The following is a 288,358-nucleotide window of genomic DNA, read 5'->3' on the forward strand; positions in this document are numbered from 1 at the left end:
GCGCAGCACAGTTGTATGGGGCTGTGCAGCTGCAGACCGGCCAGAGTGCCCATGCTGGCCTGTGTCCACAGCCAAAAACACTTACAATGGGCACAGGAGCATCAGAACGGGACCATGGAGCAATGGAAGAAGGTGGCCTGGTCTGATGAATTCAAGAATGGTTTAAGGAACACAATGAGACTGAGGTGTTGACTTGGCCTCCAAATTCTCCAGATCTCAATCCAATCAAGCATTCGTGGGATGTGCTGGAAAAATAAGTCAAAGCCATGGAGGTCCAACATCACAATTTCCATTCAGATGCCTGGGATTTCATGTTTTCCAGGGAGATTGCACAAAAAAAGAGAAAAATTGCATCTATTGGCTATGGTGTGCTAAGTTCTACATGAAAAATATATTTCCTTCTTCCAACGTACTGATGTGAACAGACCCTTACAAATGTGTTACAATTAGATGCCCTCCAGTTGTAGAGGGATACATGTAGCTACCTTTTAGGGGGCTATTCGGATGTCTACTGCACACGTGTACATGCAATATGTTGAACTGCAATGCGTTACAGCACAGAGATGGTTCACACCTGTATTCTGTGATGTGCTAATCACACGAGGATTGTGCTGCGCTGACTTGGTGCATTGCTACAACTTACTGCACTGCTTACCTGTTCTTTTTCTTAGGTCTTTTCACATGGTCAGCAGTGGTGTCACTAGGGTTGGTGTCACCTGGAGCGGTAAAACATGGTGTCTGATGCATGGAATGTACCATGTTAGTATGTGGAGGAAGCGGGGTCATGGATGGAATGCACTATGTCAGTATGTAAGGGGCTATGAATGGATTGTACCATGTCTCTATATAGGGGGGGTGATGGATGGAATGTACCATGTCAGTATGTGGGAGGATGGATTGAATATTCCGTGTCAGTATGTGGGGGGGGGGGGGGGTGGATAGAATATACCATGTCAGTATGTGGGGGATGGATAGAATATACCATGTCAGTATGTGGGGGGGAGATATTTAATGGAATGTACCATGTCAGTATGTAGGGGGGGCTATGAATGGATTGTACCATGTCCCTATATAGGGGGGTGATGGATGAAATGTACCATGTTTGTATGTAGGTGGGGTTATGGATGGAATGTACCATATCAGTATGTGGGGGGGGCTATGAATGGATTGTACCATGTCACTATATAGGGGGGTGATGGATGGAATGTACCATGTCAGTATGTGGGGGGGGGGGCTATGAATAGATTGTACCATGTCACTATATCGGGGGATGAAGGATGGAATGTACCATGTTAGTATGTAGAGGGGTTGCTGAATGGAATGTACCATGTCACTATAATAGAGGGTGATGGATGGAATGTACCATGTTAGTATGTGGGGGAAGGGGGGTGATGGATGAAATGCAGTATGTAAGGGGCTATGAATGGATTGTACCATGTCTCTATATAGGGGGGGTGTTGGATGGAATGTACCATGTCAGTATGTGGGGGGATGGATAGAATATTCCGTGTCAGTATGTGGGGGGGGGGAGGGGTAGAATATACCATGTCAGTAAGTGGGGGGAATGGATAGAATATACCATGTCAGTATGTGGGGGGGGGGATGTCTAATGGAATGTCCGATGTCTCAGTGACATCAGAGGAGGGTGGGGCAAGGGATGGATGTCTCCCCCTGGTGGTAGAGGACAAAGAACACAACACACACTGAACTGTCTCTTTCAGGTCTTCTCTCTGATATCCAGTACACAAGCAGCAGAAATCTTCATCCCATCCTTTCCACACACACACATTCTGACCCCAGGTATAGCATCATGGGCACCATTATCTTTCCAGCTCCCCCTATAAATTGGGGTTGGACTCTGCAAACATGATGGCTCATCCCAGCCAGGGATCTTGGCCTTCCCTGGGCCGGAGCAGATACTATAGAGGTGTCACCCCTATATTGGGTGTCACCCAGGTGCAGTCCGCACCCCCATAGTGACGCCACTAATGGTCAGCCAAGATCCATGTCCCTTCCCTCCCTGACCGTCCACCTACAAGCAGGCATGGTAACCAATCAGCTTCCAGGTTTTATTGTCAAGGCTTAATTTAACAAGCTGCAGCTAGAAGCTGATTGGTTAATATACACAGCTGCACCAGATTCTGAGTGCTCCAGCGTTAGTAAATCTCCCCTACAGCCACAGCTGTGATAGCATTTCAATTTTTAACGAGTTTTAGCAGACTCTCCCATGTAAGGCTCCTTTGCAGTGCTTTTTGCAGTTCGTTTTCTACATGCGTTTTTGCCGCCATTTGAGTTTTGTTCAGCTCTTTTCTTTTTAAAAACGGGATATTTTTTTTGCTGGACAGAATATAAATGGAAAAACGTTGCAAAATCGCAGAAAAAAACACACTACCATGCATTTCAGCAGATTCTCCATTGAACTCTATTGTAACAAAAACACTGCTTTTTGCTTTTAGAAAAGTCTCTGCCCCTTTCCAAAAACGCAGCAGCTCAAAAAAGCATAGATGTGAACGTGTTCCATAGGAAACCATGTTAAATGGACTGTAGTGCGTTTCTGCAAAAACCACTAAAAAATGCATTGGTGTGATCGGAGCCTAAGTGAATGCGGCCGCACCACAACCGTGAGCCAAACACAATGTAAAATTGTCAATTGACAATAGAATACAAAAGAGAGTAAAAAAAAAAAATAAAAACAGGCATCAGCCTTTTGCTGCCCTTTGAAAAGCAATTGACTGCACTTTAAAATATAAAGGGAGATAGTCCCATTACAATACAATTCAATGCAAGAGGTTTAGGAGCACCAAGAGCTCATAATCTAAGTCAGTGGTCTCCAAACTGCGGCCCAGGGGCCAGATGTGGCCCTTTGCTTGCTTTTATCCAGCCCTTGGGGCTCTATTGCATCCACTGATAGGTGGTGGATTCCCTATTGGATCACTTCACAATATTTCACCGTGATTGCTGTACTTATATCCTTACGGACAAATTATAGCGCTTACTCCACTAATATTTTATGGACTTTACATATTCTCACTTTTATGCTGCACTTTACTGTTTCACATTTATTGAAGATTTTTTTATATTTGATTTGTATATGCTGCACTTGACTGTTTTACTGAATTTTTTTTTTTGTCGCTATATGTCAGATTGACTTTGCACTTTATTGTCACTCTAATATCAATCACATATTTTAGCGCTGCACTTTCTATATATGATACCAACAATGAGGCACACTTCCTCCCAATTATGGGGCACTATTCCTTTCAGTGACACAAAAGATGGGGCATTGTCTATTCCCACTGACACCAGAACCTTTTCTACTCCCAACAGCCACATTCCGGCCCCCTTAAAGTCTGAATCACAGTAAACTGGCCCTTTGTTTAGTAAGTTTGGAAGCCCCTGATCTAAGTGATTGATAATGACAGAGAAAGCCTGCACAATTTCCTCTAGAAATCAGATCCACTGTTCCTTTAAGAAGAGGCGTGGTCTTCTCACCTGTATGAGCAGGAGGAACACGCCCAAGGTAAATAATCCGGATTAAACCACTACAGGAAAAGGAGGGGGGAGGAGGGAGCATTGTCTCTGGATTGTACCAAATCAGGATAATCATTAGCCATCAGAAGAGCATTGCAGAGCTCAGGGGTGACATGTCCCTCCTGTCCTGAATATAACCTGCTCTGTCACCTCCAGGCACACCTGCCATGTGCTATTAACCCTTCAAGGGACAGAAGACCCAGGAAGCAGCTGCAGTGACTCCAGTAAGTTGTAGAATTGAGTTACAATGTAATTGTATGTAAACTTTGTTCATAGGGCGTACTGCGAGCGCACTGTACATGGCGAACACGGACAAATCAGGGACCGGCCTTTCATCCTTCTTCCTGGCCATGGTGGATTGAACACGTCACAGGTTTATATGTAGATTTACAAAAGTGTGTTCTCACCAGGGGCGGACTGACAACTCATGGGGCCCCCGGGCAATAGGGGATCATGGGGCCCCTGTGTCCTTGCCCAAACTCGAAAAAGCCTATGGAAAAGGTACCAGGGGCATCTCATGGGGCCCCCTACTGACCCCGGGCCCTTGGGCAGTGCTCAAGTTTCCAAATGGTCAGTCCGCCCCTGGTTCTCCTTTAAATGAGATGAAATACTTTGTATCTGTGTGAAATATATCCAACAAAGTCACGTGATGAAAGCCTTAGGGCCCCGTTCACGTATCACGGCGTGATTTTGCGTCATGATTTTTATGTGATTCCATGCGTTGTGCATATTTGTCACCTGCAAAGAGGCTCATGCTCCTTTTTGGGGTGACAAGTGTAGTGCGTTTTTAAAACCCACGTATTTGTCGCAATCCACATGCTACCACGGCAGAATGACATTGCGTTTGGTGTGCATTGAGTCCAGGATCACATATATGCAGTGCGGTATATCGCATGTGATTCACGCAGGAACCGCACCGCATTCCTGTGTCAATCACATGCGATTTGTGTGTGGTGTGATTGGAGCCGTACGTATGGCTCTAATCGCACCAGAAACATGCAGGACCCTTTTTTTGGTCCGCACTAGAATCGGATCACATGGGTATTCACACTCATGCGATCCGATTCTGCACTTCGCACCGCGTTTTACGGACCGCTTTTGGGGTGTTAACTTAACATACACACCCGCAGCGGTTCACATGAATGGGGTGCAATTCTGATGCGGTGCGCAATTTGCACAGAAAATGCTACGAATTGCGCACCACATCAGTGTGAACCAGGACTGAAAGAAAAATGACACCCAAAAGCGCATTGCATTTTCTGCCTTGATTTAGGATCTTGGGTAGAATCGCAGCAATTCTGCCTGCAATCCCAAATCGCAAAATGTGCAGCGGGCCTGAATGGGCCGCCCTATGCGTGTTTGTCGTGCAAAAGAAGCCCCGGGGGCTAAAGTACAGTCCTGAACCAGTCTCAGTTTTTACATGTGTGATTCGCTGCGTGACAATTGTGGAAAAATCGCACCACATTTGGGGTGGATTCAGGATGAATTACACCCAAACGCTCGTTGTGCACTTTGCCGCAATTCCCAATTAGCTACATGTGAATGAGGACTCACCACAAACTGAAATGCATTTATAGCGGTTTTAAAAATGCAAGATCCTCCCCTTTATTTTTATTAAGCGGTGCATTTTACATTTTTGTTTTCTTTCTTTCAATGTTTGTCTCCACTTTTGTTGGAAATATGGACTTACACTTGCAGTTGTGGGGGCAGTTATACCCTGTGGTTGTGCTGCCTTTTTACCACCCCTCATTTTCTCCCCGTTTAACTGGGAGGGCAGCATCTGGGGGGGGGGGGTGAACACATGCCACATCCGTGATGCTGTGTTTTGTGGCCATGGCAGGAATTCTGTTCCCTGCTGCCTGTTCAAGTGAACGGGGCTGCGTTGTAGCTGCCCCGCAACTGTGCAGGACGCAAGTAGTTACAGCACGGTATTCACGGTGATACAACGCCTCCTCACTGCCTGTCGTGCTCTCTGAAGAGTGACCTGAACATGGATCACTCTTCAGAGGGCAAATCATGTGTGAATGATCCCTAATTAAAGGGGAACCGCAGGCTATGTTCACAGTGACTCGAACAGTAAAATGCAATGTTTTACCACCCGTGCAGCTGACAGAGTGAGCCTCAGCAGGGAGCTGTGCAATGCATGTTCCAGCACATCACACTGTTTTTACTTGACTCTTTTTTTCCCTAACTTTGATGTGTGGGAGTGACCCTCCATTCCAGTCTCTGCACAGCATTGCACTGTGCTGCTGTGTTTTGACATATAATACCTCTCCATGTGGTGCAATAAAATGCTACATGTGCACTTTACTGCAGCTCACTGCACCACACCTCTCAGCTGCATTGGGTTTCTATCAGCTGGGCGGTTGGGGGGCGGGTAAACATGGGTGGCTGAGCTGGGGTTTTACCACCCCCAGATTGTTTTTACATACCCTAATTGGCAAAATACAGCCAAACAAAGCTGTACCTATGCCATTTTTAATTGCTGTAATGCCTGTCGAATTCACCTATTGAGGTCAATGGGGCCACAGCACAACTGCATGCAATGCGAGTGATTGCGGCACAGAAATTTGGAATTACAGGGTTAGATCGGAAAATGATGAGGCGCTATAACACCTACTCTCCACCTGCCAAATGCTGTCTGAAAAGGAATCCAAATGCTGATTGCTCTTTGGAGGGCACTGCAGTTCCCCATGAGTGTGAACAGGGCACACAGGATACAATTGTTTTCTATGTGACCCATTGGTAACCTGCTCCTATCCAGGAGAACCTCCAGTCATTTTGCTATGTGTGAATGAGCCGTCAGCTCAGCGTTATGTTTTGTTTTTTCTCCCATTACCTTGTTTTCTGGGTTATCCTGTGGAGACGTTTACATGCCCAGCGACTCCAGAACCACTGTGTGTACGGAATGCCTTGGCCACTGACCATTGGCTCTGTCTAGTAACAGCTTCTTGGTGGGGTAGCCCAAAAGGGATCAGATCAGGGCCGGGACAAGGGGTGGGCAAGAGGGACAGCTGCTCTGGGCACTGTGGTATCAAGTAAGGGGGGGGGCACCATAAGGAGGCTGAGGGGGAGGGGATTCTTGTTGGCAGAATTTGGGGGGAGACAGGGGTTAAGAATTGTTCTAGGAGGGGAAATTTGGGGAGTGGTGATTTGTGTTGGGAGGGGGGATAGAGGAAGAGGATTTGTGCTGGTGGGGGGGTTGTGCTAGTAAAGTTAATATGTAGAGGAGGGAGGGGATTTGTGCTTGGCGGGGATATTTTTTTTTGGTGCTGAGATTTGTGCTAGGAGGGGGGATTTGGGGGGTTGTGCTAGTAAAGTTGATGTAGTAGAGAAGGGAGGGGATTTGTGCTAGGAGGGGGGATTGGAGAAGGGGAATGTGTGCTGGGAGGGGGGAATTTGGAGTTGGGTGAAGAGGATTTGTGCATGGAGAAGGAATTTGAGGGGCAGAGGACTCGTGCTAGGAGGTAGAATTATTGTTTTTTGGGGGGGTTGTGATGGGGGCATATGGGGAGAGAGGATTTGACCTGGGGGGAATAGGGGGCAAAGATCTGTTCTGGGAGGGGGGAATTCAGCAGGAGGCATATCTGATCTGGGAAGAGGGGGAATTTATGTTTTTTTGGGAGGGGTAAGCATTTTTGTTTTTTAGCGGGGGAAGGGATTTTTGCTGACAAATAATGCCCATACATCTCGAGGGGAGCACGATTTGGCATGTTCTAGATGACCTTGTCCTGGGATTGGATCCGACTACCATCCTAATACTCCTGAGCTCATCCCTACAAATGACATGCAGGTGCCCCTGAAGTCTCCTGGGATGCTTGATGTTAGTATCCCTGGGCAGGGCTGTGGATAAGGGGTACCACCAGTCCTCCTGTACGGGGCCCAGGCCAGCAGGGGGCCCAGGCAGCTGGGTGATAGGATAGAATATTTACATAGTTTCATGTTAACATTTGGAAGGAGGTCTGATTTTAAGTACATGTAAATCCAATCACTAAGAGGCACCTTACACCTAACAATCTGAGCATACAATCAGTTAATTTACTAAAACAGTGTAATCTGGGTACCTACCTAAAATATTCAATCTGTCAATCGAGTCTGTATCCAATGAGGAAACTGTACAACCAGATTGTTACATGTGTGAGGAGCACACGGCTTACTACAGGTGAAACTCGAAAAAAATAGAATATCGTGCAAAAGTTCATTTATTTCAGTAATGCAACTTAAAAGGTGAAACTAATATATGAGATAGACTCATTACATGCAAAGCAAGATAGTTCAAGCCGTGATTTGTCATTGTGATGATTATGGCTTACAGATCATGAAAACCCCAAATCCACAATCTCAGAAAATGAGAATATTACATGCAATCAATAAAACAAGGATTGTACATAGAACAATATCGGACCTCTGAAAAGTATAAGCATGCATATGTACTCAGTACTTGGTTTGGGCCCCTTTTGCAGCAATTACTGCCTCAATGCGGCGTGGCATGGAAGCTATCGGCCTGTGGCACTGCTGAGGTGTTATGGAAGACAAGGATGCTTCAATAGCGGCCTTCAGCTTTTCTGCATTGTTCAGTCTCATGTCTTTCATCTTTCTCTTGGCAATGCCCCATAGATTCTCTATGGGGTTCAGGTCAGGCGAGTTTGCTGGCCAATCAAGCACAGTAATCCCACGGTCATTGAACCAGGTTTTGGTGCTTTTGGCAGTGTGGGCAGGTGCCAAGTCCTACTGGAAAATGAAGTCAGCATCCCCATAAAGCTCGTCTGTGGAAGGAAGCATGAAGTGCTCCAAAATCTCCTGGTAGACGGCTGCGTTGACCCTGGACTTAATGAAGCACAGTGGACCAACACCAGCAGATGACATGGCTCCCCAAATCAACACAGACTGTGGAAACTTCACACTGGACTTCAAGCATCTTGCAATGTGTGCCTCTCCATTCTTCCTCCATACTCTGGGTCCTTGGTTTCCAAATGAGATGCAAAAGTTGCTCTCATCAGAAAAGAGGACTTTGGACCACTGAGCAACAGACCAGGTCTGTTTTTCTTTAGCCCAGGTAAGACACTTCTGACGTTGTTTGTTGTTCAGCAGCGGCTTGTCAAGTGGAATACAACATTTAAAGCCCATATCCAGGATCCGTCTGTGTGTGGTGGCTCTTGATGCACTGACTCCAGCCTCAGTCCACTCCTTGTGAAAGTCCCCAACACTTTTGAATGGCCTTTTCCTGACAATCCTCTCCAGGCTGCGGTCATCCCTGCTGCTTGTGCACCTTTTTCTTCCACACTTTTCCCTTCCACATAACTTTCTAATAATGAGCTTTGATACAGCACTTTGGGAACATCCAACTTCTTTTGCAATTACCTTTTGAGGCTTTCCCTCCTTATGGAGGGTGTCAATGATGGTTTTCTGCACAACTGTCAGGTCAGCAGTCTTTCCCATGATTGCGATTCCTACTGAACCAGACTGAGAGACCATTTAAAGGCTCAGGAACCCTTTGCAGGTGTTATGGCTTAATCAGCTGATTAGAGTGGGACACTTTGAGCTGAGAATATTGCATCTTTTCACAATAATCTAATTTTCTGAGATTGTGGATTTGGGGTTTTCATGAGCTGTAAGCCATAATCATCACAATTATGACAAATCACGGCTTGAACTATCTTGCTTTGCATGTAATGAGTCTATCTCATATATTAGTTTCACCTTTTAAGTTGCATTACTGAAATAAATGAACTTTTGCACGATATTCTAATTTTTCGAGTTTCACCAGTATATGTTGGAATCTGATTGTATAATCTCCTTTTTAGTTCTGACAAAAAGTATGTAATGTAAGGACCTGTCTGATTGGATACAATTGGATTGATTGGAAGGTTTAGGTAGGTCCTCCCATTGAAAGGTTTTGGCAAATCTGAGAAAAATGTTTATTGTATAGAGATTGTATGGCCAGAGTGCAAAACGTATGACAAGCCTAAGATCTCCAAAAAAAAGAAAAAAAAATTTGACATGACTTTCATTATAATATAACTTGGTGATCCTGCCTTGAAGGTCCTCTTCTTTTTTTTTTTTTTTTTTTTTTTTTTTTTTTTATTTTCAGGCACTTCCTTTTATAGGGTGACCACCCTCTGCCCCTGCCTGCTGATTGCGCTCCTAGAGACTATAGTTCACTGCAGAGGTGGACTGACCATTCGAGCACTGCCCGAGGACCCAGGGTCAGTAGGGGGCCCCATGAAATGCCACTGGTACTTTTTTTTTTTTTTTTTTTTTTTTTTTTTTTTATAGGCTTTTTTGGGTGTGCTTTGAGTGTGGGCAAGGACACAGGGGGCCCATGATCCCCTATTGCCCGGGGGCCCCATGAGTTGTCAGTCCGCCCCGGGTTCACTGTATCAGCACACATTACACAATCCACTGTTGTCAGTATTAGGAAACCCATCCTGAGAAATGCCATGCAGCTATCCCCAGCACAAATACATGCAGGAAGTGGCTGAAAAGTGGTAGCATGAGATTAGCATCACAGAGATGGAGAGAAAGTGGGCACAAAAAAATGTTTAAAAAAACAAAACAAAAGTCAGTAGTTTATGGCAAAGAATGTTTAGCAAACGCATTCAGAGGAGGTAACGTGCAAAGATCTATAGCAGTATGAAATGACTGCCCCCCTCTGAAGACCCCAGTTAGGGTTCGGTCATATGTCAAGTTAGAGCAGTGGTTCTCAACCTTCCTAATGCCGCGACCCTTTATTACAGTTGCTCATGTTGTGGTGACCCCCAACCATAAAATTATTTAGCCAGTAATTATAATTCATGAGTGTCGTTTTACCTCCAATACTGCTGCTTTTAACACAGTAGCTGCTTTTAACACAGTAGCTGCTTTCTACACATCGGAAATATGTGTTTTCTGATGGTCTTAGGGGACCCCTGTGAAAGGGTCGTTCAACCCCCAAAGGGGTCCCGACCCACAGGTTGAGAACCACTGAGTTACAGGATGGTAAACATTCACTGCCCCCCCCCCCCCCCAGCTGCTCATTTAGCTGCAGAAGCAGAGACCGGGGGTGTACACATGCCCCAGCCACAATGCTTAGCTTCACAGCCATGGCAAGAATTGTTATCACTACAGGTATTATTATTAATAGTAGTATTGTATAATAACATTATTATGATTATTATTACTACTATTGTTAGCATTAATATTATTATCACTATTATTATTACTGCTGCTACTAACATTCTCACTATTATTACTAAAATATTGTTATCCCCATCATCACTATTTTTGCTACCATTGTTATCAGTAGTAATATTATTAATATTCTCATTATTATTATTATTATTATTATTATTATTATATTCTCACTATTATATTCATATTCTCACTATTATTATTATTATATTCTCACTATTATTATTATTATTATATTCATATTCTCACTATTATTATTATTATTATTATTATTATATTCTCACTATTATTATTATTATTATATTCATATTCTCATTATTATTATTATTTTATTTGCTTTTTTTTATTACCACTATTTGTATCACTTTTACTATTGTCATTATTTTTATTATTACTACTACCACATTTATTATTTTCACTATTTATTATTTTTATTGTTGTTATTAATAATCTTATCATTAATATTATGATTATTTGTCATTATTGTCACTATTATTATAATACAGGACTTATGTAGTTGCAACAGTTTGTGCAGCTCTTTACAATATAAAGGATATATATATATATATATATATATATATATTCTATAAATAGCCCAGCGGAGGGGTTGCAGCTTGTCCTTCGCCGTACAGGAAAGAGTTAACCTGCTCAGGTATGATGGGTGCAGCACACCCCTCCACCCCCCACCTTCCTGTACAGTGAGCTGAGCCTGGAGGAGAGAGGTGAGCTGGCAGGGGAGGAGGGGGGGTCACCCAGCTGGAGATTGGCTGCTGGCAGGGGAGGGGGTCACTCAGCTGGGGATTGGCTGGTCTACAATGAGGGCAGTGTAGCCTGGAGCTGTGTGCAGAGGAGAGGGGCTGGGGGCTCCAGACACACAAGGTGGGTGGTGTCAGTGAACAGGGAAGTGAGCAGCAGCTGGGAGAAGTTTTGCAGGGGCCCCCAGATCCCCCATGAGAAGGGCCCTTGTAGATTGCCAGCTGAGGATCCCAGACTGACCGTAATCCTCCACCATGCTTCCTGCTCTGGGAGGAGGGGGGACAAAGTTTACTGGAAAATGTTGTGCGGAAGAAGCCGGTAATCCCAGGCCGGCCCAGTACAGAACGTTCATCCCATGTCATGTCCTCCATAGATGAGTCACTGGAGTGCCAGCGTGTGCACAGACTGACAGCACAGGAATGACTACTGACAGGCCTGGTGGGGGTAAGAGACCAATCAACAACCTCCAATCCTGAACCTACTGAGCTGCAGGCCTGGAAGGTGACCATACACATATCAACGTCCAATCAATCCGGGTAAGAGCGACAGACAAGAGATTCCTTATCAATTAGAATATCGAATAATGCAACACATACAGTAGTGATTGAAAATACGATCGATTAAAAATATACAGAATGTTATGTTGTATTTTAAGACCACTGCTCTTTACCACCATTGTATACTCAAAACTGATACATTACCATTCTGTACCCAAACTGATACATTATTACCTTTCTATACCCAAACTGATACATTATTACAATTCTATATCCAAACTGATCCATCATTCCCATTCTATACCCAAACTGATACATTATTACCATTCTATACCCAAACTGATACATTATTACCATTCTATACCCAAACTGATACATTATTACCATTCTATTCCCAAACTGATACATTATTACCATTCTATTCCCAAACTGATACATTATTACCATTCTATACCCAAGTGATACATTACCATTCTATACCCAAACTGATCCATCATTACCATTCTATACCCAAACTGATGCATTATTACCAGTCTATACTGATGAATGTACACATTCTGTTTGTCAATCAAAATGTAATGAAACAACAAAAAAAAAAACAAAAGCAACCAATCGTAATACAGATCAATTAAATTATTATCTGACACACTAGTGGACATTCATTCAGTTGATTAGAACAGATTGACTTGTTAATGGTCAGCATGTACATATTTGATCTGATTGAACGACTCATCACAGATTCTGACAATATGATGGAATCTAAGAATTTTCGAGAAGACACATCGATTGTTTGTTTTTGAGCAAAACCGACCAATGCCATTAAAGTTATTTAGCCTTAATTAAAAAAAATCAAAAACCTAGATCAATATCCTCTTTAAGTGTATGACACATTGGACAATCTTTTCATGTCATTCTGGTTAGTAAAATGATTAATAATTTGTATTAATTTGGAAGTACATCCCATAGGATCGGAAGGGGTCAGTCAATTTTAACCCCTTCTTACCCGCCCCAGCATCCCTTTAAAAAAACTCTGAACCAGGGGGTGGGAAAGATTGGTCAATCATGTGACTGCTGTGATTGGCTGTCATAGTGGTCACATGATTGGTAGCCAGCAGCTACCAATCATTATCTGTCACAGCTTGGTCTTGGCCCTGGGAGCGCACAGTGAAGTGCTTTCAGCACAGAAATATTGACCGCCCAGCGACGCATGTGTATGACACATGAGCGTTCAAGCCACCCTTTTGCCGCTGCTTATGTGTTAGGGCGTCGTAAGGGGTTAATAATCGTATTATTTGGAAGTACATCGCTAGATCTATCCATTCTTAATGATATTTCAAACTAGTTTTCGACTAATTTCAAGTATATGGTCCAATTGTATCAATGATATTAATTAGTGTGTTGATACCTGAACAATCTTCTAATTGTATTTTTTCTCCTGGTTGACAATACAAATCGTATATAAAATTGGTTGGTGTATGGTCACCATTAGATCAGATGCAATCGACATGTCAAAGTCTAATGGTGGCCATGTTTGTATTGATCTGATTGAACGATTTTTCATGTAATCGATATGTGATTGAATCTATGAATTATCAAAAAGACACAGTGGGGGTAGTTAGACTAAAACTGGAGAGTGCAAAATCTGGTGCAGCCCTGCAAGGAAACCAATCAGCTTCCAGGTTTTATGGTCAAAGCTTCATTGAACAAGCTGAAGTTAGAAGCTGATTGGCTACCATGCACAGCTGCATCAGATTCTGAGTGCACCAGTATTAGTGAATCTCTTCCATTGTGTCATTGGTCAACTTCAAGAAAAACCGACCAATTTCATCTGAATTCTTCTGATTGGTCTGGATAGCACACCTGATCATAGGACAATGGATCGATGTGGTCATTAAGGCTCTATTTATATCCAAGCACTCCATAAATGCGCATCGCCGTTCATTATTAATGGCACCCCAAACATGGCCGACAGGCGTGCGACAACCATCTTTATGTGCGTGAAGCTTGACGCCCGTAAAGGTGCAGGAGCTTCTTTTTCGTGCCTAGGGCAGCCCATTCAAATAGCGTGAAAAAAAAACGCATTCACGTGAACGCAGCGTGAGTGTATGATGCATTGAACTGTCTTTTCTTGCAATTCTGGATATTTAAAGATGAATAATTTCATTACTTGGGAAGCACATTGCATAGGATCAGAGCGGATCAGTTCATAATGAGATCTTCCAAACTTGTTCTCAATCATTTTCGATTATAAAGTCTGAATTTAATTAGTGCGTTTGCGTCTGATCAATCTTCCAATTATATCTTTCTCCCGATTTGATAATATGATCATGTATAAAATCATTCCGTGTACGGTCACCATTAGATTGATCAACAAAATTCCTGCACCTCTGATCGACTTGGCAGAGTTTAATTGTGGTCATGTACGTATTGATCTGATTGATTCTTTACAATGCAATGAAATCTATGAATTCTCGAACAGACACATACCGTGCTATCGATAGATTTTGCACAAAACCGATTGATTTCATGTGACTTATTCTCATTGGCCTGGACGGAAAATCCAATCATAGGAAAGTAGGACGTTTTTCTCCTATATGGTAAATCAATTGAAAATACATTCAAAAATCGTTCCATAAATATTGCCATACATGTATCAGTCTGTGCATACAATTGATCATTCAGTACAACTTAAAGCGGAACTAAACCCTCCTGTCCATTTTAGACAAGGAAGCTACCATCTTAGCCTGTGTTTGATCTGCAGTTGTCATGATGCTGCACATGTGATCAGTGATGACATCAGACATTTGATGGATTGACAGTTTGGTTGAGAGCACAAGCAATGTGACAGTAATCATTCCTGGCATGCTGGGAATGTAACTGTTTTTTTGAAACCGTTAAAATTATGAGTTTAGTTCTGCTTTAATATTTTTATAAGTGTTAGAAACAGTTTTCATAATCTATTGCTTTCAATATATAGATTTTTCACACCACAGTATCCCCTGGTATGCATTAAAAAAAAAATAATCTTAATGAAAGTTGCATGCTAAAGATCATTCACATCAGTCCCTAACCCTCAAGGGGTGTATAATCTAAGGTCCCTAACTCACATTCATACATACACATACTAGGGACAATTTAGACAGGAGACAATTAACCTACCAGCATGTCTTTGGAGTGTGGGAGAAAACCGGAGTACCCGGAGGAAACCCACGCAGGCACAGGGAGAACATGCCAACTCCAGGGAGGTGTAGCTGTGGTTGGGATTTGAACCAATGACCCTTGTACTGCCAGGTAGAAGTGCTAACAGTTTAGCCCCCTCACTGGTATCAGTGGGATGAATAGTGCCCCATGGATGGTGTCGGCGGGAGGAATGGCGCCCCATGGATGGTGTCGGCGGGAGGAATGGCGCCCCATGGATGGTGTCGGCGGGAGGAATGGCGCCCCATGGATGGTGTCGGCGGGAGGAATGGCGCCCCATGGATGGTGTCGGCGGGAGGAATGGCGCCCCATGGATGGTGTCGGCGGGAGGAATGGCGCCCCATGGATGGTGTCGGCGGGAGGAATGGCGCCCCATGGATGGCGTCGGCGGGAGGAATGGCGCCCCATGGATGGTGTCGGCGGGAGGAATGGCGCCCCATGGATGGTGTCGTCGGGAGGAATGGCGCCCCATGGATGGTGTCGTCGGGAGGAATGGCGCCCCATGGATGGTGTCGTCGGGAGGAATGGCGCCCCATGGATGGTGTCGTCGGGAGGAATGGCGCCTCATGGATGGTGTCGTCGGGAGGAATGGCGCCCTATGGATGGTGTCGTCGGGAGGAATGGCGCCCCATGGATGGTGTCGTCGGGAGGAATGGCGCCCCATGGATGGTGTCGTCGGGAGGAATGGCGCCCCATGGATGGTGTCGTCGGGAGGAATGGCGCCCCATGGATGGTGTCGTCGGGAGGAATGGCGCCCCATGGATGGTGTCGGCGGGAGGAATAGTGTCCCAAGGGCCACCATTTGGAGACCTCTGGATTAGATGATTGTTTTTATTAGGTTATGCTTTCAATCAATGTTTGCAGTCGCAGATGAAGAACAATACAGCATGTGTTGCAATGTTTTATGTTTTAATCAATGACTGTTTGCGAACGTTTGTAATTAATTTGATCACAGATTATTACATGGTATGGTCATCTTAAAATGATCAAGACCTCATTAAATTGATCTGCTGTTTATGGTTCTAAGGCTACGTTTACCCTCTGTGCTTGAAGGGAACTTGTGCAAACTCTCACGCTTTCCTAACACGCATGTGTTCCTGTTAAGCAGATTTAGCAGAAGGGCCAGGGACTTTTTGTCTGTTTTCTGCATGTAGGGCAACCCATTGAAATGAATAGACTGCCCTACACACAATGTCTATTTGCCTTTAATAAATTGACCTCCTGTGTGGTTCCAGACTCTAAGACTTGCGGGACACTAGAATAACACGGCTGCATTGTTCGTCTGTCTCTGTTGTCATAATTTCTTCTTAACCTCTGCCCTATAGCAGTTTTCCTGTGCAAAATACATACATACATACATACATACTGTGTGTGTATGATATAAAATATATATATATCACACATGATTTTTCACTTGCGCCTCACGGGGCCACACGTGCCGCCGGCGGATCGCTTCTGATGTGAACTATTACAGCAGAAGCTGATCTGTGAGTCCCAGCGAACGGATCTTCAGTGGCACCCGCAGATTGTCAGGCAGGGAGAAAAAATAGAGCTGTGCCTATATTTACATAGGCGCAGTTCTGTTGTGACAGGGGGGAGTGATAGTGTGCCAGAGGAGAGCTGGGAACACGATCCATCACTTCCCATTGTACCAGTGCCATCTAGTGTACACCAAGCACATAGCTAGGCACCCCCTTTGATCACCCTGCCCTAGATGTTCCCCAACCAGTGTCATTGCTACAGTGATCAGTGTAAATTTTTAACACTGATCACTGTATTAGTGTCACTGGTTCACACAGTGTCAGTTTAAAAATGTCCACCACAATATTGCAGTCCCGCTGTAAGTCACTGATTGCCGCCATTACTAGTATTAAAAAAAAATAAAAATGAAAAAAATTCCAGTATATGTCTCCCAGTTTGTAGACGCTATAACTTTTTTGTGCAAACTAATCAATATACACTTATATATATATATTTTTTTTAAATCAGAAATACATACATCTCAGCTTAAATTTATGAGGAAATTTTGATTTTTATTTTTTTTAAATGGATATGTTTTATAGCAGAAAACAAAAAATATTTTCTTTCAAAATTGTAAATTTTTGTGTTTCTAATGTAAAAAGTAAAAACCACAGAAGTGATTAAATACCACCAAAAGAAAGCTCTGTTTGTGGGGAAAAAAGGACATAAATTTGATTTGGGTGCAGCGTTGCAAGACCGCGCAATTGTCAGTTAAAATAACAGTGCTATATCACACAAAATGGCCTGGTCGGGGGGGGGGGGGGGTGTGAATATTCGGAGCTGAAGTGGTTAAACTTTAACATGAAAATATTTGAATTACCCGTCTGCTCTTGTAGAATTACCCAGGTCGGCCTGTTTTCCTGCATGATCATATGTCTGTACATGTCATGGTGTGATATTACATGGCCGCTCTGTGCCTGTCTTCTGTATGATGTACAGAGATTTCTGCATTCTCACTCCACAAATCAGCAGATCAAAAATACACAAAACCTGCGAGGACGTGCGCTGTGCCTGGGGTGGTTTCTAAACGTAGTGGGCCTGTGTGTGCGGTACCATAGGTTGGCCCCTTCCTTTTTTGTCCAGGCTCATATCAATCCATATTTAAACAGCAAAAACTATTGCAGTACCTATAACCCTCGGTCCACATCGCTGTGTGTAGTGCAGCCCAGTTGTTTCAATGGGCTGCCTTACCTGCAAGAACTGCAGAGAAAAAAGTCCCCAACACTTCTTTTAATTTTTTTTTTTTTTTCTTTTGTGCCGCACCGAATTGCATGGTCTAAAGAGCAGCCCATTTCTCTGAGTGTTGGGATTATGTGCGATTTTGCACACATTACCTACACCCAGTAATGTGAACCTAGCCTATTGGCAATCTACCTGGCTTTACAGCTAAAAAGTCTAAACGGTGTGTTACAAAACATGAGCTGCGAGGAATTTTGCCCTATCATTGTTGTTAGTGGGAGGAATAGTGCCCCATTATTGGTGTCGGTAGAATGAATAGTGCCTTCCATTGGTGTCGGTGGAAGAAATCGTGCCTCATCATTTGGTATTATTTGGAGAAATGGCGCCCTGTCATTGGTTTCAGTGGAAGGAATAGTGCCCCATCATTGGTATCAGTGGAAGGAATAGTGCCCCGTCATTGGTATTCATGGAAAGAATAGTGCCCCATCATTGGTATTACTGGAAGGAATAGTGCCCCATCATTGGTATTACTGGAAGGAATAGTGCCCCATCATTGGTATTACTGGAAGGAATAGTGCCCCATCATTGGTATCAGTGGAAGGAATAGTGCCCCGTCATTGGTATTCATGGAAAGAATAGTGCCCCATCATTGGTATTACTGGAAGGAATAGTGCCCCATCATTGGTATTACTAGAAGGAATAGTGCCCCATCATTGGTATTACTGGAAGGAATAGTGCCCCATCATTGGTATTAGTGTGAGAAATCGTGCCCCACCATTGGTGTCAGCGGAAGGAATAGTGCCCCATCATTGGTGTCTGTGGAAAACATTTTGCCTCATCATTGGTGTTGGTGGAAGGAATAGTGCCCCATCATTGGTATTACTGGAAGGAATAGTGCCCCATCATTGGTGTCGGAAGGAATAGTGCCCCATCATTGGTGTCGGTGGAAGGAATGGTGCCCCATAATTGGTGTCCGTGAAAGGAATGGTGCCCAATAATTGGTGTCGGTGGAAGGAACGGGGCCCCATGATTGGTGTCGGTGGAAGGAACGGGGCCCCATGATTGGTGTCGGTGGAAGGAACGGTGCCCCATGATTGGTGTCGGTGGAAGGAACGGTGCCCCATGATTGGTGTCGGTGGAAGGAACGGTGCCCCATGATTGGTGTCGGTGGAAGGAACGGTGCCCCATGATTGGTGTCGGTGGAAGGAACGGTGCCCCATGATTGGTGTCGGTGGAAGGAACGGTGCCCCATGATTGGTGTCGGTGGAAGGAACGGTGCCCCATGATTGGTGTCGGTGGAAGGAACGGTGCCCCATGATTGGTGTCGGTGGAAGGAACGGTGCCCCATGATTGGTGTCGGTGGAAGGAACGGTGCCCCATGATTGGTGTCGGTGGAAGGAACGGTGCCCCATGATTGGTGTCGGTGGAAGGAACGGTGCCCCATGATTGGTGTCGGTGGAAGGAACGGTGCCCCATGATTGGTGTCGGTGGAAGGAACGGTGCCCCATGATGGGTGTCGGTGGAAGGAATAGTGCCCCATCATTGGTATTAGTTGAAATAATAATTCCCCATCGTTGGTGTTGGTGGAAGAAATGTTGCCCCAAGGGCCAAATAAAGGCAAAAAAGTTTATTGCTTTTTATGTATTTGGGTACGTGTGTGTGTGTGTGTGTGTGTATATGTGTGTATGTATATATGTGTGTGTGTGTATATATATATATATATATATATATATATATATATATATATATATATATATATATATATATATATATGGATTTGATCAAATGTATTCGAATTACCTGCATATTGTTATGTTTGGTAATACTGTATTACATAAGAGATATCATGTCCTGTTTTTGTTTAATTGTGAAAGGATAGCAAATCTCCTTCTACAGGAGGGAGGACATAACTATACAGACACGTTTTATCTACACATGGTCACATGACCAGGGAAGACACTGACAGGCTCTGGCTTATTTTCAGAGGACCACAGCTGTTCGGTGACAATCCTAAGGGGTTGCCTTGTGTTTTACATCTGAGCTATGATGGAATATTATATCTCGCCTCTTAATGGATCTTTGTTTTCGTGTATAGTTCCTGGGTTACAGGCTTGGCGTCTGTTATGATACTTAACATTTCATGGGGAAATTCCCAGTCCTTCTATGATGTTTATCGATTGTGCTGTATGGCAAATGGAGTCCAGGAAACATTGCAAGTAGTTTTTTTTTTTTTTTTTTTTTTTTTTTTTTTTTTTTTGTTATACCGAAATTCCACAACCTTTATTTTCAGTTTATTAAAGAAGTATAGCTTGCATGCTTAAAGCTGAACTCTGGACAAATTTTTATTTCAATATATTTCTCAATAGCCAGAGTATAAATCTCCTTTTGTGTGCACCAAATTCCTTTACAAAAGCCAGATATTACTTTTGTAAAAGCAGCAGTGACTTTGTTCTGTCTCTCCAATCTAAACATTGAAAGTGTGATCTCTGTAACTTACAGTTGTGATGAGATAGTGATAACTCCAATCTTAGTTGAATAACACAGGCAGTGACTCTATCCAGATGACACCTTGTAGATCTTGTGAAGTTTATTCCATAAACTGAGAAAATCTTACAACAATGAACATCGGATAGGTCAAAAGATCATAATGTGATCTACTTCATCACATGAGGTTTGAAGCTGAAGTGCCTTAATGGGAAAATTGAACAAAAGGGTGGGGCTATCTATACAGCATGAACTAAACCAAAGGAAAGGGAGGAGCAGAGACAGAATACAAAGAACACTTAAAGGCATATGACAGTCATGTGAAGACTTCATCATTGTGCTGTACATGGCCTCTGTAGAGAACAGCGCAGTGGGAGGGGAAGCAATGGTGGCATTCCATATATATCATGAATGGTATTTGTAAATGCAAAATGTTCACTGGAAGAATAACGTTACTTTTTCTGATTATTTTTTTCATATTCTGTATCTATATTCTTTTTTATTCCAGCCATGTCAGAACTGTGCCGCCTTTGCTCTGCTCCTCTCCGTGGGTCCCGGCGAAAGTGGCTTTTTGGCGGCTCTGGGACACTACCTGCTTTATTCTCGCAAGCCCTTGGGACTCCTGTCCAACGCAGCCCACCTGGAACAACTTCCAGATCTAGTAAAGACAAGGGTCAGCCTGAAGATGCAGAGTTCCTGTGCGGAAAATGTTGCCACACACTCAATGTTTACCACCGGTACGACATGGTGATGTCTCGAATGAAAGAGCTCTTTGAGCAGAGGTCAGTTCGTCTTTTAACTGAGCAGGATAAGCTTTCATTCACTCTACGAACCATCCATGCTAGGGCTTGGGGCCTTCCTCTTCCTGAATATCTTGGGCCCAACCAAGAACGCAATTCACGTAGTTATCACGGCTCTTTCAATGATCTCCGATCAACTGGCTACAGCAAATCTCGAAATAATTCTCTTTCTCCGGGGTACCAGAGTTCGTTCCCCAACTCGCCCTTTCCAGATCACCCAAGTTCCTTCCATGGTTCTTTCGGCTCCTTGTCCTCAGGATCCCACTCAAAGTCCTATCAGGAACTTCTGGACCAAGACCGCTCACGGTGGGAGCATGAGAGCTGGTGGGATACTAACTCTGCCGGCTGCTCACGTTGTGTCAAGGGGGAAAAGTGCCATTCCTGCTCATCATGGAGGGTCTCTGATGCTAACTATGAGTCCGTCTGTACCATACCAAGGAGAAAGAAACAGCACGGTGGATCAGATTGTGGCAGCACAGGTCTCCTGAGGAGTAAATCTCTAGGAAGCTTTGGTGACAACAGCATCAAGGGGTCCCTGTCGTCATTGTCATCCACCTCTATGGACTCCTTGCGCTTTGTGGGGGAAGAAGAGGCTGAGGTCTTCTGGGTACCCCATTCACCTTCCCCGTCATCTCCATCAGCACATCTACACTCCCCCAAACCTGTGGTAGTAGAAGTTCTGAAAAGCTTGAGGGAGATTAAATACAGCCCGGTTAAAACGCCAACACGAAGCAAAATACCAGTCAGACGTCAGCAGAGAGCAAAAGCGGAATATGTCGACCAGCAGATCCAGATCCATATTCACAAGGAACCAGAGGAGCCAGTGGTGGAAGGACTAGAGGAAGACTGGGATGCCTTTATGGAGATTGGCTCTCCGGTAAGATCATGCTTTTCTCTCATCTTCCTCTGTACTGAAAACATATGTATTCTGCAATGGTTGACTAATTCTTTCAACAGTGCTAATTGCTTGACTGGTCTAGAGGCTTCAATGCTGGGAGTCATTGACCTGGAACAAGTCTGGGAATCAGGAGCTCTGACTTTGCTTGCTGTATTCTCTTTCCAGTTAACAACTCAATACTGAGGTTGGAGACAGCCAGGCTACTAGCTTTTTCAGAGGAAGGTCAGAAATGGAACCCTCATTATGGATTTCCTTTAATGTACTGCAATCCAGCTTTAGCACACCCCTCACTTTATTACCTCCATGGTCCTATTAAATGGATGTAGACAGTTTATGTGGGCTTATTCATTGTTATCATTCTAGTATCCGGTACATTAGTTGTAGGTGAACTGACCAGTTTTGTTGTTGTTTAAAGTTTGATCAGGATGAAAAAAATGTTTATGGAAATACAAGATGTTGATGATAACATAATTAACATAGACATTTTTGGTCACTTTTTGGATGTATACAGTCTGCCATTGCTGACCTCTTATACAAAAATACTACTTCCTTGGATGTCATTGTTCTGCCACTCTGTTCATTGACATAACTCCATAGACCCAGTGGGCTTTAGTTACTAGAGCTGGAGAGTGCAAAATCGGGCTCACTTCTGCATAGAACCCAATCAGCTTCCAGGTTTTATTGCCAGAGCTGAATTGAACAATTTAAGGTTAGAAGCTGATTGGTTTCTATGCAGAAGTGAGGCTGATTTTTCATGCTCCAGCTTAAGTAAATAAACCCTTGTGTGTCTGGACCGTTTGACCACTTGCTGACTTGACACCTTCCACAGGCAGCTTAATTCATCAATAAGTCCCAGAAGCTGAATCCAGCCCAGCTTTACTTTAGATCAGCCTTTCTCAGCCGTGGTGTCTTGAGGTTTCTTCAGGGGTACCTTGGCAAAATGCATACAAATTGGCCAAAACTTGTATACAAGCCAGCGGGTGGAACATGCCTGCCTTTTAGTTACACCAAGCCACAGGTTTTCATTCTGTACCATTACGACCTCCTAGCCACCAGCGTCCTGACAACCAATGACATCAGTTGATAAGGAGATGTTGGTTGGTTGCCTGCAGAGCCTTCTAGTTTGACTCTCCCCTGCCCCTCTCCATCAATGCTGGGGTCACATTAGCTGAGTGATGGAGTAAAACTGAGGGAGAAGAGGCACACTGGTACTGACTAGTATTCCAATGTTTAATAGTGTATTTGCTTTGAAAGAATAAATCGCCTCTAATGTTGGGTGTGTGGATGTTGCTGCGTTATATAAATGTCAGGGCAGGGGCCAAGGAACGGACAGGCAGGCCTAACAATGACGCACTGGCTGACGACAACCACCACCCACAGACCGAAGTCCCTCAGGGCGCGGAGTCTAAGTCCCAGGCTGCCCTTCACCAGGGCCCCTGATGGTGGGGATGGACTTGACGCAGCCAGGAACCAGGTCGCGGCCCCCGAGACACCTCAGCTGCGGTAATGGCCGCCGCCAATTGCGTGTAGCTGGTGGAAGAGACAAAAGCGTAGTCAGACAGGCCGGGTCAACAACAACAGGACAAAACAGTACAGGACAGCAGACGAGAATCACAGGTCACGAGCCGGGTTCAGCAACAGAGGGTCAGATCAAAGGAGAATACAAAGAATAGTCGAGTCACAAGCCGAATCAGATACCAGGATAGTCACGAGAGTCAGAACAGAGTAATAGCAACACAAAGACACAAGTGCAAAGAGCATGTGCGGACCACAGGCTTATATGTCATCAGCCAAACCCCTCTGGGGGATGGACCTCAGAGACCTGAAGGCATAAAAGGATTCCCATCATGCACAGCAGGAATCCAAGATGGACGCCAGCACATGGAGTAACATAACCTCAGGAAAAAGGTAGGACCTTGACAATAAATCTATTAGAATAGTTTTTCACATTTTAGAATGGGGTGCCTCAAGACTGTCCATAATTTTAAAGGGTGCCTTGGGACTGCCCATAATTTTAAAGGGTGCCTTGCCTGAAAAAAGGTTGAGAAGCACTGCTTTAGATAATTGCAATACAGAGAGCATTTTTCCAGTCTGAATTGTAAGAAGACAACTTTCCTAAGCCATGTCTTTTTGAATAACTAGCACTGACTAATGGAATATGAAAGAAATATGAAGCAGAAGGGGAGAACAGAGGGAGATAACCAAATTGCATAAGTAAACAAGTTGTATAGGCCCTAAACCAAGTAGATGTCATCATACATTAGAACAGTGGTAACCTGATAAAGTTCAATGTAACAACGTATTATGTTTGAAAAAGAAAACATTTGCATTAAAGTACAACTAAAGGCAAAACTTTCTTTTCATTTTGGCTAAAGTAAGGGAGGGTTATAACCCCCACCAGTTTTTTTCGTTTTTGATTGTTTTTTTTTTTTTTCTTTTTGCCATCTGTGTCCCAATGTGTAAGTTTCCCTTCACTTCCTGTTCCATAGCCAAGGAAATCCCTCAAAGTGAGGGAAATTCCTGGTTGTCACCAGAGCTAGTGTCCCCATTGGAACATTTCCCTCCATTACTGTTCTGGGGACAACCAAAATGTTTAATTTTCTTTTGCTTTCAGTAATAATGGGGTAAACATGACAAATAGGGTGAATCTCCATAATGGCGGGGGCACAGACAGAAATAAAAACCTGGCAGGTGTTCTAATCCACCTCCACACTATCCAAAGCTATAAAAAGCTTTGACTTTAGGCTCCATTCTCACTTGTGTGATTTTAAAATCGTACGATTTTCGTTGCAACTTTACAGTGCGATTTAGTGTGAATTTGGATGAGTACAACTTTTGCTTTGACCAGGGATGATTGGATGTGCTGTACAAAGTTGCATGTATAACATTCAGGTACAACTTTCATGTGACTTTTGGAGGGTTTACCTTGAAGTCTATTGCCCTCAAGTTGCATGAAAGTTGGACCAAAGTAGTGCAGGAACTACTTTCAAGTCGCTGCGACTTGAAACTTGAAGCCGCACAGATATGAATGGTACTCATTGGGAAACATAAACTGCAACTTTTGGACCCCAAAGTCCCATAATAAGTCACACACGTGTGAATGGGCTCTTAGTTATGCTTTATTCTCTACTTTTGGATCCACATACAGTGAGGAACAGAAGTATTTGAACACCCTGCGATTTTGCAAGTTCTCCCACTTAGAAATCATGGAGGGGTCTGAAATTCACATTGTAGGTGCATTCCCACTCTGAGAGACAGAATTTAAAAACAAAAATTCAGGAAATCACATTGTATGATTTTTAAAGAATTTTATTTGTCTTACACTGCTGAACATAAGTATTTGAACACCTGAGAAACAGAATTCTGGCTCTCAAAGACCTGTTACTGTGCCTTTAAAAAGTCCACCTCTACTCCACTCATTAATCTAACTTGGTAGCACCTGTCTGAGCTCTTTAAAGACACCTGTCCACCCCACAGTCAGTCAGACGCCAACTACTACCATGGGCAACACCAAAGAGCTGTCAAAAGACATCAGAGACAAAATTGTGGACCTCCACAAGGCTGGAAAGGGCTACGGGGCAATTGCCAAGCAGCTTGGTGAAAATAGATCAACTGTTGGAGCAATTGTTAGAAAATGGAAGAGGCTAAAGACGACTGTCGGTCTCCCTTGGACTGGGGCTCCATGCAAGATCTCACCTCGTGGCGTATCACTGATGATAAGAAAGGTGAGGAATCAGCCCAGAACTACAAGGGAGGAGCTGGTCAATGACATGAAGAGAGCTGGGACCACAGTTTCAAAGGTCACTGTCAGTAGAACACTACTCCGTCATGGTTTCAAATCATGCATTGCATGGAAGGTTCCCCTGCTCAAGTCATCACATGTCCAGGCCCGTCTGAAGTTTGCCAATGACCCTCTGGATGATCCAGAGGAGGCATGGGAGAAAGTCATGTGGTCAGATGAGACCAAAGTAGAACTTTTTGGTCTAAACTTCACTCGTCGTGTTTGGAGGAAAAAGGATGAGTTGCATCCCAGGAACACCATCCCTACTGTGAAGCATGGGGGTGGTAACATCATGCTTTGGCGGTGCTTTTCTGCGAAGGGGACAGGACGACTGCACTGTATTAAGGAGAGGATGAATGGGGCCATTTATTGTGAGATTTTGAGCAACAACCTCCTTCCCTCAGTCAGAGCATTGAAGATGGGTCATGGCTGGGTCTTTCAACATGACAACGACCTGAAGTATACAGCCAGGATAACCAAGGAGTGGCTCCGTAAGAAGCATATCAAGGTTCTGGATTGGCCTAGTCAGTCTCAAGACCTAAATCCAATAGAACATCTTTGGAGGGAGCTGAAACTCCGTGTTGCTCAGCGACAGCCCCGAAACCTGACAGATCTAGAGGAGATCTGTGTGGAGGAGTGGGCCAAAATCCCTGTTGCAGTGTGTGCAAACCTGGTCAAGAACTACAGGAAACGTTTGACCTCTGTAATTGCAAACAAAGGCTTCTGTACCAAATATTAACACTGATTTTCTCAGGTGTTCAAATACTTATGTTCAGCAGTGCAAGACAAATACATTCTTTAAAAATCATACAATGTGATTTCCTGAATTTTTAATTCTGTCTCTCAGAGTGGGAATGCACCTACAATGTGAATTTCAGACCCCTCCGTGATTTCTAAGTGGGAGAACTTGCAAAATTGCAGGGTGTTCAAATACTTCTGTTCCTCACTGTATATCTACGAACCATTTTTTTTTTTTTTTTTTTTTTTTTTTTTTATTTACACATCTGAAGACTGTTTTAGGCCTCATTGACAGGGACAATACTGATCCATACACCCGTATCCTGATCCGTGCATCAGACCCGCATGGAGGTACACTCTAGGATGTGCTTGGGGATCGGTGCAGGTCCGGCAGCTGTGCCTTCATTTATTTGAACAGGCTGCCTGCAGGATACCTGTGTATCTTGAGCGGGTGAAGATGGCCCTTTGCATGGGTGTACTGATCAGTGCCTGTGTAAATGAGGCCTAAAGTCTATCTTGAAGCCGAATTCTGACTTTTTGAATTTAGAAATGTGAACAGCTATAATTTTGTCATCCTATAGGCTAGGAAGAGCACAGCTAAGCCTTGAAAGGCGGGGGCAAGGCTCACACTGAAGCTGTTAATATAGTAATAATTAATGAGGTTAACTTGCTATTAGCAGTACAATGAACTCAGCGACGGCGCGCTATTGTTCACAGGCATGCCAATCGTCTGATGCTTGTAAATTGACGACTGATGTGGAAAAGGTTGCTGACCCCTACTGTAAATAATAAAATATAATATTGTTGCAGCAGTTTAGCGTATTTATCTACACTACTTGGCATTCATAGTACAATTTAATTTCCTGCTAAACCGTTTTTTGTATCTTTTATGGTTTGCGCTCCAATGCCCAGGGGCTGTGTAAGACCCCGAGATATTATCCGAGCTGATGGAGGCAGCTTGTTTAATGCACTTCCCTGCTCCCTGAGGATGGTCTGTGTGCCATGAGAAGATTATAGCATGTGTTAAACAACACTTCTGGGATTTGTTTAATCGTTAAGAATGACTTTAGCAAATAATAAGACACCGCACATAGCACCGTGCTTGACGGATGGGCTTTAGTTGAGCTTAGTCCCTGGAACCATTATGGTTGGAATTTCTCTTATTTTGTTTATATCACGTGACTATTTTTTATTAAATCTAAACCAGTGGCCTCCAAACTGCGGCTTTTATCCTTGGGGTAATATTTCATGCCATGACACCAAGGAAGGGTCATAATTCCTCCCAATGACACCAAAAGTGGGGCACAGTTCCTCCCAGAGACACCAATGATAGGGCATGACTCTTCCCACCCAATGAGACCAATGATGGGCACAATTCCTCTCACTGGCACCAAAGATGGGGCATTGTTTACTCCCACTGATGCCAGGACATTTTCTACTTCCAATGACCACAGTCCACCCCCCCCCCCCTAAAGTCGGAAGGTCAGTAAACTCGCCCTTTTTGTATAGAAAGTTTGGAGACCCCTGATCTAAACCATGACATGTGTTGCCAAATAATGATCTGGACCACCAGCTGAACTTTTCAGAGCTTCTGTACAAAATAGGACGTAGAAATGTCTCTCCTTATGCCAGTTTGCCCAGATTCTGCCATTTTGATGAAGCTGCAAATCAAAGATCAGTTCTCATGGCCCTGTAAATATTTGTATGCAACATGTGGATGTGGAAGGGATTTTAGCTGCATTGTTTAAAATGGCTGTTGGTGTCCCCCCAATTCAGCTTGGAAAAATTGAATTGAGGCATTTGGAGCAGTGTAGGCCTAAAACTTGTCAAGGGATGGTTTTTGGAGCAGTATAGTTCTGAAATTTGCCAGAGAGAAGCTTATGAAGAAGTATAGTCCAAAAATATTCTGGATAGAGGCATATGGGACAGTGTAGGCCTTCAAATGGCCGATGTGGAGCTCATGGAAGAGTGTAGGCCTAAAACATGTCAAGAGCAGGCTTATGGAGCAAGGTTGCCTAAAACTTTCTAGAGAGGCATAGCAGTGTAGTCCAAAAATTTCCTGGAGAGAGGCATATGAAGCAGTGTGGTCTAACCCTTGCCGGTAAAAAGAAGAGCTCTCGAAGAAGTATAATCCTAAACATGATGGGTAGGGACATATGGAACAGTGTAGGATTAAAACCTGGCAGAAAGAAGCATATGGAGCCATGTAGGCTAAACGCTTGTTGGTGGAAAAAGCTCTTAGGGAAGTATAGTCCTAAAACTTTGCTAGAAAGGGGCATATAGTGCAGTGTAGGTCTAAACTTGCCAGTGTGAAGCTCATGGAGCATTGTTGATCTAATACCTGCAAAGGGCAGGCTAATGGAGCAATGTAGGATAAAAAATAAGTAGAACCAGTCTTATAGATCAATGTAGTCCTAAAACTTGCTGGAGAGAGGCACATGAAACTGTGTAGTCCTAAAATTAGTGAGAGAGGCATATGGAGCAGTATAGTTCTAAAACTTGCCACTGTAAAGCTCATGGAGCAGTGAAGGCCCAGAATTTGGCAGTGAAAGGTTGATGGAACAGTATAGGTCTAAAACTCGCTAGTACAAGTATTGGGGAGCAGCGCAGGCCCAAAAATCTCCAACATATGAATGGAAGGGAATTGTTCTAAAGTTGCCTACAGAAGCCAAATGCTTTCTTTAATTTTTTTTAACTCCTCCTAGAGACGTGATTTAAAGTTTAGCTATGGCCAGCTCCATCAGCTTTTAAAGAAGCATTGGGGTTTCCAAGGCTGTGTACAGAGTGAAGATACTTTACTTCATAGCATTCCTCCCAACGTTTGAGGAACACTTCAGGAGGAGAGCAACCTGGACCATGCGTAGCATGCTTCAGCGAAAGGTGGGAGTGGTTAAATTCTGATGGTTGGGAGGGACTAATCTGGCATTCCCTGGGGGCCTCAACCGATACCCCCTTTAGCTGCAGAGGCAGCACCTGGGGTATACAAATGCCGTGGCCATGTGCTGTGCTTCTGCATGAATTATACCCCCTATTGAACGGTACCCATTCAGATGAGTGGTGCTGCGCTGCAACCTTCCTGCAACTGTGTGCAATACACGCGGTTTCGGCATGCTAGTAAGGGGTTGAAGAAGATAGTAAGGGGGCAATACAACACCCCCTTACCGCCTGTCAAATGAAGAACAACCTGGATCTGTGAGATGCTGGGATTTCAATGAAATATCAGGAAGGCCGCGCCCATTCTGGGACGGTTAGGATGTATGCTTATAGGGTGTTGGAAGAGAACCCCTTTCAGGAGTGTGCAGCTCAAACAGGGAGAAGCCGGAGCAGGATGGCACAGGCCCTGCAACCAGCAAAGAGACATCCCAAATGGTAGACACAAGACCAGTGGCTCATCCCACTCACCATTGTACTGTAAAGGAAACATCAACTTTGGGTGGACTGACCTCTGAATCTCTTTCTTTCAGGCGTGCAGAACACAAGTCTCTGGTTTCCATCGTATCCGGGACACATTAAAATGGCTTCAGACCCAGCTAAAAGCTTCTCAAGATGGTGGAACTCTTTCTAATCACCAGGTAATGCCAAGTTACTACAATATTTTTGAGTACTGGAAAGTTTTTTTTTTTTTTTTTTTTTGGGTATCTCTTTATTTGTGGAAGGAGATGACATGCGTGCACGCAACCCCCAATGCTACAATAAACTATATAGTATTTTGAGTAATTTCTGCCTAGTTTGCTGCACATTAGTACACATTTTATGATTATTTACCTCTATACTGTATATTTACTGTTTGTTTCATTAATAGGATGGCGGCCTTCCTTTACTAATCTAGTCCAACAATGGTCTCATGACACCATGACTCATGAACCTTGCAGGTGTAATAAGAGGTTGACATACCTGAAAGATGTGTTTTTATATAAGTGGATGGGTGTTCCTCTTGGAGCACAGATGTATTTATATATCGCATACCAATGATTATGAACATTTGACTTGTACAGCCTGGGGCTCTGCACTGCTTTATTGAACAAAGTAAGAATGTATAAAGCTCATAGATCATCTTTGTGAACCGAACACTAAGAAACTGAATCTGTGAACAGTGCTGCTGTTTTTAGTGCTGAGTCGCCTACATGGTACATTGGATAAGTGTATGATCACCGCATGGTACAGCATGGAACTAAAACTGTAGATTGGAGCTTGTACATCAAACACATGAAATACAATCATTTTAACACTCCAGGCAGATATGAGACACAAATTTATGTGTAAGTATCTGTATTTGACCAGGTATTCGCCTATTTACCGCTTCCTGACCGTCCTATAGCAGAAATACTGCTACAGGGCAGCACGGGTGTGCAAAATCACATGTGTGTGTGTGTGTGTGTGTATATATACGTGATTTAGCATTTTTGCGTAGGGGGCGCGCGTGAGCCCCACCACCACTCGCGGCTGTCAATCATCGGGTTCCAGCTGGTAATTACTCGCGTGCACCCGGTGATTTCCAGTGAACGGGAAGAACTGTTTTGTTTACTAACCAGCCTCCTCCCTGTCAGCTTGGGCACATTGCTCTGGATGGCTTAAAGATACAATGTTATCTGATTTACGACGATCACTGACAGGAAGGAGGACAGTTTTGTTTACTAACAGTCGTCCTCCCTGTCAGCTTGGGCATACTGCTCTGGATGGCTGTGCACAGCCATCCAGAGCAGTGTGCTTACAGTGCAACACACACACCGCCCCCCTAGTAAAATACTCACTGCACATAGTTAAACCTTTGATCGCCCCTCATGTTGACCCCTTCTTGCCCAGTGCCATTAGTAGAGTGTCAGTGCTTTTTTTTTTTTTTTTTTTTTTTTTTTTTATTATAGCACTGAACGATGTATTGGTCTCACTGGGGATGTCAGTGACTCCAAGTCAGTTCCCCCCCAGTGTCAGATTGTCCGCCACAGTCCTGCTATAGGTCGCTGATTGCCTCCATTACTAGTAAAAATAAAAAAAATCCCAGTGTATATATACCACCATTTGTAAATGCTACAACTTTCAGGTAAACCAATTAATTTACACGTATTGGGTTTTTTTTTTAGCAAAGACATGTCACAGAATACATTTTGGCGTAAATTTGACGAAATTTGATTTTTTAAATTTTTTTTTTACTGGACATGTTTAATAACAAAGTCAAAAATATTGTTTTTTTTTTCTCAAAATTGTTGGTCCTTTTTTTTTTTTTTGTATAGCGCAAAAAATGGACACACAGGCGATCAAATACCACCGAAAGAAAGCTCAATTTGTGGGAAAAGAGGTCATAAATTTCATTTGGGTGCAGCGTTGCATGACCACACAATTGTCAGTTAAAGTAACGCATCGCTGTAACACAAAAAATGGCCTGGTCAGCAGGGTGGGGGTGGGGGGGTAAATCCTCAGGAGGGCAAGTGGTTGAAGTGATTTGTAGTGTCATCAGCCATTTGTTTTACAGGTTGGTGTGCCTAGACGAGCAATCACCTAATACCACAAAAATATAAATAAATCTGTACAGAAAACAGCAGCATTCACTGATACCAGGACACATGAACTTCAAAACTATACATACAAAAAAAATGTGTTGAGTTGTTTCTTTTAAAAAAAAAAAACCCACAAAGTAACACTCATTACCACCTCTTGAATAAACACATATATACACGTATGTAACTTTTGTAATTCCACAAAGTACTAAAGTGACATTTAAACAGTTTGCAATAGCACCGCTCATCCGAGCAGGCCTGATGACGTCACCCTTGGGCTCTGCCTAATGTGTTTTGTCACAAGGGACGTCATCCAGGGCCGCTGGAGTGGCACTACTCTGATGCCCCTGGATGAGGGCCCTTGTGATGAAATGTGTTGGGTGGAGCCAAGCAGTGACATCATCACGGCTGCTCGAATGAGTGGTGCTATTGCGAAATGCTTGAATCTGCCTTATGTTTTGTGAGTACTAAATAACTGTTGTTTTGATGTACTGCACTATGGAGTTTCTCTTATAATTCCTCTGTGTGCTACTGAGCTATGCTGCAAGCTACCACTGGCAAACGAGGTGAAGGAGAGATCCATCCAGCCAGGATCTGAGTGGTTCTTTATAAAGTGCTGCTAGACCTCTTATACAGTGAGGTCTAGGCTTCTGGTAAGTTGCCGTGTGTGTAGGTGTTTGCCGGAGCACTGCAGTTTTCTGTGGTGCTGATGGAGCACTGAAGCATTCATTGTGGTGTTAGCGATAACACTTGTTTCTCACATTAATGGGACTTTTATGTCACTTTTTTTTTTACCATGTGGGATTGCACAAATTGTATATGTTTATATATGTGTTTATTCAAGAGGTGGTAATGGCTATCACTTTATATAGTTTTGTGCTGTTTATTAAAAAAAAAAAAAATCTTTTTGTATATATGTAGCACCCTCCTAGTTAGCTAAGGGGAACTAGCTGATTATTTTTCAGTCAGAAGGGCTGGGTTGCAGCTTTGGCAATAGTCAGCTGGGTCAAATTCAGGCCAGGGCAGAGAGGCTCTGCAGATCAGTTCCTTGATACCTTCCCCTGCTCTGAAATCTTGGAGAAGATTCTAAGAGCAGTGGGCAGGGGTGAAGAGGGGCTGGTCTTCATGCTTAAGGGACTCTGGCCGGTCCACAAGCCGGCATAGGACCAGAGCAGCCCTTAAGTATGACGGAGCCTGTTCAGCAGAAGAAGAGTTTGGGTGGAAGATGTGAGGAAAGTTGAGATGCAGGAGCCTAGGAGGGGACCCAGTGGTAAGGGGCCTACCTACAGGCAGGAAGCTGAAAAAAAGAATCGCTGAGCCTCACTGGCCCCCAGAGCGAGAACCACCTGTAGAGCCAGGAAAGGAGCCAGCCTGAAGGCAGCCACCTACCTAAACCAGCTCACAGGACAGAGACTGAGTGAGTAATCCTACACCCCCTGGGCCAGTTAAGAGGGAGAGAGCACTCTGGTGGGAAACCTGATTTAGCTCCTTACCTGTTTCATCTTAAAGTGGCAGGCACTGGGTTCCCTTGCCCAGGGATTCATCCAGGCAAGTGGATAAGAAGAGGATAATCTGGGGAGGTACACCAGGAGAGGTTGGAGAGCTCTCCAAGAAGAGTTTCTGCTCTGTAAAGACTTGTACATAGTTGATAAGGAGTTTGTTCTCACTGTTCTTTTTGCATACCATACACCCTTTACCCCAGCCAAGTTCAATACCCCTTAATAAAACCTAAAACCAAACTCAAGGACTGTTTACTGACTCTGAATGCATGTGTGGAAGAAAAATGTGTGTTGCCTGACTGTGCAGGACAACAGGGGGACCCAAAAACTCAGCAACTCCTAAGGGAGTAGTGCTACATATAATCACCTAAGATTAAATGTCAGAGCTCAGTAATTTTCCATAAAACCATAGCTGTATGCTAAGACATAGTAGTCGTTAGTCCAAGACAGGCCCCGTTAACTTCTATCTGAGTAGACCTGGTCTGTGTTGGCTATGATTTAAAGGATCAGTCCATCCAAAACTTATATTTCAGTGTTTGAGAGATGTTGGGGAGTAAACACCTGTGTTTTCATTGTCTCTGTTCAGTGTCCCATTTTTCAGGGACTCTATTAGTAAGATCTTCGTGCTGAGTCCCTAGTCATTGCATCTGCTGTGCCCGTTATGAAGAACTTCCACCACTCCTGCTATATATTAATTTTATATGCTGGAGAATGTAACAGGATGAGCTCGTACCCACAGGTGGGCAGAAACACCCAAATCTCCCAGGTGAAGAGAAGAAACTTAAATTATGCAGATCTCAATGATAGAGTATCCAAGACATGTAAGAAGCCAGTCCACCACCATAACTAAATATCACTGTTGGGTGGATGACCCTTATGGTGTCAAGCAATGGAACCAACAACAGGCCACCATTACATTGTCCAACTTTAAAGGACAGATCTGACAGCAATAAAGAAAGTCTGACATAATCGCATCATAACTCTGGACAAAATTATGCATTTGCGGCAGCCAGATCCCACATTTTTATTATACAAAACCTTCAAGGCTTCAAAGGCCCGTGTGCATGACCTGGAAAAATGATCAAACCCAGGAACTCCTGAAAAATTACTTTTCAACTTAAAGCTCAATTTCAGCTTGGGAGAGAAAACAAAACGCAACTCTTCGAAATAAGAGCAGCTCCAGATGCTATATTCCCCTCCTATTCGATACCGTCTCCTGCATACTTACCTTTTCACTGATGTGAATTATCACTTCTCATCCAGGTTTGATGCCTAGGATGTCAAGGGCCCGATCCCTGTCCTGGACTCATAGGGAATGTCGTAGAGAGCGGCGCCACATTATTACATGCCACCGCTCTCTGCACCATTTAGCATTTGTCCATCATTTGGATGAAGATAGAGATGACTTCACTGGAGGTAAGTATGAAGGGTTTGTGTGTGTTGGGAGGGAGGCAAACAAATAGGGGAATCAAAGCTTGCGGTTAGCCCTTTAGGGAAACTTGTAAAGATTGAAATGCAGAAACTGCTGCCTTTTGTTGGCTTGTTTTTGAGGGAACAAATTCAAAGGCAGCCATTTTTCTCTATACCAGTCTTTTCTGACCTTTCTAACTTAAAGGAACCCTTGAAATAACAGTCAGATCTCAGGAAACATCAGAAATAATTACTAGATCTACAACTCGGGGTACATTAACCATGGTGGTCAATGGGTAGAATGCTTCTTACATTGGTTGTCAATGGGAAAAATTGTCCTCTATACAGATAGAAGAAAATAAATTATACATGTCATTTGTTACATGTCCGACAGATTAGAAATTGTTCCTTGCCCAAGGAACCCCTAACAATCTCTGGAGAAACCTTAGGGTTGCATAGAACCCAGGTTGAGAAAAGCTAACCTATAGAATACTGATGCAGATAAAATATGCAGGTCACGGGCTCCAAATTCACCATAGTCACATACTTATCTTGGGCCAGTGACTCACAAAGTAGCAACACAAGGATGAGCATGAAGGCCAAAGAGCCTGTTCCATTACTGTTGGCAGTGGCACCTCCCAAGATATATTTCCAGACAGGTTCACTAGAGAATTCATATTTTTTTACAGGTTTTTAATATAGTATTTTTTTTTTGGCCGTTTAGGACTACTCATCAGAACAGCAGGATTTGGTGCGGGAGCTCATCAGAACTCTGAAGTTTAAGGAAGAACTCTTGGAGGTGAGTATGAGTGGTTGGTGGCCTGAGATCTTTGGGAAGTATCCAATAAAATAACATAATAAGACAATACTAAGCAAATTTTTGCCTTCAGGACTGTCTAACCTTGCTGCTGACACTGCCGGTGGCCTGTGATCCAAACGGGGACCTCATCGCAGATTTTGTGGAGGAGCTGAGAGTGAGGGAAGAGCAGACAAAGGTGACCCTTGGTGATGTCATGATCACATCATGTGATTCCATTTGTGATAATGCTTCATTTTTAGACTTGTTCCTCAAATGCGTTTACTGGAAGATCATTAAGGCATAAACCTCAAACAGAACTTGTTGCCAGACCATTCATTTCAATAAGATTGTATGTGCATTTCACATATTTTATGCATAGTATTTACCTGTTAAAGCCTCCCTTGTGTAGACATCCACATGCCCTGGGACTTCTGCAGGGCTCCACCATCTTGGTTGTAATGTCAGCAGCCCCAGATGATTCAGAGCTGTCACTTAAGTGACACTCTGTAGTATTTGCTGTCACTCCTGTCCCCTCATCTACCTAATAGGTCATGTAGGGAATCCTAGATTGTAAGCTTGAAAGAGCAGGGCCCTTGACCCCCTCGTGTTTTGTTTTGTTAATGTATTGTCTCATGTTCTGTCCCCCACTATAATGTACAGCGCTGAGCAAACCTTTTAGCGCTATATAAATACTGTATAATAATAATGTAGGGAAGGTGATGAAAGGAAGAGCTGGACCAGCACAGACCGTAATTAGTTCATACTAGAAGAGGAGAGGGCTGTGCTAGAATATGGTCTAGTCAATTTTTCAAATGCACATTGCAAGTGAATAACAAATATTTTAGGGAAAACGCTGCAAGTGAGCATCTAAAATACAAGACAAGTTTTTTTTTTTTTCGTTTTTTGTTTTTTTCTCTCTCCAGCTACTTTTATGTCCTCTAGCCCTCTCTAAGACTGCAAAACCAGGAGGGTGACACCACTTTCTCTGCCAGCAGTAGAAAATACAGCTCAGTCACTTCCCCGCCCCTCGCCTGCTGATTGGATAATGGAAGAACATGAACCCTGTCCTGTAAGCACATGTGCATGTAGTACAACCTGATTGGCTCCTAGTGAGGCCCCACCCTCTATCAGAGTGCTGCTGTGCAGGGGAGGTGATACCAAGACAGATTTAAGTACTTATAGTGACATTAGCTTGTTGATGAATGTGAATCTTGATTTCTCTTCCACTGACACCATTACCAATCTCTGCAGAAAGAAGGGGAGGAGTTAGCTGAAAACAAGCGCCAAAGAGATGCAGAATCTGAACGTTTACAGGAAGAGATGAGAGCGAGAGAGGAGGACATAATGCGGCTGACGAAGGTTCTGCGGGAGAATCAGGACACTATCACAGTGAGTCCAATATTTACTAAACCAGCCAGTTGTAAACCTCTGTGTCTGCCTATTGGCGGAGAGCATGTGATTTTCCCCTGTGTTGTTGGACTGCCAGCCATAGTAAGCTAGGGACAATTGGTAAACATTGGGAAGTCTTTTTCATTGGCTTATTAGGTGATTGGATGGTGGAGGTGCATAAGGAAGGTTTGGGGAAAGCTTTGGTCCCCTTTAAAGCCCAACTCCAGACAACTAAATCTATCCCTTGCAGCGGGGCTGTCAACTGCTTGTTTTGGTCTAGGGCACAGGTGTCAAACTGGCGGCCCTCCAGCTGTTGCCAAATTACAAGTCCCATGAGGCATTGCAAGATTGACAGTTACAAGCATGACTCCCAAAGGTAGAGGCATAATGGGACTTGTAGTTTCGCAACAGCTGGAGGGCCGCCAGTTTGACACCCCTGGTCTATGGGGAAACAAAGAAGAGATTTACTTGCCCAATCCTCCTCTCCTCCCAACAGTTTCTTCTGTCTCACACTGCAGCGTTCTAGGGTTTTGACATCAAGACCAAAGTGGGGTCCATAGCCCTGCATTAGACATGATGAGGGACAGTTCACTGCCAGAGCGCCATTTGTTTGGGGAGTAGAGGACCAGGTGAGTAACTGTTTCTCCTAGACAAAAAAAAATCGTAACCCTTGCCTTGCCCCACTGCACGGGATACTTTTTTTTTTTTTTTTTTTCTTAGCTGCCCAAAGTTAGGCTTTAAGGGAATGTCACAAAAGTATTCTATTCGGGACCTGAGATCAGATGGATCACTTATTCCACCAGATCCATCTCCCTTGTCTGTGAGCACACTGCAAATGGTAGGAGCTGTTTAAGAGGCCGTGTGGAAGCAATACCAGGAAGATGCGTGCGGACTGTAATAGACTGGGTGTTGAAACAAACATATTCGTGCAAAATGAACCGTACTCTGTATGCACTTTTTGTGTTATACCTAAGATTAAATGTATTTTTAGCAAACACCAGATGGACCGGCAATACAGCATGCTGGGCCTTAATAGCATTTAGGAAAGCTTTTCTCTGTGTGATCAGTATTCTTAGACATTTAAAACTGCAGATGTCTTTTCAGAAATGACCAAAGGCTTTTCTATTGTTCATGTAACCCTTAAGGTATCTGCCGCAAATGAAAACGTATGAACTTGGCAATGTGCGCATATTCTAGACTGGCTATAAATGACCCAATCTCCTGATTACATCGACCATCGTGACACTTGGGTGAAGGATCGGGCGGCTTAGGGCTAGACTAGGGGGGATAAGTAAAGCTTTTAATTACTGAAGCATTCACTATCACTTGTAGAAAAATAAAGTGGACTGAACAATTCAAGTCCAACAAGATACAGGACTTTATTGGCTCAACATGGGAGACGAAACGTATACATTCACTGGCCGCTTTATCAGGTATACCTTGCTAGTGCCAAGATAATATCCCCCACACCATTACACCACCAGCCTGAACCATTGATACAAGGCAGGGTGGATCCATGCTTTCATGTTTATGCCAAATTCTGACCCTACCATCTGAATGTCGCAGCAACCAGTCTGCCCATTCTCCTCTGTCCTCTGACATCAGCAAGGCATTTTCATCCACACAGCTGCCGCTCACTGGATATTTTCTTTTTTTCGGACCATTCTCCGTAAACCCTAGAGAGGGTTGTGCATGAAAAACCCAGTAGATCAGCAGTTTTTTTTAAATACTCAGACCAGCCTTCTGGCACCAACAACCATTCCACATTCAAAGTCACTTAAATCCTCTTTCTTCCCCATTCTGATGCTCGGTTTGAACTTCAGTAAGTCATCTTCACCATATCTAGATGCCTAAATGCATTGAGTTGCTGCCATGTGATTGGCTGATTAGCAATTTGTGTTACCAAGCAACTGAACAAGTGTACCTAATAAAGTGGCCAGTGAGTGTATATAAAACATAGTAAATGTTGTTATTCACATTTAAAATGGATTAAAACAGTGGAAATATTGGAAGTGCTCAATATAGGAATTAACAGTTACATGTACAATACAATAATCAGCATGATTGCAATGATTGTAGACTTCTGGTTATCAAGGTCAACACTTTTCGCCAAAATATCTGGCTTCTTCAGGACCCAATATGACGTAACACCACACTGATTGAAGCCCTTACGTCATATGGGGTCCTGAAGGAGCTAGATATTTTGGTGAAACATTGGGGGTCATATGATTCTGGCAAGCCACCCTCTGTTGTACACCAAGGTGCTGTGTGGTTTATCATTAAGACGTTTGGAGGTTGGTATCCACATCTTTCACGTCTCTCATAATAATAAAAGAACCACTGAATTCACAGTGTTTGGCTTCCTTTTGGATTTATTTTTTCATTTTGCGGTGACACATAAGAGTTTGATATATTGGCATTGCACTATTGTATTGCAAATACATTTGAATTTATCCTAGTGCTGCACTATTTTGTGATTTTGATGAAACACATTGACCTTTGTGACCTTTACAGCCGTAAGTCTACAATAATCGCATTCATGCTCATGTATTGTACATGTAATTGTTCATTCCTATAATGAGCACTTCCATTATTTAGAACATGACATCAATCTCTATCCCTGCCAGTTTATAGGATTATTAAGGGCATTCCCTCCTTTTATTTCCATTGTTTTTTTAATCCATTTTGAATATGAACAATAAAATTGACTATGTTTTATACATATAAGTCATGTCCCATGTTCGGCCAATAAAATCCAGTATCTTGTATGTTGGACTTGAATTGTTCAGTCCACTTTATTTTTCTAAAGTTTGTTGGATGTGGGAGATGAATAGTCGCATAATCACTTGTAATATCTAAGGTTTTCATTTATCAAGTCGTGGTATAGCCAGTCGTAGCTGGTCACATTCAACTGGTCTGTTGAAGACATTCATAGCTTCCCAAACCACTTCTTCCATTCTAATGAATGTCAAGTCGTGGTACAGCCAGTCGTAGCTGGTCACATTCAACTGGTCTGTTGAAGACATTCATAGCTTCCCAAACCACTTCTTCAGTTCTAATGAATGTCAGGCAAATGGCTCAGCATTTACTGTATATCCACACAGGACACAGACACCTTACGCAATGTCCATCATATAAAAGCATGGTGCTACCACCCATGGACTTTATATAAGTTATAGGGATTGTTTCTCTTGTGCCAAGACCACAGCTGTTGAGACATACATCAAAACAGAGAGGTCGGCACCCAGATATTCAATGCTTATAAAATCATCTTTATTACAACCCCTTTAAGAACAAAAGGATCCAACACCCAAAAGATTGAATACGTGTCTCTGCCCTTACGGGTCAGTCAGGGCTATGGCTAAGGCCCATAAAGGCAGAAAGGCGTCATCTTTGGTTTATTGGATCCTTTTGTTCCTAAACGCATAATAAAGAAGATTTTATAAGCATTGAATATCTAGGTGCCGACCTTTCTCTATTTGTACAGACACCTTAACTACTTCAATTCTGGGCCAATTCTGACACTTCTCACATACATGTAAAAATCGTCATGTTTTTTCTGGAAAATTACTTAGAATCCCCAAACATTATATATTTTAAAGAAGAGGCCCTAAAAAATAAAATGGTGGGTGTTGCAATTTTTTATGTTATATGGTGTTTGGGCAGTGGTTTTTCAAATGCAAATTTTTGGGATAAAATTATATTTTAGTGAACACATTATAATACCCAATTTTTGGGGGGTAAAATATAACAGATTATGTTATGCCAAATAAATGCCTAAAATGTCATGATTTAAAATTGTATATGCTCACAGAAAGGCGCCAAACAAAGGTGCCTAAAAATCACCATTCGTGATACTTTACAGATTACCAGTTTAGGGCTTCACATGAGATGTGGTGCTAGAATTGTTGCTCTCACTCTGACATTTGCAACAATACCTCATGTATGGTGCAATCACAGACTTGTGTATGTGTTCCCATTTGTGCGTGAGCATGGTGGAACGGGGCGCTTTAATATTTTTTTTTTATAATATTTTTTATATTTAAAACTCTTTTTTACACTGTCCCACAAATTTTTTTTTTTTTTTTTTAGCAACTTTATTTTTATCACAAGGGGTGGATAACATCCCTTTGTGATAGCATGGGCTGGCACAGATCAGTCTGATCGGCTGGTTTTTGGGTTGGTAACAGGCCATGTGTATTTATTACAAGTACCTATATAGTGCCATCAAATTATTCAGCAATATATATATATTACATTCACATCAGTCCCTAATGCTCAAGGAGCTTACACTCTAAGGTACCAGTAAACAAAGAACCAAAGCTGGAAGTGAAAAAATCCTCATCACTTCCGATTTCTGATTTCACAGAGAGGGAGGAGCAACAACCGTTCCTCTCTTTGTGTTCACTGATGGAGATGGAGCAGTCCCAGGCTCCCCAATGTGACAGGAAAGGCGTGGGGGGAGGTGACTGAGTGGCTATATAGCCACTGAATTTCTTCTACATGAAACCGCATCGCTGACTGGAAATTTTGATACCGGGTCGATGCCTGCACTTTAACCCCAGAACATCATATGACAACCACCCAGGGGGAAGTGGTTAATTCAACCACCATGGAGTGTCAAGGTAGATGTGAAAGGACACCAAGTACTGCTAAGTATAGTTTAACACTAAAGTGGAACTAAATGCCCCATATATCTCCCCTCCATTGATCCAGTGTTGACAAGGTCCCTCGCCAGCACTGGCTTCTTCTCTCCAGCTTCGTCAGGATGGTGGGTCTTTGGCAGTCTTGATTGGCCAGCTCAGCAACCGCATGCACAGGAGTTCATTCATCCTGGCACTGAGCTGAGGCTGTAAACTGAACTGTGCGTACATTTTACAGAAGACTACAAACAGGCAGGTTACATAGTTAGTCTGGCTGAAAAAGGACAAAAGTCCACCCAGTTCAACCATAAAAAAAAAAAAAGTTATAAACCTATATCAACAGTTGATCTAGATAGGCAGGTAAATTTGCTTTTATTGCAGAATAATTATAGTATGTGTCTTCTGCTCACAACTTTTTACATGTTAGTTTTACGTTTCCATATATCTAGATCTGCTGCATTTATTAATATAATATCTGGTGATCCTGCCATGAAAGTCCTTGTTAAAGCACCTCCTGTTATGCAGTGACCGCTGTCTTCCAATCATTCTCCTGCATTGTCACCCTGTCACATGCACACATGGTAGAGACGCACATTGCACAGGTACGATCCGCTTTTTGTCACTATTAGGAATCCAGACCAGAGCAATGTTAAGCAGCCATTGCTGGAGAGAGTGCATGTAGACAGGAAGTGGCTGAAGAGAGGCTGAAGGAGATCAGCAGCACTGAGTTGGAAAAAGGATGAAAAAAGGCGAACACCATTATTATGTGAAAAAATGGTAGTTGTCTGATACCTAGTGCTTTAGAAAACTAAATGTTATCTAGTTTGGGTTTACCTCTACTGCAATTAGGACATAGTCGCGTCACGTAGTATTGTTTGGACCAGATCCTAATCTGTGCTCAGTGATGATTGTTCTCCTTTCTCAAGGCTCTGCGTGACATCCTGGGGGAAAAGGACTTCACTATCCAACATCTGGAGGTGGCACTGGACTCTGCTATCCGCTCAGCTGAATCCCAGGACACCCTACGCCTGGCCGCTCTGCGGGAGAAGGATGCCCTGATCGCAGCGGTACAAGGCGCGCTGAGCAGCAGCAACCAGGATGTGGAGGTGAGTAGATTGAACACAACATGTGGGCTTCTTGGTGACTTTATAGTCAGCACTGTGGCCTTGCAGCTCTGGGGTCCAGATTTCAATCCCCAGTAGAGACATTGACCACATGGAATCTGTGTGTCCCAAATGGGGTCTGCGTTGTATCTTTATGAGGATGCTGGGAAAATAGATTGACCTTTCGGGTCAGAGATTGCTGTGAAGTGTTCATTGTACTCTATAAAGTGATTTTGTTTCATAGTAATAGCTAATCGTTTTTTTTTTTCCTTTTTAAGCACTGCAAACAGGAAAAAGGTTATAGGATCTATACATAGCTTCACGTCAGCTCTGGAAGGTTTTACCCGCTTCGTGACCAGGCCATATTTGCTATTCAGCACTGCGCTATTTTAACTGGTAATTGCGCGGTCATTCAACACTGTACCCAAAGGAAATATCATTTGTTTTCATACAAACAGAGCTTTCTTTTGGTGGTAGTTGATCACCGGTGGTTTTTTTTATTTGTTATATAGATTAAAAAAAAAAAGACTGAAAATTTTGAAAAAAAAACAAATATTTTTTACTTTCTGGTATAACACCTATCCAATAAAAAAAAAATTTAAAAAATCAAGTTTGCTCATGAATTTAGGCCAAAATTTATTCTGCTACAAGTATATATTAATTGGTTTACGTGAAAGTCTTAGCATCCACAAACAATGGTGTATATATAGTGGAATTTGTATTTATTTTTATATACTGTAACGGCGGTGAATAGTGACTTTTATTGGGACTGTGTGGTGGGCAATCTGACACTGACTGACATTGGGTGGGAACTGACTAACTAACTTCCACTGACATCTCCAGTGACATTATTACAGTGATCAGCAGGGGCGGACTGACCATTTGGAAACTAGGGCACTGCCCGGGATCAGTAGGGGGCCCCATGAGATGCCCCTGGTACCTTTTTTTTTTCATTGGCTTTTTTGAGTTTGGGCAAGGACACAGGGGCCCCATGATCCCCTATTGCCTGGGGGCCCCATGAGTTGTCAGTCCACCCCTGGTGATCAGTGATAATACTATACACTGTCACTGTACTAATGACACTGGCTGGGAAGGGGTTAACTTGTCGGGTAACCAAGGGGTTAAAGGTGCGCCTAACAAGTGTTAATGTGTTAATTTGTGTGCTGATTTTTACTAAATATCTCTGTTTCTTCTCCCTGCTTTGCAGGGAGAAGAGACAGAGATCATTCTCTCTGTATAGAGCTCTGTGTTGATTGTCAACACAGGGATCTGGGCTATGGTTGGACACAGCCGATCAGAAAGTCCCAGCCATGAATCTTTGGCTGGGACCTGCTGACAAACTCCCACTGTGTACAATCACCAGCAGGAGTCGGTGCGTGTGCCCTGTACACGGAAACAGGCACAGCAGCATAAAAGTATGTCATTGTGCCTGTATGGGGCGCCCGTCCACAGTATATTGCAGGGGGCAGTCTGCAAGTGGTTATAGTGAACCTTGACTGAGAAAAATATGAAATCTGCTTTTGCTGGCTTCTGAAGATGCTTCTTGACTGATGTTGGCTTCAAAACTTGATAAAGTGACCCAGATCAGAACTCTAAACAAGTTTGCAGATCAGAAGTTTGCAGTCCATGATATAGGAATTAATGCCTGTAGATCAGCACATCAGGATGTGAGGGAAGCAGTAAAGGTTCCACACCAATGGTGATCGAGTCATGAGTGTTTTATTAATCAACCACTGAGAGAGCCAACTCGTTTTGGGGTCCACACGCTCCCGTTTCAGCATGACAGCCAGGTAACTAGTATCTTCAGATGCAAGGGAAGCTTCCTTCTCACATCCCTACAGGTTTCCTTGGATGTTTTCTTGCTTGGTGTCCATATTGTCTCTTGTCTCCATCACAGGCTCTAGCAGACTCCCTGCTGTCTCAAGGACTGGATGACTTTGGCGGCTCTCTCCCCGGTCTCTCTGCTCCTAACCCTCTTCTGTCCCAGCTACAAGAGAAGGGTCGCCTCCTGTCTCAGGCCCACACGGAGAACCAGAAGCAGGGTGTCCAGCACCAGCGTGACATCCAGGATCTACTGAACGCTCTGAACGAATGCCAGACGCTTCTCCAGGTCAGTACAGTGTGGCCGAAAATACTCCATTCCTGATATTCTATCTACCATTCTGATAAAACCAGCTGAGATATGGTGCCCATACCAGGGTTTCCAACCGTTCATAAATTTGTGGACAGTTTGTAAATTTCAGGCAAGTTACAAGCTGTCCGTAAATGTCCGTTACAGATAGCGGCTGCCTGTATTAAAAAAAAAAAAAATGTCTTGGGTCGGCTACGGAACTGCACATGTGTGGTTCTGAAGCCACCCAGCTGGACTCGGCTGCGCTCAGCCAGGGGAGGGGAGGGGGCAGACCAATAGCGCAGCCAGTGATGTTGTGGCACCTTTTACAAATAACCTGGCAGAACTGGATTGGGGCGGGTCAAGCACGGCATGAGAGCAAGGATGGAATCAGATCTACTTCACCGGTGCTGCCGCCCTACTGCCGATCCTCTTCCCGGCTACAGTAGAGGTGCTGCTCCATCCTCTGCCATTCTGCCTGACTGCTGTGCCCTCCAGTGCAATCTCAGAGCCGAAAGAATGCAAATGTAGAATCCAAACACACACGTTTCTGCGTTAAAAATGGCTGTGTGTATAAGTGGGTGCTGCAGTGACCATCGGCTGGAACCGAACAAAGTCAGCAAGGAAAAAATGTCACCAGCACACCAAGGATCACCAATATGGGTCCAAGGGTTTTAATAGATCACATAGTTACAGCAAGGCAACGTTTCGGTGTCTCGCAGGACCCCTTCATCAGGCATGTGGTCATAACCTTTGGACCCATATTGGTGATCCTTGGTGTGTTGGTGACATTTTTTCAGAGCTGAAAGAATGACACCAGTGCAGCAGCATGGTGCTGGCTCCGCAATGACAGAGGACACGCACACCCACGCTGAGAAGAGGGACACAATTCAACGGCTTGAATTTAGGCCAAATTAGTAAGAATCGGCTGAATTTCAAGCTGTCTATGGCCAACTTAAATCTAAGAATAGAACAAGAATACAAATCCTTTGGCAATCAAAACCGCCCCATATACTCTTTAGCTGGGTAGGAAACCTCGGCACTCCAGCTGTTGTGGAACTTCAAGTCCCATGAAGAACTGCAGGTCTTGACACACACAGGCATGATGGGATTTGTAGTTTCACCACAGCTGGAATGCTGAGGTTGCCTACCCTGCTCTATAGGCTCAATTCTCAAAGTTAACAGACCGGGATAAAGATCTTTATTTGCAAGGTGAGTTATTTTCAGATCAGTGAGATCTATAAATAAATCACATGGCTAAAAAAAGATCCTTATGCTTACATTTTTGTGAATTTAGCTGTTTGCTGTAAGCTGCATCCTTTTGAATATTGGCTCACTCACAAACTGCCTGGATTCTAGTTACAAATGTCTGCCTTTGTCTCAGCAACAGGTTCACTTTAAACTGTAGAAATGTTGACGAGAGTCCTGCGTGTGTGTCGCTGGGCGTTCGGATTGCCGGGAGCGCCGGGCAGCTGCGATTCTGTGAAGGCTTTTCACAAGCGACTGACTTCTGAGAGAATTTCACATGGTTCAGTAGTTGTATTGTGCCCGTTGCAGTGGTGGAGCTGTGTGCGATGAGCGAGGGGCCCATTCCATTGTCACTCTACCAGGATGACATTCCAGAATTATATAACCCATCATTCTGCCTTTTACAGACTTTTCTTTGAAGTTCATTTACAAAACTGATTCAAGAGGCTCGATTCATAAAGCACCAGGATAAGGATACTGATTTATATTAAAAAAAAAAAAGTGACAGTTGTTCCCAGCTGAGAGCAATGAAATTTGAAAATGACAGTCATATGACCGAAGATCTGTATCCTTGTGTTTTAAAGCTTTGTGAATTGAGTGCAAAGGGTCTATTTTATTACTATCACCTAATAAGTTCTAGCAATCAAAATTAGCCTCTCCTCATTTCTTTTCCTTTTTTTTGTTTACAAACGATTTTATTGTACATGAGTAGACAGCAAAACAGCACATTTTAAAAGTGATATTGTCAGCAAAAACAAGGCACTTTTGAAAAGTACAATACATAAAAGTATATTAACATAACAAAGAAGATAAGAAAAAAAGAGAGGAAGTTACGAGTGCATGAGGTACGTAAACGACAGAGTAGGTTAAGTGATACATCCGTCAACAGTATATGCTAGCCAACCCCTACTGGGGATGTTATTAAGCATGCAATAAGTGTCTGCAATCTCTCCAAGACTTCCATTTTTTATCGTATAAGTGCATCTTATCTAGTAGGGTATAATAAATGCGTTCCATAAGCATTACAGCATCAATTCTGTGTAAAACGGAGTCCAAGGGTACAACATTGGACCTCCAATGTAGGGCAATAGACCATAAAGTGGCAATACATAATGTATGTATCAATCTCAGATTGGCATCAGAGACCCCTGGGATATGGGCCCCCAATAAACAGGTCTGCATGGACAATCGTATCGGGGTACCCGACAGTGAGGCAGCCACTTCAGAAATCCTACGCCAGATCAAGGATATAGTCGGGCAATCCCAAAATATATGAACCAAAGTACCTGTGCAGTCGCAGCCACGAAAACATAGAGGGGACGTTTGTGGAAACAATACATGTAGTCTTGACGGGGTATAATACCATCTGGTTAGAACTTTAAGGGCCGTCTCACGAACCGAAAGAGATCTAGAGCTTTTGCATATATTATCCACCATGGAATCCCAATCCTCATCTGAAAAAGTGATGCCACAATCCTCCTCCCATTTTCGTCTGTACAAAGGGGGAGCATGAAAAAGACAGATCAAAAATTGGTGCTAAAGATCTGAGATAAGACCCCTACCCCTGGGAGAATCACGGCTGATACGTTCAAAAAAGGAAAAGCCTCTCCTCATTTCTTGACTCGGATTGGACTGAATTTGGAGATACACTATATTGCCAAAAGTATTGGTCGGCCGCCCTTTACACACACATGACCTTTAATGCCATCCCAGTCTTTGTCCGTAGGGTTCAATATTGAGTTGGTCCTGCCCTTTGCATCTATAACAGCTTCAACTCTTCTGGGAAGGCCGTCCAACAGGTTTAGGAGGGTGTCTATGGGAAGGTTTTACCATTCTTCCAGAAGTACATTTGTGAGGTCAGGCACTGATGTCGGGGGAGAAGGCCTGGCTCACAGTCTCCGCTCTAATTCATCCCAAAGGTGTTCTATCGGGTTGAGGTCAGGACTCTGGGGTGGAGGAACTTGACTGGCCTGCACAAACTCACTCATCCATGTCTTTATGGACCTTGCTTTGTGCACTGACTTGGTATGTTGACGCCTTAAGAGTTCCCTTCACTGGAACTAAAGGGCCAAGCCCAACCCCTGAAAAACACCCTCACACCATAATCCCCCCTCCACCAAACTTTACACTTGGCACAATGCAGTCAGGCAAGTACCGTTCTCCTGGCAACCGCCAAACCCAGACACATCCATCGGATTGCCAGACAGAGAAGTGTGATTGGGCACTCCAAAGAACATGTCTCCACTGCTCTAGAGTCCAGTGGCGGCGTGCTTTACACCACTGCATCCGACGCTTTGCATTGCACTTGGTGATGTAAGGCTTGGATGCAGCTGCTCGGCCATGGAAACCCATTCCATGAAGCTCTCTACACACTGTTGTTGTGCTAATCTGAAGGCCACATGAAGTTTGGAGGTCTTTAGCTATTGACTCTGCAGACAGTTGGCGACTTCTGCGCATTGTGTGCTTCAGCATGCGCTGACCCCGCTCTGTCATTTTACGTGGCCTACCACTTGGTGGCTGAGTTGCTGTTCCCAGTTGCTTCCACTTTGTTATAATACCACTAACAGTTGACTGTGGAATATTTAGTAGCCAGGAAATGTCACGGATGGACTTATTGCACAGGTGGCAACCTATCACGGGACCACGCTTGGAGTCACTGAGCTCCTGAGAGCGACCCATTCTTTCACAAATGTTTGTAGAAGCAGTCTGTATGCCTAGGTGATGATTTTATACAGCTGTGGCCATGGAGGTGATTGGAACACCTGAATCCAATGATGTTGAGGGCTGGCCCAATATTTTTGTCAAACCTCCACTCTAATCTTACCCCTAGTACACTATTCAAGATGGGTCTGTGCTCGCCACCAGTATGTTTTAGGGGTTGTGGCCAAGTTGCTGACTTCCTACACGGTTTCTGGTCCTGTCCGGTGGTCCACCAATCTTGGGAAGAAGTAGGCTCCGTCATTTCTACAGCATTAGGACTTCCTAATGAGTTATATCCTAAAAATTGCCTTTTGCACATCATTGGAGAATTGTTTTTCTAAATATCAGTGGCATCACTTTGGGGGTGCAGACCACATCAGAGTGACACCCGCCACCCCTCTGTCTCACTCTCCCTCTTACCCCCCCTTTCTTACCCCCACTCTCTTTCTCTTACCCCTCTCTTTCTCTTTACCCCCCTTTCTCTCTCTCTTTCACCCCCCTTTTTCTTTCACCCCCCTTTCTCTCTCTCTCACCCCCTTTCTCTCTCACTCCCTTTCTCTCTCCCTCGCCCCCCTTTCTCTCTCCCTCACCCCCCTTTCTCTCTCCCTCGCCCCCCTTTCTCTCTCCCTCGCCCCCCTTTCTCTCTCCCACGCCCCCCTTTCTCTCTCTCTCTCTCTCTCTCTCTCACCCCCCTTTCTCTCTCACCCCCCTTTCTCTCTCACCCCCCTTTCTCTCTCACCCCCCTTTCTCTCTCACCCCCCTTTCTCTCTCACCCCCCTTTCTCTCTCACCCCCCTTTCACGTTCTCTTACTCCCCTTTCACGTTCTCTTACCCCCCTTTCACGTTCTCTTCACGCCAGTGCGGTCAGTTCCAGGGTGCTCCAGGTCCAGAAAATAAAAGCAGAACTTGCTGCATTTTTCTTGCACCGGACTCTGCTGGAATGGGGTACAGCACATAAAAAATGCTCCAAACCACAGTACAGTGAACAAAACTAGGAAAATAGAACGAACACCTTATCTGGAATGCATCCGGAAATGCATAAAAAAAAAGTACTGGAAACGCGCCAGATTGCGTTAAACGCGCATGTAAAACCATACCTGGAATGGATCTGGAGTCTGTTTTTGTGGTGTGGGCTGGCTGCAAAAATCTGGAAGAGACAGCTGACCCCTGATATTGTGCCCAACCTGTTGCATTGAGAGGGGGAGGGGGTGTTAAAAAAATAAATAAATAAAAAAAAGGGGGGGGTTCCTTTTGCAATTTATTTTTATATATATATATTAGAGGGGGTTCCTATTAAAACTTCATTCTAATCTGCTTATAGTATGCCTTCTCTTGTTTCTCTGTTTCCCCTCATCAGCATGCTGATGAAATTATTAAATAAATACTTTTACTTTTCTTGACATACCTTATTTTAAATTCAGTGGCCTTATCACTGGATCTCTGTTGTTCTCTATGAAATGCAGGCAGATCGTGGCTGATGGGAGGAGACAGCAGTGTGGTGCGCATAGCCTCCTGAAAAATTATATCACCCTGCCTCCTCTTGGGAGGAGGTAAAAAAATATAAAAATTCCTCGATGGGTGGGTGTCAGCCTGGAGCAGTGGACATTCCTAGGCGGGCTGCTTTTGCATACAGAGCACACAAGGTGACACCCACTTGTGAGGCTAAGTCTCCATGATTGAAGAACTGAGTGAAGAAGAGAGAAGCTCCCAGTGTGCAGTGAAATCAGAGTAATCAGAAGAAATCCAAATATCAGAGGCATGCACATAGGAGGGTCTTACAAAGGTAAAGATGGGCAGCTAATGGTGCATACTGCTGGAACAGAAGTGAACCAGGCTCACTTTAACTGTAAAGAAGGTCGGCCACGTGCTATGAAGTTGTCTTGAGGGTTTTTTTGTTGTTTGTTTTTTGGTTTTTTTTTTTGTACTTTGAACAGAGGTCTCGGTTTTCATGGATTTGCAGACAATTTTATTGATTTCTTTTGCAAGCTGGCATGGATAATATTTCTGTATATTGGTAGCACACCCGTCTGTTTGTAAACTGATGGAGTGCTCTTTCGTGTGAATAATGTCAGTTCCCATGATGCACAGTCTGACCTATTGCAAATAAAATAAATAAAAGCCATAGTTAGGCTGATTTTAGCCACTGTAATGACTTTACAGCAGAACCCCATCCAAAAATAACAAGATAAAAATGAATAGCCTATTAAAATATAAATAAACATACCAGCTCTTGCTGCAACATTCACCTTCAGTCCAGATTTCCCCTGCAGTACTTTTTTTTTTTTCTGCCACTAGATGTCCTCAATCTGGTGGCCAGCATTGTTCAACCCACTTCCTCTGAGCCCAGGTCATCCTGGACCTTCCCAAGCCTGTGACTGGACAGTGAAAGGCGAAGCAGTACAGTGATGAGCTCATCTGTGTCCCTCTGATCTGTCCTCTTATCAGCATGCATCTTGTGAGCACATGAGTTGATTGGCTGCTTGTGCTCCTTTTCTCCTCTTGCGCTTCATCCCTGCTGTGTGGGGACTGCAAGAGGCTGATAACAGGTCAAATTCAGGTACTTATTTAGAAAATACATTTTTATTGATGTCTTAACCCCTTGGCGCCGGCGTCTCCTGGCCCTTTATGGGTTTCAGGAGGTGGGGTGGGGTTTTAGGGTCATGTGACCGTCGTGATTTGCCGTCATGAAAGGTCCTGATCGAAAGAGGAGATCGGGACCTTTCTGTGAGTACTGGGCATGTGTGCTGGGAGTGCGCAGGGTGCACGCTCTCAGCACGTTTTTTGTTTTTTTTTAATTGCACACAAATGTGCGGCCGTTCGGCATCTAGGCCCAGACCCCGGGAGGCCACACATTTGTGTGCAGCCGGCGTGAAGAGGTTAAGGTGTTACTAAACCCCGGACCCTGCATTCATATATATGGTCTCCCACAGTACACAGAATATGGAAATGCAATTATTTTAGTAAATATAAACCGCCAAGTACATTTTCTCTTCAGCAGTATATAGCAGTCTTGTGACTTCTGTCAGTGTCCAGCTGAGCACTGGTTAAAGCTTGTAGGAGGAGTTCTCATTTTCCCCTGATTGTCCTATGAGGCTCCGTAACCCCTGACCTTTTGTCTGGACAGTGCTGATTGGCCCTGTGCTGATCACATGCATTCTTCCAAGAAAAAAACTAATTCTAGCAATACACACCAAACTGAGCATGCGCAGCTGTTCTATCAGCAGATGGATTAGGGACAGTAGAAGGGGAGGATCAGAGAAGACAGGATCAAACAGCCTTTTTCCATAATGCAGAGGATTAACCCTTTAGGTTCCACAGTGAGTATAACAAGCATGCATTACTGCATATTGTAGAATTTTCTGATACACATATAATACTACTTTCGTGTCTATAGGCGATTTTGCTAATAATTAAAGAGCCGGCGAAGTAAGAAATAAAGTGTGATTTTACTTTATCACACAATGGCTTAAAATAACAATGTAAAGTGTATCATGAAGAGTTCCATGACGATAAAACCGAAATGTCAAGACTGAAGTTATAAAGATGTGTCACCATTATTTCCATGTCTGATTGTCCTTCATGTGCACTTCCATGTGGTGCTTGTCCTTCAGAGTCTTTAGGAAGAAACTGGACGTAGAGACAGAAGTGACTAATTCTTGTCTTGGAGAATACAACTGTTCCAGTGTGTCACTTCTGTAATGAACCATCGCATCTTCATGCCATGCCTGTGTGTGTCTTTGTGTGTCGCTTCAGTGTGTATGAGTGTGTCTTCGCCCGCATCTCCTAGGATGCCTTTTTATGATACTTGTATGTGTCATAATTCCTGATCTTAGAACCTTGTATGGCAAACAATACTGCTTAGCAGAGCAATTTTAATTGAAGGGAGGGGACGCTACATATATGGTCGTTTGATTGACAGGTACATATGTAATGACCATAATAAGTTGGTGATGTTACATCAGCCTGCTAATTTGACCAGTCTCTGATTAAATAATATAAATTAAGAATGTATCTTTACAACATCTCAATAATGTTGTACAACCAGAAATCTACGTATGTAACAATATTAACTTGTAAAACAAACTAAATACACACAGATACTATTAGAATATATTATGTCATACTTATTCTATTTTGGTTTACGCCATGACATTCCACACTAACCAGCTATGCCCTATTCTAGAATACTTGGCTGGTTAGTTAGCTAACTCCTGTCTCAGCTTATAACTGAAGAAATGAACACTAATACTGGTTCAAGGCCATTCACACATTTTAGTATTAATTATGATTTAATCAGAAAAACCAAATATTTTACAAGCTTGCCATCAATATACAGTTGTGTTCAAAATAATAGCAGTCAGATATCACTAACCTGATCAATCACTGTTTTTGGTAGAAATGATATTTCTACATGGCAAATAATTTACTAGCAGGTGTAGTAGAGTAATAGAAATCCAACAGACCCAACAGTCATGACATGCATGCTGCTGATTCTGTGTAATTGAATCACTAATTGAAAGGGGCATGTTCAAAATAATAGCAGTGTGGAGTTCTATTAGTGAGGTCATTCATTCTTTGAAAAACAGGTGGCAATGATTGCCCTTATTTAAGGAAGGAAGGCAGCAAATGTTGTACATGCTGGTTACAGTGCATTTCTCTCTGAAATTCTGAGGAAAATGGGTCGTTCCAGACATTGTTCAGAAGAACAGCGTACCTTGATTAAAGAGTTGATTGGAGAGGTGAAAACATATAAAGAAGTGCAGAAAATGATCGCAAATGCTTTAAAATGGCAACCAAAACCTGAAAGACGTGGAAGAAAGGAAAAAACTACCATTCGAATGGATAGAAGAATAGCCAAAATGGCAAGGACTCAGCCAACAATCAGCTCCAGGAAGATCAAAGAAGGTGTAAAGTTCCCTGTGAGTACTGTTACAATTAGAAGACGCCTATGTGAAGCCAAGCTATCTGCAAGAAGACTCCGCAAAGTCCCACTGTTGGAAAAAAGACGTGCTGAAGAGGTTACAATTTGCCAAAGAGCACATTGACTGGCCTAAAGAGAAATGGCGCAACATTTTGTGGACTGATGAAAGTAAGATTGTTCTTTTTGGGTCTAGTGGCCGGAGACAGTTTGTCAGACGACCCCCAAACACTGAATTCAAGCCACAGTACACTGTGAAGACAGTGAAGCATGGTGGTGCAAGCATCATGATATGGGGATGTTTCTCATACTACGGTGTTGGGCCTATTTATCGCATACCAGGGATCATGGATCAGTTTGAATACATCAGAATACTTGAAGAGGTCATGCTGCCTTATGCTGAAGAGGAAATGCCCTTGAAATGGGTGTTCCAACAAGACAACGACCCCAAACACACCAGTAAACGTGCAACATCTTGGTTCCAGACCAACAAGATTGACGTTATGGAGTGGCCAGCCCAATCCCCAGATCTTCATCCAATAGAAAATTTGTGGGGTGACATCAAAAATGCAGTTTCTGAGGCAAAACCAAGAAATAGAGAAGAACTGTGGAATGTAGTCCAATCATCCTGGGCTGGAATACCTGATCACAGGTGCCAGAAGTTGGGTGACTCCATGCAACACAGATGTACAGCAGTTCTCAGAAACAGTGCTTATACAACCAAATATTCATTAAGTGATTCAAAGGAAAGCAAAATCTTCAAACATTTTTCAGTTTATACAGTGAATGTTTGAGTTTGTAAAGAAGAATATTCCATTTTGCTTGAGGTGATTGTAGCCGTATTAGTGCATTTGTGACAGAAACAACTGAGTACTGTCCGTGATACTTTTTTTATTTGCACTAACATACAATTTTGAGGACACGCTTTCGGGGTATGTCCCCTTCTTCAAAGTCCAAGCAGTACTATTACAAATCACAAAGTTCAAAAAATTGCAGTGTTTGTATTCTAACATTCTTTTTAAACAGTCTAATATTCACTTTTCACATTTTTTTTTTTTAGAGGAACAACACAAATTTGATCTATTTTTCTTCATGTTTTGATTTGGAATAGAATGTGTAGTGTTCCCAATGCATTTGTGTGGATGGAAATAAAAGCTATTAGAAGGATTTTGAGCTTTATTCACTTTTTTCAACACACTGCTATTATTTTGAACACAACTGTAAGTTCTGAATTATGAATTTGATATAAATGTTTATCACATCCACAGACTGATTTTACTGTTGTGGGTTCAGTAACACTTTGATCACAGAGCTGCCTTCATTTGTGTATTTTATAAGTTCATCTTTAAGCTTTTATGTTGTAATCAGACTCACAATAAGGATCTCATTCATCCAGGAACAGCTGCGGCACTGCAAGAAGCGCCTGCAGGATGCGGCGCAGGAGAAGAAGATGCTGAAAGAGGCTCTACAGGCAAAGGAAGCCGAGCTGAGATCCGAGAAACAGAGACACAACTCTGATCTGTGCCAGGCCCAGGCCAATCTGCTGCAGCTACATGACTCGGCCAGAGAGCAGGACCAGGTCACCAAGGTATGGGCAGCATGCTGGGACCCTCCTTGGGCTGAAAGGGCATTGCAACATCTCCCGACTGGTCACTGTACACAACAGTAGCACACCAGGAAACCTCCTTCCATATGAAGCTCTTTTTATTGTGATATCACATAGAGAATGTAATCATGGAATAAAAAGAACTTTGCACTGGTGTGCTGGGGACACGTTTTATCCAGACCACCAAGGTCACCCAGAGCCCACTGAGCCCTGCCAGGCACCTGAATGCAGCTTATGTTGGGCACTCCGGCTGCTTCAGAACTACAAGGCCCAGCATGGCTTAGTGCATTAGTGCGCTTTTAGGACATGCTGAGACCTGTTGACCTGAAACAGCCAGAGGAACAAAACACGTCCTTATAATTTTAGGTTTCTGTATTCTTAGAATGTTGTCTTATTTTTTTTTTTTTAACCTTCATTTTCTATAGACTTTAAGAGCCCATTAAGTTATTTGTGGTGCATTGTGCTAGGGTCCCTTCATGTCTGAGGTTTACAACCACTTAAGGGGTCCCTTCATGTCTGAGGTTTACAACCACTTTAGGGGTCCCCTCATGTCTGAGGTTTACAACCACTTTAGGGGTCCATTCATGTCTGAGGTTTACAACCGCTTTAGGGGTCCCTTCACAAGGGGCGCTTTACTGTGGGCCCCGTGCAGGTCCTTGTTTTCCTGGCATGGGGATGCAGAGGTGTTGTGTGCATCCCTGTGCCGGCATCACATTAATTTCTATTGGGGCATGCAGCTGCACGGACACAGTCTCTGGGTACTAAGATGACATAGGGGCGAGTGCGGGTCCCTGAGTGCACCCTGTATACGTTTGTGGACCCACACGGGCATTTATTAGGACACAGTGGCTGTGTCCGTGCAGCCGAATGTTCCAATAGAAATGAAAGGGACGCCGGCACTGGGATATACACAACACCTGTGCATCCCCATGCCAGGAAAACATGGACCTGCACAGGGCCGGCAGTAAAGCACCCCTTGTGAATGGACCCCTAAAGTGGTTGTAAACCTCAAACATGAAATAGGAACAAAGCAAATCCCTCTATAGTGTGTACTTGTCTCAATCCAGAGCACTGTGTCATTTCTGTCTGCTGCTTCATTCCTCTGCTGTCAGCACTAATCACTTCTGACAAATTTACCTGACACCGAGAGAAAAATGGAAACGGGAGGAACCTCCAGCAGATTGACGGTCCCAGCTTTGTTCCTGTGTACTCTGTGAAGAGGGATGAAGGCCCCCCCCCCCCCCCCCTAATACTTACCTGAGCCCAATCTCAATCCAGCAATGTGCACAAGAGCCTTGGCTCCCCAGAGACTCTCCCCCCTCATTGGCTGAAACAGCGGTGGGAGCTATTGGCTGTCAATCACAGCTAGTGAGCCAATGAGGAGAGAGGGGGGGTGGAGTTGAGCTGCAGCTCTGTGTATGAATTAACACACAGAGCAGCGGCTTGGGAGCAAGTCTGCTTGGGTGCCCCCATAGCAAGCTGCTTGCTGTTGGGGCATTTAGCAGGAGGAAGGGGCCATTGCAGAGCAGGCAAGTATGGACATGTTTTTGTTTTTTAGAAAAAATAAAATAAACTTTTAATATAATTTTTAAAGGCAGGCTGCCAATGCATCTCAATGAATTAAAAAAAATGGAAATGACCCTTTCTTAATAACACAGAGCACTACAACCCATTAATAAATAAATAAATATATATATATATATGGGAATGCATGCACATGTTGCCACAATGCAAAGTGTGAATGGGCCCTAAAAGAGAAGCTGACATTATAAAAAGTCATAGGCTGCCACTTCTGGAAATTATTGTTTGGGTTGCCGATTCAAAAGCAGCATGTTGTTGTTGTGATTCAAAAATGATCAGAATTGCAGCCAGGCGATCAGTGTTTTCAGCGGAAGGTCCGTAATGTCAGTCTACTCTTTTCTCCCCCCAACTCAGAATGACAGATCTAATGCAATCCAAATAAATACACAGCAGTCCTACTATGACTGTTCCACTGAAATGTGAACAGAGGGAGGGTGGGAGCTGCGCAGGCCTCATGTGCCATTATAGGTAATGTAAGAATCCTGGTCACACATGTTGTATTCTGTATAGTGTAATGATCATTTCTCTCTGCTTACTTTTACTAGAAGCTGCTGGTGGATGCTCACAGTAGGGATCAGACCATCATGAGACTTCAGGAGAAGCTGATCCTGAGCGGTGTGATGAGAGACGCACTTTAAGGTGAGAGCCCCAACCTTTCTGTATTTGGTCTTCTGCTAAATCCTACTTCACTGTAGTTCTACTTTAATAAAGTGGCCACTAAATGTAAAGGAAATAAGTATTTGATCCCCTGCTGATTTTGAATAATTGCCCTCTCACAAAGAAATGATCAGTCTAAAAATCGAATGGTAGGTGTATTGTATCCCTGGAAATTAATATAATTCCTTGGGTCCCCCCCAGATCACCAGAACTAGTGTACCCCGTTTGGAAGATATTACTCTTCTGGGGCAACCCAAGATTTGGGGTTTTCATTTTACTTTCACTTTCTATTTGACAAATAGAGAGGGTGAATCTCTCTAATGGGGGCACAGACAGCAATAAAGTTAGTTTTCCTTTGATAATGAAATAAAATTAGAAGATATCTATTATCATTTCCCACCCAATGAAGTGCCAATGTGTCTTGAAAAAAACGAGGTATCATTCACCTGGATACACCAAGTAGTGGCACATCCCATGTGATTCGCAGAGGAACCGCACCACATTCCTGTGCAAATCACATGCGATTTCTGTGCGATGCGATTTAAGCCATACATTATGTATGGTTCAAATTACACCACATCTGCAACAAAAGGTGTAGGATCCTTTTTTTGTTTTGCACTAGAATCAGATCTCATGGGTATTCGTACCTATTCAATCCGATTCTGCACATCGCACCGTGTTTTGTGGACCAATTTCAGGGTGTTAACTTAACATACACACCTGCAGCGAATGGGGTGCGATTCTGATGTGGTGTGGAATTCGCACAGAAAATGCTGAGAAATCTGCACCGCATCAGTGTGAACCCGGGCTGAAAGTGGTTCTAAAGCCTTAATGTATTCTCTGCCTTAAGGTAAACAAAAACCTTTCTGTGTCATACAGCATGCTCCCAGCACAAAGACCGGCTTGCCATCGGGAGCCCCAGGTCCCGTACGAACAATCAGGACCTGGGACTCCCAGTGTCAGATCACTTGATCACCATGATAGCCTCTCATTGGCTATCAAGCCCATATGGTAAATTTGAATTTTTCTTTGTCTTTAATTTTTGTTTCCGATGTACTTTCAGGCAGGTCACGGTACAAATCTGCTGAGGATTCATCAATCCTATGACCTGTTTACCAGCCACAAATAGGCTTACCGTATGGATTACAGAGCGACCGGTCATCCTCAGTGTCGTCTTCCCAAGAGATGTGCGGCTTCCGAGTGACACCAAGGCCTGGTCTCACCTTTTATTCTGTTGAACTGCCCTTAAATTGAAGGTGACTGCCAGAAGATTACACTAGTAATGCAGATTTGCTATGACGTGGGAGCATTGGAAACTGGGACACTTCTGACATTATGGTATCCGGGAGGGAGAGGGTATATTTATACATAACCTAGTTAGTGGATGTTGAGATCAACAATGGGATCAACAAATGAGCTTAATACAGCTTGGGAACAGTAAAGTCTTCTCAGGGTGTTTGTGTGTACTTTAAGTGTCTTGTTGTGTCTGAAAACAGGTGCAAGTTGCCACATTTCCATGATATAGACTTAGACAGTTTTTGTGCCTGGCTGTCTTACAGAGCAGTATAGAAATGAGTAGTTCTGGCAATTAGACCAGAAGCCACTGCCAAAAGGTAACTTGCATCTGTATCCAGAGACAACTTAACTGCAAGCAAGTGGATCCTTTATGGGTCTTAATCAGTGTCAGACTTTGGTAAACTTTCCATCTTGCTACTGAAGAGGTACAAGCAGATCCAAGAATAGGCATGCTGGAACTTTAATTTCTTCAGAAGCTGATGGCCTCTGTACCGCTGTATACTGTATGCATGATGTCTTTTCTTTTTTTTTTTGCAGAAGGGTAATACTGTTCCCTAAATGGAGGTATTTAAGAGAAAAACTTTCTATATGTGATAAATGCTATTGGACATTGCTTAGGAATAAATAGAAATATATTTTAATAATGGTGATTATAGCAGGGATTTTTGAAGCTTTTAATACTTGAATAATCTATTTTATTACAACCTGACCCTATGGGTGCCTTAGATCACATGACCGTGAACTGCCACACAGAGGAATGGGGGAAGTAGCTCTGATCATTGGTAGTGTGCTGTACCAAGGCCTGCCTAACCTGCTACTTCTAGCTGTCAAGGAACTGCCTATCCTAGCGTGCCCTGCCAGAGTATGCTGGGACTTGTAGTTCTCTGGCAGGGTTTTATTTATTGTAATGCTACAGAAACAGCCCATATAGGTGCTTGTTGGTATAATTTGTATACAGTATGTAATAGTTTCCTTCTGGTTTCAGACTAATTTCATGGCATGGTAAATTCCTGCGAGTGGTGAGATGTGCCTCCTAGTAAAGGGGAACTCTAAACCAAAATTTTCAACAGAAGAAAAGAAATAGAACCACGTTCAGGGTAATGTATGTGCCCCATCAGGAAGAGATCCCCTCATTTTCTGTTTCACTAAGATTGGAAGTGAGGGGAATCTCCTCATCAGGCGCAAATGTGACAAACATTGGCTACTAAAAAAACAAAAAAAAAAGTATTGTGTGACCCTACTGCCGATATTTGTCATTCGGTTCTAGCTGGTCACTGGGACAGAAATTAGAAGAAATCCTTCCCTCCTCTAGTCACAGTGGTTGGAAATGTAGTTCCGTTAATAACAGCAAAATAATTTTCCAGTGTGCACTTTCAGAGCACCACTCCATGTTTTTAGGCAATTCCTTTCTTTATTAAAGGGGCCTGCAGATTGGAGAGCTATAGGTCTGATTCAGCAGGGAACATGTTGGACCTCTGCAGAGAGACCACTGCTTCCACACACAGAACTGCAGCATACTGGCAGTGGATTGGCTTTTCTACACAGGCTGTGGCTTGTATTTTAAAGAAAACAAAGATTTTTGGCCACCTGTTTGTTTTCATGCACTGGCAATGTATTAAATTTAAACTGAAGTTCAGCTGGACTTTCATGATAGTTTGTATTGGACAGTGTTCAGTTTTTATGCCAGACTTGTTTACAGATTCTGTGCAGCTTATTACCAACTTCAGGCTGTCATGGGGCTAGGCAAATGATTTTTAAATCCCTATGTGCAATTTATATGTTTTTGTATTTTGGTGCACCTTCTGTTGAGATGCATAGTACTGTAAAAAATGGCACCGCAACAAATCAAATGCAGAAGCAAAAATAGGCTCTTAGATTCACCTCCGTTTGTTGGTGACCAAGTGAAACCAAAATGCTGAGAATACCTTGATCACATTGTACTGAGCTAACAAAATGTAGTTTTAAAGCCCCAACTTTACCATGCCATGAAAAGTACCTTTTTATTTCCAAAGGGGCCAGCTAGTAGAAGTTTCTTAATACTGCAAACGACGGAAACAAAAGGAGAGCATGTAGTAAATCTGCTGCCAATAGCAACCAGTCAAGCATAGGCTTTTTAACTCTAAAGCTGGGTACAGATGGGCCAAAATCAGCTGACTTTTGGCCCATGTGTACAGTTGACAGAAACCACTCTGATACCCAGCTGCGGTTAAACAGGCATGCTGGAACCGACATCCGATCAGTGCTCTTAGCCAATGGCTGCAAGCGCTGATTAATGCATCCTGGTGTTGGGGGGGTGTTAAGGTAGTCCCCCTGTCAGAACACAATAGCACAGTGTTCACTGCCCTAACATTGTGTCAGTAGAGTGATCTTTAAGTGTTTTTGATTTTTTTTTTTTCAGCCTGCTGCATTGAATGGAAAAAAAAAAAACAAACTTCTTGTGTGTACCCAGCTTAACCTACCTTGCAAAATGTCACCCTTCTCAAATATTCCCTGCCTACAAGTGTGGCCTTTTCAGGGCTTTATCTGTTGCCTATGACCAATGAGCTGTGTAAGGGCCTCCTTTAGATGGATGATTAGGCTGCTGATGGATGTGGCATCTTGCTGTGGCCACATTCAATACAGACTGGTTCAGACTGGACAGTTGGCTGCATCCAGAGAACCCTGGGCCTGAGTGCATCCAGAAACCCTAATCACTTGCAACCTACTCATGTGGTGGTGCCAGCCATTTTGTTTGTACAGGGTACAGATCTGGCCCCCATGGATGTTCACACATATTGTGCGTGGGACCAAAAGTTTCTCCACCTGCAAAAAAAACAGCCCATTTAGCTTTTCTGTGGATAAGAAACTAATTTAGTGATAAACACCTGCCAGTATAGGGCCTAAAGTTACCTTAGGCGCCATTGACAAGCACCATCTGAATGCTTGTCATTGGCTCAAACCTATATGTGAACAGGCAACAAAACTCCCCTCTGCTATGGTGAAAAGAGATCAAGTGTTATCGCTGGCATTGTATCGACTATGTTCTCAGTAAGACATCTGCCTGTGTGTACACAGATCATCTCTGTATTCTATGCAAATGGCTATTTTCCTGATGGGAAGTGTTGGGACAGCACCAGACTGCCATAAACCAGGATCATGGAATAGGTCCAACTGCCTATTTAGCTTTTTTCTTGTAATGTTTTTATAACTTGTATTTCCAGGATGTAATTGGTACAGATCTGTAAATAAAAAAATCTTATATAATTATTAGGTTGTGTTTAGTTATTATATAAGAAAAAAAACACCAGGCAATGTATTAATCAGTTTATTTAGCACTTAGAAAATAGTCCTCTGTATATCTATACAAACAAATATACAGCATTATGTACATGCATGTAAACTATAAAATCTGATTTGGTACAAAAACTATAATCAGGAGATAAAAATCAGTTCATAGATACAATATATAAATTATATTCAGCCTAAAGTGCGATCCAATTAAATCTATAGCCTAAGTTGGCCCCCTTTGGGTGCTTTGTAGATGGCCCTAAATTCTTCTGACAATGCTGACCTCTATCTAAGAAGGCCTCCCTGAACACTCCTATATAAAACAACATATCGATAGCATCTAGGGATCACCATAAGACAGCATCTTAAGAAATGTCACTCCCAATCATGGATGGATATAAAATATGTTCCAGTGTGTGGCACGTAATATACAAAATAAAAGTGCACCTACAGCCAAAACCTTTTTGGACAGAATAGAGAACTAGAACAAGCCCTGTCAGATTTAAGATTTTCCTTTACTCTTTTGTCCCAGAGACCATCTTTTCACAAGACAGGAAGTGAAGGCAACTCTTAAACAGCAAGACAGATCAAAGTATAGAGGTTTTTGTTAAAGCCAACCTCAAGGGTTTCCATTTCATTTTGACCAAGCTGGTTCAAATGAGCTCTCTGTCCTTTGCTAATAGATACTCTCGCTGTGAGCTCTGTATAAATTGTGTGTGTAGTATCAGCAACATACAATATATATACAGCGCTGTGTTCCAGCAGCAGTACAGGGACTTCACATCCTGTACCCAGAAAAAAAAAAGTCTGGCTGAGAGCTGCTCAGCCATTCCTTTTTTTATCAAGGGATCCTTTGATCCTGACATCATTCACTACCTCTGCCAATGTTCAGCCGGACTCAATATTGTTTCAGGAACAGGACAGAAAGTCCCTCCCCTGCTGTCAGAACACAGTGCTGTATACTGTATGTAACTGGTGCTACATGGAGTTTATACAGCGCTGACCGTGGGCACATTTCTCAGTAACAGAAATAGTTTGGACCAGCTTTGTCAAAAATAACTATTTAATGAAACATGGAGTAAGGCTGGCCATACATTATACATTTTTCTTGATTTTTGGTTTAGATTTACCAAAAACCATATAATAGGTCAAACCTAACACTTTCAGTTGTATCCAATTAGGCAGGCTCTTGTACTACATAGTTGAAGGTAAATCTAAAGGAAATTGGATAATGTATGGCCAGCCTTAGGAAATGGGGGTTCTAACAAGCCCCTACTTAAAGCCTATGTGGTAAAAGGTTGTCCCCAGAACAGAAAGTTAGAGGAAACCTCTCTAGCAAAGCCCCAGACAGCAGCTCTAACCTATCTCATTCTCTCCAAAACATTAAAAAAACTAATACATTTAAAAAAGGCATGTTGTCAAGGGAAAACATTTCTGAGAAGAATCAGTGATGCATTTCCTTGGCACACATGCTGTATGTTTTTTAGTATAGTATACGGAGCATGAATCAGGGAAGAGCTGCTTTCTTCCGAGGCTTCTCACATAGGTGTTTATAGTTGATAAGACCTCTATAAGAAAAATTAAACATGTCGGACAAAGTACAATTCACCTGAAAAGTGGTGAGTTGATTTTAAATATACTTTATGCATATAGTAGAAAAGGGTTAAAACTCCCGTCAGATATTTATTATGTCATTTGTGTCCCAGTGGGTAGATTCTAGTTAATTTCTTGTTCTGTAAACACAACAGGAAGTGAGGGAAATCTCTCCAAAATGAGAAAAATCACTTCTTAGAGTTTCCCCAGAATCGGAAGTAAGGGGCGATTTTCCAGCAGTAACATTTTCTCTCGCTTTCTGTCCTGGGGGCAATGGTCCCCCAGAGAGAGAGAGGTTGAATTGCCCTAGTGGGGACACAGGCAACAATAGCAACTCGCCAGAGGTTCTAACCCTCCCACACAACACAGAACTAATTTAAAATAAATACCTGCCTTTTAAGATAAGGACAAAATGAGCAGTACCCATTACAGTAAAATCAGGCAGTATGCACATAAATTAAAGGAGGTGCCCATTCTTCTGACTTAACCAAAGTTTGGGACAATAATGCCACTAATGCTTGTTAAAGCGATAATCCCTACTCAAGAGATGATTGTCTTCCAATATACAAGGAAACATGTAAATTTATAACAAGTGAGAAAAACAAAAATACAAGACGACTGCTTGTAACACATTATTATAAGGCACAACAAGAAGCCATGTGTAATCCACACTTGGACACCACATTCACAGTTAGGAGGTCACTGAAGATTGACGAGGCAATTTGCCAAATGCTTCTCGCTCCAATGCCAGGAACACACATGGCAAAATCACAGCATTTGGGACAAAAATGAAAATGTCTGGGCCATTTTCAAGAATTCTCCTACAGCACAGATCAATAACAGTAATCTGCTTGTTTAGGTGGATCCACCATATTGCCAAAAATGGACACCTGACCACAACACCTACACTATATGACCAAAAGTATAAATGAACTCCTCTTCAACTTAAAGAGTTCAAGTGTTTCCAGTGGCAGGTATTGTTAATGCTACAGCATACAGACATTTTAGACAATTGTGTGCTACTAGAGACAGTTTGGGGAAGACCCTTTTGTGTTCTAGCATACGTGCACCCCTGTGTACAAAGCCAGCTCCATAAAGTTGGGTGTGGAAGAACCCAAGTGGCCTGCACAACTAATCTCCACCCTACAGAACACCTTTTACTATGAATATCAATGCCGATTGTGAGCCAGGTCTTGTCATCCAGCAACAGTACCTGACCTCAAATGCTTTTATAGCTGCAGGGGCACAAATGTCCACAGACACCCTCCAAAATCTTGTGGAAAGTCTTCCCACATGGAGGCTTTTATAACCATCCTTCCATATAAATGTCTACGGGTTTGGAATACAGGTGTGATGGTTTGTTATCACCACCCTTTTGGCCATATAGTGTATATTGTTAGCTTACCAAAATGCTTCTGTAGGGCTCACAGGTTGTGTTGCTGGTAAAAACACATTCTTCATCAAGAAGATCCAGGGTTTGGTAAATTAATTTCAACCTCTTATAAGTATGGTTGAACAGTAAACAGATCTTGCTGTTCATTGGCCTGTGTAGCTGGCTTTAAGCCCTTCTTGTTGGATTGTTACACCACTGAAATGTAAACAAAATGGGCCCTTTGACTATTGCTGGCCCCAAGAAAGTGATTGGTCACCTAACGGATACAAATAGAAAGGATGAAAAAAATCAGCAGCAATTCTTAGCCTGCCTGCTAGCTAGGAAGCAGGGGTGGATTGGGAAGATTCTCTTGTCAGTCTTAGTGTGGAGTGGTGGTAATCCCACCAGCAATCTGTACAGAAAATTACCGATCATTATTTCTTCTTCTTTCCCCCCTCGGCTTCAGGCGGTCGATTCTTCTTGTTGAGGATCTTCATGAGAGACTTAGGCATATAGTACGGCTTCTCTGCGGAGCCATCGTTCCTTTCTAAATCTTCCACTGGAAAAGAAAAGATGATCTGTAACTAAGACCACCGGAGCTCAAGGAATATGGATGGTGCCATTTCTGTGAAATCGGCATTCACTGAAAAGCATTTGAAGTCTATGGATAAGATAAAATTAATGAGCAAAATCAAAAAGATGCATATGATGCAGCCTGTTACTAGCATGAAATCAGATGAAAGACGTCAGATTATAAACAAAGACAAGGCTGAAAGCTTCTGTTTAGTTATTCCCTGTAAACATTATGAAAACCCTCCAAAGTCACTTTTGTATATCTATTTTGCATAATTTCTATACCGTCTCTTCCTCTCGAAAGCAGGGAGCAGAGACTCCAAAAGAAGATCTGCTGTTGGCATTTAAACAGGGTAGGGGAGTTTCAGCCTGTGATGTAAGAAGTGGATTACAGGTATGCCGTGTGTTGACACACCGTCCTGTAAGGCCATAAAGATGAACCAGGGACACAAACTGACCACGCTAGCACAGATCTGCTACCATGCTTAGTGTAGGCAGGAAGCGCATCACACTAAAGAGGCTTGGCAGGATCACCAGGAATTTAATGGAGATTCAACTTTACATTTAGTAAAAGTAAACACAAGTATGCTGAGTGTTAGCGCAATGTAGTCTCAAACTTTAAAAATTAAAGTGTTACTAAACCCAGGACCCTGCATTCACTATATCTGCTCTCCCCGGACCCTGCATTCACTATATCCGCTCTCCCCGGACCCTGCATTCACTATATCCGCTCTCCCCGGACCCTGCATTCACTATATCTGGTCTCCCCGGACCCTGCATTCACTATATCTGATCTCCCAGGACCCTGCATTCACTATATCTGATCTCCCAGGACCCTGCATTCACTATATCTGGTCTCCCACAGTACACACAACATGGAAATGCAATTATTTTAGTAAATATAAACTGCTAAATACCTTTTCTCATCAGCAGTTAGAGCAGATTGTGACTTATCAGTGTCCAGATGAACACTGGTTTAAGCTTGTGGGAGGAGCTTTCTTTTTTTCTCTAGGAGGCTGCAGAACCCCTGCCCTCTGTCTGCACAGCGCTGATTGGCCCTGTGCTGATCACATGCACTCTCCCAAGAAAAAAAAAAAAACACCTCTCTAGAAATACACACCAAACTGAGTATGTGCAGAGTGTCTCCACACAATATGTCTTATCAGGAGAGAAGAGGGGGGACACATTGATAGTGACTTTTTTGATCCTCCCCTTCTTCCAAACAGCATTCTTACACAATGCAGAGGATTAACCCCTTAGGTTCCACAATGAGTATAACAAGCATGCTTTACTGCATATACAGACTGATTTTACTGTTGTGAGTTTAGTAACACTTTAAGCTATACATACACTAACCAAGCAGTGTTTGTTTTTCTGTGTTCCCCATAAAACAGTTTCATTATCAGCTGATTATGCCAATATATTAAAATAATGTAGTCCCATGTAAATTTGTAAAGGCAGTATAGAGCAATGTATTTATATTTTCTTCCCTACTGTGTATTTTTTAATTTTTTACATATAACAAAGATACACAACTGCATTTCTGTGTAATGTCAGTATCTTTTTCATCACTGGTATAGGGTGTCAGGGCTCCACTCCCTGATAAAGGTGCCCTGTACTGATGCAGAAAGCAGCACTGATGTCATCACGTCAGCCTAAAGCAGGCCATAGATTATGCGATTTTCTTTCCTGCAACCATGGGTTGCATGAAAGAAGATCACTCTATTCCCCCAGTGCTGATGCGGGAACCCCTCCTGTGGCGCTATTGTGTTCTCCCAGCAGGGAGGCAGTCCCTGCTGGGAGAACACAGTGATTACTGGTTATAGCCGCTGGCGATAATCATGTGCTAAACATATGACATGTTGGCTATAGCAACCAATTTGGCACAATCGGCCTGCCCATAGATGGATATGGCTGACTTTACTCTCTGCATCATCAAGGACTGTCCAACACTGGGAGGGAGAGGACCCTGTAACATCACATTAGTGACCAAGAGAATGCAGAAAAAAGCAAGCAGAAAAAAAAGCATTCAACTGGAAGATGAGTGTAGGGGCAAGGAGCCCACAACTAGCCTTTACATTATTCATCTTACTATTGCTTCACTACCACTGAACAAGTAGGCAGATTAGAAAAGGTAAAGTAAAATCCTTATCAGTATACTTTTTCGAAATCAGTGGCTCAAAGTATTAAAGCAAGAAGGTCACCACGATACAGGCAGGCAAGTAGCATTTTCAGAAAAAGAAGTCGGCAATGGCTGCCACCATGTTTCTGTTAGAGGTAAGCACAGGCGCCTCTTTGCGGTCTGTTGATAACATATATAATTTTTTAGATGTTCACCATAAATATTTATAACCATGACAAACGATGAGCCTGCATACTCACAGAAGCAGAGGAAGAGGGTGTCCACACACATGTTGTACACACTAAAGAAACCCTGTGCAATGATATATGAGCCAACGACCACCGTCTGCAAGGAAACACATGAACACTTAATGCTTGCTCCTAATCACCTTCACAGCACCAAACACTGTCTGGGACAAGCTGAAACCCTGCCACATCCTCACTGCATTTAATTTTAATGCTCACCAAGATTGGTATCCAGTAATAGTTCAAAGTTGGAGACTTGAAGGCATCATTCGGAATTGGCAGTTGACCAGAGAAGAAGAAAAATGCCAGGACACCTGAGAAGTGCAAGAGGGAAATTGTCATGCAAAATATGGGAGGCATACAACAAAAGATGGGAAAAGGGAAGAAGACTAAAAAACACCAGGATTGGTAATGGATAAAGGAAGATTTGAGGATCTAGGGCATTATGGAGGTAGCTGACAGCATGCCATTTCAAACTCCCCCTCGTCTAGGTGCCATTCCCTCTACAACCTCCATAGTACTAGCAGGATTAAGGTGCGTGGTGGTACCAGGGCCCCACAAAAAAAAAACAAACAGGCTACTATGTTTCAGTGATGAATGAACACAGTGAGTGATCAGTACTAATCACTCATTGTATTCATTCAGGAAGGAAAGGGGTCGGTAAATGTGACATATTTACCAGACCCTTCCTACATTCCCCATGCTGAAGGATCCTACTGTGTACCTGCAGCTGCCAATGGGAAGGAAAGGAAGGAAGCTGGCAGCTTTTCAGGGATGAAGGCACACAGGGGGGCTGGGGCAGCAGGGGGAAACATATGGTGTACAGGGAGGGTAGTGGTGCGGGGGGGGGGGGCAATTAGTGGAACTGATCCCCTGTATGGCTCTTTATGCAGCAGCTGAAAGCTCGCCAGAAGGAAAGGAGAAGCCAGCTTTCAGCCATACAGGGGATCGGTTCCTTTAATTGCCCCCGTGCCTTGCCGATCAGCTCCCTGCCCACATCTGATTCACCCAGCTGCCTGGGCCCCCTGCTGGCTTGGAAGAATGTCAGCAGCACACCGAGGATCCGCAATATAGATCCAAAAGTTTTAATGAATGATCACATCGAAATGTTGCCTTGCTGTAGCTGAGTCTTGCAGGACCCCTTCATCAGGCATGTGACTGAAACATTGCCTTGCTGTAACTATGTGAGCGTTCATTAAAACCTTTGGACCCATATTGCTGATCCTCGGTGTGCTGGTGACATTCTCCCTTACCAATTCTGTTCAGTTCCAGCTGACAGTTGTTGCAGCACCCACTAATACACACAGCCATTTTTAATGCAGGAACATGTTCGTTTGGATTGTGCACTTGCTCCCTGCTGGCCTGGGCCCTATACAGGAGGACCGGTGGCACCCCCTTATCCATGGCCCTGGGTGGCACCACGGATCTTGTTCAGTAAATCAGGGTAATGATAGCTCTGAAAGACTAAGTATATCAAGTGAGAGCGTCAAGCCTGCTGTGCTTAAAAATGCATCACCTTAGGAAAGATTAAGAACACATTTTATGAAGGGGAAGCCCCTGGTGGGTACATAGGATATACTTGACAGAGTCCACAGTAATGGGCACGGAAATGCAGTAGTGGTGGAGAAAAAGAGATAGCAACAAGATTTCTGAAGCAAAAGGTAGTAGCTCAGGAGGAGGACCAAAGGGCAAAATGAATTGTGGAAGGACTTGTGGCATCATGAAAATGGGAAGATCATGGAAATGAAGTATATGATCAGGCTGGCAACACCCGCAGAGGAGGGCATGTGGGAAAGTAAAATCTTCCATTGGATAAAGGGAATGGTAAAGAATGATACATCGAACAGAAAAAATGGGAGTAAGTGGCACATGTAAGATGAAGGGAATGAGAGAGCCCAAGACACATAGGATAGAAGGAATAGAAGACAGTAACACATGTAGGAAGAAGGGAATGAGAGAGAACAGCTCATGTAGGACAGCATGTCTGGTAGGGGTTGGTAATAACACAACAGCCCCTATAAAGCTGGTGGCAGCAATAATGAAGACCATGAACTCGACAAAAAGTGACAGAAGAAACAATACTTAAGAGCAATATCAACTACAATCCTCACCGACTCCTCCTACAACAATCAGCTTCCCAAAGAAAATGAGAAGGTCGGTCACTTTGTCCAGAACAACCACCCTGTAAAGACCAAAACAAATTACAAAATGTCTAATGTCTTAAAACATGCAAAGTACATACCTGAAACATGCAGTAAATGAAAGCTGGACAAAAGCTCTGCAAACACAAAGGAACAAAAACATGCAAAAAAAAAACCACATGCATGTCGCAAGCACCATACCAATCCACACACAACACACATACTCACAAGTCCTATCAGCCACTGACAGACATCAGCTCCAGCGACACATGAGCCTGCGCAGAGTGCAGCAAAGACCATGAAGCGTTATCTAATATATTAGTATGCGCATGTGTATGTCTCTGTTCACCTCACAATGTTCCGCATCAGCAGCTTGAAGGCGTTCTTAGCAGAAACACAAAAGTTCTTTCCATAAACTGCAATCTGTGTTGGGAAAAAAATATAAAGAAATTCTATCAATTATATAAAAAATGAGAAATACACCAGTTGGGGACGGGGAGTGTTCAACATACACTCTAAAACCCGTCATTTAAAGATTTAAGGTGCACATGGCATACCCCACTTCTCTACCTCCCTTGAGGCTCCCTGGTCATAACTGGCAAGTCCAGGCTGTCATTTTGACAGGCAGGTCTAGCTATATAACAAAAATATATCTATAAAATTATGAGTCCAGTGAAAAAACAAAGTGACAAAAAATCAGAAAAATCCCAGAAAGTATATATATATAAATAATTAAAGTCCCGTGACAAAATTAATCAAATTAATTTATAATATATTTTCCATATGATTCTTCCGTGTTACGGATCCCTTCACCATCCACCAGTGCAGAAATCAACATTAACCGCACTCACCAGATAATGGTGAGTCACACGCCTTTCAGGATTGTTAAGGGCTCCTGGACCCCCTTTACTTTCTCTGAGACCTCCAAGTGCTGTTTCCTCTCATGTCTAGGTACCTCTTCTGCTTACTCCTCTCACCGAATCCCCCAAAGGATGCTGCACACTAAACTGTGGGGTCCTTATATAATCCTTATATAATCGGTGTACATGAAAAGTGGATCAATTTTGAAGAGAATCGCTGTTGTTTTGAATAAAAAGCGGGCTATATCCCGCAAAAGAATGTGAGTGGTCTGGAGAGATTAATTTGAGGAGAAGTTACTGCGGTATCACGCTATGGTCTTTTCTTCTTCCTGATTTTCCTTTGGGGGATTCGGTGAGAGGAGTAAGCAGAAGAGGTACCTAGACATGAGAGGAAACAGCACTTGGAGGTCTCAGAGAAAGTAAAGGGGGTCCAGGAGCCCTTAACAATCCTGAAAGGCGTGTGACTCACCATTATCTGGTGAGTGCGGTTAATGTTGATTTCTGCACTGGTGGATGGTGAAGGGATCCGTAACACGGAAGAATCATATGGAAAATATATTATAAATTAATTTGATTAATTTTGTCACGGGACTTTAATTATTTATATATATATACTTTCTGGGATTTTTCTGATTTTTTGTCACTTTGTTTTTTCACTGGACTCATAATTTTATAGATATATTTTTGTATCAACATAATTTATATATAATTTATTATATATAATTTTATTAGCACATTAATGTTTTTTTACACTGAGTAATGTAATTGATCATGTGGGTTTGCGCTGGTTTTCATTGTTAAAAGTTTTTGGTCTTTTGTACCTGTGCACAGCAGCATCTCACGGGGTTTTATATGGTAAATAGGAAGTCCTGAGCGCTGAGGTTTTGTTTTTTTACATATTTGAGGTCTAGCTATATATCACAGAAGTGCCTGTGGCTGCTCCTGTGTAAACTGATACTCACAGAATAATGACTGCAGTGTTAATAAGAATTACAATGTAGTAACATTATTATCGCTAATGTTTTAATTACTCTGGTTCTTTCATAGCACAACGAAGGGGAGACATTTTCTCTGCATATGCTTTTAATTAATGAGAGTATAAAAACCATTTTAAAAATCAATAATTAACACTTAAAATCAGCCAAAACTGAAAAAGTAAAATACTTGCCTATGCAGTACCCTGGAAAATGTCAATTTTGTCCGATTCCTCCTATTGTAACTCCCTCCTCATTGGCCTAACTCATCGCAGGCTATCCCCTCTTCAGTCTATCATGAATGCTGCTGCCAGACTCATCCATCTTACTAACCGTTCTGTATCTGCCATCCCTCTCTGTCAATCCCTTCACTTGCTTCCCATTGCCCAACAAATAAAATTCAAAACATTAACAATAACATATAAAGCCATTTATAACTCTGCCCCAAATTACATCACCAATCTTTTCTCCAAATATCACCCAAACCGTCCTCTCCACTCATTCCACGACCTCCTGCTCTCTAGCTCCCTTGTCTCCAGCTCCCATGCTCGTCTCCATGATTTTTCCAAAGCCTCCCCCATCCTCTGGAACTCTCCACCCCAATCTATCAGACTATTGCCTACTCTGCCCACTTTTAGGCGATCTTTGAAAACCTCTCTCTTCAAGGAAGCCTATCCTGCTTTCAGCTAATAACTGAATCTTCTATTACTCCTATCAGTTCATCCCCCCACCAACCCCTTCCTCTTAGATTGTAAGCTCCAAGGAGCAGGGCCCTCCTATCCCTCTTGTATTGAACTGTATTGTTGCTGTTTGTCTTCCTTTATATTGTAAAGCGCTGAGCAAACTGTTGGCGCCATATAAATCCTGTATAATAATAATAATGCTATAATAATATAGTTATAATAGTAATGATGAAAAAATGCAGAGTGCTTCCTGGTATGTGAGTGTGCCTAGGCTCTCCGGTACCTACTGCCTCTTACCTGTATATATGCAGTATGATAAATAAGGCACCAGTGCCTCTGATTGCTAGTCTCCTGATGCTCTGACATGAGGAAGCAAAACCCTGCCTCTACCAAAGATGGCCACCTCCACACAGTGCAGGGCAGGGCATAGTAAGTCAATAATGGTGAAATATTAGCTTGAGGGAGACCACAGACAATATCGATGACTAGTCCTTTGCCCTCTATGTGCAATAGTTCAGACACCTTCCAGAGTTCGTTTCCTCTTTAGTTAGAGGCATTTTTTTTTTGTTTAGTTTTGGATAGTGAGGAGGGATGAAAACACCTGTCAGGTTTTTATTGTTGTCTGTTTGGAAATTCACCGTATTTTTTTGATCTTGTTTACCTCTATCATCAAAAGTGAAAGCAAAAGAAAATCGAAAATATTGAGTTGACACTAGAACAGCAATAGAGGGAAATCTTCCAATAGGAATAAAAGTTCTGGTGGAATTCCTCACTTTCCAGGGATTTTCTCTTACTTCTTTTTATTGTTATGGGACAGGAAATGAAGGGAAAACTCCTCAATGGGACACAGATGGCAAAAAAAACTGACAGAGGTATAACCCTCCCTTACTCTATGCAAAATGAAAAAAAAAATGTGTCTTTAGTTTTACTTTACCCCAATTAAGTCCCTCCCCCCCTGGGCCATTCTTCATGATTATTGTATTTCTATGTTTTTACCATTAATGTTTATTTTTGTTTTCATTTGTTTTATGCCTGATTTTTTTGTGACATTTTAAAAAAAAGGAGTACCTGTACAAGAGTTGAACATATTAGGGGAACATAACCTAATACCTCATTTTAATATGTAAGCAACCATTTTGCAAAATGCTAAAGATAATCAGGTACTATATGCTAGAGATAGTTTTCACCTAAAGGGGAAGGGGGTCTACTGTGCTGGGGGGAGAGGTTTATGGGAAGGCTGGAGGAGTATTTAAACTAGGATCGAAGGGGGAAGGAGAAGTAGATTATAACGGGGTAAACAGATCAGACAAGGGATAATACTTATTGGTACCATGCAGCGCTTATTACAAATGTCCATATAAAAGAACACCTGGGTAGCAGTGACCATAACATGATTTTATTTATTGTTAACTTAACTGTAAACAGCAAGCACATATTGGAAAAATAAAAACGTTCAGTTTTAAGAGAGCTAATTTTCCAAGGCTGAGAGCTGCTCTCCAAGAGTTAGACTGGGAGGGAATATTGGAATCAATGAACACAACATAGAAATGGGAGTTCTTCAAAAAGACTGTATGTGAATACACTGCAAAATATATTCCCATGGGCAACAAGTTTAAAAGGCTAAAAATCAAATCTATGTGGCTTATGGCCAAAATTAAAAAAGCTATAGATAATAAGAAAAGAGCTTTTATTAAATATAAAAATGAAGGAACGCTATCATCGTTTTGCATATTCTGTTATATTCTTTGTAATGCTTAAAGGAAATAAAGGCTGCAAAAATTGGAAACAAACGACAGAGTGAAAAAGATAGCAGGACCAAACCCAAAAAATTCTTCAAATATATTAATAGTAAAAAGGTCCGGTCTGAGCATGTAGGCCCTTTACAGAATAATCTAGAGTGGGTGACTGGGGACAAAGAGAAGGCAAATTTATGAAATACCTTCTTCATCTCTGAGTATACAAAGGAGCATGGAGGAGCTCTTGTCCATAATGTGCGAGGTATTGACACAGCTCCAGATGATCCACATTGGCTCACAATTCAAAAATATGTAGACAGAATAAAGGTGAATAAAGCACCTGGACCAGATGGCATACACCCACGGGTCCTTAAAGAATTGAGCTCTGTCATTTCAAAGCCATTGTTTCTAATTTTTAGGGACTCTTTAATGACTGGCATAGTACCACTGGATTGGCGTAAGGCCAATGTGGTGCCAATGTTTAAAAAGGGTCAAAATCTTTACCAAGTAATTATAGAACTGTTAGTTTAACTTCTATAGTTAGGAAGATACTGGAGAGTTTAATAAAAGACCACATAGATTAGTTCTTGCTGGAAAAAAAATATTTTAAGCAACAGACAGCATGGATTCATGAAAGACAGAAGTTGTCAAACAAATCTGATTTCTTTTTATGAGGAGGTGAGCAAAACCTTGGACAGAAGGGTGGCGGTGGACGTGGTATACTTGGATTTTGCAAAAGCGTTTGACACAGTTCCCCACACATGGCTAATGTGTAAGGTAAAGTCTACAGGCTTGGAAAAATCTGTATGTAAATGGATAGAAAACTGGCTAAAAGATGGTATTCAGAGAGTAGTGGTTAATGATTCATAATCTGAATGGTCTGGGGTCATCAGTGGTGTACCCCAAGGTTCAGTGTTGGGACCCTTACTTTTGAATATATTTATAAACAATATAGGGTCTGGGACTAAAAATCCCATTTCAGTCTTTGCAGATGACACCAAGCTGTGCAGTGGAATAACGTCCTCACAGGATGTCTTCAAATTACAGGCCAACCTCAATGCTCTGTGTAATTGGGCAACTATGTGGCAAATGAGGTTTAATATTGATAAATGTAAGGTTCTGCACTTGGGGGCTAAGAATATGCATGCATCATACATACTGGGGGGGTACAACTGGGGGAATCAATGGTGGAGAAGGGTCTGGGAGTTCTGGTAGATCACAAGCTTAATAATGGCATGCAATGCCAAGCTGCAGTTTCTAAAGCGAGCAAAATCCTTTCTTGTATTAAAAGAGGTATAGACTCCAGAGAGAGAGATATCATCCCCCGGTACAAATCATTAGTAAGACCTCATCTGGAATATGCAGTTCAGTTTTGGGCACCAATTTACAAAAAGAACATTGGGGAACTGGAGAAAGTACAGAGAAGGACAACCAAACTGATACGAGAAATGGAGGAGCTCAGCTATGAGGAAGGATTAGAGGAACTGAATTGATTCTCTCTTGAGAAGAGGAGATTAAGGGGAGATATGATCACCATGTATAATACATAAGGGGGGATATGATCTCCATGTATAATACATAAGGGGGGATATGATCACCATGTATAATACATAAGGGGGGATATGATCTCCATGTATAATACATAAGGGGGGATATGATCTCCATGTATAATACATAAGGGGGGATATGATCACCATGTATAATACATAAGGGGGGATATGATCTCCATGTATAATACATAAGGGGGGATATGATCTCCATGTATAATACATAAGGGGGGATATGATCTCCATGTATAATACATAAGGGGGATATGATCTCCACGTATAATACATAAGGGGGGATATGATCTCCACGTATAATACATAAGGGGGGATATGATCACCACGTATAATACATAAGGGGGGATATGATCTCCATGTATAATACATAAGGGGGATAGGATCTCCATGTATAATACATAAGGGGGGATATGATCACCATGTATAATACATAAGGGGGGATATGATCTCCATGTATAATACATAAGGGGGGATATGATCTCCATGTATAATACATAAGGGGGGATATGATCTCCATGTATAATACATAAGGGGGGATATGATCTCCATGTATAATACATAAGGGGGGATATGATCAACATGTATAAATACATCAGTGGTTCATATAGTGAACTCGGTGTAGAGTTATTCACCCCGAGGTCATCACAGAGGACAAGGGGGCACTCTTTATGTCTGGAGGAAAAGAAATGTAATCTCCAAACACGGAAAGGTTTCTTCACAGTGAGAGCTGTGAAAATGTGGAATAGACTCCCTCAAGAGTTGGTTCTGACCAGCTCAGTGGATTGCTTTAGAAAAGTCCTGGATTCTTTCTTGGATACACAGAATATAACTGGATACTAACATTTATAGGTAAAGTTGATCCAGGGAATATCTGATTGCCTCTCGGGGATCAGGAAGGAATTTTTTTCCCCTTCAGGAGTAATTTGGATCACGCTTTGCTGGGGTTTTTTTGCCTTCCTCTGGATCATATGTGGGTGTAGGATTCTAACTTTTTTTTTTTTTTAATGGCTGAACTGGATGGACTTTTTTATTTTTTCAGCCAGACTATGTAACTATATATGTACTGTAAGGAACTTAAACGGACACTAAACTGGATCAAAAAAGGAAAACTCGCTTTCTCCTGAGATGGACTATGGGATCTGTAGTGTGCAAAGAGCAGCGCCAATAAGTAGTGGATGTGTATGGATTATTTTTGGGGAATACTATTATTTGTCACTATAAGCAACTTCTATCACACATAGAGCTGACAACAGAATTGTCTAGCATAATGGAAAATGATTGCGACCAGTTGTTTTGTCCATCCTTTTCTCAAAAGAAGTGACCTAGTGAGTAATTGACAATCTACCACTGTCCGCCCCAAGTGAACCCAGGCAAAACCTATTTTTGCATGTGCAAGGTTTTCTAGGCAGTTTCTCCTTACTTCCCATCATGGTGACAGTTTTACTAAATAAATAAAATTGGCTGGAGTTCCACATTAAAGTTTAACATAACAAGCAGTTTTTAGCATGTTACCATGATGTATGCATTGCGATTTAGGAATTTGATGAACTTCTCCAGACACCAGAAGCAACACTTCAGGCAGCACATGAGGAATCGGGTGCACGGGTTCTGCGCTCCTAGTAGATAAAAATTGGCAATGCAAGCATGAGCAATTAGTGGTTTAATCATATCAATATTACTAGAAACACACCTTTAACACAGTTTGCTAAATCTTCCAGAACTTCAATTCACAAAAAATATTCTATAAATGTATTCATCAATAGCCACAAAAAGATGTAAATTAACTTTGTGTGCACCAAATGTCTATGCAAACCTAGTTATTGCTATCTAAATGTAGTTGACATCACTGTGCTGTACATAGCCTCTGCAGAGAGCCGAGCTTTGGGAGGGAACCATCAGACTCCACCTACTACAGGTTGACAAAAAAAAAAAAAAAACTACAGAAGGGGGCGGAGACCAGACCAGTTATCCTGCTCAAGGAGAGAGAGCAGCAGTGACCGGTCTTTATTACTGGAAGCTCCTGCACAGAGGCATAGTCTCACACTGGATTACTGCACAGATCTGGAAGAAATACACAAAGCACACCAAGATTCAAGGAAGAGTACACATGACTTTTGTATTTAGAGGATATTGGCTTATCCCTGAGTTCAGCTTTAAAGTGTATCTAAAGCCTGGCAAAGTGAGGAGAAATCAGCTCTGACAGTTTTCAATGAAACAGGTGTCCTATATCTGAAATAACTTCATCTATATCTGGGTGGGACATACATGGCTGCCCACATTAATGTAAAAATAGGCTCATCTAAAGCCATTTTTTGTGGATGAAGGAAGAACAACCCCTGTCAGCTTTTTGTCATCTTTGTCCCAGTAGGAAGATTTCTCTCTTCTTTCAGATAGTCTGAACAGAAAGTGAGTGGATATCTCCTCTTGGGCACTTTTCACCAGGACCGGTGTTTCCGATGGAAGATTTCCCTTCTATTCACTTTTTATATCGGTAACAATGGACCCTGGGTCAGAGAGTGTGAATCTGCCCCAGTTGGGTAGGGATGACAATAAAATTTGACCAGGGTTTCAACCATTCCCCCAATTTATCTACAGTTTAAAAAAAAAACTGTCTTTAGATAAAATATAAAACAGGTCATGTCCATGTGACTACTGTATTATTGGTCGATGGTCGCCCCGGTTGTCAGGCAAATTCAGCACCACGCAATTAAAATCCCTGTGGCATGCAATTTTCCACTGACCACTGTACAAGAGTGGGAAGATGTAACCACTGACCATAGGAATGTACAACCAATCCCAAGTGATTTTCTTTTTTTTTGTTTTACAAATCTCAAAAAATAAAACCGTAAAATGAACCCATACATTTAAAGTTAAAACTTTAGTTTTGGATAGAGTAAGGAAGGGTTAAAACCCCTGTTAGGCCTGTGTTGCTGTGTCACCACTGGGGACATTCACCCTCTCTGTCGTGGTGACCACTGTCACCAGAAGAGAAGGTGAAGGTACATTCCTCAAATTGTCACAAGAACAAGAATAGAGAGGACATTTTCCAATGGGGACTCTTGTTCTGGTGACAACGAGCACAGGATTTCCATAATTTGGAGAGATTATCCGTTCTTTCTGTTGTTTCTATAAGACAGGAAGTCAAGGTAATTCTCTCCACAATTCCAAAAGAAAGCCTGACTGAGTTTAAACCCTCCCTAAACTAACCAACACTAAAATGTTTTTACTGTAGATATACTTCAAGGTCTTATTCATATTTCCCAGAAAAGATTACAACAGTAAGCCAAATAATTACCTTTCAGCTTGTGGTCCAGATACTCGAGGATGATTCGGATCATCTGGACAATAGTGAGGATGAGGGAACCAAAAGCCAGGGATCCTGTATGATACCTGGGTGAAGTATAAAAGATAGGAGGTTATTGATGAATACTGTATGTGATACATGTAATACCCACCAGTTACTGGATCAGCACCGGCTAAAAGCTGTCCCTTCAAAGGCATGTTTTACAAAATGGTCTTTATTCTGTCACAATGAACACGGTGTCACCCTATGAGGAATTGTAAAAATAACATTGGCATGCTGGCAGGATCAACAGGTAATAAAAATATGTCACATTAGGACTCCTTCATAAAAAAAAAGAAAAAAAAAAATTCTCTGTGTACAGCAAGTACACCAGAAGCTGTTACTGACAGCAATTTGCTAACAAAGGCAGGTGATCACATGATCGGGAACCACTGCCTGGTTTAGGGCTTATTCATATAGTATGTGCTGCAGTCCTTACTTCCCCTCTGAAAAAGCGATCCTTGGATCCCTTTCAGAGTTGACAATATGTCACCTCCTCACTGCATGTTTAAACCCTGGAAATGCCAAACCACTGTGCCACAACTGCATGCATTGGCAGGCACTACTGCTGCTGAGTGCAACCCAGATGAGTGAGGCTGTGCCACAACTGCATGCATTGCACGCAGTTGTGGCGCAGCCCAACACATCTGGGTTGCACTCAGCAGCAGTAGTGCCTGCCAAATGTCACATACTAGTTAATATTCGCTGTGGCATGTGTATAGCCCTGAGCCTAACCACCTGCTTTACCCATCACCCCATTGGCCACACTTCTGTACAAACCCTGATAGAGAATTAGGAGCTGTCAGTAACATTACAGTCCCATAGCTAGAAGCATGCATCGCTATGCACTCCCATCTGTCCAAATGGACGCGGGGCATCAGCAGGATAATCTACAGACTGTGGACAGAACAGAGTTAAAATGTATAAAACTCCCAAATCTGTGTACTTATCCAAGGTCTATACTTAAAGTCATTGGATTGGTGTGCAACCCAGCATTTTCTGAAAGAAAGGATCCCAGTTTCAGCCTATACATTCTCTCAGTACAGGCTTCCTTTAACATTTTTTTTTTTTTGTGAGATTTGGCCTGTAATGGTTGTGCGCACTGGGCACACGAATAGCTGTGTGTGTAGCAGCCATTTTGCTCACATCACAAGTCTCCAAAGTCATTTTGTCAAAGACCGGATGATTGGTCAGAAGGTCTCTGTCAACACCCCCCCGATGTGAAGAAAAGGGGAATGAAACCACATTTTGGGAGCTCTCCTTTTACCATCAAAGCAAGGAATGAAAACCTAACCCAACTTGAGAGAGCCACTGTACCGTCTTTGCTGATTCATTGGACTCCTGAAACCAGGACATTGTTAAGTATTCTCCCCCTCAACTCCTTTTTATCTCTCTGTTGCATTGTTGTCTCTTGTTACTTTGTAATATCTTTTTTGCATTGTTTGACCTTTTTATTACTAAACCCTATTTTGAAAAAATGTTAAAACGTGCTAATGCAAACTAAACTAATCCCTGTCTCGTGAACAGCGCTACTGTGTATGATAAATCTCTGAATATACCTTTCTGTGGTGACAGTGTGTGTACAGACGTTTATTTTACAAATCGTGATTGTTATTGCTAATCTTGTGAAATTTTCCGATTCTTCAGTAAAAGTCGGAGGTGGCAGTTTAAAGAGTTAATTGCTTAGTTAACAAAACCTAGTAACAATCGCTCTCAAAACCCAGTAACAATTGCTCTCAAAACCCAGTAACAATTGCTCTCAAAACCCAGTAACAATTGCTCTCAAAACCCAGTAACAATTGCTCTCAGTCAGTTGGCACCTAGATCGTGGTCCCGCAAGCTGGAAAATCTTTGTGCAGTGTGGGGCCGAGAGTGCCATTGTTGTGTAAGTGACAGCGTAAGTGACGTCACCTGGCCCATGTTAGAACGAATATTTCAGCATCTTGCAGAGCCGATGTGTTAAATCCATTATAAAGGTTTTGGGGAGTGGTGGGAGGATTCTTGGGTTCCAGGTGTAGTGGATTTTGTGCTGCCCTAGGCAACACATAAATGGCCCCACCCCCCACAGGGAGAGCCTGGCACCAACCTCCCCCCCCACCCAAGAGAGCCTTCCACTACCACCACCCTCCATACACCGGCCGCCACTCCACCCCCGCCCCACCCACCCTCCAGCAAGAGAGAGAAAGACACTCAACTTCACAGCTCTAGACATCCCCTGGAATGTGAGTCAGGCTCTGCATATACCATCTCTGATCTCCCACCTGGTCCCCAAGCCGCATGTATCCCTTCTTCCGGGGAGCGGTGCTGCCCCCCTGAAAAATGGTGTCCTAGGCAAATGCCTTGTTAGCCTTGTGGTAAATACACCTCTGGGTGTGGCCTTTACAAAGGTTCACATTTGTTCTCTATCAGTATCCTTCTTTATATTATGTGATGGAAAATACAAAGGAATTTGTAAAAATAAGAGGACTGAGATTCCATGGTGAAAAAAACAACTAAAGGAGATCTCACCTGTGGACTTCTTGGCGGGTGATTTGGCCCAACAGACTCCACCTATAACTGAAATATCACTTTTGGAACATAGTATTACTGTACACAAGATCTGCAGACCCACCTTAGTGTTCTCATGAAAGCAGCAGATACAGGGAAGTAGGGGATGTCCCTAGGTTTGTGCAATGCCCAGTAATAGGAGGCAAATGCTCCAGCCAGGACGCACTGGCCCAGGGCAATGACAAAATTAATGCACCACAGGAAACCAAAGACATTATAGATCTGCAAGTTGAAGATGTTCGTCAAGATGATGCCCTCTGTTTGGTACTTGTAGAAGATGCACTTGGCGTCAGGACAGCTTTCTGTGCCGTTAAATGTCTACAAGAGAAGAGGACAAATTAGAGGGTTTAATGCCAACTCTACATTTCACATTAACCACCACATCAGCCTGTAACACCCCTTCATTACCAGGCCATTTTCCAGTTTTCAGTGCTGTGACACTTTGACTGTCAATTACCTCACCTTGCAATACTGTACTCTAATTTTATATAATATTTTTGAGAATATGGCTCTTTCTTTCTTTTGGTGGTATTTCATAATCACTGGTTTATTTGTTTTACTATATAAAAGGAAAAAGGCCAAGAGTTTAAAAAAAAAATTTTTTATCTTCGATTCCATTATAAAACATACAAAATAAAAATGCCATTACAGTACAAACACCCCCAAAATTACCCCTTTTTGGAACATGAGCATCCCAAGGCATTCTCATTTTTAGCCACAATTTTTTGAGGGAAATGAAGTGTTCTTTCATCTTGTTCATTAATCATCTCCCTACTGCCCTAATAAAAAAAACATAAAAAAAAAAAAAAAAACCATGGGGGGTGGATATCTATTTCTAGAGTGCAGTTGATAAATGCCACTTCAAAATAAACTCTTGGACTCCAGCGTGCCCAATAATGGCTGTAAACTGGGCCAATGTCCAAAAGCTTGGTTCACCGGCTCAGTGTACAGGGAAAGAAGGGTGGAATGGACTCACCGTTGGGTTACAGCTTGCGTTTGCTGTTATGTTACCACACCCAGGAGTGCTGGTGTTTGTAACGGATATGACAAACATTGGTGCTCCTGCAGTTGCCAAATATCTGAGTTAGGCTAAGGAACCTTAAAGCGAAACTACACTTTAATTAATTTTTAATATTCAAAGCCAACTTACCCATCCATTCATGTCTCCATGCTTTATTTTGCTAAGAAATCACTTTGAAAAACACCCCCTAGCATGTACGGCTGTGGCCATCTTGAATAAGGACAGTAGCATTTACTTCATGGGATCCATCTTCCTTTAGCTTAGGCAAGCAGGCAGGAGGGTGTGCTTGGCTAATAAAACCCTTCCTCCTCTATTCCCCTCATGAAGACTCCTGGGATGTATGACATAATTTGCCTAGCCATGGAAACCAGGAAGTAACTGAAGAAATGTAAAAAAAGTTTTACAAGTACACATGACATATATACACAGTTAGGTCCAAATATATTTGGACACAGGCACAATGTTAGTTGTTTTTTCAGGTATTTATCAAAACATATTCAAGCTATAGTTATATAATGGATATGGGCTGAAAGTACACACTCTCAAGTTTAATTTGAGGTTATGTACATCCAAATTGGAGGAAGTGTTTAGGAGTTACAGGAGTAGACATCCCCCTTTTTCAAGGGACCAAAAGTAATTGGACAATTGAATCAAAAACGGTTTCATGGCCAGGTGTGGGCTACTCCTTTAATATTTCCTCATCAATTAAGCAGGTAAAAGGTCTGGAGCTGATTCTAAGTGTCGTATTTGCATTTGGAATCTATTTCTGTGAACCTACATCTTGCGTTCAAAGGAGCTGTCCATGCAAGTGAAACAGGCCATTGTAAGGCTTCAAAAATGAAACAAATCCATCAGAGAGATAGAAGCAACATTAGGAGTGGCTAAATCAACAGTTTGGTGCATTCTGAGGAAAGAAGAACGCACTGGTGAGCTCAGCAACATAAAAATTAATGGATGTCCACAGAAGACAACAGTGGTGGATGATCGCAGGATCCTCTCTATGGTAAAGAAAAACCCATTCACAACATCCAGACAAGTGAAGGACACTCTCCAGGAGGTGGGCGTATCATTGTCAAAGTCTACAATCAAGAGAAGACTTCACTAGAGCAAATACAGAGGGTTCAACACAAGGTGCAATCCATTCATAAGCCTGAAGAATAGACTAGCCAGAAAAGACTAGCCAGATTAGACTTTTCCAAAAAACTATCTAAAAAAGCCTGACCAGTTCTGGAAAAGCATTCTTTGGACACATGAAACTAAGATTAATCTGTACCATAATGACAGGAAGAAAAAAGTGTGGAGAAGGCTTGGAACAGCTCATAATCCAAAGCACACATCATCTGTAAAACATGGTGGAGGCAGTGTGATGGCATGGTCATGAATGGCTTCCAGTGGCACTGGGTCATTGGTGTGTATTGATAAGACAGAAGCAGCCGGATGAATTCTGCAGTGTTTAGAGATATACTGTCAGCCCAGATTCAGCCAAATGCAGCAAAGTTGATTGGACAGCGCTTCACAGTACAGATGGACAATGATCCAAAACACACTGCAAAAGCAACCCAGGAGCTTTTGAAGGAAAAGAAGTGGAATATTCTGCAATGGTCGAGCCAATCACCTGATCTAAACCCAATTGAGCATGCATTTCACTTGCTGAAGGGAAAACTAAAGGCAGAAAGACCCACAAACAAAGAACTGAAGACAGCTGCAGTTAGAACCTGGCAAAGTATCAGAAAGGAGGAAATCCAGTCTTTGGTAATGTCCATGGGTCCCAAACTTCAGACAGTCATTGACAGCAAAGGATTCTCAACAAAGTATTAAAAATGAACATTTTATTTATGATTATATTCATTTGTCCATTTACATTTGAGCCCCTGAAAACTGAGGGACAGTGTTTAGAAATGGCTGCAGTTCCTAAAATTTATACTTGATATTTATGTTCAACCCTTGAATTAAAGCTGAAAGTCTGCACTTCAAATTAAATTTGAATTGCTTTGTTTTTAATTCATTGTGGTGGCATACAGAGCCAAAAGTATGAAAATTGTGCATGTGTCCATATATGGACCAATCTTAGAAAAGACACACTGCAGTTGAATAAAATGTAAACAATGTCAGGACTTTGTTATTTCATGTAGTTGTGCACACTCAGGAACTGGGATACTGAGTCCTATTTTGTTTAATACTTAAGAAGTCAATATACAGTATAATACTATGACATAACAGACTGAAGGATACAGAGCTGTGATACCCCAGTATGCTACACAGACCACCAGAAGAACAAATGTGACCAGCGGATAGAACAGGGAAGACATGATGTAACCAATCGCCCTGAGGAGAGAGAAACCATAGAGTTATCATATTGTGCGCTGCTATCAATGGTGTCAACTCTTGCTCTGGGCAGTCACCTAAGACTCCATCTTTTTGTGGTATAAGTCTCTTATAGCAGAATTCACATGAATAAAAAAAAAACAAAACAGCTTCATTCTATTCAGCTTTACCAACTTACTAAAAGTGTAAAAACATTCACACAATATCAGTTAATCTGCAGGCTTAACGTAGGGGGCCTAGAAAACCATTGTTCACACCATCACAATGCACTGAGGTGGGTTGCAGTACATGCAAAAAAAAAAAAGTCAGACATGCTGTATTTTTATGCAATGTGCCTTTTTATTTTGCTGTTGTATTACCGTCTCCTTTCTTTTGTAACATACTTATCTGTAAATATTTCCCTTTCTTTTATTAACCACTTCCCCTCTATGGTAATTTTTAAAATTTTTTGGACACTTTAAAATCTGAATATATTTTCTGCAAGCAGAGGCCTTGTAGAAAAAATTTACAGTAGTTTATCAAATCGATATTTTCAGAAAAAAATACACTACAATAAATTTTATTGTACACAAACACAATTTAAACCCCAATTTTGTACATGATAAAAGAGGTAGTATACAGTAACTAGAAACTAAATGTGTCAAACCTCAAAACTGCCTGTGCCCACAAAATGGCCAAAAAATTACAGTACCCAAAATTATCATTAGGTGACATTTTAAATGCCAATCAATCCCAACCACAACAGCGCTTTAATCTAGGTGCTCCACTATTCCAAACGGTGTCTGTCACTTGATAAGGTGCAGCTCTCCATAAATCGGGGAATCTAAGAATTAGCAAGACAAACCATAACAAGGCGTGAGTGCACGTGCGCACTTGCAAGGATGCACTTTGGTGCGCCGCCTGTCACCCCTCTCGGGCAGTGGCGCATGTGCTTCCACTTGTCATGGGAGAGCGCATGCGCACTGGCAAGGATGCACTCCTGGCGTAAGGCCCATAGCATCAGCTTTTTGGGTAGTGCCCCGTGTGCCGGTATGTCATTTCAAATTGTGGAAATAGACATTGGTGCTGTTTTCAGGTATATATTGGCTGCGAGATTGGTATTTTACATCAAAGCAATCATAAATAAATATATACATTGTGTGTGTGTGTATACACACACAATTTTTTTTTTTTTTTACATCCATGCAGCATGTCTTGTGTATCTGTTGCCAAAGTGCGAGTGATTCCCAGTTCACAGTCAGTGGCTTTTTTAGGCAGAGGGGATCCTGTCAGTCCCATTGTTGTGGGTTGTTCATGCTGGGAGGTCCCTAGTGGGTTCCTCCTCTTCATCTCACCATGGAGGGGGTGTGGTGATGGATAACACACGTGATTTCCTCTATATATTGGGCATTGGCACTTTCATTTCATTTGGTTCTGAAGAAGGGAGGCTCCCGAAACGTGTCAGGCATTCATATTGGTACTTATGGAACAGGACCCCACTGTCTGGGACTGAAAGACCTCGTTTTATGTCTGTTTTTATGGCTTGTTAGTGAGTATTAATTTGTTATCTATTTTTTAAATCAATTTGTTATTGCGGTAATGCACGTGGAGAGTGCACCCTCATGTGTTTTTTTTTTTTTTGTAAATATTTATTCATTTTCCATATAGAATTCATGCTCCATCATTAATCTCATATAACATACAAAACCATCAGCTATATCCCTTTCTAGCATTATTCCCATTACCCCCCCCCCCTATCTAATACCCCCTCCCACCCTGAAACCTACCTCCCCCCCCAAAAAAAATAAAACCACCCACTCTGCAATTCTCCATTACATCTTTTCCTAAATAAGGGGTACTTTCACATATCCCACTCTACTGCTTCATATATTTCACCTTAGGCACAAAGTCTTCCCATTTTCCCCACCTCCTATAATATAACCCCATCTTGTCTTCTTGCATATAATACAGTTTTTCCATCCTACATATCTGATTCACTCTTTCCACCCAATCCTCTCCTCTCGGCACCTCTGAGCTATGCCAGAACTTAGGATTCAAACCCTTTGCCGCATTTAGATAATACCATATACCCGAATCCTTGTATTTGTTCACTGATAGCTCTGTACTATGTAATAGACACAACTCTGGATCCAATCCTATCTTTATCCCAGAGATTATCCCAATTAAGCAAACCATTGTCTCCCAAAAACCTTGAATCTTTGGGCACTCCCACCATATGTGATGTAACGTACCTATCTTTCCACACCCCCTCCAACACTCTGGTGCATTCTCCCCACTCATTTTATATCCGACATTCGGTGAAATGTGCCATCTTGTTAAACACTTATAATTTACCTCCACCTCTCTCATGCTTACGTTCTCGTGTTTCAGTCTATATATTTTCCTCTGTTTGTCTTCATCTATCTATCTCTATTCCCAAATCCCTTTCCCATTTTGCTGTGTACATTGGCTTTGTGTGTGTGTCTAACTCAGTGAGAATCTTATAAACTTTTGCCGTGCCCCATTTCCCATCTCCACGTGATTCCAACAACCTCTCAAAAAAATTCCAATCCTTTCTCAATCTCAAAGGTTTCGGAAGGCTCCCAACAAAGTGTTTAATTGGTGATATCTCCACTCATCTATCTTAATGAAAAGTTCCCTTTTATCCTTTTTTCCTTTTTTAAGTCCTTAAGTGTTCTCAATTCCTGCCCTTCCATAATATCCCTCAATTGAATATCCTCCTTTTTAAACCATTTTCCTGTGCTCTCCTCCCTAACTGGAGGAAAATACTCCGTATTCCTCAGTGACATGAATTGTGAATTAAAATCCCACTTCATAAACGTGTGCAGTTTGTCCCAAACCCTTAAAACATTTAATGTATAAACACTTGTGGTATCTTTTAATCCTTTGTATTGTGCTGGTACCCATATGATTTTACTCAAGTTAACTCCGCTTAATTCATTTTCAATTTTAACCCACCTTTTCCCCTCTGGATTATGTGTCCAGTCATAAATTCTTGCAAGAACTGCTGCTCTATAATACCTCTTGAAATCTGGCACTCCCAATCCTCCCTTCTCTTTATTTCTACTCAACAAATCATAAGATATTCTAGGTTTTTTATTTTTCCATATATATCTTGTTAACATCTTTTTAATTACCTTAAAAAAAACCTCCGGAAGTCTAATTGGGATCATCTGGAATTTATATAGGATTTTAGGTACTATTACCATTTTTATCAGATTTATGCGCCCTATCCAAGACCGGTTACCTCCTCCCAATTTCTTTAGTTCCTCCTTAATCTCATTTAAAAGTGAGATGTAATTTAACTTATACAAGTTTGTATTTGAAGCCGTGAGTTTAACCCCTAGATATTTTATCTCTCTATCCTTCCATATAAAAAGGGAATTCTTTTTGTATCTTTTCTTTTTCACTATTTGGAAGATTTACATTTAAGATCTCAGTTTTTGTTGGGTTGATTTTCAAATTTATTAGCTCCCCATAATCCTTTAAACTCTTCATTAAATTTGGGAGTGTTATCCTAGGATTTCCCACATAGAACAACAGGTCGTCCGCAAAGGCCGCCACTTTAAGTTCAATTCCCCCTATCTGTATTCCTTTTATGTCCATATTTTTCCTAATTGTTGCCAATAAAGGTTCCAATGACAATACATACAACAATGGGGACAGTGGGCATCCCTGTCTTGTTCCATTTGACATCCCAATAGGTTCCGACCTCTCTCCATTAACCAAAATAACCGCGGAGGGCTCTCTATACAATTTTCCTATCCACTCTCTCATTCTAACTCCCAATCCTAGAGTCTCCAGAGTGTCCATCATAAAGCTCCAATCTACTCTATCGAATGCCTTTTCAGCATCGATTGAAAGCACCACTGCCGGAGTTTTCCCCTTCTTAACTTTCTGGATAAGCAACAAAGTCCTCAACCCATTGTCTCTACCCTCCCTCCCTGGTACAAATCCTACCTGGTCCCCCTGATCCATTGTGGCATTAGATCTTTCAACCTATTTGCTAAAACCTTTGCATATAACTTAGTGTCTATGTTCAGAAGTGAGATTGGTCTATAGCTAGAGCACTGAGAAGCATCCTTCCCTTCCTTTTGAATAAGCACCACATGGGCCTGTAAAGATTCTCACCTCATCTCCATCTCCCCACCTAGGGCGTTCATATATTTCTTCAATTTCGGTATTAACAATTCACTATATTTTTTATAGTACCTCACAGTATAGCCATCTGGGCCTGGGCTTTTCCCCGTCATGGTACTTTTTAATGCTATTTTTATTTCCCCCTGCGTAATTTCTAAATCAAGGGAATTCAGTTGATCTTCACTCAACTTTGATAGTCCAGCGTTTTTTAGATATATCCTTTTTTCTCTACTCGCATTTCCACTTTTATTTACTGAATCCTGGGAAGTAATATTATACAGCTTGCTATAATATTCCTTAAACACCTTGGCGATCTCATTAGTAGAATAAACCATTTATCCCTTGGGGTTTCTTATTTTTTCTATACAATTCCTGTTTTTCTTTTTCCTCAAGGCTCTCATCAAATATTTTCCTGGTCTATCTCCCCGTCTATACCTCTCACTTGCCACTTTATTAAAAACTCTTCTCCTCTTCCATCAGTATCTCTAGTTCTTTCTTTTTTATTACCTTCTGTCTTATCTCTTTTGTTATTCTATTTTTATGTATCTGCTCCAGGTCAAATATTTCTTTTAACAGCCCAGTAAATTTCTCTCTTCTTTCCCTTTTCTTTTTTGCCCCGGACGCAATCAATATACCTCTTATGTAGGCCTTGTGGGACTCCCATACTGTAGCTACAGACACTTCCCGTCTCATTCTCCTGGAAAAATCTTTCAATCTCTTGCCTAATCTTCTGATCAATCTCCTGATCCAGGAGAAGAGCCTCATTCAACTTCCATCCTGTACCACCTGTCACCCGCCTCCCCCACCCTAATTCCAATGTAACAGGGCATGGTCTGAGAGAGACATTGCCTCTATCTCTACTTTAGCCACTCTCTCAATAAGTTGATGGTCCACCAATATATAGTCCAGTCTCGAGTACATCTTGTGTGCATTAGAGAAGAAGGTATAGTCTCTCTCTTTTCCATTTATTATTCTCCATATATCCACCAGTTGGCACTCATGCATCACCTTCTTTAAAGTTCTTAGAGACCTACCTCGCTCTTGCTGCACAGAAGAGGTCGTATCCATTTGTGAATCCATACAGAAATTCAAGTCCCCTGCCACAATCAGGTGCCCTTTTTTGAAGGCCATCAATTTTCTCAAAACACCTTTCAAATATAACTCCGGTCTCTTATTTGGGCAATAAATATTCGCAATTGTACATTCCATTTCCGGCATCCTACCTCTCAAAAACAAAAATCTCCCCTCAGGATCTATTTCTCTTTCCTCCAACTCAAGCCTTATGTTTTTTGCAAACCCTATTGCTACTCCCTTAGCTCTCTTAATTGGGGAATCTGCATAAAACCATGTTGGATAGTTTCTAGAATTCAGCTTAATATCTGACTTAATCTCAAGATGTGTTTCCTATAAAAAGACCACCGAAGCTTCTCTATGTTGCAACTCCTTGAATAGCTTAAATCTTTTCCCAGGACAATTCAACCCATTTACATTATATGTTATAAACCGTAAATCTTCCATACTTCTTGTATCTCTTTTTTTCTCCTCAATTTCCTCTTTTCCACCCTCAGTTCCCTTGTACTTGCCTTCCTTATGCAGAGTGTTAACTTTAATACCCCCTCTCCATTCCCTCCTACCCACCCTCCCGTTACTCCCCTCCCATCCCACACCCCTCCAAATACCCACCCCCCACTACCCCTCCCGTTTTTAGGCCTCTAATTTGCCTATTAATCATTTGTGGGTCTAAACCAGCAATGGGCAAACTATGGCCCGCGGAGCTAGGCTCCCGCTAGGCTCCTCTCACAGTCCGCCCTGAAGACCGGTGTAGCATGAAAATCTGTCTCCTATGAGGATCTGTCCCCCTCGACGTATCTGCGCATGTGCCGGAGATCGCCGATCGGCTGCTAATGCCTGAAACTGGCACATGCGCAGATACGTCGAGGGGGACAGATCCTCATAGAAGACAGATTTTCATGCTACACCGGAACGGGAGGAACGCGCGGAGCAAAGGTAAGTGAATTGACACAGGGGGGACTTGGGGACTTAATATGGGGGATGAATTAATATGGGGAATGAATTACTATAGGGGGGATGAATTACTATGGGGGATGAATTACTATGGGGGATGAATTACTATATGGGGGATGAATTACTATATGGGGGATGAATTACTATAGGGGGGATGAATTACTATGGGGGATGAATTACTATATGAGGGATGAATTACTATGGGGGATGAATTACTATATGGGGGATGAATTACTATGGGGGATGAATTACTATATGGGGGATGAATTACTATATGGGGGATGAATTACTATATGGGGGATGAGTTACTATATGGGGGATAAATTACTATATGGGGGATGAATTACTATGCTTACTATGGGGGAATATTACTATACTTACTATGGATGACACATACACATCATTCATCTACTCTTGGTCCGGCCCCCGGGTCCAATATATGAACCCATTGCGGCCCTCAAGTCAAAAAGTTTGCCCACCCCTGGTCTAAACCCACCCTTGATTGAACCTTAGGGCTAAACTCCACTCATGAATGGCACTCCCTCCCTCCAACCACCCCAATTACCCTCCACCTGTTTATTTCTATTAACTTTATTTTTCACGGTGCGTGAGGAAGAAGAGGAAGAAGTGGAGGAGATAAAAAAAAAACCCACACCTCTACTCCTCCTCATTTCCCCGTTCTAACAGTCTGCCAAGCCTTCTTTCTCCTAACATCCATTTCTCCCTTTTCTTCCCACCCACTAATAACTGTTCTATGTAATTCCAGTCTATCACAGAAGTCTCTAAGGTCCTCTGGAAATCTCAGATACGCTGTAACACCATTCTTCCATCCGATTAAACACGCTGGGTTACCCCATCTATAGTGTACATTCCGTTCTCTCATCTGCTCTAGCAGGGGTTTCAAAGATCTCCTTCTCCACAACGTGTCAGGCGATAAGTCCGCAAAGATCTGAATGTTCATGTCTCCATACTTAATGATTGTTTTTCCTTTGATCCTTCTCCAAATCTCCTCCTTTTCCCCATACTTGTGCAGTTGAGCAATTGTATCTCTTGGTTTTTCCTTCTCCTTTCCTTGGTGAAACTTTCCTGATCTATAGACACTCTCCAACTTGACTGTTTCAGGTCTATCCAGAATGGAGTTAAAAATTTTACAAACTGTTTCTCTCAATTCTCCTCCTTTAAAAATTTCTGGGATTCCTCGTATCCGAAGGCTGCTTCTCCTATCCCTGTTTTCTTGTACTTCCATCTTATACAGCAATTTTTTCTGAGTGTTCCCAATAGTAGCAGTCCTCTTTTCTAAATCTGAGATATTTTGGGTATGATTTTTAACTTTTCCCTCCGTTTCTTCCACTCTCAATAACAAATGCCCCAAATCCTGTCGTATGGTTGTCATTTCTTGCTTTAAGGCTTTTTCCAGGTTTTTGAACATTTCTGCCATTTCTCTTTTATTCGGTACTTGTAGCTCATTTTCCAGCCCCTTCCTTTCTATGTTTTCTGACACTTGTTGGCTACTACTATTCAGGCCCAACGATAATCTAGGGCTGTTTTCCAGGCTAATTTCCATTTCCCCTTTTTCACTTCCACCTTGGGACCTTTCTGGAGTCACATTACCCTGGGACGTATATTTTTTAATCGTACCCATCTGGGACCCTTTAAGTCCGCTTCTTTTAGCACCCTTATTCTTCATCTCTTCTGTGTAGCTGTTTCTCCTTAATCAACCTAGAGGGAGACTGTAGGATATATATTAGGGTGCCTTCCTTTCCCCTTCTCTTCCAGAGCCAGTAACCTCTTATCTTTTTCCAAAGTCTTAAATCCCCCTGGGAATCCCCCTGCTCTCTTTTACAGGATTTTTAAATACACATCCACAGTCCAAGACACCATATTTTCACATTTTGCTATCGACCTGGGCCGTCTTCACTCACCCTCCTTCATGAATGTCTCCTGTGAGCTGGTCCCAGACCACGGCTGTCCACCTCTCTCTCCTGGAATGTGTCCCAAGGGGATTCCTTTAGGGTCCATGCAGTCCCCTGCCGTCTGCCGATGGATGTCTGACCGCTGCCTCCGCTGCCCGGTGGGTTAGGGATTAGACCAGCATCTCCCTCTCCTCTCTGGGCGCCGGCCATCTTCTCCCCTTCCCAATACTCCTTTGCGGCTGACCACGTGCTCATGCCGCGTCACTCCATCACCTTGGCAACCCCACCGCCGTCTCTTGGATCGCCGAGGGATCGTCTCCTGGGGATCGGGGCCCGCTTCCTCTCCTGCCCCTCTCCCGGCTCCAGCATCTCACGACCAAGGCTCAGCTAACCCAGGTAGGGCTCCACGCATCATTTCATTTATCGGGGTGGTTCTATGGGAGTTGCTGTGTGCTCACAGTGTGCTCTCCTGCGCTGCCATGTTCAGGCTCCACCCTCGCGCCCTCTTGTGTTTTGTCTCACATTTTAAATACCTTTACAGCTAATTAATTTAGCGTAAACAGTGAATGATGGCCCGAAAAAATATTGCTTGCTCTGATGTTGACAGAAATATGAAACATTGACACACTGTAAAAATGATTAGGCAGCTATACAACCACTGGATCACTTTTAAATGACAGCCTGGAGCCAGCTAAAGAAAAAAGAATTACAACCTCGTGGCGGCTATGAGCTTGTTTTAAACCCTTCACACATCCTAGACATCCAGAGAGGCAAAGTGGTTTTACTATCACTATGCTTACCTCTAATTCGCTAAGCCAGGACTTAAATAGCTCCCATCCCTGCTACTATAGTGTAAAACAATGAAATATTGGCTGCTTGACAGTATTGCAGACATTCCTTGAATAGCTAGACTTGTTATAGTTAACAAAGCATTGCACTGCCGCTATATAAAACAGACACCAGTCCGCACTGTTTTAGCACGCTGTGTACAAGCCCTTAATATGTTTTCAAGCAGCCTGACTCCTACATATTGCCATTTCATGTCCTGTTTTTAGAGAATGCAAAACTGATATGACAGCTTTCTTCATGCAGAGTTCCTAGAGTGCTTGAAAAAAAAAATTACTGCATCACAGCAATACAAGCAGATTTCCCCATGTATTGTCTCTTGAAAAATACAGCAAGTATGGAAAACTATTTCCAGATTTGCTGAAATCCAAGGAACTCCTAACTTCCTGTAGTGGGCTACACCTCTGTCTCTGTTTTATTAAAATCCCAGCTTTCTCAGCCCTTCCTGCTGGACTACAGTATACATCTTCCCTCTTTTACAGAGATGAAGGGAGCAGGAATTGTTTTGCAGTCCAGCAGGCAGAGCGGTCAACACTACTTGGGATTCTAATGCAGCAGTGGCAGTATGGTCAGGAAGTTAGATGCACACTGGATTTCTGACACAATTTTACTGTACTTGCAGCATTTTTATAGAGCGACAACATGAGGAAATGTGCATAATATGCAGAGGTGTGCTGATTTTGTTTATTTGTCCTAGACATACATTTTAAAGCATAGTTCCACCCAAAAGTGGAAGCTTCGCTTGTTTGCCTCCTCCCACCCTCCACTGCCATATCTGGCACCTTTTCGGGGGGGAGCAGGTACCTGGTTTTGACAGGTAACCACTACCACTTCTGGCTCAGTTCGCCATGGTCAAGTAAGCCGGAAGTTCGGCTGCCTCCTTCCTCCTGCAGTCTCCTGGGAACCTTCACAGGTCCCAGAAGACTGCCGGACCAATCAGGAGGTGCAGCACAACTCACGCATGCGTAGTGGGCACCCGGCTATAAAGCCGCAAGCTGTCACATCCTGGTGCTCACAATTGAGATGCCAGCACCGTGGAGAGAAGGATAAAAGGGACGGCGCGGGTGAGTACATTGCTAGACCCCGGCACAGGTAAGTGTGTATTTATAAAAAGTCAGATACAGTTTTTGTAGCTGTTGACTTTTAATAAACACAAAAACATCTGGAACTCCGCTTTAACTTCCTTCTAACCACCATACTTCCAAATGATGCCCCTCTGATAGATGGAACCTGAGATTGCCCCTATTTAAAACCATCAATGTCCCTGTGCCCTCCAACACCGTCCTCACTCACTTGCTGGCCTCTTTAATCAGAGCGATGGCGATGAGAATCCTCTTCCGGAGAAACAGGAGCAGCAGCAGCAGAATCGCCTCCACCACAGCCAGCACTATCACTGCAAGTATGAGAAGGACAATGTTGCTGTGTGAGAGTAACATCATCCTACCAGGCTTAAAAGATATAAAAAGGTGAATTTCTTTCCCAAAATATTCAAAAAGTGCCCAAACTACCTCTTTCTCATGTGTGTTCTGTAAATTGTACAGAGAAAAAGAATGCAGCTACCTTTTCAAACTGCTAGTTATCTGGCTGCCACAGCTTCAGTACTTTTTGATCAACTGACTCAGAACTTCATCAACTGAACATTTACTTAAAGAGGATCTTCGCTCGCCACCCTCCCCCCCTTATTTCCCCTCTCCCCGGTTACTGGGTGGTTCATTGCCTACATTTCCAATGCTCACCAACCTAGAGGATCCAGCGTTGTCCCTCTGAGATCCTGTTCTCTGCCACCTCTCAGCCCCACGCCGCCATATTGGTTATAACATCATCAAGAGGCCTGCCGGCTCTTTTTAGTTCAGCTGGTACAATGCCTGATGATGCGGCTCTTGGCACGCTTCCCTCCTCTTTTCTGAATGAAGTGTTGTGCAAAGGGAGGACAGTGCACACCATTCAGCTAGGCAAATTACTTGCAAGGGGGGCAGAGCCACAATTTTTTTTCTTTAATAAAGGTAGACAATAACAACCAAAACGACAGCCCTAATCTGGTAGCAAGCGAAAGGAGGGGTGGATAAGAGGGAAGTTTTTGCTGATGGTGAAAATCCACTTTAACATGATTCATAACATTATCAACTGATGCAGAATCTTATTTTAGACAGGCATTACTAGCTGCATGCATTTTCCAGGTCAGTGACTCAGAAAAGTGATGAGACCAGAGACACAGCCAGGAAACTGGCATTTCCAGAAGGAGATCTACACTGGACATCTTTGTATTTCTCCCAGTAGAGGTCTCTTTTAAAGCTGAACTCCAGGATAAGCAAATATTGTCTAAGTACCAGATTCATGTGCATTCTAACTTGAATCTCTGTGTGCGTTGTGTATTTCTTCCAGATCTGTGCATTATTTCAGTGTTAAAGTGGTTGTAAAGACAGAAGGTTTTTTCCCTTCATGCATGCTATACATGAAGGTGAAAACCCTTCTCTATGCAGCAGCTTCTCCAGCCCCCCCCTTCCCAATACTCACCTAAGCCTTCTCTCAATCCAGCAATGTGCACTGGAGTCTTGGCTATCCCGGGACTCCCTCTCCTTAGTAGCTGACACAGCAGCAGGAGCCATTGGAACCCGCTGCTTAATCACAGCCAGTAAGCCAATGTGGAGGGAGAGGGGGCTGATCCACGGCTCCGTGTGTCAATGGACACCAAGCCTGCTTGGGTACCCCCATAGCAAGCTGCTTGCTGTGGGGGAATTCAACAGGAGGGGGGGGGCCAGGAGCACCGGAGGGGGACCCCAGAAGAGAAAGATAGGTGCTGCTTTGTGCAAATCCATTGCAAAGAGCAGGTAAGTATGATATGTTTGTTAAAAGAAAAAAAAATGCCTTTACAATCACTTTAAACTTGTAACTCCTGTAATAAAGACCAGTCACTTCTGCTCTCTCTCCTTGTGCAGGATGACTGGTCTTGTGTTCACCCTTCCTGTAGTTCTCTGCTGGCATTCTACAGTGAGTGGAGCTGCTAGGCCCCTCCCACAGATCTACAGTCTGCACAGGTTACGTGCAGCAAAGTGACAATATCACAACTACCTTTAAATAGCAATATCTGGGTTTGCAAAGACATTTGGTGCACAGAAAGTGGATTTAGATCCTTTGTGGCTAATGAGGAATATATTTAAAAAGAAAGGTATTGTGTCTGAAGTACAGCTTTAAGCATATTAAGCTGTAAAGAGATACAAGGGGGTCCTACCTTTGTCATTACATTTTTGCCACTCCTATACACTGTATTGTTGTGGATGGGACAAACATTTGGCCCACAAGCTCAATGCAGACTAGAGTCATCACTACGGGCACCATGCCTCATTGCTCTCCAGCAAACAGCTCCGTCCACAAAAATATTGGCTCTGCTTGCGCAATGAGGCTGCAGTACCACTCTTGAACAAAAGAAGGCAGCAGAGAACTACACTTTGCTGGACTACACAGCAGGTATTTCAGGTTGGGAATTACTGAGTGTTGTTTCCATGCCCTGCAGCAATGATGAACAAGGAATGAGCTCTATGCTGTTTGAAATAAATGTCTCTGTACTATTAGGCTGTATCTGTGCTATACACCAGCAGTTCTGAATGTCCATTAAAGCTGAACTCCAGACTTACCTTTTTTTTCCTACACTTGTAGCAAGTCCTCTCCTGTATTGAAACTGATTACTTGCAAATTCCTGCAAACTTCCTCCTCTACAATATACCCCTTTGAAGCTGCAGCAGCTATCTTGAACCCCCCTTCACTTCCTAGCTGAACGATTTCAATCATCATCAATCTCTTCTCACCCTAATCCTTTCTTGTCCATGCCCACCTCTCACAGTTGTCAGATTTGTATGCCATTGTTTTTTTCTCCAAAGCATTATAGGAAAGAACACATCCCCAGCATCCCCCTTTGGATGTGAGTGCTCAAGAAACCGATCAGCAAAATGCACATCTAAAGTCTGCAGGGGCTAGTTCTTTCATATAATGCTCTTGAAAGAATATATGTGGTGGGGTGCTGTGACAATTACATGAGCCATGGACCTTCTTTTAGAAACATTGTATCAAATAACACATCCCTGGGATCCCTTTTTTAACATTCATATTGCTCCCTGCTGGCCACTGATTGTAGCAGACTTTAGCTGTGCAATCTGCTGATCAGTTGCTTGAGCACGCTTGTCCAATAGAATGCCAGGGGCGTATTCTTTCATATAATACTCAGAAACAAAATGAATGATGGCAGAGAAAGCCAAAAGCTATGAGAAGCAGGCAAAGGCAGTACAGATCAGGAGGAGAGGGAATTGTTGATGACTGAAGTCACATTCATATGGTAAAGCAGCAATGTGCTATTCATATGCTGCTGGTCTGGGCAAAGAGCAGCAGAAAAACCCAGTGGTGTGGTTACTGGGTCTCTAATTCAAGTAAAACATTTTAATTGGGGCAGCACAGTGGCTAAATGGTTAGCACTTCCGCCTGGCAGTACTAGGGTTGTTGATTCAAATCCCAGCCAAGACACCTCCTGCCTGGAGTTTGCATGTTCCCCTGTGCGGGTTTCCTCCAGGTACTCCGGTTTGCTCCCACACTCCAAAGACATGCTGGTAGGTTAATTGGATCCTGTCTAAATTGTCCCTAGTATGTGTATGTATGAATGTGAGTTAGGGACCTTAGATTGTACACCCCTTGAGGGTTAGGGACCGATGTGAATGTACAATATATATGTAAAGCGCTGAGTAAATAGACGGCGCTATATAAGTACCTGAAATAAATAAATAATTGCATATTGATTGGGGGCAGGGGGACCTTAGCTTTAACTCAAGGGGCATAGATGAATGATTTGGATGGCTACAGCCACTGTCCCAAAATAAAGAACAATCATGACAATTTTGTGATATGTGATGGAAAGAGAAATAAGAAAACCTTCTGATCTACGATGGCTCTACTGTGCTGAGCCTTACTTACAGATGGCCAACCAGGTCTCTTTCACATGCAAATAGACAGACAGATCGGGGTTGAAGCCCACTTCATTGAAAGTTGTGGTGTTGGAGGAATACTCCTTATAGCAGTGATAGATGCCTGAAAGGAAGAGATGAAAATAAAAGTGAATCATTGCTAGGAGCACAGAGAAGGGAGACCATGCGGTTGATTTACTAAAGGCAAATAGACTGCACTCTGCAAGGGACTTTACTCCAGAACTCAGTAAATGGGGTGAAGCTTCACATGCAAAGAAAATAAAAAAACATGCTTGCACAGCAGAGCTTCCCCTCATTTACTAAGCCCTGGAGCAAATCCCCTTGCAGACTGTACAGTTCATTTACCTTTAGTAAATCAAGCCCTATGACTGTTATAACTGGCCTGAACAAGAAAGGAATAATACATCTGAAAGACAGGAAGTTCAGATAATTAAATAAGTGATTCTATTGGTTGTTATAGGTAATACAGACACTAACTTCAATTTCCTACAGTATTTAGATATCAGTTACTGCATTTTTAAAAACAAAGATGAACTACAACTGTAGTTTCTACACTATACATCAAATGTAAATGTCTTACTCTGCACAGCCACTGCAATGCAGTGCCAAGCTGGCCCTGACAAACCAATCCCATTATAGAACAATGCGGGTACTGTGTGTGCTCTAAAATACTGTAGAAGCATTAGCTACATACAGTAAGCGCCACTGTGTTCTGGCAACAGTATGGATGACTTACCATCTGCTGATGGAATCGGAGAGTTGGGCTGAGTGCTTCTCTGCCATTCAGAAGAAGCCTTGGATCTTTATTAATGAATACAAGGCATCCCCTGATTGGCCAAGTTGGAAACCGTGATGTCATCCACTCGCCTCTCCACCTCAGCCAATCAGAGAGCCTTACATAGTATTCAGTATATGACAAGAGACCATCAGAGACTTCAGACACATACTAGGAGGAGATGATCAGCGACTGCAGACTTGCAAGAGACTGAAGACATTCTACACAAGTTTCTCATAGACTGGAGGCCTGCTACAACAGATTGCTAGAGATCACTGTCATTCCAGTTTCTTTACACTGAATGCTTTCACTACTGACTGCTGGGGTCTGCAAAGGGCCATACAACAACAACCAAAGTGCTGCAAGTTAAAGTGTTACTAAACCCCGGACCCTGCATTCACTATATCTGGTCTCCCAGGACCCTGCATTCACTATATCTGGTCTCCCAGGACCCTGCATTCACTATATCTGGTCTCCCACAGGACACACAACATGGAAATGCAATTATTTTAGTAAATATAAACTGCTAAATACATCTTCTCATCAGCAATATATAGCAGTCTTCTGTCTTCTATCAGTGTCCAGCAGAGCACTGTTTAAAGCTTGTAGGAATTTTCTTTCTGCTAGGAGGATGCAAAATCCCTGACCTCTGTCTGGACAGTGCTGATTGGCCCTGTGCTGATCACATGCACTTTCCCAAGAAAAAAAAAAACCCTCTCTAGCAATACAGACTAAACTGAGCATGTGCAGAAGGGCTACAGGATCAGTCTGTCTTATCAGCATGGACATTTGAACAAGAGGAGGAGCAGAGAAGTCAGGATAAAACAGCCTTTTTACACAATGCAGAAGATTAGCCCCTTCAATTCCACAGTGAGTATAACAAGCATACTTTACTGCATATACAGACTGATTTTACTGTTGTTGGTTTAGTAACACATTAAGCTCCGGGGTTCTAAGGTTTCCAGGAAAGCATTATATAAAAGGTCAGGTTTATAAATGTATTATATAGAATGAAATAGGGTTGGGGGGACTTTTACAACTTTGCGAACTTGCCCTTTAAATAACGCAACTGGCTTGCTAGGTGCAACTGCACTTTAAATCACACCTATATACTCCCAATATTTACTTATCGGTCACTCCCCTGCTCCTCCTTTGAATCCAATCAGCCCTCCTTCTAGCTCTTTTGATTGAAGGAAATACCTTGTACTTCTGGGTACAGAACAGCACTGAGAGATTATGTGCAAACTACATCTCCAGCAACCAGCTCACACAGGACTTTCCTTCATTCCAAATGCCTGAACAAAGTGACGGAGGCGCAAACGAAAGAATATGTGTTTGTGGAGGTCCCTGCACAGGAAAACCTCAAATTCACATTAAATAATAAATGATCTTTATGTATCCAGTACTTTGGGGCTGATTTTCCTACTAATGTTACATATAGGAGCAAGGCAAAATACCATCTGCCGAACACAGGCACCAATCTACATCAGCTTTACCATATCCAATGACGCCAATTACACCGATGATGAGAATCCAAACCAGGAAACCAGCAGTGAAACGCAGCAAGATCAGAAAGAGAAGACTGACCACCATGGCAATTGCCAAAGCTCTGTAAAACAGACAGAGAGAAGACATGTTAAAGAATGACCGATTTTCTGTCTGGACCATTGGAACATATAAACATTTAGTGCCAACCATTATTCCTCTGTCCACTGAGAGTGCGCCACTGTTCAGCTCCAGATTACGCCTCATTATTTGGAGGGGTCGTCCCTCCTTTCCAACCCAATCCCTCTGTGCCACTTTCCATCCACATTGTCCATGTTTTTATTCTGATGTATAGACCTCTCCAAATAAATGTATCATTTAAAGACGACGTTTAACCTGTCTATATTTTGATTTCCCTGGACCCCCCAATCAACATGCTTATTACATTAAAAAAAATACTTTTCATTACATACCTTGATATAGACAGTTAAATCATGACTGGGCCTCTGTTCCTTTCGCTACAATGCAGGCAGATTATGGCTGTTGGGAGGACCAACAGGGATCCATACACAGCCAACTGAGAATATCACAGCAGCCTGACTCAGTACTCCCCTTGAGGCCTGTCTGTCCTGATGTAAGCAGCGGGCTTGTTCTTGGGAGGAGTTGTGCAAATATCTAAATGCATGATGGGTAGTTTAAGTAAGGAGTGGGCATTTCTAAGCAAGTTGCATTTGCACTCAATACTGCCTTAGGCAACACCCACATGCAGAGCCATAATAAAAGAACTGAAATTCAATGAATGCAAGGAGTAGGCCAGGGACAGTCAAGCTGGGGAGAAAAGTGCAAGATGGTGCTGGATGTCCTCCAGTCAGGAAATGAGGTGGACTCTGTTTTCTCCAAATGCACACTGAGATGTGTCCCAATAGCTGCTCTTTCCTTACAATAATTCGGGACGGATCTATCACTGGCTGTAGAGGATTTTAGGAAAAAAAATGTAAATGTGATTTGGGACCAGGGAGTCCTGTCTGGTAGGTAGGTTTAGCACACTGTGCCATTATATCTGTATGGGATAGCATAGTGTGCTATATTTGGAAAGTTGAACTTACATTTTAACGATCCCAAAGTTTATACCTTTTTGTGAGGCCTTCTTGCCCAATATAGCCTATATCATTTGGTACAGATAGTTCCCCTGCAACTCGAGATTCACTTATGGCTCCACCCCAGAGCAACTATCAATTACTTGCAATCACCATTGTGTATTCACAACTATTCAAAAGGAACACCGACCTCAACTAACTGATGACCCCCTGTACATCCCCACACAGCTCACAGAAGAGTTGTCCAATTCCCACCTAAAGTTGATCTCGTGTAGATCATCATCTACCTCCCCAGAGCTACCCCTGTAATTGAATCTAGAGCCATCTAAAACATGCACTAGTCATACTTGAAGAGCCCTAATTGGGCCTCACCAATCTTAACAACCTAAGCCCCATCCCCCTGCTCCCCTTTTCCTCCTAAACTCCTTGAGCATCTTGTCTACAACCGACTGAGCATCTCACTGAAAATAACCTTCTTGATCCCCCTTTTAGTCTGCATTTCACTCTCAATACAACACAGAAACTGCTCTCCTAAAACTCATAAATCAAAATTACATAGTTACATAGTTAGTCTGGCTGAAAAAAGACAAAAGTCCATCCAGTTCAACCATTAAAAAAAATAAAAAGTTATAATCCTATACCCACAGTTGATCCAGAGGAAGACAAATTATCATTAGCAGCTAAAACCAATGGACGCTATTCTGTACACCTACTTCTGGACCACTTTGCCGCTTCTAGCACTTCTAAAAAAAAAAATCCACTTAAAGTGTTCTTGCATGGCAGACCACTTACTGTTATCTCACATATATATATTCTTATTATTATAGCCAAATTTACCACCCTAACTCCTCCCACAGTTTTTACACTACATAGACAGTAATATACAGAAACGTGCGGATTGTTCCCGATTGGTGTGCTATTACTTTGTGGAACGTTTCGCCGAATGGTTCACGAAATATCGGCGTTTTTGTGGTGAAATTGGTCCCATAGGAATGAATGGTGGAATGTTCAAAACTAGAGTGGGAGCTGATAAAAGCTAGAGTGTGAGCTGAAAAATCAGCCAAAAAAAATGTCCACGGCTAAGCCATAGTCCTGATAGTTTTCACAATATGACCATTTGTTTGCAACTCACGCCGCCCATTGACATTCATTGAAACTCCACTCTAGCCACCTCAAATTTGAAGGGCAATTTCTAAACTGCGTCTGTGCCTTCATTTTTAATATTTCAGAGACATACCATGCATCAAAATGTAGGTCTGGGTCTTGTGATTCTCACAATATAAAGCTCTTTAGTGTAGGATTTATAATTTTTAAACTACAACTGTTTTAAGATGGCAACCGCTATAATGTTTACTATCTTTACTCACTCCAAACACTCCACACAGTTACTCTGCCCACTCCATAAAGTTACTCTGCCCAGTCCAACCTTTTCACAGTTACTCCAGCCACTCCAACCACACAACAGTTACTCAAGCCACTCCACCCAGTTACTCCGCCCACTCCAGTTGTAGACTACTGGTGCAGGCAAGAACACTTCACACAATTTCCCCAGAAATTGTAGCTTTTCTAGGTTTATCTTTGTGACTGTACTCTTTGCTGGTTCCCATCCTTCTTATCCAACTGCACCTTCAAAGTCAACTACAATTTTACTTCCTCTCCCTTTCTCCATCAGGATCCCCCAAGATTCTGTTCTTGCACCTCTCCTATTCTTGATCTACACCTCCCTGGGTCCGTTGATTGCCTTCCATGGATTCCAATACCATTTCTTTGCTGATGACACCCAAATCTATCTCTATATCCCTCAGCTCACTCCATCAGTCTCCACACGCATCATTCATTTACTTACAGACATATCAGCCTGGATGTCAGACCACTTCTTCAAACTCAGTCTATCCAAAACCGACCTCATAATATTTCCTACCCAACATGCCTCTTCCCCTGACTTCTCTGTAAAGATCAATGGCACACCCATCAACCTGTCCCCATATGCCAGGGTGTTAGGTGTAATCCTGGACTCTGAACTATCCTTTCGGTCCCACATCCAATCACTGTCTAAAGGTTGCTGCCTCAACTCATGCAACATCTCCAAAATATATACCATCCTATTCATCCACGTACCTCTCCTATATACCATCCTATTCATCCACGTACCTCTCCTATATACCATCCTTTTCATCCATGTACCACTCATATACCATCCTATCAATAGTCAATAGTATCTAGGGCAGTGTACAGAGGTCAGTAGAACATATGGCAGTGTCCACAGGTCTGTAGTATGTAAGGTTTCTTTCACACAGCGGGTTCGATATAATCGCTGTATAAAAGGAAGTTGTTTTTTTTACGAGTACTGTAAAAGGAGCCTTAAACTGACCATAGACGGTTTGAATCTTGGGCGGTTCAGCAGGAACTAGCTGAGATTCGAACCATGTATAGGCAGGCTCAAAGTACCCAAGTTAATCGATCAGCTTTGGTACAATTTGCCTGCCGAATTTTATATGCGATTATTGCTAGTGGCTATCTTAGCAGCTAGCAATAATTACTATGTTCTACCAGTGGGGACGGCCCTTCACCCCCCCCCCCCCCCCATCTTCGCGCTAGGAGAACACAACAGCTCCACGGAGGGATTTCCCCATCAATGCCAACTGTGTTGATGGGGGATTCAAGCAAACAAATTTGCTCCATCTATGGCCTGCCTAAGTGATGTGTCAGCAAGGAGAGACTGAAAAATTGGGTTGAAAATTGCTCTGCCCAATTTCTTACAGTCAGTGCTACATGAAAAACAAGATACCATCTTGATCTTTGTCAGAAATTGGGCAGAGCAGTTTTCAACCCAATTTATCAAAGTCCAGTGGCTGGATGGAAAAAAAAAAACTATATATATATATATATATATATTTTTTTAATTTTATTTATATATACATACATACACACACCAGCAGAAGGCGGTCCGAGCACCCCATGTGAAAGGCAGGATCAGTCCTTGGCTGGCCATGCCCCCATACAAGTCCTGACCAATGACACAAGGAAGCACCACCTGACACTTTGTTGGCATCAGTCAGAGTCCAGAGGAAGTAGGGGGGAGGGATCTGTGAGTGTGCATGCCGCTTATAGTGTTACCCGCATTGCATGGCAGCTCCTGTGTTATGGAGCACTAAGTTCACAGCTCAGCTATTCGTGACAAACAATCGTTTTGGGACTCAGTCCGGGACAGGGTCACATCGGGACAGCTGTCAAATATTCGTGAGTGTCCCGGGCAATTCGGGACTGTTGGCAACTATGCATAATGTGTCAGTATATACCTTTAACTGAAATCTATGAATCTCAAAAGTGCTCAGAGAACTCTATGAATTTGCTGAGCAACTACCAGGTTCTACTAACTGCCGCTTCCTCCTTTCATGTGGCAATGCTTAGTCTTTTGATAGGTCACACGGGAATTGAGCATTGCCCTATAATATATGGTGGTGCCATGGCTTCACATCAACTACCAAGAAATCATCAATTTTAAAGTAAATTCTGACAAGAGCTACAGACTAAATTTATAATACATGCTTTTACTGTACGCCCCACATTTCACAACCGTCATAAGCTCGACAACTCAACAAAAATGGAAAGAATGGATAATCCTCCAACCTTTTTAGAGGAGATATATGACAGTAGCTGCAGAAAAATATTGCTCAAACGAATGAAAAAAATAAATAAAATCTGCTACTCACATGAGGATCCAGGACCACGACTTTGCAAAATCCTCAAAAATCTTTTTGCTTAGATTCTGAAAGTTCAAGGCGTTGGCAATTGTTCTAAAGTTCATTTGAGAGAGACACAGAAATAAGAGTGAGCCAGATAAAATTATATAATCTTGTAATAGATAAAAAGACAGAAAATCAGAGCCAGATTAGGACTATGAAGACAGCAAATTATGCAATAGGTCCCTTTACCAGATGACCAAGATATCCATGACCCAGGATTCCTGCACCTCCCCAGAACCTAGGGCATGTGGCACAGTCTGATCCTCTTTTTTAACATGCTTTGATAAGTTTTCTAAATCACATTTTTAAAATAAAACCATAAAAAGAAACAACAATCAAGTCTCCAGTGCCCAGACTATAACAGGGTCTGCACTAGCTCCCAAAATACTAGAGGTGATCATTCATTGGAATCGGTCTCCTTATTTTTAGGTGAACTCTAGGAGCTCATGCACACAGTCATACAGGCCCTTGCAGTATGAAGAAACATTTTTATACATCTGGAGTAGGGTGCAAGCGGCTTGTTTTGTCGATGGAGACCAGCATCTATACGAATTCACCCGCACATCTAAGTTTGACAGTTACAAGGGGACGGGTGTACAGCCCAGAATGCAGAGAGGCTGCCAGTGTGCAGCTCCATACGCATACACAAACAGGTCATAACAATGAATTTTCATATGCTTAAATATGAAACCTGTCCGGCTTCATCAAGTCACAACAAATTCCCTTATTTCTGAGAAATTGAGGGCACGGAGCAAACCAGAGCACAAATAACTGACCATGGGATGATCTTGGACTTACTTGGCAGCATCTGTAACAGTGTTCTTCGTAGCATTACTACTCATGTTGTCAATAGTAAAATTATCTGGATAATTTATGTCGACTTGGGGGAAACACCTGTTAAAGACTGAGATCAGAAAGAATTTCACATTGACACATGGAGTGGAGATGAAATCAGAAAACAAGTCACAATCATTACACTGTAAAGGACAGAGAGACACAAATAGGCTTGCTGGTGGGAAAATACTAGGACCAGTTTATGAAAATCAGAGCCATTAAATTTGGGTCCATACTGGTACTATTTCCTGGGACTGACAACTGGATTTTTTTTAGCCGACTTCCAGTTATAGGAAACTGTATTTGGGACTTGGTCATAAATGTGATGGCCTCCCAGCACCTATCCATTAAACCGGATAATTGATCAGAGGGTCCCTGTCAACACCCCTTTGATATCACAGAAAAAGCAATGAAAGGACCTGTGGACAAGCTCTCGTTTTACCACCAATGAAGAAACATCTGTCAAGTTAAGAGCCGATAACACCTTGCTCATGGACTGACTTTGCTAAAACCAGAACATTGCAAGTATTCTCCATTTTCACCTCCTTCTTATTGTTCTGTTGCTTTATTGCGCTCTATTTCTTTGTAACATCTTTTATGTAAATATTTTATTTGCACCATTTTGACCTTTTCAGTATTAAACCCTATTTGGAAAAGTGTTGAAATTGTCTCTAAAGCTTTTAATGCAAACTAAACAATCTTGAAGAGTACTACTGTGTATGACAGATCTCTGAATATACCTGTCTGTGGTGACAGTGTGTGTACAGACGTTTATTGTTCACATTTGTACTTGCTAACAATGTGAAGGGTTGATAGACTCAATGCTATCTGGTGGTAGTTTGGAATCTGAAGGGTTAATTGCTAATTAACTTAACCCAGTGACAATCAATCACTCTCAGGTTGCAGCTGAGAGTGGCATTGTTACGCAATTGTCAAAGTACGACAGCAAAGAAAGCTGAAAATTGGCCTGGGCACGAAGGGGTTAGAAGTGTGTGTGTGTGCGTGTGGGGGGGGGGGGGGGAGGGTTGTGGTTCCTGCACCTATTTTCCAAGAAAAAAGCCCTAGTTCCGGGGCTCAGATAACGAACATACTTAAAATGCATTAAATATGTATGCATATATCATTTTCTAGGAAGATTGTAGTTAAAATGGATGGTTTGGTAACAGGGTCTCTTTAATGATATTTTTTGGTTTTTATTCCTCTTCCTATAACTGCCCATCATGTCACAGGCTAACGACAACACACAAGCACCCCTATCCTAGACTGATGATTACTTGGCACTGCAAGCAGTAAAGGTAGGCATCCATAAACATCTCTGATGCCCTGTATATCAGTTGCTGGGAAGTGAGAGCTCACAGTCCACTAAGCATGACCAGCTGAAACAACCATGAGTCTGTGCTAGTTTGCAGATGTTGCCACCCAAAATGTGTCAGGCCCAAGCTGACCTTCCTCCATGGAAAACAAAAAAAGGGGTGGGGTTATTTTATTGTGAGTGCTAGCCAAAACCCAAATTGTGCAGAATCTGTGATCTACATTGTTTAACTAAGAGGTTCAAAGGAATCCGAGAGGCTCGAAGGCAGAACAAAATCTTTGTAAAAGCACTGGAGGTACTTACTAGGTTTAGAGGGAACCAGGAAGACAGGACATAGCTCCTTAGCAGCAATTTCACTTACACTCTGTATGGCAGGAAGAGAAAACAGAGAATAACTGCATTAATACAGATGCAGATCCACTTTTTAGCTGGGACAGAAACAAATGTTTGAACATAACAAAATTATTATACATAAGAGTACTATTAGATAAACCTGTGAGGAGGTACAGTATGGTCAGATATTCAAATTAGCAATGCACTCAAAGCTAGTTAGTGGCTTTTCATTCCCTACTTACCAGTTGAGTAGTAGTTAGGTTAATACTCGGCTGACAGAATGTCTGGTTATAGACATTTTTCGGGCTGCCAATTGGTATAGCTGCTCTGAAATATTGAGGACATTCTGAGACACAAACCTAGAGAGCAGAAAACCATATGAGCAACTGATATGGCAAACAATAATAAGGGATGGAGAGAAACACAGAGTACTGCAGAAAGAAGTGGGAAATTTCAGTTAATGGAAGGCATGAGTCAAAGGTTAGCACATGAATATCTAGTGTAGCTACCTGGGTGGTGGGACACTGCAGTCCATTCATCGATGCTGCCAATACATTTGTACCAGTGATACACTTCAATAAGTCAAAATATAGCACAAAGGGCTTGTTACTGGAAAACAAAATTACATTATTAGTTATACAGGCAGAAGTGTTGAACCACAATCACATAGGAAAAGATTAATAAGTGAGAACAGATCATTAGGTCCCAAAGGTAAAACAGTGCAGATAAAAAAAGGCACACTTTGGTCCAGATACAGAGAATGAGTGAAAGCTGAAGAGGAATGAAGAGTCATGTTCATGTAGTGGAGGCAAGGGATGGAGTGTTAGATTCATATAAGAGAAGAGGTGAGGGATGAAGAGCCATGATCATGTAGAAGAAGTAAAAAGAATGGAGACTCCAAGAAATATTGCAAAAGAAACCAATGGGGTGCCTCTGTCATATGGGAAAAAGGGGGAGCAACTCACAGTTATGGGTATATAGAAAGAGAAAGGGATGAAGTGTAAGGGTCACATAGGAGAAGGGGTGACGGATGATGGGTCATGGTCTTGTAGAAAAAGAAAAAGGATGAAGTGTCCAGGCAATATAGAAAAGTGAAGGAATGAAGTGTCAGGAGTTTATGGAAGAAAAGTAATTTGGGTAAACACAGCAGATAAAAGGGATGAAACTTCAGGTTCCCATGGTAAAAAAAAAAAAAGGAAGAGATTCAGAGTCAGTTTCATATACAAAAGAGGAAAGGGATGGTGGGACAGGGTCACAATCACAAAGAAGAGGAAATTAATAGAGGCACGGGGCCTCATGGAAGAAGTGAGGGATGAATTGAGTAAACTGTTAGATTATCTGGATTAAATGGGGAAAAAGCCAGGGATGCATAAACAGAGTAATGTAGTGTAGGATTTGATATTAGTTGATGTTGAGATTTATAAATGTAAGTTAAAAGTTATATCAGATGCAATTTCAAAAACGCAATATTAAAAAGAAGAGCTTGTCTGGATAACAAAGTACTGTAAGTAGGAAATCTGAACTACCTAGGTATAAGTACTTACCTGTTTCTCCAAATCCACAGTAGAATCCAGTGGAATTTCTTGGATAGACCACTTGGCGAGGGTCACCATACAGCCATGCTGAAAAATAAAGTGTCCATCCAGGCAACATAAGCATACATCTAAAATCATATAAACTATTATTGTCTCAAGCTCGACCAGCGTAAGTATCCAATTAATGAATACTTACTTACTTATTTACATACTAAGTTCAACTTAGGAACGTGCCATCAACGGGAAAGCATATACAAGCTGTAGCTGAAGGATTTATATAGGCATGACCCAACTTTACTCACAAACCTCCCTCTCTAGTGCATGACCCAACATTAAACGTTTTGTCTATCTTGTTTCTTGGAGTGTGAAACAGCTTTTTATTAATCTCCACATCATGTTTACCAGGCTTTTAAATTTTTGTAGGGTCTGCTAATGGGAGGTCTGTTCCTATTGCCATAGACAAACCCCCTGAACTACATCTCCCACGGGCCCATTGCCAATGCACAATGTGTGGGTAGTCTGCTAAGAGTACAGGCGACAGCATTATTTTGCTGGGAAAGAAATCAGCAGATGTTTCAAATACACCATAAGTGAATAAATGATAGCAACATACAGTATTTAATTGTGTTTTCTTTGATACAACTTTAAGTTTATTCCTGCCCAGTTATTTTTTGTTATTGGCCCCCCCCTCCCATGCGTGATATACATTACTAGCTAGCATGTCAACCTCATCAGGGATATTTTATTAAACCAACATTTAAAAAAAAAAAAAAAACAATTTGACTGGTGTGTGTTCTTCTAAATATTGTATCTTTCATATTACCATTTGGGATGCTATGCCAGATCGATCAATGTTCTGTCTACTTCCCTATATACATACTGTATATTCCTTTCTTGGATTCACTATTCTTGCCACATAATAAGGACTGTATGTAGCAGCAGGAGAAATTAATATGCCTTTAGTCACTGTGTGTGCTATTGCCCAAACCTAAAAACCTACTAGAGCAGTGGTTCTCAACCTTCCTAATGCCGCGACCCTTTAATACAGTTCCTCATGTTGTGGTGACCCCCAACCATAAAATTATTTTCATTGCTACTTCATAACTGTAATTTTGCAGTGGGAGGAGTAGTGCCACATCAATGGTGTCAGTGGAAGGAAAAGTGCCCCATCGTTGGAATCAGTGGGAGGAATAGTGTCCCGTCATTGGTATCAGTGGGAGAAATAGTGCCCCATCATTGGTGGCAGTGGAAGGAATAGTGCCCCATCATTGGTATCAGTGGAAGGAATAGTGTCCCATCATTGGTGTCAGTGGGGGGGGATACTGCTGTCAGTGGGGGGGAGGGAATAGTGTCCCATTGTTGGTGTCAGTGGGGGGGAGGGAATAGTGCCCCATCGTTGGTGTCAGTAGGGGGGATGGGGGGGAATAGTGCCCCATCGTTGGTGTCAGTGGGGGGGGAGGGAATAGTGCCCCATCGTTGGTGTCAGTGGGGGGGAGGGAATAGTGCCCCATCTTTGGTGTCAGTGGGGGGGAGGGAATAGTGCCCCATCGTTGGTGTCAGTGGGGGGGGGGGAATAGTGCCCCATCGTTGGTGTCAGTGGGGGGGCGGGAATAGTGCCCCATCGTTGGTGTCAGTGGGGGGGGGGGGAATAGTGCCCCATCGTTGGTGTCAGTGGGGGGGGAGGGAATAGTGCCCCATCGTTGGTGTCAGTGGGGGGGGAGGGAATAGTGCCCCATCGTTGGTGTCAGTGGGGGGGGAGGGAATAGTGCCCCATCGTTGGTGTCAGTGGGGGGGGCGGGAATAGTGCCCCATCGTTGGTGTCAGTGGGGGGGAGGGAATAGTGCCCCATCGTTGGTGTCAGTGGGGGGGAGGGAATAGTGCCCCATCGTTGGTGTCAGTGGGGGGGGAGGGAATAGTGCCCCATCGTTGGTGTCAGTGGGGGGGAGGGAATAGTGCCCCATCGTTGGTGTCAGTGGGGGGGGGAGGGAATAGTGCCCCATCGTTGGTGTCAGTGGGGGGGGGAGGGAATAGTGCCCCATCGTTGGTGTCAGTGGGGGGGGGGAGGGAATAGTGCCCCATCGTTGGTGTCAGTGGGGGGGGGAGGGAATAGTGCCCCATCGTTGGTGTCAGTGGGGGGGGAGGGAATAGTGCCCCATCGTTGGTGTCAGTGGGGGGGAGGGAATAGTGCCCCATCGTTGGTGTCAGTGGGGGGGAGGGAATAGTGCCCCATCGTTGGTGTCAGTGGGGGGGAGGGAATAGTGCCCCATCGTTGGTGTCAGTGGGGGGGAGGGAATAGTGCCCCATCGTTGGTGTCAGTGGGGGGGAGGGAATAGTGCCCCATCGTTGGTGTCAGTGGGGGGGAGGGAATAGTGCCCCATCGTTGGTGTCAGTGGGGGGGAGGGAATAGTGCCCCATCGTTGGTGTCAGTGGGGGGGAGGGAATAGTGCCCCATCGTTGGTGTCAGTGGGGGGGAGGGAATAGTGCCCCATCGTTGGTGTCAGTGGGGGGGAGGGAATAGTGCCCCATCGTTGGTGTCAGTGGGGGGGAGGGAATAGTGCCCCATCGTTGGTGTCAGTGGGGGGGAGGGAATAGTGCCCCATCGTTGGTGTCAGTGGGGGGGAGGGAATAGTGCCCCATCGTTGGTGTCAGTGGGGGGGAGGGAATAGTGCCCCATCGTTGGTGTCAGTGGGGGGGGGGAGGGAATAGTGCCCCATCGTTGGTGTCAGTGGGGGGGGGGAGGGAATAGTGCCCCATCGTTGGAGTCAGTGGGGGGGGGGAGGGAATAGTGCCCCATCGTTGGTGTCAGTGGGGGGGGGAGGGAATAGTGCCCCATCGTTGGTGTCAGTGGGGGGGAGGGAATAGTGCCCCAGCGTTGGTGTCAGTGGGGGGGAGGGAATAGTGCCTCATCGTTGGTGTCAGTGGGGGGGGGAGGGAATAGTGCCCCATCGTTGGTGTCAGTGGAGGGGGGGAGGGAATAGTGCCCCATCGTTGGTGTCAGTGGGGGGGGAGGGAATAGTGCCCCATCGTTGGTGTCAGTGGGGGGGAGGGAATAGTGCCCCATCGTTGGTGTCAGTGGGGGGGGAGGGAATAGTGCCCCATCGTTGGTGTCAGTGGGGGGGAGGAAATAGTGCCCCATCGTTGGTGTCAGTGGGGGGGGATGGGGGGGGGGATAGTGCCCCATCGTTGGTGTCAGTGGGGGGGGGATGGGGGGGGGGATAGTGCCCCATCGTTGGTGTCAGTGGGGGGGGATGGGGGGGAATAGTGCCCCATCATTGGTGTCAGTGGGGGGGAGGGAATAGTGCCCCATCGTTGGTGTCAGTGGGGGGAGGGAATAGTGCCCCATCGTTGGTGTCAGTGGGGGGGAGGGAATAGTGCCCCATCGTTGGTGTCAGTGGGGGGGGGGGGAATAGTGCCCCATCGTTGGTGTCAGTGGGGGGGAGGAATAGTGCCCCAACGTTGGTGTCAGTGGGGGGAGGAATAGTGCCCCATCGTTGGTGTCAGTGGGGGGAGGAATAGTGCCCCATCGTTGGTGTCACTCGATCTTCTTTGATCTTCGCGCTGCTGCTCGGCTCCTCCTCTCCAAGCTCCAACTCCTCTCTGGTGATTGGCCGCCTGTGTGCCTTTCCTGATCTACATTTCCGGTGGCCAATCACCGGCGAGAAGGTGGAGCGGTTGAGTGATCCTGGGGGTGTGGCCAGATGACAGGGGAGGCATGCCATCCCGCCCACACATCGCGGTCCAGGGAAATGTGGGCGTATCTGCATGTGGGCGGACCCGCCTGGAGATGGATAGAGGAGCAGTGTCTCGGTTCCTAAGACCATTGGAAAGGGTCGTTCGACCCCCAAGGGGGCCGCAACCCACAGGTTGAGAACTGCTGTACTAGAGAATCATTTTCTTTCCAAGAATTTTCCCCAGGGAATCCTCCTGTCCAGCTAAACTTGCTGGTGATAATCCCCCCCCTTTGCATATCATATGCCAAATTAACCCACTGTAATTCCCATTATTCCCATGAGCATTTCCTTAAAAGTTTTTTTCTCCAACATATTGGGTAGTTTAGGGTTGGTTTTGGGTCTGTGCTAGTTGGAATAGTAATGCCAGTTTGAACTAAATAGAAAAAAAGAGTTAATAATAGGAACAACAGTTGGTTATTGTGGCATTTGGTTTGTAGGAGGGAAGATTATCCTGGCAGTTTATCCAAGGAGGAAGACTGTAGAACCCTGGGGAACCTTTTTGAAAAGGAATTGATCCTCTAGTACAGTGGTTCTCAACCTTCCTAATGCCGTGACCCTTTAATACAGTTCCTCATGTTGTGGTGACCCCCAACCATAAAATTATTTACCCAGTAATTATAATTCATGAGTGTCGTTTTACCTCCAATACTGCTGCTTTCAACACAATAGCTGCTTTTAACAGAGTAGCTGCTTTCAACACAGCAGCTGCTTTCTACACATCGGAAAGGTAGGTAGGCCTGATGGGGATCTTCTCCTACAGTCCAACTTCCTTACAGGTGGCAGAAAACACTTTTTTGTAATAAACCAAAAAAGACTTTAACGTGACAGACCTTTCAGTTCAGAAATATGGGTGGCTCATTGCTGATGTGGCAATAGAATGGACAGACATAAATGTGCTTTGCTTAGCTAACACAGATATGATTTCATATCTTTTGCTGGGTAAACGGAGTCCAGATTACACCAGGAATTTTCCTGCCAGGCTTGCGTTTAGAGAATAGGTTTCTCTGTTCATCTCAGGTATAAATTCTATCAAAGGTAGCACCACCGTTGGTTTGGCCGCCATGTTATGTACCAAACCGTAGGCTGTGATAATGTCATTGACCCTCCTCCTAGCTCAGTATTAAAGCAAGAAAATTAAAGTCATGGAGCTGAGGTAAGTATAAAAAGTAGGGCAGGGGAAGGAGAAGTAAGCCATGGCTGCAGACAGAATGGCTTGCTACACCACCTCTCGGCCTAGTAGTTGCTGTTCCAACAACAGCACATACAGCCCAGGAAAAAGCCACTTCTGTTCCACACTGAATACAATTAAAGTGATTGTAAAGGAGCTTTTTTTTTTTTAAATAACAAATATGTTATACTTACCTGCAATGGTTTTGCACAGAGGAGCCCCAATCCTCCTCTTCTGGAATCCTATGCCAGCACTCCTGGCTCCTCCTGCCTTCAAATAACTCCACCCCCCCAGCAAGCTGCTTGCTGGGGGCTACTCGTGCAGGCCCGACCCCAACCCACACTGTGTGCGTCTATTAACATACACAGTACGGCTCAGGCCCACCCCCTGCTCCCTTGTCATTGGATTTGATTGACAGCAGTAGGAGCCAATGGTTCCCGCTGCTCTCACTGAGTCCAGTGAGGAAGGAGAGAGAGAGCAGCTCCTCTACTCCCAGGCACAGCTGATGCAGAGATTGCAGTAAGGTAAAAAACCTTTACAACCACTCTGCCAGGCCTCTGCACCACCTCCATCTATAGGAGGCTGGAGCTTAATAAAATTGGAGGTGCTGAGATATATTGGAGCAAAGCCAGATAAACACGAGCATGGCTTAGTTTGCCATTAACATGGACTTTCCAAAGTTTGTAGTTATACATTTTTTCTTTCATGATGATATATGAGAGACACAGGGGCCCTAGTGCAAAACTGAGCAAGGCCTATGCCTATCTAAATAAATAAAAAAAAGTACACTCACACAGCCAAATCAGCTATGGTGTTGCTTGTTCACTGTGGCTATCTGCGGCTGAGATCTCAGCTATTTGCAGACAACCGCAGATAGGAAGTCTGTACAAGTCAATGACAGGCTGATAGGAGCTGCAGTTGTCTGCATGTATCCACATATCAAATGGTTACAAGCAGCTAAGCAGGGATGATCAGGCCTGTCTGCATCCAGGGTCGATCATTTATCCCTAACTGCATGTAACTGCTCAATGTGGAGATACATGCAGATATATGCTTGCAGTGGCGGACAACCATATCTTTCATCAGCCTATCATTGACTTGTACAGGCTTCTTGGCCACAGCTGTCCATAAACACCAGGCCTTCCGGTCGCAGATATCTGCAGTACACCTGCTGCAATACGGCCAATTTGGCTTCAAGAATGAAGCCTACAGATCATCTCTGGTTCCTTCTCTGTTTATAACAGTTTACATTTTCTTTATTATTATTATTTATTTCAGGTACTTCTATAGTGCCATCAATTTACACAGTGCTTTACATACATATATTGTACATTCATCAGTCCCTAACCCTCGAGGAGCGTACAATCTAAAGTCCCTAACTTACATTCATACATACACATACTAGGGTAAATTTAGACAGCAGCCAATTGACCTACCCACATGTCTTTGGAGTGTAGGAGGAAACCGGAGCACACGGAGGAAACCCACACAGGCACAGGGAGAACATGCAAACTCCAGGCAGGTGGTGCTGTGGCTGGGATTCGAACCAACGAACCTAGTACTGCCAGGTAGAAGTGCTAACCACTTAGCCACTGTGCTGCCCTATATAAACCTAGTTTTAGAATATGCTGGTTGCACAGGTCCCGTTTAGACGTATGAAGAGGATGGGCACATGCAGGAGCAGTCACCAGCAGATGTATGGCCAACAGGGCCTGAAACATATTTCCATGGCAGAAAAGGTTAATGCTGATTTTCTCATGGAGGTTTCAAATGCTACATATTTACCAAAACTACAAAAAAAATGAGTAACAGTTTGAAGAAAGACTTCAGCCAAAATTTTTTTCTATTTTGGTAAGATCATGGGAGGGTTAGGACCTCTGTCAGGTCTTCATTACTGTCTATGAAACTGTTGGGGGCATTTACTTTTTGTTCCAGTCTTTGTTGTCACCAGCCAATCACTCCTATGGCCAGCTCAACTTCCCACCTGCAAAACAGCTGGGATTTTTATGCTAGAGCTCATTTCATCTCTTATAATACAAAAATGCTAAAAAACTATAAAAAACCTGAACTAAAAGAAGTGTGGGAAAGTGGGAAGAGCGCTGTCTTGATATTTATCGCTTTGGTTGGTTGCCCTGTTTGGGTTGATAGTGGCTCTCCTTAAACATATTCCTTATTTATATTTTTTTGAGTTCCAGAGGCGCTGTTATTCATTTCGTCTCTCACCGTTCGTGTGGATGAGCCCCAATAGTCTGACAGCCTACCCCTATGCTATGCTAAGAAAAAATACTAAAAAGAAAAAAAAAGGAATCGTATTTCAACACACTTTCCATATTATCTCCATAGAATTAATTTCATAATTAGCCCGCTAGAGGCTGTGACAGCAGATAACATGTACAGTCACACACACTATACCCCCTCTGGTTACACAATTAGTCAAAAACCTCCAGTTAGAATGACGGTCTTCTGGAATTAATCACTTAATGTGTGTAGATGTTCGCAATGTTTGCAGATAAACGTATCTGCTGTGATAACGGTAAGAGATCTGCTGCTCCCATCTTTACAAGACCTCATATTGGCAAAGTGTTTTTACAGCCTAGCTTAATCATATATGATAAGACAAAACCTACATATCAGACTACTGACTGTATGAGAACATACACTGTGTACATTTTTACAGTCCCTTGCTTCAGAAATTTGATTGCCGATGCAATCTCTGCCTTCACTTGTGTGCATTCTATGCAAACCCAAATAAAGAGCTATTCCAGGCAGCAAATGAAAGCAAAAATTGAGCTACTCATGTACACTGCAACTGCTAAACTGAGGTTCAGGAGCTTTTCGGCATTTTTTTCAGCAGCCCCTGAACTCTCCCTAATGTTTTCCTATGTGTCCATGTACACATCGTCATTTACAGGCAGTTGAGTTTAGTTGGTTTTTTTAACGCACCGAACTTGTGTTCAGGAGTAGATTTTACCGGTGTTTCAAATGGCAAACGCTTGTAAACACGTGTAAATGAATGTAAATGTGGTTAACCGCAGCTAATAAGCATTTTTTAACTGTTCCATATCCAGATGCTGTCCAGAGCCTTTTTTCATCATCAGAAATGCATGCAAAGCGTTTTCCATTTATTCAAATGGACCCGGTACACCAGCGCAGTCAGTTCCAGGTTCGGCATTATGCTCATGATGGGATCCATAGTGAATACATCCAGAAAAGACAGGTCATCTAAACACATACTGCTCTCTCTCTGCTTCTGCGCTCTCCATTTCTCTCAAAATGTCTGAGGTGATTGTAGCCGTATTAGTGCATTTGCGACAGGAACAATTGAGTACTGTCCGTGATACTTTTTTTTATTTGCACTAACATACAATTTTGAGGACAAGCTTTCGGGGTATGTCCCCTTCTTCAGGTCTAAGCAGTACTATTACAAATCACAAAGTTTAAGCAGAATGTTAGAATTATCATTCTATTTGACACAAGAGATAACGGCCTTAACTTGGACATGGGATTCCTCAATCATTATCCAACAGTTTTATGACTATTAGCTGAAGCTTGACTCCCTCTGTGTGAGTGTAGTATTCCCCTCCCCCCCTCGCTTTTGCTGTATCTTATCTGTAGCCTTTTTTTTTTTTTTTCATCCCTTCTGCTTAAACTTTGTGATTTGTAATAGTACTGCTTGGACTTTGAAGAAGGGGACATACCCCGAAAGATTGTCCTCAAAATTGTATGTTAGTGCAAATAAAAAAAAGTATCACGGACAGTACTCAATTGTTTCTGTCTCAAAATGTCTGAAATAGGTAATTACTATTTTTCAGTGCATTCTGGGCATTTGGAAAGGTCTCCTGAGCAGGAGCGGACTGGCAACTCCTGGGGCCCCCAGGCAATTGGGGATCATGGGGCCTGTGTCCTTGCCCACACTCAAACACACCCAAAAAAGCCTATAAAAAAGGTACCAGGGGCATTTTATGGGGCCCCCTACTGACCCCTGGCCCTTGGGCAGTGCCCGAGTGCTCGAATGGTCAGTCAGCCCCTGCTCCTGAGGTTATTTTTTATAAACGCAAACGCGCATAAATGCGGTATGCAAAAGTGGCTAAACGGAAGTTTATTTAGCCTACGTTTTTCAGCTGTCAGTTTCCATCGTTCAGAAGGGTTTTCCAAATGCCCCGTGTACATGAGTCCTAATAATACCTAGAAAACAATGCAACACTGCTAAAATAATAACATTTACTCTGTATACTTTAAAGATGAACTCCTGGAATGAGACAAAATGTACCATTGCAGTAAGGCCCCCTGCACTGCATGGGTTACATGCTCGTTTAGTCTAGGAGTGCAGAAATAAAGTATAATACTTACCTTATTCCAGGCTCTGGACATCTACAGTGCTGTCCTCAAGGTCCAGGCCGTGAGCAGTCCCTCAGCATCATGCTGCACAGCACAAGACCATTACCGCTGCATTATACATGACGTGGCAAGCCTGCAACCGCGGCCCGAAGCTGCTTAGAGAGGTGGCAGCACTGGACTATCTGCATGGATTGAGGGATCCTGCTGGATCCACTAGTAAGGCAAGTAATACACCTTCTCTCTGCACCCCTAGACTATATGAGCATTTAAAGTGCTTTTACAGTCTAAGCATTGTGTACCTTACTGGATTACTTGCATTAAGGTAAAAAATGTTTATGTAAAAGTATCATATTCCTTAACCCCCCCCTTATACTTACCAGAGTCCTCACTCGATCCAGTGATGTGCCCCTCTGCAGAGGCTCTCCCCTCTTCTCACAGGCTTTGCTGAGAGCAGCGGAAGCCACGAGGCAGCGGAGAATGGGGCCGAGCCGCGATGTCTGTGTCAAAGGGCACGGGCAGCGCAGCTTGGGATCAAGCCCACAGGTGTGCTATGATAGAAAGTGGCTTCTTATGGTATAGTACACGGAGAAAAAGAGGAAAGGAGGTGCCTGAAGTGTTGGTGGGGGGCCCAAAAAGAGGGAAGGTAAATAGAAACCCACTTGTTATTTTAAAAAATAAAATGTAAGACTTTAAATTCACATTAACCCCTGTGTAATTCCAGGAGTTCAGCATTAATCTAAATGTTCTGCTCCATTGCAGCAAGATTCCAGAGAACATCCCAGAAAGTTATGAGCAGGACTTTGGATAAGGGGGTACCACCGGTCCTCCTGTACGGGGCCCAAGCCAGCAGAGGGACCCAGGCAGCTAGGTGAATTGGATGTGGGCAGGTAGGGTGATTGGCACGACGAGGGCAAGCACTGGAACTAATCCCCTGTTTGGCTCTCTGTTCTCTCTCTCCTTCTCCTCTCCCTCACGCTGGCTTTCAGCTGCTGCAGAGAAGAGCCATGCAGGGGATCGGTTCCAGTATTTGAACCTCCCCCCCCCCCCGCTGCACCAATCACCCTCCCAGTGCACCATATGTTTTTCCCGTGTGTCCCTCCTGCCTTTGCAGTTCTGCCAGCTTCCCTCCTCTCCTTCCCACTTGCAGCTGCGAGCACACAATACGATCCTTCAGGATAGATAGTGGGGGAAAGGTCCTGTAAATTTGTCACATTTACCAGCCCCTTCCTTGCCTAAATGAACACGAGAGATTGGCATTAATTACTCACTTGTTCATTCATACCTGAAGCATAGTAAACAGTGTATATTTGGGGGGTCCTGTCAGGTTGGCTGTATGGGGACCTGTGATTTATCACAGCAGCCCTGGTCATGAGGAGTGTATTTTCTCAGGTCCATACTATGTAATTTCCTTTTTTCTCTGATTTCTTTGTTGAAAATCATATTTGAATTTCCAAAGCAGGTTTGTATCTCACTGGTGGCTGTGAGACGTTCTTTAGCTGGCCATACACAGATTTCTCTGTTCAGCCTCTGTCCGTGTTACAAAGTGTGGATGGATGCATATCCCACTGCGGCTATTGTATTAATACAGCCAGCCCCACCAGCTGTCAAAATACCTTAACAGTGCTTCCAAAAAACTGGATGAACGGCAAACAATTGGCTTCTTAGCCAACAATTTTTCAATTATGTAATCAAGGGATGCCAGGCGGGAGAATGGACGACAGTCCCACTCCCCCCACCGAGGGAATTTCATCCGGTACATCAGAAAATCAGTCGAAATCCGCTGTGTGCGCCAGCTTTAACATGAGGCTTTCTGTATAGAAGACAATGTGGAACCTGAAACGGGTATGTTTGGGAACAATTCTCCTGAGCCACAAGCAGAGGTTTTCATAAAACCAGACCGCAGACAAACGTAGTGGATTGGAAAGTAGAATTACAGAAATGCCCATATGAAGTACTTAGCAAGCATGTATAATTCTCAAAGTTTAATTCTCACATTTAACTGAAGCAAGTCTTTTATTATCTTTGCCAAAATCATCCCACAGAGTGGTAAGTGGAAGCAGGTAGAAATGACCCATAGGATCTACACATATTCACTTACCTATTATCCCAACTGCTATGTAACCCAGAATGAATATCATGAACAGGATACAGCATATGATGTCAGTGCAGCTCCTGAATGGAGAAACAAGGAGGCAACAGGTCAGAACAGCAAACCAGAACATACGCAATGTAATGCCACAACAACACACAGTCTTATGCAGGGCTTTTTTCTCTCTGAGAATAGGTGCAGGAACTCCCCCCTTCTGAGTCTCTACTTGTCTTCACCTAACTCCCCAACCCTACCCCCACCCACCTGCAAGCACCTTCCCTTGTATCCACCTCCCAGTACTGCTCCTTTTAGAGAATACAGAGCCAAGTATCATTTTGTGGTGCTATGTAATTTGAACAGAATTTGCCAGCAGCGATATACCCCCCCAGCAACAAATTCTCCCAGCAAAACCTCCAGCAGCACTGAATCGGAAAGCATGCTGGATGTAGGACAGGCCAGTAGCTCAATTGCATATTGAGCAAGTTGTGGCCAGTGATCCATCCTCAAGACCCAGAAACCCAGTGGATCCTCAGTTGGACAGGTCTCCAAGTCTGCTTTGCTTCTACATAACTTTGCACCATATGATACAGATGCTGCCAATGGGTGCTTTAACCAAACAGCCCTGGGCGCTGAGGACTAAAAAATTGAAAGGCATCAATCAGCTGGTCGCATTCTCCATTGCTCTTCCTTTGACGTTGTCCAGGAAATGGTAACCTCCCAGTGTCTGGAAAGGTGTTAGAAAATTTTCTTTAAGGCGTTCTCGAGAAGTTTCATCCTCTGCTTCTTCTGCAAAGGCAGGATGAGCTCCGCAAATTTACAATTGTAATGTGGATCAAGATGGGTTGCCAACCAGTAGGGATCTCTCTCCTCCATACCACGAATCCTCGGGTCTTTTCGCAGGCTTTGCAAATTGAGGGAGCTCATGCAGTGTAAGTTTGATGAGGCATGGAATTCTGGGACCTCTGGGTCACTGAGGATGACATTGTCAGGAACTACCTCCTCCCAACCACGTACTATTCCTGGCTGGGTTTCTGGGGACTGAAAACCATCCCTTGAAGACTGCTGTATGTTATCCTCTACTTCCATGCTGCCACAATCCTCCTCCTCCTTCTGTTTATTATGCCCTGAAGGATTGGCATCTGCATAAAGAAGCCTTGAGAGAAAAGGAAGTCCTCGTCTTCCTCCCGCTGTTCTGCCTCAAGTGCTCTGTCCATGATTCCACGCAGCATGTGCTCCAACAGTAAGACTAGAGGAATATTGTCACTGATACATGTAGTGTTGTGGCTCACCATCCTTGTGGCTTCCTCAAAAGGTGACTGGACACTGCATGCATCTTTAATCAGCAGCCACTGGCATGGCAAAAAGAAGCCAAGCTCCCCTGAGCCTGTCCTTGTGCCATACTCACACAGGTACTCATTGATGTCCCTCTGCTGCATGTGCAGCCACTGCAGCATTGCCAATGTTGAGTTCCAATGTTGTTTGCCCTTCACTATGGTATCAATGGTGGAGGACTTCCTCCAGGTTAAGGGCATATAAGGCAAATAGTAATGACGGATCGTGGCAACCAATTATGTCTGTGAGTCGATCGTACACACTATAAAAGTGTGAAGCTGCACCGCATAGCCACTCCTTATGATTAAGTCCAGAAGTGACGAAACGCAGCAGCGGCAAACGCAGCAACCGGAAGTGACGAACATTGGAACCGGAAGTGACGCGGGAGTGTCCGAGAGCGAGGACCAGCAGTGGTGAGAGCATTGTGCGGTCTTCCCTCTCTGATACTACAGATACATGGATATTTTCATATCTTTGGTCTTGATTTATTCCATTATCTTGTAAGTGAGATTCTTGGGTAGAGATTAAATGATACTGCACCATGTCGGGTCTCTTATCTTTTTTCTATTATGTGATGTTTGTGGAGAGTTACCATCAGAGACAATAATATATTGGAGAATTTGAATCATATATATATATATATATATATATATATATATATATATATATATATGCGCATTTGCCAACCATGAGAATGGAGGCAAATAAATTTGGTGAGTGCACACATGAAGGGGGGAGCATGGCACATTGGAGAAACTATTTAAGCAGTCACATATCCATTATATAACTATAGCTTGAATATGTTTTGGTAAATACCTGAAAAAAACTAAAATTGTGCCTGTGTCCGTGTATGTGTTAACCACTTCCTGTCCAGGGCAATTTTCCCCCTTTTAGCCCCTTCCTGTCCAGGGCAATTTTCAGCTTTCAGAGCTATCACATTTTGAATGACAATTGCGTGGTCATGCAACGCTGTACCCATATGAATTTTTTACCATTTTTTTGAGACAGATAAAACTTTATTTTGGTGGTATTTATTCACCGCTGAGATTTTTATTTTTTTTGCTATGTAAATGAAAATGTCCAAAAATTTAGAAAAAAAGTGTTTTTCTTATAAAATTTTGCAAATAAATAATATTTCATCATAAATCTTGGCCAAAATTTATTCCGTTATCTTTTTAGTAAAAAAAAAATAAGCCAAATTAGTTTATAACCAAAAATTATAGTTTTTAAACATTTTTTTTTTTACATACTGTCACCCTAGGAGTACAGTGTCACCATGGTGACATTGTACTACTTGTGGGGGGTGATGAAGATTTTTTTTTTTTTTTTTTTTTAACACGGATTGCTTTTACACCCATATAGGATGTAAAAGCTATCATTTCTCTTTCTCTCTGTCTGCATTCTTGCAGCCATTGAGAACTACTGATTGAGCTGTGATTGGTCACAGCTTGTCACATGGTACAAGGCTGTTGTGAATAGCCTTGTACCATGTGACCTCTGTGATCATTCACAGATTTCATACGTAGTAAGCAATGATGTCACAAGTGACATCTTGCTTACTACTTTTGCATGTGATCACTGATTGGCCAATCAGTGATCACATGATCGGGACCTCGTACAGAGGTCCCGTCCGACGATCAGTGTTTCACTGTGCCCAGGGAGCGCGCACAAGCAGGGTGCAGGGAGGCCGTTTATAAACGGCCACCCGACCCTGCAGTGCCACCGTCCGGCCGTTTATATACGTTACGGACGGGAGGTGGTTAAGAAAGAAAGAAAACAACTTTGCCTGACTTATATGGCCCTGAACTTCTGAAGCTGCAAAAACAGCTTAGGGCTAAGCAGGCAGTAATAGGTTATAAGGGATCATTCACATTTGTGTTGGGCTGCACTGAGTAACATTGCTTAATTTAACCCCTTGACGTCGATGTCACACAAATATGCGGCCTCACAGAACTGGGCTTTTTTTCGTGGGGCCACATATTTGCGTACCTGTCTTTGTTCTGGGAGCGCGCCGCACGGCATGCTCCCAGCACAAAGACTGTGGTGTCACTGAGAGCCCCGGGTCCCGTTCTAACGATCGGGACCCGGGACGCCCGATTCCGGGTCACACGATCGCTGTGATAGCCTCTAATTGGCTATCACAGTGATCAGTCACTATACAGCCCGGCCCCCTTGTTTTTTTTTTTCTCTCTCTATGAATGGAGGAGAGAGATACATTGTATCTCTCCAACTCCTGGCATAGAAGGGGAAACAAATGTTTGTAAAAAAAAATAAAAAGATAAATAAATATTAAAAAATAAAAAATAAAGAAAAATACCTAGATGAAGGTTTGATCTAGTTCAGTGCCAAGGTAAGTGTTTGGGTCAAGGTCTGGGTCAAATGTCAAAAGGTCAGGATCAAAGATCAGGATTTAAAAAAAAAAATTGGTGTCAGTTAGTATCAATGTTAGTGTATTTTAGGTAAAAAAATAAATAAAATAAAGACAAACAACAATGTGCACTATTGTTTCTGGGCTGTACTACGGGTACAAACAATAAATAACATACACATATATGGTATCGCTGCGATTGTCAAGAGCTGGAGAATTTATTTTGGGTTGTTCTTTGGTGGTAGGTTATGGTAGTAACAAGAAACACACAGCTAAATTAAAAAAAATATATTTTTTTTACTATTTTGGGCCAGTTTTCCTTTGATAATAAAAAAAACAGGAGATATCCATTACCATTTACCACCAAATGAAAGCCCAATTTGTCCTGATAAGAAAAAAAAAAGAAAAAAAAAAAAAGGTATAATTCACCTGGATGTACAAAGCGGTTGTGATATGTACGGTTTTACTAACACATGTCAACGTTGCAAAATTGTGCTTAGGCATTTAGATTTGTGTTACCCTTAGGCGTTAAGGGGTTAACATCCAGGTATGAAACAGCATGAAAGTTAAGCTGGCCATACACAGCTAGATTTGTTCCAATATTTGTAGACTTTCCTTCAAACTGATCTGAATGGAATCCGAGATGTATTAAACATGTTTTTTATAATAAAGACTCACCATACATTGTACGATTTTCTTGTAAAATGTTCCTTTACATTTACCAAAACCATTTAATTTGAGGTTAAACCTAAACTCTTTCAATTTGTATGCAGTCAGGCCCTTGCACTACAATTCTAAAGGAAATTGATCAAGAAAATTGCATAATGTATGGCCAGCTTAAGTACAATTTTTCTATAATGAAAAACTCATTCACAGCTAGAATTCTGTTGGCTCATTCCATCCCAATCCTACAAATATTCTCATTACTACTGTCAAAAATTAAAGTAAATTTGACCTCACTAATAGTTAGAAAATCAAATGCACATTCCAAAATTGACAATTCTTGAACAAACGTCTACTGGTGTATAGGCAGATTTACTTCCCCCTCTGTTATGTGATAGCACTGGAGTTTGGCAATTAGCCCACCACCGTCACACGGGTGCCGGCAGCCAATCCTTAGTGCTGTGTAAGTCCTTGACAGCTGAATGGAATGGTGGAGGAGTCAAGGATGGATAAGAATGTTCCTGCTTGGGAGGGAGAACATTAACATGAACCTGTTGCTTTGCCCTGTATAGACACAGCTGACTCCAAAAGCAGTCCTAAAGGCTGAAGGTTTTTCACCTTCATACATTCTATGCATGAAGGTAAAAAACCTTATGTGTGCAGCAGTTTCCCCAGCCCTCCCACCCAATACTTACCTGAGCCCCATTGCGATCCAGCGATGTGCACGGGAGCATCGGCTCTCCAAAGACTCTCCCTCCTCATTGGCTGGATCACAGTCAATAAGCCCATGAGGACAGAGAGGGGGTAGGGCCGAGCAGTGGCTATGTTTGTGAATGAACAAGCAGAGCAGCGGGCTTGGGAGCGAGCCTGCCTGAATGACCCCATAGCAAACTGTTTGCTCTGGGGGCACTAGGCAGGAGGGAGGGGCCAGGAACTCCAGTGAGGGACCCAAGAAGAAGATCAGGGCTGCTCTGTGCAATACCACTGCACAGAGGAGGTGAGAGTGGCATGTTTGCTATTTTTGTTTACAAACAAAAAAAAAAAAAAGATTGCGTTAATATCACTAAGGCTGGTGTAAGCTCACCTACCAGACATGCTTCAGATAACCTATAGATAATAACATGACCAAGCTCACCAGGCTCAAATGTCTGCATATTAACCTTAACTGGCTGAAAATCCATCAATGGACACATGCAGTTCACTCACCGTTTTTTAATCGGACCTTTGAATTTCTGGTCATATTTAGCCGGTTCACCTACAAAGACAAGAAACACACATGAACATTCTTGTAACACAAAGACTGAATCCAATATGTAAGAATGTACAAAGTATTATTATGGCTGGTAAGTTTTGCTGGGAAATGCTTTGTTTGTTTACGACGTGCATCGCCCTTCCATGTGCACCTTGCTGCTAAGGCTGGGTATAGGTTGGACTGGTTGCCATTTTTTGTGCAGTTGGCTAATTTGCAGGGACACACTGGATGCCTTTGCTGTCATTTGGTATAGATGGGTGTCATGTGCGTTCCTGTACCTCCTCCAGGCACACCTGTCCTTAACCTATCCTATTGATATATGTGCTCCTACAATGGAAGCTCGGGAAATTTTAGAGTTCGGGCCACAGTATGTGTGCAAACAAAACCCTTTGATTTTAATGCAAACTTTTAGGCAGGGCCAAATTGGTTGTTTTGCAGGCTGGCTGGTAAGTGTTGCTGGTGAATCCTGTGTTTGTTTACAAAGTATTATTATACAGCATTTACATAGTGCCAACAGTTTGCGCAGAGCTTTACTAAATGGAGGGAGACAATACAGTTACAACACAATTCAGTACAAGAAGAAAAAAAAAGGGCCCAGCTTATGAGAGCTTATAATATAAAAAGGGAGGGTCAAGTGATACAAAAGATATACAACCAGGGGCGGACTGACCATTTGGAAACTCGGGCACTGCCCAAGGGCCGGGGGTGAGTAGGGGGCCCCATGAGATGCCCCTGGTACCTTTTTCATAGGCTTTTTTGAGTTTGGGCAAGGACACAGGGGCCCCATGATCCCCTATTGCCCGGGGGCCCCATGAGTTGTCAGTCCGCCCCTGTATACAACTGTGGGGGATGAGCTGATGAAGAAAGTAAAAGTTAAATTTTTTAGTTAGGTCTACTTCACACTGGCATTGAAAGCAGGCATTTGAGAAGCGTTTTTAATGCTCCTCAAACACCTATGCAAATAATACTATGGAAACACACAGTGCCGTTCATATTCTCAAAACATGAATTGTTAACGTCGCTTCAAAAATTGAACCTTCACATTGAGTCTGGAGGAGTTTGAAGCCTTTCAAAGCCTCCCATTCATTTCTATGATGCTGCTCCGCAAATGTGCTGGCGGGCGTTTGCAGTGTAGTTGCGGCGCGGTAACATTCCAGTCTATTATAGGTATTTGTGCTGCAGTTTTAACACTTGTAAACCGCTTATAAAAATGCCTCAAAACCGTGCATAGGGTGTTTGGGGAGCGTTTTTAATGCTTGTAAAATGCCAGTCTAACGCCCATACTAAAGCTCATTAACGCCTATTCTAAAGCTATAGGAGCATTTGCGAAGAGTTAGAGATTTAGTCAAGTGTGAACAAACCCTTAGAGGCAGGATAGACTACTCTAAAAAGATGAATTCTCACAGATCGCCTAAAGGCAGATAAAGTTGGAGATAGTTGGACATGTTGGGGTGAGGAGTTCTAGAGGTTGGAAGAGGCTCTGGAGAAGTCCTGGAGGCGAGCATGGGAAGAGGTGATGAGGGGGCTGGAGAGCAGGAGGTCTTGGGAGGAGCAAAGATAAAGGTTTGGGTGATATTTTGAGACGTTGTGGATGACTTTGTAGGTTGTTAGTATTTCGAGTTGTATTCATTGCATGAACAGTAGCCAAAGGTGGGATTGGCAGAAAGGGGTAGCTGACACTGAATGGCTGGTGAGGTGGAGGAGTCTGGCAGCAGCATTCATGATGGAAACCTGTCCAGGTTGGTTCCCCTTTGCCTGCACCCATGCTGGGTCCACGTCTTGCTCTTGCTGAACATGTATGTACAATATAAACAATATAATGAATGACCACACTCCAGCTAAAAGTTGAACTTTTTTTTTTTTGCATACTTACATTGGCTTGATGTACATATGCATATCCGAAATCCAGATGCTGTAAACCACTATAGTAAATGGCACTACGTACAGTGCAAGCTGTAATCTTTAAGGGTTCTGAATACTGCCCACAGGGTGGCACCTCCATTATCCATAGAACTCCTTGTATTTTTTCAATGAATACAAGGCGTTCTCTGACTGGACGAGATGAAAAGTTGGGGAAGTAAAATCCTCTAGGACTCTGTCATTAGGTGCTGGTTAGCATGATATGCAAAAAAAGTTTATTTCTTCTTCTTGTACCTGCTTTATGCTGTTAGTAAAGAAGTTTAACTTTTAGCGTACGGTCATCCAATATATTATACATACAAAGAGACTAAAATTGTGAGTCATTCTGTGAGGCTGATTCATACCCCCAGAGATATAAAACAATGTCTTGCCCAAGCAACCAGGAAATTCCAAAGTAATAAATTGATGTGGATCTCTGATTAGCTTTTCTTTGTTCATAAAAGTCTTCATAAATAACTCTAAGGGCTCATACTAACCTGTGTCACTCTCTACTGCCCCTCTGAAAAGCAATCCATAGTGGACTGCAGTGATACTGTGGCCTCCTAAATGCCCCCCCCCCCCTCATTATTTTGACAGTTGAATGGAGATTTTTTATGTAAATACTGAGCTGCAACCGCTAGCCAAGCTTTTGGCTCATGATTCCGGTATGGACCCATTCACTTGTTTGGTGGCAGCACTGCCCACTGACTGCGACATGGGTAATAACTTATGATATGACATATGTAAGACACCCAGTGGCTGTATGTTATCTTCTAGGTGGGCAGTTGGAAGTCTGTAAAACCATGGTTGTTTTTACCGCTCCCTCCAGTAAATGAGGCCTGAAAACCAGGCTGTGCAAAAGGCAGGGATAGTGTGTGGCATTCAATAACCACATTTCTATGACTATGGTATAGCAAAATATGATTGGCTGCAATGGGTTCCTGTACTTAGCGTGTCATTACTGCTCTATATTTATCTATATTTTACTTTATCATATAGACTCTTCTGAGACAGTATACAATGTTACATACAAGCACCTTACGAACAGACATCTACAATTCTTTATCACTCAGTAGTTCTTGAATGCCCTTCTAAATTATAAACCCTAAAGAAGTCGGTTTGTAGGACCCAGAACATGTTGGTATATTTTGTGATTGTTTCAATAAATGAAGGCCAAAAACTGAAATAACTCCAGCTCCAAAATTCTAATGCAACACAAACTCTATGGCAGCCATACAATCTGAAGGTTCATCTGTATCCATACAATCTGAAGGTCCATCTGTATTCATGTAATCTGAAGGTCAGTCTGTATTCAGTAATCTGAAGGTCAGTCTGTATTCATGTAATCTGAAGGTCCATCTGTATCCATACAATCTGAAGGTCAGTCTGTATTCATGTAATCTGAAGGTCAGTCTGTACCCATGTAATCTGAAGGTCAGTCTGTATCCATGTAATCTGAAGGTCAGTCTGTACCCATGTAATCTGAAGGTCAGTCTGTACCCATGTAATCTGAAGGTCAGTCTGTACCCATGTAATCTGAAGGTCAGTCTGTACCCATGTAATCTGAAGGTCAGTCTGTACCCATGTAATCTGAAGGTCAGTCTGTATCCATGTAATCTGAAGGTCAGTCTGTACCCATGTAATCTGAAGGTCAGTCTGTACCCATGTAATCTGAAGGTCAGTCTGTACCCATGTAATCTGAAGGTCAGTCTGTATCCATGTAATCTGAAGGTCAGTCTGTATCCATGTAATCTGAAGGTCAGTCTGTATTCATGTAATCTGAAGGTCAGTCTGTATCTACAGTGAAGGAAATAAGTATTTGATCCCCTGCTGATTTTGAATGTTTGCCCACTCACAAAGAAATGATCAGTCTAAAAATCGAATGGTAGGTGTATTGTAACACTGAGAGACAGAATAGCAACAAAAAATTCAAAAGAAATGCATGTCTAACAAATTATGCCCTGATTTGCATGTTCATGAGGGAAATAAGTATTTATCCCCTTCACAAAACATGACATAGTACTTGGTGGCAAATCCCTTTTTGGCAATCACAGAGGTCAGACGTTTCCTGTAGTTGGCCACCAGGTTTGCACACCTCTCAGGAGGGATTTTGGCCCACTCCTCTTGGTAGATCCTCTCCAAGTCATTAAGGTTTGGTAGCTGACGTTTGGCAACTCAAACTTTCAGCTCCCTCCACAGATTTTCAATCGGATCAAGGTCTGGAGACTGGCTAGGCTACTCCAGGACCTTAATGTGTTTCTTCTTGAGCCACTCCTTTGTTGCCTTGGCTGTGTGTTTTGGGTCATTGTCATGGTGAAACACCCATCCACAATCCATTTTCAATGCCCTGGCTGAGGGAAGAAGGTTCTCACCCAAAATTTGATGGCACATTGCCCCATCCATCGTCTCTTTGATGCGGTGTAGTTGTCCTGTCCCCTTATCAGAAAAACACTCCCAAAGCAGAATGTTTCCACCACCATGTTTGACAGTTGGGATGGTGTTCTTGGGGTCATAGGCAGCATTCCTCCTCCTCCAAACACGGCGAGTTGAGTTGATGCCAAAGAGCTTGATTTTGGTCTCATCTGACCACAACACTTTCAACCAGTCCTCCTCTCATTCAGATGTTCAGCGGCAAACATCAGACGGGCCTGGACATGTGCTTTCTTGAGCGGGCACTGCAGGATTTGAATCCTTGTCAGCGTAGTGTGTTACCAATTGTTTTCTTGGTGACTGTGGTCCCAGATGCCTGAAGATCATTGACAAGATCCTCACGTGTAGTTCAGGGATGATTCCTCACTGTTCTCATGATCATTGACACTCCACTAGGTGAGATCTTGCATGGTGCACCAGACCTACGAAGACTGACAGTTGTTTTGTGTTTCTTCCATTTGCGAATGATTGCACCAACTGTTTTCACCTTCTCACCAAGCTGCTTGGCGATAGTTTGGTAGCCCAGTCCAGCCTTGTGTAAGTCTACAATCTTTTCCTTGACATCCTTGGACAGCTTTTTGGTCTTTGCCATGGTGGAGAGTTTGGAATCTGATTGTTTGATTGCTCCTGTGGACAGGTGTCTTTTATACAGGTAACAAAATGAGATTAGCAGCACTCCCTTTGAGAGACTGCTTCTAATCTCAGTTTACCACCTGTATGAAAAACACCTGGTTTCTTTTGAATTTTTTGCTGCTATTCTGTCTCTCAGAATAGCCTGCCATTCGATTTTTAGACTGATCATTGCTTTGTGAGTGGGCAAACATTCAAAATCAGCAGGGAATGAAATACTTATTTCCTTCACTGTACATAATCTGTAGGTCTGTATCCATGTAATCTGAAGGTCCACTTATATCCATATTATCTGTAAGTCATTCAGTGGGGCCATTCAATGGTATCAATTCCTTCATCCTCCAGGAACTGCCTGCATACTCTCGCCACAAGAGGCTGGGCATTGTCGTGCACCAGGAGGAACCCAGGACCCACTGCACCAGTGTAGGGTTTGACAATCGATCCAAAGATTTTATCCCGATACCTAATGGCAGTCAGGGTACCATTGTCTAGCCTGTAGAGGTCTGTGCATCCCTCCATGGATATGCCTTTCTGAATGCTGAACGATGTTACAGGCAGCATAACGTTCTCCGCGGCTTCTCCAGACCCTTTCACGTGTCACATGTGCTCAGGGTGAACCTACTCTGGTGTTCAATGGCAAATGCTAATCGAGCTCTATGGTGCCAGGCATTGAGCACAGGACTCACTAGAGGATGTCAGGAGCAGATACCGGTCCTGCTGATGGGTTAAGGACCTTCTACAGCCCTATCCAGCTCTCCTAGAGTAACTGCCTGTCTCCTGGAATCTCTTTCATGCTCTTGAGACTGTGCTGGGAGACACAGAAAACCTTCTGGCAATGGCACGTATTGATGTGCTACCCTGAAGGAGTTGGACTGCCTGTGCAACCTCTTTAGGGTCCAGGTATCACCTCATGCTACCAGTAGTGACACTGTCCCTAGCCAAATGCAAAACTAGTGAAAAACAGTCAGAAAAGAAGAATAGGGAAAAAAATGTCAGTGGCCTCCACCTGAAAAACCATTGCCCATCTAGTGCACCTGTTAATTTCATTAACATCAATGCAGCTGAAACTAATTAAAAAACCCCTCTGATACTTTGCTGACCAGATCAAAATCCCAGGAATTTAATTGACTTGATGCTATACTCTGATTTAAAAAAGTGTTCCTTTAATTTTTTTTTAGCAAAAATAAATAAAAAAAAACACATACATACACATATACACACACACATTATATTTCCAAAAGTATTGGGAAACCCCTCCAAATCATTGGATTCAGGTGTTCCAACCACCTCCATGGCCACAGACAGGTGTATAAAATCAAGCAGCTAGGCATGCAGCCTGCTTCTACAAACATTTGTGAAAGAATGCATGCAGTGGTGTAAAGCATGCTGCCACTGGACTATTGAACAGTGGAGACGTGTTCTCTGGAGTGACCAATCATGCTTCTCTGTCTGGCAATCCGACGAGTGTGTCTGGGTTTGGCAGTTGCCAGGAGAAAGGTACTTGCCTGACTGCATTGTGCCAAATGTAAAGGTTGGTGGAGGGGGGATTATGGTGTGGGGTAGTTTTTCAGGGGTTTGGCTTGTTCCCTTAGTTTCAGTGAAGGGAACTCTTAAGGCTTCAGCATGCTAAGACATTTTGGACAATTTCATGCTCCCAACTTTGTGGGAACAGTTTTGGGATGGCCCCTTGCTTTTCCAACATGATTGCGCACCAGTGCACAAAGCAAGGTCCATAGAGACATGGATGAGCGAGCTTGGGGTGGAGGAACTTGACTGGCCTGCACAGAGTCCTGACCTTAGAACACCTTTAGGATGAATTAGAGCGGAGACTGCGAGCCAGGCCTTCTCGTCCAACATCAGTGCCTGACCTCAAAAATGTTTCTGGAAGAATGGTCAAACCTTCCCATAGACACCCTCCTAAACCTTGTGGACGGCCTTCCCAGAAGAGTTGAAGCTGTTATAGCTGCAGAGGGCGGGGCCAACTCAATATTGAACCCTACAGACTGAGACTGGGATTCCATTCATGTGTGTGTGTGTGTAAAAGCAGGTGTCCCAAATACTTTTGGCAATATAGAGTGTGTGTGTATATATATATATATATATACATATATACATACACATACACACATATACACACACATACACACATATACACACGCATACACATCTGTATTTACAATATGTAATCTATGATTTCGCCGCACTCCCAGCACAGTTCCTGCATAGTCCCTTCCTTGTCTCCGGCTGGGTTATCAGCAGACTTACGTGTTAATTGCAGAATATTTACAGCTCTTATCTCTGAATTACAGGGGAAATTAACACACTTAACCTTGAAAAGTTCCTAACAATCCTGATGCATGCTGTCATAGCAGATCATTTACCAGCTTGTTTTCATCACAAGAGTCGGTCAACGCAAGCAAAGCCAGCAACCGTACACCGGAACAGTAAATCAACACGGGCTGATTCCAATGAAAATCTATACAGCCAGTTACATATAGCTGAAGTATACCATAACTTCACTAAAACCATTTAATGCTGTTCTTGGGGTTCCTATACTTCTAACAGTTAGATATTTGTAGAAGAACTGTTGTCACCAGAACAGGAAGGGGAAATTTCTCCTACAAGGATGAAGCAATTATTTAAAGCAGAACTTTAATCATTTTTGTAATTTCCTCCCTCCTATACTTTAATTAGAAAAAAAAATATTTAAAAAGTAAAAACTTTTCTCTCTTTGTTTTTTATGGTTTTCCATAGGATCAGTGGGTCAAATGAGTATGAGCTTAGTCCTCACCCCTCCAAAAAAACAAGCAGCTGATCCAAGCACTGAGGACACAGCCTCACTGCATGGTAAGAAAAAAAATAATTAACTGGAGTTCTGCTTTAAAGTGCGATAAAAAGTTCAGATTTAAAAAAAAAAAAAGAAAGAAAAAAAACAACAACGTTATACTTACCTGCTCTGTGCAGTGGTTTTGCACAGAGCAGCCCCGATCCCATTCTTCTCTGCACCATGGGGGAGCGCAGTTTTCTGTAGGATTGGCAGGCCAAATGTGTAAGAGCTTAGTCCTCACCCCTAGAAAAAAACAAGCAGATGATCCATGCAGTGGGGGCACAACTTCACTGCATGGTAATAAAAAAAACTGCTTTAAAGTGGTATTAAAGGTCCAGATTAAAAAAAAAACCATGTTATACTGACCTTCTCTGTGCAGTGGTTTTGCACAGAGCAGCCCCGATCGTCCTCTTCTCAGGTCCCCCGCCAGCACTCCTGGCACCTCCCCCTTGACCAATGCCCCCCATAGCAAACCGCTTGCTATGGGGGGCACTGGTGTGTGCTCGCTCTTGAGCCTGGCCACCGCTCGGCCCCGCACACCACTCTCTCTTCATTGGCTCACTGGCTGCCATTGACAGCAGTGGGAGCCAATGGTTCCTGCTGTTGTCTCAGCCAATGAGGAAAGAGTCCTGGGACAGCCAAGGCTCTCATGCACATCGCTGGATTGATAGGGGGCTCAGGTGAGTATTAGGGGGGGCTTTGGGGGCAACAGCACACAGAAGGTTTTTTACCTTCATGCAGAGAATGCATGAAGGTAAAAAACCTTCAGCCTTTGCAACCACTTTAAGTAGACTTGTGATTTCTCATTGTTACTAGTATATAGTCACTGGTATCACTGGTCATAGTATGGGATTTCACAAACGAAGTTATTATTATTATTATACAGGATTTATATAGTGCCAACAGTTTGCGCAGCACTTTACAAAATGAAGGTAGACATTACAGTTACAATACAAATTTGGTACAAGAGAAAACAAAAGGCCCTGCTCGTTACAATTTAGGAGATGAATATTTATATTTCTTCAGCCAATCCAATAAGTGGTTTAGGCCACTGGTGCATGCTGGCGGAGGATATAAATATTTGGGACTGGCCATGTGCTCACTCTCTACCCCTGGACGAAGGCCTAAGGAAGTGCTGCTGTATGAAGGTCTGCTGTCAGGCCCATAGCCCGGTTTGGGGCCTAACAATTGCTTAAGTGGTCCTAAAGCTGTCCTGATTGTCTGGAGGAAGCTGTGCCAAAGAGACCCAGCGGAGGCCCCTTGCTGGAGAGAGCCAGGAAGAAGGCTGGTGTCTCAGAGGGACCAGGTGACTTACTTGGAGGACGCACTGAAATTTGATAACATGCTTACAGTGTTGCCGGGTTTGGCTTAAAGGTTCTGACACTGTGAAGCTGGACATTGATCTAGATCTGGAGTTGATGGAATCTCCTTCACCTCCCTAACCTTTTTGTAATAAAACTTTAAAATGACAAAAGTGACCGCCACCCAATATCCTTTCTCCGCCCCCCTATTTTAGCCATGGACTCAGCCGTGGGGTGAAATGCTAGCCCACCCCTGGCCTCAGGAGATGCCATCTTGCCTTTGGGGTTTTGGAGGGGTGCTACATCAGGTTCAAATTTATGAACAAGAAGAGCTTAAATGAAATCTCCCATTTAAAGAAGTACATTGTTTTAGACCAGCCAGACATGACTAGTGGACTTGTACTGTGAAGCACAAAAAGAGAGGGATGGACAGTGTATGAATGCCTTCCACCAACATGAAAAATGCCAAAGTCTCATGCACCAGAGCTAAACTCCCACTGTGCATGAGGCCTAAAGTGTATTTTAGGCCAAACACTGCCCTTAGATGTGGTGGCTGCATTTGGGATTTTTTTTCAGGCTTTTTATTCTTCACTTTTACCTGGTGAATATTCCATTTACACACTTCTTCTCCTTGGGTGACAACACTCATTCACATTTTATATGGAGAAGCCACCCTGTTCAGTGTATAGGAAGTTACAAAGACACTGCATTTCTGGCAGGATCGACAGGTATTTTCTTGTACTTGTCTTAAATATATTTAGCCTGAAATAAAGAAAACAAATGCAGCCACCACATCTAAGGACTGGTAATCTGTAAAATAGTCAATCTTTATTCTTAGGTTTCGGTAAAATGCTGATCATTTCCAAATGTGCATCCAAAATAGTAAAACAATAAATGAATAAAAAAATAAAAAAGACTAAATGTTCCCTTTAAATCAGGTGCCCTATGACTGACCCTTCTATTATGCTGCTCACACCTACGTCACGTCATGCTCCTTGTTACCTGGACCTTCCGCCACCTTTCTCTATCCTCATCAAACTCTTCATTACAACCTTTGTAAACTAAATCGAGTCTAAAAATACATTCCTGTGTTTGTACAACAGTTTGTGGTATCAGTGTGTAAAGTCAGGGTGTGGCGTCGTATATTCTGTACCCAGAGTACAAAAGGCTCAGAGTTCCATTACCAGCCATGAATGTGCCATTTATAAAGCCACAAAGACCTGGCCTTTCCTAGAATCTTCCACAAAATCCAATCGCCTACCGCCCTTCATCCTTCGCCCACCGCTCTCAATCCCAACCTCCACACAACATTTTGTTATTACAAGGAACATATTAGTTAGAATGAGATCTGAAAAAACCTGCCAAGGAAAGCATCCAATATACAGAACCACACAACCTTACCAACTATGAGGGAGATTTACTAAAACTGGAGCGTGCAAAATCTGGAGCGTGCAAAATCTGGTGCAGCTCTACATGGTAGCCAATCAGCTTCTAACTTCAGCTTGTTTAATTGAGCTTTGACAATAAAACCTGGAAGCCGATTGGTTTCTATGCAGAGTTGCACCAGATGTTGCGCTCTCCAGCTTTAGTAATTCAACCCCTATAGGTCTGATTTACCAACATGAAGTGAACCTGGCTCTGATTTACTAAAAAGTGTAACCTGTCAGTTCAATCACGCATCATATGTTGGAGAATCTGAACAGATAAAGCCACTTCTTCATACAATTGGCTGTTTTAAAGATGAACTCAAGGTGGCTATAAAAGATTAAATGAGCTTCAGATTCATAAATGATTAAATGTACCATATACCATACCTGTAGGATCCCTCTAGAACAGTGGTTCTCAACCTGTGGGCTGCTTTCACAGGGGTCGCCTAAGACCATCGGAAAAAAACACATATTTCCGATGTGCAAAGAGCAGCTGCTGTGTAGAAAGCAGCTGCTGTGTAGAAAGCAGCTGCTGTGTAGAAAGCAGCTACTCTGTTAAAAGCAGCTACTCTGTTAAAAGCAGCTACTCTGTTAAAAGCAGCTACTCTGTTAAAAGCAGCTACTCTGTTAAAAGCAGCTACTCTGTTAAAAGCAGCTACTCTGTTAAAAGCAGCTACTCTGTTAAAAGCAGCTACTGTGTTAAAAGCAGCTACTGTGTTAAAAGCAGCTACTGTGTTAAAAGCAGCTACTGTGTTAAAAGCAGCTACTGTGTTGAAAGCAGCTACTGTGTTAAAAGCAGCTACTGTGTTAAAAGCAGCTACTGTGTTGAAAGCAGCTACTGTGTTGAAAGCAGCAGTATTGGAGGTAAAATGACACTTCATGAATTATAATTACTGGGTAAATAATTTTATGGTTGGGGGTCACCACAACATGAGGAACTGTATTAAAGGGTCGCGACATTAGGAAGGTTGAGAACCACTGCTCTAGAAGCTGGAAATCCCTGTAATAGGCACCGCTATCCAGTGATCCCCACTTGCTTCCAGGTCCTGTATGGAGAGGCTGGCCTGCTGCTTACTGGACACAAGAGGTCACTCACTCGGCACAAGCACCATTCAGGGAACGCTTTGCATGTACTCAATGAATGCAAAGAGTTCCCTGATTGGACAAGGTGGAGATTGTGACATCATCATCCTGCCTTTCCACCCTGCTTTGCATTCATTAAGAAAATACAAAGTGCCTGCTGAATGGTACCTGTGCCAAATGAGCAACTCCCTGTTTTTGCAATGCAGCAGGGCAGCCACTTGACACAGGACCCGGAAGCTAGTGGTGATCAGTGGAGTAGTGGTGTTTAGATTCCATGGGGATCCCATATGGCACATACATACTTACAGTGGGTATAGAAAAGAATCACCCCCCCCTTTAAAATATAAATTTTGTTGATTTTCAGCCTGGAATGAGGACAGATACAGTTATTTTTATCCAGCTGTATTTAATATAACTAGGGATGCACTGAAATTTCGGTGGCCGAAACGTTTCGGCCGAGAACACCCCTATCGGCCATTGGCCAATATGAAAATAAGCACCGATACAGGTGACGAAAATAATCCAGCCCCGTCGCCGTTGCCCGCCCCCCGCCGCCACTCAGCCTTACCTGAGAAACCATCGAACGATCCCGGCGCTGGGCATAGAGATAAGTGAAGGAAAGATGGCCTCCACTCATCTATCTTCTTGGAGGATCGGAGTGATGTCACTTCTGGTTCCGGCACCTTGTAAACAAGGCTATTTTTTTTACAGCACTAGATCAATGCTTTTTTTGATCCAATGCTTTACATTGTAGAGAAGAGATGTGGTGTCTTATTGACCCCCCATCTCTCCATAAAGAGGACCGGTCACTAATTATTTCTATCACAAGGGATACATGCATTCCTTGTGATAGGAATAAAAGTGATTAAAATTTGTTTTTAAAGGGACAGTGGAAAAAAAAATTAATTTAAATACATAAAAAAAAAGTTTAAAGTGCCCACGCCCCCCTGTGCTTGCATGTAGTGGTGAACGCATACGTAGGCCATTCCCACATATGTAAACGGTTTTCAAACCACACATGTGAGGTATCGCCACGAACGTCAGAGCAAGAGCAATCATTCTAGCACTAGACCTCCTCTGTAACTTTACACTGCTAACCTGTAGAAATTGTTAAAGCGTCATTCATGGAGATTTTTACCGTAATTCGACACAATTCCACGAGCGTGCACAAATTTAATGCATGACATGTTGGGTATCTACAGTATTTACTCGGTGTAACATCATCTTTCATGTTTTACAAACAAATTGGGGCATATATTGTGGGGGGTTTTTTAATCATTAGAGTGTATTTTTTTTAAAAAACAATGCTTTTGAGAAATATATTAATTTTTAAAAACTGTTAATTTTTCAGTTTCGGATTTCGGCCAAGTGCATCCTGAAATTTTGGTTTTGGTACCAGGATTTTCATATCTGTGTACCACTACTTATTGCATCCAAGTGAAAGATAGAACACCAACATGTAGAAGAAAAAAAATTAAAAAGCAGAATCACTGAGTTGGAAAAAGGATCCCCCCTTGTGTCAGTATTTTATTTACCCACTGTATATTGGTCCAAGCTAGAACCCAATCCAATAATGGGGAAGCTTTGTATACAATGTTCAGAATAATCCCACACTTCTACAAGAAGCATCACTCAAGTTCTATTGCCAGATAGAAAAAAAAATCACAGCTAGACACAGCTGTAGGTTACATTTCAGTACTAATTATTATTATCATCACCTGTCTATTGTAGCTCAGTCAACCTGTAAATGAGCAGCATGTTTTGGCTGAAAAACGTTTGATGCGCTTAAACGCATCGAAATGCGTGTTAGCGCTAGCTGCACTTGGGAGTTAATTTTCTTCAATAGCCAGAATAAATGATTTATTCTGGCCAATTAAATTAACGTCCAAACGCTTGACGTGGGTAAACGCGGTACACACTTTTACAAGTCTAGGGTAGTTAAAAAGTATTGTCAGTGTGCATGAGGCCTTAAATTCACGGGTTTAGTTCCGCTTTATGATTTACTGCTTTTCAGGGGCTCTGGGCTTAAGCAAAATGGCAGCCTCCAACCAGAAGAAACAGGAGCAATGCTGGAGGCAATTTATAGCACACACTAATCTTGGTAGCAGGATTAATAATGTGTAATGTATATTCCTTGCTAAAGAACATTATTTTTTATCAATTTGTTATGGGTAAAGTTCCACTGTAAAGGACTGTAACCACCTTACTGTTCAGTATTTTCCCCAGGATACATTTCCTTATCCATTCGTCTTTCAAACCTCTTATCTTTCCCCTGCATCACTTGCTGGAACCACTGCTGCTGGATACAGAAAAATGTAAAGTAAACACTCTCTGGCTATTCAGCAAAAAAAAAAAAAATTATATATATAGAATACAATATTTTTTTACTTTCTGCTATAAAACATATCCAATATACCGTATTTGCCGGCGTATAAGACGACTTTTTTGCCCTGAAAAACATGCCTCCAAGTGGGGGGGTCGTCTTATACGCCGGGTGCACTTCAGTTGGGATAGATATAGCTGCCATAGTGGCCTCCCGATGCCCGCCCGCCCACCTCATTCTACATACCATCCAGTGCGGCCGCAGCGGGTCATCAGCGTGGCTGCGGCGAGCATCAGCAGCGATACAGGGGTGCCAGCCTTTTCTGCTCGGCGGGAAGCAGCGGCGCTCCGGCCCGCCCCTTGTCTATGCAGAGCTCGCACATGCGCACTAGTGCCAATTACAGGGAGATGCAGGGACTGGCCGGAGGCGCTGCGGTCGCGTACAATGGTGACAATGACAGGTACTGTAGTGGCACTAATACTAATGGCACTCATGTGAAACCGGTAACAATAAATGCACACAGGGGTATACTGCGAATATAAATTAAGATGTTGAAATCAAATCTGATGTTCTTTTACGTTTTATTTGGTGTGTGGAAGGTGTGCGGAAGGGGGGGTAGTCTTATACGGCGAGTATATAACAAACTCTATATTTTGAGTGGAAATGTTGGGGGTCGTCTTATACGCCCAGTCGTCTTATATGCCGGCAAATTCGGTAAATGAAAAAAAAAAATCGTGATAAATTGAGGTCAAATGTATTCTGCTATGTCTTTGGTAATAAAAAAAAAAAAAAACCTAGTAAGCGTTTATTAATTGGTTTGCATGAAAGTTATAGCGTCCACAAACAATGGCATATATACGGGATTTTTTAAACTGTCAAGCAGGAAAGCTTTTTATTGCAGAAAAGACATACAATGACTCTTATGCAATAAAATAAAACCTACCTGCCTGCCCACAGTCTTTCTAAAGCTGGCCGTAGATGGATCCATTTTTTTTTCATTGGCTAGGCAGCTGATCAAAAAAAACAAAAAGCAAAAACAATCACGATTCCCCCTGCTGCTCTATTGTATCTTATACCGCTCCGCTGCCAGAATACAATGATCATTGCTGCAGTCGATTGGCTGCAAATACTGATGGAGCAAGGAAATAAAGACAGTCCAGTTCAGGAGGTGTCGATCGTTAAATCACCTCCTCTCAAATGGGAGTAGCCATGTATGGCTCGAAATTCAGTTGGTTCCTGTCGAGTTTCGATCCATGCATGGCCAGCTTTAGAATGTACAATGAGCTGCCCATGCACAGCTCCGTATACATTCCACCATGCTGCCTGTGCGCTGGGATGACTAAACTCCTGCGCATGCGTGGGAGTTATGCCATCCCATCAAAATGGATGGCATGGAATACCAACACCCAGAAGAAGCCAAAAAGAAGATAACAGCTCCAGCAAGGGACCTCACAGATGCCGGACTGCTAGAGCCAAGGTAAGTATCTCTGACTTTAGTTTCACTTTACGGTCAGTATAGGAAAAATACTATCTCACCTGACAATTATGGGGAAGGATAATTTTTTGTTTCTCCTTCCAAATTTCCACAGCGGACAGTGCTGCAGTACTGTATGGTATCCAAGAAATTATTATTATAGAGGATTTATATAGAGCCAACAGTTTGCTCATCGCTTTGAATGAGCATGGATGCCATAAACTGCAGAGTCCCATTACCCAGGTGAGATCACAGAAGCCATGACCCCAGGATCACCATGGTATTAAAAACCAACATCATCAGTGAATGAGACAATGAGCCGTACAGCACACACAACAATGTAGGCAGCTTGTTAAGCTTCATTCTCTACAAGGAAGCAATATTTGAATATTACCTTCTTCACATTACAGCCCAATAGTTGTGAGAAATGTGTAAAGGATACACAGACAATACAGATCTTTATGACAGCTCCATGGACAGAATTGTGTAATTAAATCAGAGCATGAATTGCTGAGACCATGTCAACACTGTCACTGTTCCTGGAAACTAAATCAGTAATTAAGATCAACAAGCCGCACCATGGCAATGTGATCCCCAGAGCCTGGCGGGGCCCTGCGTGCCAGAACCATCCATCCACGTCCCTCTGCACACTAATGGAGAGCAGGTTTGTAGTTACATAGTTAGTCTGGCTGAAAAAAAAAGACAAAAGTCCATCCAGTTCAACCATTAAAAAAAAAAAAAAAAAAAAAGTTATAATCCTATACCCACAGTTGATCCAGAGGAAGGGAAAAAAAAACCAGCAAAGCATGATCCAATTTGCTCCTGCAGGGAAAAAAATTCCTTCCTGATCGAACTATTTACTGTAAGAACAGTTATGGGTCAGTGCCATGAAGCAGCACGGTTAGACAGCACAGCACCAACCTTCAGAATGTTTCACCTCTCTTCCTAATTTTGTTTTCCACTTATGGACACCTTTATACATTTACCCTAGGTTCACATCTATGTGGGTGGTGCCGCTGCGGATCCGCACGAAAATCCATGCAGCCGCACCACCCGCACAGAGAAATGCGGACCCGTGGGCGAGTGCCATTAATTCTAATGGCACGCCGCCTGCACTGGAAAACACAACCGTACTGGGAACCGAGGTTCCTGTGCGGGCTGCATTCTCAAAAGAAGTGCATGACTTCTTCCCTGCGTGTCACGAGCACGGAAGTCCATTCTAATGAATGGGCTCTCGTACCCGTGCAAAACGCGGCCCGCACGACCGCATAGATGTGAACCGGGGGCGAAGCCTAAATTAAAAGGAAATCTATAAACCCTGGTTCACACTGGATCCAACTTTAAAATCAAGCGACTTCACTTGAAGTCGCACTATTTCAAAGTCACATGGCAGTGCGGCTTCATAGACATCTGTGCGACTTCATGCACAGATGTCTACGCAAGTCGCACCCCAAATTGGGAATAGTGCAGGAACTACTTTTCTAATCGGTTCGGTCGGAGTCAAACTGATTCAGGGCCGTGGATAAGGGGGTACCACCAGTCCTCCTGTATGGGGCCCAGGACAGAAGGGGGGCCCAGGCAGCTTGGTGAATTGGATGTGGGAGGGAAGGTTATCTGCATGGCAGGGGGCAATTACTGGAAATTATCCCCTGTATGGCTCTCTCTGCAGCAGCTGAAAGCTGGCTTCTTCTCTCCCTCTGCTGCAAAGAGCCATACAGGGGATCAGTTCCAGCAATTGCCCCCCACTGCATCCACCACCCTCCCTGTGCACAATATGTTTCCCTCTGCTACCCAGGCCCACCTGTGTGCCCCCACAGGCGGAAAGGTCCGGTAATTATGTCACATGTACCAGCCCCTTCCTTTCCTGAATGAACACAATGAGTGATAGATACCGATCACTCACTGTGTTCATTCATAGCTGAAACATCGTAAAATGTGTTGGGGGTTTTTTTCAGATGGAGGGGGAGCTGTCAGGTTGGCTGTATGGGGCTGCGTGGTTTCTAACAGCAGCCCTGCACTGATTCAAACAGTTCCATTGCCGATCATTGCTTGCAATGTGTCATGCGATTTGAATGGTCAAATTGCATGACAATTCACATCAGTGTGAACCAGGGCTAATGGTTTTGTACATTCTCTTTATTATAGTAAGAATAAATGCATAGATAGAAATTATGACAAACTGCTTCTTAATCATTTCTTTTACCCTCTTCATGACCAGGCCATTTTTTGCTATTTAGCACTGTGCTACTTTAACTGGTAATTGAGCAATCATGCAACGCTGTACCCAAATTATCTTTTCACACAAGTAGAGCTTTATTTTGGTGGTATTTGATCACCACTGAGTTTTTTTTATTTTTTTTGTGATATATAAAATGAAAAAAGACCTAAAATTTGGGATTTAGAATAATATATTAATAATATGTTTTACTTTCTGCAATAAAACATATCCAATAAAAAAAATCTAATTTCTTTATAAATTTTGGACAAAAATTTTTAATAAAAAATCCCAATAAGTGTATTGGTTTGCACGATAGTTATAGCGTCTACAAACGATGGCATATATACTGGAATTTTTTTTTTTATACAACTAATGGCAGTGATCTGTGACCTATAATGGGACGGCGATAGTGTGGCAGGCAAATTGACACTAACTTACTCTTGGGGGGAACTAGGTCTTTCAGCAAGTCCTAGGCCAATGTATCACGAATCATTGGCTGGGACTTGCTGGCAGACTCCCGCTGTGTACAATCAGTAGTGTGCATGTGCATGGCCTAAACTCGGAAGCAGGGAGCGACATACCAGTACGTTGCTTTGCCTGCATGGGCATTGTGGGAAAGCGGTCCTTAAGTGGTTAAAATGGAGCTTAAAACTGTAAAAAAAAAAAAAAAAATTGTGCGCAGGCAGGATCTTTATTGCAGGAAAGAAAAGCTGGGTCTACAGGAATGAATGGATTCTTGTGCAAAGAAATTATGTCATTCCACCTGGCAGCACGTCGTCAGTTTGATTCCCAAGCACGGCACTATCTGCAAGGAGTTTGCATGTTCCGGGGGGGCTAGCAGAGTCTGACAGGTACCCACTTCAACCACCTAGATGATCAATAGCGGAAGTTGTCCTCCCCCCTCCCTCCCTGTAGTCTTTTGGGACACACGGCAGGTCCCAGAAGACTACAGGACCATTCACAATGCACAGCACTACTTACGCATGCGCAGTGGGCACCTGGGGAGAAAGGACAGCTGGTGAACCCGGCTGGTGCGAACACACCGCTGTTTTTTTTTTTTAAAAAGGCAGCAGCTACAGTTTTTCAGCGGAGACTGGAGCTCCACTTTAAAAATAAAAATTATGAACAAATATTTAGGCAGCCCATACACTGATCTTTTTTTTTGTTCAGCCAACGGGTTGAAAAATAAAAAAATAAAAAAAAAAAAGGATCTGATTGCCCCATCCACACATTCGAGGTGGAGGAGGGATCCCTCCTGCTGTGGTATTGTCTTCTGACAGTGAGGAGTCTTTCCCCATGGACAGCATACAAATGATCAGTGTTGCTGGCTATAACCAGCAGCACTGATCATTCAGGAAAAACCTGACAGGCTGTTTGTACACAAGCTAATCAACAGATCAACTTGTGTACAACCAGCCAGCTCATACATCGATCAAAATTCATCCACTCCCTGCTAAACCAGCCGAATTTCAATCCAGCTTTATTCTTATTAAGATGATCACAATAACATGTCTGTCTTAATAAAAAAAAAATAAAACCACAAGGCATTAAATGTTCAGCCTTACACCTGCTGCTTTCTTTCCAGCGCCTGAGGGCACAAGCTATTTTACTTATTGCATACGTGTCCTCCCAGATTTACATCTGGGTATTAGATGAGATTGTATACAGTAACACTCTCACTAGAAGCCATGTAAAGCAAAATTATCACATTCCTGCCTGCATAACTAATCTGAACGAGTCTAGGTGTGCAGCGATCATTGCCAGTATGACTGCAGCCTTCCTCCTCACAGACTAAAGCCCACTACTCCCTGCCATAAAGGTAACAGCAGGATTGTATACACCTGTAAAATGGATGACAGGTCCCCTTTATCTACAAAGGGACTGACCGTGTGTACAGCCCTGGCCAAAAGTTTTGAGAATGACACAAATATTAATTTAAGTGCAGGCAAACATTGCTTTGCATAAAAAGGAATTCACAGGCGAGGATATTGCTGCTACTAAGATTGCACCTAAATCAACCATTTATCGGATCATCAAGAACGTCAAGGAGAGAGGTTCAACTGTTGTGAAGAAGGCTTCAGGGCGCCCAAGAAAGTCCAGCAAGTGCCAGGACCGTCTCCTAAAGTTTGATTCAGCTGCGGGATCGGGGCACCACCAGTGCAGGGCTTGCTCAACAATGACAGCAGGCAGGTGTGAGTGCATCTGCACACACAGTGAGGTGAAGACTTTTGGAGGATGGCCTGGTGTCAGTGACAGCAAAGAAGCCACTTCTCTCCAGGGAAAAACATCCCAGACAGACTGATATTCTGCAGAAGGTACAAGGGCTGGACTTCTGATGACTGGGGTAAAGATGTTTTCTCTGATGAATCCCCTTTCCAATTTTTTGGGGCATCCAGAAAAAACCTTGTCCACAGAAAAGGAGAGCGCTACCATCAGTCCTGTGTCATGCCAACAGTAAAGCATCCTGAGACCATTCATGTGTGGGGTTGCTTCTCAGCCAAGTGAGTGGGCTCACTCACAATTTTGCCTAAGAACACAGCCATGAAAAAAAGAATGGTACAAAAACATCCTCTGAGAGCAGCTTCTCCCAACCATCTGAGAACAGTTGGTGATGAACAATGTCTTTTCCAGCATGATGGAGCACCTTGTCATAAGGCAAAAGTGATAACCAAGTGGCTTACGGAAAAAAACATCAACATTTTGGGTCCATGGCCAGGAACCTCAATCCCATTGAGAACTTGTGGTCAATACTCAAGAGGCGGGTAAAAAAACCCCACAAATTCTTGACAAACTTCAAGAATTGATTATGCAAGAATGGGCTGCCATCAGTCAGGATGTGGCCCACAAGTTGATTGACAGCACGCCAGGGTGAATTGCAGAGGTCTTGAAAAAGAAGGGTCAACACTGCAAACATTGACTCTGAATAAACTTAATTGTCAATAAAAGCCTTTGACACGTATGAAATGCTTGCAGTTATACTTCAGTATACCATAGAAACATCTGATAAAAAGATCTAAACACTGAAGCAGCAGACTTTGTGAAAATTAATACTAGTGTCACTCTCAAAACTTTTGGCCATGGCTGTACAGCTAGAAGGCTTTCCCTTATCAATTTTGTAAAAAAAAAAAAAGTGATAGGCCAAGAACTGGGTCGGGGGATGTTTTTCATATCTCCTAGATTGTAAGCTCCGAGGAGCAGGGCCCTCTAATCCCTCGTATTGAACTGGATTGTTACTGTACTGTCTCCCTCCATAATGTAAAGCGCTGAGCAAACTGTCGGCACTATATAAATCCTGTATTATAATAATAATATGAGAAAAGCAAGGCATTCTATAGGGCAGGCTTGTCGGGCTCGTGGGCAAGAGACTTATCCCCCCAATACTGCTCCTATCTGAGCAGTCTGCACTATGCATAGTACGAGAGGAAAAGTCTCCCCCAGAAAACACTCAGTGCCAATACGTTTCTACAGAATATAGCAGGGTGGAGTCCCCTGTTGGAGGTCTCCCTATATTGGTGGTGCAGCTCCTATCGCTCAGGTGAGGTAGGAGCAGATATTTTAAAACAGAACTTCATTCAAAAAAGCGGTTTGCGGTGCTCAGATGCAGTGCAGTTCAACTTTAGGGTGTTTCCCTAGTAGAATTTTAGAATAGTCCTAAGGCTTTTTTAGACAGGCTTTGAAATTTTAGATACCATGAACACCCTTTAACACACCTGTAAGGAAATATGTCTTATTAACTGGCATCCAATTTGCATAATGCCTCCATTTCTAGGTGTGTGAACAGTTAGTTTCACTTGTAACTTCTCTCTCGTTTTCTGAGAATAGTTTTCATTTCACTGGAGCTTTATTTCTCCCAGGCCTGAGGGTGAAAAGGAGGAGAACAGGAGCTACAGACATAGGCTGATTCCTATCAACACCTATTGTGTTAAGATGCATTTGTGACACTGTGAGCTGCAATGGACATAATTAGTGCAGAGTGTTAACCTCCCTGTCGGTATAATTATTTCATATTTTTGGTGCTGAAAGCGGTACCATTATTTTGCATGGAAATATGTAGTTTTTTTATTGTAGGCTGTAATTTTTAGGAATAACTCATTGAAATCTGTCTGAACAAGATTCTAAATCTTACATTTAATTCAATAATATAATCAAACCAAAAACACTGAAATTTGAAATATAGCTCCAAGTTCGCACATCGCTGAGCAAAGTCGCAAAATTGTTTTCAGTGTCTGATGACGAATTCCCCCACGAATCATTATCACTCAATTCTGCAAGTGGTTCTGATTTACTATCGCTGTTCTCTAGCTGATCTAAACCCGCTTTTGACCTAAAGGGACACTTTTTGGACACCATGGACTTTTCTAAGTATCCAGGCAGAAAGAACAATCAAAATGCAGACGGGACAGGACAAAGCACTAGGGACAAAATGTATGTGAAATGGTTTGAAACAGCAATGTTTTACTATGTAAAATCGTTTTGAAAAAAAAAAGACTTTTTTTAAATTTTCAAATTTCCCGCCGCCGCCCGTACGTCCCGACGTCACAGGGACCGGAACACAGGAGGCGGATGCCGGCATCCGCCGGAGGAGATGGCCGGGGACGCTGCAGGGGACACATCGCGGGAGCCAAGGACAAGGTAAGCTCTGCAGGGACTCCCTATACAGCGCCGCATGGTAAGCCCGAGTGTAGCTTGGGGGTTACCGCTTTTGGTACTGACATTTTACCCCGAGCTACACTCGGGAATACCGCCAGGGAGGTTAACAGAAGTTCCTTAGGCCTTAAGGAAAAAAAAAAGACATAAAAATGCATGATCTCAATTCATGTGTAAACTTAACCTTACTTTCATTTTCTTATCACTGAACTACCAGCATGGATGAGAAGCTGAAACCTAGAAATGTCCATATATAGTGGCAGCTCCCACTTACTTATCCAATAATAATGCAAAAATCTCAATTTGTTCACTCCTTAAAATGCATGGCCGTGCACAGGGGCGGACTGACCATTCAAGCACTTGGGCACTGCCCGAGGGCCCGGGGTCAGTAGGGGGCCCCGTGAGATGCCCCTAGTATGTTTCATTGGCTTTTTCATAGGCTTTTTTGGGTGTGGGTGAGGACACGGGCCCCATGATCCCCTATTGCTTGGGGGCCCCATGAGTTGTCAGTCCACCCCCGGCCGTGTAGCACTTAACAAAAGTAGAGTTACTCTTTAAATGGCTAAGAAAAAACATCCCCCTCTGGATGATCAATGTATATTGCAAGGATTTTTAACAAACTTTGTTGCAGATTCCTACCTTTTGTTATTCTGAAGAAACAGCTGTTTGATTGTCTGTATCAATGTGTAGAGTGGATCTGTATGGGAGTGATTTTATTACTATCAATCAGCTGCTGCACTTGCAGGGCTCTAATGAGGAAAGTGGCAGGGTCTGCATCACTTTAGACGTGATTTCATTTGGAAGTATTGCACCAAGAATAATATTTTTATTGCAGGCAATGCCCAAAATCTGACTTGCACCTGCAGACTTCTGGGACAATCAATGAGCACACAAGCGGGAAGTTACATTTTAAGGGGGTATAGAACGCCTCCAGGTAGCCATATTGCATTGCATTTTACAGAAAATTACAGTGCTGTAGATTTGAAAAGGAAAGGTAATTTTTAATAACATTCAATTACAATATGACTAGGGTCACAATTGTATACACCATATTACCTTTTTTTCCCCCCACAAAAGTGGAGTCACCCTATAAAAGTATACTCATGCATTTGCAATACACTGCAATGCATTTTCTTGGACTTAAGACTCTGTTCCCACTAGTGCAACTTCAAAGTCACACAACTTTGAGGCAACTTTTACCATCTCTGGCACTCAAGTTGCAATAAAATTGCATAAAAGTACTGCAGGAACCTTTTCAAAGTTTCTGGAACTTTAAGTTGCATAAATTGTGTACTGTTTGTTGATCCTTTGTAACAATAATGAAGTTAAAATGTATGTTAGGGCACAATAAAACATAAAAAGGGGGAAATTAACATAGCTTCTCATGCATTCAACTCCTGCTCTCTATGCTGTGTCTGGTGCAGATGCGGCATAGAAAACTGACCAGATCACTGCTAACAAAGAGGTTTGCACCCCCTATGTTAAGTAGGCACAGGATCTGCTAAAGCCGGCCATAGACAGTTCAAATCTCAGACGGTTCAGCAGGAACTGGCTGAGATTCTAAGCATGTATAAGCAGGATGAATATATCCAAGTTGATTGATCAATCATCTTGGTTGCAACCAGCCTGCTGGGTTTCACATGTTTACTGTTAAAGCCACTAGCAATAATCACTGTCTTTTCCTGGTGAGAACGGCTCCCCCAACCCCTCCACTGGGCTCGGTGGGAGGGATTCACCTGTCAACACTGTCTGTGTTGATGGGGGAATTGAGCAAATTACTTCCTGCAACCACAAGAAATTTCCACTGTATATGGCTTGCCTAAGCTTTCTCAGTTTAGAGGAGCAGCACAGGCATCATACTTGCACCACTCTTTGGTAATCCCCCCCCCCATTTGATGCATTTATTTAAAACATGTACATTTTATCACATTTTTCAGGTGCAGAAAATGACCAGATCTTCCACAAATTCAGTGAGCTCCTAATTATTTATGCTGTCTGTCTGTACAGCAGTGAAGTCCCAAGCAGTGTTTCCAGCCCTGCCCAGTTCACCTCTGTGGAGTCACACTCACGCCTATGTTATGCAGTAACACTCAAAGGTCTCTTTTACTTGGACCCAACTGGTGACTTGTGATTCATGGGGGATCGCTTTGTCAGCACCAGCTGGCCCACAGTTAGCAGGTGATCGGGAGGGAATATGCATCTCTTGCAAACCTGTTTGAAAAGGGATCTTATGCAGAAATATCTTTCCACCACAGCAGTTGCGGCATTACCCATTCACCTCTATGGGGTGTGTTACCAGATGTTAGGCGACATGCTCTATATTTTTTACTGCGCTGTGTACCATAGCTTCGCAGTTGTAGCAATGTGTATGGGGCTGTTTGGTGGCCCTTGCCTTGTTTTGCTGCCTGATAATGTCCATATGAAAGAGGCCTTTCTGTCCTAGGGTGACAATGCTGTTCCTGCACAGATACAGTATGGCGAGTTAGATTTGTTGCATTGGAGGAAAGGTTTGATGACAGAACCCATGGAGCCATCACATCTAAGGACTGGTAAGCTGCAATATGTTAAGGGCGTACTCACACTGAGCACAGCTGAACTGAAGTGCAATGGACTCCTCTTACCACTCCCCTGCTGGTCTGCATGCACAAGAGTTCCCCGGCACAAATATATCATCACTTCTGCCAACCAGACCACAGTGACCTCTGCTTCTGTACTTTGTGATCTATGGGGTATTCTTTGCTCCGGTACGATTTGCACTATCATTGAACAGAAATGTACCAGAGCACAATGGATCCGTGCCCGGGACCACCTCTGTTAAGCAATCCTGGGCATAACTACGCTTAAAGGATAAGTTCACGTTTGAACAAAAAATAATAAATGCACATTTTGTTGCAGGTAAAAAACACAGTGCATTTACTATTTTTTTTGTTTTGGGAGCCTGGAAAGCATTGCACCAGCGATCAGCAGATTGCTGGTGCCATGCAGGATTTCTGCAGATTTGAAAAATGAAAAATTTTAAAAATACAATTTCAAATAGTAGATTTGTATTTTTAAAAGACATATAGTATATTTGAAATTGTATTTTTAAAAATGTTTCATATATTTTGTAATAATGCATTTCAACATGTGTTTATGTATATACACATACATACACACACTGTGCATGTTGAAATGCATTATTACAGCCCGGACACCACCCCCCATTGACTTCTCCATCACATCCAACAACGCCACCATCAAACCCGCCCCGCAGGCCAGAGTACTTGGTGTCATTCTGGACTCCAACCTATCCTTCCAGTCCCTAGTCCAATCTTTAACTCGTGCAGACTCCACCTCCGCAACATCGCCAAAATCTGCACGTTCCTAACTCCAGAAACCACTAAACAGCTCATCCACTCCCTCATCATATCACGACTCGACTACTGCAACTCCCTCCTCACTGGCCTACCTCGCCGCTGGCTATCCCCGCTTCAGTCGATCCTGAATACGGCTGCCAGACTCATTCACCTTTCCAACGGCTCCATTTCCGCCACCCCCCTCTGCCAATCCCTCCACTGGCTTGCGATTGCGCAATGGATCAAATTCAAAATCCTACCACTGACGTACAAAGCTGTCCACCATACTGCCCCGAACTACATCACTGACCTAATATCCAGGTACCACCCAGCACGCACACTCCGCCCCTCACAAGACCTCCTTCTCTCTAGTTCCCTGGTCTCCTCCTCCCATGCCCGCCTCCAGGACTTCTCCAGGGTGTCACCCATCCTCTGGAACTCCCTGCCCCAACCGATCAGATTATCACCTACTCTCCTCTCCTTTAGGCGCACCCTGAAAACCCACCTCTTCAGGGAAGCCTACCCCACCCCCTGCTAACTTGCTGACCTCCTCCACTTTTCCTACCACTCCATCCCCCACAGCTATCTCCTCCTGTGCCACCATCCCCTCCCTCCTAGATTGTAAGCTCGAAAGAGCAGGGCCCTCGATCCCCTCATGTTTTGCATTGTATTGGTATTGTTCTGTCACATGTTCTGTCCCCCTTTGTAATGTACAGCGCTGAGCGAACTATTGGCACTTTATAAATACTGTATAATAATAATAATAATAATAATAATTACAAAATATGAAATATTTTTAAAAATACAATTTCAAATATACTATATGTCTTTAAAAATACAAATCTACTAATATATGTCAAAATATATGTTAAAATGACTTTTTTATGTTTGTAAAAAAAAAATCTGAAGAATGTATTTAAAAAATACATATTTAAAAAAATATATATTTTAAATATATTCTTCAGATTTTTTTTTAACAAACATAAAGAAGTCATTTTAACATATATTTTGACATATATTTGTAAATGAATTTCAGAAATGTAGATTTGTATTTTTAAAGACATACAGTATATTTGAAATGTATTTTTAAAAATATTTTTCATATATTTTGTAGTAAAAACGCATTTCTAAATATATAAATATAAATATATATATATATATATATATATATATATATATATATAAATATGGCCAAAATTGTAGCATTTCTAATATATGTCAATATATTTGGTAAGAATATTTAAAAAATATTTTTCAAATATATTTTTCTTCCATATGGGAAGGGGGGTGAACCATGCCTTGGCAAGGTTAAAACTGCCAGTGTGAGTGCACCCCAAATCTATGTTTAGATACACTCTACAGTTAAAAAATAATCAAAGTGTATTAAGCATAAGTTAAATGTAATAAAATAATGAAAAACACATTAAAAAAAGCCCAACCAGCATGTACACAACACACGCACACACAGAAAATATTTGTGGAAAGACAGAAACAGTGTGAATGAACCCTTTGTGGTTTTTTGGATGGGGAAAATGATCTACAGACAAGAAAAAAAAAATGAGAAAAAAAAGCAACTCCCTCTATCCAGCAGTGTATTCAAAGCTCCAAGCCTGGTCCGGGAAGGATATGTCCAATGCTGGTTTCAGGTGACAGGAGAATCACTTCCTCACTCTCACTCTGCACAAAGGAGTATGGCCCTTCATCTCTCACAATGGAGGTAAGTATACAGAGGAGGAAGCACAGATAATACATTGGTGTATTAGCCACTTCACAGAAAAGTAGACAACTCATATCAGGAGAATACAATGCAGCATTTCCACATTTATCCAACACCTGCATTAGCCATGTATTTATCAATCATTCTCCTTTACGTCCTATGAGTACTTTAATGCACTTGAGTGAGGCAATTGTAGCCGAATTAGTGCACTTGCGACAAACAATCGAGTTCTGTCTGTGATACTTTTTTTATTTGCGCTAACATAAAATTTTTCAGGACAAGCTTTCGGGGTGTACCCCCTTCTTCAAGGTCCTGGCAGTACTAATGCACAAAATTTTTAGCAGAATATTAAGGCTGCAATCACACCTTAGCGGAGAGATTTACCGGCATTTTTATTTGAGAGTGTTTGAGCGTTTTTAGAAGTGTATTACAAGCATTTTACATCTTCAGGCGTTTTTGTTTAGCCAATAGAAAGCACTAGGGAGAGGAAATCGGGTGGAGAGCTACTGTTTGAGTAGAAAACGTGCGACAAAATGCTCATAAAACGCTCAATTCACACATTTACAGGCTTTTCTATTGAAGTCTATGGGGCTAAAATCACCTGTAATCTACCAAAAAGAAGCTTGTGTACTTTTTTGAGTGACAGGCATTTTGCTTCAGGCTACAGAACGCTCATGCTGTATGTGAACAAGGGCCATTGAAATTAATGGGGTTTGGCTTGTTAAGCGTGTTTGAGCTACAGGCTTCAGCCCTGGTTCACACTGAAGCGGTGCGGAATTTGCAGCGCTTTCAGTGTGAATTCTGCACCGCATCAGAATCGTACCCCGTTCATGCGAAGCGCTGTGGGTGTGTATGTTAACAACACCCTGAAAGCGGTCCGCGATGTGAAGAATCGGAACGCATAGGTGTGAATACCTATGCGATCCGATTTTAGTGCGGACCCAAAAAAGGCTCCTGCATGTCTTGGGTGCAGTGCGAATAGAGCCATACAAAATGTATGGCTCCGATCGCACTGCACACAAATTGCATGTGATTTGCACAGGAATGCGGTGCAGTTCCTGTGTGGAATAACATGCGATATACGGAGTTGCATGTATGTGAACCCAGGTTCAAGCAGAAAAATCGCTCAGGTGTGAATGCAGCCTAAAGTAAGACAATCTCTGGGGAAAAAAAAAACAAATAAATGTACACAGAAATGATGATGGCGCTGTGTACATTTGTTTATTTGTTGTTGTTTTTTTTTTTCTGAAATTGGCTTATTGTAACATTCTGCTAAAAGTTTGTACATTAGTACTGCTTGGATCTTGAAGAAGTGGGTACACCCCAAAAGCTTGTCCTGAAAAATTGTATGTTAGTGCAAATACAAAAAGTACTGAATTGTTCCAATGCACTTGAGAAAATCCTCAAAGTGTATATGTGGGTAAAAAAACAAAAAAAAAAAAACGGTATATACAAGGGCAGTCTGAAGTTCACGGCCCGACAAGGAATGAGTGACCCATACAGACATGAAACTTTATCAGGCCACCAGCCTTCCAGATGTTCAGTGCTGAAAATGGCACATGCACTCTATATGGTTTGAATACACTTTGCAAACAGTTGACACCTCCTGCAGTCGAGTGGAAAAAGTAGGCTTGAAGTGTTCCATCAGCGGCCAAAGTGATGGCAACAGTCTTCTGCACACAATAGGAATCCCAGAAGACTGTTGCCATCACTTTGGCCGCTGATGGAACACTTCAAGCCTACTTCTTCCACTTGACTGCAGGAGATGACAACTGTTTGCAAAGAGTGCATTCAAACTGCATAGCACACATGCACCATTTTCAGCGTTGAACATCCAGAAGAGTGGCTTGGTGCAGTGATAAAGTTTCATATTTGTATGGTCACTCCTTCTGTGTCGGGCCGTGAACTGTTCATATATATATTTCTATAGAACTTTTCTCCCTGGTGATCTCAAAGAAAAAAGAAGAAATCCAGTGATCTCATCACTTCCTGTAGTGAGCCGACACCTATGCTGCACTGAAACCCCAAGCTGTGTTGTCAGTCCTGGAAAGTTCTCCCCTCCTGGACTATAATACACCTAACCCTCCCATCATCTTTGTAAGCCGTGGGTGAGGTGTTCTGTAGTCCAACATAAGAGAACTCAAGGATGGCTGACAACACTGCTTAGGATTTCAGTACAGTAGAGTTGTCAGATCAAACAGAAAGTTAGGACCTCACTGTATTTTTGTCAGGATCAGCAGATATTGTTTTTTTCTTGCAGTGGTATTAAAATGACAATGAGCTATGATTTAAAAGAAAAAAAACTTATATCCAAATATGGACTATTAATGAAAAAAGTCCCTTCTATTGCCTTCAGCCTCCTCAGAATCTCCAAATTCCCTTTTTTTTTTTTTACTGCTGTGATCTGACTTCTTGTTAAGAGGATGACTACGTTCATTCTCCACTGTCCACCTCTATGAAAGAATGTAGCCACCCTCTCTTGCTTGCTATGGATTATGACCAGGATCTCCAAACTTTTCAAACAAAAGTTTACGGTCCTTCAGACTTTAGGAGGGCCGGGTTGTGACCAGTGGGGGTAAAAATGTTCTGGGGCCAGCATCAGTAAAAATAAACATGGCCTCAGGGTTGGTGATCAGTAGGTGGAAGAATAGTGCCCCATCCTTGGTATCAGTGGGAAGAACAGTGCCCCATCCTTGGTATCAGTGGGAGGAACAGTGCCCCATCCTTGGTATCAGTGGGAGGAATAGTGCCCCATTGTTGTTTTCAGAGGGAGACAACCTTGCTATCAGTGGGAAGAATAGTGCCCCATCCTTGGTATCAGTGGGAAGAATAGTGCCACATCATTGGTATCAGTGGGAAGAATAGTGCCCCATCATCGTTTCTATCAGTGGGAGGAATAGTGCCCCATCCTTGGTATCAGTGGGAGGAACAGTGCCCCATCCTTGGTATTAGTGGGAGGAACAGTGCCCCATCATTGGTATCAGTGGGAGGAATAGTGTCCCATCATTGGTATCAGTGGGAGGAATAGTGCCCCATCCTTGGTATCAGTGGGAGGAATCGTGCCCCATCCTTGGTATCAGTGGGAAGAATAGTGCCCCATCACTGATGTCAGTGGGAAGAATAGTGCCCCATCATTGATGTCAGTGAGAAGAATAGTGCCCCATTGTTGGTGTCAGAGGGAGACAACCTTGGTATCAGTGGGAATAATAGTGCCCCATCCTTGGTATCAGTGGGAAGAATAGTGCCCCATCCTTGGTATCAGTAGGAGGAATAGTGCCCCATTGTTGTTTTCAGAGGGAGACAACCTTGGTATCAGTGGGAAGAATAGTGCCTCATCCTTGGTATCAGTGGGAAGAATAGTGCCTCATCGTTTCTATCAGTGGGAGGAATAGTGCTCCATTGTTGGTGTCAGAGGGAGAAAAAGTGCCCCAAGAGCCAGATAAAGGCTAGCAAAGGGCCACATCCAGCCCTTGGGCCGCAGTTTGGAGACCACTGGACTATGAGATGTGTAGTGTGTATAGAGCAGTGCACATGACCACAACTAAGGTACACTGCTCATTATAAAATATTGGAAGTGAGGGGGAAAAGGAGAGGTTAAAATGCTCATGGAGAACATTACAAGGAGGAAGAAAAGCACATTAGGAAGCAATTCAATGAAAAATTACAGGGTTACAGGGTCAGTAAGTAGTAGCTATGTATGGATTATCATTATAGGATAAGGATATCATTTATTGTCAATTTAAAGTGATGAAATATGGGATAATGTGCATGTATTGCAGAGATGTGTCACACACACACACATTATATATCTGAATAGGTATAATACGCATTCAAAGGTCTTGCAGATGAACAAATTGGACAATTTGGCAATCTTAATTGCACGGATGTTTTGGCGAGTCACAGCCTGCCCAGCATGTTTAAGTGGAATCTGACACACCACTCTCAGTGTATGTATAATGTCACTTTACTGGCTGCAAGTATGACAAAATAAAAGAGAAATTTCCTTATGTAGTAGAAACAGAAAACGTCTGCTGGCCGTATTTCCATAACATGTAAATCCTCTGTAGGCCATTGCACACAATACACAGCGTGGCTCTGGAACGTTAAGAAGAGACGTGAAAAACAAATTTTGGCCCTATTAGATGAGGACATTATTCTGTATATTGTCATATTTGCAATCAATCGACATGATGTATTCATTGAAAGTGGTGTTAGAGTCCACTTAGGCCCCAAACACATCTTAGAGAAGCAGATTTCCGGATAGCACTAAAATCGCCGCAAAATGCACAACACGCTTAGGGAGCCCTTCGTACTTAATGGCACCACAGACACGCCTTTTACCATGCTACAAACGTGCTTCGAGTCAGACTTTACTGTCCTCTGTCCCCAAGGTTCGTGGTCCTGAAGAAGACGAGAATGTGAAACGTGTTGACCTCTTGAAGGACATATTAGTAGGGATAATATTTAGAATAAATGCTGTGTTAGGGCTGTTAGCCACTATATTGATTTAAAAAAATGCAAAATGACTTTTATGCACGATTCAATAAAATTTGTAATTTTAATAGAGATGTGTCTGTCCTACACTGTACCAGGAAAGTCCCATCATTTTTTGGTTTCTATATGTATCTATTTAGGGATGTAGTACATGCAGTCTATAATTATAACATATGTGCTTCAATTGAATAGGCTTTTCTATTCGTGACGCATGGAAGCATACTATAATCACGCAAAAAAAGCAAACAGGAACGTGCATACCCGCTACACAAAGTGTTATGGAGTCTTAAAGTGACACTAAACAACTTCTTTATTTTTCAAAAATCATCCATACACATCCACTACTTAAAAGTGTTTGTCAAACCACATTTTTGTTTTAGTTTTTAATAGCTTGGGGTAGGATTGGAATCCCTGTCAGGTTTTTACTACTATCTGGGGCTCCATTAGAAAGATTTCCCCTTACATCCTGTCCAGCTGAAAGCCATTTTAACAGACAGGAAGTCATGGAAAATCAGCAATAGGGACACAGGGAAAAAAAGCTGACTGGGGCTGCAGTCTTCCCATACTCTACTCTCTCTCTGTATTTTGGTCTGTGCTGCTTTTAGTGAGTTCCTTTCACTTCCCATTTCATCCAGTTATGTACTAATCTAAAATACTTGAAATATAACTAGAAGTCAAAACTTTATTTAGATTTGGATGGAGTGGGGATGGATTAGAAACCCTGTTTATTGCTGCCTGTGTCCTCATTAGGGAGATTCACTTTAAGTGTCCTGTTTAACAAGTGAAAGGGAATGGAGGGGAAATCTTCCAGTGAGGGCAGCACTGGTTCTGGTGACAACCAGGGATTTACCTCTTTTTGCTGGGTAATTGAACACAGTGCCACCGGTTGAACACAGATGGCAAAAAAAAAAAAATTACAGAAGTTAAAGCCGTCCCTTACTCTATCTGAAATTAAAAAAAAAGTTTAGCCTTTAATTCTACTTTAAATATTTTTTAAGCACTGTCTGGCTTGGTACTAGCCTCCTAAAATCTCCTGCATAGTACCATTCATACTGGCAGAAGGTGGGGGCAGCAGCAGACGCCAAGCAGATGTACAGCAATGTGCAATGCAATAAAACCTAAAGCTGGGTACACACAGGATTTTTTTTTTTTTTTAATTTAAGCAATGTTGATGTAGGAATATCCGCCCCAAAAAAATACACTGATTAGCGGCAGTGGCCATTGGCTGCAAGCAAATGCAGGTTTTCTGGTATGACCATTTGACAGAAGCCATTCATTAAACCAACTTCTATCAGACAGCTGTACACACAGACCAAAAGTCAGCCGGTGCCTGATGAACTGGTTGATTTTTGGCCCCTGTGTTCCAGGCTTAATAAATGGAGATTGCTGAATGGAGGAGAGAGTGCAAGGAGGATTTCTTCCAATGGCTGCTGCTTGTTCACTATCCAACCATGTCCTGGACCAAGTTGCATTGCATTGGCTGCAGTGGAGGATAGTAAATGTTGAGGACATTGTATAGTATCTGGCAGAGTTCTAGATTAGAAAATGTAACATTGCTTGGCAGGTAGAACAGTTCATAAATATACCTTTCAGTTATGTACTTAGCTGTTTACCCACATCAAATCAAACAAGTCAGGCAATTAAAGCTAAATCAAAGCCAATTTTTTTTTTGGTTAGAGCGGGGCTTACAAATTTGGAAGGAAAGGAAAAGGGAAAGGAAAAAAAGGAAAAAGAAAAAGGAAAAAAAGGAAAAAGAAAAGGGAAAAGAAAAAAGAAAAAGGGAAAAGAAAAAAGAAAAAAGGGAAAAGAAAAAAGAAAAAGGGAAAAGAAAAAAGAAAAAGGGAAAAGAAAAAAGAAAAAAGGGAAAAGAAAAAAAAAAAAAAGATACTCCGCTGACAGGCACTGGGACGCTGCTCCACTGGTCTGGGGATTTGAAATCTCTGTGGATCTCTCTCCTCTCAGAACTGACAGAAGGCTAGACAAATTCTTCTTGGTCTTCACCGTCCATCTGACGATGCTGACCAATTAAAATGCCTCTTGTCTGTACGCTGAGAGATACAGATAGGAGTAGATTAAGCCACGGGGATTTCAAATCCCTGGATCGGTGAAGCGGCATACCAGTGCCTGACAGCGGATGGCTGACAAAAGCCCAGGAGCCAGGACGCAATTTCAAGTCACCTGTGATTTGTCGAGCCTTGTGTTAGAGTATACAACAAGGGAGAGTTAGAACCTGAGCCAGGTATTTACTGTCATGTAGGGACAACACTGGGGAGATGGCCCCCCACTTCTTGTCTCTGGTATGCAAACACAAACTTGGTTTTACCAAGCTGGTAGCTATGTGCCTGCGTCATACTTTGCTATAAAACTCTTCCATCTTTGGTCATACTCGCCCTCACACCGATATTTGCCTATTTAGACTATACATCTTCTCAGCACAAAAAAAGAATGGAGACATGGATGGATGGGGGTAGTGTGCTTTGAATACCAAAAATTAATGGGAAGTCATCCTATGAATTATTTACTTTACCTCAATAGTGTCCCACTATCGGTATACATCCTTGCTTACAGTACACTTATGGAAGAAACCGACCACGCCTCCCATTTCTTTGTGGCTCTTTAAAATTAATGACATTGAACACTGGAACGCCTCACAGCTTCTATCTACCATACAGACAGGGATTTTTTTCCAGAGGGAATGTGGTTCCGGCACCTCCAGAGCCAGAATGCCTGTAGTGGTGAAGGGTGGTGGGGTATACTGGAAGGTCTATTGTTGCTGGCTGCTGGGAGATTTATTGTTGTTGCTGGGGGGATTGATGCTGGGAGGGATCTGTTGTTGATGGCGAGGTCTTTTGTTGCCACTGGAAGGTCTGTTGATGCTGGCTGCTGGGAGATAAATTGTTGCTGATGGCGGTCTACTGTTGCTGGGGCGCAACTATTGTTATTTGGGTATTCTGTTGTGGAGATGTTCTATTGTTGCTGGGTGAATCTATTGCTTCTGGCTGCAAGGGATCTATTTTACTGCCTTTCTTTTTATAATCAACACATTTCTTACAAATGACTTAGCTGATGATAGTTGGTTCTGTATTCTCTAAAAGGGGCAGTACTGGGAGTTGGGTAGGGGATGGAACCAAAGGACGGTGCTTGGAGGTGTTAGAGGGCAAAGACAAGGGGTGACTGGGAAAGGCAGGAGTACCTGCACATATTCTCGGAGAAAAAAAGCTCTGCATGCAGAAGAGAAGGTTTATTTTTGTTTTTGTCTTTTTATTTACCCTATTGAAAATGTTTTAAAAGTTTGATTGAAAGGTTTGGGACACAGTTCTCTGGCAGGCAGCCTGCGAAGGAGTCACACCTTTGCTTAGAGGGTCGCCATTATTTTTTTGGTCTTTTCAGCTTTCCACGTGTTGTTGTGTTGACTGTGACTCCTCAGCCGCATCTGAACGGCCTCATTAATGTTACAGTGTGTGTATGCAGTTTGTAAAACCCTAGCCTTTTGTTAAATAAAGAATTAAAAAAATAATTAAATTGTGTTTTGTGTCATGTAGTGTGCCACATAAAGATAGGACAGCTATTTGGGAAGATGCCTGTACCATACTGCAGTAGTTATTAATTTAGAACCACTGATCTCTGACCTCACCTAGGTTACAAATTATAATTCGTGACCAAACGGGCCAGGTAGCCAGAGCAAACAAATGAACTGAGGCTCGATCGTCCTGCTGCTTGCACCAGTAGAGGACCAATGTTACGGCGTGGATTGGTGTAAAGGGAAACCTCGTCCATTTCATATACCCTATACTACAATTTGTGGAAAGTTGACCATCACACCTACACTATATAGTAAAGTATGCGGTCACCCCTTCAAATGACTGAGTCCAGGTGTTCCCAATGTACAATTCTGTTAATGCTACAAGACATTGTAGACAATTGTGCTCCTCCAACCTTGTGACAACAGTTTAAGGAAGGACCTTTTCTGTTCCAGCATGACTGTGTCCCTATGCACAAAGCCAGCTCCATACAGACATGGTTTGAAGAGTCTGGTGCAGAAGAACTCACGTGGCCTGCACAGAGCCTTGAGTTCAACCCTACTGAGCAATTCTGGGATGAACTGCAATGTCATTTGTGAGCCAGGTCTTCTCTTCCAACATCAGTACCTGACCACACAAACGCTCTTTAGGCTGAATGGACACAAATTCCCACAGACTGCAAAATCTTAAACATCTATTATTTTTTTTGTGTGTGTTCTGTCCCCTATGGGACAAAGTGCATTAAGTACTTGGTTCTATATAGCTAGGTGTTTCTTAACCCTAGCTATGAAGTCCTGACTGCTTTCCCCTCCTGCAGTGGCAGAACCAACAACAGCTAGGAAGGAGATGGACACTTCATAACAGCAGCTTGTCTCGGCTGTGAAAACTTTCCACAGACAGGCAATGGGAAGAGGAATAAAAATGCAATTCTGTCCCCCTCCTTCTGCATTGCTCTTACCAGTGCTTGTTTAAGGAAAGCGCTCTGAGCCGAGCCAAGACAAGATGTGGTTATGAAGCATCCCTTTCCTTCTTAACTGTTGTCAGATCCGCCACTGTGGGAGGGAAGGGGTGTAACCTCATTACTAGGGTTACAAACATCTAGCAACATGAATCAAAGAACTCTATGTACTTTGTCCAAGAGAGGACAGAAAATTTAAAAAAATATAATGATTTATCTTGACAGAAAATTGGAGGCAGTTATGTTTAGTTTCCCTTCAGCCTAACTGAAGCCATTTGTTTTACATTTTGGATAAAGTGGGGGAAGTATTACAACTTTTGTCAGTTTTTTATCTCTGTCTAGTTGAGGAGATTTACCTTCAGTCCCTGTTCTCAAGACATCTGGGCAGAAAATAAGGGCAGGAAGGTATGAGTGATGAGAAATTTTGAAGGAGCAACATGGAAATTATTTCTCCTTTGAACAAACTTCTAACAGTGTATGTGATTTTTGATCAGAATGTTACACTCATTCCAGAGTAGAATGTCAAAAGCAAACAAAATTTTGAAGTATTTTCAAATGACTTTCATCAAGCCTCTGTAGTCATTTTTGAATACAAATGTTAGTACAATAATTTACCAGAATATGGCCAGTCCATGTCCCCATTGGAGAGATTTTTCCGTCACTTACTCTGGAAAATCCCCCCAATAGGGAAGCAAATGTCATTTAAATCCTGACTACAGGGTTTATTTCCCCAGCCTAGAATTGCACTTTAAAACTACCACCTCATGGGTAGGAGCAGCCAGACACACATGCCAGATGTTGACAAAAGCGCTCACGGTTAGCTATTAAACCAGAGCTGACTGACTGTGCAAAATGTTCCCATAAAATAGATGACGCATTAACTGCCATACCATAACTGGGACCAGGGATAAAAGTAGCGCTAGGCTCATTTCATTTTATTACCATTATTACTCTTTACTTAAAATGCACCACCATATTCCACAATATATCACACAAGAGACAATACATAAATAACACACTTCTCAACACTTTGAAAAAAGAATTCCTACAGGAAATGGTACTACGGCTGTTTGTTTGTCTGTGTCCATGTGCAGAGTGAATCTGTATTGGAGTGATTTTATAATTATCAATCAGCTGATGCATTTGCAGGGCTCTAATGAGGAAAGTGACAGGGGCTGCATCGCTTTAGATGTGATTTCCATTTGGACGGATCTCACCAAAAATTATATTTTTGTTTCAGGGGATGCAAAAAAAATAAAAAATTAACTTAGTGCAGACTTCTGGGAAAATCAGTGAGCCAATCACAGAAGCAGGACATTACATTTCTGGGGGCATTCTGTACACCACCTGTGTAGTGAAAACCTCCAGGAAGTCATATTGCATTGCATTTTACAGAAAATTACAGTGCTGTAGATTGAAAATGAAGGGTATTTTTTAATAACAATAATTACAATATGACTTGTGTAGCAATTGAATATGCTATATTATTAGTAAAATTGGATGCTGAGCTGCCGATCCTATTACTATAGGAAACACAATGAAAATTGTTGTGAACACCTCCCTATTACTAAGGAAACGGAAAAATATTGCCAGTTAAAGTCAATAAATTCAAAATGGTGCTCAATCCAAACAAAATATGACTTGCTACAATACACCTCCCTCCCCAATAACGATGTGTGTATAGTAATCCATGATATGTGAAAGACCATATGATTTGGAAAACCATAAAACCTTATACACTGATTAGTGTCTATACCAAATATTACAATGCATCAGGTGCTACAATGCACCTCCCCTAATACAACATGCACAAAATGTCCTTAAAAAAACAAATATTCAATAAAAACAATATTATGTATCAGTTCATCCTTTTGAAGTCCCCATAGTACACCTTCTACATCCAGTAAAACAATGGTGACTTGGTGACGAAAACCGGTGCCAATAGCTTATGATAAGTGATCCGTGCTGGCACCCGTGCTCCCTCTCCAAAACCACACTCGCTGCAATGTATTGACCCCCCCTGTGTATAGGTAGGTCAAAAGCGCTTAATTCGGTGCCAGGGGTGGACTCGGGCTGACTGACAACTCATGGGGCCCCCGGGCAATAGGGGATCATGGGGCCCCTGTGTCCTTGCCCAAACTCAAAAGCCTATGAAAAAGGTACCAGGGGCATTTTATAGGGCCCCCTGCTGACCCCGGGCCCTCGGGCAGTGCCCAAGTTTCCAAATGGTCAGTCCGCCCCTGGGCAGACTGACAACTCATGGGGCCCCCAGGCAATAGGAGATCATGGGGCCCCTATTTCCTTGCCCAAACTCAAAAAAGCCTATGAAAAAGGTACCAGGGGCATCTCATGGGGCCCCCTACTGACCCCGGGCCCTCGGGCAGTGCCCGAGTTTCCAAATGGTCAGTCTGCCCCGTTCGGAGCATTCCGTCCGCAAGCCCTTGTAATGGATTATCCTCCTGGGAGCCACTGAGATAGATATCCACTGTATTAAGATCCTCCCAACAGAAAAGATCCTTCCAATGAGCCAGATTTGCACTTGTCCTCCACTACCACAGAGATATGCAATGAATGATCAAAGAGAAATTACCACAGTGTTATACTGTTTATATGGATAAAAACCACAGAAAATCGCACTTACAGGTATTCCATGTAATTGGCACTTTAAAAACAATCCGTTTCGGAATGTCGTTGTGCTCCACATACAAACTCGTGTAAACCAGAAGTGACGCAATAAGCTCTGCCCCATTATATATTATTAGTATTTTTTTCTTTTCTATTTTCTTACACAAGTGGAGTTATCCTTTAATTTGTCACCCACAACATTGTTTTGGAGCCCTGCAGCACATGATTGAGAACACCCTTAATAAATTGATATATAGTTCCTTGAACTGGGAATGCTGCAACTCAAAAATATTAAAGTAAAGTAACCGAAGGGTTATAACCATTCTAAGGTTTATTTTTGCGACCTTTGTACTAATTGGGGAGATTTACCTTCACTTCCTGTTCCATAGTCAAATCAGGAAGGGAGAGAAAATCCCTGAAAATTAATGGAATCTCTAGGGCCCCCCCCCCAGGTCACCTGAGCTAGTGTCCCCATTGGAAGATTTCCCCTCTATTAGTTATCTGGGGACAACGCAAAATTTGGGATTTTCTTTTACTTTCACTTTTAAACATGCCCAGTAAAAAAACAAAAAAAAAACAAAAAAAAACAACAAATTTCGTCATAAATTTAGGCCTAAATGTATTCTGCTACATGTCTTTGCTAAAAATAATCCCAATATGTGCAAATTAATTGGTTTAAGTGAAAGTTATAGCATCTACAAATGGTGGTGTAGATATAGATTTTTCTTATATTATTAATGGCGTTGATCAGCGACTTATAGCAGGACTGCGGCAGGCATTCTGACACTGGGAGGGGGAACTGACTTGGTGTCACGGACATCCCCAGTGACACCAATACAGTGATCAGTGCTAATAAAAAGCACTGACACTGTACTAATGACACTGGGCAGGAAGGGGTTAACATCTGGGGCGATCAAAGGGTTAAGTGTTTGTGTGTTACTGTGTAAACATGTTGCTTTGTTCAGAGAAATACAGTTGCAAGAAAAAGTATGTGAACCCCTTGGGATTACGTGGAGTTTTGCATGAATTGGGCATAAAATGTGCTCTGAACATCATCTAAATCACAACAATAGAAGAACACAGTCTGCTGAACATAATACTACACAAACATTAGATGTTGCCATGGTTTAATTGCACATAACATGTAAACATTCACAGTGCAGGGAGGAAAAAGTATGTGAGGCCCTAGCTTAATGACTTCTCCCACAGATAATTGGAGCCAGGAGTGAGACAACCTTGACTCCAATCAGTGTGATGATATTGGATGTGTTGCTGACAGCTGTCCTGCCCTTCAAAAACACACACCTGTTTTGGCTTTACTGGTTTCAAGAAGCACTGTCTGATGTGAACCATGCCTCGCAGAAAAGAGCTCCCAGAAGACCTACGATCAAGAATTGTTGACTTGCATGAAGCTGGAAAGGGTTACAAAAGTATCTCCAAAAGCCTTGATGTTCATGTGTCCACGGTAAGACAGACTGTCTACAAATGGAGAAAGTTTAGCAGTGTTGCTTCTCTCCCTAGGCGTGGTCGTCCTGTAAAAATGACTGCAAGAGCACAGCGCAGAATGCTGCATGAGGTAAAGAAGAATCCCAGAGTGTCAGCTAAAGACCTACAGAAATCTCTGGCACATGCTAACATTTTTGTTGACACATCTACAATAAGGAAAACATTAAACAAGAATGGAGTACATGGGAGGACACCACGGAGGAAGCCATTGCTGTCCAAAAAGAATATTGGAGCACGCTTGAAGTTTGCAAAAGAGCACCTGGATGTTCCACAGCACTACTGGCAAAATATACTGTGGACAGATGAAACCAAGATTGAGTTGTTTGGGAAGAACACACAACACTATGTGTGGAGAAAAAAAGGCACAGCACACCAACATCAAAACCTCATCCCCACTGTAAAACATGGCGGAGGGAGCATCGTGGTTTGGGGCTGCTTTGCTGCCTCAGGGCCTGGACGGATTGTTGTCATTGATGGGAAAATGAATTCCAGAGTTTATCAAGACATTTTGCAGGAAAACGTACAACCATCTGTCCGCCAACTGAAGCTCCGCAGAGGATGGGTGATGCAACAGGACAATGACCCAAAGCATACAGGTAATTCAACAAAACAATGGCTGCAACAGCACAGAATACGCCTTCTGGAGTGGCCCAGTCAGAGTCCTGACCTCAACCCGATTGAAATGCTGTGGCATGACCTTAAGAGAGCGATTCACACCAGACATCCCAAGAATATTGCTACACTGAAACAGTTTTGTGAAGAGGAGTGGTCCAAAATGACTCCAGATCATTGTGCAGGTCTGATCTGCAACTACAGGAAACGTTTGGTTGAGGTTATTGCTGCCAAAGGAGGGTCAACCAGTTATTAAGTCCAAAGGTTCACATACTTTTTCCCCCCTGCACTGTGAATGTTTACATGTTATGTGCAATTAAACCATGGCAACTTCTAATGTTTGTGTAGTATTATGTTCAGCAGACTGTGTTCTTCTATTGTGATTTAGATGACGTTCAGAGCACATTTTATGCCCAATTCATGCAAAACTCCACGTAATCCCAAGGGGTTCACATACTTTTTCTTGCAACTGTACAAAGCAGTGTGCAGGAGCTGACAGGGGTGAGATCTGTATTGTTTACATACAGACCTCTCCCCTGTTGGTGATACACAGAGATCACTGGGTGCCAGTGGGGAATCACCGACCAGGACTTGGTGATCGACAGGTGAGGCCGCTAATGGAGACATGAGTAGGATGCACGTGCACCCCTACCCGGAAATACAAAATCACATATATACATGATTTTGCACACCCCTGCTGCCCTGCACCATTATTTCTGCTATCAGGCAGCGGGAATGCGACTAATGATAATGGTAAACAGAACAATTAGAGGGTGAATCTCCCTAATGGGGGCACAGACAGCAATAAAAACTGACAGGTGTTATAATCACTCTCCACTCCATCCAAAACTAAAATAAAAAGTTTTGCCTTTATATATAATTTAAAAAGCTTCAAAAAATTTACAGACAGCAGGAAATGAATGTAACAAGCAGAAGAAAAAAATCTGTATAACACATATGTTCAGCACTGAAAAGCAACATTTCCAGAAACAAATGTTCAACATATCCTGTAAATGTACAGTTGGTTAAACAGTCCTTGAGATCAAATCCTGGAAGAAGCCGACTTACGGTGCCCTGATGGAGATATGGGCGCTGGACTTTGTTTTTCTTTTTTTTTCACTGATATCGGAAGAGTTGCAGTAGAGATCTGCCAAGCCTCTTTGGCAAGGGAGGGGTCACATTTTCTGCCTATTTAAATATCCGTGTTGGCTTTTCATGGCCACCAGAGCAGGAATTACCAAGAAGATTACAAGTACATCAAACTGCAGCATAATACTACAGCAAACAGCACACACCTGATGCAACAACAGTGGCTGCCAATGGCTCAGTAAAATCGTCATACTAGAAAAGCACTTCCCTATAATAATATCCCTCTAAACCACTCCATACCTAAAACAAATATATCACAATTCATACCCATAATAAAGGTGGACAATAATAAATCTGGTTACCAACAAACAAATCCAGAGGCAACTCCTTTAGGCAATCAATAATCCATCATAAAAGCAACATATACACTCACCGGCCACTTTCTTGGGTACACCTTGCTAGTACAGGGTTGGGCCCCCTTTTGCCTTTAGAACTGTCTTAAAGCATAGTTCCAGCTAACAAAGTAAATGAATAAAAGTCAGCAGCTATAAAAACTGTAGCTGCTGACTTTTACAATACAGACACTTATCTATCCCTCGGTCCAGAGGTGTCCTCACCATGGCTGGTTTCACCGGCCGTCTTCCCTCCCCGGTACCGGCATCTTCAGTTTGGGCACCTGGCTGTGACAGCTTGCGGCTTCACAGCCGGGTGCCCACTGCGCATGTGCAAGAAGTGCTACGCTTTGTGAATGGCCCCGTAGTCTTCTGGGATCTGTCACGTGTCCCAGAAGACTACGGGGCGGGAGGACAACTCCCGCCTAGGCGATCACAGGGGAAATGGGAGCGGGTGCCTGTCAAATTCGGGTACCTGCTCCCCCCCTCCCCCGTTCCCCAAAGGTATCAATTCTTAATGGGGAGCGGGAGACAAAGGCTTAAAGCGGAACTTCCCCTTTTGGGTGGAGCTCTAATTCTTTGTGGCAAAATCCCAATAGCAGTTTTTGAAATACTCAGACCCGCCGGTCTGGCACCAACAACCATACCTCGTTCAAAGTCTCTTAAATCCCCTTTCTTTTTGAATTTCAGCAAGTCGTCTTCACCGCGTTTAGATGCCTAAATGCACTGAGTTGCCGCCATGTGATTGGCTGATTAGGAATTTGTGTTACCAAGCAATTGAACATGTGTACCTAATAAAGTGGCCGGTGAGTGTAAATAAATAATTACATATTAAATATGTGAAAAATTCATCAAATAATACTGCAACAAACAGCATGCAACATCATTGGTGATGTGCCAACAGTGCCAGCCAATGTCTCAGTACCCATGGGAGCATACATAACCCCATGAAATGGAAATTAGGCATGGGGTTGGCACCATTTGGACTCGCGTATGGTACCATGTCTTTAGCAGCGTTTGATAGTGACTGTCCTGTGGGGCAATTATATTACAGTATTGCAGTCCCCAAAACAAACAGCACTGATGTGGACTGAAACATAGCACTAAAAAAATGTGCCAACACATGGACAACGCCCCATCAGTCTTGGCAATACATTGGCAGCATATGTGGGCAACACATGCGTAATCCTGACCGCAGAAGAGAAACAAATGCAAGTAACACACTGCTAAGAGTGATAATCCATGGGCAGCAAAAAGGGTGACAAAACACAGGCTAAAAATGGGCAATCAGGCAACACATTTCAACCTAAAACACTGTGTGACTGAGGTCACGCTAGGCTGCATCAGTCACCCAAAACGTATCCAATATATAGACTGTCCCTCATTCAGTCCACCATGGTGGCTGCCAGACTCATCCACCTTACCAACCGCTCAGTGTCTGCTACTCCTCTCTGCCAATCCCTCCACTGGCTGCCACTCACCAACTAAATTGTTCTCTTCGCTCCTCCAAAGACCTCTTGCTCTCTAGCTCCCCATCACCTCCTCACATGCTCATCTCCAGAACTTCTCCTGAGCCTCTCCCATCCTCTTGAACCCCCTTCCCCAATCTGTCTGACTATCTCCTAGTCTGCCACTTTTAGACGATCCCTGAAAACCTCTCTCTTCAGAGAGGCCTACTCTGCCCCACCTAACAGTACTTTTACTTTTTCCATCAGCTCATCCTCCACAGTTATTACCTTTTGTATCTCTTGACTCTCCCTCTTAGATTGTAAGCTCTAACGAGCAGGATCCTCTAAATCCTCCGGCATTAAAATGTATTGTGATTGTACTGTCTGCCCTTATGTTGTAAAGTGCTAAGCAAACTGATGGCGGTATAAATATCCTGTATTATAATAAATCTTCAGAGAGCAATATGGGCTCTGACTTTTGATGGCTGCATGATGGAGGTGGGGCTTAACCTTGACTTGAAAATAAGTCAAGGCTCTATGTGCAGCCTGGGTCTAGAATCCAGTGAGACTTCACTAGAACATGGGAAAATAGTCTGAGGTCACACAAGCAACGACTAACCTATTGCTTATCAGTTTTGCTGGAGTTGTTATTATTATTACATCGAGTTTATATAGCGCCAAAGGGTTTGCTCAGCGCTGTACAATAGAGGGGGGGGGGGACAATACATGAAACAGTACAGCAACAACAAACCGCACACGAGGGGTTAGAGGGCCCTACTCTTTCGAGCTTACAATCTAGGAGGGAGGGGGTAGTGGTACAGGAGGACGTAGCTGTGGGGGATGGAGTGGTAGGAGGAATGAAGGAGAATGGCTGTTAGGTGAGGGTGGGGTAGGCTTCCCTGAAGAGGTGGGTTTTCAGGGAGAGCCTGAAGGTGAGGAGGGAAGGTGACAGTCTGATGGATTGGAATAGTGAGTTCCAGAGGATGGGGGAGGACCTGGAGAAGTCTTGCAGTCGTGCGTGGGAGGAGGAGACCAGGGAGCAAGAGTTGCTCTCTTGCTAGCCAGGTGAGTAAGATGGTGTACCCTCGCTGTGCCCTACCTAGCAAGGAAGGTTTGACAGCATTCCGGGCCAGCAATGGAGCGATCCTACAAAGGAAAGGGGATGTCTCTCCATGGTGATTCAGCAGTGGTGGTATGGTGGTTCCCCATGATGGTTGTGACATGAGCCGGACACTCCTACTTGTAGACACCACCAAATACCTGCACTTTAGCAATGTTAACATTCAAACCAGAAGACGTGTTACTGTAAGTTGTATTGACCTGAATTTTGGATACTTTTTGATTAGATTACATTTGACTTGAACAGCAGCATGCAGATCAACGCACTGAAATTGGATGTTTTTCCCAGCACATTGATGTGACCAATTCTATTGAAATCAGATTCAAACTTTCAGTGCTTCTTTTGTCCATGCATTCTACATGGAACATTCAGCAAACTGCATGACAGAGCACATGGCAAGAATGAGCCCTGAGGGGGTACCTGACATGTCAAGTACATAAGGGACTCCCCTGCAGCATGAGAAGATCCTATCACCCAATTTTTTTTAGCCATGCTGTGGGGGTCATAGAAGGAACTGAAGCATGCCCTGCCTTTGCATCACCAAGACGTATCCTGCATTGTGCAGGACTGAGCTGTCCAACTGATGGAAGGGCCAACTGCCACTTTAAACAAGCTTCTAGCAGGTTTTAGTAAGGGCTCATTCAGACATACAGCCAGGGGACAGTAAAAGCAGGCAAATGAGCAGCATTTTTACTGCCCACCCAAACAAACACATGCAGCAGCTCAGGCCTGTACACATGCAGCAGCAAAAGTTAAAGTGTTACTAAACCCAGGACCCTGCATTCACTATATCTGGTCTCCCAGGACCCTGCATTCACTATCTGGTCTCCCACAGTACACAGAACATAGAAGTGAAATTATTTGAGTTTATATAAACTGCTAAATACATTTTCTCATCAGCAGTATATGGCAGTCTTCTACAGTGACTTCTAGCAGTCTCTAGCTGAGCACTGGTTAAAGCTTGTAGGAGGAGTTTCATTCTCCCCCGATTGTCCTATGAGGGTGCATAACCCCTAACCCTCTGCTGCTGATATTCACGCCTGTAGTGCAAGCAGGCATAGCCTAAAAGAGAGTGGTAACTCTGACCTGAATTCAGGAGCAGTGCAGCTTTATTTCCACCCCATCATAGGCAGCTACAGTAGGTGGACTTCACTAGCAGGATCAACAGGTATTTGTAGGACTTTGCAGCAGTGAAGGACCAGCTGCACTGCACCAGAACAGTGCATCACAGTGGGGAACACTGGATTTTCTGTGTGGGTGAGTATGTGCTATGAAGAGCACTAAAGGTGAGCGGGGAAAAAAAATCATAGAGGGGAGAAGTGGAGTACCACTTTAGGAATACATACCTGAATTTTTTAAACCAGAGCTTAGTGTCACTTAAATCATAGAAGGTACTAGGAGTAAGCTGTGAGAGTGAAACTCATCAAAGAGAGGAGCCCCCAGCAAGTCATGTTTTGAACTCCGGCTGGAATATAGTTTTTACTGATGGCTTTCAATTTGGCTTCAATATCCTTCCATGCTGAGGTTGCCACGTGGGGTCTGAATGAAGCCTGTTTGTGAGCCGGCACCAAGGTCCAGAGGAACCACACAGACTTGAGTTTTGAGCAGAGATTCTATTGGCCTGTTACCCAACCTGTGGTCTAAGGACTGCATGTGGCCCTCAGGGTCCCTGCAGACAGGAGTCTGTGTTTTACTAGCTAGGTTCTTACTTGGGCCAGTGAAGAAACATTTTTGTTAGGTCGAGTTCTAGTTGTTAAATGTTTTGGTTAATTTTTTACACTATCTTACTTGTCCTGTGCTGTCCATCCCTCTCCTCATTTTTATGAGGCTGTATGGAGCAAAAATATGAAAGCCTTGGTTTGTAAAGGGGCTTTAAAGTGGTTCTAAAGCCTAAACATTTTTATCTTAATTCATTCCTTTCATTAAAGTGATACTAAACCCCGGACCCTGCATTCACTATATCTGGTCTCCCCGGACCCTGCATTCACTATATCTGGTCTCCCAGGACCCTGCATTCACTATATCTGGTCTCCCAGGACCCTGCATTCACTATATCTGGTCTCCCACAGCACACAGAACATGGAAATGCAATTATTTTAGTAAATATAAACTGCTAAATACCTTTTCTCATCAGCATTTAGATCAGTCTTGTGACGTCAGCAGAGCACTGGTTAAAACTTGTAGGAGGAGTTTTCTTTGTGCTCTAGGAGGCTGTGAAAGTCCTGACGCTCTGTCTGGACAACGCTGATTGGCCCTGTGCTGATCACATGCACCCTCCCAAGAAGAAAGAAAAAAAAAACCTTTCTAGCAATACACACAAAACTGAGCATGTGCAGCTTGCCCCCAAGGAGCAGTTCTAACAGCAGATGGATTGGGGACAGTAGAAGAAGAGGATCAGGGAAGACAGGATCAAACATTCTTTTTACACAATGCATAGGATTAACCCCTTAAGTTCCACAGTGAGTATAACAAGCATGCTTTACTGCATATACAGACTGATTTTACTGTTGTGGGTTATTTGTTGTGGGTTTAATAACACTTTAAATCTCGTTGCATTCGGCAGGTCGTACCGGCACCGAACGTAACCAATCAAAGCTGTGGTGGTTCACCCTTTTTAGGGTTAAAACAGGCAATCAGGAGGCAACATATCCCCTCCCAGCTACCTGTTAACTGCCCTCCAAAAAGCAATTCATTCTATATCACTTTTCGGCTACCACCTCGGAAAGAGTTCTAAGCTTCAGATCTACTTGAACCTTGCTGAAAGCCTTCTAGCAACTTCTTTGTTTCTATGAGATTGATGTTGACGGCATCAGTCTGAGACACTTCTGAGATTGTTCAGAATTTACTTGCAGTCAATCTCCTGACCTGCTGGTGGGTGTTGAAGTGCTATAGACTTGCATGGAAATGCAAAACCAGTTTGAGGCAAACAAACACTGAGCAGGTTTTAACCACTTCAATACCAGACACCCACCCACTCCTGCGCAGGCCAGTTCTCAGATTTAAGAGCTGTCACACTGTAAATGACAATTAGTCATGCAACACTGTAACCATATACATGTTTTAATCATTTTTTTTTAAAGACAGATAGAGGTTTCTTTTGTTGGTATTTAATCACGACTGGTGTTTTTATTTCTTTGCAAAATAAATGAAAACACTGAACATTTAAAAAAACACATTTTTCTTAGTTTCAGTTTGCACATAAATCTTTTGTCATAAATTTAGGCCAAAACATTTTCTTCTAAATTTCTTTTGCAAAAATAACCCAAATCAGTGTAGATGATTTGGTGTGTAGGAAAGTTGGAGTCCACAGACCAGGGGTGGACTGACCATTTGGAAACTCCGGCACTGCCCGAGGGCCCGGGGTCAGTAGCGGGCCCCATGAGATGCCTCTGGTACCTTTTTCATAGGCTTTTTTTTAGTTTGGGCAAGGACACAGGGGCCCCATGATCCCCTATTGCCCGAGGGCCCCATGAGTTGTCAGTCCGCCCCTGCCACAGACAATATCTGAAAATTACGGGACCCGAAAATGCCAGGACAGTACAAATACCCCCAAATGACCCCTTTTTATAAAGTAGACAGTCCAAGGTATTTAGTAAGAGGCATGGCGAGTTTGTTGATGTAATTTTTGTCACAATTTTTTGGAATATGAAGAAATTAAAAAGTTGTAATTTAACAAGTTATTTCTCACACAGTGCATAGGAATACTTAGAATTACACCCCAAAACATTGCTGAAGCCAGGGTGTTTTGGGGTGTAACTACAGAGCGGACGAAGGTTAACAGAGACCCAGATGGCAACAAAACACTTGCAGAGGTTCTCACCCTTCCCTGCTCTAGCAAAAAAAAATTGCTGGAGTTCCTTTCTGTGACGGCACATTGTATATTTTCTCCCTCTAAGGATACGTTCACACTTGACTTTATTTCTAGCTCCTGCCAAATGCCCCTATAGCGTTTGACGGGCATTAGACAAGAGTTAGGGAAGCGTTTTTAATGCTCCCCAAACATCCTATGTGCGTTTTTGAGGCGTTTGATAGGCATTTTCAAACCGTTTCAACTGCACCATAAACGCTTATAATGAAGTTTGAGGAGCGTCACCACAGACTTGAATGGGAGGCTTCAATGTCTCCTGACTGGACATGAGGCATCAATTTTGCCACGATGCTAATGCTTCAGTGTGAACAGCACTGTATGCTGCCATGTGCAGAATTTTCATAGGTGTTTGAGAAGCATTAAAAACGCTTCCCAAATGCCTGTCTGATGCCAGCTGACAAAGCTAGTGTGAACAGAGCCTAATGGGGAGAACAGTAAAAGCCTGACAGGAATTCCAATCCTTCCACACTCTGTCCAAAAACTCAAATAATGTTGTTGGCTTGAAATACACTTTAACCCAGGGGTATCCAACCCACGGCCCATGAGCATGCATGCAGCCCAACACAAAACTGTATACTAGTGGCTATGAATGTTCATGTCTGGAGGGATGCTGGGGATACAGTGTTTGGCATACCACCCATGAACGGCACAGACATGCAGGGCCCAGGAAGGATGTCTGAAGGGATGCTGGGTTTGCAGTAGCACCCGCGGCATGTGCAGGGACTTCCGATACATAGCACCAATCAAGAAATTGTCCAATCACCATAAATGGGGGGGCTGCACCCCCTCAGGTTTTCAGTTGCACCCACCTCTGCCCAGATTTCTGATCATCAGCTTTCCTTAGGCCCCATTCACACTTTGAGATTCTGAATCCCAGGTAGAATCGCTGCAATCCTGCCTGCAATTCCAAATCACACTGCAATCGTGGCAAAACGCATCATGACTGTTTGGGGGCTATTCATTTTTAATGGCACCTCAGACGCAGTGCACAATTGCCGTAAACCAGAATCGCACAGCAATCTTGGCAAAACGCATTGCGCAGAGCCTGCCATCCAAAAAAGAGCATGAGCTTCTTTAGGGCAACAGCTTCGCACACCGCATTTTGCCACAACTGCCGCGATTCAAAAACACGAAGTGTGAACGGGGCCTCATTGGTAGTGTTCTTATCTGTGGCCCAAGACAATCCCTCTTCTTCCATTGTGGCCCAGGAGAGTCAAAAGGTGTCCGGACACCCCTGCTTTAACCGCTATATTTCTGAGCACTTTTGTTATTATCAAATTTCCCTTTAGGCAACGATAACACATGTGCATTGATCCTTGTTCTTCATGTGCTAATGTGCATTGCATAAGGCGACTCATTCACTTCAATGGGCTGCTGACAACTGCACTAAATTCATGTATGCACAATTTCTTGCAATGCAGCTCAACATAATGCATTACTGTGCAATGTAGTGTGCTGCCTGTTAGCAAGGTGCGATGGGGTGGCATTAAGAATGAATAGCACCGCAATGCATAAGCACGTGTTTGTGCAAGGTGCACTGATGTGTGCATTAGTGTGGACCACGCCTTATTAATTTTAAAATGACATTTAAGTCTTTGTTGAAAACTACAATAGTATCAACCAGAGTCAAATCTCATGTATTTCGGTGCTATTATCCCAGAAGCAGCTGAATCCTCATGCACACCGGGCATTTAGTTCTGCTGCATGAGACTCTGGCGGTTTGGTGTAGGTGAAAAGCACAGGCGCACTGTCCAATAGACATGTGCAGTTCATTTCATTCCACATCGAAATTCAGAAAAAATTTTCATAACTCGGATGTATTCGAATTTCTGAATTACATTAGTAACGAATGTAACCGTCTCCTTCCGCCGTATAAGGAAATGACGGGACGGTGGCGGTTCTCTTGTTCTGGGAGGACGTCACATGACGTCCTACCACTCTAGCTGCACATGCCACAACCCTAGGGGCACGCGGTGATCGATGGTGCTGTGTGTCCATGGGACACAGCGGATCACCAATCTCAGTAAAGAGCCGATGGCTCTATCATGTGATCAGTTGTATCCAATCACAGCTGATCACATGAAATGCTGGTTATCACCAATCCTCTCCTCACGCTGACCGCAGCATTCCTCAAAGGGGAAATGTCCACTGATCATCAGTGCCCTGATGATCAGTGTAGCCCCATCAGTGCCACCTGTCAGTGCCCATCAATGCCACATACCAGTGCACATAAATGCCACATAGTGCCTATCAGAGCCACCTTTCAGTGCCAGTCAGTGCCGCCTTTTAATACCAGTCAGTGCTGCCTATCAGTGCCAGTCAGTGCCGCATATCAGTGCTATATATGAGGCAAATTGTTAAACTAACCTGAAATAACAAAATAAAAATTTTGTCTAAAACAATCTGAATCGAAATTCGAAATGTAAACATATTGCCGGCTATTGCTGATTTCCTTCAAAGACTGTGTGTATTAGTGTTAGCCGTCTTCCAAAATTCAATTTTCGAAAAGAATAGAATAGAAAATAAAAGGAAAAGAAAAAGGGTAGAATAGAATATAGCCATCTTCTGAAAATTGAATTCTGAAAAGAATGGGCAGCACAGTGGCTAAATGGTTTGCACTTCCACCTGGCAGTACTAGAGTCATTGGTTCGAATCCCAGCCACTGCACCTCCTGCCTGGAGTTTGCATGTTCTCCCTGAACATGCGTGGATTTCCTCCGGGTTAGGGACCTTAGATTGTATGCCCCTTGAGGGTTAGGTAATGGTGTGAATGTAATATATATATATATATATATATATATATATATATATATATATATATATATGTAAAGCGCTGCGTAAACTGATGGCGCTATACAAGTACCTGAAATAAATAAATAAAATAGAAAATAGAATAGAAAATAAAGGAATAGAATAGAAAATAAAAGGAATAGAAAAGAATAGAATAGAAAATAAAAGGAATAGAAAAGAATAGAATAGAAAATAAAAGGAATAGAATAGAAAATAAAAGGAATAGAAAAGAATAGAATAAAATAGAAAAGAAAATAGAATAGAAAAAATAGAATACTATAGAAAGAATATAGCAGTCTTCTGAAATTCGAATAGAACTAGCTATTCTTCACAATGAATTTGGATAGATTTGATATTTTCGATTTGAATTCCATTCTAATTCAATTTGAATACTTCGAATCCATTGGAAAATATTTTAATCTGGTCGAAAACGAATGAACAAAGGGAAACTAAACAAAACGAATTTCCTTACAAATGAAACAAAACAAAATTAGTAAATTAACAAATTGATCTGAAACAAAACTATTTTTTTCATTCTGCACGTCTACTGTCCAGTCCCGCTGCTGGATGCCTGTAAAACTCTATGTCAGGCTGACAGCTTCTGGGGCTGTAATGTGCACCAAATGATACTAACAATTAGGGCAGTATGTGTCCAGGGATGAGTGCCTGCAAGGCAAGCAATCTGTGTTCCGGGTATTTGTCCCTGGGCGCATGCTGTCCTAAACATCAGTCTTGTTTAGTGCACTGTCCATCTGCAGCAGCGGGAATGGATGATGCACCTCTGCTTTCTACGCACATAAAAATGCCAGAATCTCATGCACCCGGGCAAAACGCACAGTGATCCCAAGGCCTACATTTCAATACTGTCATTTCACTAAAATATGTGTACAAATGCCAAACTCAGGCATAACAAAAACATATCAGGCAGCATATTTAAAAAAAATACACACTTGAAGCAGTATTAAATGCAAACAAAACCAAAAATGCATTATATTGAAGTTTACCAGATTCTAAGATGTGGTGGCTGCATTACTTTATATTTATTTATTTTTACCTAATGATCCTGCCAGTAAGTCTTATTTTTCAACTTCTTTAAGGAGACCAAGTTGTCCAGCAAAGCTGACAAAGGGTTGAGACAAACCATTTACCACTGACAGGGGTGCTTACAATGATCAGCTTTTATGTAAAACCTTTTTTCCCAAAAGGAAAAAAAAATGTGTTGCTGTAACAACCTCAAAAGTACTGCCTAGAGTTCAGCTTTAATTTGCTACTCAGGTCCATCAAAATCTACTACAGCATCTAAAACTATCCTCTCCCCAGACTGACAATGCTGTTGACCAAAGGTGTCTCTAATGATCCTCCATCCAGAGTGGAGCCACCCTAAGACAGGGAGTGTGCTTTACTGAATCACCAGGAAAAAGGTGGGCAGCACAGTGGCCAAATGGTTAGCACTTCCACCTAGCAGTACTAGGGCCGTTGGTTCGAATCCCAGCCACTGCACCACCTGCCTGGAGTTTGCATGTTCTCCCTGTGCCTGCGTGGGTTTCCTCCAGGTACTCCGGTTTCCTCACACACCCCAAAGACGTGCTGGTAGGTGAATTGGATCCTGTCTAACTTGGCCCTAGTATGTGCATGTATGAATGTGAGTTAGGGACCTTAGATTGTACACCCCTTGAGGGTTAGGGGCTGATGTGAATGTACAATATATATGTAAAGCGCTGTGTAAATAGATGGCGCTATATAAGTACCCGTAATAATAATAATAATAAAAAAAGTAAAGTGCAAAATTTTCCAAAAGAATAGAAAATAAAGGAATAGAAAAGAGTAGAATAGAATATAGCCGTCTTCCGAAATTCAAATTCTGAAAAGAATGGAATAAAAGAAAATAGAATAGAAAAGAATAGAATAAAAGAGTAGAATAGAAAATAAAAGAATAAAGTAAAGTGCAAAAAGCCAAAAGAAAAATGAACTCAGTCCCCACAGTGAATAATTGGTATATGACATTTTTGTTTTTGGGTTTAATACCGCTGTTACATGATAAAGTGAGGCACCCTTCAACCTACTCGTGTTGGAGGGACAGAATGAGGATGGATTAGAACGGTTAGGCTTTCGCTGCTGTCTGTGTAACCCAACTGCAGTTCCAATCAGGTCCACTTGCCTGTTTTCCAGGCAGACCCGACCGAACCATCCATTGTTCTCTATGGGTGGTCGCAGGGGCAGACTGACAACTCATGGGGCCCCAAGCAATATGGGATCATGGGGCCCCTGTGTCCTCGCCCACACTCAAACCACACCCAAAAAAGCCTATGAAAGGTACCAGGGGCATCTCATGGGGTCCCCTACTGACTCTGAGCCCTCGAGCAGTGCCCGAGTTTCCGAATGGTCAGTCTGCCCCTGGGTGGTCGGATGTATACGCACATGTGTCCGTTTACACCCGCCTGCATCTGATCCACTAAAAACAGATGGATGGGGATACGTTCCCTATCCGTCTAGCGGATTGGATGACAGTCGGATGTAAACAAACAGGCGGTCTGTTTACATCCAACTACCCATAGAGGGGAGCGGTCCAAACAATCTATTTAAAGTAGAACTTTAGACAGAAAATTAAGCCTGGCTAGATGACTTCAGGCTGGCCCATTTTTGCAGGTATAGCTATGTAAAACATTCAAAAATAGGTGCCTACATGGTTTAAAATCCAGTAATACACTGTCTCTCCCTGCTCTGCACATGCTCAGTTGCTCTCTATTTTTTGGCACTGTGCTGAAAATCTAGAGACCGATCTGCTAACATTCTAAAGATTTACTGCTGCTCAGGAACTCTGGACTTCAGCAAGAACTATGCTGGAGGCAATTTACAGCGCACACTAATTTTGGTAGCACAATTATTAATGTGGAGTGAAGGTTTATTGCTGACGAACATTATTTTTTTATCAGGTTGTTATCAGTAAACTTCTACTTTACAGTTAAATAAAACATAGATAAGCTTTAAAGATCCTGCAAGTAGAGGAAATATCCATTGTTCTGCTAGAAATGAACACGGCTTTCAGGCTCCATGCACGCTGGGCGTTTTAATAATGCTGGTAAAGTTAGCTGTGTACAGTCATGTTAAAAACTTGAGTTTTTCAGCTTTTTTGCATTAGCTTTTAACGGCATTTTGCTGCATTTCTTAGCTTTTTTTTGCTCAAAAAAAGTCCAAAAACACTGGTTTGCTGCGATTTACTGTGTTTTACCGCATTTTGACAGCCAAAAAACTCCTCTAGAAACTCACCATTTCTGTGTTTTTTTCCAGCCAAACTGGGGAGTTTACTGGCTGTAGAAAAAAAAACGCCAAAAACCAAATAAGCCGTTGTAAAAACATCCAGTGCGCACAAGGACTGAGGCTGGGTTCACATATGTGCGGTATATCGCATGTGATTCCCACAGGAACCGCACCGCATTCCTGTGCAAATCACATGAGATTTGTGTGCAGTGCAATTGGAGCCATACATTTTGAATGCCTCCAATTGCACTGCACCAAAAAGGTGCAGGACCCTTTTTTGGGTCCACACCAGAATCGGATCGCATGGGTATTCACACCTATGCGATCCGATTCTGCACATCGCACCGCGTTTTGCAGACCGATTTTGGGGTGTTACGTTAACAAACACACCTGCAGCGGTTCTCATAAACAGGGTGCGATTCTAATGTGGTGCGGAATTCGCACAGGAAATGTTGCGAATTCCGCACCGCATCAGTGTGAACCCAGCGTCAGAGTGGATGTAAAGTCCTTTTTTTAAACTGCTGACAGGTTGGCTTTTGTATGGAGAAGTAAGTTTCTTCAGTCACTGCTCCCTGCCTGTCAGCATTCTTTTTTTCCTGTGACTGTGCACAGAGCCAGTGGACAGCCTAGGTACAATTCTGTGCCGGGACAAAGCAACTCCAGCGTACATGCGCAGAAGTTACGTTATTCAAGCTCAGCCAATCAAGATGACCACAAACTCCAAACCCAGAAGACTGGGTAAAGATGACGGTGCTGGGCACATCACAGCTCGCTTTGTTGGGCAAGTGTGCCACTATGGGCAAATATGCCGTGCATACCTACACATCCTAGCAAATACTCCAGGGGGCCATAGGTTTGACTTCCTGTGGACCAAGTGGTGAAAGCCCTACCCAGTTTCTTTTGCTAAACTACTGAATCCATTCCACCACCTTCATCTCACTGAGTTGTACTCCTAAAATAAGAACTAGGAGGGCTCTTGGAGAAAACAAAAGCAGTCGTGTTTTATTAGCAGCATTAGGGCAGCTAGTCTGCTGTGGAAATGTATTTCACCATGTGGACCTCAATAAGAAACTAGGGTGTCCGTTTATGACACAGAGAATAGCTGCGATTCAGAGGATCGCAGCTATTCTCTGATCATTCACAGTTTATGACACTCAGGAGATCAGTGGAGAACATGTTCAGCCCTTAACTGGTGAACTGTGTTCTCCCTCCAGATTCTCCAGCCCAGAGCTGGAGAATCGGAGGAACCAATCTTTTACTGATCTTTTACTGTAATCTCCCCAGATTATAGTAAAATCAGCCATTTTCCAGTGTTTGTAGACCGTTTTCCAGCGTTTGTAGACCGTTCTCCCTTAATTTTGAGAACTGATCTACACTGCTTCATAAACTGCATTCACAGGAGAACTGTGTTCTCCGAGAATGCCGGAGAACTGAGCAGCGATCTATTACCACTGGTTCATAAACGGACACCTAGGAGGACTAATTAGGAGGACTCTGAGAAAACAAAGACAATCATGTTTTATAAACAACGTAGAGGCACCTAATTTGTTGTTGAGACCTTTTTTATTCACGCTCCTTGTACACGGTTCCTGGATGTCTGGCAGCAACAGGGGCAGAGCAGCAGATTTAGGTCCATGTAATAGAAGTGATAGACAGGCAGGACAGGGACAGGTAGAACTGGTTGTACTGGGCTCCGGAGGGAGACAACACGGGTTTATGACGCGGAGATGGCGGAGAAAGTCAGACACTGGATATGGACAGGAAAGCATTACACATAGAAAGAGCAGAGAACGAGAGGGAGCGCTTAGTGAAACACGACAAGTGATAAAGATTGCTCATCGTAAGAGATGGAAAAAAAGATATCACTGGGGACACGGCATGAGAATATTGTTTGGTGACAATTAAAGGAATGATTAGTCATAGCAAGATATGACACCCTCTATACAGTATGGGCAGATCTTCGCTCTGGACGTATGTATTTCCCAATATATGTCTTATTATGTACACACACACACACACACACATATATCATACAAGAAGGGAACGGATAACTTAGCAGTATGCACATAAAGGGGATGCATGCTGCATCTTTGGTGTCGTTTTCAAAACAGCACCAAAAACGCAGCTGCCCATTGAAATCAATAGAAAACATTGCAAAAATCCATCAAAAATACACCTGACCCGCGGTACATTTTTGGTGTGTATTTTGAGTCAAATGTCCAAGTTTCACAGGTGCACGCTGGGTAATACGCAGCCAGAAAACACACTGATTTGTACTGCATTTTTGTAACACAGCAATGTGAAAGCAGCTATAGAAAGGTGTTACAGGAGGACGGGTGATATAGGAAGGCATTACTGATATAGGGCAGTGGTAGGCAACCTGTGGGTCTCTAGCTGTTGTGGAACTACATTTCCCATGAGGCATTGCAAAGGTTACAAAACTGACAGTTACAGCTATGACTTGCAGAGGCATGATGGAACTTGTAGTACTGCGGCTCTCAGGTTGCCTACCACTGATATCGGGGGGGTCGGGTGATATAGGAAGGTATTCTTGAATAGGGGGTCGGGTGGTATAGGAAGGTATTCATGATATAGAGGGACAGGTGATATAGGAAGGTATTCTTGATATAGGGGGTCGGGTGATATAGGAAGGTATTCATGATATAGGGGGTTGGGTGATATAGGAAGGTATTCTTGATATAGGGGGTCGGGTGATATAGGAAGGTATTCTTGATATAGGGGGTCGGGTGATATAGGAAGGTATTCTTGATATAGGGGGTCGGGTGATATAGGAAGGTATTCATGATATAGGGGGTCGGGTGATATAGGAAGGTATTCTTGATATAGGGGGTCGGGTGATATAGGAAGGTATTCTTGATATAGGGGGTCGGGTGATATAGAAAGGTATTATTGATATAGGGGGGATAGGTGATATAGGAAGGTATTCTTGAATAGGGGGTCGGGTGATATAGGAAGGTATTCTTGAATAGGGGGTCGGCTGATATAGGAAGGTATTATTGATATAGGGGAACGGGTGATATAGGAAGGTTTTCTTGATATAGGGGGACAGGTGATATAGGAAGGTTTTCTTGATATAGGGGGACGGGTGATATAGGAAGGTATTCTTGATATAGGGGGACGGGTGATTTAGGAAGGTATTCTTGATATAGGGGGACGGGTGATATAGGAAGGTATTCTTGATACAGGGGGACGAGTGATTATAGGAAGGTATTCTTGATATATGGGGACAGGTGATATAGGAAAGTATTATTGATATAGGGGGACGGGTGGTATAGGAAGGTATTATTGATATAGGAGGACGGGTGATATAGGAAGGAATTCTTGATACAGGGGGACAGGTAACATAGGAAGGTATTCTTGATATAGGGGAACGGGTGATATAGGAAGGTAGTCTTGATATAGGGGGACGGGTGATATAGGAAGGTATTCTTGATATAGGGAAACAGGTGATATAGGAAGGTATTCTTGATATAGGGGGACAGCTGATATAGGAAAGTATTATTGATATAGGGGGACGGGTGATATAGGAAGGTATTATTGATATAGGAGGACGGGTGATATAGGAAGGTATTCTTGATATAGGGGGACAGGTAATATAGGAAGGTATTCTTGATATAGGGGACAGGTGATATAGGAAGGTGAAGATTGAAATTTGTTTTTATTAAAAGCAGAACTCCATGAAAATGTTGTTTTATCTATGGTAGCACAGAAAGACTATACTTACCCGATCCTTTGATCCTCCAGAAAGCAGCGGCCCCCCATATCCAGTGATGGACTGTTCCTGCTGTCCGCAAGTCCAGAGCCAGTCTATGGGCATGATGACGTCAGGAGCAGATCATATACAAGGCATGTGGGGGGGCAGGATTGGAAGGGACCGGCCTTGCTCTCAGAGGATCTGTGGATTAGGTAAGTATATCTCCGCTCTGCAATCCTCTAGTCTAGACAAAAATGATGAGTTAACTCATAGAGCGCGGGCACAGCCCCACTACATGGGAGAAAAAATCAATGGAGTTCTGCTTGAAGAACAAAATGTACATGTAACCTGTTGCTCGGCTCACACCCACAGATGCAGGCACACCCGGGGTTCGCACGTGTATTCAGTCCACCATCACACCACTGGTGCGGTATCAGCGCCTTTGTCACAGCGAGAGAAATCATTCTACTCCACAGAGCACGGGAACTCCATATTGATGGCCTGGACCGGATTTTAAAGCGCCCCCTATGGAGATTTCTGGGTACCGCTGCTTTTTGTGATGCCACAGCTGCTCGCAGTTCTAAGACTTGGCATGTTTGGTGTCTATGTGCTCCATCCAACCCAATCGTATATAAGAAGAGGACAGTATGTATATAGAGGGAGAGATCACACAGCAAGGAGCACGGTATAGAGGGGGAGGGAATACACATTCAGGTGTATAATGGTTTGCATGTGATGACGTAGTAGTTCTGTATATACAGAGAGGGAGGCAGGTCAGACATGACGTATCTCGGTGGGATGTGAGGAGACTCCTCCAACCGGCGGAGAGGAAAGTGTATATAGTGCGAGGTCTATGGAGGGCACACTTACCGTATTCCTCCGCCATCTTCCCGGCGCTCCGTCCGCTCTCACCGACTCCCGGCACTCCAGTCAGGTACCCGCACACCTGCTTGCCCCGCCCGTACACCTAACCACGCCCCGTTCTCACCTGTAGTTGGATGAGCTTTACTCGGGACACGCCCACTTCTCCTGCTCGGCTTCCAGGAATTGTCTTTACCTATCAGAGCGAGATATACAGAGAGAGCACACCGTCTACCGAGCACACAGTCCACTATACACAGAGCACACCGTCTACCGAGCACACAGTCCACCGAGCACACAGTCCACTATACACAGAGCACACCGTCTACCGAGCACACAGTCCACTATACACAGAGCACACCGTCTACCGAGCACACAGTCCACTATACACAGAGCACACCGTCTACCGAGCACACCGTCCACTATACACAGAGCACACCGTCTACCGAGCACACCGTCCACTATACACAGAGCACACCGTCTACCGAGCACACAGTCCACTATACACAGAGCACACCGTCTACCGAGCACACCGTCCACTATACACAGAGCACACCGTCTACCGAGCACACCGTCCACTATACACAGAGCACACCGTCTACCGAGCACACAGTCCACTATACACAGAGCACACCGTCTACCGAGCATTCAGCACCGAGCACTCAGCACACCGTCCACCATACACACTATACACCCAGCACAGAGCACACTATATACCCAGCACAGAGCACACCGTCCACCATACACCCAGCACACCGTCCAGTATACATGAGTACACGGTCCACCGAGCCCACTATATATCCAACACGGAGCACACCGTCCACCGAACACACTATACACCCAGCACACCGTCCACCGAACACACTATACACCCAGCACACCGTCCACCGAACACACTATACACCCAGCACACCGTCCACCGAACACACTATACACCCAACACAGAGCACACTATACACCCAGCACACCGTCCACCGAGCCCACTATACACTCAACACAGAGTACACCGTCCACTAAGCACCAAGCACACCGTCCATCAGGCACACTGTACACCCAACACAGAGCACACCGTCCGCTATGCACCCAGCACACCGTCCACCGAGCCCACTATACACCCAACACAGAGCACACCGTCCACCGAGCACAATATACACCCAGCCCACCGTCCACCGAGCCCACTATATATTCAACACAGAGCACACTGTCCACCGAGCCCACTATACACCCAACACAGAGCCCACGGTCCACCGAGCCCACTATGCACCCAACACAGAGCACACGGTCCACCGAGCCCACTATGCACCCAACAGAGAGCACACGGTCCACCGAGCCCACTATGCACCCAACACAGAGCACACCGTCCACCATACACAGAGCACACCGTCCACCGAGCACTCAACACAGAGCACACTGTCCGCTATACACCCAGCACACCGTCCACCGAGCCCACTATGCACCCAGCACACCGTCCACCGAGCCCACTAAACACCCAACACAGAGCACACCATCCACCGAGCACAATATACACCCAGCCCACCGTCCACCGAGCCCACTATATATTCAACACAGAGCACACTGTCCACCGAGCCCACTATACACCCAACACAGAGCACACGGTCCACCGAGCCCACTATATATCCAACACGGAGCACACCGTCCACCGAACACACTATACACCCAGCACACCGTCCACCGAACACACTATACACCCAGCACACCGTCCACCGAACACACTATACACCCAGCACACCGTCCACCGAACACACTATACACCCAACACAGAGCACACTATACACCCAGCACACCGTCCACCGAGCCCACTATACACTCAACACAGAGTACACCGTCCACTAAGCACCAAGCACACCGTCCATCAGGCACACTGTACACCCAACACAGAGCACACCGTCCGCTATGCACCCAGCACACCGTCCACCGAGCCCACTATACACCCAACACAGAGCACACCGTCCACCGAGCACAATATACACCCAGCCCACCGTCCACCGAGCCCACTATATATTCAACACAGAGCACACTGTCCACCGAGCCCACTATACACCCAACACAGAGCCCACGGTCCACCGAGCCCACTATGCACCCAACACAGAGCACACGGTCCACCGAGCCCACTATGCACCCAACACAGAGCACACGGTCCACCGAGCCCACTATGCACCCAACACAGAGCACACCGTCCACCGAGCCCACTATGCACCCAACACAGAGTACACGGTCCACCGAGCCCACTATATATCCAACACGGAGCACACCGTCCACCGAACACACTATACACCCAGCACACCGTCCACCGAACACACTATACACCCAACACAGAGCACACTATACACCCAGCACACCGTCCACCGAGCCCACTATACACTCAACACAGAGTACACCGTCCACTAAGCACCAAGCACACCGTCCATCAGGCACACTGTACACCCAACACAGAGCACACCGTCCGCTATGCACCCAGCACACCGTCCACCGAGCCCACTATACACCCAACACAGAGCACACCGTCCACCGAGCCCACTATACACCCAGCACACCATCCACCGAGCCCACTATACACCCAGCACACCGTCCGCCGAACACACTATACACCCAGCACACCGTCCACCGAACACACTATACACCCAACACAGAGCACACTATACACCCAGCACACCGTCCACCGAGCCCACTATACACTCAACACAGAGTACACCGTCCACTAAGCACCAAGCACACCGTCCATCAGGCACACTGTACACCCAACACAGAGCACACCGTCCGCTATGCACCCAGCACACCGTCCACCGAGCCCACTATACACCCAACACAGAGCACACCGTCCACCGAGCACAATATACACCCAGCCCACCGTCCACCGAGCCCACTATATATTCAACACAGAGCACACTGTTCACCGAGCCCACTATACACCCAACACAGAGCACACGGTCCACCGAGCCCACTATGCACCCAACACAGAGCACACGGTCCACCGAGCCCACGGTCCACCGAGCCCACTATGCACCCAACACAGAGCACACGGTCCACCGAGCCCACTATGCACCCAACAGAGAGCACACGGTCCACCGAGCCCACTATGCACCCAACACAGAGCACACCGTCCACCATACACAGAGCACACCGTCCACCGAGCACTCAACACAGAGCACACTGTCCGCTATACAACCAGCACACCGTCCACCGAGCCCACTATGCACCCAGCACACCGTCCACCGAGCCCACTATGCACCCAGCACACCGTCCACCGAGCCCACTAAACACCCAACACAGAGCACACCATCCACCGAGCACAATATACACCCAGCCCACCGTCCACCGAGCCCACTATATATTCAACACAGAGCACACTGTCCACCGAGCCCACTATACACCCAACACAGAGCACACGGTCCACCGAGCCCACTATGCACCCAACACAGAGCACACTGTCCACCGAGCCCACTATGCACCCAACACAGAGCACACGGTCCACCGAGCCCACTATGCACCCAACACAGAGCACACGGTCCACCGAGCCCACTATGCACCCAACAGAGAGCACACGGTCCACCGAGCCCACTATGCACCCAACACAGAGCACACCGTCCACCGAGCACTCAACACAGAGCACACTGTCCGCTATACACCCAGCACACCGTCCACCGAGCCCACTATGCACCCAGCACACCGTCCACCGAGCCCACTATGCACCCAGCACACCGTCCACCGAGCCCACTATGCACCCAGCACACCGTCCACCGAGCCCACTATGCACCCAGCACACCGTCCACCGAGCCCACTATGCACCCAGCACACCGTGCACCGAGCCCACTATGCACCTAGTACACCGTCCACTATACACCCAACACAGAGCACACCGTCCACTATACACCCAGAACCGTCCACCGTGCCCACTATATATTCAACACAGAGCACACCGAACACGCTATACACCCAACACAGAGCACACGGTCCACCGTCCACTATACACCGAACACAGAGCACACGGTCCACCGAGCCCACTATACACCGAACACAGAGCACACGGTCCACCGAGCCCACTATACACCGAACACAGAGCACACAGTCCACCGAGCCCACTATGCACCCAACACAGAGCACACGGTCCACCGAGCCCACTATGCACCCAACAGAGAGCACACGGTCCACCGAGCCCACTATGCACCCAACACAGAGCACACCGTCCACCATACACAGAGCACACCGTCCACCGAGCACTCAACACAGAGCACACTGTCCGCTATACACCCAGCACACCGTCCACCGAGCCCACTATGCACCCAGCACACCGTCCACCGAGCCCACTATGCACCCAGCACACCGTCCACCGAGCCCACTAAACACCCAACACAGAGCACACCATCCACCGAGCACAATATACACCCAGCCCACCGTCCACCGAGCCCACTATATATTCAACACAGAGCACACTGTCCACCGAGCCCACTATACACCCAACACAGAGCACACGGTCCACCGAGCCCACTATGCACCCAACACAGAGCACACTGTCCACCGAGCCCACTATGCACCCAACACAGAGCACACGGTCCACCGAGCCCACTATGCACCCAACACAGAGCACACGGTCCACCGAGCCCACTATGCACCCAACACAGAGCACACGGTCCACCGAGCCCACTATGCACCCAACACAGAGCACACGGTCCACCGAGCCCACTATGCACCCAACAGAGAGCACACGGTCCACCGAGCCCACTATGCACCCAACACAGAGCACACCGTCCACCATACACAGAGCACACCGTCCACCGAGCACTCAACACAGAGCACACTGTCCGCTATACACCCAGCACACCGTCCACCGAGCCCACTATGCACCCAGCACACCGTCCACCGAGCCCACTATGCACCCAGCACACCGTCCACCGAGCCCACTATGCACCCAGCACACCGTCCACCGAGCCCACTATGCACCCAACACACCGTCCACCGAGCCCACTATGCACCCAGCACACGTCCACCGAGCCCACTATGCACCCAACACAGAGCACACCATCCACCGAGCCCACTATGCACCCAACACAGAGCACACCGTCCACCGAGCACACTATACACCCAACACAGAGCACAAGGCACACCGTCCATCGGGCACACTATACACCCAACACAGAGCACACCGTCCACCATACACAGAGCACACCGTCCACCATACACAGAGCACTCAACACAGAGTACATCGTCCGCTATACACCCAGCACACCGTCCACCGAGCCCACTATGCACCCAGCACACCGTCCACCGAGCCCACTATGCACCCAGCACACCGTCCACCGAGCCCACTATGCACCCAGCACACCGTCCACCGAGCCCACTATGCACCCAACACACCGTCCACCGAGCCCACTATGCACCCAGCACACGTCCACCGAGCCCACTATGCACCCAACACAGAGCACACCATCCACCGAGCCCACTATGCACCCAACACAGAGCACACCGTCCACCGAGCACACTATACACCCAGCCCACCATCCACTATACACCCAACTCAGAGCACACCGTCCACTATACACCCAACACAGAGCACACCATCCACTATACACCCAACACAGGACATACCCCCATCCACACACTGACCATACAGGACATAACCCATCCACACACTGACCATACAGGACATACCCTCATCCACACGCTGCCCAAACAGGACATACCCCTATCCACACGCTGCCCATACAGGACATACCCAGCACACCGTCCAGTATACATCGAGTACACGGTCCACCGAGCCCACTATATATCCAACACGGAGCACACTGTCCACCGAACACACTATACACCCAGCACACCGTCCACCGAATACACTATACACCCAGCACACCGTCCACCGAATACACTATACACCCAGCACACCGTCCACCGAATACACTATACACCCAGCACACCGTCCACCAAACACACTATACACCCAGCACACCGTCCACCGAACACACTATACACCCAGCACACCGTCCACCGAATACACTATACACCCAGCACACCGTCCACCAAACACACTATACACCCAGCACACCGTCCACCGAACACACTATACACCCAGCACACCGTCCACCGAGCCCACTATACACTCAACACAGAGTACACCGTCCACTAAGCACCAAGCACACCGTCCATCGGGCACACTGTACACCCAACACAGAGCACACCGTCCAGTATACATCGAGTACACGGTCCACCGAGCCCACTATACACCCAACACAGAGCACACCGAGCCCACTATGCACCCAACACAGAGCACACGGTCCACCGAGCCCACTATACACCCAACACAGAGCACACGGTCCACCGAGCCCACTATGCACCCAACACAGAGCACACCGTCCACCGAGCACTCAACACAGAGCACACTGTCCGCTATACACCCAGCACACCGTCCACCGAGCCCACTATACACCCAACACAGAGCACACCATCCACCGAGCACACTATACACCCAGCCCACCGTCCACCATACACCCAACACAGAGCACACCGTCCACCGAGCCCACTATATATTCAACACAGAGCACACTGTCCACCGAGCACACCGAGCCCACTATACACCCAACACAGAGCACACGGTCCACTGAGCCCACTATACACCCAACACAGAGCACACGGTCCACCGAGCCCACTATACACCCAACACAGAGCACACGGTCCACCAAGCCCACTATGCACCCAACACAGAGCACACCGTCCACCATACACAGAGCATTCAACACAGAGCACACTGTCCGCTATACACCCAGCACACCGTCCACCGAGCCCACTATGCACCCAGCACACCGTCCACCGAGCCCACTATGCACCCAGCACACCGTCCACCGAGCCCACTATGCACCCAACACAGAGCACACCATCCACCGAGCCCACTATGCACCCAACACAGAGCACACCGTCCACCGAGCACACTATACACCCAGCCCACCGTCCACTATACACCCAGCCCACTGTCCACTATACACCCAACTCAGAGCACACCGTCCACTATACACCCAACACAGAGCACACCATCCACTATACACCCAACACAGGACATACCCCCATCCACACACTGCCCATACAGGACATACCCCATCCACACACTGCCCATACAGGACATACTATACACCATCAGAGAGTACAATCTGCTCCCATCTCAGTGTTTACATGTTACACTGAGCTGACCTTAATCCACTGTATGTCATTATGTGTAATAATGGGAGAGTGAGAGCATTTGTGTCGGGTGTTCTGTGACTCATATTGCTAATACTAGGTGTCAGGTCTCCATCATTGTGCTCTGGCTCTCTTATTTGGAAGGGTGATATTAACAATATACAGTATATATTGTTGACCTTAGCCGTGATAACAGCATCTGTAGATCTGGCTCGATCAGGCGACCAAACAAATGCGCCCTATTCAAATAAAATCTACAATAGTTTTGGTTCTGACAGCAGCTCGTGTACCAAAGTCGCAGAGTTCTAACTTTCTCTACTTCTACATTGTGGAGCAACACCTGCACCAAATTCAATATAAAATACAGACAGATCAGATCTAAGCGCAGTGGAACTATTTAAAGAATATGTTACCCCACCATATTTCGTATTCCTGAGATGTGTATGTTGTATCATGTACTTGTGTTAAAAAATGTCCTGTTCCCTTTGTATTGCATCATTTGTGTAAAATCCCTGGGTTCCTGCCAGTCCGCCTGCTTTTCTATTTTAGATTGACTATGCCAGTCATGAGAGCAAATCCATCCCAATGTGATCGGTTTTCTGTTGGTGCTGGGAGAACAACCTGCCTGTCTTCCAATGATCAGACTTGTGCCGACACTCCAACCTTCCATGGATATGCCTCCCCAGACCATCACTGACCCACCACCAAAACGGTCATGGTGAACGATGTTACAGGCAGCATAGTGTTTTCCATGGCTTCTCCAGACCCTTTCACATCTGTCACATGTGCTCAGGGTGAACCTGCTCTCATCTGTGAAAAGCACAGGGCTCCAGTAGTGGACCTGCCAATTCTGGTGTTCAATGGTAAATGCCAATCGAGCTCTGTGGTGCCGGGCAGTGAGCACAGGGCCCACTAGAGGACGTCGGGCCCTCAAGCCACCCTCATGAAGTCTGTTTCTGATTGGTCAGAGACATTCACACCAGTGGCCTGCTGGAGGTAATTTTGTAGGGCTGTGGCAGTGCTCATCCTGTTCCTCCTTGAACAAAGAAGCAGATACCGGTCCTGCCGATGGGTTAAGGACGTTCTACGGCCCTGTCCAGCTCTCCTAGAGTAACTGCCTGTCTCCTGGAATCTCCTCCATGCTCTTGAGACTGTGCTGGGAGACACAGCAAACTCCTAGAAGCTATATAGTGTGGAAGCTGGAAATCACTGTAGTAGGCACCCCTAATAATATAGTGATCCCCACTAGTTTCTGGGTCCTGTGCCAAGCTTTACGATGGCTGCAGCAAGGATCAGGAGAAAGGAAGGTAAGCCAAGGCAGTGCAGCTTACCTGTCACACAGCGAGGAGCTCAGTTTTTTTTTATACAGGTTCACTTTGAAGTGGAATTAAACTCCGTTTTTTGCTTTGTACCTACAGGTAAGCCTATAATAAGTCTTGCCTGTAGGTACCATAAATATCTCCTAAACATGCACCGTTTAAGGTCCTTTCATATGGGCATTCCATTTTTTTCAACAGTTCAGTCATGTTTTTCCAAAGAAAATGAGGAAAGACAAAACAGAGGGCGCACAGGCCTAGTGCATTACCATAAAAAATGTTTAACAAAAAATAAAGTAGGTGTTGTACTCACAAACGACAATATAGTCAAGGCACATCATAAAGAACAGCTGGGTCAACACCGCGCTGAGTAACAGTCCGCAATAGGGAGTTTAGACATCCAAAAGGCTGACGCGTTTGGATGTCTAAACTCCCTATTGCAGACTGTTACTGAGCGCGGTGGAAGAGGCAAGTCCTGGAAACGTTTCAGCCTTTTAGATGTCTAAACTCCCTATTGCGGACTGTTAGCGCGGTGTTGACCCAGCTGTTCTTTTATGATGTGCCTTGACTATATTGTCGTTTGTGAGTACAACACCTACTTTATTTTTTATTAAACATTTTTTATGGTAATGCACTAGGCCTGTGCGCCCTCTGTTTTGTCTTTCCTCATTCAGTATATTTGGATTTCCCCGGTCTATTTGAGGGCAGCAAGGTGTGCATGTTCCAGGACATTCTTAATGTGGTTGTAGCCTGCATTGAGTCCATCCCCAAGCGCAGGAGCATTTATGTTTGCTGGTTCTTTTTTCCAAAGAAAAAACAGATCAGTTAAATTCCGTTTTTCCTCAGTTTACATCCGTTTACATCCGTTTTTCATCTGTTCCAGTTGTTACAGAAGAAAAATAGGGTTTTCTTCCGTTCAAAAAAACGGATGTTAATGGATATGGACATTACCGGATGTAAAAAGATGATCATCCGTTTACATCCGCTAGTCCATAGAAATACATGGGTGTCCATTTTTCATCCGTAAATGAACAGATGAAAAACAGACATACGGAACACCCGGTTGAAAGAGGCCTTAGGAGATATTTACCTGTGTAGGTGCCTGTGATGTCAGAAAAAAAATGCTAATAACAGCTTCTGGAAGCTTGAAAACTCCTAACCGCATCTTTCTTACTTGTTTTTCTCTACATGTACTGTAAAAACGCTAATAAAACACCATTGCTCCTAAATGCTCTTGATTGCTACTAAAAATGCTATTACCAGCATTTTTTAGCCAGTGTTTTTTGAGTATTAATGTGCATGGAGCCAAGGACTGTGGTGCATACTAGTACATTATGACTTTACCCTGCGGGGGGAACTTTTTTTTTTTCAGCAGTTTACTAGGGCTTTAAGGTATACCATCATAGACCAACATCAGATTTGAGAGTCATGCTTTGGCCGACCTCCTCCAGCTCCCTACACCATGCTGTTGGCCATTAAAGTTCCCTAAGCCAACCCTCTTCCCCACCCCATGTCACAATAAAGGATCAAGAATGAGAGTTTAGGTTCATGTGACCGCCGTGACACGCTGTCACGGCGGTCACATGATCGGGAAAGGTCCCGATCGAAAGAGGATATTGGGACCTTTCTGTATCGGACATGTGTGCTGGGACCACGCAGTGCGCGCGCTCTCAGCACATATGTTCTTTTTTAATAGAAAGCAAATGTGCGGCCGCTCAGTGTCTAGGCCTAGACGCCGGGAGGCTGCACATTTGCTTTCGGCCTGTGTGAAGAGGTTAAAGTCAGTATTTAAGTCAGTGTTTCAGGGCCTTTATACATAGATTATTTCATAGGCTCTTCTTGGTGCTTGTTTAAAAAAAGCCTGCTGATATGAATAGTCTGACAGTCCTCCAGTGAAAGCAGATATAACGTCATGTTCTTAGATGAGTCAATCAGTCAGCTATTTGTAGGTATGTGAAGAGCAGACCATAACTCATAACTGAGAAGTTGGTTTACCTGTTCAACGGCTTGATTATTAAACATCCTCATTAACATTTACCAGGAAGCCGTTACATGCCAGTTTCTGTGACAGCAAATGCTTGGAACCAGCACTCTGGAAGAAAAGATGGGTTAATGTGTAAATCCCTAGATACATGGCACTGTGCATCAAAAGTTGTGCATAGGTCTTTTTTAATTCATCTTCTTTATATACAATATATTCTCAGAAATATTGGTCGGCCTGCTTTTACACACACATGAACTTTAATGGCATCCCAGTCTTAGTCTGTAGGGCTCAATATTGAGTTGGCCCGCCCTTTGCAGCTATAACAGCTTCAACTCTTCTGGGAAGGCCGTCCACAAGGTTTAGGAGAGTGTCTATGGGAAGGTTGGACCATTCTTCCAGAAGAGTATTTGTGAGGTCAGGCACTGATGTCGGTCGAGAAGGCCGGGCTCGCAGTCTCCTCTCTAATTCATCCCAAAGGTGTTCTGCTGGGTTGAGGTCAGGACTCTGTGCAGGCCAGTCATGTTCCTCCACCCCAAACTCGCTCCTCCATGTCTTTGTGCACTGGTGAGCAGTCATGTTGGAACAGGAAGGGGCCATCCCCAAACTGTTCTCACAAAGTTGGGAGCATGAAATTGTCCAAAATGTCTTGGTATGCTGACACTTTAAGAGTTCCCTTCCTTTCAAGCCCAACTCCTGAAAAACAACCCCACACCATAATCCCCCCTCCACCAAACTTTACACTTGGCACAATGCAATCAGGCAAGTATCGTTCTCCTGGCCACCGTCAAACCCAGACACATCCATCAGATTGCCAAACAGAGAAGCGTGATTGGTCACTTCAGAGAACATGTCTCCACTGCTCTGGAGTCCAGTGGTGGCGTGCTTTACACCACTGCATCCAACGCTTTGCATTGCACTTGGTGATGTAAGGCTTGGATGCAGCTGCTCGGGCATGGAAACCCATTCCATGAAGCTCTCTATGCACTGTTGTTGTGCTAATCTGAAGGCCACACAAAGTTTGGAGGTCTTTAGCTATTGACTCTACAGACAGTTGGCAACGTCTGCGCATTGATGGCTTTATGACCCTGTATTATTAGGAAAATTTTCTCCCCTTCTCAACCCATACTTCGTCACTTACCTCAACGCCCTTCAGAATGGTGACCCAATGGATGTAGACTCCAATAGAGCTTTTATCATCAGCATTCCCAAACCCAACAAAGATCTCAGTGATGTGTCTAATTATAGGTCAATATCTTGAATAAATACTTGAATAAAATGTATGTTACCAGGCTGAATGGCTTTATTACACGCTATATCCAAGTGGTCCAGGTCGGGTTTGTGCCTGATAGGCAAGCTTCATATCAAATTAGGAGAGCCCTTGATTTCATCTCTATTTTCCCATTTTCTTGGGACCAAGGCGACTCATGGAAAGGAATGTAGCTTTCAATGGATATCCGGAAAGCATTTGACGCCATCTCGTGAGATTACCTGTTTCGGATTCTCTCTTGAGATGGCACTTCGGCCCCAAATTTATGGCTTTTTTTCAAAGATTATATAGTTTAAAAGTTGAAAAGGACACATTTCTTAAAAAAAAAAACATGTTCAAAACCAGGACCGACGCCAGCATAAGGCTGCCTAGACAGCCGCCTTAGGGTGCCAGGTTGGGGGCGGGGGGAGTTTGACTAGATCCCAAATCAAATGCACCTTTGCCTGTGTAGACAAAAATCCTTGCACTAGCCCTGCTTAAAACCCATTATAGAGACCCCTTTTTTGTTTATAAAGTACCCATGGCCCTGTTCACACCTGAGATTTTTGCAGCTCAAAGCTATAAAACGTGGCGACATTAAAACCCCCACTGTTTTAAATGGTGCTCTTTTACCTAAGTGCTCTGGCATCTGTCACTAAAAAAGGACAGGAGCTTCTTTTCTGACTGATTTGAACATTTTTGGCTCATATACGTAGGCTTCATTGGGAGCACCTGAAAAAAAACTCACAAAAATGCACATTATGTGTGTTTCTTTTTCAGATGCTGCCATAATAAAAGTCTATGGATCCAAAAATGCATAATCCTGCCCCAAGAAGTTCTTGTACAGCACATTGTTCCTCAACACACAGAAAAATCCACAAAAATGGCCTATAAACTGTACTAAATACGCTAGATCCAAGTCTACATGGAGCTTATGTCCAGTTCTTGCAACTCCTTCTCCTTTAAAAACCCTTGTTTTTTGTGTGAACAGGGTCAATTCGGTTTGTTGCAGGCTAGCTGGTGAGTGAGCTGGGACTTTTTGTTTCTTTTTAATGTGCGATGCCCTTCCACGTGCTCCTTGCTGCAAAGGCTAGTTATAGGTTGGGGTGGTTGCCACTTGTTTGTATAGTTAGATGAATTGGTGCGGGAACGCACTGGATACCATCTGCTGCCATTGTGCCCTTGCTGAGTGTCCTGTGCGTCCCTGTACCATTAAGGAGGGGTGGGCTCCCTCCAGGCAGACTTGCCCCAATCTACCCATTACTATATATACAGTATACCAGGGTTTTATTTTCTGTGGGAATGCAGTTCCGGCACATCCAGCACTGAATGTATATCATGGCAAGGGGTGCTGGAAGGTCTTTTGATCCTGCCTGCTGGGGGATCTATTGTCACTGAGGAGGGGTCTGTTGTTGTTCAGGAGGTCTGTTGATGATGATGGATGTATTATTGCTGGGGGGCTGTCTTATGTTGCTGGGAGGGATCTACTGTAGAGGGAGGGGTCTATTGTTGCTGGTGGGTCTATTGATACTGGCTGCTGGGAGATCTATTGTTGCTGGGGGGAGGTCTTTGTTGATAGGGTGGAACTGCTGGGGGGTGGTATTTTGTTTTGGGGGGTCTCTTTGCTTGGTGATCTATTGTTGCTGAGGGATATTTTGTTGTGGGGGTCTGTTGTAGCTGGGGGTGGTCTATTGTTGCTGGCTGCAGGGGATCTAATTTACTGCTTTATTGTTATCATTAACACATTCTATACAAATTTCTTAACACCTGAAAATGATTGTTGTGTATTCTCTAAAAAGATACTGGGAGGTGGGTAGAGGGATGAACCAAAGGACAGGGCTCAGAGGTGGGTAGGGGGTGGGGACAAGAGGTGACTCGGAAGGGGGAGTTCCTGCACCTATTCTCTGGGAAAAAAATCCCTGCAGTATGTATGTGCTCCAAGCTGGGAGACGTTCTAAATGATAGAGTTAGGATGGCAGTACACGGGGGTGCCTTGACATGGTCACTGCAGCTTACACATATATGTGCAAATTTGTGCAAACTACACCCCTTGTTTTTAACATGAACTATTAGGCAGGGTCAGTTTGGTTTTCTTGCAGGCTGGCTGGTAAGTAAGCTAGGAATTTTTCTTTGTCCTTCTCAAGGTTACCCTATAGCCACAATGGGGGCACATGGTAGCCTACAAGGGCTGCAATATGAATTATGCACAGTACTACTGTAGGTGACACTTGGACATGGCCAATGTCTTGATGGTGGTACACAACTGGCTGAACGATGAAAAATACTTCGTCCCTTTGCACTGCTAAACTCAAACATCGGATGCAAATGAAAGTTTCGGATTAGCTGTCCTCTTTGTATATTTATATCTTTATTATGTTTACAACTCAAAGTTCAATCACAGCAACAAGGAACAGTAGACTCAAGAACAGGGAAGTTTCTTATAAAAAAAAAATACAGGCGGTTTTGTTATTAACCTTTATCATTAAAGAAGGCATGTGACTTGTCAATTTCTCAAGATGTTCCGGTTGCGTGCCAAAAAAGAATTCTCTCTGCTGAAGTGAGTACATGGTCTGATGCATTGAAAACCTTCAACTTTTTAGGATAGATTACAATGACCCCTGAATTTCTATGTTTTGTGGGGGTTTTCGGGGCCCATCTGCTCCTCCCCACCCCGCCATCTGATCTTGCCACTCCTATGCTTTCTGATTATTTAAAAAATCACTCTAGCTAAAACTTTTATTGGGGAAAAGCTGCAAGGATTGGATGCACTGCGGCAGCTGAGACTTATCATGCCTGAAGTTCCTCCTTAGCCTACCTCTGCCCTCCCCCCCCCCCCACTGTTCTCTCTGTGTCTACACCTATAGACCTGTTTTCCTGCAAAATTGGCACAATTTTTGTCAAGTTGTATACCATTAACTAGTTATGGACATTGGGAATTCTACATACACCCAAAGAAATCTCATCTAACTACATAGGGCGTATTTTGTATTTCCTGTCCTTCTGCCCGACTGCCGCTCCACCCCTTGCAATGCCTGACTGTCAAATGCCAGGAGTTGTGTGACTATAGCAGCTGTACATAGTTAGTTTGGCTGAAAAAAGACAAAAGTCCATCCAGTTCAACCATTACAAAAAAAAAAAAAAAAGTTATAATCCTATACCCACAGTTGCTCCAGAGGAAGGCAAAAAAACCCCCAGCAAAGCATGATCCAATTTGCTCCTGCAGGGAAAAAAAATTCTTCCTGATCCCCTGAGAGGCAATCGGATATTCCCTGGATCAACTTTACCTACAAATGTTAGTATCCAGTTATATTCTGTGTATCCAAGAAAGAATCCAGGACTTTTTTAAAGCAATCCACTGAGCTGGCCAGAACCACCTCTTGACAGAGTCTATTCCACATTTTCACAGCTCTCACCGTGAAGAAACCTTTCCGTATTTGGAGATTAAATCTCTTTTACCCATGGTGGAAGGAAAGAAAATCAAGGAGTCTTTGGCTTGCCTTAGATACACTTTGATTAAATCTTTCTTAAAGGAATAATTTTTTTCTCACACTAATCGATTAAAGAACAGTTGTATCAGTTTTTTATCATCAAACATGTTTGATTGTCCTTGTAAATCAATGAGTTTAGGTTATGCTTGATGAAGTCATTCTTTATTATGTGCCAATAGCATATTAATGATGATTGCAGAACAATGCCTTAGCCAACAATTTATAGCGAAGCATGCTCCACCGGTCTGTGTGCTCAGTACATTAATCACCGCTGAAAGAAATACATTTCCCAACTGTTTGTTTTTTCCTTCCAGCAGAGCGTTTTGCAGTCAACTGAATCAAGGTTGAATGCCCTCCAAGCAATAGGTTATCCTCCTCATTACCGTTCAGTCTTTGGGAGGTTAAAGTGGCCCGAAATGCAAATTTTGGAAGGTTGTAGGGAATGTGCTTCTGCAGCAGGGGCAGACTGCCCATTCGGGTGCTCGGGCACTTTCCAAGGGCCCAGGGTCAGTAGGGGGCCCCATGAGATGCCCCTGGTACCTTTCATAGGCTTTTTTTGGTGTGGATTGACTGTGGGCGAGGACACAGGGGCCCCATGATCCCCTATTTCCCGGGGGCCCCATGAGTTGTCAGTCTGCCCCTGTTCTACAGTGTTAAATCCAATTTTTTTTGTTTCATCCCTGTGTCATTGTTATATTATTATCTGGAGATCCTGCCAGATACTATCACTTCCAATCTATAGGTGACAATGCTCACATGATTCACTGTACTGTAGTGGCATCATTGTCACCCTTGTGGACCACCCCTAAGAGAATGCAGGTGGAGGGGGGGTGCTCATGCTTTATGCCACTGCTGGACCTCCTGTTGGGCTCGTAGGCACTGACCGGAAGTGAAGCAGCCATGCACTCTAAGGCTCCATGTACACTGCAACTGATAAACTCTCGTTTAGGAGCTTTTCTGCGTTTTTTTCAGCAGCCCCTGAACCCTCCCTAATGTTTTCCTATGTGTCCATGTACACATCATCATTTACAGTCGTTTACAGGCAGTTGAGTTTCCAGTCGGTTTTTTGAATGCACCAAACTTGTGTTCAGGAGTAGATTTTATCAGTGATCAAACGCCAAACGCTTGTAAATGCACGTAAACGCAGCTAACCGCGTTTATAACCGTTTGTGTTTGGAATTTTTTTTTAACTCTTCCATTTCCAGATGCTGTCCAGAGCCTTTTTTTCATCATGAAAAATGCATGCAAAGCGTTTTCCGGTACTCAAAAGGACCTGGTACTCCATACTTTGAGGTTTCGCATGAAAACAAATATGTTAGACACTGCTGCAATAATGTCTGCACAGAAATGAGCTGGGACACATCCAAACACCACAAAAAAAAAAAGACTGCTAATCTCATCAAATACTGCTCTCTCTGCTTCTGCTCTAACTTTCTCAAAATGTCTGAAATAGTTAATTTTTTGCTATTTTCAGTGCATTCTGGGCATTTGGGAAGGTCTCCTGAGGTTATCTTTAAAAAACGCTTATAAATGCAAAAGCTCATAAACGCGGTATGCAAACGCGGCTAAACAGATGTTTTTTAACCTATGTTTTCCAGCAGTTTCCATCGTTCAGAAATGTTTTACAAACGTCCCGTATACATGGAGTCTAAAAAGGTCACAAGGACTGCTATTATATTGCTTGAAAAAGGGTATTGATATCTGAGAATTTACATTTTTAGGATTAGTATGCTATTCATCTATTGCTTCGCCACACTTGAGAACATGTTGATTATTTAGGGTTTACATATACTTTAAAAAGTGTATATATACAGCGGGCAAAATGGGTATTGAACACGTCACCACTTTTCTCAGTATATTTCTAAAGGTGCTATTGACATTAAATTTTCACCACATGTCAGTAACAACCCATGCAATCAATACATATAAAGAAACCAAAACAAATAAATTCAGAAATTAAGTTGTGTGCAATAAAATGAAATGACACAGGGAAAAAGTATTGAACACATGAAGAAAGGGAGGTGCAAAAAGGCATGGAAACCAAGACACCAGCTGAAATCTATCAGTAATTAGACAGCAATGCTGCCCCTTATCATTGCAAATGAATATCAGCTGTTTCGGTCTCAACTGATGGCCTATAAACAGGTGTCTCATTATCAAGGTGTCACACAAGAAACATCTCATGACAGGTAAAAGCAAAGAGCTCTCTCAAGACCTTTGCAACCTTATTGTTGCAAAACATACTGATGGAATTGGTCACGGAAGGATTTCTAAACTTCTGAATGTTTCAGTGAGCACTGTTGGGGCCATAATCTGAAACTGGAAATGATTTAACCATAAACCAGTCATGACCAGGTGCTCCTTGCAAGATTCTGTATGCATGTAAATATCCTGACAAAGAAATATGGTGACAGGAGAAAATAGAATTGACCTCATCAGTCTGCAGCTGACCTTTTATTGTCCAATCACAGGTTGGGGGCAGGAACATGACCTAACCATATTGCCTAATGGCTACATAGGTTAATGTTTACTAGTTACATAGTTAGTCTGGCTGAAAAAAGACAAAAGTCCATCCAGTTCAACCATTAAAAAAAAGTTATAATCCTACACCCACAGTCGATCCAGAGGAAGGCAAAACAAAGCCAGCAAAGCATGACCCAATTTGCTCCTGCAGGGGAAAAACTCCTCCCTGAACCCTTGAGAGGCAATCGATTATTCCCTGGATCAACTTTACCTATAAATGTTAGTATCCAGTTATATTCTGTGTATCCAAGAAAGAATCCAGGACTTTTTTTTTTTAAAGCAATCCACTGAGCTGGTTGAACTGGATGGACTTTGTCTTTTTTCAGACTATATGTAACAGGGCCAGGAGGCCAGTATGAGGTTTGAAGGGTCCATAGATGCAGGGGTAGGAGCCCTCTGCGAGAGCTTAACCTCTTGACGCCGACGTCACACAACTATGCGGCCTCACAGAACTGGGCTTTTTTCCGTGGACCCGCATATTTGCGCACCTGTCCCGTTCTAACGATTGGGACTCCTGATTCCGGGTCACATGATCGCTGTGATAGCCTCTAATTGGCTATCACAGTGATCAGTCACTGTGCAGCCCAGCCCCTTTGTTTTTTTCTCTCTCTGTGAATGGAGAAGAGAGATACATCGTATCTCTCTAACTCCTGGCATAGAGAGAAAAAAAAATGTTTGTAAAAAAAAAAAGATAAATATTAAAAAAAGAAAAAATACCTAGATCAAGGTTTGATCTAGTTCAGTGCCAGGGTTATTTTTTGGGTCAAGGCCAGGGTCAAAGGTCAGGATTTATAAAAAAAAATTGGTATCTGTGTCAGTTAGTGTCAGTTGCAATGTCTGTGTTTTAGGTAAAAAAAAAAAAAAAAAGACAAAAACAAAATGCGTACTATTGTTTCTGGGCTGTACTACGGGCACAAACAACAAATAACATACACATATATGGTATCGCTTCGATTGTCAAGAGCTGGAGAATTTATTTTGGGTTGTTCTTTGGTGGTAGGTTATGGTAGTAACAAAAAACACACAGCTAAATAAAAAAAATTATATATTTTTTACTATTTTGGACCAGTTTTCCTTTGATAATAAAAAAAAAAATGAGGAGATATCCATTACCATTTACCACCAAATGAAAGCCCAGTTTGTCCTGAAAAAACAAGGTATAATTCACTGGGATGTACAAAGTAGCTGTGATGATATGTACGGTTTTACTAACACATGTCAACGTTGCAAAATTGTGCTTAGGCATTTAGATTTGTTTTACCCGTGAAGGGGTTAAATTACGTTTCCCTCCGCAGTTCATTTGCTATGAGCTTACAGGTTGTACAATATACTTCAAGAAGTTTCTCTGTATCCTCAGCCTCCCAACTGTGTATTTAGTATTTTCTTTATCACAACACTGGCACGCATTGACACACTTTTCACTGTTTTCTTATGATTATTATTTGTCACTTTTTTAAGCGCTGCACTTTTATGCATTTATTGTTTATTGCCTAGTATCAGCTGCTATATATTATACACCTTATTTTTGATTATTGATCATTTATTTTCATTAGCGCAGGTATATATATATACAGTTGTGTTCAAAATAATAGCAGTCAGACATCACTAACCTGATCAATCACTGTTTTTGGTAGAAATAATATTTCTACATGGAAAATAAATTACTAGCAGGTGTAGTAGAGTAATAGAAATCCAACAGACCCAACAGTCATGACATGCATGCTGCTGATTCTGTGTAATTGAATCACTAATTGAAAGGGGCATGTTCAAAATAATAGCAGTGTGGAGTTCTATTAGTGAGGTCATTCATTCTTTGAAAATCAGGTGGCAATTACTGCCCTTATGTAGCCTCCCTGGCAGTATTCCTGAGTGTAGCTCGGTGTAAAGTTTCAATACCACTCAGGCTTACCATGCAGCACTGCTCCGCGATCCCTTGGTCACTTACCTTGTCCTGCGCTCCCGTGATGTCCCTCCTGCAGTGTCCTCAGCAATGTAATCCGGCGGATGCCGGCATCTGTCATCTGGGTTCTGTCCTCTGCAAGCATCGGGACGTACGGGGGACGGAACGGCGGAAAATTAAAAAAATGACAAAAAGTGACATTCACAAAAATCACTGAAATCACATAGTAAAACATTACTGTATCAAACCATTTCACATACCTTTTGGCCCGAGTGCTTTGTCCTGTGCCCTGCCTGCATTTTTACTGTTCTTTCTACCTGGAAACTGAGAAACGTCCATGGTGTCCAAAAAGCGTCCCTTTAAGTCAAAAGCGGTTTTAGACTAGCTAGAGAACAGCGATAGTAAATCAGAACCACTTGCAGAATTGAGTGATAATGATTCGTGGGGAAATTCGTCATCAGACACTGAAAACGATTTTGCGACTTTGCTCAGTGATGTGCGAACTTGGAGCTATATTTCAAATTTCAGTGTTTTTGGTTTGATTATATTATTGAATTAAATTTATTATTATATTATTATTTTTTATGATTATTTATTAAATTATAATTTATGATTTCATGTTTCAAGTTTTATCCTACCCGGGATGTTTACTAGACTCTTGTTCGGACAGATTTCAGTGAGTTATTCCTAAAAATTACAGGCCTACAATAAAAAACGCCAAATTTCCATGCAAAATAATGGTACCGCTTTCAGCACCAAAAATCTGAAATAATCAGACTGCTAGGGAGGTTAAGGAAGGAAGGCAGCAAATGTTGTACATGCTGGTTACAGTGCATTTATCTCTGAAATTCTGAGGAAAATGGGTCGTTCCAGACATTGTTCAGAAGAACAGCGCACCTTGATTAAAAAGTTGATTGGAGAGGGGAAAACATATAAAGAAGTGCAAAAAATGATAGGCTGCTCAGCTAAAATGATCGCAAATGCTTTAAAATGGCAACCAAAACCTGAAAGACTTGGAAGAAAGCAAAAAACTACCATTCGAATGGATAGAAAAATAGCCAAAATGGCAAGGACTCAGCCAACAATCAGCTCCAGGAAGATCATAGAAGGTGTAAAGTTACCTGTGAGTACTGTTACAATTAGAAGACGCCTATGTGAAGCCAAGCTATCTGCAAGAAGCCCCCGCAAAGTCCCACTGTTGAAAAAAAGACGTGCTGAAGAGGTTACAATTTGCCAAAGAGCACACTGACTGGCCTAAAGAGAAATGGCGCAACATTTTGTGGACTGATGAAAGTAAGATTGTTCTTTTTGGGTCTAGTGGCCGAAGTCTAGTGGCCCCAAACACTGAATTCAAGCCACAGTACACTGTGAAGACAGTGAAGCATGGTGGTGCAAGCATCATGATATGGGGATGTTTCTCATACTACGGTGTTGGGCCTATTTATCGCATACCAGGGATCACGGATCAGTTTGAATACATCAGAATACTTGAAGAGGTCATGCTGCCTTATGCTGAAGAGGAAATGCCCTTGAAATGGGTGTTCCAACAAGACAATGACCCCAAACACACCAGTAAACGTGCAACATCTTGGTTCCAGACCAACAAGATTGACGTTATGGAGTGGCCAGCCCAATCCCTGGGTCTTAATCCAATAGAAAACTTGTGGGGTGACATAAAAAATGCAATTTCTGAGGCAAAACCAAGAAATGGAGAAGAACTGTGGAATGTAGTCCAATCATCCTGGGCTGGAATACCAGTTCACAGGGGCCAGAAGTTGGGTGACTCCATGCAACACAGATGTACAGCAGTTCTCAGAAGCAGTGCGACTACAACCAAATATTCATTAAGTGATTCAAAGGAAAGCAAAATCTTCAAACATTTTTCAGTTTATATAGTGAATGTTTGAGTTTGTAAAGAAGAATACAAACACTGCTATTTTTTGAACAGTCTAATATTCACTTTTCTTCAATTTTTTTAGAGGAACAACACAAATTTGATCTATTTTTCTTCATGTTTTGATTTGGAATAGAATGTGTAGTGTTCCCAATGCATTTGTGTGTAGGGAAATAAAAGCTATTAGAAGAATTTTGAGCTTTATTCACTTTTTTCAACACACTGCTATTATTTTGAACACAACTGTATATCTTTGTAGGTGCATGACATAACTCCCAGATCTGGGACATGTGACTTCCAGGGCACGTGCCATCTCAGTGATCCCAGTGGCTGCCATCTACACACCATTCCCACTGTCCCGAGGCTCCTGGGCTGAGCAACCTACTATTGGGTCCAGGATCACGTGTCATCCTCCAGCTTCTGGGAATCTGTGTTGCTCCTCTCCACTGGCTCGGTGATTTATCAACCTGCGCACTCCTGCATGTCATGCTTTTTAACCCAACAATAAAGTTAATTTCGATTTTAACTGTTGACTTGTGACTCTATTGACTTCCACAGGGTTGGGAGCGCTCCTTTATTTGTTTTGTGCTCATGTCTCATTTTTGGTCAGATGAGTTGTTGGAGCTGCCCATGCTGTGGTTATCTACATATCCCCTGGAACCTCATTGTGCTTGGTATTTGTACCTTCGCTAATTTACAATAGTAAATCCCACAATAAGTTGCCATTTTCCAAAAAACAGTTTGGCACCATGAATGTGAACACTAATGTAACCACATACAAACACTAGTAGCAAAAAAAAAAAAAAAAATGCATCACACCAAGTTTTATAAACAACAAAACCATATAGAATGTTTCTAGAAATTCCCTGTATATCATTGTGGACACAATTGTCCAACATCATATATTGGAGTGTGTGTGTTTTCGTTATTGATTGTCCTTCGTTGTACAAAATTGATGACAAAGTTTTGTATGCGTCACTTTCTAGTTGCATATTGAAGAACAGGATAATCTTGTCTACCCTGTGGTGAGCATGGCTTTTGCATGATTGATGCCGCAGTACGTAAACAAACTGATCTTCACTGACCTAAGAACACCCAAAGTACACAAGCTGTAAAATACACAACAAATGCCAAACCCTTGTATGTAGCTGCCTCCTTCAAGAGTGTTTTAAAGGACCTGAAGTGCTCATCAGAGTCCCTCCTTACATCCAAGAGTACCCATCAGAGTTCCCCCCCACTCCTTACATCCGGGAATGCCCATCAGAGTCCCCCCCCCCCTTTACATCCGAAAGTGCCCATCAGAGTCCCCCCCCCCCCTCCTTACATCCAGGAATGCCCATCAGAGTCCATTCCTCCCTAACATCCAGGAATGCCCATCAGAGTCCATTCCCCCCTTACATCCAGGAATGCCCATTACAGTCCCTCCCCCCTAACATCCGGGAATGCCCATCAGAGTCTATTCCCCCCTTACATCCAGGAATGCCCATCAGAGTCCTTCCCCCTAACATCCGGGAATGCCCATCAGAGTCCATTCCCCCCTTACATCCAGGAGTGCCCATCAGAGTCGCTCCCCCCTAACATCCAGGAATGCCCATCAGAATCCCTCCCCCCTAACATCCAGGAATGGCCATCAGAATCCCCCCCCCCTTACATCCGGGAGTGCCCATCAGAGTCCCCATTCCTCCTTACATCCAGGAGTGCTCATCAGAGTCCCTCCCCCCTTACATCCAGGAATGCCCATCAGAGTCCATTCCCCCCTTACATCCTGGAATGCCCATCAGAGTTCCCATCCCTACATCCAGGAATGCCCATCAGAGTCCATTCCCCCCCTTAAATCCAGCAGTGAACATCAGAGCCCCCCCCCCTTCTATCCAGCAGTGAGCATCAGGGGGACTGAGGTGGGTCACAGCTGGTTGACTGGCAGAAGATGCTCCAGTCTCCATATTACAATACAAAGCAGCTGGGGTATTCTTACGAACAGTTGCCTCGGGTCTGATAAAATCTTGTAGCAGGTGCATGTTGCCTGTGGGCCATAGTTTGGAGACCCCCCCCCCCCTTCCTTGAAGAGGTATTAAACCCATTCAATGTAGTGGCTGCATTGGATTTCATTTTGTGGGCCCCTTTCACATGAACGGTCCAATCAGGTCCACCTGTCCGTTTTTTAAGTGGACCCTCTTTTCTTCTCTATGTAGCGGTGGATGTAAACAGACTTGTATATACACCCGCTTACCTGTAAATCTGATCCAATTCAGCAAAAACAAACAGAAAGCGATCCTTCCCCTCCATCTGGCCGGATCGAATCGGAGGGCAGTCAGATGTAAACAGACAGTTGGTCCATTTACATCCAACAGCCCATAGAGCAAAGTAGGCTGTGTCAGACAGAGTGGAGTGGACACAGGGCTGTCATCTGCCTGTCCCACCCGGCACACAGATCCCCTGCTGAGAAAAATGGATGCAGCCTGTGTGAATGGGACTTTGTTTTTTTTTTTTACCACCCCGTAATCTGGCCAGAAGCACACCAGATAAAGGAGTACAGGGGGCACCTCTGGACAGTAGCATTGTTAGTCTGGTGGAAGGGGAGTGTTAGATGTACTAGCAGATTTAGATACACTAACAAATTAAAACAAAGCTTCAAGTCACGTTCAGTTTTTTTTACATTTTCTTTCCTTTTGGGATAAAGATTTTACATGAATAAAAGCTGATCATTTTAAGCATCCCTGTCAGTGGTAAATGGTTTGTCTTAGCTCTCTAACCGCTACATTTGTGGGAGAGCTTGTTTTGTTGAAACACAACAGACTTATTTGCCGGATGAAAATAAGGGAAAGAAAATCTAAAAAAGAAAACGAATGTAGTCACCACATCTAAGAATTAGTAAACTGTAATAAAATAAATGTTTGATTTTTGGTAAAATACCACTTTAAGGCATTTTTTTTTTTTTTTTAAAGATTGATTAAGCAGTAAAACGAGCCTCAAAACACACATCGTTGCACGGTTTCAGAAAGGTATCGCATCAAATTGCACAGTGCATGTGCGTGCGTTTGGGAGCCCTTCAAAATTGATGGCTATTTAGTTAGAATAGGGCCCAGATGTCCATGCGGCCCAGCTACAACTTTCATGCTCCTACAGTAAAGCAGGGAAATAATGCAACTGGTCATCTGCCTGTCACTGTGCCAATAACATCTGGTAAGACCTTGTTTACTTATGTTATATTTTATTTTCAGGTGAAATATTTTTACTTACTTTGTTTTGAAGCCGTATACATAACAATGTCCTGAAGAAACTGCAAAGCACGGAGATGAGACAATATAACTCTTATGTTCAGGACACGAGATGTAGTTTACTGAATTTTAATTATTTGTATCTAATATTGTTATTTAGCTTTCTAGAACAGGGCTTGAAAAAGCCGCTCGCCAAATGCGAGGAGAAATTCCTCTGTGGTGAGCGGCTGCGAGCACAGATGAAGAAGCATGGAGCGACTGCACATGCGCTCCAAGCGTCATTGTGAAGCCAAGTTCCGGTTTACAAATTCCGGTTTCCGCAGCATCGCCACTACAGTGGCAGCGCCGCTGAGGGGACACATGCAGGAGAGGTCTGCTCGCCTATGCTGAGAGGAGACACGCTCTCCACTGCTGTGGAGGACTAGAGGCCCGCTCACCACCGTCGCGGGGGACACGAGTAAGGTTTGTGCCTGGCTAGGTCTGGACTCGAAATTTTAACCCGTTCTAGAACACCGGTAAGGTATAATCAAAGTACCAATCTTTCCAGTTTTCTGTACACTTTTACATAATTATAGGGATGACACCTACCAGTGTTATTGTGATTAATATGGTATTGGATTGGGCCTTCACTATTTAAGTTTCAGTAACAGTCACACATTATTGAAGCATTGTCTTTTCATCTAGTCTTACCGCTACAACTGACCTTTATGATAATAATGCTGATGCGGCCTGCGATAAACTGGAGTTAGACACCCCTGCTCTACAGTAACCCAAACATAAAGATGTTTGCAATTCTGTATATTGAAAACAAACAAAAAAAAGTCATGTGAACAAAGCTTCCCAAACCCCACCAGCATTAAAGTAAATCCTAACAATTATTTGTTTCCATCCGGTCAGCTAAATATACCAGTGTTCTGTATGTGTTTGAATGCCAAAAAAATACCTGTTGCTTCTGCTAGAAATCTAGTGCTGTCCATTGATTCTGCAAAGTTAACTCAAGCAGCATATTATCAGCCATGCCCAGATCACCTGTGGACTACAGAATACCTCCCCATGTTATTAAACTCCTTAGCGGTATTCCCGAGTGTAGCTCGGGGTAAAATTTGAGTACCAAGAGCGGTAACCCCGAGCTACACTCGGGCTTACCATGCGGTGCTGTATAGGGAGTCCCTGCAGCACTTACCTTGTCCTTCGCTCCTGCGATGTGTCCCCGGCCATCTCCTCCGGCCGATCCCGGCATCCGGCTTCCAGTCCCTGTGACGTCGGGACGTACGGGCGCCGGAACCGGCGGCAAATTTGAAATTTTTCACATATATTTTGTCCCTACTGCTTTGTCCTGTGCTCTGCCTGCATTTTGACTGTTCTTTCTGCCTGGAAACTTAGAAAAGTCCATGGCGTCCAAAGAGCATCCCTTTACGTCAAAAGCGGTTTTAGACCAGCTAGAGAACAGCGATAGTAAATCAGAACCACTTGCAGAATTGAGTGATAATGATTCGTGGAGAAATTCGTCATCAGACACTGAAAACGATTTTGCGACTTTGCTCAGCGATGTGCGAATTTGCCTCTGTATTTCAAATTTCAGTGTTTTTGGTTTGATTATATTATTGAATTAAATTTATTATTTTTTATGATTATGAAATTATAATTTATGATTTCGTGTTTCAAGTTTTATCATATCCGGAATGTTTACTAGACTCTTGTTCGGACAGATTTCAGTGAGTTATTCCTAAAAATTACAGTCTACAATAAAAAACTACATATTTCCATGCAAAAAACCGGTACCGCTTTCAGCACCAAAAATCGGAAAGAATCATACCGCCAAGGAGGTTAAAATGAGGTGTTTGCTAGTTTTGGAAGTGTATTACTGGCAGGATCACCAGCTGAAAATATAGGGAGAAAATGAAAACAAATGCAGGCACCACAGAGTACTGGCATGCGATAATATTTTACATTTTTGTTCTGGAATTTAGGTACACTTTATTACACAATTTGAAAACCAGCTAGCATTACGTCTAGGTGGATATGAAGTCATTTTACTATTTTAACATTCACCTAGATGTTTTGTGACCTTTATAAATGCCTCTGGCTTGCATCCATTCACAGAAAATATGAGATCTGACATCTGTAATACTTTACAGTTGAGGGACATCATGCTCCATATATACGCTACAAACAATGAATATTTGTTTATATATATAAAAAAAGTCACAATCTTTATTTTTATTTGTGAGACTGGACGATTTACAAGACAACGATGTGGCAAGAGAATGGGTAATAGACTGTTGGTTTCAGGACTGCTACTTGGACAAGAGATAAGAGACGGTTTGCTGGGGTCATGGCAGGAAGTAGCTGAATGGAGTGACACCATACAAGTCCCTTACAAGGGTCATAAAAGAATGGTGTCGGCTGTATGAGTGAAGCCCAGTTTAGAGTCTAATGGCATCACACATTCTGAGGGGGAACGGGCACTGGCACTGTTTCAGGAACCTCCAATCGGGCGAGGCGGCTTTGCTCCAGAGCGATCGCTTCGGCTGAGTGTTTACACCGCTCAGAGCCACACTGGCATGTGAAGTATTTGCTCTTAATGTCCCAGAAACGGTCACCATAGTCAAACCTGAAGAGGACAGACACGTGTCGGTTAGCAAATATAAAACAAAAATTTATAACATACACACACATTTTGAAGTGACCCTGTCACAAAATCTAAGAATTACAAAAGAAGTGCATACAGTGCCTTGAAAGTCTTCATACCCCTTGAAATTTTCCACATGTTGTCATGTTACAAACAAAAACGTCAATGTATTTTATTGGGATTTTATGTGATAGACCAACACAAAGTGACGCATAATTGTGAAGTGGAAGGAAAATGAGAAATGGTTTTCAACATTTTTTACAAATAAATCTCTGAAAAGTGTGGCGTGCATTTGTATTCAGCCCCCTTTACTCTGATACCCCTAACTAAAATCTAGTGGAACCAACTGCATTCAGAAGTCACCTAATTAGTAAATAGAGTCCACCTGTGTGTAATTTAATTTCAGTATAAATACAGCTGTTCTGTGAAGCCCTCAGAGGTTTGTTAGAGAACATTAGTAAACAAACAGCATCATGAAGGCCAAGGAACACACTAGACCGGTCAGGGATAAAATTGTGGAGAAGTTTAAAGCAGGGTTAGGTTACAAAAAAATATCCCAAGCTTTGAATATCTCATGGAATGAAAGAGTATGGCATAACTGCCCACCTACCAAGACATGGCCGTCCACCTAAACTGACAGGCCAGGCAAGTACAGCATTAATCAGAGAAGCAGCCACAGGACAACTATTAGTCTATTGGGCAGCACAGTGGCTAAATAGTTAGCACTTCCACCTGGCAGTACTAAGGTCGTTGGTTCAAATCCTAACCACGGCACCACATGCCTGGTGTTTACATGTTCTCCCTGTGCCTGCATGGGTTTCCTACAGGTACTCCAGTTTCCTCCCACACTCCAAAGACATGCTGGTAGGTTAATTGGATCCTGTCTAAATCGGCCCTAGTATGTGTATGTATGAATGTAAGTTAGGGACCTTAGATTGTACACCCCTTGAGGGTTAGGGACTGATGTGAATGTACAATATATATGTAAAGCGCTGCATAAATTGACAGTGCTATATTAGTACCTGTAATAATACATAAATAGTCATGCACTCCACAAATCTGGCCTTTATGGAACAGTGGCAAGAAGAAAGCCATTGTTGAAAAAAATCCATTAGAAGTCCCGTTTGCAGTTTGTGAGAAGCCATGTGGGGGACACAGCAAACATGTGGAAGAAGGGGCTCTGGTCAGATGAGACCAAAACTGAACTTTTTAACCTAAAAGGAAAATGCTATGTGTGGTAGAAAGCTAACACTGCACATCACCCTGAACACACCATCTCCACCGTGAAACATGGTGGTGGCAGCATGGTGTTGTGGGGATGCTTTTCTTCAGCAGGGACAGGGAAGCTGGTCAGAGTTGATGGGAAGATGGATGGAGCCAAATACAGGGCAATCTTAGAAGAAAACCTGTTAAGAGTCTGCAAAAGACTTGAGATTGAAGAGAAGGTTCACCTTCCAGCAGGACAACGACCGACCCTAAACATACAGCCAGAGCTACAATGGAATGGTTTAGATCAAAGCATATTCATGTGTTAGAATGGCCCAGTCACAGTCCAGATCTAAATCCAATTGAGAATCTGTGGCAAGACTTGAAAATTGCTGTTCACAGACGTCCTCCATCCAATCTGACAGAGCTTGAGCTATTTTGCAAAGAAGAATGGGAAAAAAATTCAAATCTAGATGTACAAAGCTGGCAGAGACATCCCCAAAAAGACTTGCAGCTGTAATTGCAGCAAAAGGTGGTCTTACAAAGTATTGACTCCGGGGGACTGAATACAAATGCACGCCACACTTTTCACATATTTATTGGTAAAAAATGCTTGGTCTATCACATAAAATCCCAATAAAATACATTTACTTTTTTTTCGTAACATGATAAAATGTGGAAACGTTCAAGGGGTATGAATACTTTTTCAAGGCATTGTATATATCAATGATCTCCAAACTGTGGCCCGGAAGCTGGATGTGGCCCTTTGCTTGCCTATATCCGGCCCTTGAAGGCAGTAGTCCTGCCATGGATACAAGGCACTTAACTAAAGCAGCACTATTCCTCTCACTGATACTAATGATGGGGCATTTACTCCCAATGCATTTTCTACTCACACTGGCCACAGACCGGCCCACCAAAGTCTGAAGGACAGTAAACTGACCCTTTGCTTGGAAATTTTGGAGACCCCTGGGATATACCTTTGCACACCCTGCCAAACAACTTTTTCAATGCTGAAAAATCGTTCTATGAGCTCTGCTAGGAAAGCAACACTTCCGGGAGTGTCAGTCATTGTGTTCCTTCAAGTTGGCTAGAGGAACCAGTTAGACCAGCAAAAGAAAAAACAAAACAAAAAAGGAGATTGGCATTCCCAAAAATGTTTGTTTTCCTAGCAGACCCCAGGGGACGATTCCTCAGAAACAAAGCAGCATTCTGTGGTGTGGACAGGAGGAAAGGTAAGTATTTTCACTTGTCTTTACAGGTAACATGTTTATGTTGAAACCTATACTCAGGGCGGTCCCGTTATATTCTGAAATTACAGTTGTTCATTTTAAAAGGGCATCGTCGCCTTCTCTCTTACCCAAGCTCCTCTCCCGCTTTGATATCCTTTCCACTGAAGAAGGCAATTCGAGGAAACCGCAAGTCTTGGTGGGACATGAAAACTCTCACTGGAATGAGGTTGGGCTCACACAGATGGTTAATAAAACGGCTGACGTTCCCATAGTATCTGGCGTCTATACAGTATACCTCTCCATCCTGAGGAAAAAAAGAGGAGACAGTTCCATTGTGCTGCATATGCTACAAATTTCAGTCATCCATTTTTTGTAACCCAGACTTTGCATACAAAAAACATACAGACATTCCGGTATTGCAAACTAAATTACCCACTGCTTGGTGAAATCAAAAATCTACATAAATTACTTGTATTATGATCTGTAATAAGAGGCTTGGCCCACTGCCCTGCTATGACATAAGACAGGGCTTGACAAATCTGCTTTGAATCTAGGAGCCAATTCACCTGCCCAGCACACGAAACTGCATGTCCGGGGCGTCGGGCAATAGGAATTACTCACACCTGGTGTTAAACGAAAAAAGACCAAAAACCAGTCAAAACAACTTTTTTTTTAGGTTCTGTTATAAGATTTTGCAAATAACTAATTTTTCTCCTTTACTGATGTGCGCTGATGAGGCTGCACTGATGGGCACCAATAGGCGGCACTGATAATCAGGTTGGATCTGTTCTGTTACCCAACTCAAACCTACGTTTCCCTCTTAATGGGGGGAGGGAGTGGATAAAAGGGAAATTAAGCCATAGCCAGCTGCCCCACACTCCCCGTCCACTCACGGGTGGTAGAGAAAGGGCACCAGATCAAGTTTGCAACCTCAATCCCAGCACCCAGCTGTCAAAGGAGATGTCAGAGGTGGGCGGGCAGTGAGAAAAAGCAAGGGAAGCCCTCCGTCAGAATGACAGGTGCCCTGCACTCATTACTGCCCCACCCATCAAAGGAGGGTACCAGTTCTCACAAACAAGCACTTTATCCTGCTTCAACAGACTGCACAGCCGCGGCCTCAATTATCAGCAAGCCCGACGTCCTGGTCTGTGCACCCACAGGGAGGGGACGTGGGATAGAACACATGGGGGGGACCAAATCCAGACTGTTGCTGTAGTGTAGCCCAGGCGCCAGGATGCAATTTCCAGTCACCATGGTGACCTGGGATTTGTTGAGTTTTGACATAAGCCCTTATCTTCCTTTTCCTCAGGCCCAGTTACATGGACACTTGTATGTATGAAGTCTCTCAAGACAGTGTGCCAATATGAAACCTGCATCTCTATGCAGTCAAGCATGGAAACTCCAGACTACAATCTACACAGGCAATGCACGGTCTATCCTGCTAGGGGTAGAGCATATACCTTAGAGATCTGCTGTGCTCTACAATGAACATCTAGAGTTTAGCATCCCTTTAAATGGCAAATTGTCACTTAGGGGGGAGGGTACACACATTTGCTTCCTTCTGTGGGAACTACAAATTTTACGGTTAGTGAAAAAAAAGAAAACTGCAATGAAGAGGAAGTAACGGTCAGTTATGTCCTTTCCATGCTAAAACAGACGAAAATATACAGACAAGAACATTCTCAAAAATTATGACAGCTCCAAGATTGAGCAAGATAGAACATTCTTAGTGAAAGCAAGGCCTAAAGAAATACATGTAAAAGGAGCAGCCATTTAAATTGGCCCATGTTCAAAGACATATGCATGTGGAACGTACAAACAGACACCACAGCTGTATGTTATTGTCACAGAAGAGTTGTAGAGCATAGAAGGGTAATTTTCCATAGCCATTTCAGATATTAAAGTGGTTATAAAGGTTAAACATCTCCCCCTCCTATTATACTAATCTCAGCCCTCATTCAATCCAGCGCTGTGCAAGATGGATTTAATGTGCCATTGGCTCCCACTGCTGTCACTCAAAGCCAGTGACGAGAGAGTGGGGCTGAGTCCCGCTGTCTGTGTCTATGGATGCAGGCAGCGGGGCTTGGGAGCAAGCCCGCATGAGTACCCCCATAGGAAGGGGCCTTCTATGGGGGCATTGGACTGAGAGGAGGAGCCAGGAGCACTGGCAGGGGACCAGAGAAGAGGAGATTCAGGGAAAACTTTGTACAATTCCATTTCACAGAGCGGTTATGTTTTTTTACAAAAAAAAGTTTGCAATTACATTTACATTGCTTTTTTTTTGCAATATTCCTTAAACATCAAATATTGAAGCAGGTACCGACCTTATTGTCCAGATCAAACAGATAGGAATCATCTTCTCGAACATCTGCTTCTGCATCTGAAATCAACTCTCCTACATATCTGCAGCAGGAAATAGGAATCTGGATTAGAATACAGGAGGAAAGGAACAAAATGTAAAACCCCAAAGTGATCAGGTGGGGCATTCTGTGTAGCCATGAGCCTGCAAAAGTCAAGAAATGACCCAACAAACATACACTATAAGGTCAAAAGTCTCAGCATGTCTGTGCCCGTGTAAAAAGCAAGCTCCATAAATGACATGGTTTGATCAGTTTTCTGTGCTATGACCCCATATTGATGCCCAACGTTTTGGTAAGTAATACTCAACAAGCTCACATAGGTCCGATAGACAGGTGTCCACAAAGTTTTAGCCATATTGCATACAATGGAAACTGACATCACGGTAGAGGAGAGTATCTTGCTCAGGGGCGGACTGACCATTTGAAAACTCGGGCACTGCCCGAGGGCCGGGAGTCAGTAGGGCGCCCCATGAGATGCCCCTGGTACCTTTTTCATAGGCTTTTTTGAGTTTGGGCAAGGACACAGGGGCCCCATGATCCCCTATTGCCCGGGGGCCCCATGAGTTGTCAGTCCGCCACTGATGTTGCTGCATTGTGCCTAACAGGGACTGGGCAATAAAAACGGGTGGCATAGTGATATAAGATGTCCATAGATAAAAAAAATGTGGAATTAAAAGAAAATGGTATCTAAGAAAAGCATCCAATGCCTAATAGAATATACCATTCTCTTCACTCCCAGTCTGCTATCCAGTTTCAGGGCAGTGGCGATAATTACAGTAAAGCTGAACAGGTTCAGCATCATTGCCCTGAACAGATTGGAGGCCTGGGAGTTACATAAACACACCTTTCCCCAGTGGTTTCTTCTGCAGCTACTTTTCTTTGTGACAGATTCTCTTTAACAGGAAAACAACCCTTTAGGAGAACAGTGGTACACGTGAAACACTTACTCGCAGATGAAAGATCCTTGTGGAATGTCCTGTAGAGCTCTCACTCCCCAACCCATTTTCGCTGTACGATATAACTGGAGCCGGACCCTGCAGGAGAGAAGTCCTCTAGCTGACTGCAGAGATACAAGTATTCACCCAACTATAGATTCCACTAGCAAATGTAAAACAAACCACACAAGCTGCACCAAAACCTTTTGAATGCCAGATGGAGATCCTAGGTCAGTTTTACTATTTACATCAAAATGATATGAACACAGTTTTACTCAAAGCTTTGGGTGAACTAGCAGGTTGAATCAGCCACCCATTGCTATTGACACATCACTATGATAGGCAGCTTTACTGACCAATAGCAATGAGTAGTGTCAGAACTTTGTCAAAACAGCCTGAGATGTATGCAGTACGTAAAAGGATAAGTTCACCTTTGGGAACATGTTACATGTTCAGCTGCTTTTAGGGTGGAACATGTAACATGTTCCCATAGTCATTGCTGACTTTACTCGCTGTATACTCAAATCAGGCCGGTGAATCAAAAAACTAAAAATTGTTACAGAGGACCTTCAGGGTTTTTGCAGAAAATTAACAGTCGGCAGCTACAAATACTGTAGCTGCTGACTTAAAAAAAAAAAAAAAAAACGAAAAAAAAAAAAAAAAAAAAAACACACTGACCTCACCCGGCCTGGTTCTTTGGGTCCCTGGTACCAACACATTTAATGTGAGAAGCTGGCTGTGACTCCTTGCGGCTTCATAGCTGGCTTTCTACTGGGCATGTGTGAGCCGCACTGCGTGAATGGTCCTGAAGCCTCGTGGCCTAACGTGATATGTCCCAGGAGGTTGCGGGTGGGAACGGGAGTGCCAGAACCGGAAGTGGGAGCGAGTACCTACCAAAACTAGGTACCTGCTCCCCTCCAAAAATGTTAAAAGGACATAAAGCAGAGCTTCCCTTATAGGGTGAAGTGCCATTTTAACCACTTGCCCTCCAGAGGAATCACCCCCCCCCCCCCTTCCTGACAAGGCCATTTTTTGCGATACGGCGCTATGTTACTTTAACTGACAAATTGCGCGGTCATGTAGAGCTGCACCCAAAAAAAAACAAAAAACCAAACAATATTTTTAACTTTTTGCTATAAAACATATCCAGTAAAAAATTAAAAAGAAAAAAAAAAAAAAAAATCAAATTTCGTCATAAAGTTAGGCCAAAATGTATTCTGCAACGTGTCTTTGCTATAAAAAAAAAATCCCAATACGTGTAAATGAATTGATTTATGTGAAAGTCACAGCATCTACAAATGGCGGTATATATACTAGATTTTTTTTTTTTCTTTTTTAATACTAGTAACGGCGGCGATCAGCCACTTTCAGCAGGACTGTGGTGGGCATTCTGACACTGGGGGGAACTGAATAACTGCCACTGACATCCCCAGTGACACGCATACATTGATGAGTGCTAAAAAAAGCACCAACACTGTACTAATGACTGGGAAGGAAGGGGTTAACTTTTTGGGCAATCAAAGGGTTAACTGTGTTCTGTTTTACTGTGTAAGCATGCTGCTTTGTATTGTTCTGCTATGCAGAGCAATACAAAGCACCATACTGGTGCTGACAGGGGAGAGATCTGTACTGTTTGCATACAAACCTCTCCCCTGTCAGTTTTCCTCAGCGGTCGCCGGGTGGGGAATCTTCGTCTGGGACCAGATGATCGACAGCTGTAGCCGCCGATGGCGGCATGGATAAAACAGCGTGCGTGCCCCCTACCCGGAACTGCAAAATCACGTATACACACACACGCACGATTTTGCGCAGCCCTGCCTCCCTGTAGCAGGAGTTCTGCTATAGGGCAGTCAAGAAGCGGTTAATTCAGCATGACGTTCACGCAAATAGCAAACCTAAATATGAAGACTAAAAAAAGAAAAAAAACAACAACTCAACTCTTAATTCCTAAACCCTAACCTTTGTTCTAATTCTTAACATTAATCTATCCCTCTTACACTAACCTAATATCTACAGGTCTGTGCTCTTCCCCCATGCTGTGATCTGTTAAATCAGTTCAGGACTTGTGTTATAATTGACCACTCCCAATACAGCTCAGGAAGCATCACTGTCAGCATTGTGTTTTGTATACTTACTTGATGCCACTCTGTACCACTCTGTTTTTACATGTTTGCCAGCAGGCACAGGCTTGGTTACATTCAAAAATGAGCGGAGGTTCAATCTTGTTGAATTCCTGAAGCAGACGACCATCCTGATAGGAAAAAATGTTAAAAATAAAAATGGGAAGGTGAAAGACCTTACATTTTCTAACTTAACCCCATGGCGCTGAGCATACACATAAATGCGGCCTCACTGGATTGGGCTTTTTGCCACGGGGCCACATATCAGTGCGTCTCTGTGCTGGAAGTGCGCCATACAGTGCACTCCCAGCACAGAGACCAGGGTCTCACTGGGAGCTCCAAGTTCCATACTAACGATCAGGATCCAGAACTCAGAGTCACATGATCGCTGTGATAGCCAATCAAAGGCTATCATAGTGATCGGTCACTGTAAAGCCCACCCATATTTCTCTCTCTGAATGCAGAGGAAAGATACCTTGTACTGAGGGATACATCCTTGCACAGAGAAAAACAGTATGTAATAATATTAAAAATAATATAAAGAAAAAAATACCTAACTCATGGTTTGGTCTAGGTGAGTGCCAGGGTTAGTGTTTGGGTCAAGAAAAGTCAAAGGTCAGTATATTTTGGGCAAGATTTTTTTTTTTTTTTTTTTTTTTTTTATTAATTAGTATCAGTGTATTTTAGGTAGGATAGAAAAAAAAAGCACACCATTGTTTCTGGGCTGTACTAGGGGTACATACAACACACATATATGGTATTGCTGCGACTGCCTGGAGCAGGAGAATTTATAATAGGTTGTTCTTTGGTGGTAGGTTATGGTAGTAACAAAAAAAATTCACAGCTATGTTCAAATAAAAACAAAAAAAAAAAAACTTGTCCTTAAAAAAACAAGGTATAAAACACCCAGATATACAAACTAGTGATGATATGTACAGTTTTACTAACACATGTCAAAGCTGCAAAATTGTGCTTAGGCGTTAACATTTGTTTAATCCTTAAGCGCAGGGGGGTTAAACTATGAAAATTAAGTACTAAACTGCTATGGGCGCCCAACGTTTTTTTTTTTTTATTTACACATATTTGATACATCAGATCCACTGACTAGAACTGTGGCCTAATAGGAATCAAGGGAAGTTACAAGAATAGAGATTCTAAAAGCCTCCCCTTCCTTCCAATTATTGATCCACCACCTAGGAAAGGGGCCCATACCCCGCTGACTCCATACAAACTTAGAAATAATGACTTAATGCAATCTCTCACCTTATCATACCAGCATCGGATGCTCAGCTGTCCACACAGGCAGTTACTAGATGAACAGTCATCCAGGCAGCTGCAGTTCTGTACACAGAGAAAGAGTAAGTGAGACGCAGAAAGTATGTTGGAAAATGAAAGAAAAAGAGGCCATGCAATACCTGGAGGTGGGTGATATTGCGGTCGATGCTCATGGCTGATGTTTCACAGTTCTCCGATACATATTTATAGTCATCTGGACAAAGCTCCTCATCCACACCATTCACACAAGGGATAGGAAAGTTTTCATAGCCATGTGCAATATCCCTGTGTGTAAATGAAAGAAAGTGTTGATATCAATATTGCTGCTGCAGTAATCACTCCACAGATCAGGTTTTACTCCACTGAGTATAAAAAGTATACCCCAGTGATGGAAAAAAAAAACAAACAAAACAGCCTTAACTTCATCCATTGCTAGCGTACATAAAACCACACCGATTACCCAACCACCTCTACCAACCCACCTGCTGATAATCCTCTCAGTGCGCACAGCTCTGTTCTGAATCCCTTGCCGGATCTTGCGGTTGAGCTGTAAGGCGTACCAGACATCAGTGTGCTCCAGTGTAAGGTCACATGGTGTGTCGCCTTCATTGTTACGCGTTTCTGTGTCGGCCCCACGAGACAGGAAAAGACTAAAAAGGACAATAGAAAGGTTTGGTTTTTAGAAGCTTCAAATTAAAGTGGTTGAAAATTTCAGACATGAAATATGAACAAAGTATATCCCTCTATAGCAGGGGTCTCCAAACTTTCTACAAAGGGTCAGTTTATGGTCCTTCAAACTTCAGGGTAGCCAGTGGGAGTAGAAAACAATGTCCTGGTGTCAGTGGGAGGAATAGTGACCCACCATTGGTATCAGTGGGAAGAATGGTGCCCCATCACTGGTGTCAAGTGGGAGGAATGGTGCCCCATCCTTGGTGTCAAGTGGGAGGAATGGTGCCCCATCCTTGGTGTCAAGTGGGAGGAATGGTGCCCCATCAATGGTCTCAGCGGGAGGAATGGTGCCCCATCAATGGTGTCAGCGGGAGGAATGGTGCCCCATCAATGGTGTCAGCGGGAGGAATGGTGCCCCATCAATGGTGTCAGCGGGAGGAATAGTGACCCATCAATGGCGTCAGCGGGAGGAATAGTGACCCATCAATGGTGTCAGCGGGAGGAATAGTGACCCATCAATGGTGTCAGCGGGAGGAATAGTGACCCATCAATGGTGTCAGTGGGAGAAATAATGACCCATCAATGGTGTCAGTGGGAGAAATAATGACCCATCAATGGTGTCAGTGGGAGGAATAGTGACCCATCAATGGTGTCAGTGGGAGGAATAGTGACCCATCAATGGTGAAAGCGGGAGGAATAGTGCACCAAGGTCCAAATAAAGGCTAGCAAAGGGCTATATCCAGGCCCCCGGCCCACAGTTTGGAGACCACTGAGCTATAGTGTGTACTGTCTGCTGCTTTGTTCCTTTGCTATCAGCATGAGTCACTTCCGACAAGTTTTTCTGACACCAAGAGAAAAATGGTGATGGGGAGGGATCTCCAGCAGAGTGAAAGCCTCAGCTCTGTTCCTGTGAGCTGTGTGAAGGGAGATGCATTCCTTCCCTCCAATCAGCTCTCAGAGCTTTCCTCACTGAGCTCTGCATAGTGTAACTAAAAGCAGAGTTCCACCCTTTTGGGGCGCGGGGAGCAGTAGGTACCTGGTTTTGACAGGTACCCGCTCTCACTTCCGGCTCAGTTTCCTGTGGCTCTTCTTCCCAGTGCAGCCCTCTTGGATATTTCACAGGTCCCAGAGGACTGCGGCTTATTCACAAAACGCAGTGCGATTTGCGCATGTGCAGTAGGAAACAGCCAGTTTCCCTTAGTCAAGATGGTGGCGCCAGCACCAGACTGAAGAATCGGCTCAAGGTGAGGACACCGCTGAAACCCTGGACTGGTAAGTGACATAATATTAAAAGTCAGCCGCTACAGTATTTGCAGATGCTGACTTAATTTTTGGGAGGGGTGGCCAGAACTCCTCTTTAAGCTCTCTGCTGCATTTTTTATTTAGGAACCCTCAGACTAGCTTTATAAATTCTGGAGTTTGAACAGATGCAAAGAAAAGACTGCAGATAAACAGGTACAGTTTATGTAGGAGGATTTGTTTCATTTCTGTGTATCACCTGAATCCAGTCACTCCACTGGGTACATGTGAGGGTTTACTACAACTTTATAACTGAAACTCCATGCTTTTTAAAAAGGGAAACTAGTCAATGATATAAAGTTGTGTTCAAAATAATAGCAGGTGTAGTAGAGTAATAGAAATCCAACAGACCCAACAGTCATGACATGTATGCTGCTGATTCTGTGTCATTGTATCACTCATTGAAAGGGGCATGTTCAAAATAATAGCAGTGTGAAGTTCTATTAGTGAGGTCATTCATTCTTGGAAAAACAGGTGGCAATTATTGCCCTTATTTAAGGAAGGAAGGCAGCAAATGTTGTACATGCTGGTTACAGTGCATTTCTCTCTGAAATTGAGGAAAATGGGTCGTTCCAGACATTGTGCAGAAGAACAGCGTACCTTGATTAAAAAGTTGATTGGAGAGGGAAAAACATATAAAGAAGTGCAGAAAATGATAGGCTGCTCAGCTAAAATGATCGCAAATGCTTTAAAATGGCAACCAAAACCTGAAAGACGTGGAAGAAAGCTAAAAACTACCATTCGAATGGATAGAAGAATAGCCAAAATGGCGCGGACTCAGCCAACAATCAGCTCCAGGAAGATCAAAGAAGGTGTAAAGTTCTCTGTGAGTACTGTTACAATTAGAAGACGCCTATGTGAAGCCAAGTTATCTGCAAGAAGCCCCCGCAAAGTCCCACTGTTGAAAAAAAGACGTGCTGAAGAGGTTACAATTTGCCAAAGAGCACATTGACTGGCCTAAAGAGAAATGGCGCAACATTTTGTGGACTGATGAAAGTAAGATTGTTCTTTTTGGGTCTAGTGGCCGGAGACAGTTTGTCAGACGATCCCCAAACACTGAATTCAAGCCACAGTACACTGAAGACAGTGAAGCATGGTGGTGCAAGCATCATGATATGGGGATGTTTCTCATACTATGGTGTTGGGCCTATTTATCACATACCAGGGATCGTGGATCAGTCTGAATACATCAGAATACTTGAAGAGGTCATGCTGCCTTATGCTGAAGAGGAAATGCCCTTGAAATGGGTGTTCCAACAAGGCATCAACCTCAAACACACCAGTAAACATGCAACATCTTGGTTCCAGACCAACAAGATCGACGTTATGGAGTGGCCAGCCCAATCCCCGGATCTTAATCCAATAGAAAACTTGTGGGGTGACATCAAAAATGCAAAACCAAGAAATAAAGAAGAACTGTGGAATGTAGTCCAATCATCCTGGGCTGGAATACCTGTTCACAGGTGCCAGAAGTTGGTTGACTCCATGCAACACAGATGTACAGCAGTTCTCAGAAACAGTGCTTATACAACTAAATATTCATTAATTGATTCAAAGGAAAGCAAAATCTTCAAACACTGCAATTTTTTGAACCGTCTAATATTCACTTTTCTTCAATTTTTTTTTAGAGGAACAACACAAATTTGATATATTTTTCTTCATGTTTTGATTTGGAATAGAATGTGTAGTGTTCCCAATGCATTTGTGTGGATGGAAATAAAAGCTATTAGAAGGATTTTGAGCTTTATTCACTTTTTTTCAACACACTACTATTATTTTGAACACAACTGTAGGTCTACTACTTTGAAGATCCATAGTTTAGCGCAAGCACCACACTTGCAAAGAAGCAATAGAATACAGTATTTTTCACTCCATAAGACCCACTTTTTTCACCCCAAAACATGGGGAAAAATGTCTGCGCGTCTTATGGAGCGAATATTGACCAGAGATGCCCCCCCCTCCCCACCGCCGTGTTAGGACTTAGAACCAGCGCTCGACTCTTAAGTGGAGCTCCCTCTCGCCGCGGGCTGTCCCATCCCACTGCAGCGTGCAGCCTGTCCCCGGACTCTCTCCGTTGCTCCTTATCCTCCCAGGAAGTCACTGCCAGGCAGTGCACTCCCCTCTCCGAACCCTCAGCCTGCTCTACAGTGAAGTCCGGCCCGACCCCACTCCGGTTTGCAGGTGCGACCTGTCCTCAGAGTTCTTCCCCCTAGCGGGCATGTCACTGCAGGGCATTGCTCCCCCCTCCCCTGGCCCGTGGTCTGCTTTACAGTAAGGTCTGGTCCCATTCCACTCTGCTGTGCCGCCTGTCCCCGGAGGTCCTCCCACTCCTCGCATGTCACCGCAGGTACTGCGCCCCCTGCCTCCTCTAGCCTGCAGCCTTCTGTAAAGTAAGATGCCAGTGCAGATGCTGGGAGCTGTAGTTCTTTTTGTACTATGTACCTGGATGTATGGTGCCTCTGCAGATCATTTGTTATTCGGGGGGGATGTAACAGGGCACTGTAGGGACTTTATGAGGGGGGGGGGGTGCCCAGTAATCAGGAAGACCTTTAAGTCTCTCCTCATTTGTTAATGGCAGTGATGATGGTTCTTAATGACATTGTTGACTGCTGTTCACTTTACATGGTTGAAATATTAATCAGTTATATTTTTTTAAATATTGTAGTACACCATTTGGCTCAGAATATTTTTTTTCTCTTGTTTTCCTCCTCTAAAACCTAGGTGCATCTTACGGAGCGAAAAATATAGTATATAGCGGCTGCTTCAGAAGCAGGTTTGAAAGGGGCATCATTAGCTAGAAAAAAAATGGAATGTTTGGAAACATGCTGTGCATTTTTACAATTTCACAAACTGCTTGCCTTTTTTCTTTTTGGCATACTGGTTGTCAAAAGGAGTATCTTGGCAACAAAGTTGGGTACTCACTTGACACACTGGATGAAGCCCTCCCGGGCTGCAATATGCAAGGGCGTGTCTCCATGGAAGTTAACGGCGTGTAGGTCACACTGTGCATTGAGGAGAACCTCTGCAATTTCGGCACTGCCGGTAAAGGATGCCCAGTGCAGGCAGATGTTCTTCTCCTGAGTAAGAGATGAAATACATTACAGAAGTTGTCCTGAAACATCTTTTATTGCTGTTGAACTGTGTAGTGTAGTGCACAGATACAGAGTAATGTTTCCACCCCTTACACAAACAAAGCTTGCCATTAAAGGATATCATTGTATAATTTTCAGTAAGTAAACATTTTCTATTAGCACCACTAATGTCCCTTAGAATGAACCTGTATTTAGCATTTTAACTACTTTCCGCCCAGGCCAATTCTGGCATTTCTCTATGTAAAAATCCTCATTTATTTGCTAAAAAATTTACTCAGAACCCCCAAGCATTATATATATATATTTTTTAACAGAGAACCTGGAGAATAAAATGGCGGACGTTGCAATTTTTTTTTATGTCACATGGTATTTGCACAGCAATTTTTTAAACTTAATTTCTTTGGAAAAAATACACTTTAATGAATAAACAAAACTAAAAAATATATAACCCAATTTTTTGTTAAAATATAAAAAACATGATGTTGCACCGAGCAAATAGATACCAAACGTGTCACGCTTTAAAATTGCACACAGTCGTAAAATGGCGCTAAACTACACTGCTCAAAAAATTAAAAGGAACACTTTTTAATTAAAGTATAGCATCAAGTCAATTAAACTCCTGGGATATTGATCTGGTAGGTCAGGGTGGATTTGATTTAAATCACTAGTGAAAAGGCTCGACTGAAAAAATTTTTAAAGAGCAATTGTCATCTCTGTCCCGCAGGATCTCCTTCTCCGACCCGCTGTTGACTCACCGACAGTCCCATTCACTTTAAATCGGACAGCTGGTGATGTGGTAGTGATACAAGATGAGGGATGTGGCAGCAGCAGGGGAGTGGATGTTCGCTAACAGGCGCTGCCATGATGGATCTAAAATGACAGGTGCTCTTTAAATGTAAGGAATCCAACTCATTCTTGCTGATAGAATCTTTAATATTTGCAAACCAAATGAAGGTTTCCGTTTTAAAATAATAAGCGGTCAGGTTAGTAAAACAGCGAGAACAGAACCGATTTTAGGATAATCACACATAGCTAGAGATCTATTCAGATTCTTTTATTTCATTTGCCATTGAACACCAGAATTGGCAAGTCCGCCAATGGCGCCCTGTGTTTTTCACAGATGAGGGCAGGTTCACCATGAGCACATGTGACAGACGTGAAAGGGTCTGGAGAAGCCATGGAGAACGTTTTGCTGCCTGTAACATCGTTCAGCATGATTATTTTGGTGGTGGGTCAGTGATAGTCTGGGTAGGCATATCCATGGAAGGATGCACAGACCTCTACAGGCTAGATAGTGGAACCCAGACTGCCGTTAGGTATCGGGATGAAATCCTTGGACCCATTGTCAGACCCTTCATTGGTGCAGTGGGTCCTGGGTTCCTCCTGGTGCACGATAATGTCCAGTCTCATTTGGTGAGAATACTCAAGCAGTTTCTGGAGGATGAAGGAATTGATACCATTGAATGGCCCCCATGGTCATCTGACCTAAATCCAATAGAACACCTCTGGGATATCATGTTTCAGTCCATCCGACGACGCCAGGTTGCACCTCAGACTGTCAAGGAGCTCAGCGATGCCCTAGTCCAGATATGGGAGGAAATACCCCAGGACACCATCCGCCGTCTCATTAGGATCCTGTCCCAACGTTGTCAGGCATGCATACAAGCACATGGGGGCCACACAAACTGAGTACCATTCGGAGTTGTTGCAATGAAATCTCAGCAAAATGGACTAGCCTGCTGCATCATTTTTTCACTTTGATTTTCGGGGTGTCTTTAAATTCAGTCCTCTGTAGGTTGATAATTTTCATTTCGATCAAATGATGGGGCATCATTACATTCCTAACACATTACCCAGTCCATATCAGTATAGATATCCAGCATATTTTTCCCCATTGAGATCTCATGTGTTTTCAAAGTGTTCCTTTAATTTTTTTGAGCAGTGTATGTTACTTGAAAATCTCCATAGGTGATGCCTCAAAATATTTTTTAGAGGGTTCCAGTTTAGAGTTACAGAGGAGGTCTAGCGCTAGAATTCTCTCGCTATAACGTTTGCAGTGATAACTAATATGTGTGGTTCGAACGCAATTTACATATACGGGCACAACCTACATATCTAGGGGATGGGTGCGCTTTAAAATCGTTATTATTAATAATCATATTATTTTACATTGTTTCTTTATTTTTTTTTTAATCACTTTTATTCCTAATTCAAGAAATTTAAAGATCCCTTGTAATAGGAATAAGGCATGATAGTTCCTCTTTATGGAGAGATCTGTGGTCTATAAGACCCCACACATCTCTCTTCTATGCTGGAAAGCAGGAAATAAAAAAATAAAATTGATCTCAAGCTTTCGAGCAAAAAAAATGTCATTGTTTACATCTTCCAGTGTCGAAAGTGGCCTCCCAGGAATCATCTGGTCCACAGCCAGGTCTATGGTAAACCACCGCCGTCAGATCGGATCTCCAGCTCCCCAATTGCATGGGAGAGCATAGAGAAGTGCCATTGGACGGAGGGGGTGGGGGGGTGGAACGTTCCCTTCTGCCACCTGTAAAAGGGAATCCATCAGCTATTGAGCCGCTAGGATCACTTTTGCATTGCAGGGAACTGCTGGCTAAAAAAAAAAAAAAAAAAAAATATGATATCTGGACAATGCTTGTAGCTTCAAGCAGCATCCAGATATCTCCACTCAAAGTTCACAATGTCATATGACATCAAGTGGGCGGGAAGTGGTTAAGAGCAAAGGAAAAGGTTCAACGTATGACTAGTCCCTACGGTCGCCTATATTTACATTCCCTTTGCTCCACAACTGCTTACATTACCGCTGGGAGCAGGCAAACATGCCCGGTATATTTGGGTATATTTTGAGTAAAAGGTGGGCAGCTGACTTTTTTCTTGTGTGACTGCGCTGGTGTTTGGTGATTGGCCCATCACTTTCTCAGGGGACAGAGAGAGAGCCCTACATGCTGTATAAGCTCCACTAAGGAGCGGCAGGGGAGTAAGGAAAGGCATGCATAAGCCGCTTTCCAGACTGGCTTTAACCACTTGCCCTCCAGAGGATTTACCCCCCTTCCTGACCAGGCCATTTTTTGCGACACGGCGCTGCATTATTTTAACAATTGCACGGTCATGCAACGCTGTACCCAAATGAAATTTGTGTCATTTTTTTCCCCAGAAATGGAGCTTTTGGTGGTATTTGCTTCTGCATTTTTTATTTGTTGCGCTTTTTTGGTATAAAACATCCAGTAAAAAAAATGTCTGGGTTTATTTCACTTGGTATTTCTGCTTATTCTTACAGTAAATGTAATTATCACACGGTAATAGTATACTGCATAGGTTATGGTGGGAAGGGACTAAAGAACTCAAAAAAGCTCCCAACGGAATGTGTGTAAAGCACAGTACAGCCCACTTAGCTTCGCAGATCCACTCAGAAAGACATTCCAACTCAACGGCCATCCAGTCAGGGGAAAATACAACAAACACTGCGCTGCCTGCCAGTAGGAAACACAATCTGTATCACCCAAGCTGTCCTCTCCGATTCTCCCAAGACCTCCTGCTCTCAAGTTCGGTCTCTTTCTTCCATACTCATCTCCAGGACTTCTTCAGAGTCTCTCTCATCCTCTGGAACGCTCTACCTCAGTCTGTCTGGCTATCTCCTACTCTGGCTGCCTTTAAATGATCCCTGAAAACTTCTCTCTTCAGAGAAGCTTGTCATGCCTCCAACTACCTGGACTTTTATCACTTCCATCAGCTCATCCCCCACAGTTATATAACCTTTTGTACCACTTGCTCCACCTTATTAGATTGTAAGCAGGGCCCTCTTAGCTCTCTTATATTATATTGTATTGTAACTGTACTGTCTTCCCTTTAGATTGTAAAGTGCTGCGCAAACTGTTGGCATCATATAAATCCTGTATAATAATATTAATATAAACTGAGGAACAAGCGGGTGGATGGGTTTTTTCCACTACTTGTTGGATTGTGTTCCTGTTCGGGAAGAGCCAATTGTCTCTCAGGTTTGTTGTCCAGGAAGATTGCTGGAGAAAGTCTTCTTTAAAACAGGATGTTATGCCAAGCTGCAGCTTCTAAAGCAAGCAAAATCCTCTCTTGTATTAAAAGAGGTATAGACTCCAGAGAGAGATATCATTTCCCCTGGTACAAATCATTAGTAAGACCTCATCTGGAATATGCAGTTCAGTTTTGGGCACCAATTCACAAAAAAACATTGGGGAACTGGAGAAAGTACAGAGAAGGGCAACTAAACGGATACGAGGCATGGAGGAGCTCAGCTATGAGGAAAGATTAGAGGAACTGAATTTATTCTCTCTTGAGAAGAGGAGATTAAGGGGGATATGATCTCCATGTATAATACATAAGGGGGGATATGATCTCCATGTATAATACATAAGGGGGGATATGATCTCCATGTATAATACATAAGGGGGGATATGATCTCCATGTATAATACATAAGGGGGGATATGATCTCCATGTAAAAAACATAGGGGGGGGATATGATCTCCATGTATAAATACATCAGTGGTTCATATAGTGAACTCGGTGTAGAGCTATTCACCCTGAGGTCATCACAGAGGACAAGGAGGCACTCTTTATGTCTGGAGGAAAAGAAATTTAATCTCCAAAACATGGAAAGGTTTCTTCACAGTAAGAGCTGTGAAAATGTGGAATAGACTCCCTCAAGAGTTGGCTCTGGTCAGCTCAGTGGATTGCTTTAAAAAAGTCCTGGATTCTTTCTTGGATACACAGAATATAACTGGATACTAACATTTAGGGGTAAAGTTGATCCAGGGAATATCCGATTGCCTCTCGGGGAATCAGGAAGCAATTTTTTTCCCTGTAGGAGCAAACTGGATTATGCTTTGCTGGATTTTTTTTGCCTTCCTCTGGATCAACTGTGGGTATAGGATTATAACTTTTTTTTTAATGGTTGAACTGGATAGACCTTTGTCTTTTTTCAGCCAGACTATGTAACTATGTATGCATATGTCTCATTCCATTTCTTATTCCAAAAATAAGAGGATTATTACACAGGAAAGGATAAATCAATTCTGAACCATGATTCTGGAAACAAAAAAACCCCAAATACCACAGATCCTAAGAGTAAGGCATATACTCACATTGTCCTGCAGTGTAACATCTGCCCCCCGAGTCAGCAATGTACGAATGACATCGATGTGCTTGTGTTCTGCTGCCCAGATGATAGGTGTCCAACCACCATTATCCTAAACAGACCACAGACAGGTAATTTGAAAGGTTTTGATGAGGAGTTTAAAAGCCAAAAGCTTATAATGGCTGTGCTCTCACCTGGGCATTGACATTGACTTGGCCTGTAGCCAGCAGAAAGCTCAACAATTCCAGATTTCCACTCTTGGCTGAATGATGAAGACAAGTTGAGCCATCTTCTTCCTGAAAGAGGTCAATAGGTTAAAAGGCAGTTCTACAAAAACAAGTAAATACACACAAAAAGGAAATTCTCTGCCAAAATATTTATGCACATGCCCTCCTGATCATCTCATCTTTGCCATTCTATATGGTTACAAAAGGAGGGTGGCATTACTATCCAGACCCAGAAATTCCCAGGACTCTTGAGAATTTAATTTACCCCCTGCCTGTTCTTCAGACTAAAAGTAAATACTACCTCACTGGTGATACCTGCCCTCTCTGCCTTATCAGGGCCCATTTGAAACCCAACTCGAGCTTCACCTTATCAACTTTTTTACAAGTGCATCCAGCCCTGACTGCAAAACAGCATGGCTCTCCTGAGTATTCCCCCTCTCTTTCCGGTTCTGTGCCCCTAGCCCTGTCTGTATTTGAATGGGCACTGCTTAACTCAGTTCCTTTAGTAAACTTTAGTATCACTTTAATCAATCGTTCAACAGGTGAGTGTCAGCTTATGAAAGAAAGAATTCATGTAATCAGTGGTTGACCAGAAACATCGTTTATGACTTTTGGAAGACAAATGTCATATTGAAGATTTTTAGACTTTTCTTTTACTTTCACCTGGGGATCCTGCCAATAACACTCCCTGTCCATGGAGGAAACCACTCACTCATCATAGTACTTTTGTGGAGAAGTGTGTTTTCACCCTGGAACAGAGCTACAATAATTGTCCCCTCACCTATAACAGAGAGTGGAGTTCTGTAGTCCTCAAAGATTGCTGGGAAATTGTAACTGATAAGAGTGTAGCATACGCAAAGAGCAGAGGACATTACCTGCTTACATGGTATCTGGCTTTCAGAGTTAACAGAGCACCAAATGAGAGACGTTAACCCTTCAGGATTACACACATTTTTAATACTGTTGTCATTATTATTGTTCTAGAACAGTTTTGATCAGGATACCACTAATTAAACTGTAAACTAGAAGGACTAGGGAAGAGATCTCTAGCTAGAAAGTAAAGGATGAGATGAGCAAGTGGTGAGCCAGTGGCATTACCTGGTGGTATACACATGCTCCACGCTGAGATAGATATTTGGCAACCTCTGTATGATTGTTCACGACAGCTTCAAGAAGAGGGGTGCGCAGGACTTTGTCAGTGGCGTTTATACTGGCACCAGCCTGACAGAAGAGCAAAGCATATGAAAGACACAAAATGTAAATGCAGCAGAGCATATCTGACGGTCAGAAAAAGATGGAAGAAAAGTCACCTGCACAAGTACATGGCAGAGCTCCAGACTTCCTCTCGTTGCTGCAGCATGCAGTGGACTCCTCTTCAACTGCTGGTCATTAAGGAAACTGGAATCCTGGTTATCCACTGAGACAAATCATCAGAGAAGGGAAAGAGTAAGGACAAAGAAGTTACTTTTTTTTTGTTTTTACAGTTACTGGAGTTGTAAACAGCCAGCAGATCAGATTAAAACTATCATCTTTCTTAAGGGAGTTTGAAAAAAATCATACCTCCAATAACTGAAACATCTATAATGAAAGTATACATTTCTTTTTAATTTGAGCTACAGTGACTGATGTATAAAACAGGCGAATTCAAATGCCTGTGCTCCAGTGAGGAGATGGGAAGAATAGATGCTATTGATATCATATACTGGCTTTGGGGCTGAAACGTATTACAGCAACTCTGACAAAGATTTAAAGACGCACCACCTGCTAAAGAAGCACGTTTATACTCACCTGTCAACCACGTTTCCAATACTGGCTCCCTTGAAGAGTTGAGGCCTCTCCAAATATTATTATTATACAGTATTTATATAGCACTAAAAGGTTTGCTCAGCGCTGCACATTATACTGGGGGACAGAACATGAGACAATACAGGAACAAGGCAAAACACGAGGGGTTCGAGGGCCCTGCTCTTACGAGCTTACAATCTAGGAGGGAGGGGATAGTGGTACAGGAGGAAGTGGCTGTGGGGGATGGAGTGGTAGGAGGAGTGGAGGAGATCGGCTGTTAGGTGAGGGTGGGGTAGGCTTCCCTGAAGAGATGGGTTTTCAGTGTGCGCCTAAAGGTGAGGAGGGTAGGTGACAGTCTGATGGATTGGGGTAGTGAGTTCCAGAGGATGGGGGAAGTCCTGAAGAAGAAGTCCTGCAGTCAGGCGTGGGAGGTGGAGACCAGGGAGCTAGAAAGTAGGAGGTCTTGTGAGGAGCGAAGATTACGGGTAGGGTGGTATTTGGGTATCAGGTCGGTGAGGTAGTTTGGGGCAGCGTTATGAATGGCTTTGTATGTCTGTTAGTAGTTTGAATTGAATGCGTTGGGCAATCGGGAGCCAGTGGAGGGAATGACAGAGGGGTGGCAGAAGCGGAGCGGTTGGTAAGGTGGATGAGTCTGGACGCAGAATTCAGGATAGACTGAAGCGGGGATAGTCTGTGATGAGATAGGCCAGTGAGAAGGGAGTTGCAGTAGTCCAGACGTGAGATAATGAGGGAGTGAATGAGTTGTTTAGTAGTGTCTGAGGTTAGGAACGAACGTATTTTGGAGATGTTGCGGAGGTGGAGCCTGCATGAGTTTGCCAATGATTGGACATGGGGTTGGAAGGACAGGTTTGAGTCTAGAGTGACACCTAGGACTTTGGCTTGTGGGGTGGGACTGATGGTGGCGTAGTTGGTCGTGATGGAGAGGGGGGGGGGGGGGGGCACGGGCTGGCGGGAAAATCAGGAGCTCGGTTTTGGAAAGGTTCAATTTGAGGAAATGGAGCGACATCCAGTCTGATATGTCGTTCAGTAGATGGGTGATACGGACAAGGACTGAAGGGGTGAGGTGAGGGGTGGAGAGATAAATTTGCATGTCATCGGCGTAGAGGTGATAGTTGAAGCCGTGGGAGTGTATCTGTTTGCCGAGGGAGGAGGTGTAAATGGAGAAGAGAAGTGGCCCAAGGACTGAGCCTTGGGGGACCCCAACAGAGAGGGGGAGTGAGGGGGAGGTGGTAGCGTTATAGGTAACGCTGAAGGAGCATTGGGATAGATAGGAGGAGAGCCAGGAGAGAGCGGAGTCTCTGATGCCGAGGGAGTGTAGTTTGTTAAGGAGGAGGAGGGGGTGGTCGACATCTGACACTTCTGGGGGTGTCAGTTCCCGAGTCCCCCGTCCCTGGCTGTGTAGTTCCATCAGCTGGCCCTTACATCAAGACTTAGTGCTGTAATGATGTAGGGGCAGGTGAACAGAATCACAGTGGTGGAGATTTACTAAAACTGATGAACTCAGAACCTGGTGCAGCTGTGCATAGTAGCCAATCAGCTTTTGATTTCAGCATGTTCAATTAGGCTTTGGCAAAAAAACCTGAAAGCGAATTGGTTTCCATGCAGAGTTGCACCAGATTTTCTACTTTTCAGTTTTAGTAAATAAACCCCCACACCCAGTGACAGGGAACCAGGCATTTGACTAATTCACATGTGGGGATTCTGCTGGAGGCCATAGCTTGGCAAGAGAAAGAAGGAACGGGCAGGGGGACAGATGTGTATAAATTCACTTATTTTTTTAAATTGCCTTAAGAACCAGTGCCAGTAATATCACCAAACTGGATCCAGAAGTGATTACGAACAGCCACAAAAAATTTCTTTAACCACCTCCCGACTGCTACAGGGCGGCACGCGTGCACAAAATCACGTGATTTCGCATTTCCGGGTAGGGGGTGCGCAAGCGCCCTACCCGCGCTACCATTCATGGGCATCAATCACTGGGTCCTTGCCGGTAATTACTCGCCAGCGCCTGGTGATTTCCGACGATCACCGATGGGGAGGAGGACTGTTTTGTTTACAGTTCTCCTGCCTGTCAGCTCAGGCACACTGCTGTGCACAGCCATCCAGAGCAGTGTGATTACAGTGAAACACCCCCCCCACCCCCTAGTAAAACACTTCCTGCACACATTTAACCCTTTGATCGCCCCTCCTGTTGACCCCTTCCTGCCTAGCAAAAGGGTTAATTCAGGGGTTCTACAATGATCCTGAGTTTTCAATTAAAAAAATGAATTCCTGGGGGTTGGGTTCCAACTGCCAGCAGAAACATTACCTACCTGAATCCTATCATACTCAGTGAACAAAAAAAAAAAGAAAAATGACTTGGAAGTGCAGCTTTAAGGCACAGCTTTATTACAGGTGTTGGGAACATGTGAAGACCCAAAACACAGAGAAAATCTCACCAATGGATTCCTGGAATAGCAGAAACTGACAGATGACTCAAAGCACCCAACAAACAAGAGGAGCTGGCCTATAGTCAAAACAATTAATATCTGCCACTTTATAGGAGTATAAAACACGGAAAGATAAAAAAATCTATTTTCCATGCCAAACACTGAAGAAAAAAAAAAAAAAAAAAAAAAGGTTGTTCAAGTGCAACTGAAGTTCTGCTGTAATAAGCAGCACACAGGTAGGCTTTTTATCACAGAAGAGACATGCAATATCTCTTCTTCAATAAAATGCAACTAGCTGCCTGCTTGCGGTCTTCTCCAATGCAGCTCAGCTTAAAGAGCCAGACAAGTCTGTGTGTTAGAATGATGGCCTCCTGCGCATACGCAGAAGTGATGTCATCCCACGCCAGCCAATGAACACACCTAATTACAGGAGAAAATGCTGACAAGGGGCCATTGGAAAGGTGAGTATTAAGTCGTTTAATTCCGCATTAAATCTATAGTTACTCACTTAGCATAAGCAGCACTTTCTGGAGCTCGCCAGCCTTCACACTCAGGTAGAGCTGCCGAGAGTTGTAGCGGATCTTCTTCCTGCGATCCCTCTTTTGCTGAGCTAAACTGAAGAGAAAAGGCAGTTATTACTCCTATTATCAGGAACACAAAACAAAATGTAAATAGGTAAAATTGAAAGAAAAACAAACAATAGGTGTGGAAGGAAGGGGAAAAAAGAAAAAAAAAAAGGAGGGAAAGGAAAAAAAGGAAGGAAGGAAAAAAAAGGAAGGAAGGGTGGGTATGCAAAGACAAAAATGCTTATCTCATACTTGTCAGTCTCTTGGGAAGCCAAAGCTTTCTGCAGTGCTTCACGTGCAGGACCAGGTGGCAAACCAATGGCACTGAGAGACACTCCTGATGGAAGGACGATAGAAGGCCCTAGAGTCTCCCCATTGATTTCAGGACGGTCCTCTAAAATTGAACGTTTTCCATCCCCCATGCCACTCATCCGGGCACTAAAAGCAGAAAGTCCATCAAAGTAGATTGATTTCAAAGCTTAAAATAAAAAAAATTTGCTTAACTGGTAGGAGTAGCAGAATCTACAATTTAGTATCCTAAAACTGCCTGTAATTATAAAAATGGATTTGATGCTTTTCTTTGGTAATTCCACCTTTGGGAACAATGTTACATGTTCCATTCGTTAGTATTAAATGCTACAACTTTTAAACATGACAAGCTGCCTATTCATCCAGGGAAAGATTTCACAGCAGGCTGCTGCATTTTAGTGTACCTACACTTACATATAGATTATATCTGATCTTTTAGAAGAATAAAGTTGATCAATAACCAGCTTTGGCGTTCTCTAAATGGCAAGAGGTCCATGAATAGTGAAATAACCAGAGAAATCAAATCCATCTTCATCAATAACTGACATCTAGTTCCCAGTACTGTGAATGAATGAGCTAGATCTCTCTCATATATATATATATATATTATACATACACACACACATATACATATACACACACACACACATACATATACACACACACTTTGCTTTGATTAACAGAAGCTACATCATGGCAACTACATTGAAGCCCTGCCCACTTACATGCTGAAAGAATGGAAAAATGTCAGCACTAAGAAGAGGTCTGAGAAAATGCATAATCGTATGCAGAGAAATCTATCCTCACCTGGGCTGTGTGGTGTCAGCCCTTCCAGGGGCACTGCCATCGTGGTGGGGTGGTGCAGGTACTGGAATTGGTGTATCCGCCTTTGCAATGGTAATTTGTTCTGCTTCTGTGGCATCTTCTCCACAGTGTGGACAGAAGATAATTCCATTCAGGGGAGAGACACAGGCCCTGTGAAAGCGATGATTTATCCTGAAATCAGGATGACACTCCAAGAACGTTCCCTGCAGAAGATAAAGATGTGAGGATGTGTTGTACACTCCAGACACCCCTGGCAGAGGTGGCCACATACGTCCCTGGGTACTTACACTGGTGCAGAAATAGCCACAGCCTGGGCAGCAGTGATGTTTGACCATGCGAGCGCGGTGGTTTTCACAGAGCACCATAAGAGGGACCCTACTTGATGGACGCATTGTCTCCCGTTTAGTAATGGGAGCATTGCAACCGCTCAGCTAGAGAAATGCAGATATGAAGACAAAAGTTAAAGAGATCATCTGATTTGTTTGCTTCAACCTCCCTCTGCTGGCCTGAATAGTGTTTGCTTACAAATTCCTATACTACACTGCTCAAAAAAAATTAAAGGAAGCTTTTTAATCAGAGTATAGCATCAAGTCAATTAAACTCCTGGGATATTGATCTGGTCAGTTAAGTAGCAGAGGCGATTGTTAATCACTTTCAGCTGCTTTGGTGTTAATGAAATTAACAACAGGTGCACTAGATGGGCAACAATGAGACGACCCCCAAAACAAAAATGGTTTTACAGGTGGAGACCACTGACATTTTTTTCTCTACTCATCTTTTCTGACTGTTTTTCACTAATTTGGCTAGGGTCAGTGTTACTACTGGTACCATGAGGCGATAATTGGACCATACAGAGGTTGCACAGGCAGTCCAACTCCTCCAGGATGTCACATCAATACGTGTCATTGCCAGGTTTCCCAGCACAGTCTCAAGAGCATGGAGGAGACAGGTAGTTACTCTAGGAGAGCTGGACAGGGCCATAGAAGGTCCTTAACCCATCAGAAGGACCAGTATTTGCTCCTTTGTGCAAGGAGGAAAAGGATGAGCACTGCCAGAGACCTACAAAATTACCTCCAGCAAGCCACTGGTGTGAATGTCTCTGACCAAACAATCAGAAACAGATTTCATGAGGGTGGCCTGAGGGCTGACATCCTCTAGTGGGCCCTGTGCTCACTGCCTGACACCAAAGAGCTCGATTGGCATTTGCCATCGAACACCAGAATTGGTAGGTCTGCTATTGGCACCCTGTGCTTTTCACAAATGAGAGCAGGTTCCCCCTGAGCACATGTGACAGACGTGAAAGGGTCTGGAGAAGCCGTGGAGAATGTTATGCTGCCTGTAACATCATTCAGCATGACCGTTTTGGTGGTGGGTCAGTGATGGTCTGGGGAGGCATATCCATGGAGGGACACACAGACCTCTACAGGCTAGACAATGGCACCCTGACTGCCACTAGGTATCGGGATGAAATCCATGGACCCATTGTCAGACCCTATGCTGGTGCAGTCGTCTGTAGGTTAATTATTTCCATCAAACGATGGGGCACCCTTATGTTCCTAACACATTACCCAGTCCGTATCAGTATAGATATCCAGTATGAGATTTTTTCCCATCGAGATCTGCTATGTTCTCAAAGTTTTCCTTTAATTTATTTGAGCAGTGTAAAAAGAAAGCCATACACATACACAGTTACCCCGTTTACCCTCTCCTGGTACATTACACAGGTGGCCTTACCTCTCCATCTACGCTCTCAGTAGCCATACACATATTATTGGCCTGCTCGCACACCCTCTCCACACTGGGAGCTTCCATACGGCAGCTGCACAAAGGCAGTTCCTCGAAACGCTCAGTGTCCATGGAGCTCGATTCGTTGCACACACCTGAGAGAGGACACCTAGATCAACCTAGTGCATACAGAACCATGCAATGCACATAAGGCATAATGAAAAAAGTTCAGCAACAGCCACCGGAACAGTGGGGAGGAGATTCCAGGGATTGATGCAAGCTTTGGGGCAAGGTGGGGGGATATAAGTGAAGATGTAGCACTGACATGCACAGCAGCAAGTGAATGTTAGGTGACTGGGTAAAAAAAATTTACCTGTATGGTTGGGAGACAAAGCCCCCTCGCTGGGCAGATCCAAGGATCCCAGAGGCACCTCTGTGTACTCACTTTGTGATCCCCCAATGGAAGGGACAGCTAAAAGAGCGGGGCAACAAGTAGGGCGGTAGATCTGTGACTAGGATGGAAACAACTGCTTTTCCCTACTGCCCTCAAAAACCTGTTCCTACCCCCAACCAACTTATAAGGAGCTTCACCCTGCTGCAGGTCTTCAATACAGCCAAGTGGACCCTTAAAAGAAAAAAAACTTTCTTCAAAGTCATCCTTGGCACCTACTTCCACAGCACAGCAGCCAGAAACTACCTCCTTCCCGTTCTGTAACGGCATGTTCCAGCTGACAGTCAGCTTAGCCAGCCAATCACAAAACAGCTCTGAGGGCTCTGTCAACAACCACCATGGGGAAGGCTGTGAAGGACAAGCTTGCAAATGTTCTAAGAGACAAGTGTAAGAAAAAAAAGAATTCTGCAGCCTGGTGGAGAACCATTAAAACCACTAACCCAGTATCTCTGTATTTCTGCTGGCCCTTCCGTTCCACAAACACACAATGACTTTCTGAACCTTGTTTATATTAGTCACAACCCTTTCCTGTATAAAAGTTCTGATGTATTGGGCCCCCTCAGATTAAAAAACTATTCAGATATTTTTGTAAATCAGTAACAGTCACCTCTAGCTCTTTGACCTCTCACATTACTTACTTTTGTAAAACCTAAACCTGAACTCCAGGCAAAAAAAACAAACAAAAACAAAACAAAAACAAAAAACAACCTCAATTTAATCATGGCATGTATTTAACAAGTCACTGATTGTACCCCCACAAATAAATGTTATTTGTCTATAAACAGTGCCCTAAAAAATGTTTAGTCTTGAATACAGGGAACTTCCTGCACCTTAAGCCTTAAAATGGTTGTAAACCCTTCTATATATCCAGTGAAGTGACTATCCCCAAGTGATACACAAGAGATGAAACAAATTCTCCTACATAAGTTGTACCTGTTTATCTGCAGCTCTATCTTCTCTACATCTGTTCAAATGTATACAGCTTTTCTGAGCTGTCAGGGGAAAAAAAAAAAAAGGGGGGGGTGGGGGCAGAGAGCTGAAGTTACACTCTGCAGAGCTCAGTGAGGAGAGCTCTGAGAGCTGATTGGAGGGAAGGGATTTATCTCCCTTCACAAAGCACACAGGCACAGAGCTGAGGTGGTCAACCAGCAATGTCAACTACAGCATTAACAAGCTTTACAGGAGAGATTAGTACAGAAATGACCGAATCAATGTGCTGTGGCTCCTTCACTGTCTAATCAGTAGGCAATGCTTAAAAGAGATAAGTGCACCATTTGGGGAAAAATAAATACACATATTTTTGCAGGGGGGAAAAAAACAAAAAAACAAAAAAAAGGCTTTTATTATTTTTTCCCTAAAGGAGCATGAAAAACATTGCACCCGTGATCAGTGGATCAGGGGCACAATGCTAGACTACTGCAGACAAGCCCTGAAGCTTTCAGCTCGTACCTGCATAGGTTTACAAACTGCAGGGCTTGTTAATGAACTAGGAGGCCACTCATCAGCAACCTTGCAGTCCATTCAGAACTACAAGCCATCAATCACAAAGGCTCACGATACTTGTAGCTGAAGTAATTCACAGGAAACTGTGAATAAATAACGCGGCCTTGTGGGTGGAGCGTACCTCTGCGTTATTTTTAACAAGAGACAGCGGTCACGAGGGGAAGATCCCTACTTGCTGTCACAGGGAGGGGGAGGAGAGGCTGCAGCAGCTGGAGCATATTACGTGTTCCACCCTAAATACAGGTGGAACATGTAACATGCTCCAAGAGGTCAACCTATCCTTGAACTGCAGTGTATTCTGCAAAGAGACCCAGAATACTGGATGCACTGGCAGGCAAGAGTGTGTGGGTCACAAATTTGAGTGGAATAACAAACATTTAAAGTGTATTGCATATGTAGCCATGTAGTTTGCCTGGAGTTCAAAAAAAAAAAAAAAAAAAAAAAAAAAAGGGGGGGAGGGAATCATTGGAAGTAATCAGGTTAGGAATATAAATTTGTCCCCCTCAAGCCACTAGTAAAACAGGGTACCTGTCCTGTTTGTAGTGCTTGAAGGACTATAGTCTTACCAAAAAAACCCCAAAAAGAACAAAAAACAACATTTTGCAAAGGTAGATTTCAGTCCAAAGAAATCCAAGCACTGTAGGAGAGGGTTTCTCTGCTGTGTTACTAATACTTTCCCTAGTAACTCTTTAATAAAACATTTGAAACTAAACCCACCTGACCAGTTTCCCCATCCCCCGTGTTTAACTAACCCAAACCCCCTGCTTGCTCCTGTCCTCACCTGGGCCAGGTTTCTCTCGGTCTCTCCTCTTCCTTTTCCTTGTTGGTTTGAGCCAGGCCTTGTCCATCTTCCATTTTTTCTTACTCTTCTTTTTCAGACTGCTCGAACTCTGCACAGAAAGGATTATAGTGGAGCTAAAATCAGTCTGGGAATACCAAGGTGCAGAGATCACATCATTCTGAAGCAGTAACATCACATCACTACTTACTCTTTCTGACTGGTTCCCAGAACCATCCTCTTCCTCCTCCTCCTCCTCGTCTTCCTGTGGACAGCAAGAAGAGTCAAGTCTGCTGCTAGAAATGGGTGCTCCTCCCATTTCTTAATTCTAACTGCACTTACCTTGCTGTCACTGTCCCCTTGTTCCTCTACTGACAGGCTGTCATAAAACAGGCTGAATTCTGCGCCAACATCTGCCTCCCAGTCTTCACCTTCTGCCCCATCCAGGTCCCGGGATGATCCAGGAGCAGAAGCTGCCAACGGATTCTTAATAAATAACAAAATACAGAAAACACTGGTAATTAAGCCTGTATTCACTCTTGTGTAGCATAGGAACGTAAAAAAAACCCAAAAAACCGCATGTGTTTGCAGTATCACTGGCTGTTAATGGCCCCCCCAAACGCAGCAAGCAAGATGCGCAAAAAATGCACAAAAGATCAAAAAGAGCTTCTTTGCTGCTATTTTTGCATGTAGCTCAGCCCTTTGAAATGAGTGAGCAGCCCTAAAGACTGATTACAAGCATTGCCTTTGGTCTCCGTGTGCCTCATATTTCCCCAAATTGTAACTTATCATGCCTTGTTAAGCATTGTGCCTGTGTGTTTAGCTTCCATCTTGTAGAGGCAGGGCTTTTCCTCTCTTATGCTCAAGCCTCCAGTAGGGAAAATCTGTGATCACATAAAATGCACAAAAGATCAAAAAGAGCTTCTCTGCTGCTATTTTTGCATGTAGGTCAGCCCTTTGAAATGAGTGAGCAGCCCTAAAGACTGATTACAAGCATTGCCTTTGGTCTCCATGTGCCTCATATTTCCCCAAATTGTAACTTATCATGCCTTGTTAAGCATTGTGCCTGTGTGTTTAGCTTCCATCTTGTAGAGGCAGGGCTTTTCCTCTCTTATGTTCAAGCCTCCAGCAGGGAAAATCTGTGATCACATAAAACCTAAAAGCTTTTATCAGACTACAGAATCATATACATGGACTGGTACCACATCCCCAGCATCTAATAGACACAGATTTCAGACATCGCACATTAAAAGGTTGCTAATTTTTTTTTATCTGTGTTGACAAAACAGGGTTGTGTGTTGAGACACAGCAACTCCCGTACGCGTATACGAGAGCTAAATCTTCCTTCCCTGGCCAATCAAGAGGCAGAAGCATCCACATGTGGAAAATAAGGGGGAGAAGATGAAAGTGCTGTCAACAGAGGGAACTCCTGTAAGTGTAAGGTTAGTCTGCGGTGACATGCGAATATGCTGTGCGTACCATAACAGAAAGCTCCAGGGGGTTCAAAACGTTTTATTTTGCTGTGGCAGGTTCCGCTTTAGAAGCGTTTATCATTTACATGTATGTGCAGCTTTATCACTGCACTGTAGCAGCTCAGAGAAATATCCCACAGAAGCAAGCTTGTTTCAAAAGTACACAAGGTTACCAGACAATTTCTCCTAGTAAACCAACCTTCCAACATTTATCACAGCTCTCACCTCAGCTTCTTTGAATTTATTGGCTGGAGTATCAGAGCTCTGGGTTCTCTTCTGTGTAGAATCTAGGGAGAAAAATAAAGCCATCATACAGCTGAGCTGCAGTCATACATGGCTCTCCTACAGATCTGTTAAACTGATCCTTCATACCTGGGCTATCCCTCTTCTGCCCCTCAGAGTCTTTCTTTTGGATCTGCTTTTCTCCATCAGACATATGTCCTCCATCCCCCAGCACCTGAAACAAAAGCACATGGCTTTAACCCAAGGACAGAAAAAAAAATAGCTTTTTGCAAAACCAAATTTTAGGCAAACAGATAAACACTCAATTCAAATAGATAAATGTAAACGGTTTATCTGCAATTTTGTTCAGCAACTCGTGACTTTTACATCTCTGCCACACTGCACAGCTAGGCTGCTGACAGTATTTTCTGCTCTAGCTTGATATCATTCTATGTCATTCTGATACATTTTAAAGGCATTCCTACCTGCACTTTGCGTTTGTATTGATCATGTAGGCATGTTATCATTTGTTGCCCTGTATGTACACAGTCTATAGTAGAGTAAAACTTCACATTCTGCTATCAGAAGTTTCTGTTTGTGCCCAAACATGGGGCCTGGCACTGAACAGGTTAGTGCATTTACTCTAACTATAGTCTGAAGACAGACACTTACTGTGTTAAATATAAAAAAAAATAAAAATTATATCTATCTATATATCTATCTATATATATATATATATATATATATATATATATATATCTCCCACAAGCGCTCTTCAAATGAGAGCTAAATACAGAGGAAATGCTCAGGCACAGATTTGACGCTGCGTGACCCAGGACAAGAAGTTGCCAGTCCCTTTACCGAATAGGGAGAATCTAGGCGCATGAATACATGGACGCAAGGGGATTTTTCAGCCATGACCCTACAAGCTGCAGCCCATCAATACAAGGTAAGGCAAAGAGACAACACAAAAAAACTGCATTGATACCTAGTTAAAACAATAAAAATGTCTGAAAAGTGTGCAATGCCTTTAACTATGTATTTAGCCATTTGCTTGGAGCTCTATTTAAAAGAGAATTGATAATGGTTTATGGTCATTTTCATTCTGATTCTTAGAAAGTGAATATTTTATACTTGACTTTTGTGTATAAAATAAAATCTTGTTCTGGATTCCTGTATTCGGTATACTCAAATTCTCGTGGCTAATTGATCCCATGCTGAAGGTAGCAGTTTGGGAGTAGGCAGGTAGGGGGTTGCCACTTCTCTGCCCCTTGTTCACTTCCCCTTTCCTTCCCCCTCATATTTACTCTTCTCCCTTTCTTTTCTCTACCATTTTCTTCTCTTCCTAAACTTCCCAGTACTGTAGTTGCCCACATTACTCCATTAGGTGCACTGGTTGCACCGAGAGCCCGCACAGAAATTTCTTTTTTTTTTTAACTACTGGACCTAAAATCAGAACCCGCCTGTCCTCCCCAGACACATTTACAAAGAGGCTTCGGCTAGAAGTTTGCAAAGTGTGTCTCTTTGCATATGTGTTATATACCAGGACATTTTGGTACCAGTTCTGGTGGACTTGTCCAAAGTATTCCCTCCTTCAGAACTTGCCTGTTCTACATACCGTCTGTGAATATGCTCCCTCTTATTTCTCATGTCTAGATCACACGCATTACCTGAACACGTTCTCAGTTATCCATTCTGCTGAACATTGATGAAGTTGTAAACAAGCTCTACTTTCTTGTATATTTTTAAGACTTAAAAAAAAAGACTTTACAGGAGAAAAAAAAAAAAAAAAAAAAAATCTTTATTTAAAGAGACACTATTACCTTAACCATTCAGGGAAAAGTGACAGTGTCTCTGTCAAGGCTACCCCCCGCCCCCACCCACTGATACTTTCCTATTCAGCGCTCCCTCACAGCTCCTTTCACTAACTCAGCTGGAAACAATATTCAGTGATTTTGGGTATGGGGGAAGCATGGGACTTTCCCTAGTGTGAGGCCCAAGCACTGTCACATGACCGAAGTGAAAATAGTACTCACATTAGCTTCTGACACCAAGTTAATTTTGGATTTTACTGCTGTATGAAACAAAAGGATGAAGTGGCAAGGGAGCGGTAGGAAAGGTAGTATCAGTAAGTTGGGTGGGGCCCCTTTACAAACTCACTGCCCGTTTGCCTGTACTTGGTAAACTGCCTGTATATTTAACAGTTAAATGTCATACAAAATGTATCTGTACTGTAATAAAAAGGCTCATGTTTTTTTGGTAGTCTGAGAAGGACACAAAGAGAGAGTGAGAACAATTTTAAAGCAATAGCTGCTCTGTTGGATCTCCTGACACTCACGTTGCCTGCCCGTGGAATGGTCTTTCTGGCACGGTGCACTTTGTTTGCTCCCTCTCGATTCATATTCAGCAATCTCATGGCCAGGCTCTGTGGTGTGTGCGGCATCTTACCAGCTCCAGTCAAGGACATTTTGGCTCTGCTGGAGACCGGTGAAGAGGTCAAGGAAGGTGGTGCTGGGAAAGACTTAGAAGCATGGCCTGGCAAGAAAGACACAAAAGGTTTCAGATGACTAATACATAAAAAGGTAAACTGCTTTTAGTCCATTTTTATTTGCATGCCTGGCATTAGATAACAGGTGCAAAGACTGAAAGTCAGATTCTTGCCTCGCTAACATCCTTCATCTTAAAGCAGAACTTCAGTCCCCTCCCATGTGGCTCCACCCACCCTCAGGTGTATGCACAGGTGTGCCCATGGGCTCTGCCTGGCCTTCAGACCCTGGCAGAGCCAGTCGACACATCTGTGCAAGCACAGGGGATTTTTACATGCATGTGTGAAGAGGTGGAAGGTTTCAGACTCCCCTGGTAGGAAACCCAGCATGTGTGCAGATGGCTGGAGAAAACAGTGCATGTGCAGATGTACTTGGGACCCAAGCCTTGCTGCACATTTGCACACACACAGCGGGCAAGGAGAAAGTCTTGCCTAGGCAAGAAACACAGAAGTGCAGCACAAATAAAATGCCCATTTGTAAGAGAGAGGGTGAGGAGGCAGGGCAACACAACAAGACCTTCATGGTGAAGTTCTGCTTTAAGGGGCAGTTCAAATCACAGAAATGGAGTCCATATGCATTCCTGTGTGTGCATTTTTTTTTTATGTGATCCAGTGCATTTTTTCCCTCTTTTTTTCTTTATCTTAAATATGTACACGTGTGTTCCAGTACATTTTTTATGCTTTTGACTGCATTCCAGTATAGCCCAGTTCAAGAAAAATGCAGAATGTTCTACTTTTTTTTTTTATATGGAACTGACTGCACTGGTGTGAACTAAGCCATTTGAAACCGTAGAACTGAATTTCCATGCGTTTTTGATGCAGAAAAAAAAAAAAACGCACTGGACTGCCATGTGGTGTGAGCCAGCCCTAAAGCAGGACTATGTTCCCCTGCCGGGATCAGCATCTTTTCCCAGTCTTTTTCCTGATTAAGGATCTTCAGCCATCTTGATTGGTCATACTAGGATGCAACGCATGCTAAGTTCATTCATTCAGCATGTACCAAAATTGTTCAATGAGCTGCGGCACATGCATAACACAGTGTACTTTCATGAAGACTGCAAACAGGCTGGAAGGAATCCTTAACTGCAAAAGAGACACAGCATGCCTCTTCTGCAAAAAAGAAAGCTGACCTGGTCAGCCCTTTTTCATCTTTTGCTTACAGTTCCACTTGAAATGTTTGTATTTCACCTGCTGGTGGAATAGAGTGGAAAACTTTCTATCACAGACAGCAATAAAAACCCTTCCACTATCTGGTGGGAAATTTTTTTTTAGCTGGAGTTCCACCTTACCCTAGGTTCACACCTAAGCATATTCCGCAGCATTTTGCAGAAATGCACTATAGTCCATTTAATGTGATTTATTATGAGACACGTTCACATCTCCGCGTTTTCACCCGATGCGGTTTTTGGAAAGGGTCAGGGACTTTTTTGAATGCAAAAAGTTGCGCTTTTGGTTTTATAGACCTCAATGGAAACACTGCAGAAAAGCATGTAGTTATTTTTTGCCGTGTTTTGCGTTTTAAATCTGCCTAGCAACAAGAAAAAAAAAAAACAGAAAGTGCATCAAAAATACGGCAAAAACACAAGTGCAAAACGCAATGCAGAAGGGGATCAAACACAAACTGCATAGGTGTGAACCTAGCATTACAGAGGTTCACTCGTGCAGTTTATGACTAGGCGATCAGAGCTGTCCAACACAAATGTCTGACCTCAATGGTGGGGGATATGGACACGAGTCACTATAGCAAACAGTTTTTTGTTTAACCATTTCAGAATCTAAAAATTTTGCTGAAAATTACAACTCTTGTAATGTAAGAATATGTAAGAATAAATCCACTTTACCTGTCCTACCTGGGAGTCCTCGACCTGCAGGTGAGAAGACATGGTTTTCTTTTTCAGTATCCACGGCTACTACTACTGATACCTCCTCCGCAGAAGTTGGGTTTCCCAATGCTCCATCCACAGACACCTCAATGACAGCATCACCTGAAAGTTCAACCAAACACTAATGCAAGATTCTAATAGCAATACACAATAGCCAGAGACAAGAAGCAGCAAACTGTATGGCCACAAAAAAGTTCACTCAAAATATGCACATTGAAATAGTGAATGTGGCAGGTTACAGACATTCAAATATTGATATTTTTAGTAATCAGTAAAGCAAATCCTCACTGACCTCTGTAGCTATAGGCACCATGAAGCAGTTGATCATCAAAGTTTACAAAAGAGACATTAAAAATGACAGCTCCTCTACCCTTGCTACTGGAACAAGTAACTGGTAACTTGTTAGCCTTCTAATGTATGTAAACAGGTGCTATAAGCCTTTAAGAAACAACAACAAGCACAATATCTAAGAATTATGCCACGATGTCTGCAGTTACAGAGGTCAGTGAGAGCTTATTTGAAAGCGTATCTGCTGTATTTCAAACTATATATAGCCAGAACTTTTCCTTTTAGTTCTAGGTAAAGTAGGACAAGGTAATACCCCTGGAAATGTAAGCAGTTTGTGCCTGTTGGGGAGATTTCTCTTCACTTCCTGTCCTGGAGATACAATAATAAAAGAAAATCTCTTTAAAGTGAAAATCTCTTCTAGGAGAGATTGCATCAGAAAACATCTAATTGAAAGATTTACCCTCACTTCTTGTTTCAATCATGAATGTAAAATTCTGATTTCCCATCATTTTTGTTTCTGTGACAATGGTCACCATGACAAACAGTACGTAGTTTTCAGCTTGACAACTTTAAGGCCTTTTTTCTTTTCTTACCTTCCTTTGTAATCCTACCAGTGCCACATTTCCAGTCCTATGGTGATAACGCTCACTTGCTGCAGGAGCAGAGCTGTTGCCCTAGGCTGATCAACAAACACTACTGGTGTGCCGAAATGAGAATTCTGGACCGAAATTTTAAATTCAGGATGCAGAAAACCGAAATGGACAGTTTATTTTTTAAATATATTTGTTATATACAATCATATTATATTTGACTTTTTAATTAATATCATGAATGTAAATAAAACTGAGTTTAAAAAATACAATCCAGTAATGTATAACATTTATTGAAAGTAACACACAAAAATTGGACAGAAAATAATAAAATTAAGAAAAAAAAAAACTTGAATTAGAGGCATTTTCCATTGAAGTCAATGGAACACGATTTTGCATTGAAGTCAATGAGTTAATGCATTTAAGAAAATTATCATTATCGGCGCCATTTTTTTTTTCCTATTGGCAAAACACCTTATTTTTGTTTGCCGATATATCAGTGCATCACTAACACCTACCTTCCCCTTTCCACTATATAGGAAAAAGGGATTGTGTAGTTCTAATGCTTCGCAGATGTTTATACCATTTCTGAAGTATTTGAAAGGAGTCCAAAAATTCACAAAATGATTGAACGCATTTAGAAATATGTTTAGCAATTATAAACACTAAATAATTTTGCAAAAAAGCACTGACTGCACCTTTCCTTCCTAGGACAAACAATTTTGAGTAGCAGGAAGTAACAGTGGTGGGAATTTACTAATGCTGGTGTAGACAGAACCTGGAATGGCTGTGCCTAACAACCAATCAGCTTCTAGCTTCAGCTTGCTCATTTGAAAACAAAAGCTAAAAGCTGATTGGTTGCCACAAACAACTGCTTCAGATTCTGCCTGCTCCAACATTAGTAAATCTCCCTCAGTATGTTACAGGCTTCATACATACCCCTGTCGGCACTGCCCGATAGTCCCATGGTGTCTTCTGCATGAGGGCTGTCTCTTTCAGACTCTCTTGGAGGCAATGCCTGGGTAAAGAACAGGAGTAATCATTTTCACACCTTCATAACTCCCACATTAAAAAAAGTATCTTTTTTTTTTCCACTCCTCTATAGATACCCTCCCTGCAATAATTCCATTTTTTTTCTCATTAATCTATACTCAGTACCCCATGACGACAAAGTGAAAACAGAATTTTAGAAAGGTCTGTGAATTTAAAAAGAAAAAAAATGAGACATCAAACGTACTTAAGTATTCAGACCCTTTATACAGTACTTTGTTGAAGCACCATTGGCAGCAATTACAGCCTCTGGTCTTTTTGGGTATGACGCAACAAGCTTTGCACACCTGGATTGGGGGATGTTCAGTCATTCTTTGCAAATCCTCTTAAACTCAGTCATGTTGGATGGGGACCGTCCAGAGAGATTTGGACAGACGGCAGCTACAGGCAAATCACTGCACACTCCCCACCTGCAACCGCTATGTCCACCGGACACAGCAGAATGAAGATCCAGGTGAATGGGGACCCGGTAATCATGTGATTGCATAGCAATCACATGATCACAATGTTAGCAAAGCTGTTATGAATCAATCTGATTCACAACAGTTCTGCTTCTCTTCCTGGTGACCTGTGATTGGCCCACAGCTCTCACATGCTACATGGGGCCAATCACAGCACCCTGTACCATGTGACCAGCTCCAGCCAATCACTATTATTTTGAACTGTCATGAACTTAACTCTTTCGTGACAGTTCAAAGCAAGCTTTGCATTGCTCCTGCAAAGCAAATGTTTAAAAGAAATTTTTAAAAAATCCCTGATCAACCCCAAGAGTAGTACAATGTTACTATGGTAACGTACTATTCTGATAAAAGTATTTAAAATAAAGAAATGAAAACAAATTTAAGAAAAGAAAACCTACTGTATTGAGAATTAAAAAAAAAGTTTTTTTGGTTTTTTTTTAAGCTACAGGTGAAACTCGAAAAATTAGAATATCATGCAAAAGTTAATTTATTTCAGTAATACAACTTAAAAAGGTGAAACTAATATATGAAATGGACTCTTTACATGCAAAGCAAGAAAGTTCAAGCCGTGATTTGTCATAATTGTGATGATTATGGCTTACAGCTCATGAAAACCCCAAATCCACAATCTCAGAAAATTAGAATATTGTGAAAAGGTGCAATATTCTCGGCTCAAAGTGTCCCACTCTAATCAGCTAATTAAGCCATAACACCTGCAAAGGGTTCCTAGCCTTTAAATGGTCTCTCAGTCTTGTTCAGTAGGAATCGCAATCATGGGAAAGACGGCTGACCTGACTGTTGTGCAGAAAACCATCATTGACACCCTCCATAAGGAGGAAAGCCTCAAAAGGTAATTGCAAAAGAAGTTGGATGTTCCCAAAGTGCTGTATCAAAGCACATTAATAGGAAGTTATGTGGAAGGGAAAAGTGTGGAAGAAAAAGGTGCACAAGCAGCAGGGATGACCACAGCCTGGAGATGGTCAGGAAAAGGCCATTCATAAGTGTTGGGGGGCTTTCACAAGGAGTGGACTAAGGCTGGAGTCAGTGCATCAAGAGCCACCACACACAGACGGATCCTGTACATGGGCTTCAAATGTCGTATTCCTCTTGTCAAGCCGCTCCTGAACAACAAACAGCGTCAGAAGTGTCTTACCTGGGCTAAAGAAAAACAGACCTGGTCTGTTGCTCAGTGGTCCAAAGTCCTCTTTTCTGATGACAGCAACGTTTGCATCTCATTTGGAAACCAAGGGCCCAGAGTATGGAGGAAGAATGGAGAGGCACACACTGCAAGATGCTTGAAGTCCAGTGTGAAGTTTCCACAGTCTGTGTTGATTTGGGGAGCCATGTCATCTGCTGGTGTTGGTCCACTGTGCTTCATTAAGTCCAGGGTCAACGCAGCCGTCTACCAGATTTTGGAGCACTTCATGCTTCCTTCCGCAGATGAGCTTTATGGGGATGCTGACTTCATTTTCCAGCAGGACTTGGCACCTGCCCACACTGCCAAAAGCACCAAAACCTGGTTCAATGACCGTGGGATTACTGTGCTTAATTGGCCAGCAAACTCGCCTGACCTGAACCCCATAGAGAATCTATGGGGCATTGCCAAGAGAAAGATGAGAGACATGAGACTGAACAATGCAGAAGAGCTTAAGGCCGCTATTGAAGCATCCTGGTCTTCCGGAACACCTCAGCAGTGCAACAGGCTGATAGCTTCCATGCCATGCCGCATTGAGGCAGTAATTGCTGCAAAAGGGGCCCAAACCAAGTACTGACTACATATGCATGCTTATACTTTTCAGAGCTCTGATATTGTTCTATGTACAATCCTTGTTTTATTGATTGCATGTAATATTCTAATTTTCTGAGATTGTGGATTTGGGGTTTTCATGAGCTGTAAGTCATAATCATCACAATTATGACAAATCACGGCTTGAACTATCTTGCTTTGCATGTAATGAGTCTATCTCATATGTTAGTTTCACCTTTTAAGTTGCATTACTGAAATAAATGAACTTTTGCACGATATTCTAATTTTTCGAGTTTCACCTGTAGTTGCCCGCATTGTGCAGGCGAGCAGCAGCTTTGGGCAAAGCGAAGTAACCTTATGCCGCCTTCTATTTCAGGGTGTGAACGCGTCAGTGCCCCACCTGCTGCCCCCCCTGTCGGTCCAGGGAGAGAAGAGAACACACCGGACTGTGAGTAAAAGCACTACATTTTACACACACAAACACGTTATATTAGCACATTTAACCCTTTGATCACCTCGTTACCCAGCCAGTGCCTTTAGTACAGTGTCAGTATATAGAATTTTTCATTGATCACTGTAGTCCTGCCATTAGCGACATCAGAAAACATCAGGATCTGTAAGCTCCCCTCCCAGCTAGGGTCAGCTAGCGTTAGATTGCCTGCACACTATAGGTCGCTGATCACCGCCATTACTAGTATAGTGTTCGTACAGATCGAACAGAACAATACTAGTGCCTCCTTAGTATAGTGTTCCCAAAACGCAGTGTTAGCAGGATTGGCCCCGTTTGCTGCCAGCACTAGCGTTTAGCCCCTCGGCTGTTTTTCACAGAAGATTTGTATCAATTGATTGTGGGCCAAAGCAATTTATACGCACAACACAGCGCCGCCCACCCAAATTCAGCTCTTGCCAGACAATCCGCATGGAAACCTATCTCGGTTTCTGAATTTAAAACTTTTATTAGCTGCTAGGTCATTTTTACAAGCAGCGGACAGGAATGTGTGCCCCCCTCCATGGTATTCTTGGGCTCTCCTTCCCACAGGAAAATCCGAGAATGCAACTGGCAGATCCACCGGCTGATCATATTGCTGATCAGAGACCAGAATTGCTCCAATCATCTCTATGGTCTAGGAAACCGAAAGTTACGAGCATTTCATCATTTCCGTTTTGCCGGATATTAACAGCGTCATTTTTAAATTGGGAAAGCATCTGATCACACGGATCTTGGTGTCATCAGATGCTTTAAGGGCAGAGGAGAGATTTAGAGTCTAATATAACCCAGATTTCTCAGAAAAGAGTGCCTGTCACTGCCTATTACTATCACAGAGGATATTTACATTCCCTGTGATGATAATAAAAAGGGGGGGGGGGAGAAAGGGACAGTGTAAAAAAATAAAAATAATAACCCCCCTCCCCATGTGCAAAGGTGAACGTGTCGATATGTAAACAGAGATTGCACCATGCATGTGAGGCATCACCGCAAATGTCAGATTGAGGGCAGTAATTCTAGCACTAGACTTCCTGTGTAAATATAAAGTGCTGACCTGTAAAGGCTTTTAAATCATCGCCTATACCCTCCTCTCCACATACCCCTTCTACCACCCCTATACCCTCCTCTTCACATACCCCTTCTACCACCCCTATACCCTCCTCTCCTCTTCACATACCCCTTCTACCACCCCTATACCCTCCTCTCCACATACCCCTTCTACCACCCCTATACCCTCCCCTCCTCATAAAGGCTTTTAAACAACTCCTATACCCTCCTCGCCTCATATCCAACTGATTGGCCAACTGATACACTCTCACGGCTTCAACTACCACCTCTATACTGAAAGCACGCAAATATATCTCTCAACCCCTCGCCTCACCCCCTCAGTCTCCGCCCGAATCACCAGCCTACTGAACGGCATATCAGATTGGCTGTCGCTCCACTTCCTTAAACTGAACCTCTCCAAAACCGAGCTCCTAGTCTTCCCCCCACTGATTTCTCCATCACGTCCAACCATGCCACTATCAAGCCCACCCCGCAAGCCAGAGTACTTGATGTGATACTAGACTCCAATCTATCCTTCCAGCCCCAAGTCCAATCGCTAACAAACTCGTGCAGACTCCACCTCCGCAACATCACCAAAATCCGCACGTTCCTAACCCCAGAAACTACTAAGCAACTCATCCACTCCCTCATCATATCACGACTTGATTACTGCAACTCCCTCCTCACTGGCCTGCCTCACCACAGGCTATCCCCGCTTCAGTCCATCCTGAATACGGCAGCCAGACTCATCCACCTTACCAACCACTCCGTATCCGCCACCCCTCTCTGCCAATCCCTCCACTGGCTTCCGACTGCCCAACGGATCAAATTCAAAATGCTAACACTGACGTACAAAGCTGTCCATAACTCTGCCCCAAACTACATCACTGACCTAATATCCAAATACCACCCAAAACGCACTCTCCGCTCCTCACAAGACGTCCTTCTCTCTAGTTCCCTGATCTTCTCCTCCCATGCCCGCCTCCAGGACTTCTCCAGGGCATCACCCATCCTCTGGAACTCCCTACCCCAATCCATCAGACTATCACCCGCTCTCCTCTCCTTTAGGCGCACCCTGAAAACCCACCTCTTCAGGGAAGCCTACCCCACCCCCTGCTAATTGCCGATCTCCTGCACTCTTCCTACCACTTCATCCCCCACAGCTATCTCCTCCTGTACCACCATCCCCTCCCTCCTAGATTGTAAGCTCCAAGGAGCAGGGCCCTCGAACCCCTCGTGTATCACATTGTATTGTTATTGTACTGTCTCATGTATTGTCTCCCATTGTAATGTACAGCGCTGAACAAACTGTTGGCGCTATATAAATACTGTATAATAATAATACCCCTTCGACCGCCCCTATACCCTCCTCTCCTCATACCCCTTCTACCGCCCCTATACCCTCCTCTCCTCATACCTCTTCTACCGCCCCTATACCCTCCTCTCCTCATACCTCTTCTACCGCCCCTATACCCTCCTCTCCTCGTACCCCTTCTACCGCCCCTATACCCTCCTCTCCTCATACCTCTTCTACCGCCCCTATACCCTCCTCTCCTCGTACCCCTTCTACCGCCCCTATACCCTCCTCTCCTCGTACCCCTTCTACCGCCCCTATACCCTCCTCTCCTCGTACCCCTTCTATCGCCCCTATACCCTCCTCTCCTCATACCTCTTCTACCGCCCCTATACCCTCCTCTCCTCGTACCCCTTCTACCGCCCCTATACCCTCCTCTCCTCGTACCCCTTCTACCGCCCCTATACCCTCCTCTCCTCGTACCCCTTCTACCGCCCCTATACCCTCCTCTCCTCGTACCCCTTCTACCGCCCCTATACCCTCCTCTCCTCATACCTCTTCTACCGCCCCTATACCCTCCTCTCCTCGTACCCCTTCTACCGCCCCTATACCCTCCTCTCCTCGTACCCCTTCTACCGCCCCTATACCCTCCTCTCCTCATACCTCTTCTACCGCCCCTATACCCTCCTCTCCTCATACCTCTTCTACCGCCCCTATACCCTCCTCATACCCCTTCTACCGCCCCTATACCCTCCTCTCCTCATACACCTACCACCCCTATACCCTCCTCTCCTCGTACCCCTTCTACCGCCCCTATACCCTCCTCATACACCTACCACCCCTATGCCCACAGACAGTCCCCCTATCTCCCCATCACTCTCCTCCTGTCTCCATCAGTCCTCTCCATATCCCCCCTCTTATCCCTCACACTCCATCTTCCCCTCTCTCATTCATTGCTGGCAGCCCCATGCTCGCCCCTCATCGGTTATGGTGACCAGCCCTCTCATATCACAGCTGCCATACTGCTGTCTCCTCAGTTGCCCCATTCACACACGGCGCCCCGGGACTCTCCCTTCTCACACACCGCTCCGCTCTCCCTCCCCCTCCTGTCCGTCCCCGGTATGCCTCCCCATTCTTTCTCTCACTCTCTCTCCCGCCGCCTCCATCGCTGCACAGCACACAGCTTTTCCGGTTTAGCCACTGACCTCACATCCGCCTCCCTTCCCACCCGATTGGACGGGGAGCCTTGCAGCGGGTGGGCCGGCTACAACAATGCTCCCCGCATCCCTATTGGCTCTAGGGTTGCCGTGGAGACATGCGGGTTTACGCCGCCTATATGAGTCTCTTTTAGAAACATTTGCGTTTCAAGAATCACGTGGCCGCGCCGTGATTGGCCGCTTTGTGTTCCAAGCCTCGGGCTGACCACAGTACTGGCATTAAAGCGGCAACGGGAAAGTAGTGCTGCACGTGGGGCCCGGAGGGAGCAGCGATCTGGAGGCGGCTGTATAGTGCACTGGGCTCCGAACTGCGGCCCTCTGCTCGCCTTTATCTGACCCTTAGGGCACTATAACAGATTCAAGAAACTATTCCTCCCACTGACACCAACCACGGGGCACTATTCCTCCCACCGACACCACCGACGGGGCACTATTCCTCCCACCGACACCAATGATGGGACACTATTCCTCCCACTGGCACAGATGACGGGACACTATTCTCCCACCGAGACCAACAATGGGGAACTATTCCTTCAAATGACTCCAATGATGGGGCACTATTCCTCCCACTGACACCAATGATGGGGCACTATTCCACTGACACCAATGATGGGGCACTATTCCTCCCATTGACACCAACAGTGGGGCACTATTCCTCCAACTGACACCGATGATGGGGCTCTATTCCTCCCACTGACACCAAGGATGGGACGCTATTCCTCCCACCGACACCAATGATGGGGCACTATTTCTCTCACCGACACCAATGATGGAGCACTATTTCTCCCACCGACACCAATGATGGGGCACTATTTCTCCCACCAACACCAATGATGGGGCACTATTCCTCCCACCGACACCAACAATGGGGAACTATTTCTCCCATTGACACCAACAATGGGGAACTATTCCTCCAACTGACTCCAACTATTCTCCCACCGAGACCAACAATGGGGAACTATTCCTTCAAATGACTCCAATGATGGGGCACTATTCCTCCCACTGACACCAATGATGGGGCACTATTCCTCCCACTGACACCAATGATGGGGCACTATTCCTCCCACTGACACCAATGATGGGGCACTATTCCTCCCATTGACACCAACAGTGGGGCACTATTCCTCCAACTGACACCGATGATGGGGCTCTATTCCTCCCACTGACACCAAGGATGGGACGCTATTCCTCCCACCGACACCAATGATGGGGCACTATTTCTCTCACCGACACCAATGATGGAGCACTATTTCTCCCACCGACACCAATGATGGGACACTATTTCTCCCACCAACACCAATGATGGGGCACTATTCCTCCCACCGACACCAACAATGGGGAACTATTTCTCCCATTGACACCAACAATGGGGAACTATTCCTCCAACTGACTCCAACGATGGGACACTATTCCTCCTATTGACACCGATGATGGGGCACTATTCCTCCCACTGACACCAAGGATGGGACGCTATTCCTCCCACCGACACCAATGATGGAGCGCTATTCCTCCCACCGACACCAATGATGGGGCACTATTTCTCCCACCGACACCAATGATGGGGCACTATTTCTCCCACCGACACCAATGATGGGGCACTATTTCTCCCACCGACACCAATGATGGGACACTATTCCTCCCACCAACACCAATGATGGGGCACTATTCCTCCCACCGACACCAACAATGGGGAACTATTTCTCCCATTGACACCAACAATGGGGAACTATTCCTCCAACTGACTCCAACGATGGGACACTATTCCTCCTATTGACACCGATGATGGGGCATTATTCCTCCCACCGACACCAACAATGGGGAACTATTTCTCCCATTGACACCAACAATGGGGAACTATTCCTCCAACTGACTCCAACGATGGGACACTATTCCTTCTATTGACACTGATGATGGGGCACTATTCCTCCCACCGACACCAATGATGGGGCACTATTCCTCCCACTGACACCAACGATGGGGAACTATTTCTCCCATTGACACCAACAATGGGGAACTATTCCTCCAACTGACTCCAAGGATGGGGCACTATTCCTCCCACCGACACCAATGATGGTGCTTTTCCTCCCCTTATACCAAAGAAGCATTGTTTCCTTCCACTGATACCAGGACAATTTCTACTCCCACTGGCCACAGTCCGGCCCCCCCAAAGTCTGAAAGACGGTAAACTGGCCCTTTGCTTAGAAAGTTCTGTGACCCCTGGTATAGTGAATAAAAGCGAGAGTTAACATGAGGGAGGGCAGAGACGGCCTGCTTGGTGGGAAGTCTTGTCCCTGACAATAGTGGGGAGGGCTTGGGCCTTTTGTTCTTATTGCAAATCATCTATCTAGACTCTAGAGGCACGCCACGGAAAACGGTCCAAATTACAAAAATACAGCAGCTATCTGGTTGAAAATATTTTAGCTTCAAACACATAAAAAAACTAGACTGCACTATATAATGTTGTCAAACTAAATGCATGATGTCAGGTGCATGAGCATTTTCTAATCAATTTGTTCCCCAGAGGAAACACTCATTTTATACAGCTATCTACCCTACTACACCATATTTATTATTATTATTATTATTCAGGATTTATATAGCGTCAACAGTTTGCTCAGCGCTTTGTAAAGTGTTATAAACCTAAAATGTCAGGTGCCTTGGCATTTTTTGTGCAAAAAAATGGCATAAAGTGCCTCTACAGTATAAAGTGACAACTGCAAAATGATGTGCCTGAAAAATAAAGTGCAAGTGCATATATAACTCCGTCACTCCTATCAATAGTGCATATATAACTCCGTCACTCCTATCAATAGTGCACATATAACTCGGTCACTCCTATCAATAGTGCATATATAACTCCGTCACTCCTATCAATAGTGCATATATAACTCCGTCACTCCTATCAATAGTGCACATATAACGCGTCACTCCTATCAATAGTGCACATATAACTCCGTCACTCCTGTCAATAGTGCACATATAACTTCGTCACTCCTGTCAATAGTGCACATATAACTTCGTCACTCCTGTCAATAGTGCACATAGAACTCCGTCACTCCTGTCAATAGTGCACATATAACTCCGTCACTCCGGTCAATAGTGCACACAGAACTCCGTCACTCCTGTCAATAGTGCACACAGAACTCCGTCACTCCGGTCAATAGTGCACATATAACTCCGTCACTCCGATCAATAGTGCACATATAACTCCGTCACTCCGATCAATAGTGCACATATAACTCCGTCACTCCGATCAATAGTGCACATATAACTCCGTCACTCCGATCAATAGTGCACATATAACTCCGTCACGCCTATCAATAGTGCACATATAACTCCGTCACGCCTATCAATAGTGAACATATAACTCCGTCACGCCTATCAATAGTGCACATATAACTCCGTCACGCCTATCAATAGTGCACATATAACTCCGTCACTCCTATCAATAGTGCACATATAACTCCGTCACTCCGATCAATAGTGCACATATAACTCCGTCACTCCGATCAATAGTGCACATATAACTCCGTCACGCCTATCAATAGTGCACATATAACTCCGTCACGCCTATCAATAGTGAACATATAACTCCGTCACGCCTATCAATAGTGCACATATAACTCCGTCACGCCTATCAATAGTGCACATATAACTCCGTCACTCCTATCAATAGTGCACATATAACTCCGTCACTCCTATCAATAGTGCACATATAACTCCGTCACTCCTATCAATAGTGCACATATAACTCCGTCACGCCTATCAATAGTGCACATATAACTCCGTCACGCCTATCAATAGTGCACATATAACTCCGTCACTCCTATCAATAGTGCACATATAACTCCGTCACTCCTATCAATAGTGCACATATAACTCCGTCACTCCTATCAATAGTGCATATATAACCCCGTCACTCCTATCAATGGTGCATATAGAACTCCGTCACTCTGATCAATAGTGCATATATAACTCCGTCACTCCTATCAATGGTGCATATATAACTCCGTCACTCCTATCAATATAGAGTATATATATATATATATATATATATATATATATATAGTGAATATATACAGTATATGTCAAGGTAATCCTCTCTGACCAGTCCCTACTCTGCCCTGCAAAATACTAATAGCATACTTCAGTGGATATAGTGCCAATATGGGGAAAATAAGTAAAATGAATTTGGCACTCCCAAATTATCATCTTTGCACTTTATGGTGAAGGTTTTTTCTTTTTTTTCCATGGGATGGGAGGTTTCTCAGAGTGTGTGCCAGGATCACCGCTTTGCGTGAGCTTGCTTTCCAACTGTCACTCAGTTCCAAATAAATTATTCCCCGGTGTATTTTTTTTTACATGTCTGCGAATTTGAATAGTCATCCTATTCACAACAAAAGCAGGTCATAGACGAGTCAAAATCAAAAGTTCTGTCAATCCAAAAACTAAAATAGCTCATATGATTGTGCCATCAATCAGCCACTTTCAATTGTGGCAGGGAAATCGCCTATTGCAGCTGGCACACTAATGATTTGAAAAACGAAGGATTCGACAATTGACATGAATTTAGTTTGTTTTTCAACTTGTCTATGGCCTGCTAAAGTCCTGGAATACTGTAATTACTGCGCTGCAGAGAACATTGGAGATCAGTTCTTTTTATCCTCTATTTCCTCAAAGGCAAGGCCTTTTAAGACCCCAGAACCTTCAGATGATCCACAGGAAGGTGAAAAAACCCATGGTCAGATTGGCACCAATGGGCAAAAAATTCCTTCCTGTCCCCCTAAGGTGATCTTCCCTGAATCATCGGTCTAGGGCGCCCAGGTGTTCTGCAGAATGCTCATAATGTAGAGTGAGGTAGTTACATAGGTTAACATCAAGGGTACCATTGGGCTTCAGAGAACATTGGAGATCAGTCCTTTTTATCCTCTGACTCCTTAGAGGTAATGCGTTTCAGACCTTTAAGATGATCCAGGAAAAAAAACCCCTTGGTCATATTGGTGCCAGAGTGGAAAAATTCTTCCTGACCCCCAAGGCAATCAGATACTCCTCGAATCATTGGTTTAGGGTTCCCAGTTGATCTGTAGAATGCTAATAATGTAGAGTAGGGTAGTTAAGTAGGTTAATAACATCAAGGGTACCATTGGGCTTCAGAGAACATTGGAGATCAGTCCTTTTTATCCTCTGACTCCTTAGAGGTAATGCGTTTAAGACCTTTAAGATGATCCAGGAAAAAAACCCCTTGGTCAGATTGGTGCCAGAGTGAAAAAATTTTTCCTGACCCCCAAGGCAATCAGATACTCCCCGAATCATTGGTTTAGGGTTCCCAGTTGATCTATAGAATGCTCATAATGTAGAGTAGGGTAGTTAAGTATGTTAATAACATCAAGGGTACCACAAAGTTACTACATCCATAAATGTGACAAAGTTGGGCTTGTAAACTAGATACCATAAGTATAACCTACAGACACCCTGAAAGTTGTCTTACCAATATAACCAGAAGGACTGGAGCCAGCTGTAACTTATCCTTAGTCAGGAGTGTCCAGAGGATAATATCCCCATACAGGGGGAAACAATATCTTAATACATAACATGGACCATAATAGATAACATAGACCAGAGCCTAAGAATGACACGGCCTTACCCTTCCCCATCACGTGCTCTATACATGAGACATGGGCACTTGTATTACACATGTATGGACTGGACACAATTCAGAAGGCTGTTGGAAGAGAGACGAGCTCCAGCTGAACACCCCCAAGGAGCATCTCAACTAGCTCATTCCCCAAGAGTCATTGCCAGAAATTGAATGATGACTCATATTGGAAAGAACAGCCTATCTTCAAAATAAAATCAGAAACATCATTGCTGGGAAACACATGTATATAGTCCCACACGGAGCCCAAGAATGAAAACACTCCCCTTATATATCCCCATCACTCATTCTCCATCCATCACATAATAACGACTTGCGATGTCACACATGATGAGGGCGCACTTACTGTACATGCATAGACCGTCTACAATCTGCGAGGCCATCCAGACAGAGACACGATCCCAAGTCCCATACCCCGCAACAGTGCAACTTGCCCAGATGACTCTACAAGAGTCACTGCCGAACATGCTATTGGCAGCTCAGCTAAGCACACTCTCTTTCCTGCATGCCTGAGCTATGGGCAGACGGATTCCAGGAAGTAAATGCTACATGAATTATCTGCTCGTACTCAAGATGGAAGTGGCTAGAAATGCTACGGGGGGTGTTTTTCAAACTTATTTTTCAACAAAATAAAGCATGGAGACACGGATTGATGGGGAAGTTTGCTTTGAATATTAAAAATGAATGAAATAGCGTTTTCAGTTTGTTGTGCTCAGATACAGTTTAGTTCCCCCTTAAAGTGGAGCTTCAGTCATCTAGTAATTAAAAAAAAAAAAAAATCACCGCCACGATTGTTGCTGCAACTATACTTTAAATCGGCATACTGTATATTTGTAATCTTTCTATTTTGAAACTGTTACTAAACCCCGGACCCTACATTCACTGTATCTGTTCTCCCACAGTACACAGAACATGGAAATGCAATTATTTTAATAAATATAAACTGCTAAATACCTTTTCTCCTCAGCAGTTAGAACAGTCTTGTGATTTCTACCAGTGTTCAGCAGAGCGCTGGTGAAAGCTTGTAGAAGGAGTTTTCTTTCTGCTCTAGGAGGATGCAGAACCCCTGACCTCTGACTGGACAGTGCTGATTGGCCCTATGCTGATCACATGCACTCTCCCAGCATGTGAGCATGCGCAGAGTGTCTCCACTTGATATGTGTTATCAGGAGATTAGAGGGGGACACTGGAAGAAGGGGAGGATCAGAGAAGGGAGGATCAAATGGCATTTTTACACAATGCAGAGGATTAACCCCTTAGATTCCACCTTGAGTATAACAAGCATGCTTTACTGCATATACAGACTGATTATACTGTTGTGGGTTTAGTAACACTTTATATAAAATCCAGCATTACTTACAGCACCCCCTGGATCATGTAAGCAGCCATTCAGAGTGTGGGTATCTTAAGCCTGCTAGGGGTTTCTTCTGTGATTATGTGCAGTTGGCTACTCAGCATGCACCTCCCAAACTCACGCATGTGCAATGGGAACTAATCACGGCACACTATGTGTATTGCAGGTTGTCAGGATCAGAAGAAGTTCCCACCCCATTGATGGCAACCTGTCAATCAATGAACTCCTGGGATTGATGACACTGGTTTCCCAGGAGCCAGTGGGAGAAAGGAAATGACGTACCTCACCACGGTGTGGTAGGATGGAAGCGGAGCGTTTTCTTACGGTACTAAAACTAAACAAAAAAAATTACAATATCCACAAATTAATGGCAGAAGGAATCTGCAACAAATGCAGCCATGGTTGCAAAATACTGTGGAACTCCGCTTTAATGGTTGCAGAGCTACATCAATTTCCGTCTTTTATATCTGTTTAGTACAGCTTTAGGCAAAATGAATATAATGTATATTCTTTACCAAGCATATGCCTTCTGAAAATGTTATCCAAAGGCCTACATCTTTTCTTTAAGTTCAGTCTTTTTTTTATTTAAAACACACAAACTATACAGTAAGCTCACATGTCAAGGTCATTAATTAAAAAAACACTCACACACTGAACTGTTAAATAGAAAAGCTTACAGACTGATTTAAAGCCTAACTCCAGACAAGTTTTATTTAGTTTTGGAGGAGGGTGGAGAAGTGTTAAAAATTGTGAAGTTTTTATTTCTGTCCTTGACTCCGAAAAGGAGTTTTTCCTCACATCCTGTCCATGTGACCCCAGGACAAGAAATGGGAACATCAGTTGTCACCATGACAGGAAGGCACAGGCAGCAAAACAAATAAAAATTTTAAAAAAAGCATTGTCAGAAATTCAAATCCTTTCTTGCTCCACAAGAAATATGTTTTTTTTGTGTCCCCCTTTGAAGAGATATCTAATTGGGAACACAGACAAAAAAAATAAAAACTTGACAATGGCTCTAAATTGTCTCCACTCTAGGCTGAAGTTGGGCTTTAGCGTTGTAGTATCAAAACCAAAGGAGATATTCATAATGCTCAACCCATAACGTCCAATCAGATTGCACTTTACAGGAGTCTTCAGATCAATAAAAGATGAATTCTGAATTGTTAGTTTGGGTTGCTTCACTGTGCACATCATTCTTTTTCTTATTAATGTGAAAATCCAGCCAAAATTATTTTTTGTTTTGGATAGAGTATGAAATGATGAGTATACCTGGCAGGTTTTTATTGCTATTTGTAGCAAGTAAATGAATAAACCTCCCAGTGATGCTATTACTAGGCTGCAGCTAGAGGGAGCTCTAATGATTTGTAGTGTGACTTCAGGAGACTAACAACCAACAATCGCACATTAAACTGGTTGTATAGGCTAAAGGTTTTTTACCTTCTATGCATGAAGGTAAAAAAACCTTCCAGTTACAGCTCCCCCCACAGCCCTCCCTAATACTTACCTGAGCCCGATCCCGATCCGGCAAAGTACATAAGAGCCAAGGCTCTCCTGGGACTCTCTCTCATCATTAGCTGAGAAACGGCATAGGCTCTCACTGATGTCAATCATAGCCAGTGTGGAGGGAACGGGGGCAGAACTGAGCCATGCTCTGTGTTACAGACACACATAGGCAGCTTGGGAGCAAGCATGCACAAGTGCCGTCAGAGCAAGCTGCTTGCTCTGGGATCACTCAGCAAAGTTGTGGGGCTAGAAGCATCGGTGGGGGGACCTGAGAAGAGGAGGATCGGGGTTGCTCTGTTCTAAACCATTGCACAGAGCAGCTAAGTATGATATGCTTATTATTTTAAAGAAAAAAAACTGCAAGGCTTTATAACCAATTTAAACTCAGAATGAGCAAGTGAGCAGCATGTGTTTTCTATTCTCCTCTTGATACAGTTTGGTTGGTTTATGCTGTCTAGGTTACACTTGGTTTATGCTATCTTTGTTCAGGTTTGTGTTTGTTCTAACATTCACTTTCTCTGTTCAGTATCCTCTAGGTTAGTAATGGTAACGCTCTAACACAAATTGATGCGCTTCTCCATGAGGCCTGCGCTGCCACTATAAAGAAAGTAATTATTTGTATAAGGTGATCCTCTTCTGTTTGACACATTAAACTCGTTATGAGTAAGTGAGCAACGTGTGTTCCTGTTCTCTTGATATAGATACTGCAGGCTGCATCTTTGTCCACCTAGCACTCAGATCACCGATAATCCTGTAACATATTCAAGGCTCTGTTTGACCTCTAACTTGCTGTGCCGGTGACAACTACTCTCTACTACTACTAAAACAAGGCCATTTTAATTGTGTCTTTGAGTTGCAGCTGGAGATTTTCCCTCACTTCCTGTCTGGTATATTTGTTGCCACCACGACAGCAAGTGAAGGGAATGGAGGAGATCTAGAGAACTTTCTAGCAGTAAAACCCAACAGGGGATCTAATCATTCCCCACTCTATTCAAAATTAAAAAAGGTTTTGGCTGGACATACACTTTTAATGTTCCTAATAATATTGCTACAGAAGAACAAAATGGCAGTGGTAATTTGTAACATAGACAAAGGCAGATCCAAAAAAGCTTCCGGCAATGCATGGTAGAACCTGTAGTTCACCAAAACAAGCTGAGGGGCCTGAAGCTGCCAAACCTGGTCAAACAACATTGTAACCATTCTACAGAGCTAAACATGTGAAACTGGCAGTCACAGAAGTTGAAAAAAGTCACTAGGCCTAAAAAAGGTACACCTAGCAGTCGATTAGTGCAAATACAAAGTGAACAAAACTTGTTTAAAGCTCAGATTTGCTTCCTACATAGGTCCATGTAATGTCCTCTCATCCAGTCCCACATCCCAGCATGAGGTTCATCTCGGCCACACCAGCTTCCATGATGTTCTGTGCTGTGGTCTTTCCATGCTGCTCCTTGAGATGGCGTCTTATAGCAGGCTTGTGGGCAAACCTGACGTCACAGTAGGAACAGCGGTATGGTCGCTCCCCGCTGTGGAGGTTTAGGTGGTCATGGAGCGTTGATTTTTGCGTGAAGCATTTGCCGCATATGTTACAGGTGTGAGATTTTACCCCTCTGTGTACATTCATGTGGCGGTTAAGGTTGCTGCTGTGGTTGAACTGTTTCCCGCAGCGTGGGCACATGAAGACAAAGTGCTGAGCCCGCATGTGGAACACAAGCTTCTCTACCCCTTGAAAGGTCTCCTCACACTTGCAGCATCTTAAAGTCCGTTTGATTCCTATCCGTGAGTCTCCTAAGACCATTGACCCCAGTGACGCCAATCCGCCCAAAGCATTTCTTGGAGATCCTTCAATCACAACACTGCTTTGGCAGCCACCCATGCCCCCTTCTAAAGTCTCTTCTTCATCTTCATGATAGCTACTTGGAATAATAAGTACCCCCTCTGCGCTTTCCATTTCATCGCTATAGATGGCCTTCATAACACCACCTCGTTGGATAGCTCCATCTCCTGTTTCTCCACCTTCTACAGTAGAGTTGACCAGAGCCTCCTCTGACTGTGCCGCCAAGTTCTGCTCTTCTTTATCCCAAGACCTCTGTCCCTTTTCCCCTCCACCATCACTCGAACCAGTTTCCAGTTTTACAATGCAGATATTTGAGGTTGATTCATCTTCCTCCTCATCATCTTCTTCCTCTTCTGCCATCATCAACATTTCCTCTTCACTGTCATCTGCCATCTTAACTTCTGGTTTCAAAGATCTAGAATTATCAGCTGGACGACCTGGGCCTGTTGATGTTGTTGTAGATGAAGCATTTCGAACGGGTGTGGTTCTGTTCGTAATATTAGCATCCCGCAGGCCTATCTGAGGATCAATAAATTGACACAAGGCTTGGCGACACTTCTCCACCACATGTTCCATCTGCAGATAACTAGCAGCAGTTAAGTAGTTGACGATCTCCCTGACGGGAAATTCCAGCAGCCCAGTGTAACAAGAAAGTAGAAGATCTGACACAACTTTGGATCCATGCATGATAGAAACCTGGAGCTCAGAACCTGGGTTTAGGAGGAACTGGTCTCTGAGAAATGGGGAACAAGCAGCCAGCACCACTCGGTGGCCCCTAAATTTAAGGCTTTCAGAAAGGATAGTCACATCACAAAAGCGTTCCTCTGAACGTAACTGGTTCATGCTGCGGAGAGTGGCTGCCTCATGGCCGGGCAATTGGAAATGCAGAATGTCAGCGGCAGATGTCATCTTTGATTAAGCCTAAAGAATTTGAAAGTCCCGCTAGCCAGCTAGATGGGTTCAATAGCTCCTCTGTTTCAATGGATGACTTGTCTCAGTTTCTTTTTCTTTGGTGACTTAAAGCAACTTAGACTTAAAGGAAGAAGGCCAAAAATAGCAATGGAAACATTGGCATCTTGATAATTCATTAATGCATCAATGTATCAGTGCTCCATTCTGTTTGTTGGGGTCATCTGAGAAGTAAGTAACAGCTTGTCCTGGATAAAAGAGAAAAATTATGAGTGTTTGTTGATGCATAAGTAAAAGAAACACAGTTCAAGGCAGATTCAGGAAAAAAAAATTAGGATCTGGATTATATGCCCTATCAAAAGCCTACATTATTCTACCATCCTCCATGTGCCCCGGTAAACATGCTTCTTCTAAAACCAGAGTGATGCTACTGACTCACCTGATCGTAACAAAATTGTGTCTGAAGTTCTATTTTATAGTCCCCAATCTTCCCCAGTTTACTAGTAGGCAGGTGCAGTCTGTATTCCCCACTGTAGGTAGTGCTTGACTGAAGCGGCAATGCAGAAGGGGAAGGAAGTTGGGATGAACATGGTTCCTCTATGACAGGGGTCTCCAAACCTTCAAAACAAAGGGCCAGTTTACTGTCCTTCAGAATTTATAGGGGCTGGACGGTGGTCATTGGGAGGAAAATTGTCTTGGCATCAGTGGAAGTAAACAGTGCATCTTTGGCATTAAGGAGGAGGAATAGGGCCTCATTGTATTGAAAAAAATAGTGCCCTTTTGTTGATGTCAGTAACAGGAATTATGCCTCATTGTTGGGTGTCAGTTGAAGAAAGTGTCTTGCATCAGTGGGAGGAAAAATGCCCCAGGGGACAGAAAATGGCAAGCAAAGGGCCACATCTGGCCCCCGAGCCGTCGTTTGATTTCCATGGTCACAAGGAGACAGTTGTCTGATTGAGTACTGGCACTCCACATGACATCGGTGGCCATCTTGGGTCAGGCAGAGTCTATGTAGGACTCCAGCTCCTGGGTTTGGCAGACAGGGCCAGATCTAGCCTGTCTGATTTGGGGGTGCAGTAAAAAATGTCAGGGGGGCAGAGGATGCGAGGTCAGAAGGGCAGTGTATAAGAGTCAGCAGGGTAGTGCACATGGGGTTAGCAGGGCAGAGGATAGGGTCAGAAATTTGTAGGGCAGTGTACAGAGGCCATTAGTGTGTATAGAAGTGTACAGTGGGTTATTAGGGCAGAGGAAAGGGGTCAGAAGGATGGAGGATAGTGGTCAGCCGCGCAGAGGACAGGGGTCAGCAGGGCAGAAAACAGTGGTCAGCAGAGTTGAGGACAGGGTCACCACTGGCAGGGCCCTTAAGAGATCTCCTCTTCCCCACATAGCACATAACTGAGATAGGTATCCCTCCACACAGAATGTAACTGGCTACTGCAGCTGTCAATGAGATCAGGTCATTTCACAGGGAATCTTACATATTGTGCAGATTGAGGCCGTGTCTGTAAGAGAATCTGATCTCAGTTATATGTTATGTGGAGAGGAAGAGATCTGTTGAGTGCCTTTTGTGTCGTGCGGGCAGTGCCAGGACAAGGTCATCTATGCCCAAGGTGACAAACTGCACCCCCCTCCAGATGTGTAAACATCATGTCTCAGCAGAAACTCCACCCCCCCAAAAAAAGGCGCGTTTATAGGCGTTTGAGTTTGAAAAATGTTTTTAACTCTTCCATTTCCAGATGCTGTCCAGAGCCTTTTTTCATGATGCATACAAAGCGTTTTCCCGGTATTCAAATAGACCTAGCACACCATACGATTAGGTTTTGCATGAAAAAAAAAAATATGTTAGACACAATTTCTGCACAGAAATGAGCTGGAACACATCCAAACACCAAAAAAAAAAGGAGCTAGTCTCAACACATACTGCTTTCTCTGCTTCTGCTCTCTCTCTATTTCTCTCAAAATGTCTGAAATAGGTTATTTTTTTACTGTTTTTCAGTGCATTCTGGGCATTTTGGAAGGTCTCCCCGAGTTATCTTTAAAAAAAAGTTTCTAAGCATAAACGCGGTATGCAATCGCGGCTAAACAGACGTTTTTTAACCTACGTTTTCCAGCAGTCAGTTTCCATCGTTCAGAAGGGTCCTGTGTACATGGGGCCTATGTGTGCATGGACACATAGGATAACATGCTGTGGGGGTTTACTGGCTGTAGAAAAAAAAAAAAAAAAACGTCAAAAGCCAAAAACAGCCGCTGTAAAAACGTCCAGTGTGCATGAGGACTAAATGTGAAGGGCAATCCAACATTTGTATCCTTCAATGGAACATGAATAGAATGGAAGTCCTACAATGGGGACACTGGTTGTTGTGCAAATGTCTCTCACGTTGGAGAGATTTCTTCTACCTTTCTGATATGTCTGCAGGACATGAAGTAAAGGGAAAGCTCCCGATGCCCCAAGCCATGTCCCTGGCTTGAATCCCGTTCAGGACACAATCTGTATGGAGTTTGCATGTTCTCTCTGTGCTTGGTTGGTTATCCTCCCGCATTCCAAAGACATGCTGGTAGGTTAATTGTCTTCTGTCTAAATTGATGTGAATGTACAATACGTAAAGTGCTACATAAAAGGTTGACTATATAAATGTCTGTAATAAATACATAAAAATAAAATATCCAAGACTACAAAAAATTTTTTCGCTTTAGGTATACTGTAAAGTAGATTTAAACCCTAACTGAATGAGATTTAGTCTGCTAAAGCACTTTATATCATAAACAACTGCCTTTTTTATGTCATATATTACTAATCTCCTGCATCCTCTTTGCAGCCACTTCATGACTACATGCACTCCGGCAATGGATGCATGGTATTTTCAGTGCAGGTTTTTCTGAATCTGACAAAAAGTGGACTATGCCTGCTTAGTGTGTTTTTAAATGGCCACTTATATTCTCCAATACAAGACCGTGTGACAGGGTGACAACACAGAAGCTCAAGTAGAAGCTCAACCGGAAGACAGGAATAAAGTATTGACACCCAGGACCTTCATTACAGGATCATTGCAGGGTCACCCGATATTATTTTAAAGATATCTGCAGATTTAAAATACATACTAATTATTTTTACAAAGCCTTTCTCAACCAGGATTCCCTGTAAGAGGGCAATTTACCTCTGCGAGTGGGCACTACACTGACCACTAGTGTAAGGGTGCACTACAATGATCACCAGTGTGAGGGGGCACTACAGTGATAACTAGTCTGAGCGGGCACTACACTGACCACTAGTGTAAGGGTGCACTACAATGATCACCAGTGTGAGGGGGCACTACAGTGATAACTAGTCTGAGCGGGCACTACACTGACCACTAGTGTAAGGGGGCACTACAGTGATAACTAGTATAAAGGTACACTACACTGACAACTAGTATAAGGTGGCACTACAATAATCACTAATATAAGGTGGAACTACACTGACCACTAGTGTAAGGGGGCACTACACTGACCACTAGTGTAAGAGGGTACTACACTGACAGTTATTCTAAGTAGGAACTTCTTTACTGACAACTAGTGTAAGGGGAAACTACACTGACCATTAGTATAAGGGGCACTATACTAACCACTAGTGTAAGGGGGCACCACAGTGATAACTAGTATAAGGGGACACTACACTTACCTCTAGTGTAGGGGGACACTACACTGACAACTAGTATAAGGTGGCACAACATGAACAACTAGTGTAAGAGGGCACTAGACTGACCACTAGTATAATGGAGCACTACACTGACAACTAGTGTAAGAGGGTACTACACAGAGTTATTCTAAGTAGGAACTTCTTTACTGACAATTAGTGTAAGGGGGAACTACACTGACCATTAGTATAAGGGGCACTATACTAACCACTAGTGTAAGGGGGCACTACAGTGATAACTAGTATAAGGTGTCACAACACTAACCACTAATGTAAGGGGGCACTACAGTGACCACTAGTGTATGGGGGTACTACACTGACCACTAGTGTATGGGGGTACTACACTGACCACTAGTGTATGGGGGTACTACAGTGACAATTAGTGTAAAAGGGCACTATACTAACCATTAGTATACTAACAACCAGTGTAAGAGGGAACTCCTTTACTGACAACCAGTGTAAGAGGGAACTCCTTTACTGACAACCAGTGTAAGAGGGAACTCCTTTACTGACAACCAGTGTAAGAGGGAACTCCTTTACTGACAACCAGTGTAAGAGGGAACTCCTTTACTGACAACCAGTGTGAGTGGGAACTCCTTTACTGACAACCAGTGTGAGTGGGAACTCCTTTACTGACAACCAGTGTGAGTGGGAACTCCTTTTCTGACAACCAGTGTGAGTGGGAACTCCTTTTCTGACAACCAGTGTGAGTGGGAACTCCTTTTCTGACAACCAGTGTAAGGAGGCACTACACTGACCACTAGTGCAATGGATCACTCAACTCGCCTAGTCTGGGTTTCTTTTTTGGCCACTATTATTATTTAATTTCATAATTATTGAAAATCATTTTGTCTTGTAAATCAGAAGGTGTTGGAAAAAGATTGTCTCTGGGAGTCAGATACGTTCGGTACGCCAAGTTCTTTTCTCCTTTCCTTTCCCCTATAGCTACACTGTACTGGTCCCACTTGAGTTCTGTACATATAATCATTTTTAGCAGGGGATCCCTGAGAGTTTGAACTGATCTCATAAGGTTCCTCCAGGATACAAAAAAGTTGACGAAAACTGCATTAACCCATTGGAAGCCTAAATGCAATTTATTGATTAGGGTACCATACATTTTAAAGGGGCCCAAAGTTTTTTAAATGCCAAAGTTTTCTCTGCAGTGGTCCAGTCTGGCACGGTCCAATCTCTGCTGCATAACGGGACACAGATTCAGGAACGAACCTTCATACAAGTAAGGAGATTGTTCGATTTGATGCAAACGTGATTGCCCCATATGTTCATTTCTCAGATCTCAGCTACAGTCCGTCCCATCCTTGGCTAGTAGATGGTAGGTGGGCGGCTATGCTGTAAGTAGCTCTGTGGGGTCCCCAGCATCCAGCTGTGAAGGGGTTAAGAGCATACCATGGCCTCAGCATGGATCTTGGACTAGAAATGGTCACCAGGCTGAACCTGCACCCTACAGAAAGTTTCCATTTGTGACACGACCACCACTCTATAGCGTCTTCTATGCCCTCTCCTCTCCCCCCCTCCAGTCACCCCACTCTCTGTTTCCCCTTTTTCATTTAAAGGCACATTACCTCCCCACACGCAGGTCTGTCCAGTCCTCTCTCCTCCCCTTCCTGTTCCTATCCCTTTCCTCCCTGATACCACCCTCCTGTCCTTGCATGCTGGATTTAAAGGGGCACTTCTAGACGTTAACTCTTCCATCGCCACTGTGTGATGTGTCCCAAGGATGGAAGGGGGGGGGGGGGCAGTGTGTCACCCAGAACAAAGCTTGTAGGCTGACAGTCAGCTTGCCATTCAAATGCAAAGGGAGGAGAGCAAAGATTGTACTGCTGATTCCTAGAGCTCATAGTGCAGCTTTCTGGAGACAAACTACGGGGGAGTTCATGTGTATGTGTGTGCCTGTAGTCAGAATGTGCAATCCCCTGCATGGGAAAATTCAACAATTTCTGCAAACTGTTCTTTGCTGGGGGGTCGTCAGTCTAGGGCAGTGGTGGGCAACCTTTTTTTTCAACTGAGCCAAATCTCGCCAAAACCACGATTGAAATTTATATTGAGAGCCACATTTTTAAAACTGAAAATACATCCCCCATATAGTAATTCATCCCCCATATAGTAATTCATCCCCCATAGTAATTCATCCCCCATATAGTAATTCATCCCCCATATAGTAATTCATCCCCCATATAGTAATTCATCCCCCATAGTAATTCATCCCCCATATAGTAATTCATCCCCCATATAGTAATTCATCCCCCATAGTAATTCATCCCCCATATAGTAATTCATCCCCCATAGTAATTCATCCCCCATAGTAATTCATCCCCCATATAGTAATTCATCCCCCATATTGTGTCAATTCACTTACCTTTGCTCCGCGCGTTCCTCTCGCCGTGTTCCCGCGCCGTTCCGGTCTTCAGGGCGGACTGTGAGAGGAGAGGAGTTCGTCACGCTGCCCCGCCTACATCCTGACAGCCAATGTTTGCCGCGCTCCACGGGATTAAAAGGTCCGCAGGGCCGTAGTTTGCCCATTGCTGGGCTAGCTGCAGAGTCCTGACTTTTGGGGCGGCCGCCCGAGAGGAGGGAGGGGAGCGGGCGCCTGGCACACAGAAGAGCCGCATTAAAATGTGTAAAGAGCCGCATGTGGCTCGCGAGCCGCGGCTTGCCGACCACTGGTCTAGGGGGAAAGGGGAGTGTTAAATGTATTAGCAGATTTAGATACACTAACAAATTGAAGCCAAAATCCAGCCCACACTTCATGTTCAGTTACAGCAAACAGTTTTTTCCGCTTTGGGATAAAGGTTTTACATAAATAAATAAAAGCTGATCATGGTAAGCAACCCTGCTAGTAGTAAATGGTTTGTCTCATCCCATTCTGCTGGGGAGCTTGTGCTTTTGAATAACAACAGAATTACTGGCTGGATTTCCAGATGAAAATAAAGGAAAGAAAGCCTAAAAAAGTTAACTAATGCAACCATCACATCTAAGAATTGCCAAGCTGCAATATAATAAATATTTGCTTTTGGGGTTAACACCACTTTAACAGGTAAGTAGTCGTGTAGCCTTTCTGTTTACTTGACTCTAGGTTCACAGCTAAGCGTTTTCTGCAGCGTTTTGCAGAAACGCAGTACAGTCCATTTAACATGATTTCCTATGGGACATGTTAACTTCTCCGTATTTTATTATTATTATTATACAGGATTTATATAGTGCCAACAGTTTGCTCAGCGCTTTATGGCCCTCAATTCCCTCTTGTATTGAACTGTATTTTTGCTGTATTGTCTCCTTTTTTATTATTATTATACAGGATTTATATAGCGCCAACAGTTTGCTCAGCGCTTTACAATATAACAGGAGACAATACAGCAACAATACAGTTCAATACAAGAGGGTGAGGAGGGCCTGATCCTTGGAGCTTACAATCTAAGAGGGAGGGGCTAGTGGTACAAAAGGTAGTAACTGTGGGGGATGGACTGGTTGGGTTTTCATTTTGTTTTTTTGGAAAGGGTCAGGGACTTTTTTGAACATAAAAAGAAAAAAACCCCACAAAACTCATCAAAAACATGGCAAAAATGCACCAAAAACGCAGCTGAAAAAATGCAACACAAAACGCAATGCAGAAACGGGTCAAACCTGCATAGGTGTGAACCTAGCCTTAATCTAACCTAGAGCACCCCCAAGTGATCACTTATCTCCTGCAATGTTACCATCCTGCATCTTCCCCAGTGCTGCCTACTACAGATAAGTGGGATTTTATTTTTAAAGGCGAAGTTACCCCAAAACCTTTAAGATTTAGGTAAGTAAGCTCAAATGGAGCGGTATTGTGGCCTGGAGAGGAAGAAACCTCCAAATACCAGGTTGGGATGTGTTAATTTTGCTAGGGGGAGGTGTCTGTTGTCATGCAGGAAACACACACACACAAAAAAAAAACGCATGTGCATGCATTTTTGATGCATTTCTACTGAAGTCTATGGAACTAAAAATGTGACCTGCTGCAGGCAAAAAAGTCCCTGACCCTTTAAAAAAAAGCAAAACCCACAGCCGCTGACAACACCCATATGTGAACCATACCCATAGGAAATCGTTCTAAGGCTAGGTTTACACCTATGCAGGTTGCAGTTGATGCGTTTTTCCGGTGCATTTTGCAGTGTGGTCTGCATTTTTTTACAAACGTTTTTGATGCATTTTGTGTTTCGTGTTTTTGGGATGTGTTAATAGTGCTAAGGGAAGGTGTCTGTTGTCATGCAGGAAATACAGCAAAAACACATTGTCCATGCATTTTTCATGCATTTCTGTTGAAATCTATTGAAGCAAAAACACAATCTGCTGAAGGTAAAAAAGTCCCTGACCCTTTCCAAAAAAAAAACAAAAACGCACTGGTTGAAAAAGCACAGATGTGAAAGTGACTCATAGGAAGTCATGTTAAAAGGACTGTAGTGCGTTTCTGCAAATCTAAAAACGCACTGCACGATGCATAGGTGTGAACCTGGCCTCAATGGACTGTAGTGTGTTTCTGCAAATTGGAAAGTACACTGGATGTGAACTGAGACTTAGTAAATCTACCCCATTTTTTGGCAAAGGACTTGTTTTACACAATTAACAAGGAATAGTGTATATGTATATATATATATATATATATATATATATACAGTATATTGCCAAAAGTATTGGGCCAGCCCTCCAAATCATTGGATTCAGGTGTTCCGATCCCCTCCATGGCCACAGGTGTATAAAGTCAAGCACCTAGGCATGCAGACTGCTTCTACATACATTTGTGAAAGAATGGGTCGCTCTCAGGAGCTCAGTGACTCCAAGCGTGGTACCGTGATAGGTTGCCTCCTGTGCAATAAGTCCATCCGTGACATTTCCTGGCTACTAAATATTCCACAGTCAGCTGTTAGTGGTATTATAACAAAGTGGAAGCAACTGGGAACAACAGCAACTCAGCCACCAAGTGGTAGGCCACGTAAAATGACAGAGCGGGGTCAGCACATGCTGAAGCGCACAGTGTGCAGAAGTCGCCAACTGTCTGCAGAGTCAATAGCTAAAGACCTCCAAGCTTTGTGTGGCCTTCAGATTAGCACAACAACAGTGCGTAGACAGCTTCATGGAATGGGTTTCCATGGCCGAGCAGCTGCATCCAAGCCTTACATCACCAAGTGTAATGCAAAGCGTTGAATGCAGTGGTGTAAAGCATGCCGCCACTGGACTCTAGAGCAGTGGAGATGTGTCCTCTGGAGTGACCAATCACGCTTCTCTGTCTGGCAATCTGATGGATGTGTCTGGGTTTGGCAGTTGCCAGGAGAATGGTACTTACCTGACTGCATTGTGCCAAGTGTAAAGTTTGGTGGAGGGGGGATTATGGTGTGGAGGTGTTTTTCAGGGGTTGGGCTTGGTCTTAGTTCCAGTGAAGAGAACTCTTCAGGCGTCAGCATACCAAGACATTTTGGACAATTTCAGGCTCCCAACTTTGTGGGAACAGTTTGGGGATGGCCCCTTCCTGTTCCAACATGACTGCACACCAGTGCACAAAGCAAAGTCCATAGAGACATGAATGAGCGAGTTTAGGGTGGAGGAACTTGACTGCATGCACAGAGTCCTGACCTTAGGGTTGCCACCTCATCTCTTTAAAACCCGAACACAGATCAATTACACCGGTTCTATGTCTGATTTAATGCAGATAAGGCACTGAGTTTAATTACCACCTTAATCAACCATAGAACCTGTGAAACTAATATGTGTTTCAGTTTTAAAGGTATGAGGTGGCAACCCTACCTAACCTCAATGCGATAGAATTGATGAGCCAGTTTGGGGTGGAGGAACTTGACTGGCCTGCACAGAGTCCTGACCTCAACCCCATAGAACATCTTTGGGATGAATTAGAGCGGAGACTGTGAGCCAGGCCTTCTCATCCGACATCAGTGCCTGACCTCACAAATGTGCTTCTGGAAGAATGGTCAAACCTTCCCATAGACACCCTCCTAAACCTTGTGGACGGCCTTCCCAGAAGAGTTGAAGCTGTTATAGCTGCAAAGGGCGGGCCAACTCAATATTGAACCCTACGGACTAAGACTGGGATGCCATTAACGTTCATGTGTGTGTATAGGCAGGCCGACCAATACCTTTGGCAATATAGTGTGTGTATATATATATATACAGTCATGGCCGAAATTGTTGGCACCCTTGATATTTTTCCTGAAAATCAAGTATTTCACACAAAAAAGGTATTGCATTAACACATGTTTTGCTATACACATGTTTATTCCCTTTGTATGTATTGGAACAAATATAAAACAGAGGCAGAAAAGCAAATATGACATAATGTCACACAAAACCCCAAAAATGGGCTGGACAAAAGTATTGGCACCCTTAACTTAATATTTGGTTGCACACCCTTTGGAAAACATAACTGAAATCAGTCGCTTCCTATAACCATCAATAAGCTTCTGACACCTCTCACCCGGAATTTTGGACCACTCTTCCTTTGCAAACAGCTCCAGGTCTCTCTTATTGGAAGGACACCTTTTCCCAACAGCAATTTTAAGATCTCTCCACAGGTGTTCAATGGGATTTAGATCTGGGCTCATTGCTGGCCACTTCAGAACTCTCCAGCGCTTCTTTGCCATCCATTTCTGAGTGCTTTTTGACGTATGTTTGGGGTCATTGTCCTGCTGGAAGACCCAGGATCTTGGACGCAAACCCAGCTTTCTGACACTGGGCCCTACAGTGCGACCCAAAATCCTTTGGTAATCCTCAGATTTCATGATGCCTTGCACACAGTCAAGGCACCCAGTGCCAGAGGCAGCAAAACAACCCCAAAACATCATTGAACCTCCACCATATTTTACCGTAGGTACTGTGTTTTGTTCTTTGTAGGCCTCATTCCGTTTTCGGTAAACAGTAGAATGATGTGCTTTACCGAAAAGCTCTATCTTGGTCTCATCTGTCCACAAGACGTTTTCCCAGAAGGCTTTTGGCTTACTCAAGTACATTTTGGCAAACTGTAGTCTTGCTTTTTTATGTCTCTGTGTCAGCAGTGGGGTCCTCCTGGGTCTCCTGCCATAGCGTTTCATTTCATTTAAATGTCGACGGATAGTTCGCGCTGACACTGATGCTCCCTGAGCCTGCAGGACAGCTTGAATGTCTTTGGAACATGTTTGGGGCTGCTTATCCACCATCCGGACTATTCTGCGTTGCAATCTTTCATCAATTTTCCTCATCCGTCCACGACCAGGGAGATTAGCTACAGTGCCATGGGTTGCAAACTTCTTGATAATGTTGCGCACTGTGGACAAAGGCAAATCTAGTTCTCTGGAGATGGACTTGTAACCTTGAGATTGTTGATATTTTGCCACAATTTTGGTTCTCAGGTCCTCAGACAGTTCTCGTCTCCTCTTTCTGTTGTCCATGCTTAGTGTGGCACAGACAGACACACAATGCAAAGGTTAAGTGAACGTCTCTCCTTTTTATCTGCTTTCAGGTGTGATTTCTATATTGCCCACACCTGTTACTTGCCCCAGGTGAGTTTACAGGAGCATCACATGCTTGTAACATTCTTATTTATCCGCAGTTGTGAAAGGGTGCCAATACTTTTGTCCAGCCCATTTTTGGAGGTTTGTGTGACATTATGTCGAATTTGCTTTCTTTCCTCCCTTTTTTTGTTTTGTCCCAATACACACAAAGGGAATAAACATGTGTATAGCAAAACATGTGTTAATGCAATACGTTTCGTGAGAAATACATGATTTCCTGGAGAAATATCAAGGGTGCCAACAATTTCGGCCATGACTGTATATATATATATTTATTTATTTATTTAACTTGTTTGTTTTAGCAACTTTGTGGGATTATTGCGCGTAGGGATTATTGCAGTTGCATTGCGTTGTTAGTGTGTATGGCGCCACTTTTCATTTGATTCACAATAGGAATATAGCTACCTATTGTGGAGGCACGAGCCATTTGAGGCCTCATCTTTCTTCAGTAACATTGTGTTTTGTAGAGTTAATATTTGTTTGGCAGGAAAGCGGTCTCCATGTTTGTTAGGGACACGTACAACATGGACATCTAGTGCAAAGGAAACCCGAGACCTTCTAGTGTTAGATACATGTTTAGGTCAACATTGCTCCAGGCTAGAAGTAAATCCGCAATAATCCAAATCAAATGTAACAAAGATTGAACACGTCGACTTCCTGTCAATTTATGAAGCATAATAAAAATACACAGTTGTCAGCATTAAAAGGTGTATTGTGCCGATGTCACGGATTATGTGGGGTACATAGAATGACACCCTATACACAACCAATACCAGTATTTTAAAGTGGAACTCCAGTCTGTGTAAAGCTTTATTATTATAGGCGGATATTAAAACACAGATCACTTGGTATTCATTAATACATCCTTAAAAGTATATATTTTTAAGTGGAAGCAGGGTAAGTATGTGAATTTGGAGCTCAGACTGGGGAGGGAGAAGCAGCACAAGGCGCCAATCAGTTCATGTGTTGATAAGAAGCATGCTGATAGGAGGAGAGAGTACAGTGACATATAAATTAGCTCATCACTGCACTGCTTCTCCTTTCACTGTCCAGTCACAGGTTTGGGAGGGACAAGACATGTGTTACTTAACCCCTTGGTGTGGGTGTCTCCTGGCCCTTTAAGGGGTTTCAGATGCTGGGAGGCGGGGCAGGGTTTCTGATCATGTGACCTCCGTGATTGGCTATCACATGGGTCATATGATCAGAAAGCTCTGATTGGAGCTTTCTTTTAGCCACCGGTAACTATGCTGGGAGCATGCAAGTTGTGTTCAGTTCCTGAGCTCTATTCAATGCTGTGCGTGCTTCCTGCATCTGATCCAGAAATGTTATGACAGCTCCCGCTCTCTGTTCAATGCTGTGCTGTGTTTCCTGCATCCGATCCAGAAATGTTATGACAGCTCCTGCTCTCTGTTCAATGCTGTGCTGTGCTTTCCGCATCTGATCCACAAATGTTATGACAGCTCCCGCTCTCTGTTCAATGCTGTACTGTGTTTCCTGCATCTGATCCAGAAATGTTATGACAGCTCCTGCTCTCTGTTCAATGATGTGCTGTGCTTTCCGCATCTGATCCACAAATGTTATGACAGCTCCCGCTCTCTGTTCAATGCTGTGCTTTCTGCATCCAATCCAGAAATGTTATGACAGCTCCCGCTCTCTGTTCAACGCTGTGCTTCCAGCATCCGATCCAGAAATGTTATGACAGCTCCTGCTCTCTGTTCAATGCTGTGCTGTGCTTCCCGCATCCGATCCAGAAATGTTATGACAGCTCCCGCTCTCTGTTCAATGCTGTGCTGTGCTTCCCGCATCCGATCCAGAAATGTTATGACAGCTCCCGCTCTCTGTTCAATGCTGTGCTATGCTTCCCGCATCCGATCCAGAAATGTTATGACAGCTCCCGCTGTCTGTTCAATGCTATGCTGTGCTTCCCGCATCTGATCCAGAAATGTTATGACAGCTCCCACTCTCTGTTCAATACTGTGTGGTTATTCCACACTGGCTCAAGAAATGTTCTGTCTCCTGCTGTCCTCTCTGCTGTTTTAACAGCGGCGAAGGATGGGAGGAAGAAGCGGCTCTGTTCAATGGTGTGCTGTGCTTCCCACACCCGATCCAGAAATGCTCTGCTCTCTGCTCTAAGGTAGGGGAGTGAAGTGGGGCCGGGGACACTACTCTGGCCATGTGTGATGTTAAGGGGGGGCAAAATGTGAAAAGGGGCAGTGCTGTGTGCATGTGGTGGTGGTGTAAAGGGGGAGCAGTGTTGTGGGGGAATGTGAAGGGGGCACATTTCTGCTGGGGGTTATGTGAAGGGGAAGGGGACAGTACTGTGGGAGAAAAATGTGAAGGGGGCAGAGAACAGTAGTGTGGGGCGGGGTGATTATTTGAAAGGGGGTTGAGGACTGCTGAAAAAAAAAATGCGGTTTGGACCTCTGTTGGAAGAAAATTTTACTTGTTGGCTCTCCATGAATTTTAATTCATTGCCCCTGCTATATACTTAGTTACATTGACTCAAGCTTGTAGGTAGGTGAATTCTTCTTTAGCTACTGCAGATGGCACTCAACCGAAACAGTTCTGCAGCCTGGAGAGGGAGAACATGGTTTCTCTATGTTTCCCTGGGCCCTGAAGGCAGTGTTCTGCTTGGCTACGCTGCATCCAGGTGACTGGCAAAGGTGTACGTACAGGGGTCGCAATTGCGACCCTGGCCCCATGCTCTAGGGGGCCCGTGCAGCCCCCTGTACACCTGGATTGGAGGGGCAGCAGTATGTAGAGGAACTGATCCCCTCCATTTTTCTACTGCAGCCTCTCAGCAACTGCAGGGGAAAAATGATGGGGACTGGTTCCTCTACCAGCCACTCCTGCCTCCCCTCCTATCCATCTTCGGCTGCTCTGGGCTCCTGTGTAGTCCCCTGCCGCCCTCCCCCCTCATCCCCCACAGCATTACCATGCTCCCCCCCCCCCCCCCCGCCCTCTCCCACCATTTGCTGCAGGGGATCTGTCAGGATGGAGAATGCGTAAGGGGCCGGTAAATGTGTCAATTACCAGCCCCTTCCTTGTGATAATAAAATGTTACTAAACCCAGGACCCTGCATTCACTATATATGGTCTCCCACAGTACACACAACATGGAAATGCAATTATTTTAGTAACTATAAACTGCTAAATACCTTTTTTCATCAGCAGTTAGAGCAGTCTTGTGACTTCAGCAGAACACTGGTTAAAGCTTGTAGGAGGAGTTTTCTTTCTGCTCTAGAAGGATGTCAAACCTCTGACCTCTGTCTGGACAATGCTGATTGGCCCTGTTCTTATCACATGCACTCTCCCTGAAAAAAAAAAAACCTCTCTAGCAATACACACCAAACTGAGCATGTGCATGTATGTATGGATTTAGTCTGTATCAGGTGTACCCTGGAGGCTGACGTACCTTGGAGGATGCCGTACGCTGGAGGATGATGTACTCTGGAGGATGATGTACCGTGGAGGCTGGTATACCCTGGAGGATGACGTACACTGGAGGATGACGTACTCTGGAGGCTGATGTACGCTGGAGGATGATGTACTCTGGAGGATGATGTACCGTGGAGGCTGATGTACCCTGGAGGATGATATACTCTGGAGGATGATGTACCCTGGAGGATGACTTACCCTGGAGGATGATTAACCCTGGAGGATGACGTACCCTGGAGGATGATGTACCCTGGAGGATGATGTACCCTGGAGGCTAACGTACCTTGGAGGCTAATGTACCTTGGAGGCTAATGTACCCTGGAGGATGATGTACCCTGGAGGATGATGTACCCTGGAGGATGATGTACTCTGGAGGCTGACATACCTTGGAGGATGATGTACCCTGGAGGCTGATATACCCTGGAGTTCCTGAGTGCCATTGAACAACCTGTTGCGGTGATATATGCTTCAAAGGATGGTGATGGATGATACTGACAACATGCTGCTGTAAGACCACCTATAATTTAGGGTCTTATCACTTGGCTGCAATTGGTCTTGGTGTGGAATTCACAGGGCGGCTTGTTGCCATTCACGAGTGAAAACATATTGCAAGATTTGCAATGATGGTGGAATCCTCCTACACATAACTACTTATTGTATTTGGACATTTACATAAAGGCAGTGGGCTTCCATCAGGATCTATGTTTATCGATTTATGATTTGATATTTTTTCTTTATTGGTGTGTCACTGTGGAATAGTGGCGTCATCCTCTGAATTTTTTTTTCGTCATGTTTATGTGCATTTATGATGTTGGGACACATCACATTTTTTAGAATAATATTATGATCCTTTGTATTGGGGGTACTATGATGGAGTAACTGATCTATATATGTACCCTGATGGGAGCAACTACTCAATGGGGGTACTGTAATGGGGGCGACTAATGTATGGGGCAGGGGTGGACTGACAACTCATGGGGCCCTGGGCAATAGGGGATCATGGGGCCCGTGTCCTTGCCCAAAGCACACCCAAGAAAGCCTATAAAAAAGGTACCAGGGGCATCTCATGGGGCCCCCTACTGACCCCAGGCCCTCGGGCAGTGCCCGAGTTTCCAAATGGTCAGTCCGCCCCTGGTATGGGGGCACTTTAATGGGAGAACTTATCTATGGGGACACTGTGATGGGGTAAACTAATCTATGGGGCACTGTGATGGAGGAAACTAACATATGGGGACTCTATGATGGGGGCAACTAATCTATGGGGCACTGTGATGGAGGAAACTAACATATAGGGGCTCTGTGATGGGGGCAACTAATCTGTGGGGCACTGTGATGGGGGCAACTAATCTATGGGGCACTATGATGGGAGCAACTAATCTATGGGGACACTGTGATGGGGAAAACTAATCTATGGGGCACTGTGATGGGAGCAACTAATCTACGGGGACACTGTGATGGGGGAAACTAATCTATGGGGCACTGTGATGGGTTAACTAATCTATGGAGGCATTCTGATGGGGCAACTAATCTCTTGAACACCTTTCAGAGCACCTGTAAATAAAATGAGTTTCCATGGGGTAAGCTTAAATCTTCATTCATCAGTTGTGGTTTGTCAGTAAAGCAACCAGATCCAAGACTGTGGATATAAGGATCCATTGTTACTTTTCTATGACACCTTGAGACTGTGTTCTCAGCACTGAACCATGTTAATGATAATAGTGCAATATTTACTGGTAAACATGACATTCTTAGGTGGCGACTGTGTAAATCCTTCAGTCTATCCAAACAAGGAGTCACGTCTATAATAGGCCCAACCACTGAGGAGTTCCTTGTAGGACCTACAGATATGAACTTGTGTACCTTAAAGGGATCTTAATGCGAAACTATAGGCTTTTATATCTGTATGGTGTTCAAGTTCGGTTTTAATCAATCTGGTGTCGATCTCCTGTTCCCCCACAGATGAGTTCCTAAGTGATCTTCACTAGGCCAGAGCACTATCAGATCTGAAAGGGGAAAGAGGGGTGGGGGTGGGCATGCTTACTCCTGTGCAAGTTGGAACTCGCGCAGAAATTTCATGGAGATCCAGCTGCAGAGTAGGTGGAAGAGAAAGGTACCTCCTATCTATTGGGTCCTAAAAGTAGTGAACCAATAGGTATATAGCATCGGTTAATCTCCCTGGCGGTCTAACTAATCAATATTTTTGAATGTCAAAGCGGTACATTTTTTTGCATGGAAATGTGTTGTTTTGTATTGTAGGCCTGTAATTCTTACGAATAACTCACTGAAATCTGTCCGAACAAGAGTCTAGTAAACATCCCGGGTATGATAAAGTTTGAAACACAAAATCATAAATTATAATATAATAATTGTAAAAAATAATATAATAATACATTTACTTCATTAATGTAATCAAACCAAAAACACTGAAATTTGAAATAGAGCACCAAGTTCGCACATCACTGAGCAAAGTCGCAGAATCGTTTTCAGTGTCTGATGATGAATTTCCCCATGAATCATTATCACTCAATTCTGCAAGTGGTTCTAATTTACTATCGCTGTTCTCTAGCCGGTCTAAAACCGCTTTTGACCTAAAGGGACGCTTTTTGGACGCCGTGGACATTTCTCAGTTTCCAGGCAGAAAGAACAGTAAAAATGCAGGCAGGGCGCCGGACAAAGCACTCGGGACAAAATGTATGTGAAATGGTTTGATACAGTAGTGTAATCCTAACAGATTACAGTGTATTGTGTGTATGTCAAATTTTTACTTTTTTGAATCTCAAACCAGTTCTGCCCCCCCCGTACGTCACGATGGAACCCGGAAGACGGATGCCAGCATCGGCCAGCGGACATGGCTGGGGGACACAGCAGGAGGACCTAGCAGGATCGCAGGACAAGGTTAGGCTCGAGGGATTGCTGCAGTGTAATCCTGAGTGTGGCTCGGGGTTACCGCTTTTGGTACTGAAATTAACCCCGAGTCACACTTGGGATTACCGCCAGGAAGGTTAAAGACACCTGACAAGTAAAAGAAAAAGGAAAAAAAAAAAGGAATAAACTGTATTCCTATTTTACCATATATTAATCTTTTGTTAATTCTAATCAATCCTAAATAATTCCCTCCTTCCCTTCTCCCCTTAGCTATTATTTTGGTGCTGATATTTTTAATTAATATACATATTTTTTATCATTAGTCTTTAAACGTATTTGTTTTTAATAATTTCATTTAATATTTTTTTTTTAAGTGACTAATTAAAAAAGTGTAACAGTGAAAAAAACTAAAACTCCCTTAAGTTAATTTATAAATCCCTTTGGCAAGCTCTTTAATAAAGATTTTATTTTAAAGCCACTAAAAGTGAGACCAAATATAGAAAACACCGTGCTTCTTCATCTACAGCAGTGGTTCTCAACCTTCCTAATGCCGCGACCCTTTAATACAGTTCCTCATGTTGTGGTGACCCCCAACCATAAAATTATTTACCCAGTAATTATAATTCATGAAGTGTCGTTTTACCTCCAATACTGCTGCTTTCTACACAGTAGCTGCTTTCAACAGAGTAGCTGCTTTCTACACAGTAGCTGCTCATTACACATCGGAAATATGTGTTTTCCCGATGGTCTTAGGCGACCCCTGTGAAAGGGTCATTCGACCCCCAAAGGGGTCGCGACCCACAGGTTGAGAACCACTGATCTACAGGAACTCTCGTTTAAAAACTAACACTGGTCAAACTTGGAAAAAAAATTAATTTTGTAACAAAAAAAAACCCAAAACGTTTTGTTACATATTTTGTCAATAGATTGCATTGCACAGAAAATAAAATAAAGCCGGCCATACACGGGTCGAATCCCAAAATAATTTTCTTTCGAAAATCTTTTCTAAGAATTTTCGTTCAAATTTCGCACCACTAGTGGGTCCCAGAAATGGCCGATATTTGTGTGACCATCGAATTTG

The 288,358-nt window shown here is 43.5% G+C and overlaps 4 protein-coding genes across 7 annotated transcripts; 1 reads left to right on the plus strand and 3 right to left on the minus strand.

Annotated features, from left to right (window-relative positions):
- The first annotated feature begins 3,596 nt into the window (after nucleotides 1–3,596).
- Nucleotides 3,597–62,250, plus strand: LOC149449322 (uncharacterized). Of its 2 annotated transcripts, none has more exons than XM_089693400.1 (12): nucleotides 3,597–3,755; nucleotides 11,831–11,993; nucleotides 20,845–22,013; nucleotides 30,018–30,125; nucleotides 35,679–35,753; nucleotides 35,845–35,949; nucleotides 37,005–37,142; nucleotides 42,712–42,891; nucleotides 44,786–44,998; nucleotides 55,261–55,452; nucleotides 57,597–57,690; nucleotides 58,772–62,250. In XM_089693400.1, exons 3-11 carry the CDS (start codon nucleotides 20,847–20,849, stop codon nucleotides 57,687–57,689), a joined length of 2,271 nt encoding a protein of 756 aa, XP_089549526.1. In that variant the 5' UTR covers nucleotides 3,597–3,755; nucleotides 11,831–11,993; nucleotides 20,845–20,846; the 3' UTR covers nucleotide 57,690; nucleotides 58,772–62,250. The 2 variants fall into 2 exon arrangements, with proteins under 2 accessions (XP_089549526.1, XP_089549527.1); XM_089693401.1 differs by lacking the exon at nucleotides 3,597–3,755 and adding an exon at nucleotides 11,545–11,580.
- A 44-nt stretch (nucleotides 62,251–62,294) lies between these two features.
- SLC44A4 (solute carrier family 44 member 4) lies at nucleotides 62,295–186,978 on the minus strand. Its single transcript, XM_089693402.1, has 22 exons — nucleotides 186,894–186,978; nucleotides 127,272–127,320; nucleotides 121,712–121,785; nucleotides 110,382–110,463; nucleotides 109,351–109,450; nucleotides 109,084–109,200; nucleotides 108,812–108,872; nucleotides 107,161–107,266; nucleotides 106,330–106,413; nucleotides 101,531–101,643; nucleotides 99,249–99,362; nucleotides 95,586–95,685; nucleotides 85,276–85,368; nucleotides 82,999–83,101; nucleotides 82,087–82,340; nucleotides 79,428–79,522; nucleotides 77,645–77,748; nucleotides 70,667–70,740; nucleotides 70,288–70,358; nucleotides 68,396–68,490; nucleotides 68,192–68,276; nucleotides 62,295–65,795 (listed from the first exon to the last, which is right to left on the minus strand). Exons 1-22 carry the CDS (start codon nucleotides 186,907–186,909, stop codon nucleotides 65,671–65,673), a joined length of 2,115 nt encoding a protein of 704 aa, XP_089549528.1. The 5' UTR covers nucleotides 186,910–186,978; the 3' UTR covers nucleotides 62,295–65,670.
- A 26,839-nt stretch (nucleotides 186,979–213,817) lies between these two features.
- On the minus strand, nucleotides 213,818–258,494 carry EHMT2 (euchromatic histone lysine methyltransferase 2). 3 transcript variants are annotated; one of them, XM_089693404.1, is made up of 28 exons: nucleotides 258,436–258,494; nucleotides 252,144–252,222; nucleotides 250,294–250,428; nucleotides 248,237–248,433; nucleotides 246,049–246,133; nucleotides 245,902–245,963; nucleotides 244,547–244,690; nucleotides 244,416–244,469; nucleotides 244,208–244,316; nucleotides 241,846–241,944; nucleotides 241,482–241,627; nucleotides 240,035–240,178; nucleotides 239,730–239,950; nucleotides 238,866–239,051; nucleotides 238,556–238,662; nucleotides 235,123–235,229; nucleotides 234,911–235,033; nucleotides 233,780–233,881; nucleotides 233,593–233,697; nucleotides 228,286–228,440; nucleotides 223,878–224,045; nucleotides 223,536–223,680; nucleotides 223,384–223,461; nucleotides 222,136–222,251; nucleotides 220,013–220,099; nucleotides 219,030–219,108; nucleotides 216,834–217,009; nucleotides 213,818–214,249 (listed from the first exon to the last, which is right to left on the minus strand). In XM_089693404.1, exons 1-28 carry the CDS (start codon nucleotides 258,454–258,456, stop codon nucleotides 214,078–214,080), a joined length of 3,402 nt encoding a protein of 1,133 aa, XP_089549530.1. In that variant the 5' UTR covers nucleotides 258,457–258,494; the 3' UTR covers nucleotides 213,818–214,077. The 3 variants fall into 3 exon arrangements, with proteins under 3 accessions (XP_089549530.1, XP_089549529.1, XP_089549531.1); XM_089693403.1 differs by having other exon boundaries at nucleotides 250,285–250,428; XM_089693405.1 differs by lacking the exon at nucleotides 241,846–241,944 and having other exon boundaries at nucleotides 250,285–250,428.
- Nucleotides 258,495–265,927: 7,433 nt separating this feature from the next.
- ZBTB12 (zinc finger and BTB domain containing 12) lies at nucleotides 265,928–275,065 on the minus strand. The gene is made up of 2 exons (XM_089693406.1): nucleotides 275,017–275,065; nucleotides 265,928–270,011 (listed from the first exon to the last, which is right to left on the minus strand). Exon 2 carries the CDS (start codon nucleotides 269,761–269,763, stop codon nucleotides 268,381–268,383), a length of 1,383 nt encoding a protein of 460 aa, XP_089549532.1. The 5' UTR covers nucleotides 269,764–270,011; nucleotides 275,017–275,065; the 3' UTR covers nucleotides 265,928–268,380.
- Between the last annotated feature and the right edge of the window lie 13,293 nt (nucleotides 275,066–288,358).

The sequence above is a fragment of the Staurois parvus genome, unplaced genomic scaffold (assembly GCF_062004578.1).
Source record: "Staurois parvus isolate SC_StPar_1 unplaced genomic scaffold, SC_StPar_1.0 ptg000631l, whole genome shotgun sequence".
NCBI classification, from domain to species: Eukaryota; Metazoa; Chordata; class Amphibia; order Anura; family Ranidae; genus Staurois; species Staurois parvus.

Bases quoted from the DNA above. Each gene is read 5' to 3' on its own strand.
- ZBTB12 (XM_089693406.1), bottom strand. From the start codon at position 269,763: ATGACATCTGCCGCTGACATTCTGCATTTCCAATTGCCCGGCCATGAG.
- LOC149449322 (XM_089693400.1), top strand. From the start codon at position 20,847: ATGTCAGAACTGTGCCGCCTTTGCTCTGCTCCTCTCCGTGGGTCCCGG. The intron at 30,126-35,678 runs GTAATGCCAAGT...TTGGCCGTTTAG, and splicing joins GAACTCTTTCTAATCACCAG to GACTACTCATCAGAACAGCA. The intron at 44,999-55,260 runs GTCAGTACAGTG...TCATTCATCCAG, and splicing joins AATGCCAGACGCTTCTCCAG to GAACAGCTGCGGCACTGCAA.
- EHMT2 (XM_089693403.1), bottom strand. From the start codon at position 258,456: ATGGAGGCGGCGGGAGAGAGA. The intron at 233,882-234,910 runs GTAATGCCACTG...GACCTCTTTCAG, and splicing joins GAGCATGTGTATACCACCAG to GAAGAAGATGGCTCAACTTG. The intron at 220,100-222,135 runs GTAAGTATACAA...TCTCTCCTGCAG, and splicing joins GTGGTACAGAGTGGCATCAA to GGTCCGGCTCCAGTTATATC.
- SLC44A4 (XM_089693402.1), bottom strand. The intron at 82,341-82,998 runs GTGAGTCCATTC...CTTCTCTTGTAG, and splicing joins ACGCAAGCTGTAACCCAACG to ACATTTAACGGCACAGAAAG. The intron at 68,277-68,395 runs GTGAGCATTAAA...GTTTCCTTGCAG, and splicing joins ATTACTGGATACCAATCTTG to ACGGTGGTCGTTGGCTCATA.